General features: G+C 45.4%; 1 protein-coding gene across 7 annotated transcripts; it reads right to left on the minus strand.

Annotated features, from left to right (window-relative positions):
- Positions 1-24,713: 24,713 nt before the first annotated feature.
- Positions 24,714-197,706, minus strand: MEF2D (myocyte enhancer factor 2D). 7 transcript variants are annotated; one of them, XM_054995746.1, is made up of 11 exons: positions 197,306-197,706; positions 103,086-103,383; positions 73,729-73,932; positions 57,997-58,131; positions 51,588-51,798; positions 48,882-48,938; positions 45,006-45,205; positions 44,021-44,041; positions 39,258-39,384; positions 29,115-29,286; positions 24,714-25,141 (listed from the first exon to the last, which is right to left on the minus strand). In XM_054995746.1, exons 2-11 carry the CDS (start codon positions 103,137-103,139, stop codon positions 24,814-24,816), a joined length of 1,509 nt encoding a protein of 502 aa, XP_054851721.1. In that variant the 5' UTR covers positions 103,140-103,383; positions 197,306-197,706; the 3' UTR covers positions 24,714-24,813. The 7 variants fall into 7 exon arrangements, with proteins under 7 accessions (XP_054851721.1, XP_054851712.1, XP_054851704.1 ...); XM_054995737.1 differs by having other exon boundaries at positions 39,258-39,387; XM_054995729.1 differs by lacking the exon at positions 57,997-58,131 and adding an exon at positions 58,266-58,403.
- Between the last annotated feature and the right edge of the window lie 54,495 nt (positions 197,707-252,201).

Genomic DNA, 252,201 nt, shown 5'->3' on the forward strand with positions numbered 1-252,201 from the left:
CCCCCCTTTTGTTGACTTCCAACAGCTTTCCCACCCTCTGTCCCTTTTCCCTTACTTCTATTAAATTCCTCTATCTAAAACAGATATACATTCTCCATTATATTAAGCAGTACATCTTTAACTCCCTTACTTATTATACACCCAAACTATACGTCTTTAGATAAACAATTTATCCCATTTTCCAGTTTTGAATATTTCTATATAAACCTATATATCATAAACCATAAAAATGTCCCACATTTAAATCAAACAATTTGATTTGTTCTCTATGTATTACTCATTTCATCTTTTTATGGTAATTCTATATAACTCCTCAGATAGTCAATCAATTTAACTCTTCTATACATTCAGTTTGGTGCATATAAATCTTGTCAAAGAAAGAAAATATTGTTAGTTAGTCAATCCTCATGTTTAAACCTTATCATTAATTATTCTCTATCAGTTAACCTATACATATCTATATATATCTCAATCAATTAATCTAACTGCTTATAAATTCACATTTCTCTTCCTCCCCCGGTAAAGTCACCCCTCTCTTTTATACTTTTATTATACTTCAGTAGTTCTCAAACTGCCACAGTTTTCCTCCCACCTCCCATTTCTTCTCCAGATATTGTTTCAGCTTCTCCCAGTCTGTGTTAAACTGCCCTGAGTCCAGATCTCTCAGTTTTCTTGTCATCTTGTCCATTTCAGCCATATACAGCAATTGGTAGATCCAATCTTCAATAGTTGGCACTTCTTGTACTTTCCATTTCTGCGCATACAAAAGTCTAGCTGCTGCAGTCATATAAAAAATCAACGTCCTATGATGGGCTGGAATTCCCTCCATTCCCAAGTTTAGCAGCAGGAGTTCTGGGTTCTTATTTATTTGAAACTGTAAAATTTCACTCATTTCTCTTATTATTTCCCCCCAGAACTGCCTAGCTACCTCACACGACCACCACATATGGTAGAGGGAGCCCTCATGTTTCTTACATTTCCAGCATTTATTAGAAGTATTCAAGTTCCTTAGCGCAATCTTCTTTGGTGTCATGTACCAACGATAGATCATTTTGAAAATGTTCTCTTTAATATTGATACATGTCGTTGTCTTCATTGTAGTTTTCCACAAGTATTCCCATGCCTCCATTGTTATTTCTTTATTGAAATTTATAGCCCATTTCACCATCTGTGTTTTAACTATCTCATCCTCAGTATACCATTTCAACAGTACTTGGTATACCTTGGATATTCTTTTCTTGTCTTCTTTAAGAAGGGTCTGCTCTAGTTCCGAGTTCTCTGTTCGTATGCCCCCTTTTGCAGAGTCCGAATTGTATAAATCTCTAATCTGTCTGTACTGGAACCAATCGTAATTAGGTGATAGTTCCTCTTGCGTCTTTATTCTAAGTTTAGATACTTCAGTTTTAATTATTTCTTTGTATGTTAAACATTGTTGTTCATTATCAACAGCTCTCGGATCTATCACCTCGTATGGAACCACCCACAAGGGGGTTCCTTCTTGTAAGTAAATTCTGTACTTCTTCCAGATTGTATATAAACTTCTCCTTACAAAATGATGTAGGAACATCGAGTTGACCTTTACTTTGTCGTGCCATAGGTATGCGTGCCATCCATAAATTTTTTTATATCCCTCTAGGGCTAATAGTTTCTTATTCTTTAACGTCATCCACTCTTTTAACCAAACTAGGCAGATTGCATCATGATAAAGTCTCAAGTTGGGCAGTTGCATTCCGCCTCTTTCCTTTGCATCTTGTAGAACTTTAACTTTCACTCGAGGCTTCTTGCCTGCCCAAACAAAATCTGATATTTTCCTCTGCCATTTTTCAAATTGTTTAGAGTCTCTGATGATTGGTATTGTCTGTAGCAAAAACATTACTCTTGGTAACACATTCATCTTAACTGCTGCAATCCTGCCCAACCATGACAGATTCAGTCTATTCCATTTGATCAAGTCTCTCTCTATCTGAGTCCATAATTTTTCATAATTATTCTTGAACAAATCTATATTTTTTGCAGTCAGCTCAACTCCCAAATATTTCACCTTACTAGTTACTTCACAGTCCGTTGTTTCCATTAACAATTGTTGTTTCTGCTTAGTCATGTTTTTACATAATATCTTTGACTTCTTTTTGTTAATGAAGAAACCTGCCAAATCACCAAACTCCTTGATCTTATCTATCACTTTTGGCATGTTCTCCAATGGATCTTCTACAATTAACATTATGTCATCAGCAAATGCTCTAACCTTGTATGAATAGTCCTTTATTTTCATTCCTCGTATTTCCTCATCTTGTCGTATTTGTATCATCAGAATCTCCAATACTAAAATGAACAACAATGGAGATAACGGGCAACCTTGTCTTGTTCCTTTACTAATCGTCAATTTCTTGGTCAATTCATCATTCACTACAATTGCTGCAGTCTGGTCTCTATAGATTTCTTTAATTGCTCTGATGAATCTTTCTCCCAATTGTAGCTTTTCCATAGTGGCAAACAAAAAGTCCCAGTTTAAATTGTCAAACGCTTTTTCAGCGTCTACAAAGAAGAAACCAACCTCTTTATCACAACGCTTATCATAGTATTCAATAGCATTGATCACTGTCCTTAAATTGTCTCTTATTTGTCTGTCTGGCAAAAAGCCTGCTTGTTCTTCCTCTATGACTTCCGAGAGCCACCCCTTCAGTCTCTCCGCCAATATCTTCGCAAAAATTTTATAATCATTATTAAGTAGTGATATAGGTCTGTAATTTTTCACGTTAGTCAAATCTTGGCCCTCTTTAGGGATCAATGATATATTCGCTTCGCTCCAAGTGTCTGGAATTCTTTGATCCCTAAAAACTCCATTCATCACCTCTTTTAGGAATGGTGCCAGTTCATTGGCCATTGTCTTATAAAATTTAGCCGTAAGTCCATCTGGCCCTGGCGCCTTTCCTAGATTTGCAGATTGTATTGCCTTGCTTATTTCCTCATCGGTTACTTCACTGTTCAACTTGTTTCTCCAAGCTTCCGAGATCTCTGGAAGTTTAGTTTTCTCCAAATATGATGCTATTGATTCTTTGGTTACTTCTTTTTTGTTATACAGCTTAGCATAAAATTTATAAAAGGCTCTACTAATGGTAGTCTGTTCCAGATGCGTTTTGTTTTCTTCACAGATTTTATTTATTATTTTCTTTTCCCTTTTCTTCTTCAATTGCCATGCCAAATATTTCCCAGGTTTATTAGCACCCTCAAAAGCTTTTTGATTCAGTCTTTTAAGGTTCCACTCCAATTCTTTATTACTCATTGCTGTTAACTGTTCTTGAAGAATTTTGATTTCCTGATATATTTTCTTTTTCCCTGGTCTCTTTTTTAACTGTGCTTCTTTGGCCTTTATTTTCTCCTCAATCTCTTGTCTTTTCTCCTCTTTCTTTTTCCTTGCTCTGCCATTTAAGTCCATTAGTATGCCCCTTACAACCGCCTTGTAAGCATCCCAAACTTTATTGGTTGGTACTTCTTTATTCACGTTGTATTGTATAAAAAACTTTGTCTCTCTTCTCAATATTTCCATATTCTCACTTTCCTGTAACAAGTCCTCATTTATTCTCCAGGCTTTCCTTTTCCTCCTTTTTCCAAATTTCCACATAATTGGATTGTGATCTGAGCCTACCATCGGCATTATTTCTACCTCCTTAGTCCATAACGCTAAGTCCTTTGAGGCCCAGATCATATCAATTCTTGATAATGTAAGATGCCTTGCAGAATAAAAAGTAAACTGTTTGGTTTTAGGATATTCTCTCCTCCATACGTCTTCGAGAATCTCTTGTTGAATCAACTCAAAAAAAAGCTTTGGCAATAGTCCTCTTTTCTTTTGTGCTGTTGTAGTCTTTTTGTCTAGTTCCAACTCTGTCACTCCATTGAAATCTCCAGCAAGAATTATCTGGTCATATACAAGATCATCTAAATGCTTCCTTAAATCCTCAAAGAAGCTTTCCTTTGCACCGTTAGGTGCATAAAGTCCGACTACCAACACTCTCTTTAAATTCCAATTACATTCCACTGCTACAAATCTAGCTTCCACCTCTCTCATAACAAATTTTGGCTGCAGCTCCTCTTTTATGTACAACACCACTCCTCTTTTTTTCTTGTTAGAGGCCGCTACAAATTCTTTGCCCAATTTTCCAGATTTTAAATATTTTACATCCTGTTTTCTAATATGGGTCTCCTGCAAACAAACAATATCACATTTTTGTTTTAGTAGCCAATGAAAAATATTTTTCCTCTTATTCGGTGAGTTTAGTCCATTTACATTCCAAGATAATACTTTACACTCCATATTCATGGTTTTGTTGGTAAGTCTTTTTCATTGTCCTTGATAAATCTCTCCATCTCCCGCTCAGATCTGATGCGTTTTTTTGCCCCTCCAAACTCAAAGGACACTCCTTCCGGTAACTCCCATCTGTATCTGATATTCATGTCCTTCAAAGTCTGAATTAGCACTCTATATTTTTTCCTGTCCAGTAACACTGATCTGGGCAGTTCCTTCATTATGATAATCGTCTTGCCATCAATCTCCAATGGATCTTGAAATTGTTTTGTCACAATCCTCTCTTTCATGTTTCTAGTTGTAAACTGCACAATCACATCCCTTGGTAGTTTCCTCTGGGTTGCAATTCTCGAGTTCACACGGTACGCCACATCTAGGATAGCCACAATTTCCTCCTCTTCCTTCCCCAGGTAATCAGCCAACACCTCAGTCATCTGTTCTTGCGCTGACTTCCCTTCCACTTCCGGCAGACCACGAAAACGAAGCTGCTTCTCCATGTGTTTAGTTTCTGCAACTGACATCCTCCCCTTCACCAGTCTCATCTCTGTTTGTTGCGTGTCTATTAAATTCTCCATCGCGTCTTCTACTGTTTTAACTCTCTGCTGCGTTCCTTGTAATTCACTACTAATCGTTTCCACGCCTTTTTTCACTTCTGACAGCTCCGACTTTACTGTCTGTGTAACTTCTTTGACCTCTTTAATAAGCTCCAGTTTCGTGTCCTTAAGTTCTTTCATCATGTCTATAAGTTTTTTGTCCAAATTTTCTATCGCCGATTGCCACTCTTTTTTCGACATCGTGGGGCTTGCTTTAGCTCGCTCCCACGAATCTGCTCTCTTCCTTAGCTCCGTGGCGTATATTTAAACGTTTTCCTTTTTTTCAAATGTCCCAATCTTTGCCGAAATTAATTTTTTTGTATCCAAAATGTCGGGCGTCTTTTCTCTATGGTTTCTCTATGTTATTGTAATCCAAGATGGCCTACTTCCTCTTCCGCTGAAGCCGCGACCCTTCCCCTTTCAAAAATGGCGATTCCCTGCTTCCTGTCCGTCGGCAAGGGCCGCTTCCCTCCAGCCACTCTATTGTTGTTACGCACTTCCTGTCTCCCGTCTTCCCACAGCAGGTCTCGCGATGGTGTCTTTTTCCCACAGCTCCGAAACCACAGGTATTCAAAACAATAGTCCAATTTTTGCAATAACTTCTTTAAATTTAGTCTCTTTTAAAATACAACTCCTGCCGAGTCTTCACCTCCTTTTCACTAGTCTGTTGCAGTTTAAAAATCTACTTTCTTTCTTCTCTGTTTTTATCAATCTGTCCCGTTTCAAGAGATAGCGATCTTTACCTTCTCTTCAGCTCTCTCGGGTTGTAATCGCTGTTTCGATCTTAAATTCTCCTCTCGACTTCCCTCCCCGATCGAAGCTTGGGTATGTAGGTCTTATGCCAGCCGAATTGGCCCCAAAACTGCCGCAGAGATTATAGCCGACCCGTCGCAAGGTGGGACCTCAAGGATCAGGGGGGAGACTCCTTGTGTAGAGCCCCCCCTCGTCCGAGATCTAACTCACCCTAGGGTCTTGAGCGTTCTTTGCCTGCTCCCCGCCTGAGAGCAGTCGGCCGCGGGTTATTTTCACCCCTCCGGCCGGTTGAAACGGCAGTCCGGTCAGCTCCGCAAATGGAGCTGCGTTAGACCTCCATGAATCCCAAACCGGAAGTCCAGATAGGAGATATTTTTTAAAAGTGTGAGATGTGTAGCTGAAATGAAAGTGCATTTTTTCCGCGCTTATCCTTTGCCGTCTCCTTTATGTCAAAAGTTAGATTGGAAGTCCTGGAGGCAGGGACCTGCATTCTTGCGTATGGTAAACACATTAAAGGCACTTTGTCAAATAAATATATAAATAATGCCATATCAGATGTTTCTTAATTGGAGTTTCATACCCTCCACTTGTTAGATAACGCTACCCCACTTGGCATGTATCATCTAAAGTTGGTCTCCAGCTTGGTTAATATTACAATGATTTTTTTTTTTGTTTCTGCTGTCTACCTTAAGAGACCCATATGCCCTGGTTAGCACTGGACACAGAGCAGAATTACCGCTGTCTTTTAACTTATAACCTTTTCTTTTTCTTTTTGTTTCTTTTTTGCTTCTCAGTCCCAAAAGCCCTTGGTGGAACATAAAGTCTGTTTTCCACTTAGCACCTTCTAATCTAATGAAGTCTCTGCAACACATCGTATATTATATTTTAAGAGTGCTACAAATTTCAGGCTTTGGGCTTTTCCAGCGTTCCCTGAAACATACTTCAGTTTTCTGAAGTTTTCTGGCGATTTCGAAACGTCCTAGCCCATCCGTAGAGTATTAGCTAGCATTCTAGTGCCACCTTGTGGTCAAATTGTGTAACAGTCTTCTCTCCTCTATTACGACCGTGCAATCAACTTAGTTACCCCCTCCTAAGTCACTTGAGGTCAATGGATGTAGACAGATGTAACTCTGTTTAGGAATGCGCTGTAAATGTGACAAGAAATTATAACTGAAATAATATGGTGTCAATCTAGCTAAAATGAAGAGCATTGATTCCAAAGGGGTGTTTCCAAGTATATTTCAATAAGTTAAGCATTAACTATCGCACTGAAATTGATGGGGCTTTGATGTTCTTCACATTGGCTGGATTGTGTCTTATTGATTAGTATGGAAATGGAACTGTTTTGCATGTAGTCATACCAAGAAAGTCAGTTTTCATGGTTAACATTCTTGAATATAACTACCAGTTGCCATTTTTAAATAGCAAATAAGGATCAAAGACCTTTTAATAATCTCATAGTTTGGATACAATGAATGAGGTATACATGCTATAGACAGTCTCTACTGTGGAACATGCCTTTTCTTTTCCTAAAACTTCCATTTGTGCCAGGTCAATGGTTTTCAATGAGTCCTTGTGCAAATAGAAGGGATAGCAGAAGAGGAAATGTGATGTAGGGAGGGCGGAGTATAAATCCAATAAATTAAATATAGAATTGGTTCATAGGATTCAAGTCCATTTATATAAATGTAAAAATCATATTCAGGCAGACTCAAGACATCAAACAATGAAATGACAGGGGAAATACAACATATCAGATTGAGAAAGAAAGAAAGAAAGAAAGAAAGAAAGAAAGAAAGAAAGAAAGAAAGAAAGAAAGAAAGAAAGAAAGAAAGAAAGAAAGAAAGAAAGAAAGAAAGAAAGAAAGAAAGAAAAAGAAAGATTTAACAATGTTGAAACAGAGCACAGGCAAATTCCATGACTTATATAATAAAGAACAGTACGACCATACTTATAGCAACAGCAGTGAAGTCTAAGGTCCCTCGCTGTTTACAGTAATAGTAGTGAAGTCTGTGGCCCCTCCTTGTCCCTTTACTGCTGGATCTCTTGAGACCACTTCCTTACAGTACAGCCCTCCCATCTGAGCAAAAAGCCCACTTGGGCATCAATTTTGCATCATTTGTAGAAGGCCAAGAGAGTGGGAACTTTCCTGATCTCTTTAGGTAGACGATTCCATAATGTGGGGACCGCCACAGAGAATGCCAATGTATGGGCAGCTGCTGATTTTTCCCATTGGCAAGGTGGCACCTGCAGAAGACCCCGTTCAGATGAGAGAAGTTGCCATGGAGGAATACAGGGAGGTCCCAAAGATATGATGGGCCAAGGCCTTGGAGAGCTTTGTTGGTGATAGCCAACAACTTGAAGTGGGCTCTGTAACTGACAGGAAGCCGAAGGAGTGACTGTAGAACCGTTACTCTTTTAAGAGTTCAGCCAGGATTTTCCCATGGCGCCATTTCTGTCTCGTTTTTAGGACGGCTTTTCAAAAAAAGACCCCAAACATAATGATTGGATTCTTTAACTAAAGCTACTTGTATGAACTCAGGAAACTGCCTTATATTGAGTCAGAGCTCTGGTCTACCCAGGTCAGTATCGCCTGCTCTGACTGGCAGCAGTTCCCCAGGGCCTGAGGTGGAGGACTTTCGCATTGCCTACTCTGTGATCCTTTGGAGATGCTTTTTAAAATTAGAGAGACTGGGAACTGAACCAGGAACCTTCGGCATGCAAAGCAGATTCTCTGCCACTGAGCCACAAGCCTCCTTAATTATAACCGCCACCCTAATCATGTTAAGAAATCAGTCCAATAGACATTTTCCATCCGTTTTAATGGGAACCACAGTTCTGGCTATAATTATCCCATCTACTGCAATCTGAGATTAAACTCGGTGGTTGCATCTTGTGTCCAAGGGATACTCAAGTGGACAGGAGAAAGCGCCCCCCCCATGCCAACGTTACCCTAAATGGAGTGGTCTCCTTGTGAGTCTGGGAAACTAGCATACAAGGATCAGTCTCTCAAAGGACTCTCTAATAAACAAGCAGGTGTTCAACAGGTACAGTCTTTATTAAAGGAGCAGCAAGAGCTCAACCACACAAAATACACTCAACACACATGCACAGAGATAACTAGGAAGTCAGTGAGAAAGAGAGAGAGAGATTCAGGGAAGGGCTATATTTACCAGTCCTGGGAGAGAAGATCAGTGGAAGTAGCAGCGAGGACAGCCTGCAGCTCATGGAGGGGAGAGGGGAGGGCTCAGATGTATCCGAGGATGCGTGGAAGGCTCCAGAACACATACTGAGCACATGGCTCAGTCACCAATTATACTGCAAAACATATCCTGGGGCAAAGCTGATGTCTCTGCCCCCCAAACAATAGCTTAATGGCTGTCTCTGGAGCTGTGGCAATAAAATTGGGAAAAGTATGATCGTGCATATCTGGAAGGAACTATAGGTAAAAATAATAACAACAACATTCAATTTATATACCACCCTTCAGGACAACTTGATGCCCACTCAGTGGTTTACAAAGTGTGTTATGATTATCATCACAACAAACACCCTGTGAGGTGGGTGGAGTTGAGAGAGCTCTGAGAGAGCAGTAATTGACCCAAGGTGACCCAGCTGGCTTCAAGGGGAGGAGTGGGAAATCAAACTCAGCTCTCCAGATTAGAGTCCCACACTCTTAACCACTACACCAAACTGGCTCCCAGTGACTGATGACCCGCGATATTTGGATGGGAAGGGCTTACCAGATCCATGAATGGCCTGGGCTGGGAAGGAAGATGAGGGAAGATTTGGAAGGGTGTGGATGAGATAGAGCAGGAGCTTCGGGAAGACCTCTTTTGTCTTAAATCTTTGTATTTCTCTGGTGTGTGTGATGTAGTCTTGCCTCGCGACTCACATTCCAGTATTTTTCCATCTCCAGCCAGAGATGGGAACCGCTCTGCTTAGCCAGGCAGCATGTCTGGTGCTCAAAGCACATGGGGGAAAGGCTTATGATATGTCCATACTCATAAGCTGTCTTTTCAGTGGGAGGGAGGGTTGAACCACTAACACCAAAGGCGATCAAAATTCTCCCTTTTAGTGCAAGAGGGGGGGTGCTTCAACTGCCAGAATAAAGTTTAGCTCCTCATGGTCTGCATGCTCTGGTTTTCTTGTAAAAACCTGCCTACCTCACAAAGTAGGCGTAGACACTTTCCACATCCCTCTTTCTTGTATGGACGTTGGCTGGTTTTACTACCAGCATAGCGAATAGAAGCTGAAAGTGTGAGGGGGTTGGGTGGGTATGATCTGCTTCAGGCGTTGTGTGTTGACGTGCGTTGATCTCTCGACAGCATTGCCTGGTGTTTACATGGAGAACCCAGATGGAATCTCCACACTGTCAAGGGAGTTCTTTGGGGACACCTTGGGCTACTCACGCACTCTCAACCTAACCTACCTCCCAGAATTGTTGTTATGAGCTTAAAATGAAGGAGGGGAGAACAACACCGTAAGCCACTTTTCGTTCCCCTTGAGGAGAAAAGCAGGGTATATATATATGTAAAATAAATAATAAATAAATAACTCAAGAAGGGGGCTGCAGATTAATGGTAGAGCATCTACATGGAATGCAGAAAGCCCCAGGTTCAATTCCCGGTATCACCCGTTAGAAGATTCAGGCAGCAAGTGATGGGAAAGACAATAATAATAACAACAACATTAGATTTATATACCGCCCTTCAGGACAACTTAATACCCACTCAGAGCAGTTTACAAAGTATGTTGTTATCATCTCCACAACAATCACCCTGTGAGGTGGGTGGGGCTGAGAGAGCTCCTAGAAGCTGACTGATCCAAGTCACCCAGCTGGCTTCAGGTGGAGGATTGGGGAATCAAACCGGTTCTCCAGATTAGAGTCCCGCTTTCTTAACCACTACACCAAACTGGCTCTTGACTTCTATGAGGGTCTCGACTTCCACTTGAGACTCTAGATAGCCATGGCCAGACTGAATGGATGATCCTTGATACTTAATTCCATATAAGTCAGCTTCATACATTCTTATATCTGTACAAATCATTGTGTGTTTTATATATATCTATATGCGCCCCCTCGCCCAGTTGGTGCGAAGATTTGGGCTTGGGTGTCACCAATATGCGGATGACACCCAGCTGTATCTGCTGATGGACGGCCAGCCTGGATGGGCCCCGGATGTTCTGGAGCGTGCTTTGGAAGCCGTGGCTGGATGGTTGAGGCAAAGCCAGCTGAAATTAAACCCTGCGAAGACGGAGATCCTGTACTCGAGTCGCGGAAATGTAGATTCGGGACCCCAGCTTCCTACACTCGATGGGGCAGTATTTACACTCGCTCTGAGAGTTGGGAGCCTGGGGGTAATCCTGGATGCCTCCTTGACGGTGGAGGACCAGGTCACTGCAGCTGCCAGGTCTTCTTTTTCTATCTTCGACAGACCAGGCAGCTGGCCCTTTATCTCTCGTCCCGCGACTTGACTACAGTGGTCCAGGCAACGGTCTCCTCTAGGTTAGATTACAGTAATGCACTCTACGCTGGGCTTCCCCTGAACCTGATTTGGCGGTGACAGCTGGTGTAGAATGCAGTGGTGCATGTCATCACCGGAACGCCAATGTGTGTGCATATCATGTTGGTATTACGTCAGCTGCACTGGTTGCTGGTGGAGTAATGAATGAGGTTCAAGGTTTTGGTATTAACCCATAAAGCCCTATGTGGACTGGGACCAGCGTATCTGCGGGACCTCCTCTCCCCATACGAACCCCAGAGGACTCTCCGTTCCAGTGATAAACATCTGTTAAAGATCCCTGGCCCCAGGGAGGCCCGCCTGGCATCAACCAGGGCCAGGGCCTTTTCGGTCCTGGCCCCAGCCTGGTAGCATGCTCTGTCCAATGAGACCAGGGCCCGGTGGGATTTGTTATCTTTCCTCCAGGGCTGTAAGATGGAGCTGTTCCGCCAGACATATGGTTGATGCTAGGCGGTGCCCCCTGGCCGGGTGAGCATAGCACATGCCCTCCCTGCTAGTGACACCCTCCCTCTCTCGCATATTCCCTGCCACAATGCTCTGGAGATGGTTAAAGGGTGGTTGGTTGGATCATTGTGCTGCTGTGTGTGTGTGTGTGTGTGTGTGTGTGTGTGTATGTGTGTGTGTGCATATATATATATATATATATATATATATATATATATATATATATATATATATATATATATATATATGCACTTTAGTAATGGTATTTTAAATGTTTTATCGTTTAAAATTGTATAAACTGTGTAATGTAATTTTAGACGATATGTCAGCTGTAATCCGCCCTAAGCCTGCTGATGTGGGGAGGGTGGAATATAAATCAAATATAAATAAATAAATACATGAGAAACAGTCTGGTCCTTCATCTTGTATCTAATTTGCTGTGCGTGTCTCCCTCTCACATCTATGTCCTGCCCTTCTTCCAAGAAGCTCAGAATAACAGCATACGTTCCGTTGCTATCCTCACAACAGCCCTGCGAGGTATGTTGGGCTGAGAGAAACAGACTGTCTCAAGAGTACACCGTGAGCTCCGTGGCTGAGTAGGGAAACTGAACCACAAAATGTGTGCAGAACAGGCACAATAAAAAGGGGCAGGGCCGCCTTTATTATTAGGGTTGTGTTTTCATTTCGTCTTATAGCAGCAAATCCAACTCCAGAATGACCAGCTGCCTTCGTGTGAGAGGATTTGGAAGCAGAGGGCTCGAATTCAGTACTGCAGAAAGTTTGTGGTGCTCCCCAAGCGGATGTGTGTGCCAAGCAGCGGCCGTTTTATTGTGACAGAGATCTGTAGGCCTGAGGTGTACGCCAGTTTTCTCCCCGATTCTTAGCCAGTGCTACGTTTGACCTGTCTGGCATTGTTCTCAGTGATGTAGTCAGTCAGTGTTTGGGCTGTGCCATTCCAGACAGCTCTACAAACCTCCAGGATCTTGAGATCTAATGCTTCTTTATGTCCTGTCTAATCCCTGCACACAGAAAGCTTGTGCAGCAAGCTAACTTAACCACCCTTCTTTCCTGGCATGTGGCTTTTCTAAGTGCGAGGAAAATCTGAGTTGGGAGAAGCACTCCGTTACAATAGCCCCCACTCCCCACCTTCAGTCTGAAGCAAAGCAATTCAAGCTGGGGCTGACCACGTCAGGGAGGACTGGAGATATGCCTCCAACTCAAAGCAACTCGAATGTGGGATGCTACAAGATTGTAACCCTATACAATGAGGCAGAAATGAATAAGGTAGGGCCTCACTTCCCCCCGCCCCCCCTTTCCGTCCAGGACAGAACATCGAGCTGTTGCTAAATGCACCTCGCCGCTTTCGAAAGGTGTTTTTGATGCAACATTTTAAGTAATTATAACCTTTTAATTAGGATGGTGGAAAGTGCATGCCTCACCCTCCTGGAACACTTCTGCACTTTTCAGGAGCTGTTGTTTCAGAAGTATCTTTGTCGGTGTATGTGCGATTTCACCCACCCTGTTTCCCAAAATCAAGGTGTTAAGACATGCGGGGCAAACAGTGAGGGCGGGGGAGATGATTCAATTCAGTCGTTAGGAGTCGATATGGAAGAACGTGGTGAGAAGAGGCGCATGGAAACACTTTGCGATAGTCAAACTGTGCCCCTATTGAGAACGGCTGGGCATAATTTGCATTCACCAAGGTAGCAGGAGAAGGTCTGCGAACAGATTGATTTATTCCCTGCTCAAATGCCCAAGCACAGCTCCTTTCCCATCTGGCTGGGTCTGGGAAGGCTTTATAGGGGGTGGTTAAAGCCTTTGTCCAGCTTTTGCAAGTGAAATGGGTTGCGATCCTTCTGCCACTTCCAGATGTGTTGACATGCAACCTGAGTCGTATTCCAGTGATCTGTTCCGCTGACCATTGCAAATACTTTTGCTAACTGGAATCCTCCATTAGTAAACAGGAGGAGGATTCAAATAAGCAGGTAGCCATCGCTTCACCAGGCCCCTGCTTTTGCTGTGGGGGTGGATTTGCCATTCTGGCCACTGGAAAAGTCCCAATGGGCTGATAGCCTGGGGGGCCACAGCCCTTCCAGGGAAGCAAGGAACCCAACCTAGCTAAGAAGCAGCCACCGCCGGGATGACTCGCATGGGCAAGTCATGCGGCGCCACCACCTGGACCACACAAGTCATATACCACCACACCCACCCAGCCAGCTGGCCAGCCCAGCATAGATGCCGTGGCCAAGCCAAGCACCTTCCATGGCTGGCCCAGGACTCCCACCATCGTGGAGGCCCAGCAGAAGAGGGGACCGGGCCTTTTCTCTGGCCTCTAGTCCACCCCCGTTTGCTATTATTGCCTTTCCAAAATAGCCTCTCCTCGGGCAGTGTAAATGCACCCAATCCACAGTTCAGTTTATGTTGGACATACTGATCAAACGACCACTCAGATATTGTCCATCAATGAATCCATTTGACCATCTATTTATTTGCATCCAAAGGCATTCTTGTGATTTGCAATCAGGAAATCTGACTTCAAGCCCTCAAATTTTGCCAAGTGTTCCACAAAGTCAAGAATGCAGTGGCGCAGGTGAGAACTTACCTTCCTAATCCACTGGGTAGTGAGACTAGGAGTGAGGCCTACCTGCCACAAAGCCTACAGCCATCAGCGACAAACCTGTCTCTGGGAGGTCATCTAGTCCAACCCTCTCTTTAATGCAAGTAACTAAAAGCAAAAGCATTCCCAACAGATGGCTGTCCAATTGGTCCTTGAATGCTTCCAGTGAGAGGGAAGCTACTACCAACCACAACTCTGTATTGTCTGAGGGGCTGCAAAGGCTGACCTCAGGACCCCTGGCAACAATTCCCTTTGGATCTACTCTAGAGAGCCAATTTGGTGTAGCAGTTAAGAGCGGCAGGACTTTAATCTGGAGAACTGGGTTTGATTCCCCACTCCTCCGCTCGAAGCCAGCTAGGCAACTTTGGGTCAGTCACAGCTTCTCGGAGCTCTCTCAACCCCACCCACTTCACAGGGCGATTGTTGTAAGAATAACAACAACAACACACTTTGTAAACTGCTCTGAGTGGGCATTAAGTTGTCCTGAAGGGTGATATATAAATTGAATGTTGTTGTTGTTATTGGACACCTGTGACGGATAGCTTACAGTTCCACCTTTCAGACATCACTGCCAACCCGATCCCAGGGTCTGTATGCAAATTCCTAGAGATTCCAGCCAATGAGAGCCTGTGGATCCTTGGGGGGGGGTTTGAGGGGGACAAAGGCAGTCAACTCCTTAGATAGGGCTTAGTGGAATAGAAATAGGTATCCTCTGGTAGGCAGCTGTGCCTGTTTCAGGAAAATAGTAGGTAGGGAATTTGTGAGCGGATCAAGGCAGGATCCGGAGATCAACTAACCTTATCACCCAAGTCTGAGGGCCAAGCTGCAAGTAATGAATGACATTTGAATGGCAAGTGAAGAGACTCACGTGTATTCCTCCCTGTTCACTTGCACTCCACTTGATCACTACATGATCAAGTGCAACGCAAGTGGAGCGCAAGTGAACGGAGGAATACACGTGAGTCTCTTCACTTGCCATTCAAATGTCATTCATAACTTGTAGCTTGGCCCTGAGTCTAAGGGTGACTGGACTGGGGAAATGTGGGGGCCGAACAGGTGAAGCCCACACTTCCATTATGTCTGTCAATGTGGTAAAGGCAGTAGGGAAGGGACCAGAGATCTCACAGTTTAGTGAGCCTTTCCCAGATAAAATCAATCCACCTCTCTCACCAGGAGAAACCGTTCTGTAATCCCGTGAGTGTGTGAGACACTGTCACGACTCTTAAGGGAACTGTGAACCACCTCAGCGGTACAAAGAGAGACACTTTTACACCATCTGACTGGCCAAAAAAAAAAAAGCCCTTTGACTCTTCTATGCAGGAGACAATAGACTTTGTTTTGTTAAAAGAAGGTGTCTGTGTGAGTCCAAAGGGGGAGGAAGTACTAATCCCCTCAGAAAGCAGTGCTGCCCTCTGCAGATGTTTTCAGAGAGTTACCCAGCTGTCTCAATGATCACTTTTAGCATTACTCAATCTGTCAGGACCTGGGAATCCACTGCTGGACTGAGGGGAAAATTTAGGAGGGGCTGTGTGGGATCTACTGTTGCCTTGCTTAGATCATCCCTCTTAATTGGTCCAGGCTTGAGGCCTACAGGCCCCCTGAGAAGCCCTCATGACTGAGGAAGAAAAATCAACCAAAGCTGTTGAAGATGGCGATAGAAGAAATGGGGGTTAAAATGGAACCTGGCCATCACATCACCCAGGCCCAAGGAAATGCGACTTGTCCAATTCCATTGGTGGTTACGACCCCTGGAATCTTGTCCCTTGGTTGCCCCCTCACTTAGTACCCACTCCCTTGTGCGCCCATCTTCTCCCTCAGAGGGAAGAAGTGGGCAAGGAAGTGAACCTGCAGACAGGGGGAAGTGCCACTTTGATGCCTGCTTGTTCTCTTCTGAGACAGGATACATAATCCGATGAGGAGCACCGGCTGCCATTTGCTTACACAGCCTTGTTTGACAGTCCATCCGTAGCAGGCTAAGGGTACCTCACAGGCCTTTATTGACCTGGAACTAGCACTGCCAGTTGCAGAAGCCATCTTGCACCCACTGGCCTGAGCAGGTCAGCTGAGACGCCATGCAAAGGTTTCTCTGTTGGTCTTGCTTGCTGAGCAAAGCAATAGTACCTGCTTTGGACCACCTTCCCTCACCCCAACCTCAGGCTCATTTCTCCCAAAGGATGACAGGAAACATCCATTTCAAAATGGATGACAGACATTGGTCAAAATAAACCATCTTGGCTACTGGCCTTGGGGCATTTCCCCCCCCCCCTTTAAAAAATCTTCTGGACCATAGAAGTGCAGCACGCAAATTTTAAGAATGAGGATTTCTATTAAAAGATACACAGACCTCTCTCTGTTTTCTGATTCATGTAAAAATTACTCGGCTCTTTTCTCCTTGAGGCACCAATTCTACAAGGGGGAAACTACAACACTGGAATAGATCTGCAGGATCCAACTGTGTATATGTCCTAATCTTGAACAGTTTTGCTTCCTTGGGGTCCATTAGGAAAGAAACATAGTGAGACCAAAGCCCTAGTAAAAAAAAATCATGAGGAATATATTATGGCTCAGAGCGCCGAGTTAGGTACCTTCCACATTGCTCTTTAGACTGGGTAGAACTAAACATCAGTGCCCTTTAGCAAGGCAGCCAGTCACAAATGCCAAGACTTCCACATCATTAGCAGAAAGCCCAGACACCACCTCTCTTCATTTAGCTATGTGAAGGATTAGGGTATTTCCAGTTAAAGGAGCCACAGTGTGGCGCAGTGGTTAAGCGTGATACAAGACTGAGGAAACCTGGATTTAAATGCCATGGCGATCTCTAGGAGACCTCCAGCCAGTCATTTTCTCTCAGCCTAGCCTACTTAACAAGGCTATTGTAAGAATCAAATGAAGGGGGAGAATTGTAGGATTCACTGTCAGTAGATGTGATCAAGATAGTCAAGAGAACACGTGGCTTTAAGTAGGGTGTTAAATTCATGGAAAAGAGACACATCAATGGCTAGTAAAGGGAACCCCTTATTCAAAGGCAGCGTGCTTCTGAATTTTAGTGCTAGGAGGCACCATCAGCGAAGGTCTTGGTGTCCATACCCTGTTGGGGCAATCGGATGGCTGTGGTGTGAAGCAAGATGCTGGACAACATAGTCTACTGGTCTGATCCAGCCGGGCTGTTTTATGTTTTTTGAGTAAAACCGTAAGCCACCTTCAGCTCTTTAAAGGGAAGGTAAAAATCACTAGGCAGAAAGGGCTTCTGTGAGAAAAATCTACTCTCCCCAGACCAGTGGTCGAGTTTGGTATACAGTGACCGAGTACGTTTGCAGAGAGGAACTCACGGCCATGATCTGAGCTGACACGGTCCCCAGGTTACGACGAGAATAGAAAAATCCACCCCAAAATGTATCTGCCAAAGCCAGAGAATATATGAAGTATTTGTCTTGGAAATGACAGAAAATAGATATCGAACACAATGTATGCAATGAATCACATTTAGCTGCCTTGTATCTAGTCAGATCGTTGATCGACTGGCGCTCAGTTTTGTCTCTTCTGACGGGCAACGATGCACTGAAAACTGAACTGAGAGCCTTCTCCATGTAAAGCACCCGCTCTACCACTGAGCAAGGCCACACTCCAACTGCTCGTGAAGCTGTCTTGGATCTCCAGTTTTCTCTGATGGGTTCTCCAAGATCTCAGGCCTATAAAGGGGCTTCCTACCATTTGCTCTCCAAGATCCTTCAACTATAACCACTAGGGATTGAACCCAGGCCCTTCTGCATGCAAAGCCAGACAAGAACTACAGCCAGTAGGTAACAAGCAGAGCCCTGTAATATTTATCCATTGCTAAGATAAAGAGGAATTCTACCCTCGTTTCACAGTTCTGCTGCTGGGACTCAGTCCCATGAGTGATTGGGGGGAGGGGGGGGAGAATGACATGGAGGCTCTATTTGGACATTTACCTGTTCCAGATTTCATTAGGATCTTTGGAATGACAGAAGGGAAGATACAGGGTAGGCTGTCACATTGCCAAAGTAGGCATTTCTCAAGGCAGCTTAAAGACCCTGGCTCTATTCATTTAGGCCACAGTCAGGACCATGGTTTCCTTTCACATTGCAACTCTTTAATTAGTTGAGCACGTCTAGGAAGGCTGCGTTAACACCTATTACTCCTGAATGGTCACTTTTCTTGGACATTTGACAAATGTAAAGCTATAGGGGAAATGGTGTGTGCGCTAAGTTTAAATAAAATTGGAGAAAACCAGGGCTGTTTTTCAGCTAGAACGCGGTGGAACGGAGTTTCGGCACCACTTGAAAATTGTCACATGGCCGGTGGCCCCGCTCCCTGATCTCCAGACAGAGGGCCATCTAAACTCCCCTGTCTGGAGATCAGGGGGTGGGGCCACCAACCATGTGACCATTTTCGCCTAGGGTGATTTAAACTTTTAAAAACTCCCCCCTTGTTCCAGCTGACCCAAATTGACGTCATTGTGTGGTCCTGAGTTCCACCACTGAGTTCCACCACCTCTTTTCCCAGAAAAAAAGCCCTGTACAGGTTAGACCTCTCACTGTGCTTTGAGTCCATTATTTAAAACTTTTATCTCATTTTTATTATTTGCTTTTGTCACATTCTACATGACAAAAGGCAACCCTATCCATGTATCTTCCAACTAAGGATACACTTCATGCATCTGATGAAGTGGATTCTACTTCAGAAAAGCTTATGCTGTAACAGTCTTCCAGCTACCACAAAACCTATTTTTTTTAATACGGAACAATACCACCTGTGGTATGTATCTTGTATTATTTTCATTACAGGCTATTTAATACTCCAATATAAATATTGTGTGTGTGTTTGTGTAAAGTACTGTCAAGTCACAGCTGATTTATGGTGACATCCCCCGCTTCATCATGGGATTTTCAAGGCAACAGATGTACAGAGGTGGTTCTCCATCGCCTGCCTCCATGTAGCGACTCATCTTCCTTGGCGGTCTCCCATCCAAGTACTAACGAGGGCCAAACTTGCTTAGCTGCTGATGAGATCAGGCTAGCCTGGGCTGCCCAAATCAGGACCAATATTGTATATTGTTATCACATTTCATGTTCCTTGTTTTCACTGGCTTGTAAGTTACACCTTGGGGTGGATGTTTATATATCCATGATAAGCCATCTGCTTTCTCTGTTGGAGCATCAGAAGATTGGAGAGCTCAGTGTTTAGGAAGACTTTCCCAGCTCATATTATCTTCTGGGACAATGGAAGGGTTAGAAAGGAGGGGGCATCATTAAGGGGTTTAAAACCCCATGCCAAACCACCATTCAGTCGTGAACAGAGAGGAGTACTGACGGCTTTTTGTAGCTCTAGGCAGTGCAACACATTGTTTCAAGCTTTGGTTGACCATGAAGACTAGAACCTTATTAAATGAAAAAAGGAAGGCACTTCTAGATCTCAGGTCCGCATACAGCTGGTACTTGACCCACCACCACCACCACGTGTGTGTTTGAGGACCTATACAAGTCTTTTGTTTTAAAGGAAAAGAGCAGAAACAGACTTTGGTTAATTAACCACGCTTTTAGAAAGTAATATATCATTTTTTAAAACATATCAGTGCATACTTCTTATATGAAAATATACACTATTGTATTTCATTCTCAAAGAAAAAAAGGAAACATTTAAAAACAAAAGCGAACCAGCCAAAAACACAATATATTAGCCATTTCTGTTGTTGTTTAAATTTTTTTGTGTGTTTTTTAAACGCTACACTTTGTTCAGGTTACACTTTTTTGTCTTTTTTTGTCTTTTTTGTAAATGTTTTTTTTTGTCGTCTCTTCATGCATTGTACACGTTGTAGCCTTTGAGAATAAATAAGCTCCATTTCCCCCCCACATCTCTAAAAACTGCAGCATTTTCAACTAAAGTCATTTTAAATCGTGCAATTTTGTGTTTCTTTGCAACACCCCTTTTTAAAAATGGAAAATATATATAATATATATATTTATATTTATATATAGATAACTTTTTAAAACTAAAACCCTATACAAACGCCAAAAAAAATTTTTTTTTTCCAAATTAAAAAAAAAATTATACACAATGTAACTGTCAACAGTACGGATGAACACAAGAAATAAAATTAAAAAGATCTCAAGAAATATATTTATAGAAATACAAACAAGGGTGTTGATTTCGTAGATTGTCATTCTTCTGCTTATCTCTCAAAAAATGAGGAGGCGGAGGCGGAAGGGAGGGGAGTATATATAAGTCCCAGAGTGGAACAACGAACAGTATTAACCCAGATGGTGAGAAACACAACAAAGACCTCATCTGCGTAAACAATGATGCAATGCGGGCGTTTCGTTTATGCACTCACCACCACCGCCATATTGAAAGCCGTCAGTCAACAAAACGCAAGTCATCTTTGTACCAGATTCACTGCTGAACTGTGTGTGACTTTTTGAACTCGGCTTTCAACCCTTCCTTTGTAAATTTCTGTCCCCCAAATCCTGGTTGACTTTCTTTCGTAGAGCAACCAAGTCAGTTTTTTTTTTTAAAAAGGACCCAAAGGAGAACATCAACGCCTCTCCTCCCCACCCAAAGTTTGTCTACAGCAATGTTCATGCAGCATTTAGAAGATTACATGATATCCTTGGTTATACCGGTGAACAGCTGTTTGGGTGATGGGGGAGCGCCTTCCGTGAAAGTTGCGCTGAGGAACGTGTCCATGATTACTGCTGTTAAGTCTCAAGACAGGAAGGGGGAGACCATTTGTTTGCAGGATGCCACGAAAACCCACTGTCACGTTGGGGAGAAATATTTCAACGCAAGGCTGTGCAGAGTTCAGAGTGGGAAGGATTGGACGGGCATCATAAAAAAGGAGGGTCTGTCATTGTTTTGGATCGTCAGGGAAGCCCAATAGGAGGAGGGTGGGTGGTCAGAACCAATGTGGCGGACTTGTGAAGTCCAGAAACAGCTTGGAACACCTTGTTGTGACAGTCAAAGATTTGTGCCTGACAGACGCTAGAGTGCACATTTCAACTTTAGCAAGAAATGCAGAGTTCTCCGGCTTGACTATTTAGCCCCCGAGGACATACCCTCTTCTCCCCCTCCAGCTGACCCATTTCTAGCTGAAAAGCTGGTACTCCTCCGATCATGACTTCAGTTTTTGCCTTGCCTCTCTACACTTCCCCAACTGACAATTTGGTGGCTGGGAGCAATGGCATCTCTCCCCTCAAATGGAACCCAGTGAGAATTCCAGCCACAATGATCTCCAAGGTGACAGGGAAATTCTGGGGACTTTTGCACCGGGTCCGATGAACACAGCTGAAGAAAAAAGCATGTAGGTGCATGTCGCTTTGAAACCCACAAAACCTCTTGCCGAAAATGAATGTAAACAAAACTGAGCCCCCCAAAATTTACAAACTGAGCCCTGATGCTCTCGCCCGGCAGCTCTCGAGTGGAGGAACTGAACACCTGTTCTTCGGTGCCTCGCAAGTCCCCTCCAGAGCTCCCACGCAGCCCTTCATTACAAGATTCCTGAGCTAACTATGAATGCCTCCTTTCTCGTTTAAATTCCCCATGGTGGAACACAGGATTTTTCAATGATAAGAGAGGGGGCCAAGGCTAAAACACCCCCTTTGACAGGCTTTGCCAGAGCTGGTTAATTTGATCAGCATGTCTTGATTCTCAAGAACTCCCAAGTCATGAGAGATGTGTCAAGTTTTGGCTAAGTCCCATGAGTGCTGTGAGCATGCAGAGACAGAAAGGGGACCAAGGCAAGCAAGATTTTGCAAAAGTGAAAAGCTGGACGGCTTTAGAAGAACAGAAGATTGCACACAGCCAGCCCTCGCATCACGGAGAAGGGAAGAGCCTTGTACCCTGCCCTAAGCTCCTTGAAGAAAGAGCCAATAGATAGACAGACCAGAATACAAGGATACAATCTTGTATGGCTGATCAAAGGAAGAAGGAAGCCTGCAAGCTAGTGTTTCCTTCCCATGCAAACTGAAAAATAGCCCTGGACACTGCACAATTGTGCTCATCCGCTGACTCATCCATTTCCAGCTTTTATGTCATATAAAGGCTTTCCATATATGCATGACAGGGTTTTTTACATCTTAAAAAATGGTGTCTAGTCAGTCTGTAAGACTGACTAAAATATGTTTTGATCGACTTAGAAGGGTGCTCCCAATCGCCAATTTTAAGTTCTCTTTTCAATTCATTACAATCGCTTATAAGATCGGTAGAAGGCCAGTTACCAGCCTTAGGGGGGGGGCATTCCCTTGCGTGTACGTCAGAGACGGAAATGGAATGCCTGTTCTGAGAGGTATTCTGTCTTGAGTAACTGAAAGAGGGAGATAGAAAAGGAGATGCCCCTTATGACAAGGAATGCCTCTTCTAAGGTAATGCCTGCTGCAATCCACATAAGCGTCATCTAAAAACTAAAGACTCGTGCCTTTTTCCTTTAGAAGTACGCTCACATGCAAATTTATGCATATTGAATCAATTAATCGACCAATTAATTGGCTAAACCACACACAATCGACTAATATTCTCTTAACTGGGTCACAGGCCTACAGAAAACATGTGACAAACAGTTGTGTGACATGAACGCACATGATACACAGTGCCAGGATCTACCACCACCTTTTGATAAGTGCACCCTCAGCAGCAAGCCCAGGTTTGTTGCTGGGTAAGGTTTGAATGGGCCCCCGACAAATCAGTCTGAAGTGAAGTTCCCCATGTAGCATCCCTCTTCCAAGGTGCAAGTCACCACGTTCCTCGTTTATCTAAAGTTTGGAAACTTCTGAGGATACGCTAACCGGTGAAACGCATGCATGCTGCAGCACTAAAACAAACCAACAGCAGAAGCCCAGTTAAATGTTCCGAAACAAAGGAACAAAAATCCATCTCATAAAGAAGATCACGGGAACCAGCCTGGCCTCTCAGAGCGATTCCTCCACTGTCCCAGTCGACTCGTTGCCTGCTCCCATTTATCTATTGATATTTCCTTCGTTGTCAAAGAGTCCAGTAGCACCTTTAAGACTAACCAACTTTACTGTAGCGTCTTAAAGGTGCTACTGGACTCTTTTTGATTTTGCTACTACAGACTAACACGGCTAACTCTTCTGCATCTATGACCATGGAAAGCACTTCCTCCATTGTGCATCCCTTTCCCTGCAATTTTCCCAGTTTCAACTTCGGTTGAAACTACCCAACCAAACCTGCAACTCTCACACCGTGGGCTGAAGCACACGACTGTGCTATGAAACAGGCACCAGAGTACCTTGGGAAGAATTAAGCTGTCGTGTTGGGGGCACCCAAAATGCTGTCCCTAGGAACAAGAAGCCCAGCTCCGCATATCCCTCCCCCAACAATACAGGGCTGTGAGAAGATGAACCAGGATTCCCTGAGGCAGCTTGATACTACGGATGACAGATCCAAGGGAAAATACATCCCAGAAGCATTCCCCTTGTTGGGAAGCCGGGGTTCAGTCCCTGAACCCTGATTTATTGGGGAAGGCGTCGGCACAGAATGCTGGGAAGCAACAGTAACGGGGCGATCCTGAAGCTGAGAGGGAAAAGACTTGCCTGTCATATGGGGAGTGGACCTTGAAAATATATGCACATCTTTTTGAGCATCCAAGTGAAGTGTGGCCTCCAACTGTAATCCAGAAAAAAACCCTGTGCCCCAGGTATGAAGGTTTGGGAAATGCTGTGTTAGAGATTCAACTCTCTTAAAGCTATTGCATGTCTTCAGCCTGGGCTGACCTGGATAAACTAATTCGAAACTACGTTCTCCCCCCTCCCCCCCACAAGACGCCGCCGAGTGAGATACAAAGCAGGTGAGGTTAATTCCACGGATGGTTTTGATCTTCCTTCCCATCATGTGGGGCTGAACTAGAAGGAAAATCTTCCTCCTCCCCCAACTTAAAGCAACGCTCCTTGAGCCTCTGAGTCTTGAGGCAGCCCTGGCGTAGCCCAACTAAAAAAAAAACAAAAGCCTCTGGAGGGAAGCTCTCTTCCAGTTAAACAGCTCTGACATCCAAAGGCACTCTTCTCACAAAATCAGGACCAACTGTATAACTGGCGTGTTCTAGTCACATCTCTCGCCTAGCCTCACCCCCCCCGTCACTGTGCACCCCCCCCCCGCCACAAGTCCATCAGCCATCACCATCAATATCCGACTCCCTTCCTCCCTCCATGCTAGAAGATTTATTTTATTGGTTTTGGGCTAGCACAGGGCCAACGTGAGTCAGTGTGTCAAGCGGGGTCCAGTGCCTTGAAAGTCTGGTTACTGGTGAGGGATTTATATCCGACTTCTACGGACTCCCAGACAATCCTCTGGAGTCTCTTTGTACTGCATAATGTCGCCTGCTGCGCTAGAACGGACGCCTACAAAATCCTAAAGCTATTTCTCAGGCAGTTTATAATAAGCCCCTTCCCACCCACCCCCACCCTCGCCTCCCTGTGCCTCCCCCTCCCTTTCCCAACTCCCTTCCTCGTTCCCCCCAACTCCCTCCCCCCCCCACGCACACAATATAACGTGAGAGCCAAAAGCAGCCCTGGGAGGAGGAGGGAGCCGGGCCACAGGGGGAGGCAGTTATGTTACCCAAGCGTCCAGGCGCATACGTTTTACGGACGGGTTCTCCCCCTCGGCCTCGGTGGTGGGTCTCAAGAGGCCAAGAGAGGAGCTGAAATCAGCCCGGGACTGGTCTTCCCGCTCATTGCCCTCATAGGAGCTGGCGTTGCTGCTGAGGCTGTCGACGGGCGAACGTCCCGTAGGCTCGTGGCGGGCCTGGTGAGGAAAGGAGGAGAGCGGCGTGGCTGTATTGCGTTCCCGGTTGGGCGAGACGGGCTCCGACTTGATACTGATGTTTGGGTTGGTATTGACGGTCAATGTGGTGGCATGAGACAAGTGGCTTCCTTGTCTGAGGAGGGGAAGACACAAAAGAGACACACACACGCACAGAGAGAGAGAGAGAGAGAGATGGTGTTAGAATGAGATCAAACTCTGAGCTTCCCCAGATTTGCCTTCTAGGCTCAAGGGGCCCATGATGGCTTACATGAACCTAAATACTATGCACTCTTGTCAAACAGCATCCCTCCAGACATTCCCTTGTGCTGGCTATGTGCCTTCTCCTTTTGCTGCCCTCTATTAGGACTGCCTGTGTAACTACAGCCGAATCACGAGTAAAGGTATGAAGGCCCAGGAAAACTCAAAACTTTTTTCTCAAGGTCTTCCCAATGGAAAAAATAGAAAATTTTGAGGAGCAGTGGGGGGGGGGACCTCCTATGAAACGTTTTTCCTTTGAAACGATGAAATGCTTTTGAACACAAAATGTTATTGACTTGAAATGTATAGCATGAAGACAGTATCAGATGCAGCAGTTGCACTGGGTATATTTGCAATTTTCTTGTAGAAAAACGCCAGTACAAAATGCCAATTAATACAATTGTGTATGCTAACTAAGTTATAAATGATGCAGTGAGAGACCTCCACCTGAGACCCCGGAGAGTCACTGCACTCCCAGCAGTCGGCAAAACAGAATTAGGTTCTACAGGAAAGTAAATGCTGCCTGCATTTCAACTGGGGCGGGGGGCACTTCCAAATTGGTGGAAATCTTACATTTAGTCACAGACTTACTTTGTGGAAGGCCCAGTTCTCTGGAACAACCTTCCAGACTGGGTGCAGAGGGCACCTTCGCTGGCTGTTTTTATTGTTTTATTTTGTAAGCCGCCTTGGGGAGGTTCCTGGGAAAGGCGCCATACAACTTTTCTAAATAAAAAAAATAAAGCTGTGCAAGGCAATTCTGTTTCAGAGGGCACCGGGGAAGGGTGAACCGTTTCAGCAGATTTGGCTGCATGTGTTTGATCTGTCCGCATCTACGTGCTGTTTTTGTTTTGTGAATCACCTCCTGCGTTTTGCATCCATGCAACCTGTGGCACTGTTAGCTGCCTAAAGGCGAAGGAAATAAGGCAGGATATGTAAATAAATGGCCCCAGCTCACCCAAAAGCCAGTGCGGTGCTGTGGTTAGAGTGTCAGCTCCACCCATCTATCATGTAGGGAACATAACGTTACTCATTGCTATAGGCTGCTGATTACTGCTGATTTTAACTTATAGGGCTGTTGTAAGAACCACAAGATAATACAACTTGAAGTATTTACAATACCAAAATACTAATTTTATCAACATTAAATATTTTTCATTAATTATCAGAAAGCTCCCTCTGTCTTTATAAGAACTGAATGGACTGGGGCTTTTACATAATGTAGGATATTTTCTGTTATCAGTATTTGGGGATATACTTCTTCAAAAGAAAAAAACCTTAGTATTGTTATCCGCTCTTGGTCTGTGCCAGGCCTTTGTTTCTAAGACCTTGGAAGGGTCTGTGCTCAGTGGTACAGCCTCTGCCTTGCATGCAGGTGGTCCCAGCTTCAGTCCCTGCCATCTCTGGTTAAAAGGGGTAGGTGACACGAAAGACCCTCTGCCTGAGTCCGAGCAGAGCTGCTGCCACTCTGAGCAGGCAATACTGACCTCAAAAAAACAATGCTCTGACTCAGCAGAAAGCAGTTTCATGCATCCATGAGCGTGTATGAGACCATTCCTCCTCACCCTATGCGAGGATTCAAACTACAGGATATCCACAATGGCTCCATCATGATGTCTGTCAAGCACATGGACTCGATGTTAATTACGTTAATCAATTACGTCTTATCCAGAGTCAGCCTTCTGGTCTACCCAAGCACTGTAGAACCTATTCTGATGGATACTGGCTATCGAAGGTCTTTCGCAGCGCCACCAACTGGGCATACTAGGGACTGGATCTGGGATCTTCTGTCTGCAAAACACGTAATTCTACTCGTGAGCGATGAAACCCACAAACGACCTGCAGTCCTTTTGACTACAGATGTACTTCTGACACAGCCCTCGGTGATGAGCAACCTGCCCCATCCAATTTCTGTTCAGGACGATCATGGGTGCTTTTGCCAGAGAGTTAAAGTCAGCCCAGTTGTTTCGCAGGACCGCTTATGTAAGCACCCGATCCTTCAACTCTTTGCAGGTCAGAGGCCTTGCCTGGTGGCCTGGGTGGCTGGTTTGTTCCAGCGACAGCTTCACGTCAGCTTCTCCAGCCAGCGGCACATGCAGATATGTCCACCGACAGACAAACCGTGACAGCAGAGGCTGTGGCTGGGGGCGTGCAGAAGGGCAGCTCTCAGCTCTGACATTTCTCCTTGATCAGGTCCTTTTTCTACTGCCTCCCCCTCCAAACCAAAGGAAGTCATCCTGCCCCTAGGAATTCCAGACTTCGTTCTCCAGCTGAATAAGAGAACTCTGAATCCTCGCACGGAAAGAGACCCGTGTGCTCCGACGGTTCCGCTTGACGAGCCTGTACTCTTTGCCTCCATTTCTGTCCTTGTGGGGAGGACGGCCTGCCAAAAATGCCGGTTGTGTGGCCTGCTTGTTAGCGTGGTGTAGCCATCAGAGTGTTGCCGCAGGATATGGAAGACACGGGTTCAAACCCCTACTCTGCTCACAGAGACTGCGGTCCTAACCTAGCTCACAAGGTTGTTGTGAGGATAAAATAGAGAAGGGGAGAATAATGAATGCCACCTTAAATTCCCTGGAAGGAAGGCAGGACAAAATGTGAGCAGTTCTTCAGAGTCACTCCCTCCCCAGGGTTGTCCAGAAACTGATAATATACTGCCAGGAGCTTCCATTTTCCTAGTACTGCTTTACCAAAATTGGCCCCTTGGCTTTTAAATCAACAGCAGACAGGCTTTTGTACAGTAAATCAATATAGGAAACGGAATAAATCCTTTGGAAACTGAGGAAAGGAGGCTTTGGGAGTGATCCTTGGAGCAGAAACAGGATGCATGGCAAACAGGGGCCCTATTTTCTTCTGTGAATCATCAGAAGATACGGAAATGTGAATGTCTTAACTGAAGAGTCAAATGCCCTCGAAGCCACAGAGCACCTCCTGCTGCCTGTACTGCACACAGTAATTTTCTGTGCACAATGAAGTATGAAACCAGATCGTTTTGTAAATTCAGGACAGATCCACGCAGCTTTACTGGAGAATTTTAGAATGCATGTCAGAAAACAAGGAGAGCCCTAGCGGATCAGACTGAGGATCCACTGAACTCGCTCCATCTTGCCTTAGATGTTGCCTAAGGATACAATGGTTTGTTTATGTTGGTTGTCAAAGGTAGACTACCTTGGAACACGGAGGTTTCGCTTAGCTATCCTGGCTAAGAAGAGCAGAAAAGCAAAGATCAACCCAAAGGTCCATCCAGTCCAGTGCCCTGCTTTTCCATAGAGTGGATGCCGTTGGGAAGTCCAGTAAGGGAGACATGACAGCAAGAGGTTTATCTGGTTATTTGGCTCCCTGCAACTAGCATTCAGGGTTACATAGCTACTAGGAACAGAAGGAAAAGAAGAAATAAAACATCCATGTCCAAAGGCAGTTTACCTCTCAATAGCAGGTACTGCTATTTAGAATGCCCCGTTTTGTGAGAACCCCAAAATAATCGGGATGGCCCGTCTTGTAAATAGTATCCTGGACTAGCTAAGCTCTTGCTTGCACGCAGCAGGGCTCTTCTCATGTCATGAACAGCCACTAATGTTAAATTGAACCTCCATGCTCAGAGGCAGTATATCTCAGAATGCCAGTTGCCTGGGAGAAAACAACAGGGGAAAATACTCTTGGTGACATGTCCTGCTTGGGGGAGGCCCCTCAGGTGCGTCTGGCCAACCACCACTGGGAACAGGATCCCAGCTCCGATCCAGCAGCACTTTTCTTGGGTTGAGTCACGACCCAATAGTTGCTTCAGAGCTCTGTGTACAGGCTGATTTATGTCACCCTGTGCCATTAAAAATCAACTGTGATGATGCACTTACATTAAGTTACTTAGCGATACGGGAACAAGATGCTGCTGTTGCTGTTGCTGCTGTTGCTGTTGTTGTTGCTGCTGCTGCTGCTGTTGCCAAGCAGAGATGTTGCCAAGAGACAGTCCTCCAGGTGAACTGAAAGCAGGGAGGGATGACAGCTCTGCACTGGTCAGCTGATAGTCTGAAAGGGAAAAGGGGTTCAGACTCTGCAAAATACTTTGTGCATCTGACGAAGTGGACTCTGGCTCACAAACATTTGTGTTCATAACATGTATGTCTAGTCTTTAGGATGCCCCCATACTCTTCTATTTTAGAAGTAAACACACACACACACAAAGACCTCAGCTGCATCGGTACCTCAACTTCAGGGCAACAAGGAGTGTGTTGCACAGCAAAAGGAAGTGAACTCTGTGTCAAAAAACCACAAATGGCTCATGAGCACACACATAAACACACACACCCTCCCCCGCACCCCAAATCTCAGTCCTAATTCCTGTTGCCAAATAAACCAAAAACAAGGTTGGGGTATTTTGGTTTCTGGGGAAGGGGGGGGGATGTCGGAAAAAGTTTATAAAATTGTATACCACTAGATGGGGCTATTGCACATGCCGACCAACATGAGGCCGAAAAACAGGCTTTGCTCTATATTGAACAGAAGGACAGAGAACGTTTTCCTTAGGGCCTAGTCACGTGACCGCCTTGCTACATAGATGCCGCCAAATAAACCTGCACATTGCCACCCCAGGGTTGTGGTTGCAAGCCAGTCACGTGCATGCATATGCATACAAACATACCAAACTGCTCTGCTACATCAAACCAAAGGTCCATCTACATCCAGCATCTTGTTTCCAAGCACACCCTTGCCAGATGCTGCTAGGAAGCAAGGCAGGGGAGGTGATGGCTTTCTCCTACCATTTGTCCACAGCAAATGTACATTGCCTCTGCCTGCCCTGTGAAAGTTTCATTCTGTCTGTGACAACAAGCAGTAAGAGCGAAGGACGTGGATCAGACCAACAGAGTAAGTGGGAAAGCGAGCTAAAAGCTAAACCCTGCATGCGGCAACCTACACACAAATGAGGCTGGCAGAGCCTTAAACTGTAGCCCAGCCCTGTCTATTCTGACTGCATGTGGCTCTCAGGCAAAAATCCCAGCATCAGCTACCAAAACCTTTTTAACTGGAGATGACAAGCGCTGAACACGGGGCCTTCTGGGAGTTCAACTTCAGCTCTACCACCAAGCCCAAGTCTTCTCCCGTGGGCTGGCTGCTGTCAGAGGGCCCCCACAGGCAGACTAGTCCCACAGCATGGAGACAAGCAAGCTGAATGAGCCAGCCCCTTCCCTGAGGTCTAGTAGCATGGGCTCTCCCAGAGAAGTTTTGAAATATTCCACAAAATTACGTAGCCCTGAAAATATATTTTTTAATGTGGACATGACAATCCATTAACTGATTCTTTGTCAACCCCTACTTTGCTCTTGAAATGCTGCCACGTTCTGGGGTTCAGTATACAGCAGCACATTTTATCTTTGTGCTTGTTTTTCAGCTACTGTACCATATTGTATCTTTCACAAAATGTCCTATTGTTCATTACTGTATTTTGCTCGGGATGTGTCCTGGCTGTTGGTTGTATTGTATTTTCGCTTGCACTGTGGAATCGATCTTGGATCTCGGTGAGAAAGGCGGACTATAAATTAATAATGATAATGATAATAAGAATAATAGTGAGATCCACATGGACAGTTTATGCCAATGAAACAGAGCGAGGTGGCAGGTTAGTGCAATTATTAGGCACCAATTCAGCAGAAGAAAGTCGTCGTGTGGGAGCACTAACACGGGGGGAGAGTTGGCATCACATATAGTAATCAGATACAGTTTGAGGGTATAGTTCCACAGCTGCTGATCGGGAACAAACACACAGAAACCAGAAGGCCATTATTATTCTTGTTCGTTCATGGCTATTGGTATAGAGTGATGCTCTACGGAGTTTCATAAGCAAACAAAGACAGAATCCTGCCCCACTGAACTTGCAGCAGCTGAGATAGGATAACAAAGGATGAATTGCTTGGGGTGGGGGGAGGAAACTCAGAATTTTTATTTTCAGCACGCGTGCTTGTAGTAGATCTTTCCTATGATTGTGTACATTATCAGTATATACATACATACCCACATGCTAGGGCTGCCAGGTCCCCCAGTGGGGGCGGGGGATCCCCTGCTCCCACCCTCTACCTCCTGCTACCACTCACCTGGCCAACAGGAGCGGAGGGGGAGCAGGGGAACAGGCCCCCCGGGCATGCTTCTGGGGCAGTGCAACAACATCACTCCCGAGAATGAGCACTCCCACGCTTTGCAGCAGGCCAATCTGGGCCCTAAAGAGGCCAAATCGGGACTGTTTGGGGCCTAGATCGGCCTGCTGTGAAGAGCAGGAGCGCTCCTGGGCCCTGCATGACGATGTCACTTCTCGGAAGTACCATCGTCTCACCACCCCAAGAGTGCGTACGGACAGGAAGAAAAAGGTGAGTGCCGGGTTTCCCCCCCCCCCACCACCTGTGCTGGGGGCATGAGGGGACCTGACAATCCTATCACTTGCACAAATGAAAGAGAGGCACAATCGAGCACATGCTCAACCCCTCCCCACTAAAAAAAGCTTGCCCATCCCACTACGACCACAACAGTGCTGACAGCCACTAGCATTAATGGTGTTTAATCCCTTTTAAACAAATTAATGGATGAGATTGGTCAACAGCTACTAGCTACAGTGGCTTAATGGATCCTCCATGTTCAGAGGCAGTATGCCACTGAATTCCAGGTGCTGGGGTGCAACTGTGGGAAAGGCCTATGACCTTCAGGCCTTGCTTGTGGGGCCATTTGAGGGGACCCTGGATGGCCACTGTGGGAAACAGGATACTGGGCAAAAGAGATCTAATTCATTAGGGCTCCTGGGATGCGATGACTAGGAAGAGTCATGATGAGGTAGTGGTTAGAGTCTAACGGATTAGGAACCAGCAAAACCTAGGTTCAAATCCCCACTCTGCCACGAAGCCCACTGGATGAACTTGGGCCAGTCACTCTCAGTCTCTCTCCCCCTAACCTACCTTACTGTGTTGTTGGCAAGATAAGATGGAGAAAGGGAGAACTGCGTGCACTGCCTTGTGCTCCTTGGAAGAACGGTGGGATAAAAAGGGATAGGTTTAGGTCCAGGTACAGAGGAATGGTACTGCTGAAAGCCAGTTGCTAGAGGACGAACTGTAAGCATGGTGTTGCGGTTAGAGTGTTGGAGTAGGATCTGGGAGACCCAGGTTCAAATCCCCACTCTGCCAAGACTTGGAAGCTTCCTGGGTGACCATGGGCCAACACACACACTCTCAGCCTAGTCTACCCCACAGGGTCGTTGTGAGGGTAACAGGAAGGAAGCTGTACTCCACTTTGGGCCCCCAACAGAGAGAAAATTTGGGTATAAACAAATTTTAAAAATTAATTAATTAATTTAAAATTACCACCTCTGTCAGGTCCCATTTATGGGCTTCCTTGAAGTAACTTGTTGCTTAGTTAAACAGCACGTCAGACCTGGGTGGAGAAAAGAATAGTCTCCCAAGTTACTGATAATAGAATCTTTGACTGGGAGGGGGGGTGTTTGTTTTTCCACATCATTTATTTTTACAATTACTTGCACCCCCACCTCCTTTCGGGGTGTGTGAAAGGGACCATAAGAACTTCTGTTGCTTCACTCCGTGTGTGTTTCAACACTGAAAGTCTCTTTCCACCGCCCTGACATTAAAAAAGGCTTTCGTGCAACAGAAACTGGGTCTGCATCTTCTCTTGTTGGCCGCCCAGAACAAGGGGAGAGAGGGAGCCCCTGCCGCATTTGCACAACAAACCCTCAGGGGACAAAGCTTCACATTTTGGATTGGGGAGGAAATGAATTCTTTTTACCAGAAACTGTCGGCCTCCGAGCAGATTTTTTTCCCCTTCCCCTGAAGGCAGATCTGTCATATTGTCTCTTCAAGTCTGACGTGTACACAGTGAAACCCGAATATTTGGTGGGCCCCTCTGCTGTCCGGTCCTGTCCCATTCTTGCTTTGGGTGTCTGCAGTTTCTGTCACCCCCCGCCCCACACACACACACACACACCCTCAGCTGTCAAATCCTACTCAAAGGAAAAGACTGAACAGCTGCTAGATTCACTGGGAAAACGTGGGTCACGCCCCCTGACTTGTCGTAAGAAAAACAAAAGAACTTCAGAAGAGCCCTGCTGGATCAGACCAAAGGCCCATCTAGACCAGCATCCTGTTCAACACAGAAGGAAATCAGAAGCTTCCAGGAATCCCGTAAGAACATGAAGGTCACACTTCTCCTGCTGCTGTTGCCCCCTGCAACAACTGTCACTCAGAGGTAGACTGCCACTGAACAAGGGGGTTCTATTTAGTCATTATGTCTAATAAGCCATTGACAGACCTACCTTTGGCATGGTAATAAGTCATGATGGATAAAATGAACCTTCAAGTCACAAAACCCCACTTAAGTAGAGTGGACAGTCTGTCAGCCTAGGAGTGGCAGACACAGGTTCAAATTCAGCCATGAGACTCCGTTTAGTGACCTAGGATCAGCCTCTCAAGCTATCCCTTAGCATAGCCTGCCACACAGTGTTGGTGTGATGAAAAAAAGGAGGAGAAGGGAATCTATGCATTCCACCCAGGTCTTTTGAGAATAAAGGTGTGCTTGGTAAATGTAGCAATTTATATTCTACATCAAGGATGCAAAACTAAGTGAAGGGAAAAAAACAGCCTGGTGCTTTGTAGGGGTCATGGCTCAGCGCTACAGCTTTTGCTCGGCACGCAGAAGGTCCCCAGCATCTCTACTAAAAGGATTGGGTCAGGTGATGCCAGAGACCCTGGAGAGCTGCCGCCAATCCGAATATACAATACTGACCTTGACAGACCAATGGTCTGACTTAATATAAAATGGCTTCATATCACAGAAAAGATGCACAGCGGTAGCTCTCCTTCAGATTCTCAACTTTCATTTTTAAAAACAATCCCACATTTCTAATCCTTACTCTTGAAAAGATATAGTTGAAACAATAGGGCCCACTAAAACCTAAGAAGCCTGAGTGATGGCCACATGACTTGAGACTGCGGGGCAATTTTTGTTGGCCCCAAGAGGGTCTGGGAGAGGAAGAGCCTGATCAGGACCATGCTGCTGTCCTCTCCAACGTGAGCTGTTATTTGCCCCGTTAAGAAAAACGTGGAGGCAACACAGAGGTGACCTATACCTGACTGAGCAAACTGTATGTGAAGGGGGGATTAGACCCGCTTCTCTCTATATCCCTGAGCCCAGTTGGGATTATTTGCAATGAAAAGTGCTCAGAGATTTCCAGCCATCAGAGTTCAAAAGCTCTCCAGTGTTTGCAATGCGTATATGGATATCTGGGGAGGAAGGCTAGAAAAAAAACAGGAATACAGGAACAATATTCCACTCTTGCAAAGTAGGAAAAAAAGAGTTACTGTTAAACAGCTTGCACATTGATCAACAAAGCAAACACATGGACACATGAAGCGTCTTTATACTGAAACAGACCGTTGGTCCATCAAGGTCAGCACTGTTTGCTCATGCTGACAGCGGCTCTCCCGGGTCTCAAGGTGCGTGCGTGCATGTGCGAGGCATGCTAAATATTATTGTTCTTTGATGGATCACTTGAACCCACCAGGATTTATGTATCAATAATTGTGTATCCTGCCCCCACTGGATTTCCACCATAGCCTACTGCAAACAGCATTGGCACCCCTGAAAACAAAACAGAACCAAGTCGTCAGTTAGATGCTGGTGTCTCCAGGCATCTAGAAAACCCAAGGGGACACCCTAAGAGACCTAGATAAATTGTATAAATTTTTAGTTTTTAAAGTCAAAATGCTTGTCAAAAGGTAAGTATCAAAATTCATATAAAAATTCATATTATAGGTCCATTTTTTGTTCTTTCTTTAAGCAGAAGCCCATCAAGAAGAATCCACGGGAAGAAGTGCTCCAGAGAAGTTGGCAGTGCTCCAGGAAAGTTGGCAACGGGTGCGCCAGCCCTCAAAACAACTCGTTTTGCATCGCTCCTTCACAAGCCAATCCTTTTAACTGCTGACTCAATCCAAGTCAATTCCTAACATGCATTGGTATTCCTTCTGACAATTTGTTAGAAGGAATACCAATGCATGTTAGGAATTGACTTGGACTCTTCTTGATTGGCTTCCGCTTAAAGAAAGAACAAAAAATGGACATATAATATGAATTTTTCTATGAACTCTGATACTTACCTTTTGACAAGCATTGGTTTGGACTGAATTTGGATTAATTGTGGTACTGACCAATTTAGAGAAACTTACAATTTGGGGTATCTTTGAATTACAAGGAATAGATATATGAGATTCTTTGATGTATATGATATGTTTAATGAACTTGTTTACACTTTTTGCACTTGCACTTTAAAAATTAAAAATTAATAAAATTTATCTAGGTCTCTTAGGCCCTTGTGTCCCCTTGGATTTTCTAGATTACATGAGACCTGCCCCTTCCTTTCTTTGTTGTGGAGTATCTCCAGGTATCTGTCTGGGCAGACAGCCTCCCGGGCAAAGAAAAGGAACCTACGGCTAACCCAAAGACTGAGCCTTGCCCACTCCTCATTTTTTTTTTAAAGCAAGTTATGGCAACAATGGCCAAGAACACCATTGTGATCTGCCACCGCCCTGAGAATGACATCGCTTGCAAGCAGGCAGATGCCGGGCCACATCAGCTAATTAAGTAAGGCGTGTTGTCCTCACACCACATTCCATTCTGCAACATCAACCCGCTCCTTAAGACCTCCCGCTGGATCTCTGACATGCTCCTTGCCTACTTTGGGATTCTAGTTCTTAATTCTAAAGACTCTCCATTCCCTCCCCGCCTCAAAAAATGCCGACCTTATATTGAATCAGACCAAGGCTCTGTTTAGTTCTCTGTCTTCATCCAGCTTCTAGGGAAGATGACTAGCGGAAACAAGAGGCCACTAAAAAGCCTTCCCTCTTCCATCAAGGGCTTATAGGTAGACTGCCTTTGTGTGTGGAGGCTTCCCAGAACTGTGGCAGCTAAATAAATGTATCCTCTATGAATGTGGCAAATACACTTCAAAGCCATCTAAAACCAGGGCCCTCAGGTGGGTCGTACAAGCCCTCCTGCTGGGTCATGAGATCCTCAGAGGTAGGTTTTTTTCCTATTTCTGGAAATACCTGCTGTGTATAGAGAGGCCTTTTGCCTCTCTTTGCACACACACTGAGAAGAGCAGTAGGACAGCGAGGTGAGACCGCTCAATGGTGGAGAAGATTCCTTCTTGGCTCTGACCCTCAGTTTGTTCCTCACTATGGCACCCCTCCTTGTAGTTCCTGTCCCCGGCTCCCTAGATCTGCTGGCCATGGTCCTGGCCTTGACGCTGCAGAAGCTCCAATGCTAGGTGAATTCCTGTCGTGCTTGCAGATCTATAGGCTATATGATCAGTGGGGAAGTCTGGAAAGGTTTGAAGACCACTGAATTAGGAGGCCATGAATTTATTTACTTCATTTCTCCCCAATGGGTACCTAAAGTGACATACATCATCCTCTTCTCCATTTTTTTTCCCTTTACAATAGCCTTGTGAGGTAGTTTAGGCTGAGAGGGTGTGACTGGCTCAAGTTTCCATGGCCGAGTGAGGATTCAAACTTGGATCTCCCAGATCCTAGTCAGACACTCTAATCACTACACCATGTTGGCTCTCGAATGTTGCTTGGAACACTGAAGGCTAAGTGTACATTGCATGAGCTGCCAACTGCTGACCAATTGCAATCAAGGACCCAGATATAGTATAAGGATTTCCCCCCCCCCCTCTGCTCTGGATTATTCCACATCCTCGATCCCCATGAAACCTTTTCCAGTGCCCTCTACTGGACACAAGGTAACCTATTCTGCCTCCTTCTCTCTCTCTGCCTATGACTGTGCTTTCCACTAAGGAGGTGCTATATGAAGCTGCCCTATGCAGAATTAGACCACAGGTCCAAGACATGCCTCTCTGAATGGCAGTAGCTCAGTGAAGTCTTTCCAAATCCTGGTATCTGAGGGCCAAAACAGACCGTGATAAAGAATCAAGGAACTCCATCAATCTGCAAAAGGGAAATGGTGTGGCCGTGACTCGGACCGCAACTATATGGGACAGGAGAGGGGATTTAACCTTTTAACACCCTCTCAGCTTCACTGACCAAAAATTGATTCCCTGTGTATTTTTAAGGGAAGGGTGGAAAGCAGGTTTTGCTAACATCACCAGGAGCCCACTTTTGATCAGTGGAACCAAGCAGAATCCCTCCCTTCCCTGTTTGGCCCCAGTCCAAGTCATGCTTTTTGCCCTCTACAGACAGACGGAATCCTGTGATCTTAGGCTGTGAGGTCCTACAACTGTCAGGACTCTCTGGGACTTTTCAGGCAGGAATGTTCCTCTCCACATTTATGAAAAGTGTATTTCCCTCCTTGCTATGGAACATCTAGAGACACGATCTGGAGACGAGGCTCCAAGATGAACCCCCAAATGCCTGCCAAGACGTTCTGAGAGCTGGTGCAGCGCAAGTAAACAGAAAGATGTGTGCTGCGACAGGCTTGTTATTTTCCTGCTTATTTTCTTTCTTTTCTTCCCTACTGATTCAGAACTGCACTAATTTCTCAATAGAACGGCATCTCATTAGAAATGCACGTTAGGAAACATCCTAGACGTCAGACCAATGATCCACCGAGCCCACTTATGTTCTGACTTGCAGCAGTTCTCCAGGGTCTCAGCAGAGAAAGCTCTTCCGCCAAGCCAACCCCACACGGCAGGCAAACCTCGTGGATCAACTTGACTTGCTCAGCCTGGCATCACATGGAAATGGGGTCCCAGTTATCTATGTGCAGAGAACTCAGCATGGAAAAGCAACCATGACTCGGCTGCCTTCACCGGCTGCACTCTAAAAGGGCACGGCCAATTTTCCCCAGAATCTGAGAGCTGGAAGGGCAGGGTAGATGGGAAGGTGATACGGTGCTTGTCTGCTATCTTCTCTACTTTTCTCTGCCATGGAACCTTCAAAAATTTTATTAATGAGGTCGTCAGAGAGAGGGCAGAGGGAGGCAACCCTCCTGGATCCTTCCTGGATCCAGCTCAGAACCCCCCGTTAAGAACATAAGAGCCTTGCTGGATCGGGCCAGTGGTTCATCAAGTTTAGCATCCCTTGTTACACAGCAGGCAGCCAGGGAGGGCCAACAACTGGTCATACAGGCCAAGGCTGATGAGGCCTCCTGGCACTGGTATTCAGAGACTGGCTGCCTCTGAATGTGGGTGTTCTCATTAGTCCCTATGGCTAGTAGCCACTCATACACCTATCCTCCATGAATCTATCTAATCCCCTTTTACAGCTGTCTGCACCTGTGGCCATTGCTACATCTTCCAGCAGCAAATTCCACATTTTAATCAAGTGATTAAAATGTTGTGTTGTGTAAAGAAGTACTACCCTTGGTCTATCAGAGCACGAGACTCTAATCTGGAGAGCCAGGTTTGATTCCCCACTCCTCCACTTGAAGCCAGCTGGGTGACCTTGGGCTAGTCACAGCTCCCTGGAGCTCTCTCAGCCCCACCCACCTCACAGGGTACTTTGTTGTGGGGATAATAATGACATACTTTGTAAACTGCTCTGAGTGGGCATTAAGTTGTCCTGAAGGGCGGTATATAAATCAAATGTAGTTGTTGTTATTAACTTAACTGGGTGCCCTCAAGTTCTAGCATCAATGGGGCAACTGGATGCCCCATCCTCAAGCCTGGATCCAGCTCCTACTGAGACTCCCCCCACCCATTCTCCCAATCATCAGAAGGAGAGGCATTATCCTGTCTCCCCTGCCATCATGGCAAGCTCCCTGCATGAAGAGGTGGTGCGATATTTTCATTGTGTTACCTCGCTTATGCAAACCCATTCTAAGAACACCAGCTTGTAAAACCAGGATTTACCTGAGCAAAGGGGTTCTCAACAGGAAGGGCTCTTTTCAGAATAGGTGGTGTAATGCATAGCCAGGAGGTGCTTCAATTTCAAAGCAGAGAGGAATGACCCATTCCCAATTCGCAACTTGTGCAGACAAAGCTCTGCGGGACTTACCTGTGTTGTAAGCCGTGGGCATGGCCGAGAAGGGCAAGCCCTGTGTCAGGAGACTTGGAGTAGCCACCGAAACAACTGGTGTGGTCAAAGAATGGGTCGCTTGTGACACAACAAGCCTCTGAGTGTTCTGCTGGGGAAAGCAAAAGAGAGAAAGGGAAGGCGGTTATACAGAGAAACGTGCAGGTTCTCCGGCCTCGGCCTGGGGGCAGCTTCAAAGCTTCCCCTCGGATTAAAAGAAAGCCAGATAGTTGCATTTGAAGTTTAAAATAGTAACCATGCCCTCTCATTACATCATAATGAGAATGTGATCGAGCTGGGAGCGTGGGCTGTTTTGTCCTGATGACAAATGTCCTCTCCCCACATCCAGCTGTATCTCTGCCCTGTCCCCTTTCATCCTTCGGCTTCACCATCACCTAGAGGCCTCCTCCACTTCTTTAACAATTCAGCCCTATCTCTGTTGCCACTCCTCGTGCTTGCCACTCCCTTCCAGAACAGCTGCACAGAGCTGCTCCCTCCCTTCCTTCACCCACCTTTCCCACAAAGCCTCTAGCCACATCCCAGCATCTTCATCTCCAACTGGAAATAAATCCCAATAGGTATAGCCAAACTAAAGGGTCTACTCTTTCCCCCATCTTCCACCCTCCTCCTCCCCTCCCTCTGTTGTCTCCCCCCCCCCGCCCTCTCCAGAATCAAATTTTATACCGGAAGCTCCTTTGTGCAGGGACTTGTCTTTTTTGATGTATTGTCGAAGGCTTTCACGGCCGGAGAACGATGGTTGTTGTGGGTTTTCCGGGCTGTATTGCTGTGGTCTTGGCATTGTAGTTCCTGACGTTTCCCCAGCAGCTGTGGCGAAACGTCAGGAACTACAACGCCAAGACCACGGCAATACAGCCCGGAAAACCCACAACAACCACTTGTCTTTTTTGTTTGTATATTCATAACAACAACAGACCGAAACCGCAAGATCTGGCTTAGGAATTTTACAGCTAACAAACAGCATTAGAAGCAGGTTAAGAAATTTAATGCGGGGGGGGGGGGGATTGCATGCACGCAACTAGGTGAGATGTGGGAGATCCACCTTTACATTTTTCATCTTGCTTTTTCAATGTCAGAAATCATCATTATTCAGACCAAAATCCCAGAATGAGGAGAGACGAGTTGAGCCCGTCCCCTGCGCCACTGCCCTGGCAGCCATCAATTCTCCTCTTCGCCCTGACCAGGGGGGAATCGTCTTTTTCCATACTGGGGCTAATAGTGATTCAGAGAGAGAGGCAGTTTCTATCAAGAAAATAACACGGGTGGGGAGGATTTGCCCAGATAGAAAGGCGACCTCTTTTGCAACTGTTTTTTTAGCTTAAAAAAATACAACAGGAGATCTGATTGGAGATGTAGTTGAACCCTGTGGCTCAGTTCAGACATAATGCAAAAACATGGTTAAATTACATTAACTATAGTTAAGTGTGCGATTGTCCAAGCACCTTCCTATGGTTAGTTAGGGTCTATCAAACCAGAATAAAAAAAGATGGTTTGAAATTGGTGTATTATCCACAGTTCAACCTAACTATGGCCTGGCAGGATACACGACTACAGACATGCTGGCTTAATCTTGGCTTATTCTTAGGTGACACCTGGCAATCCAGGCCAGAAGTCCGAAAAGAACGAAGGTGGCAAAAGCAGCATTTGTCCGCAGAGTCAAGACTAGGCCAAGAGAGATCATTGTTAAGTCCTCAAGCTTGGGGAAGCTGGTTTTTCTGGAAGGCGCCTGCAGCTGACATAAGCTGGGGTTGTTGTGACCACTGTCCCCACACTCTTCAGAGGATTTGAGACCAAATTCTTTTCATGGTAAGGCTGGGATGTCTCCCCCTTCCCTTTTCTTCACTCAGGTCTCCTTTCAATGACAATAGGGAGGAATGGGGACGACAGCAGGCTGACCACAAGGCACCAATCAGGGACTCTGGAGAAACTTCTTTTGGAGCCCCCCAACTTTTCTCGAAATTCACTGCCATGCATCTCCTTCTTCCTCTACCCTCCAGCTTTTGATTCGTTTTGCTATGATTCATGGAGAACAAAATGCAAGTCCAGGAGCACCATAAAGACAATTTTTGTTCATGGTGTAAGCTTTTGTGAGTCAAATCTCACTTTGTCTGTGTTTGCTCCAGCCCACTTCGTCAGCTGCAGTGAGTGGATCCTTACTACAGAGACATCTTGTTTTTGCATAACTATTACATAAGGTGTCTGCATAGAGAGAATCCACTCACTGCATCCAAAGAAATGGGCTCTAGCCCACAAAAACTTACGCTGGAATAACATTTTGTTAGTCTTTAAGGTGCCACCGCTCTTCTGTTTGTTTTAGCCCCGTAGCTGCAAGTATGAAGCTGTCTCATAAGCACAGCACTGGCAGGTCAGACCAGTGGCCCATCTAGTCCAGCATCCTGTTTCTCAGCAGCCAGCCAGTTATTCTGAAGTGCCAAGAAGAGTGCATAGAGACCGAGGCCTTCCCCTGATGCTGCCTCTTGGCAACATTCAGAGGTTTCCTGCTCTAAATGTGGCAGTCTCCATCGAAAAGAACTGCACTTAAGATATTGTCATGAGACAGGAAGTTCCGTCTACATTGTCTCAGCTTTGATAGCCCACTCACAAGGAGAAAGGAATGGCTAGTTGTCACGCTCATCAAATGTGTGAAGTTGTCACCCTTTATCCAGCACATTTTTCCAAGGAGCTCTGGGAGGCTTACATGGTTCCCCCTTTTGTCTTAACGTCGTCCCTGCATGTTGGGTTAAGCTGATGGAATAGGTAGGATTGGCCCACAGCTGCCCAGCAAGCTCCTTGGCAGCGTGGGGATCCGAACCGGGGCCTCCCACATCCCGCTGCGCCTCTTGGGTTGGGGGGCTTTGCTCCGGCCTCTTCCTGTGCTTCAAGGGTGCTCCCCTCCCAATTCTCTTACACCTTTTCATTTGTCCACCAGTTTTTTCAGACTTTATTAACTGTGTAATGTATCCTTCAATAAACTTAGCTTTTTTTCATTCAGAATCTTTTTTTTTCTTTTAAGCATAGGATTCATACAGCACTGAATGTTAAGAGGACGGGTGAAGCAGAGACTTGAAGAGAAGTAAGAGCGCAAAAAAACCACTGGCCATTCAGAGCATGCAGGAAAAGCACATGAGAGCATGCAATCTGGGTCACTAAAGGCATTCCCACTCCAAGACTTGTTTATGTGTGAACCAAGACTGGACATCATGTCAGGCATACCAGGTGGCTGCCTAAGGAGGAATTTAGCGGGGGGCAACTGAAGCATGGGTGGGGAAGCAGCTCACCGCAAGGTCTGAAGCTGTCAAGACTAGAAGTCTCACTGATAACTGGTCAGCATTACTGAGCTTGCCACAAAAAGGCCACTCAGTGCCACCTTCTGCAGGCCACAGTTGTGATGTGGACTGAATCCGGAACCTTCTGAATGCCAGGCCTATGCTCTATGCTCTATTCAACTTCTGAAGTTGCTTTGTATTGAGTCAGACTTTCAATCTTTCTAGATCAGGGGTGCAAGACTCAAAGGATCACACGGGCCAGAATCGACCTCAATGGGAACAAATATTGTGAAAGAATGACATCATCAGGTCCCGCCCCATGACATCAGCAGGTCTTGCCCTGCGAATCCCAAGGTGCAGGTCTGTCAAATCATAGACAGAACTGCCTTGTTACCAGCTTTCCCCCGCAGTCTAAAAGAGCCACACAACAAGCGTACATGAAACAGCAACAGCCTGGGAAAAGTGCCATGGGAATGTTTGTTTCAAGGACAGCCCAAAGCCGCAGAAGGGAGGAACACGGAGTGAAGGGGATCCTTAGGAATCTGCCTGTCAGTTGATCTTCTGCAGAGGATCTGCTCACATTTAAAAGCAAGATGGCTGATCAGGGGAAGGGCTTTCTCTGTGGTGGCACCTTGATTCCAGAACTCTCTCCCTACAACTGTTTCCTGGCATGTAAGTTTGGTTAGTTCTTAGTGTCAAGTGAACACTTCTGTTCATGCCCGCATTTTGTTGAAAACCAATGAGACGTTGGGGTGAGACAACTCATACTCCCTGATTAACTTAATATGATTTGTTTTCTCGGCTAGCTGTTGCTTTTACTGATTAAAGCTATTTTCATTGTTTTTTAAAAATGTGGCTAGTTGCTGTTAATTATTGATGTTTCAATGACAGCTGTTGAGCGCAAACTGTGTGTGAAGCTTTTAAGGGGGAGGGCTGAGAATTTTTTTTACGCGGTACACTGTTTTTTCTTCCAAAATAAATCCATACATATGAGAGCAATATGGGGGTGGATGGGAGGCTCCGCCAAACAGGCACACCTACAGGATTCACTGCTAAAAAGGAGAGACTGGAAACTTTTCTGATTTCTGGCCTGGTTCAAAAAAGGCAACCCCTCCTTCTCAGAAAGGAAAGAAGAAAGCTAGAAGTCCTTGAAAACGAAGGAGTCATGTTCCTCAGACCACAGTTTGGTTAACACTAGAGAGCATACAGAATCTACACAGCTGCCAGGATTACGCCAACTGGCAAGAGAGCAAATTGCCAACCCACCTGCTGGCCCAATCTGGGTATACAAAACCTGGTCAGAAAGGAGGCTCACGTTCTCCTAGAGGATCCCCTCATGGTTCCCCTTTTGAGAAGGCTCCCGCCTCACAGTTTCAAAATGCACTTTGTTAAATGGGACAAAACAATTCAAACAAGAGCACACAAGCACACACACACACAAACAGAAGCAAGGAAACTCACCAAATCCAAATGATCCTCTGTCTGGGTGCAGAATAGAAATGAAACCAAGGGAAACAAATTAAATATAACCCCTAATGTTGGCACCATGAGTCCTAGCCCTAGCCGAGAATCCCTCTCTCTAACAAATAGAAGACCAGACACTTAAAAGGCCTGTTGTGACACTGGTTGAAAAACTTTAAAAACGGCAGCTACTCTAAAGGAACAGAATAAATTTGAATTGTAGGAGAGCATCTGAGATGTGCAGTATCTGTTGCCTAGATGGTGGCCAGAATATCAGATAAGGGCCATCTTCAAAATGTTTTTGCACACACCATATGCATAAATAGAGCCTTTTTAAATGGTCCTCCCCCCTCTTTGACTGTAATTCCAATGAAAGACTGAGCAAACCTATGGCTGGATGACATCTTAGGCATATTTCTCACAATGGTTGAAATCAGAGATGTCGTATACAGTGGAATGTAAAAGTAAAGGTCCAGGAGCGAGACAAGCTAAGTGTCAGCAAAAGCATGAGGCTGCCTGTTGCCTCCCCCAGACAAGGAAGGAGGTCACAGATGAGCCTATGCCCATCATCACCTCCGCCACCAGGATCTGAATCAGGCTCCGAAGTGCTACAAGTGGTATCAGGGCTTGGCTTTGGGCACCAAAGGTCCTCTAGAGCAATGAACCACTGGGAAAGTCCTTGAAAAGCTCAAGGGCCCCCTCCAATCCTGGAGGTGCAAAACTTTTCATTTGAGCCTCCACACATTGTACACTTGGGAACGTTCTCTGCAAAAACTGAGGAGATGGTCACAACGTTGATCTAATTTGGCAAAAGGAGTTCCATGCAGGCCAATGCCTACTCAAATGGCAGCTTCAGCTGAACCCCCTAGAAGGGAGGGGGGGCCAGGACCCACACTGACTAGTCCTGAGCCACCTCAACCCATTAACATGGAAAACATTAGCCACAGCATCATGCCTGCATTCCTTTTTTGTAAGTGGGACTCACCAAATGATGCATGAGTCCCTTCCCGCTCTGTGAGGTGATGACACGCAAGTCTGGTTTGCGGTTGTTGGCAGCCAACTGGGTGCTGTGGGACGGCGGTGGAGGAGGAGGTGGCGATTTTGCAGGGATGACCTTGCCCAAGCTGTTGCCGTTGGACACAGGGAGGAGACCAGGGGAGGCTCTGGCACTGACATAACCATTCCCTGAAGGGAAAAAAGAAAGGTTTTTTTTAAAGTGATGCTGTAGAATATTGTCACATGTAGTCCCATATGTCACAGCATAGTTCTTCATAGCATTCAGTCCAGGGATTCATCAGAGAGAAGCCAGTTGTCCAAGAGAAAAAGTCCAGGATCCAGCCACTTACTGGACAGGGCTTAAAAGCTAATAAATTCCAACAAAAAGGGGCGGGGCTACAAGCTCCTGGAATAACTCCTCCCCTTCCAGTTTGCCACTGCAAATTAGGGACACACTAGAGGGTCAGAAGGAGGAAGCCCACATTGGCCACCACCAGGTTGCCTCTGTTTGAACCCTTTTAGCACCAGCTCATGTTCATAATTTTAGTAGTATTTCCCCCATGAATTTTGATCTCCCTGGACATTCACATTTGAAAGCTGCAAAGGCGGAGGGGGTTGAAACAGTTTCCCACCTAAAGCTGCTGAGTTGGAGATCATTGGCAAGAGTAACACTAACCTTGAGCTCAACAGGGACTGGGAGTGGTTAGCTCATCACAGGTAAGAACTGAGCTTTTTTAGACTATCCATCTTCTGTTGTGTTCTGCATAGCAATCTCTCTCTTGGATCAACAGGCCTTCTAGCCTCACTTTATAACAATTTAACCTCACCCTGGTCTCTGTACACACACAAACCCAAAAATGTATCTGAGTTGGATCCAGCCAGCTTTTTCTCTCAATCTTGTCCCATTCCCATCCCTTATTACAGCCTCTGTTCTGCATCGTTTTTGTCCATGTCAGTCTCGTAATCCCCAGCAGAGCCTTTTTGGTGGTCAAGGGGAACACCCTTCTCCCTTTTTCACCAGTCTAAATGTTGACTGGATCCAACCCACTGTGCACACACACTTTTACCAACAAAGGACATTGTTTATACATAGGAAGAAAGCAGTTCTGGTCCATTAAAACTTCAGCCACAATTAAGTTTGGTAATCCTTAAGGTGCCACAAAACTCCCATTTGTGTTTTGTGCCGCAACACTCTAAAATCTTTTCTTCCAAGTGAGGTGCCATCCGCTGTCATATTAGAGACTGACTCTGGTTCACACACAACCCCCTTATCGCTCATCCCTAGGGAATCTCCCAACCAGTCCACTCCTTAAATATGGGAGGGGGGATCAGATGCAGATGTAACGTCACAATTATTCCGAGGGGTGTAAACAAGGCATCTGAACCCCCGTTTCCACGCTCCAGGTGACTAACCCTGCTCCAGCAAGCCTGGTTACCCTTTGAAACCAACTCACAAGCTGGGAAAAAAAGGCTAGGGCAAAGGAGACGAGGTCCTGAGAACGTCCGAGGTCTCTGCTAGGGTCTGTCCCCCCCCCCCCAGGCCCTCCTCTCGCTTCCCTGCTCCTGTTTCCTGGAATGAAGGGAATGTTTCGGTGACGTCAATGCTGACATTCACAGACCCTGCCAAGTTACAAGCTGGAACAGCCGCTCACAACAGCTGACATGGGGGCCGCTTTGGAGACGGGAGAAAAGATGAGTGGGGTGGGGGGAGAGGATGGTGGAGGTTGTGTGTGCACATGATTGACAGAGACAGCAAGTGTGCACAGGAGTCTCAGGCAGGGCTGATCCTCAGCGTTTCAAGTAGCTTAAATGAGAAGTAAAAATGGTCTCTCCTCCCTTTGGCACACAAATCCCTGTCTGGCCAGGCCCCATGGAGTTTCAAGCCTACCCCACTCAAGTCTCCAGCCCCCAGGTGATGATCAGCTGGGGTGAACATCCCCCTCTCCCTTGTCACTTGATGTTACAAAAAAAAAGAGATAGATTGGATAACAGCAGAAGGAGATGAAACTCAGGGGCAGGCGTGGTTTGTCCCATCAATTGTGCTGCTGGAACAGGAACGGCCACACCTCCCCAAACTCTCCCTTGAACACGACTCTTTAATAGTTACAAGAGGCCTGACTACTCTATCATCTAAGCCCAAGGCCAGGATGTCTCAGCAACCAAATTAGAACCGTAACCACCCATCGCCATGCAGTAATTAAACAAATCAGAGTGTGTGTGTGTGTGTTTTTAAAGGATTCGGGCAATATTTCTGAAGCAACTCAGAACTGTGAGCTTTAACAAGGGCTTTTTTTAAAAAAATGGGCCGGTTTGGAAACTGACAAGGTTGAAGAAGCAATCTCAAACGAAGCTCAGTCTCTAATTAAAATCAGTGCAGAAAAACCAGCTCATCCGGGACTCTCCAGCCTTGGCCCGAACAATGCGGGTTCCACTCCCCTTCTCTCTAGGGGTAGTGTTTTAAAGTGTGTAATTATGTCAGCCTTCCAGATAAGATTTTTCAGACAGTGTATCACCACAATCATTTGCAGTGCAGCTGTTTCTTTGCTATATTTTCAGCTGTTGTTTTATTGTTTTTAAACATTGGCTGTTTAAGATACACTGTTAAGTGTCTTTTGGTAAGCTGCTTTGTATGTTCCACAGAAAAAGCAGCACGTGCGCATGTAAAGTACATACTTAGCTGCCAGTAGATGGGGCCTGCCATCGTGGACAAAACCTCTTTTCTTTCTCTCCTCCCCTTTATTTTTCTTCATTTACCACCCAGCCTAACAAAGAGTTCTGTTGAAGTCCAAAACTGCATCAAACAACTATGGGATTTTAGGAGAGGAGCGAGGAGTCGACTGCAATGAAGGAAATGTTTTATTATCTCTGTAAAGTGTTTTACTAATGGATCAACAAAGCTACTTGCACTCCTTGTCTGAATCTGTCTATCTGAACCATAAGGGATCAGAAGAACAAACACACGAAGCCGGAAGATGACCAGGTGCAAGGGAAGCCAGGGTCCCTTTAAGTTTGTTTTCAGTCTATCAGTCTTGTATGAGAAACTACACCTGCAAAAATTTCCTCTCTCTGCGTCATTGTCAAAAAGGAACAGGGATTGTCATGTTCTGCTTTGCATATGGGCAACCTAACAGTCATATTCGAAACAACAGGTTCATAGTAAGACATTCTGAGACAGCAGTGGGGCCAAAGAGCCAAGGCCAAATGGTGAAAAACCAACACACACAGAGTCGAATGTGTTTACTTCAAAAGCTGCTTAATGCATCCACGGAAGGCAGCATCCAAAGCTGGCACAGTTGGAGCAGCTGCCGGGGCTTAGATCTTTTAAAAAGGCCCACCAGCAAACACCCAGTGTGGCCAGCTTGCCTCTGTCTTGGAATTGGCCCAACCTCGTCAGGGGCAGGGCACAGTCTCTCCAGCTTGTTTAGCATCTTAGGCTAACCGAGAATGAACCGTGAAGTATTCTCTGATGACACGAACGTCGCTGGGGTAGTTCATCTACCCCTCTCCTTTCCACCCCTAGTAAGCTATATATCTCATTCGTTCTATCCCTAGTTAGTAAGAAGGACCCCTACACCAAATCAATCAATGGTGTACACGCACACGCACACACACAAATGGAGCCAACCCTAAGCCAAGAGCAGTTTTACTTCTGGCTAAGACACGGGATGGCTCAGAGCAATCTCAGCAGTGTTCCAAGAACACGACTCTCCTGGGGTTAGAGCGGCTTTACAGTCTATATCAAAAAAACAACACTCTTCAGAAACATTGTAGAAGGCCGGCCTTCTGTATGCATGGCTCCGTATTCTCCATATTCCAAAGCCTTGTTGCCACAAAATGCCGTCATGGCTTTTTCACACTGACTTACCCACAGGGCTTGGGCAGGCGCCGTTTGTGTTGTTCAAGTCTCCTCCAAGCATTGCCCCTAAGAAGAAACAATTGGTGGAGGGAGTTAGGCATGTCATTTCCTGAACCCCAAACTCAGAAGGGGTACAGGCCTATACCACATGTTTAAAACTCTACATGAGCTGCCATTTTGTTCTCAGCACAATTCAAAAGGCTGGAAATAAATGGCACAGGGCCAAGATATCTGAAAGACTATCTTCACTCTCAGAGCTTATGGTGGTCATTGCCAGAGGATTTGCTTCAATACGTCTTTGGAAGTCAGGCTATCAGAAGATAGGGCCTTCTTTGCGGTGGCTTCCAGGCTGTGGCACAGCTTCTCAGTTTTTGCATCAGAGCCAATTTAAAATGGCTGTATTTGACAGTTTTTCACTGAAGTAGCTTAAACCACGCTTTATCTTTCAGATTCTGTGTTTTAAAGCTATCTGGTTGCCATTTTATTTATTTTTCTGATGTTTAAATGCACTTTATATTTAGTTTAGAATTGAATTTTAAGTACAATTATGTTAGCTGCTTTGCAGGCAGTAGGATATTCCATAGAGTTTGGCTCTCACTAGGCAACTTTATGCAAGTCATTAACTCTTTTCAGGAAATGTTTTGGAGAGAAGTGGAGGGGGAGGGAGAACATGACTGCACTGCCAGGCTCTACCACTAGACTCTGCTTACTTATTGGTAAGTGTGCATCAGTCATGCACATAAGGCTTTCTCCCTCCAATCTGGAACCTAGCTTTCTCTGGGTTTCTCAATGTACAGAGCGGAGCCTAAACTCAAACCCTCGTGAGTCTAGGTCCTTTGTACTTATCTTCCAGAATCGTGGACCTGCCCTCACATGTGAGTGTTCATTCAAGGCATGCAGTTTGAAAAAACGCTGAGGTCTCTTGTTTCACTTTTCAGAATGAGAAGTGGCCTGCCTAACTAGACTGTTTTGAAGACTACAACGATCTGCTAAGCGAGGAGTCTTCCTCAAAAGAAGAAATCTCTTGTCAACTGTTATTTATTGGCCTAGCTTAACATAACGTCTCTTGACTAGAGATGGGCATGAACCGGAAAAAAAACGAATCATGTGGTTTGTCAAATTTCACGAACCATGAACTTTCACGAACCTGCCCTTGGTTCATGAACCGGTTCGTTTGGTTCATGAAAACGTCACATCCAGGTCAGAAAATCATCACTTCTGGGCCAGCAGAAGTTCACTTGCAGGTCAGCAGAAGGTCTGCAGGAAGTCCATCCCCTGTTGCCTAGGAAACTGACTGATTGGTACCAGGCTGTCTGCAGTGACAAACCAAAAAACAAACCAAACAAACCAGCCTAAAGTTTGTGGCAGTTTGTCAGAAATGGGATCTGACGAACCACTGGTTCACGAACCACGAACCAGCCTGGTTCGTGCTTAATTTTGGTTCGTATTTCGGTTCGTGCCCATCTCTACTCTTGACTAAGCATCTCACCAGAATGTTAATTTTTTAAAAAAACCTTAGTTAAGCAATCATGTGAGTTTAGTTAATTTGTGAATTAGTCAATTACTTTTGTATAAATTTGTGTATGAAAAAACATGCTCTGTAAGTATACACCAGGTATTATTTTAGATGAGGCATTCCTCTTTCTCTTGCTAGCTCCAGATTTCTGAAAAGTACTGGTATTAAAAAGTTATAATAAAGTTGAATTTAGAAACCTGCTTTCTAGTTAATTAGGGGTATGTATTTTTTAGGCTATCTAAATTAATCAATTAATTTACCTGATTGACTAAATGTTACAGCCAGACTGACAATACTTTATTATTTATTATACTTTAATAATTATTATACAGGATTTATACCCCTACCACTCTGCTTTACTAATTAGTGCAATCCAGAGAACACTTTCCTGGGAGTAAGCCTCACTGAATTGACCTGAGTAGGATTCTGAGCAGACATGCTTATGTTTTCTCTCAAAAGTAACCAAAATGGCCTTCAATATAATAAATTGAAAAAATAAGCATACAGCTGCTTTGATAAACAGTTTAAAACTATCTGGATGGTGTCATCAGATCTTAGAAGATAAGCAGGGCAGGCCTTGGTCAGTGTTTAGTTGGGAGACCATCAAAGAAGGCCAGGGCTGCTACACAGAGGCTGGCAATAGCAAACCGCCTCTGAACATCTCTTGCCTAGAAAACCCTAAAGAGTCACCACAAGTTGCCTGTGACTTGACAGCACACCCACACATGCATAAAACTAACAGCAACTGCAATCCTAAAATCTGAAACTATAAACCGCAATGGTAACAGCACAGAATTAAGACAACCGATGTGGCGTAGTGGCTAAAGTGTTGTTGAACTAGGATCTGGGAGACCCAGGTTCAAATTCCCACACTATCATGACGCTCTCTGGCTCATCTTGAGCCAATCACTTCTCTCTCAGCTTAACCTACTTCAAATGGTTGTCAAGATAAAATGGAGGAAAGGATATATATGTACATACATTACCCTATGCTCCTTGGAGACAGGGTGAGGTAAAAAAAATAGAAGACAGAGAGGACTCGCTTCACAACAAAAACCCATCAAAATATTAAATCTGGAAACTAAAAGACAGCATACATCTTTATCATATGATTTACTTGCCTATAAATAATATGCCACCTCTTATATTTTTATGTGTGTTTATAATGTTTTTAAAAAATCAGCAGCCAAACAGTTTACCAGCACTGGCTGGTCGCTGTGGCAGGCCTGGAGAAACAGTGTTCCGCTGGAGAGCCGGTTGCTGCGGCGACAGGAGCCGTGGGTCAGTCAACGAGGAGGTCACCAGAGACTGAGTCACCAAGGAGCCTCCTGGGTTGCTGAACTGCAGTGTGTTCTGGTTGGTCACTGGAACCGTCACGGGCATGGCAAAATTGGGTGCTGGGACAGCAGACTGAGAAGAGAAAGAGAAGCAGGGTTAGATGTTGGAAACTCACAGAAGGCAGGCAGGAGAGGATCAAGGGGGCAGAGGGTGGTCAAGAAGACACCTGGTATTAGCTTTGCCAAGCAGAAATCACACCATCATATGTACACACTGAAACATCAATACAATCTGGATGCTTCTTGTCATAAGCCAATGCCCCAAGACCATTCCAGACCTTTTGTTTTTGAGGAAAGGCAGCCAATAAATACTTAAAATAAATATGTTTAAAGACTGCGTTGTTCTTTTTGAATTATTTGTATTCAAGTTCACGCTCAGCTTTAGGAGCTTATATACCCTCCTGGTGTAATGGAAAAGGGGGTGGCTCAGATATGGGGAAAGAGGCTTTTGGGTCACTTATACAGCTCTTTTCAGACCGAATGCAAAAGCATGGTTTGTTTTAACCGTAACGTGTGAAATCAGGATCTAGTTTCGCAAACAAACTGCACTATGGTTTCTGAATGGAGCCTCAAATCTCTTTTCCCCATAGGAAAGTCACAGACTGAAGCCTGGGTTTGCCTCAATGAATACTGGCTTCATCACCATGGCCCTGTCCAGGCATTTCTCTAGCTGAAGAGCATGTGAGGACAGTGTATGAATAAGCCATGATGTTTATTTTGTACATTACACAAAACTATAATTAAGACTAAGTGTAGTTAATAAGCCAACTTCAACACCATGCTTTCTATTCCTGATGTGATGAAACTTTAACTAACCACAGTTAGTAGAGCGGATGCATCCAGACAATCACACTAACCATGTTTAAGTTAATTAAACCCTGGTTATCTTGCTATGTTTGAACTGAACTATTTTGTCCTCTTATAAAATGTGCTTATCAGCTACAGGGCTGGAGGTGAGGGTTACAAGCTTCCAAGTAGGGGGTCCATAAGGCCTTTGGGTAGCAGCGGTGGGGAGAGCAGAGAAGACAGATTTTTATATATTTATTGCCTTCCCCTCACCTCAGGGTGATAGACACTATATCTGAGAACCTTCAGGACAGGTTCCATGCAATGCGGTGAGGAAAGGGAGCTGGGACAGGGCAGTCCAGCATATTTTTTGTATACATGAAACTGCACCTATGCAAGGATTCCTCACCTGGACCCTGCAACAGGTTCAGCAGCCTAACAGAAGGGGGTAAGCTTGCCTTCTCTCTCCTTCAGCCTCAAGGGATTTATTCCTTAGGCTCTGAGGATTACGGCTGAGAGCTGAGTTCATTCCAAGTCAGAGGAGTGCCAGTTCCTATAATGGATTTGTTGGTTAAGGTGCGGGGGGGGGGGGGAGAGCAAGCTCATCCCCTTTCAACCCCAAACCTATCAGTTCCAGCCATCCCAATGTTCTCTGCTGCCAGGAACATTCCCTGGCATTCTGAGGGCAGCGGGCATGTACAGCTCTCAGCCAAAATAGGCAAGGTTATCTGGGGGAAGGGCAGATGTCTCTTTCGTGGATCAAGACCTTCACCAGACCTAGGGTGCCACCCTTCCTCATTTTCCATGTCTACATGGCCAGATGCACATGGCTACAGCAGCAGCAGGAGATTAAAACACGGGAGAAAAATATGAAAAGGCAGGACCTGCCCAGAGGTTCACAGTCCTGACCAAAACCAGAAAACACATTAAAATGCCTTGGAAAACAGGTTTTTAACCATTCTTCTGCAATTAAATATTTTGAGTTTAAAAATCAATTAAAGAAATAAGAAGTTAATACAAGGCGGGTAGCCTTGCTGGTGTTTTCTCTCGTCCCTGTCTCTCACACACACAGACCCTGTTTTGTTTTTTAATTTAAAGAGCTCTACCAGCACTCCAATTTTCAAGTAGCGCAAAGGGAGAATGCTGAATAAAGTCTTTTCACGGGCTTACTGTCGTGAGAAACTCATGACTGGGAAAACACATAGCACCTTAAGTTCCTGGAAGGAAGGCCAGGATATAAATGTGAAAATACATAAATAACTGTCCGAACAGAAAGCACTAGAGGATCGGCAACAAGAAGCCCCAAACCACATCTGACCCACTGAGAGTTGCTGCCTGCTATCCCCTCTCCCAATTACAACCTACTTTTTGCTGAGGCAGACAACCTCTGTCTGGGTTGTTCCACTTCAGATTGTATGATATTGTACCCCTTATGTGCCTCTCCTGCTGCTGAAGTTTTTCCTCTGCCATGGTGCTCATTCCTCTGCCGCTAGCACCTCCATGTGCACAAGATCAATATTTTTCAGTGGACCCTTACAAATGTGGAAGTGCTAGGGGCAACGAAAGCAAGCACCACAGCAGAAAAAAGGCTACACCGTGGCGACAGAGAAGCCACAAGGGGAAAATGACATAGAATCGAAGCCTTGGTTGTTTGTTCATTTGTCGAGGAGCATTCCATCATCTGATCCCCACCTGCAGTTTGGACACACCTTTATCAGCTTAACACATAACAGGTATGAAGCAAGAACCAGCAGAACTAGCTACCTGGCCACTTTAAAAGGGTGGAGTCCAGATGATGACCCACCTTCCTAGTTATTCCCCTTCTGATGCTGGCCCTATTTGTGGACCAAGATCACAGCTCCTAAAACCTTTCCAAGAGCAAAGAGATGTCCATCTAGGCACCCTCAAAGGATGGCTATTCAGTGGCCTTTTGTTAAGAGCCAATCTCCGTTATTTTTTTAAAAGGTCTAACACAAGCTGGCTGGAAATGGCTTTGAGCATCAAAGAGGCTCCAGATGGAAGGTTGAAAGGGATAAACAAGACAGCAGTGTGAACAAGAGAAGCTTTTGAACACTGGGAATCAAGCGGCTCCAAGGGTCAAAGAACTATGGTCTCTACTCAGTTAGACCACCTGGGTGGGGGTAGAATAGAAGTCCACTAAAATTAACTTGTCAGATTCTCTCCTTGTGAGGCCTGAAAACTCCCACCACTGCAAGAATGGAGGAAGCCCCCCCACCAATGGCTTAAGTTGGCCTGTTTCTAAGAAGCGAGTGAGCAAAAGGGGGAAATAAAAAGAGACCTGGAGTCAAAGGGGGTGGTGAGGTTTCACCATGAAACTAAAGCAAAACTGGTTCTTAAGACAGGAGTCTATATGCAACCAGAAATAGTGTTTCACATTTATTTCACTGAGATGATAAACTACAGGCAACATGAACAAAGAGTCCCAGGATATATCAGCCACTCGTCATTCAAATGTTCCGCTATCTCTAAGCATTACTGTTTGGATAGAATGGGGGAAGGGTGGGTGGTTGGAAGTGCACCCACTGACCCTGCTCCCAACCTCCACATGCTGATGTTGCACAGCTTAAGCACAGCCATCCAAACACATGTGGAATATGTGATCTAGTACTAGGCTTCCCAGTCACTCACCAGTGGAAAGCAATCTCCGGATGGGGGGGGGGTGTCCCATTGCCAGTGATCGACAGGATGTGGCAAGCCCCCCCCCCCGCAACGCCCCCCCCCGGGAGATTGCCCGTCACTGTCAGGCAACCCAAGAAAGCACACACCGGATGTGCAACCCAGAAAAGCGCACACCAGGCATGCTTCTTGAAGTGACGTCATCAGGCCAGCAGCAAGTATGCTCCTGTGCTTCACTGGGGCCAATTTTGGCCCCAAATGGGCCAGAATTAGCCCCACGCAAAGGGCGCACACGGTGCGATGATGTCACTTCCCAAAAGTGACATCATCATACCTCTCTGGGAGCACAAGCGCACAAGGAGATCACAACAGGTTACGTCCTGGGTTTCCTCCCCCCTCCCCGGGAGGGTATAAGAACCTGGGAACCCTATCTAGTACCCTGAAAAAAACCTGACGGTGCTAGATTGTGCCTGATTTCCAGGCACATAACCACAAAGAAATCAGTGTAAGGCCAGCAGGCATGAGTGAACCCTTCCATGTGTTCATTTATACCAAGCAAACCTTTCAGAAGAGCATCTGTTTCTTTATTAAATATGAAATCTCCAGCCGAATAACCTGAAAAGCCCACTTTTCATTCTTGTTCAACCGAGAAGTGAGATTTTACCCACTTGCGGGTGTTGCTCAATAAGTCCCCTTTGGCAGCTCATGGGCTGTCACTCAAAAAATGTCAGGAATTAATTTCATCAGCCAGGTTTAAAATCAGCAAGACAAAACTAAAAAGTTTTTAGAATGCCAGAGCTCCAGTTGGGTGGGGGATGGAAAGAAGTAGCTTTTGGTTATGAGTTAGTTTGGCTGATTATTTGGGTTATCCCCACCCCTGAAAGCACATGCTTACCTGTCCAGATGAAGCCGGAGGGATTTAAATATATTTATTTAACTTTGGCTGGATTGTGCCCACTTACTTCAGGAAGCAAAAGCGTTTTTACACTGTGCCTAGGACTTTTATTATCCATTCTTATTTTTACAAGATGATTACTGGAGATGTGTATCTTGCTAGTCTCATCTAATAATTTTAATAAAGGGTTTTTGTAAAATATTTTCATTTTCTCCCCACATATATTTCCTAGAGAAATGAGGGCTCAAGACTCATGGATATGAGAGGCCTTGATTCGAATCCCCACTCCACCATGGAACCTCACTGGGTGACCATGGGCCAGTCAATCTCTCTCAGCTTAACCTACCTCACAAATCTGTTGTTGTGAGGATAAAATGGAGCAGGGGCAAATGATTTATTTACTTAACTTCATTTATACTCCACCTTTTGCTAGGGTTGCCGGGTCCCTATACCCTCCCAGAGGAAGGGGGGACCTGGCATTTAGCGCATGCTCCCAACATGCAGAATGACGTCACTTCCGGAAGCGACGTCATTGCACCGCCCATAGGAGCCCTCCTGTGCTCCATACGGGGCTGATTCGGCCCATTTGGGGCCCAAATCAGCCCAAAAAGAACCGCAGGAATGCTCCCACAGGTGGCACAACGATGGCACTTCTGAAAGTGACGTCACCGTGCCTGTTTGGAGCACGACTGTGCGCGTGACACACATTCCTGAGGTGTGGGCACCTGGGAACCCTACCTTTTGCCCCAATGGAGAGCCAAAATGGCTTACATCGTTCTCCCTTCCTCCACTGTATCCTTCCTGTGAGGTAGGTGTGACTGGCCCAAAGTCACCCAACAAGCCTCCGTGGCAAAGCAGGGATTTGAACCTGGGTGTCTCAGATGCTAATATGACACTCTAACCACTATACTATACCAACAAACCTAGATCCCCTCACAGCACAGGGAGCTTTATAATGATGTGGTATCACTGCTTTGTGCCTCCAAATGGGAAGGCATAAATAAATAACACCCCCCGACTTTTATAAACTGACACTAGGTCTGTTTAATTCTAGCAGCCGGCAGTTATTTGGGTTTTTTAAAATAAGCCTAAGGACATACTACCTCTAAGCCGGGATGCAGAGCTTTACATGGCCTTAAATCTGTTGCTACCTCAAGCAAAAAAAAAAAAAAAAAACCTCTAAAGAAATTCTGAGGATTTTTTCCCTTCTTTTTTCACAAGAACTACAGGGTGTATAAAATGAGAAAGGTCTTTAAAAATCAAAGGCCCGGTTCAGCACATGCTTCCCCAGTGCGGCCTAACAAGGCCTTGGCATAACTAGGCCTCACTACTGCCAGCTCTGTTCCTTAGCAACTGGGCTCGATCTGCCTCCTGAACGTTCCATAGGCTTTGCCTTCGGGGTGCAAATTAGCTGAGGCTCCGTGAAAGCCAAACCATGCAAAAATGCCCCCCTCCATAATGTTTGCCCTCCCATGGATAGGATTGCCAACTTTTTGTTTAATAGAAAAAAAAATTCTGAGTGCTTTGAAGAAGCAAGGGTGCAGACTGACTTCCCTTTGTGAAGGTAGAACTGTTTTAAAACATGGGAACCTTGTGTCTGAATGGCAGCTTTCAAAATTAATTTGAAGAAAGGCAGAGTTCTTTTGAACAACGAGGAATGCCTCCCTGGAAGGTGCCAACTTTTTTCTTTCCTTTTTAAAAAAACACACACTGTTAATTAAAGGGGGGGAATCTAAACACCCCAATTCCTGGGCTATACACCTTTCTGTCCTACCACCAAACAGTCCCAAGCAAGAAATTCTGGTCAAACCTACTGGCTCAACCAGCACCTAATGCCACACTGAGTATTTTGATATTATTATTATTAGTAGTAGTTTTAATAAATATTGGGTAGGTTGGCAACCCTGGCCATGGAATGGGGGGAGGGTTCGCAGGCCACCAGCCGCTACTCACTGCGAGCCTGTAAGTCTGCATCATTTTATCAAATTCCTCATCAATCTTTTTATATTTCTCTTCCGTCTGAGGTGTCAACGTAAAGACGTCATCCCCGTCAGGGCTTTCACACTCTCTATGCTTCTTGTTCAGCGCCTGTTACATGGCCAGGGATGGGGTAAGGTGAGGGGAAGGTAATTTGGATCGGGAGGGGAGAAATCAAAAAAAGGGGGAAAGAAAAAAAAACAGATAATGAAGGATTTTCGGCCTGGGACAGCACGTTTACTTACGCCGTAGCGCTTGAACAGAATATCAAGATCCTCGCTGGCTTTGCGGTATTTGTCCTCCATCAGTGGGCTCTGGTCAATGGAGTCATCCCCGTCGGGTTCCGGGCTATCACAGCCGTTAAAACCTTTCTTTCTTAATGTCTGAAAGCACAACCAGGAGAGGTTCAGGCCTGAAGCTAAATCCAGAGTTCAAGAGGAAAACAAAGCTAGGAAAGAAGCGGTATTATTACTAGCAAAAAGTACAGCATTATAACCATATGAGTACATCAATTGTGCAAAAGCTTACATACTGCAAAGACACTTCCCTCTGAGGGACCCACGGAGTGAAAAAGAAACTTAAATTTCTTACCAGCGTTATCTCTTTCAGAAGACAAAACAGAAGATGGGAAGCATCTCTTCAGCCACTTTCTTATCAGTACTCTATGCCAGTCCACACCAGCTCACTTGCAACCTTGGCAATCCAGAGCACTTAGCAAGTAAATGCAGTTGTCGTGCCAAACTACAGTTGGCACTAACCGCAAGCTTGGTTCAGACATAAGGGCAAGGCATGGTTTGCCAACCTTGGGGTCCCTATTTTGGGTAGAAAGGAGGCTTACAAATGTTTTAAATAAATAAATAAAAATGAACAAGCATAAGGAATCCTTCGGTTCTGGCAATCCCTCCTTCCCTTCCAATGTGCCAAGATAATAAGTTATTTCCAGGCTTGTCACAAGACACAGTTTGCTATTATAGCTTCCGAACAATGGTTTGTTCCCAGTTTGGGATCCTGGTTTGCAGGAGAAGCACAAACCACAGTTTGACAGTTCAGCTATAATAATAAACTAGAGTTAGCTGGCAACCCAGAAGTCATTGTTCTATCCCAAACAAAGTAATGAAAGGCTGTGCAAGCAAGCCTGAACTCCTTCAAAGATCATTCACACAACAGTATATTATGATGAGCCATTATGTCTGAACCAAGCCACTATGCCAGTTTGGTGTAGTGGTAAAGAGCAACGGGACTGTGATCTGGAGAACCAGGTTTGATTTCCCAAATTCTCCACTTGAAGGTGGCCTTGGGTCAGTCATAGCTTCTAGGAGCTCTCTCAGCCCCACCTACCTCACAGGGCAATTGTCGTGAGGATAATAACAACACACTTTGTAAATTGCTCTGAGTGGGTCTTAAGTTGTCCTGAAGGGTGGTATATAGATCTAATGCTATTATTATTAATTTAAAGCCCAAACCCACTTAAGCAGACAACCATGGTTGAGAGCTGCTTTTCTGCTCCCCTATCCCCATCTGCTCAGTGCCTGTCCCTAGTTACTGTGGACTCTGGAAGCAGAGCAACAGCTGTACCTCTGGTTTGTCAATTCAGACATCATGCCAAACTATTGCTGGTGCAAACCACAGTTTGCAAACCCACTGCAAATCCTGGTTTCCAAGTCCATTTCACCAGCTAATCAAAAAATACTTTTTAAAAATTCTGTGCCAAGCCATAGCAGAACCATGGTTTGGCATAATATCTAATTGATCTTATATGTTACAAAATCAGAGATGCTCTGGTTCTGTGAACACCATTGGCTTCTGAAACCACTGCTGGCAAAGCCAGCTCAAATTGAGAGCTATAATCTAGCTATAAATCTCTGCACAAAGTGAAATGGGAGAATCCGAGGATTATGCTAGTGGAGTTTGATAACTAACGCACTAACAAACTTTTAGAGAAGACTGTACTTCTCTCTCTTTCTTTCAGGTCACCTCCTATTTATAAAAAAGAGCAATTACACATTTCAGATGCATGCTGGTGCATGTCATCAAGACCAACCTCCCCCCCTTAAATACTATGCCTACGAAATTTCTGTTCCACGTGCAGCAGCCAATTTGAAGACTGCCTTCCTCATCCACACTTAATCATTGTATTTTCAAAATACCAGAAGCAATTAGCCTGTATTATGGGATCATCACTTGCCAATTTCTTTTTAAAAGTCAAAGCTGCAACATTTCCTGGAAGTCTTGAGCCCTTTTTGTGCCAACAAGAAACTGAAAGGGGTGTGTGAAAAAAAATGGTGGTGGGGGGGGGGAGGAGAGCAGGAGGAGGAAATTGGTCTTTTCCAAACAGCGTTAACCGTTCTAACTCAGAAGCCAGGCTGGAGATTCTTGGTGTGTGGAAATCAAGGAAAAACACTAGGGAATCTATTTTTTGTCATTAACCTTAAAAATCTGCAGTTTTGATGAGGTGGGATTTTTCAAGAGCACACTGAAATTATACCGGGGAATGGATTTTTCCAAGCTTTCTTTCCCCTCTCCTGCGGCTCTCTCCATTTTCAGAAATGGATTTCCACAAAGTTTTACACAGCCAACTGAACATCGGGCCAAAAGCAGAGCAACGGTACAACAGTAAATAAAATTACAACAGCCAATGTGGTCCATCAGATATCCTGTAGCTACATTTCAACAACAGCTATGATGTCACTGCCAAACATTTCCTTAGCGCTGCACAGTTAAGGACAAGGCTATCAGAAACGTAGCCAGGGACGAGGGGTGTCAAAAACTACTGGAAACAGACAGCCATTTTTCAGCTTAGGCAAAAATGAAATTGGAAATAAGCCTGAGCAAGTTTCAACCCAGTCGTTCAAAAGACCCAAACTGTATTCACATCTCATGGACTTAAAGGCACCGCTTGCAGGAAATTTCCTTGCACATGAAAACTTTCAACGGAACAGCGCCCTGCTTGAGAGACAAGCTTCTATAGTTCTTTCCTATTTCTAATGTGCTGGGGGAGACAGAGAGGCAGGGATTGTTCTCAGAAATGAGGCGACAATCATTCTTCCCACAGGTGGAGAACAATACGAGATCAAAGGCGACAGTCGTATCGGGAATATTTCAAAGCAACAAACCAAGGCTTGGTTGGCAAACCCTTCCCTCTTAACGAGCTCGGCTCTTTCTCAAAGTTTTTTAACTACCCTCCAGCAGACATCCAGATGGCATCTCTCTTTCTCAGCAAGGTATGAAGAGGGCAGAAAACAGCAGTGTGTGTTGGGGCGGGGGGGAAGCACAGTGTTCAAACATCATCTCTTTTTTAAAAGCTGGTGTTCAAAGAATGCGCATGTCCTTGGTAAAGGTTCCTCCTGTACAAGACTAATCCATGGGCCATCTTCAATGGGGCGTCACAAGCACAGCAAAAGTAATTGCCCCACTGTAGTTAACCATCTGCTTCACCAGAGGAAAGAGCACCGGACAACGGTCACAGAACACGCGATTACCCACTACTAGGGTAATTGAGGTACACCCACTGTTGCCTCCTAGGCCACCACCAGCCAGGTCCAAAGTGACACCCAGTTGCTTCAGTTGCCTCTCGCGCTACCAATGGCCATAAGTTAAAACATGACCATGTAGTGCAATGGCATTCTCCTCCATTGCTTTGCCCCAAGTAATTGTTTCGATCACTTCACCGGAGGACCAGCCCTGCTCTCTAATGTGACAGGAGCACCGAGTCCACATCAGGGCATGCCATCTATGGCAAACCACTTGAGACTTTAAAGATAAGGCTGAGAAGATACGGATGTTCTCATGGGTCTCACTATGGTGCCACCCATCAAAGACCATGGAGGAATGGGTCATACCACAATGACTTTCACAAAATATTTTGTAACAGAGGGAGTGTAACTCAACACCAGAAGCTCAGAGTTTCTCGACACAAGACATCTTACACGGGGACGCTCAAATGTAGGGAGAGGCACAATGTTAGCCAGGAAGCGTAGTTTGAAAAGACAGTGCCAAAGGCTCTGTCAATTTCACCTCTCTACACCAGAATAGTTTAAAAAGACACAGCCTGCAGAGATCACTCCTCAGAGGGTTTGTTAATTTCATCTTCGCCTCCGCTTCCTGGCCAACATTGCATCTCCCTCCACTTGAGCGTCCCCGTGTAAGATGTCTCATGTAGAGAGACTCTCATCGGTTACACACAAAAGGACTCATGTTCAATCAAGGTGGCAGATGGTAGGAAAGGCCTCCCTTTGCCCAAGATCCAAACAAAACCTACGCTTTGCATTCACTCAATAGCCATCCTTTGCTACCTTTGTACCCTCTTCCTTTTTCACCCCCTTCCCCCACTGAAATTTAGATTGTAAGCTCTTCATGGCAGTGACATTCCCCGGAGGGTGGGTTGGGGGGGGTGAAGGTTTTGGTTCTCGTTCCTGTAAAGTGCCATGTGCCCTGATGAGTGTACATGAATTAATAATCTAATGCAACTTTCTCCATTGTCCTTCTTTGGGCATGAAGATTGCCCAGCCTTTCAAAAGGTGAGCCTCGGGCAACAGATAACGCCACCGCCATGTGCAATGTGGGTTGCAGATTCCTGAGACCTTGCTAATCATGCACACAGGCCTGCTGGGTCTCTGGGCAGCTTGCTTGGAGGCGGGGGAAGGGAGCCTAGGCTGGGCTGATCCAGTCCTTTCCAGCTGGCAGCCACTACAAACAACATGCTTCACTACAAAAACACACACACACACACAAAGTACTTTTATGTTGGTAACTCGAGCAGAGTGTCGACAGAAGCAAAAAATAAAAACTAGGATGGCATGCGTTTCCTGCAGTCCCAACTTATAGGCATTCTGGGATTCAAAGACAAAAAGTAACAACAGCAAGTTCTTGTACTTCAGCTTATGCTCACTTACTGGGGCAGGGGCTGTGGAATTAAAGAAGAACTTAGGACAGTTCGCATCCAACCTTTTACGGAAAGGTTAGAGAGACAGATAAGCATACTGAAATGTTCAAAACTTTCCTGCTGGGTACTGTCTGGCTCTGTGACAATCTTCTGGGGGGACTTTCAAGATCCTTGTCATATAATACTGGATTAATGAAACCTCATCACAACAGACAGGGGCTAGGGTATGACATCTGACAATACAGAACACTTTCAAATTTTGCAAAATAGTAAAGAGTCTAGTAGCACCTTTAAGACTAACCAACTTTTTTTTGTAGCATAAGCATGAATGCATCTGACGAAGAGAACCGTGGTTCTCGAAAGCTTATGCTACAAAGAAGTTGGTTAGTCTTAAAGATGCTACTGGATTCTTTACTATTTTGCGACTACAGACTAACATGGTTAACGCCTCTGGATCTATTTCAAATTTTGGTGTCTTACATCAGAATTCCTCTCCCCACCCCGTTCTCCACAGCACTGGAGTCCAATTGCAAGAACCCTCAAGACAAAGTATGACTTGGGGAAAGTGGGCGAACTGAGGCATGTAATCCTTTTTGCGCAAGAACTTGTGGTTTGGTTCCACTGCCACCGATAAAAACCATTGTCAACCCAAGTTGGCTGCAGGCAGGTCCTGATCACATAAACCAGTCCTAAATGGCAACGCAGACCTCAGCAGTATGTATGGAGCAAGTGATTTGTTTCCACTGCTACTGAGTTCCATCTACAATGCCTACAAGTGTGTGCTCATGCAATTCTTCAAGCTGTACTGGGAAGACCCGAGTTCAAATCCCTGCTCTTCCATGACATTCACTGAGCAACCTCCTTGCACCAGTCATTTATCTTTCTGCCTAAGTTAACTCGGAGGTCTGATGTGAAGATTAAATGAGGAAGAAAGGGATAAGCATGCACTCCAAGCATGACTTTGATAGCATGGGTTAGCGTGATCTCATCAGCTATTGGAAGCATGGTCAGCCCTGGTTAGTTCTTGAATGAAAAACCACCAGGGAAGACCAGGGTCATTACAGACAGGCAATGGCAAACCACCTCTGAATATCTCATGCCTTGAAAACCGTATGGGGTTGGCATAAGTTGGCTGTGACATGACAACACTTCCACCACTATAAATTGATTGGTTTAAAACCCCTGTAAATCCCTGGTGGCATCTCAAATGGGGGTTGTGAGCTTGTATGATGGGGAGGGTATCAGACCGAAGCAGAACACAGAAAATCCCCCGCAGAAAATCACTGCATGGGCCTTAAGCAAACCACTTTGAACCTGATGGAACAGCAAGATATAAATCTGGCCTCTCCGTCTTTGAGCCTCACTTGCAATGTTGGAAAGGCAACCAGGCTGGCTTCCCTAAACAAGTGATTGAGTTCTCTCTCAGTGGGTTAACTTCTGTTTCATTGGTTATGGTTTCAAACTGGCCTCTCCTTGTCACATCATCCCATTCTCGCCTTGCTGTTGTTTGTTAACTTTAAGTATAAACATATCTGCTACGGATGTATGCTCCACACATCCGATGAAGTGAGCCCTGACTCACAAGAGCTTACTCTGGAATGCAACTTGCTAATCTCGAAGGGCCCACTAGACTTCTGTTTAGTTTCACCAAATAGTGTTGTATGGTTTACGGATATGCCAGGGCCTCAGGGCAGAGAAAGATGTTACTTGAGACCCCTGGGATTTGAAACCTGGAATCTTCTGCACTTACAGTGTGCAATAAGCAAACCAGAAGCGGCACAGAAGTATCAGAACCAGGGTGGAGGCCTCTATTTAAAATCCTGCTTCCCTATGAGTTGTGCTAGAGGTAGCTTACCAAACAGGAATTTAACACAGATCATTATTTTAAAAAATAACTACATAGCATTCAGTGCAAGTAGCAATCTACCAGCATTTTGACAAGGAAGGGGAGGAGACCAGTCAGCTTCAACAAAAGCATCAGAAGGTCATAATATCACTGAAGCTAAAGTCTGGAGGGAAAAAAAAAGGTCATCATTTGACTTCACTTCTCTGGGCTGAAACGTGTGTGGGGAGGAGGAAGAGAGACCTTTTACCAGTGGAGAAAAGAGAGCACAATTTTTACAAAAGTTTGAGAAGCACTGATGTAAGCAAATGAGAGGCTGAAGCCAGAAAAGGACTCATTATCCTCAAGATAATTAATCATGTGCAACAGCGGGCTGCAAGGAATAACCGCCTGAACTATTACAGTCTAAGTCTCACAACTCTCCCAAGCAAAAAACAGGAGCTGGCTTGTATTCATTCTCTGGCCCAAGGAAAATAAAGAGTTAAAATGGCAAAGCTTGCAATCTCCTGTGCTTTGGAGGTACATTCATTTTTTATCAGCCTTCCATTTGCTTGGCACTCAGCACAAGAAAGAAAAGCTTTACATCGTCGGTGGATTTTCTTTCCTCCCTCCCGCCAGCCCTACATCTCCGAACGGAAAAATGGGCCACAGCGAATCTCTGTAAATTATCTATGGAGAACAGCAAGGCAGTTGCAACCTTTTCACGTGCCCCGTGAACAAGGCTGCGGTCTCTGCTACAGAGATCTCCTCTTGGCCGTCGCTGACGTTTGCAGGCTGACGAACATTGCTGGGAGGGAGGAACATCACAATGGGCAACCATGCGGGAAGTCAAGGGCAAAAGGTCACAGGTTACAAAGCAGGCCAAGAATGTGTTAAAAAATGAGCCAGAGAATCTGAGGCTTGCTTACACTGTGTGTTCATTTGGGTAGGGGTTTACACTAGCGCCCAACCTTATGCGATCCATGCTGAAAGTCCCAGGTTCAGCCTCTGGCACCTACAGCTATGGATTCAGCTAGCAAGGCTGAGAAATACCTCTGGAAAAAAGGTGCCAATAGTCTGATGCCTTATAAGATAGTTTCATATGACTTCTCAAGTCTGGAGGGAGTCCATAGCTTGGTGACAGAGTACATGCTTTGCACGTGGATGGTTGTAGGTTTAGTTGCTGGCATCTTCCATCAAACGGAGGAATCACCTGCAATGCGAACCGCTTGGTAATATGCAGGCCTTTTGGAGGGCTCCGTGTGCTGCAGAAATGCACAGCTTTTGAGGTACCCTCTGGAAGGCCTCCCCATGTATTTTTCTTCAAACCTGGTGCATGGATAATAGTATTAACAGGCCATTCTTGGACATGCAGAAAGGCTTCTTTCAGCTTGAGACTCAATGCGAATCTGCCTAAAGCAGACTATCAAGGAAAAGCTACCTGCGCTATCGTAAAAGATCCATAGTTTAGCTATCAACCACTGCAAGCTGAAAGCCCCAGGTTCAGCCCCCTCCCCTTCCAATTGAAAGCATTTGATATAGCAGTAAGACGCTAGAGGACTGCTGCCAGTCAGACTAGATAACCCTGAGCAAGACGGACCAATAGCCTGACTCACAGGCCCTTAAAAGCTACCTTTGGCTCACTTTTTCTATTAGGATTGGGTCATTCATGAATTACTAGCCACAATGATGGGCTGTTTGTCATGCACTCAATGCAGGGCGACCTTTGAGGAGTCATGCGCAAACAGCTGGTGCAGAACAGGAGATCGCATCTTCCCACGGCTGCGGATCAGCGGCAGCGTGTTTCACCAGAGCTCCCAACTCTACGCGGGCTTTCACAGCTTTTCCTGGCAAACACATTCCAGATGTTGGCTTTGACCTAGAAAGCCCTAAGCAGCTTTGGATCTACGGGCTGTAGAAAAATCTACCCAAGCCCTCACCTATATCCCTAGATTGACCAAGAATGCCCTCTTAATGCCATCACCCATGCACACTTCCGGGACATGTAAAGCACCAGCCATGCACTTCACATGGGAAAGACCATTTTCTGGTAAAGCACTGCCTATTGGGAACACCTTATTAAACCATGGTTAGCATGAGCTGGAAGAGAAGCCATTCTTCATGGCTTCGATCATGCATGAACTGATAAATATTTTGAATTGACATACGTTGACTTTGGTTTTTCTAATGGATCTTCAGCCAACATAACCATTATCAACTTGGTGTCATATATGCCTCCTGCATATCTGCCATGAATGTATGTTGGCTATGCCTCTGGTCTCTGGGAGTATGGTAAGTTCTTTATTGCTGCAATGCCAGTAGGTTATCTTGCAAATGTTTGCTTCCTCTTTCTCGCTCCCCGGAGCCAGTGTCCTTGACTGCCAGCTGAAACTGGCTCGAAATGTATCCTTCTTGAGAACGAAAGATAAGTTCATCTTTCTCACTGTCTACTCTAAAACAATGTCTCACCCCACCCCACCCCCCCGCCTTAACGGTCCTCTCTCCCAAAGGCAGGAATATTCTCTATAACTAACATTGTTAGCCCCACATACGTCACTTCTGCCAATTCCACTGTCTGAGCACCTTGTACTGAATGGATCTCTAATAAAGTTACTTCAACTGGATCACCTGTGTGTTAACTGTGGAGAACTCGGGGAGCTAACTGCCAGGGACTGACACTTGGCTTTTATACATGGAGAGCGTGGGTAACTTCAGACTCAACAAACCCAGGCAGATAAGAGCCTTCAATGGCGTGCAATAACCGGGAAGAGTGTGTGGCTGATGAGATGATCCTCGGTAGTTGAATAAGGGTGTTCAAAGCTTGTCCCTATCTGCATCTGTGAAATATTGGAAGGCATTATTAGGTCTTGCCATTGGACTTCTGAGAACTGGAACTGCACCCTGGAACAACCCAATAGTTACATCACTGCAAGGGAAGCTCAGTAGCCGTATGCAAAGTGACTTTCCAAATGGAAAAAAATCCATCATTTGAATCCCACCCACTTTCCAATAAGTTCAAGGCAACATACATCTCCCCACCCCCCAACTCCTATTTTATCCTTACAACAAACGATGTGATGTATGTTAACCTGCACGAGAGACACTGATGACCCAAGGTCACAGTACTAAAGCATAATCAGTGGAGATTTGAACCTGGATTTCCCCAGGGCCAATCCAGTCTTTATCCTCCAGCAGCTGGTGTTACCACAGCATGGATCCAAGTGGCCAAATCGGTCATGTCGAGGTAGGAAGCCATCTTCCAGGCTAGAGCGAGGTTGCAGAAAGCATTTTTTGCCTCAACTTCCTTTTCTAGCAGTAGTGCTGGATCCAGTATATCTCCTAGGCTCTTGACTGTCTGCAAAGGTCAGACAAACTCCATCAAAAGCAGGGAGTACAATGTCAGCTGCCCAAGCACGTGCATTCTCTGTGTTGGTTCCCACCCTATGGAAAGGCCTACCTGGAGAGTTTGGGAAATCCCCTACTCTCCTGGCTTTCCGCAAACGATGCAAAATTGAATTATTCAAGAAAGCTTTTTTACTGACTGCTAAACTACACGAGATGAATTACACGAGGACACTCAAGTGAAGGGAGATGCAATGTTAGGCAGGAAGCGTAGTTTGAATTTCACCTCTCTCTACAAACCAGCAAAGATGCTTCTCAGAGGGTTTGTTAATAATTGACAGAGCCTTCCAGGAGGCAAACAGGAAATTAACAAAGCCTCTGAAGAGTGATCTTTGCCAGCTTTGAAGAGAAAGGTGAAATTCAAACTACGCTTCCCAGCTAACATTGCATCTCCCTTCACTTGAGCATCCTTGCGTAATTCATCTGGTGTAGTTTAGCTCTCAGATAGGAGGGCTGTATTGTAAGGAGATGGGCTCAAAGAGATGCTTCACTGAAGAGACAGGGACCACTACGTTCAGACTATCTGTTGCCTTATGTCCTATCTGTTGCTTTAGGTATGATCCTGCTGGGTAGTTCTATGTTGTTTAATATCAGTCTTAGAATTGCTTACGCGCTGTTTCAGCATTTCTTCAGCTCTGTATTGGTTTTTTGCTGATGCCACGTCTTTTCAAATCTGCATTTACATATCCTATGGCATGGTTTATTAAAGTGTCATTGATCGTGACTGTACTAACCTCACACTATGTAATCTGCCTTGAGTCTCAGTGAGGAAGGTGGACTATAAAAGACATACATAATAAATGTTGCCTCTGAACATGAAGGTTCCCCTGGCTAGAGCTCACCAAGAATAGGTCACAGGTAAATCCAGTCCAGCATCACAGGTAGGGCCGCAATGTTCAGGTGGAGCCTGAATAAAATGATTGCTTTGGAGGGTGGACTCTTTGGCGTTATACTCCACTGGGACCCCTCCCCTCCCCAAACCCTGCCCTCCCCAGGCTCCACCCTGAAATCTCTCAACCCACAGTTGGTAAGCCTAATCACAGGGAAGGGCACAGATTGAGCATAGAACATTTTATGTGGCCATATAGCAAGTCGGACGATATTGCTCAGAATGGTCTACTCTGACTGCCAATGATCCTCCAAGACCTCTGGCAGAGAAAGGTCTTTCCCAACACACATTATTCGAGACCCTTTTATAGCTGGAGATGCCAGTAACTGTACCAAATATCTTCTGCATGCAAGTTTGCTCTGCCACTGAACTACGGTCCCTCTACCAATGTCAGAATTCATTTGAAGCTGCCCATATAGAGCCAGACCAGTCAATCTAGGACTGTCTACTCTCACTAGCCCTGAAGACTCTGTTATTTTTAACCTCTCTTCCAAAGACAGGGTATAGAGATGAATCAGGGACCCAATAGGTCCTAGTTCTCTCTCTCAGCTGCTATGCCACACTGGCTGCTAAATGTCAGGCCTCTTCCCCCACCCCAATTAGCCCACACAACTAAGAATCACAGTGTGCCATGAGACCAAAATCAAGACAGCCGTACACACACAGGCACTTATGATTCTCACCCCCACAGAGCCCAGCAAGGTGCAGAGGGGTATGGGAGAAAACAGAATGCTGCCCAAACAAGGGGGAAATTGGGGGAAACAGCACACAAGTTGGGAGTTTAAACATCTTGGGGGGACTCAGCTGTAGGCAGGAAGAAAAATCCACTAAAGGAATACAAAGATGAAAACCTAATCGGGTCGGCAAAACCACAGGATGGGGGTGGGGGGTGGGAAGGAGTTGTTAAGCTGCTCTTTGAACAACTCAAACTGACTAATATCACAGTGAGGGGTGTCAGAAAGGGGTTACCTCTAAAGACCACACCGTCTACAATGGTTATTCGGAAAGGATTTTGGCTTAATAAAACACATTGTTCCCACAGCAATTTTCTTGAACTTCACATATATTACCATGGTGTAATCCTTACAACAATCCTGCAAGGTAGGCCTGCATTATTACCCCCATATCGGAGGCTGAAAGAGAGAGAGTATCTTAAGGACTACCACAATGCTCATACCAGAGATAAGATTCAAGTAGACTTCTTCCTGATTCATCGCCAAGTACCCCAGCTCTCTAAAGAAAGCCTACAGAAAACCAACGTTTAACAACATAATGCTTTGCATTTCCACAGCACATTGCAGGCATGCATTGTCTCAGAAACCCAAACAATAGGTAAAGGTAAAGGTAGTCCCCTGTGCAAGCATCGAGTCATTACTGACCCATGGCATCACGATGTTCTCTTGGCAGACTTTTTTTTGTTACCGGGTGGTTTGCCATTGCCTTCCCCAGTCATCCACACTTTACCCCCAAGAAACTGGATACTCGTTTTACCAACCACGGAAGGATGGAAGACTGAGTCAACCTTGAGCCAGCTACCTGAACCCGGCTTCCGTCGGGATTGAACTCGGGTCGTGAACAGAGCTTGGGCTGCAGTACTGCAGCTTACCACTCTGTGCCATGGGGCTCATGACAATAGGTAGATGGATTTAATTTCACGTTTTGTTTTATAGCAACTTTGGTCAAGTTGTGTCTTTGGTTTGTCATGGTGGTTTTTCAAAGTTCGTGCTGGGAAACTGGCAAGGTTCCTTGAAAACTTCTCAGCAGTTCCTCAATGGGAAGTCTGCAAAGGGCAGAAGAGCTTCCAAGGAAGGCATCCGACAGATCTTGGCAGCTATGTGGCTGTCCTGGATGTTTTTCAGTTCACACAACAAACTTCCTTGTAACCACCAACATTACTCAAGGACAGTAGGGTGCGGTGGTCTTTAGTTGTCATAAAAGTTGTGACCTATGAAGGCATAAAAGTTGTGCCTACGTAGCAGGTAGTTCCTATAGGCCAAAGTGAATCCTCAAAAGGCCTGACCACTTGAATACGCTAGAACGTGCTCCACAAAAATCCCCTTTCACCATTTCCCACAGTGGCCCACTAGATTTCCCTAGAAAGCCCACAAGCAATGGATGAAGGCAACCAACCACCCTTCATTGTAGCTTGTTTGTCCCCAGCATATAATGATATGCTACCTCTGAACATGGAGGTTCTATTTTGCCTTCTTGGCTAATGGCCACTGAAAGAACTCTGCTCTTTCATGAACTGGTCCAGTCGTCTTTTAAAGCTAAGGGTCCCATCTAATGATGGAAAATTTCTCAAGTTAATTATGAAAAATTGCGTTGTTTTATCTTTTCTGAACCTACTGCCTACTGTGTGACCCCTCCTAAGCCCTTGTACGGTGAGAGAGGGAGAAAAAAGCACCCTCTTTCCACTCTCTTTGCACTATAGTTCAGTTCAGATACACAGCAAAACTAGATTTCATCGCCTTTGCTCTGACAAGTCATCTCTGTAGTTGAGGGGTGTGCAAGGACACCACCAGGGAAGGAGCCGAGAGCCACAATCTCCACCTTTGCACATCACACAAAATCATAGTTAGAACTAACTGTAAATCATGCTTTTAGATCCTGGTTTGATGGATGCTAACTAACCATTATTAGCGAAGAGGTCTGCAGTCACCAACCGCAGTTATTCAGCATTGTGCGGTAGATAAAGAGTATAGCAGACAGTGTGTTGGACTAGGATCTCGGAGGCCCAGGTTCAAATCCCCACTCTGGCACGGAAACTTGCCAGGTGACTTTTGGCCAGGCACACCCTCTTAGCCTAACCTACCTCACAGGGGTTGTTGTTCACATAAAATGGAGGACAGGAGAATGATGTAAGCCACTTTGAATCACCAATGAGGAGAAACTCAATCAGTGAAGAGAATGAAGTCAATCAACCAAACCAGGATTCTGCAATATGTTTGCCCATGCATCATTTTATTAACCTCTACCATATCTCCCCCCCTCCCAATCCTTGCTCTGAACTTTTAAAAGCTGCAAATGATTTAGCCATCAGGTCTGTGGCAAACTAGTGACAACATAATTATATATTTTTTAAAATTTTACAAACAGAAAAAAAATATGCTGGGAGAATCTGAGTGAAAAGAGCACACCATGCATGAAAAATGCACTTCCTCCTTAGAACATTTTTTTCCCTACCCCTCTCCACTGGCCTTGTATTCCACACTGTCTCGAGCAGATAAATTGAATGACTAAAGGTTCTGCGTGCCTTAATTTATGCTCTTGTAATGTCAATAATTACCCAGCCAACCCTTTCATTTGTCTAAATTTCCCCAAGCATAAAAGGGAGCTGCCCACACAGAGTTTTTCATTGAAAGGTGACAAAGCGGCTGTTATAAGCTTAGTTCTGTCCCACTCTCTGGAACGTGGCACATGCAGGAAACGAGCCTTTTGTGGCTGGCAAAGAGGTTGCCGAAATGAGAGGAGGAAAGCAGAGGGAGGGGATTGGGGGTGGACGGATACCTGGGAGGCTGAAGATTGAGATTGGCCAACCTCCATCTCAGGCTGTGTGTATAACTCCTGATTTCTCTCTGGCTTACTTCCAAGAACTGCTCCTGGAAGTCTCCTTTCCACCGTAAGGTCCACGCTCCCCACCAAACCTGATTAAGTGGCCATTAAGTCACCTGATTAAGTCACCATTGTCAGTGCAGTCATGGCACAGTCCTGACCCTTTCGGCATCACTGTGTCTCTCCACATTGTGGGGGGGGGGGGGAAACACACTTATGAGAACCTCAGGAGGGGAAAAAATTACATTTCCCACCTTGTGGTGGCCTTTCCCTGTATGTGACAATCTATTTTCACTGGATCATGATATTAGAATTCCTGCTGCCCCTTCACTCCACGTGACCTAGTTTCTTCAGCTGTTGAAACGCATGTGGCATAGTGGTGTGCCGGTGGGAGAAGCTGTGATCTACCAAAATTTCTCCCTCCTAGTGACATTATTAACTTCATTTTCATCGGAGGCCTGAACTCAAGAGGGATAAATTTATCAATAGCTATCAGATACGATTTCTAAATGAAATGTCAAAGTTTGAAGGCTGTCTTATCTCTCGAAGAGGGGGGGGAATAAAAGGACTGTTTCTTTAAAGAGCCTGGCTCCTATCCTCCAAAGCACAAGTTGATTTTCCCCACATTCATCACCGCAGCAGTCTCTTTTTCAGCCCCAGAAATGTCATTCCAGGAGTTGTGGACTCACATGGACGAGCAGCTGGAAAGTTCGGGGAGAGGAAAGCTGCTGTGAGAAGCAGATAAAATCGCTTCCATTTTCTCTTCCATTAGCACCCCGCCCCATCCCTCTCCTCACTGCAGTACTCCAACCCACAGGGCTGTTTGTTCGCATGGGTCCTCCAACCCCAGGACCAATCTGAAGACCCAAAGGGATGGCAAGGGAAATCGCTCCCTGTTCTGCTGGTGCTTCATAGTACACAAGCCTTTAGATTCTGTCACCTTCATACCCCACTTGTGGGTTTCTTCAATGGCCACCGTAGGGAACGGAACAGTGGGTCTTCTTATAAAGGTGAGTGTGCCACACCCATGGTCATACATATCTTGGCTTCACTGGAGATTGCTGGATGCTATCTCAAAGCAGAATTTGGGGTGTTCTCACATGATATGGCTTGCTAGGACAAGGGCCAGAGGAAAAGGGGGTGGGGGAAGCTCTTTACCTCAATTATGTCTGCGTTGGTCCGGCTCTCGTGGGGTTCATTGTACTCTGTGTACTTCAGAAGCACCTTGTCCATGTCTGTGCTAGCGTACTGGAACAGTTTGTTCGAATGGTTGAAAATGATCAGGGCAATCTCACAGTCACACAGGACGCTGAGTTCATAGGCTTTCTTCATCAACCCAAACTTCCGTTTGGTGAACGTCACCTGCAGGAGAACAGCCAAGAAAGCAAAGAGGCACAGTCAGACCGAGGGGAAAAAAATCCACAAGTCTTAAGTTTGGCATCATTTCCCTTTTCTGCATGTTGAATTCCTCTGTGTTCATGGCATGAAAATGGTGTAAAAAGAAACTAAACAAATAATCAATAACGGCAATGAAAACCAACATCGTACAAGATCAAGAAGAAACAGAGACAGCAGTATTGGCTCCCTCTTCTCTAGCTTTAACCAACTTACAGCGAAATATGGAATGTTAACATGGAATATCATGCCAAAGAATCAAATAACAAAAAAGCACCTAAACACAAGAGCATCAGCTTGGCAGTCAACCACACAAGACTCCAGAAATCCTTTCTGAAGTGTTTATTCATAAAATCTGGCCACTCACAACACAATAAAATTCAGGAAACAAAAACTTTAAATCTTATCAATCGCATTGATTCCCTGACCTGTGTGAACAACTTCCCAAGGAAAGCCATAATCTTTTCCATTTTTATCCTACCTACCTCTCCAAGCAGCTGAGGGTGGTATACATGGTTCTCCCTTCCCCGTTTTTATCCACACAACAGCCCTACAAGGTAGGTTAAACCAAGGTCAAACTAGATGTGACAGCAATCTTGTGTTTATCATGAGGACATCAACGCCATTTAAAAGTGATTTAGAAATGCCACGAGTGCCAACTGTGATCAGGCACGCAAGCAGGCTGAACCCCTCTTGTCTCCCCCTCCCCCCTCACCTTTTCAAATGCCGAAACAACTGCCTCCCTCCTCCCCCACAGCCATTTCTGCACTTGAAAAGGCATGGGAGGAAACAAGGGTGCCTCAGCCCACTGCACTGCAATCTTAATCAGACTTTCGCATCTTTTTAAAATCTCTTTTAAAATGTCAGTGCTGCCCCCACAGCAGACAGAAGGACACCATCACATATAGTTTGGCCCTGGCCCAAGTGGCTGACCCCAAAATCACTCTCTGAGTTTCACAGCAGAGTGGAGATTCAAACCCAGATCTCCTAAGTCTTGATCCAAGGCTCTCATCTCTACAACCTCAGCGGCTCGCACATATAAACAGAATGGCAAAATAAGTAATGACAAAATGCTTTCTGTTTTGGCCATTCCACGTGGCTATAAAATGGTGCTGGAGTGCAGCCATTTTCTTCTAAAATCTGGGGAGGCAGGGTTCGAAACCACAGGCATGGGACTCCGCTCCGATGCTTACTCCTAAGCATCAGCTCAGGGGGCCCTGTCATCACCACGGCTATAGGGACCCAACATGTTCCCCATGCTGACATGCGCTGTTCCAGAAAGGGGCTGTGGCTCAGTAGGAAAGGCTTTTCTCTGCCACAGAACCTGGATAGCCGCTGCTAGTAAGAGCAGACAATCCGGAGCTTGATGGAGTAACAGTATTTGGATCAGCTCTCCCCCTCCCCCGCTCTTCTCTCCCCTCCCCTGTTTCAGGGCTCATCCGCGTCCTCCTCTACTTCTAAGCTGGCTCATGGCCTCAGGTTGTTTGTTGCTGGCACCACTTCTGGATGACAGGGTTCTCAGCTCATCTGAGATGTTCCCACAATGCTAAAAGTTGTTGAGTGCTCCATGGCTTTATGCTATTCACCACAGAGAGTCTGTTATTTCCTTGCTTTCTCTCTCGCACACACACACTGCAGGAATATTAAAATGTTTTTTAATGTGAGTGACAAGGATTTGTCATTCTTGAGTGTTTTACTTATTATGACATTTCTAGTCTGCCTTTCTCCAAGGACTCGTGTTCAGCTCCCTCCCCAAGGTCTTGTTTAACATGTCATGTTTAATACTTACGCTTCGTTCAGATTCCTACAATTCTAGTCCCATTATATTGTTTATTAGATGTCTCATTCTATTGGTTGTCTTGACCTACCTTATGTAATCCACCTGGAGTCTCGGTGAAAAAGACAGACTATACATAATGTAAATAAACTATATTTTTTTTTAAAAAACCTCAGAACGGAAGCATCTCTAGCGCACAACATGAACACTAAAGGTGTCACACAGCAAAGAGCCTACCATTTTACAACCCGCAGGTTTTGAACTGCTGACTGCTAAGACAATTGCAGTTTTTTAAGCAATGCTTGTGAAATTGGCTTATAAATCAGCGAAGCACAGAGCCATCACAGAGGAAACTATTCCACCCGGCAGCAAGCAGCTTTTGGCAACATATAGTAACTGAGGAGGCAGGGCTTGACTTCATCTACGGGATGAGAACAGGGCTGTCAAAAAAAGTTCCTATTCTCAGCCTGTGAAACAGAAGTGCTAAGACGGAATCTGAAGGTACAAGATACAATCCAGCTTGTCAAAACTAAGCAGGTCTTGGGTGTGAACAGTGTCTGGATTGGAATAACACCCCAATTTCCAGGCAAGAAAGGTGAGATAGAAATATAATAAAATAAATCTCTCTGTATCAACTTTTTGTGCCAGCTAGCCTCCTCAAAGTGGTTCCTTCTCTCAGGTCCCTTTCTGCCTGCAGTGGGTTCCACACATTCCCAGGCATTTTTTCTTGCTTCTCAAGTTGTAGAACTGGTTCCCACAGGCCATGCAATAAAGGACAAGCCTGCTGGCTTTTCGTAAGGCCAATAAGACCACTCTTCTTCAGCGCGCTTTTCTATAAGGGCAGTTTTAACACTGGAATTTATATTTACTGGCAGGTGATTAAATGGGGGTGGGGGGCCTTTCCCCTGTCTTCAGAAAGCTGTGTGATTCAATTTGTATTTGTACTATTTTTAATTACATTGTGGTCATGTTTGTAAGCCAACTTGAGCTATACAGAAAGGGAGGAGATACAAACCTTTAAAATAAAATAGAATAAACAGACACGTCAGGGGATACATTAATACTACTACAAAAACCAGATAGAATATAGCTCGGGGGGTATCTATCAATGCACCCATTACCCTGAATTACTTGATTTCTCCCACGCAAGAAGTGTAGATTGCTGTTCCAAATTCTAAACCTCTCAGACTATTGTGCAGCTATGGCGCAACTGGCCACTCTCAGACTATTGCACAGCTATGGTGCAACTGGCCATTGTACTGATTTTTAAAAGACAAGAACATACATTTTGGAAGCCCCGTGAGAGTCGTCCTCTGGTTTCAAGTTTCCAGATCCCTCCCCATATTTGCTGCTCTGACAATAGAAGGTGCCACGAATTTGTTCCCGCATGGGTTCCACCACCTTTAGCATTGGTTCCACTGGCAGAGCTTGGGAAAGTTACACCAACTCAACTTCTGCCTGTCAGTTACTAAAAGAAACAGGAGCTGCCCTAACTGGCATCATAAAAAATTGTTGCACAAACACACACAAACAAGTCTACACAATCCCTGTTGTGCCTAGGACATGCTAATCTGCAGAATGTCAGCGTACCAGTTAAGGACTGTTGGCTTCCACATGAACCTGCCCATCGGTATTTTCATCAAAGGCCCTTCTCTGGAGCTTCCACTTTCTGAAGTTAAGCAAGAGGCTACCGGATACAGGTCTTCTCTTTGGTGGTTCCGCAATTACAGAATTCCCCTCCTACTCAGATTCGTCTGGGTCTACACCCACAATTTTTAAACAGAACTAAGCCTTTGCATAATGTTTTCAAGTATTCAGGAAGCTTCACATATTTTTATCTTGTCATTGTTACAACCACCCCCTAAGGTAGGTCAGAATGACTATTCATTACAGATGGGGGAGGTACTGAAGCTGAGAGACAATGCTTCACCTAAGGTCATGATGGATACAGATTTGAAGAAAGGGATTTTATATACTACTTCTGTGCATATGTTTGTGTTGTGCATAACAGTCACATAGCACATCCATGGCAAATAGGAAATTAAAACCAGAGAGTTCTTAAACCCTAGCTTAGCCACTTAGCTGCTATCTTTCTAGAATAGTTTTATCTCCGGATGGCATATATGTTTCTCCTCTCCGCCATCTTAGCCCCACAAGAAGTCTGTAAGGTAGGTTAGGCTGAGAGCAAGACAGGAAGATGGCCCCCAAAGTCAACCAGTGAGCTTCACAGCCAAGTAAGGATTCTCTCCAGTTACAGGCAGACACTCTAACCACTACACCTCCAGATATACTATGCCAGATCTTTGTTAGCCACCAGAGGAAGTCCTGCCTGCTTATGAATGCTTTTAACTTTGTTTATTTGTTTATAGTCCTTTCTCACTCAGACTGGAGGCAGATTACACAGAGTGAGATTAGTATAGTCAATTTCAAAGACATTTCAACAAACAATATAACTGGGTATATAAATGCAAATTTGCAAAACTTTAAAACTAAAATCTAATATGGAGTTAAAGAAATGCTAAACAGAGCATAAGCAATTCTAAGACTGACATATTAAACAATATATACTACTCAGTAGGATCATACTTACAGCAACAGACAGTATATAGAAGCAAAGTCTATAGTCACTACCTAGAAGCAAAGTCTATAGCCCTGTCCCTTTATTTATGCATCTCTTTGGAACTACTTCCCTACAGTACAACCCTCCTATCTGAGTAAAAAGCCTAAGCTCCTTCAAAACTCGCCAACTTCAGTGAACTTAGAAAGCACAACTTTGCTCAGGGTTGATTGCGTGGACTGTACCGCTTAAAGCTGCATGGGAGGAAACATTCATGTTTGAATGTACACACAGGTTTGTCCTTCTCCCTTCTTGAAGAATACAAACAAGTACACTAAGCTGAACTCTTTGTCCCCAATACAGGCTACCACTTTCTGAAATATATAGTTTTTATGGCTTCTTTTTCTGATTGACGTTTTTGTGCTGGCCATTAACTATTTCCATTGCTTTTGACTCCTACTCCAGAGCTTTTAAAATAAAAAATGGGTTTTAAAAATGGAAATCCCCATCCATTGCATTAAAATCAGCAAATGTCCTCAAAGCCACTGAAAACAGCAAAGTCCCAACCTCACCAAAGAATCCAGCTTTGTGCCACCTTTTGCATTTGTATCCCAGAGCCATGAATTTGATTCAAGGAAGATTTTGGAATTCATTTGGCACCCAGTAGTAGATTCAAGGCCTGACATCCAAGGCCCTTGAACAAGCAGATTCAGAACAAGTGAGATCTTGTTCCCTTGGGTCCAGCTGGTAGCTACACGCGGACACCGTTTCTAGGCTGCAGAGAGGGACCCTGGCATATCCAAGACCAGAACAATTCCTGTCTAGTCTCCCCTGTTCTGCCCACAGCATTGTTTCTGCCACTTCCAAGGCAACACAGCTCTCTGGCCTACGCAGAGAAGAAGGAGGCCTCTTGTGTCGTGCAGGAAACAGATGGAAGCTCGGCTGGGGACTCGGGCAAAATTGATCTCTCCTTTGATTCTGCAGGACGCAGCTTTCAATAGTGATAAGGGCCCGAGTGGTTTTGTAGTACTTGCCCACTATGGAAATCAAAGAGCTTGGTGAATAAGAAACAATTGGCAATCATGTGCAAGAAATCAGTGGGTGACCCAGTCATACTCTCTACACTGCAGAGACCAACTGGCAGAACCAGGCAGTAAAAGATTACCCAGACTGTCGCTTCAAGTTGTGTGGGAGGGAAGGGCTTACATGCTTGAAGGTACACACTGGCCCACTCCCTTGCCCTTTTTGTGGAATACCAGCGAGTATGCTAAGCTGCTCTTTTACCTGACACACTAGCATTCTGGGAGTTCTTATTAGGAAGTGTCTATCCACACAGTTCCAAAATTTGCAATTTGAAATGGCAAGGTCCAGGAAAAGCTTTACCATTAAGAAAACTCCATAGGCTCATTATTTCAGGTGACTGCCCCATTCTCTTTGCAGACTGTGGAATTAGTTATCAACTCCAGGTTGGGAAATTCCTGAAGATTTGGGGGTGGAGCCTGGAGGCAGGGTTTGGGGAGAGGTAGAATGCCATAGAATCCACTCTCCAAAACAGCCATTTCCTCCAGGTACTGGATCTCCGTAGTCTGGATTTTTTCCACCTGGAGACTGGCAAGCCTATGTGGAATGCAAAAGGTTTTACAGAACTGGATTGTTAGGTGATGTTGGGGCGTTCCTGACCCTACTTACTGAAGCAGCCCCAACATTTTGATCCCTGTCCCTGGAAAAATAAATCATGGTACCTACCTATTTTATCCCTGCTTTGGCCTTTGGGGGATATCTCTTGCTAATATATCTCGAGGTTTCACCTCCCTCTTCCAGGACTCTAGCAGCGCACGTGTGGGGGAGGGTGGAACGCATCTCATGTGCATGAACACTAAAGCACCCTCCAGGGCACAGCCACCCATTTCCACTACTGCAGTTCCCGAGTTATATTTTGCGCTGTTGATGCCAAGTTCCTGGACACTTACGTTTCATCTGCCTATCTTTATTTGAAAAAACAGCCACGCTTTTTTGGCTTTTAATGGATGAGAGGATACTGCAGAGTAAATGAATATAGCATACAAGAGACAGAGCAGAGTGTTCGATATTTGGCCTAGGGACTGGGGAGTCTGTAGGCAGTAATCTTTGGTAGGACAATAGGGGTATCACAAGTATGTCCTTGTTTTCTTCTGTGAACTGTTAGAAGGCATGTGTGCTCTTTGCCATGGATTTTTCAAGGCCTGCAGGGTACTGTAAGCACTCTTGTCCGGTGCTCGTCCAAGGACTGAGAGGTACCCAGAGCAGACAAGCCAATGGCAGACAGGGCAGGTGCTCAGGCAGCCAGTCAGTACTGAGGAGATATTCTTGCGGCTGCCCTCATCAATATCTTTCACAGAAAGCAAAACAACTGATTTGGGAGTTTTGTAAACACAGAAAAAAGAATGGGACACTTTTGGATCATCTGATTCCCCAAACCAGAAGGTTTCAGGGCAGCAAACAACAACACTCCGGTCCAAACAACTCGCAGTTCTGGCCTCCAACCAGCAGCCCCAACAGCACAAGGAATCCATGCCTGAACCCAAAGGATTCATGGGATACCTTAGAATACTACCTGAGCTCTCTACTTCCCTCATGTCCTGGGACGGGGTTGTCACATAACAACAAAGCTACACCTCAGCTGTCTTCATAACCTTGTCCCAGCATTTTCACTCATATCTGTCACAAATAAAAGGGTCACCCCCTAACTAGTGACCTCTTTCTCTTCTGTGTCCTTGAGTAATGTCAACTTTAACCATCTATCCTTCTCAGGACAGATCCCATCTCCCTCTTTGGCTCCTGACAACACAGGGACAGGCTTAGTTGCCCTTATCTACGGACACAGGCCACTTGATCTGTGACAGGGCGCCACTCGCTTCTACAGAGGGCACATCAAACGGAAACCTGAGAATACTCAGAGGATTCACTCCTTATTGGACTGCGAGGTGCTGGCAGGCGGAGAGAGAGAGAAGCGATTAAATGCCCAGATAATGAATTCCAGGCTAGGCTTTTGCACAGTGCCAGCTGAAAAATCGTTCAAAGCAAATGCATATTTTTAAAAGTAATAGATCAACAGTGTAGCTCAGGAAGGAAGACAAGAGAATGCCTTGGTTACCAGAGGATGCCATTCAGCCTGGTCCACTGACGAAACTGAGGCCCAGTTTGCACACAGCAGCAATGATCAAGGTTATTTCCCAGTCCCTTTTGGTTCAGATAGCAGGCAGTTGTTGACATGCCTGCCCTGATTACAAGAAACTTGCTTGCCTGTAGGAAGCTAGCATGCCAGGGAGAAGGGTTCAGCCCAAGTTTCTCACCAGCATACTTTTTTTTTTTTAGTGGATATGGAGCTCTTGCACAGAGCAACACTGAAACATACAAAACAAAACATACAAAACAAGAGTCCAAGGGCAACTGAAAGGCCAACACAATCCATTTCTGCTTGAGGTTTCACGAGTCAGAATTCATTGCATCAAATGCACAGATGAATCACACACACTCTTTACCTGCAGCCTCAAGCGGTACAGTCAAAGTATTATCACTTGACTCTGCTGCATGTTGACTGAAGCTTCTGAGCAAACCAGTCTCTGGATCTTCATCTACCACCTGAAAAGCGCTCCGAATTATTTACGAGGAGAAAAACAAACCAACTATGGTATCATTTAATATCAATCTGGTTAAAAGCTATTAATGTGCAGCATGATCTTCAGGGTCCACTTCGTATCCCTGGCCAAGCTGCACAGGTCCTATTGCTACATTGTGGCGAAGACCACCCAGTTCCTAAGAAAGCCTGACAGAGACACAACACCAACTATAGTTTGTTGCTATGAGAACAAGCTTAGAAGGAGCTTCAAGCTCTTTTGTTCAATCCTTCCTCCACTTGCACACCACAAACTAATTCATTTTTTCCTGGTTTTCAGCAAACTACAGCTTGACGTTTCACCTAAATTTTGGCTTACACTTACCCCTCAAAGCAGGATTGCAAACTAGGGACACAGCAAGGCAGCCAATATTAAGTAGCGGTTACAGCAGTGTTTCCCAACCAGGGTTCTGTTGAACTTTGGGGTTCCGCAGAACATTGTTGGAAGTTCAATGAGAAATCAACTAAGAATTCAACTACTTGTGCAAAAATAAACACACTTAAGGATCACACTGAAAATAAACCGTATATTGACCCTGGTTGTGAACTTTATTTTGATTTCATATTTTGATATTTAATAAAAAGATTAGATAATACAAAGAAGATATGGAAAATGCTTCACATTTTTCTCACGATGTAAGTTGACATACAGAAAGAGAGCGCACATGCAGCTGCTCAGAAATATATTTTCTTGACAATTTAGTAGTAATTGAATTGCGCTCCCTACCATCAACTTCTTCTAGCCTGTAAACATTTTCATAGGTAGGGGTTCCTCTGGATTTGAAAAACTAATTTAGGGGTTCCTCCATGGAAAGAAGGTTTTGGTTAAGAGTCTTGGTCTAGGATCTGGGAAACCTGAGTTCAAATCCCCACTCTACCATCAAGCCAGTCACTCTCTCCCAGCCTAACCTTCCTGGTAGAGTTGTGAGAATAAAATGGGAAAGGGAGAACAAGGTATGGAGTACTGAGCTCCATATAAAATAAGGGTGGTGTGTGTGTGATAATGTATGTATATTTATACAGACATATATGTATGTATGTAGTGGTGGAAAATGCTCTCAAGTCACAACTGACTTATGGCAACCCCTGGCTGGGTTTTCATGTCAAGAGACTAAGAGAAGTGGTTTGCCACTGTCTGCCTCTACAACTCTGGTCTTTGTTGTAGGTCTCCCATCCAACAGGCTGACTCTTGCTATCCAGAGGTAGGTGGGTGGGTGGATGAAATAAATAAATATTGCAATCCTGATTCGCAGGGTGAGCAGGAAGCACAGTTTGACCATTCAGATGTTAATGCTAAGCTATGGTTTGTCAAAGCCCAGAAAGTGACAAAATTAGCTTCCAGCACGCAAGTGGAAGAGAGACGGGATCACAAACAGGCTGTGCGCTCTTTCACTTCCCACCAAGCCTGGCATCCGAAGAAGGGAGCTTTGACTCTGCGAAGCTGACTCCCTTGAAAAATCTCGTCAGTCTCTACGGTGCCCCTGGACTCCAACCTTGCTGGCTCGGCACCGTGTCTGAACCAAGCTGGAAACCCCCGGCCTGCCCTCTCTCTCGAGGAGGCCCTTCCCAGCCCTGGAAAAAGCAGCTCAGCGCTTCAGAGGCCCAGCCCCACCCCGCGCCTCAAAAACAGGCCAGGAGGTTGGGGAGGGAATCCAGCCGGCCGCCTCCCTGCCAGCCGCCCGGGCCGGGCCCGCTCCTCGCCCTCCTCCGGCATCTCAGCTCAGCCCTTCGCGCCTCTCCCCTCCTCCCCGACCCCCGCTAGGCCCAAAGCGGCTAACAAGATTGGCCTCTAATCGCCTCAGCCCGCCGCACGGAGCGCGGGGAGGGGCGGGCGGCACACGACGCAGCTGTTCCCCGCCACGTGAGGGGAACGGCCTGAGCCGCCCGCCGCACTCGGGCTTCTGGGCCGGCTGCCTCGGCGCCGGCGGCAGTCACGTTGCCGGGCTCTCCGGCCAGCGCCGCGCAGCATCTCGCCGAAGGGCTCAGCGGCGGCCTCCCGGCCTCCCTCGTCGTCCTCCTCCAGCCTGCGACAGACGGCAGCGCGACCAGCGGGCCCGCCCTCGGCTGCCAGGAGGGGCTTAAGCCGCCCGCTCGGCTCCCTGGCAAGGCGCAGGATTAAGCTGAGCTTGCCCCGGGGAGAAAGCAGGCAGGCAGGGGGGTCTCTCAAGTCAAGAAGGGCGCCAAATCCCTTCGGTGACTGCCAGTCACACAAGGCAAGGCGGCCCGCCTCTTGGCCTCCACTCATTCCCTCCTGGCCCAGCCATGTGGCCACATCAGGTGAACTGGCCGGGCTAGAACGACACCTTCCCACCTTAGCAGTAGAGAGGAATGCAAAGTTTGATCTGAAGTGCCCTCTTTCTGTCCTGGGAGACGGAGAGATGTCTGTCAATTGCAACTAGTCATCAGTATCCTGATAAAGCCTCCAGCTTCCACGGCAGTCTACCTCTGAATGTCATATACAAATGACAAGTTGATACAAAATGTGGTACGCTTCATTTAAAAATAAATCTCTGCCTGATCATACCAAAGATCTCTGTAGCCCTCCGTCGTCTCCAACAGGCCAGGCACATGCCTCCGGGAAGCTCGGGAGCAAACCAAGTTGTTCATCTGCACATGACCAGACACACTTTGTCCCTTAGGTCAAAGCGACAGCCCTGTTTCAGAGATATGCCCCACATCCCAGAAATTTTTGTAGCCTCCCTCTATATCAGGTATCACCTCTCCAGCGCTCTTATCTGCTCTTTTGTCCACTGCCAGTGCTTATAGCTGCCTCACAACTCCTTTGCTGATCAGACTCCAAGCTCACCCCAAATTCCGCTCCAAAACAAGGCCAACTTGTCATCTTATGCAAATGATGCTTAATATATCATGGCGCTGTTTTCTTAATAGTATATTGTGATCACTGCTTGACAAAGTTAAGCCATGCATGTAAAGTGGGGAGTGGGGAGAGGGGGATAATCTCACAGCTAAATGTTGCATTTTGATACAGAGAACATGAGTGCCTGCACAGAGAACATGAGAGGCCCAGCACAGACCCATAAAACAGTAGATAACATGAAACTGAACACTAGGCTTTTTTGCCTGACTTGGGACTTACAGTGCAATCCTAAAAAGAGTTACACCCTTGTAAATCCATTGAAGTCAATGGACTTCGAAAGGTGTAACTCTGCTGAGGATTGCCCTGTAAGTAGGGGGCTTACTTCTGAGTAAACCTGAGGAAGACAGACACCAGGCTGCCTATGATGTACACCAATCCATACAACTGCTCTGGTCCAGCAATACAATTGTAACATCAATAAAAGACAGGTTGAGGGAAGGCAAAGGTTGAGGTTGAGGGAAGCACAAATAATAAACACCTCAGGTCACAAATCTGAACATAATATTCCTGAATCCACCATCTACTGAGTCAGAGGTTCCATTCAGACATAGCACAAAATTGGAGTTTAATATAACTATGATTACGATGATCACCTGAACACAGGCCACTGTCAAACCAGGACCTGAAACTTGAGTTCTGAAAGTTGGATTATTAACTGCAATTAGTCCTAACTAGGATTTCGACTAACAAGCATTGACTTGTTCCCCCAGGCCACACACAAAGTCCCCAGCTACAGAGATACCTAACCCAGAGTGAAGGCAATGAAGCCCGCAGCTATCGAGCAAACTAGAATCTGAACGATTTATTTGCAAGCCTGGTTTCCCAATCTAATTTTTGTATTTATTTTTATACTGATACCCTGCTTTGCTCCACAATGAGAACCCAAAGTGTCTTATAATACAGTTCTCCCCTCTTCCATTTTATCCTAACAATCATTAAGGTAAGTTTGGCTAAGAGAGAGAGCCTGACAGGCCCACAGTTACCTAGCAAATGTCTGTGACCAAAGTGAGGATTCAAACCTGGGTCTCCTAGATCCTAGCCCAACACTTTAACCACCAAACCACACAGGCATTCGTATCCATAGATGGGTCATATCTGAAGTGAGCTCAACCACTGGTCCATCAAATGCAATATTTTTGACGGTGGCTCTCGAGTCCCAAGCAGAGGACAATCTGTAGATTCTTCAGGGCATGTGCTTAAGTCAAGCATGTGTTTTATTAATTATCCACAGCCCTTTCCTACTCTTTCTTGCTTTAACTTTTGCAATGTTTCATTGCTGTGGCCACCTGGATACTTCTGTTCACCAAAAACTCAGTGTTGCATTTTATATGGCCTAAGAATTGGCCAACATTCTGGACTCAGATCCTGCCAAAAATTACTGCTGACAGATTTGTGTCAGTGGAATGCAACTTCCTCACGTCTCCCATTGCAGCTTAACATGTCCCCTGAAAGGGGGGACAGCCACCCGCGAATGGCATAAAGGGTAAAAAGCAGAGGTCTAGAGCTGGAGGAGGCAATCAGCAACCCCACCCTTGTTCAGAGGAAAGAGTTGGCAGATTTAAGACAACGTACCCCAAATCAAATCCAAAATATTAGAAACAGCCAGTGTAGCACACTACATATGCTCCAAATAGCCCCTATTTTTCTGGTCCCAGTCTTGGAAAAGTATTATCTCTATTTTTGCCTTTTGGAGATGCCTTGTTAAAATTGCCTTAGCATGAGCTGTCACTCGTCAGGTTTGGCTCCCTCCCCAGGATCTCCAGAAGTTAAATCTCTGAGCAGGGAACAGATATATCATGCGCAACTAGCGCACGTCCATATCAATGCAAGCGAATGAACACTAAGGCACCACATGGTGCACAGCCTGCCATTTCACAAGCGCTGCAGCTGCCGAGATGTGTTTTGAACAGTTGATAATACGTTGTAGGACTTTTCTGCTTTCCTAGTATAGCTTTAACCAAAAGAACCATCCACCCTCTTGGCTTTTAGATCAGCGGAGGAGAGACTACTGCAGAGTAAACAGAATACGGCATACAGCCAAGCAGAGAAGAGTCTTCAACAATGTGTAATAGTGGGCAGAGAGGGAGGCAGTGATCCAGGATATGAAAACTGGAGCACTAAAATCATGTCCCTGTTCGTGAAATGCTGTGAGTTGCTGGCACGTTCATCTTTCAGGGTTCAGCTCCCATCTGGGGCCTCTAAAATTAAACGGGTGTGGGGAGAGAGATCCCTGTCTTTAAGTACACGTCTGTCAATGCAACATACATGAACGCTAAGGTTCCATGCGCACAGCCTACCATTTCACACCCTCTGGCTGCTGACAGTACATTGTAGGACAATCCTGGCTTTTTTTCCCTAGTATATCTTCAACCACATCACTTCCTTAGCATTTAAATCAGCGAAGGACAGGCCACTGCAGAGTAAATGAATGCCACAGGCCAGTCGTCAGCTGTGTGTCACAGAAGGTGGGGGGGGGGGGCTTGCAAAGTGATCTCCAGTGTGACAACAGGAAGTATTGCCAACAAGTCCTAATTTTCATCTATAGAAGGACATGGCACTCTACAAGATACCCCCAGTCCTTCTCATGTCAAGTGATATGGGAACCAGACAGAAGGCCTGCAGAGAAGAGCCACAGAGGCACACTGGCCTGACTCTATGGCATCGCTAGCCCCTGCATCTGACAAAGAGAGCTGTAGTTCTCGAAAGCTTATGCTACAATAACGTTGGTTAGTCTTATAGGTGCTACTGGACTCTTTACTATTTTGCTAGCCCCTCCGACTCCTATTTAGAACTGACAAAGACCCACCTCTTGCTGCTGCAGTCAGGCACCAATGCCACACATTAGCCACTGGCAAAAAATAAGGCCTTGCAGGAAGCGAGCGTAATATACAATCCAAGCCACACAAAAAACCCCACAGGACTTGCCCATTTTCCAAACTTGGGTTGGATACAGACTATATTTGCCACAAACAGAAGGGAAGGAGCTATTTCCACTGATTCCCCCTTCCCACTGCAGAACTTCCCCATCTTTTTCCTCAGTCCCCTGTGCCCCCCCCCCAAACAAAGCAGTAACATTTGTGGAGCAGGAGGGGTGAAGGAGGGAACTTCCATTCTTGTGATGGAAAATTTACTCTGGACCCAAGCCCTTGTTTATATGCAGAATTAATATAAATTGTTTCCTCAGCTTCTCAACAGAGATTAGTTAATGCCTCCTCTCCCCCACCCAGGCATGCATGTGCAAGCACACTCCCTGTCCCTGATTCATCTGTGCTCCATTTCTCAATTTCCCCCCATGCTTCATCTAATTTCATTTCTTCAGCTGTCAAAACCTACCAACCTTTGCCCTGGCACAGAGCCCCGTCACCTGTTCTGACCACTACCTCTTTCACAATCCTTGTTAAGAGCCAGAAAAGGAGAGGGAAGGTGGGTGGGTGGGTTTCCGTAGTTGCCATAAGATACTTTTCACCTCCCTCCCAATCCATGGATCAGCGGTAGAATGCATATTTTGCATACAGAAGGTCCCCAGTTCACTCGCTGTCATCTCCAGTTAACAGGTATCAGGTGTTGGGAAAGACCTTTCTCTGCCCAATACACTGTAGAGATGCTGCTAGCCAGAGCAGACAATATGTGCCTCGATAAGGCAATCTGGGATCCTGGAGCCCTGGAGATGTTCTTATGCTGAGGATCCATCACAAATTCAATAGCATAAACCTACGGGAAGATCATGCATTCATCACTCCATTCACAAATCCTTGATTACCCACAGGACCACACGTAACGCAATCTACCATTGCTTCCATGGGATATGTGGAAGATCCCAGAAATCGTCGAGTGCAAGATTCAAAACTTGGCTGAATGGAATTTTGACAAGCCTCATTTTGCAGTGCATATCTCTAGCGCCGACGAAGTTCACAGATAAAGCATACCAAAATCAAAAGACTTCCGATGCTCACAGTAGCCAGCAATTGAAACGAGTGTTGAACCAGTCACAAGACTGCAAACTATTCCCAGTGCAAGATTTTATCTACAGATCGCAACAATGGCTTGGGACTCTCTAAGGCAGCAAACCCACATCTGGGCTGTACCACTTTCAAAGGAAGGCTGGAACTGATACAGCTGAATATCCCTCCATACAAATAAAGTCCCAGCATACAGAAAAAAAAACAGCAGTGAGAATGATAGCATAGCATTAGTCATGTGTGTTTTGGGGTTTTTTTTGTATGGCAGGGTTAGTTGTGTGAACTCTTGCCTGAAGTGGTACAAGCCTGACAAGCCATCTCAGTGAGAACTCAGTAAATGTCATGTCTACTGGAATCGTTTTGTTAAGTATGACAGTACCATGAAACTAGACATGGCCAGGTTTCTTTTGTTCTTTCCAGCCTCGTTATTGGTATATTTTGTCCTTGCCACTCATTTTTCCCTGAAAAGACCATCACGTTTTGGCCTCTGGATCTACATGCTTAGTGTAATAGGAGAGTGCTTCCTCTCCCGGTCTTCTAATTGCTGGAGGTGCTAAGGCCTTCTGCATGCAAAGCTATGAGCTATGGCAAACAATGGGGGCAGGTGGTGGCAGGAGGGTGGGGGGACTTACCGGTTCATGAAGGACCCTTGCCAGTGATGTCACTTCTGGAAGTCATGTCATCATGTTGCCAGATCGCTGAAACCACTCTAGCATTTGGCAAAAACTCTATAATTTTTGCCCAAAGACCAGGGCTTCACCCAATGATGTGATGACAGCACTTCCAGGTGTACAGGAAGTGACATCACATCAGATACGTCACATCACCTGGAAGGGCCCTCCACAACCCCAGTAAGTCCCCTTGTTTCCCTCCATTTCTGTCTATGCCAGCCAGCTAAGCCACAGCTGGGGGGAGCGAGGAATCCACCCCCCCAGATGGGACTGACAACCCTAGCTATAAGTAGAATGCTGGTTTGTGAGCATTAGCAATAGGCAGTTCTCATGCTCTTAAGAAATGCAACAGACCCATGGAGGTTCATCCTCTGTAGACCAGACATTTTATTTAAAAATATTGAAATTATTTTCAAATTTAACTTTTGCACTCTATTTGAGTTTTTGAGGGAGTTGGAAATAAAACAGTATGGAAAGAACACCTAGTCCGCTAAGTAGTTGATGGTTTGTGATGGGTTGCCTCTGTCATTCTACAAACTATGTAGAATGGAGTTATTTTCGAGGGCTTTTCCATAAATGTAATAGGGCTGTACTGCAACAGAATGGTTCAACAAGGCACAGGGAAAGGGACTGCTGAGTATTATAGCCTTGTGTATAGGACATATTATCTGTTTGCTGCACTATTACCTTGTTATCATTATATTGTTTTCTTCTCCTGCAACACCCTCTTTTTCTGCACTGTACCTGCACTTTGTATCAGACTGTAAATGTAATAAACAAACAAGCAAACCAACCAACCAGAAAAACTGACAATCTAAATTCACAATAAGGAATGTGGCCTAAAACTTGCCACTGAGCTATGAGGATAAAAAAAAATTCCTTTCTGCAAAGGCCCAAGAAGAGATTTGGAGGGCTGACATAGCAAATGCCCCCCATCACCTTGGCAGCCCTACTCACAAGGTTGTTATGAGGATAAACGGGAGGGAAAGAGAACGATGTGGGTTAATTTGGCTCCCCATAGGGAAGAAAGGCAGGGTATAAATGAAGGACAGAAATAAATAAATATGGGTTTGGCATGTACTCCAGTTTTAAAACGGCCATACCCCACTGATGCCCAGTTAGGTTCTTTGCCCTATTGGGAACCTTCAGATCCTTAAACCATTCAAGACCTTGGCATTTTAAGGGCACCTCTTCCCATACAAACCTTCCCAAATACTCAGGATTTCATTTGAGGTCCTGGTCTGTATGTATAAATACTTTAAACAAGGTCATAGATCCAGAGGAGTTAGCTGTGTTAGTCTGTAGTTGCAAAATAGTAAAGAGTCCAGTAGCTCCTTTAAGACTAACCAACTTTATCACAGCATAAGCTTCCGAGAACCACAGCTCTCTTTGTCAGATTCAATGAAGATACCATTTGTTATACATTGTTTGGGGGGTGCCATTTCTCATGAATATAGAAATTGTTTTTCTGATGTTACCAGATGTGAACAAAATTGTAACCCACAAAGTTGCACGCAGTGCATGGTTCGCACACTACCTACAAGGCATGCTCTCTGAAGTAATCCAGAGCAGGATTCGAACAATGTGGAAGTGCTCCCAAGTTCTCTTTATGGCCAATGGGATCAGGCCCCTGCTGTTTTAATGATTTTAGTGCCTTTACATTTGCCTCCTTGAGAACCCTGTTTGAGTGGAAAGTCACATACAAATGTTTCAAATAAATAAATATCACACCTTGCTACAATGTCTTTTTGCTTTCCCTTGTCACTTATGCCTGATATGCAAAGAAGTCAGATCTGCTGAGGTTTCAATCATACAATCATACTGATACAAGGGGCAGATTGCCTATAAAGATACAGGGTAACATGCTGTACCCTGGGCTGCAACCAGAGTTCAGTGGTGCTGGACAGGTGTAGTGTATGGCAGGTTGGGGGGGGGTGGGTTATAGACAAAAGGGTGGTGCCAAGAACAAAAACACCTAAGTAGCACCAACCCATTCGCTCCTGCAGCCTTTTTGGTTACACAGTGTGTTTTCTATGCAACTATTGTGATCAGAATGGTGAAGATGTACAGAAAAGGGCTTGAAAGAAAATAGCTCACCTCCATTCTCTGGAGATGTTATTCCTTCCAACTGAGACCCTGAGAAAAAGTTACAAGACTGAAACTTGGAAAAACAGCACTGGGGGGGGGGGGCGAATCTCTTCTCCCCTCAAGCAGCACAGCCCTGATTCAATCTCTTCCCCTTGAGATGCTTTTAAAAAGAATTTTAGACAAGACAGGCAATCCGATCACAGACTTCCAGCATTTGATCATGTGCATTCATTTTGGGAGGGGCTATTATTCCGCTGTAAAGCTGATGCTTTGCCACACAGGCAAGGTCCCTTGCATCTCCAATTAAAAGTCACTGTGGATCACGGTTGAGAAAGAGTCACCGCCTGAGATCTTGAAGACCTGCTGCTACCAATCAGAGCCCCCAAATGTGGTTTTGGTGAATCAACTCAGCATAAAGCCAGAGCTCAATGGTCCGAGCCTTCCTTTCCCTGCGGAAGGTTCCAGGTTCAAATATCTGCTATCTCCCTTAAGGGAGCCCAAGAAGTACATGACAGGACGGACCTTTTGATGCCAGAGCTGCAGATAGGTTAAATGGACCAATGATCTAACCCAATGCAAGGGAGCCCCACGTGAACTCAGGGGTGTCCCTTTGCCCTCAATCAATGCAGTGACTTCACTTCTACACCAAAGTCTATCCAAACCTGGGGGGAGCATGGAGCAGAGGAAAAGATAACAGGCTTTCCTCCGTTTGGGGCCAGGATCGGATTTAGAGAGGCCTCCTCACCCTCAACTGGCAGTATTAACCTTTTAAGACTAAGTGGGTAATCAAATCTCCTGTACTAGGGTGTAAGCTGTTTGCTCCAGGGGTCGGGAATTACCGTACGGTGCAGCACAGCCCAGGGAGGATTTCTGGCTCCCTTCTGATGCGTCAAGGTACTAGCCGCTTCCCAAGTTGGCCGGCCAGGCCTCCAGAGAACAGCAGCCTGATCCGCTGTGGCAAATCCGCTCCTCAAATCCCTGTAATGTCATTAGGAACTATTATGGGCTCAGCACTGTTGCGCTTGGCCCGAGTCTGACTTAACCCAGTTCTCTCAACTTGCTGGAACGCCACCAATTTGTGCCACCTGTGGAAGGGGCACAGTTTCAGGTGGGTATTAAGTGAGTAGCAGTAGAACAAAATCCAAGTCCAGTAGCACCTTAGAGATCAAAAAAAAAATTCCAGAATATAAGCTTTCGTGAGTCAGAGCTCACTTCGTCACATATACCCACAAAAGCTTATACCCTGGAAAATTGTGTTGGTCTTTAAAGTGCTATCAGACACAGGTTTTGTTCTCCCCAATCATGTAACAGTCTCTATTTATCTATGACAGTCCTGATTTCCTAGGACCTGTGCCATATAAGTAGCTGTTCCCCACTTTTGCCTTTCTGGGAGACCCTGTAAATGCCATTTCGCCAACCGAAATGGTCTGCATAATTTGCCAGTCTCCAAATTTAGTGAAATTAAGTCTCCAAGCTGAGCAGGGGAAAAGAAACAGATTTATCTTGACTCTACTTCATATGCATTTAAACTAAGGTATATGAATAGGAGCCTGAGAATGGTCTCCAGAAAGACAGGTGTACTTTATCAGAGCTTGAGAATCATTTCAGAAAAAAACAGCATCCTTTCTTTCATGGTTCACCAGTTTGTATGCAAGAGGTTTAGCAGAGTGGGGGGAGATGTCCTGATTTTGTAAGCTCAGAAAGACAATACTTAGAACTTGCACACGAACACTATGATGTCATACAGAACACAGGCAACCAATTTTTATGCTGCAGTTGTGGTGGTTCATGACAAAATAGAGGACAAGAGACCCTCTCTGCTTCTGACCCAATGCAGGATCAGTTATTGCAGAGTTAATGAATACAACATACACAGGAGGTAAAGATCCAGAGGAGTTAGCCGTGTTAGTCTGTAGTAGCAAAATAGTAAAGAGTCCAGTAGCACCTTTAAAACTAACCAATTTTACTGTAGCATAAGCTTTTGAGAACCACAGTTCTCTTCGTCAGATGCATGCATCTGACGAAGAGAACTGTGGTTCTTGAAAGCTTATGCTACAGTAAAGTTGGTTAGTCTTAAAGGTGCTACTGGACTCTTTTCTATTTTACAGTAGGTAGATGAATTTATATAACTGTTCACCCAATTCAAATTATTCACACCAGTTTACTAAAGGCACTACAAGAAGGAACTAGCCAGAATACTTTCAGGCATTTCCAGTAAGAGCTTTCCGCACGCAAAATCTCCTGTCCCGCACACTGCATTAAAAGGAGGCTATCAAGATCCGTGCCAATGCACTCTGGTTCTTCAGCTTCTTGACAAAACCTCTCCCTGCCACCATCCTTCATCCACAAGCTCATTATTCCAAGGATTTGCTCAACAAAGAGAAACAGCAGCTGTACAGGAAAAAAAAGGGGGAACCACCCAAAAATGGACTTGGAGTGGTGCGCTGGCACAGCTTGCCCGTTTTTCCTTTCCTGAAGGATTCTGGAACCTGGGCTCAATCAACACCCCACTCCCCCCAAGAAACAATATGGGTTGCAAAATATTTTCCATTCGCTTTTTACAACTCCAAATAACTGTGGAAATATATACATTAAATTCTGTCTTTGGCACCCGGCACTGGCATTCACATGTTGCAAAACTCCACAGCCCCAATAAAAGTGTCCCGAGCATTCTTAATAATCGCTAATGGGCCGTTTTCTCCTAGTTTCATAAACAAATAATGCTTTGAACAACTGGGGTGCTTTCAATCGATCTTTTTACTTCTCTTCCACCCCCCAACCCTTAACCATTAGATATTTTAATAAGGAAAACTGGCACGTTCTTCTGTTGTTCCCATAAAGAGCAGGAAAATAATCCCATTGAGCTTACTTGGCATTGTTCATTATACCCAGTGTGGGTCAGAGCTGTGTTTGAAGTCCAGTGCTTTAGATGAGGTAGGTGGGAATTATCCATTAAAAAAGAAAAAGTGGAGTAAAATGAATATGAGAGACTCTATTTTACCAGCAATATGAGGATAAGAACAGCAGCCTACCTGAAAGGGCTGTTGTAAAATGTCCTAACCAGATGATGAGCAGTCAGTGCAGTCTGAAAAGCCCCAAACTAGCCAAGTTTGTCAGAGCTTGGGAGCTAAACAGGGTCAGCCCAAGTTAGTACTTGGACGGGAGATCACCAAGGAATGGCAGGGTTGCTATGCAGAGGAAGGCAATGGCAAACTACCTTTGCTCATCTCTTACTTGGAAAACCTCTTGAGGGGTCACCATAAGTCAGCTGTGACTTAATTATTATTAAGTACCGTCAAGTCACAACTGACTTACGGTGACCCATTATTAAGTACTTTGAATACTCTTAAGAACATTTCCTCCTTCCTCTGTCACAGAACTAGAACTTGAGGATCAACCACTGAAGCCATTGGGAAGCAGACTGTGTACATACAAAAGGATGTACTTGTTCATTTAAGTTATGATTAACGTAGGAAATTCTCTACCACGAGATATGGTGATGCCCCCGTCTTAAAGAGCTTTTAAAAAGGAGAGTCTGCTAATCCATGGAGAAGGAAAAGTCTATCAATTATGACTAGCCATTGGGGCTAATTAAAACCTCCATATTTAGAGGCAGTGTATCTTGGACTACTAGTCGCTGGGGTGGGAGCATCAGTGGAGAAAGGCTATTGCCCTCTTGCCCTGCTTGCGAGCTTCCCAGAGGCTTTCGGGCCTGCAACAAAAAACAACAACACCATGCTGGACAAAATTATCTTTAGACTAATCCAGCAGAGCTCTTCTTGTGTTAGATATGTGATAGCTGTTATTATTTAAAGAGGAGAGTGGTACACCCTCATCCTCTGCAATATTGCAAAGAGTTCTGGGGATACATCTCATTGAACCACGTATTGCAAAACACAAGAAGCCGCCTTCTGCTGAACCAGCCCTGTGGTCTATGAAAGTCAGAATTGCCTACTTTGATTGGGAGCCTCAGATCTTTTTACCTGGAAACACCAGGGACGGAAGCTGGGAACTTCTACATGCAAAGTGGATACTCTACCACTGAGCCACTCTGTAGGTTTTCAAGGCAAACAATGAACAGAGGCGGTTTGTCATTGTCTGCCTCTGTGCGATCCTGAATTTTCTTGGCAGTTTCTCATCCAAATAGTAACTAGGACTGATCTGGCTTAGTTTCTGGGATTGGGCTACTGTGGACCAACTGGGTCAGGGTATCTGGTAACTAGAGACGGGGCATTTTTCAAAAGTGAGTTGCCACAACTGAAAATGACCTGTCTCTATCTCTATCTGGCAACTGAAGACAGTGCATTTTCAGTGGTGGCCCCTCATTTTTGAAACACCTCCTCTCCATTAAGGCTCACCTGGTGTCTATCACAATGCCTTAGGCATTAGACCAAAACATTTCTTTTTATCCAGACTTTTACTGAAGAATTTTATCTTCTTAGCTGTTATACAGTCTGCTTTTGACCTGAGGTCTATTTGAGGATTTTTTTAAGGGAGGTAAATGTTTGTCTTACGCTGACTTATTTTGTTTTATATTAATAGTTTATGCCATCTGTTAATGATTTTAGGGTATCAGTTTTTTGCTTCTAAGACACTCCAAGCAGGACTCTGGAAAGGTAGCATATAAATTCACTGATTACATTCATTTATTGCTTCTAAACTGCTTTGAGCATCACCTAATTGAAAAGCGGAGTATACTAAACCTTTAAAATAAAGACTTCTATACACAGAAGAAGAGTGTGGGGGAAACATACTTTCATGAACAGAAGGTATAGAAAATATCCAATTCTACGCTCTCCTGAATAAACTTAAAGCACCGAATGCTGATGTCCGCATTCGTTCTTGCAAAAGCAGCCTCCATCACTACTTTTCGTCCCTATTTTCCACTCTCAAGCTTTTGCTAATATGGGGTGGAATTTTTCTTTTTAGGGAGGGCATTTTAATTTCTCATGATGGGATTTGCAGCTCTCTCTCTCTTGCTCTCTCTCTCTCTCAGGTGTTTATTGAAGCAACCTCAGTCTGCAGCAAGAGACTGTTGCCAAGAGAACAGACCTGCTGGGTAGCTGGAAATCCTAACTAGGCCATCTGTCACGATGGGTTAATTTTAAGACCTCGCAACCTTGAGGGTGGTTCCCTGAAGGGTAGGAAAATATTTGCTGCAGCAAATTCGCCCGCTGGCCGGAACGATCCCTTTGCTAGCAGCAGAACTGCGGGGACCTGAGACCATATTAATGGAATTAGGTGCAGACTGGGAGGGAGGGGGGAGGGAGAGGGGAAGTTCTGATGCTTAGTAGAAGTTGGACTTCTGTTTTAAGAAAAAAAAACCCTGCATGGTTTCCTGAAATGGTCCTGAAAACCCCAAGGCCTCTCCCCATCACACTTTTTAAAAAGGTACACAATTTCCAAGACTTCTTGACTACAGATGTAATGGACAAGAAGGTACTACAAGGCGCAGGGCAGGAAGTTACAACCTCGGCTATATGTCTGTCCCTTTTAACCAATTAATTTAGCATCCTGGATTTATAATCTGCCTGTCCCAAGGGGCTGAGGTGAGTCATGCTAATGGTTAGATCCCAATTACACTAACTAAACCCTCATATTACCTCCCATCGAAAAGACACCTTCAAAAAAGACACTGGCCACATCTGGGTGTCACAACAAACTTCTGTTTGTCCTCTTGGGCACGAATACAGCCTGCAAAGTCTTTGCTGGGCCACGGACCTTGATAAACATTAGGAAGAACTTCCTGACAGTTATAATAAATAATAACATTCGATTTATATACCACCCTTCAGGATGACTTAACACCCACTCAGAGTGGTTTACAAATTATGCCATTATTATCCCCACAAGAAAACACCCTGTGAGGTGGGAGGGGCTGAGAGAACTAGAAGCTGTGACTGACCCAAGGTCACCCAGCTGGCTTCAAGTGGACGAGTGGGGAATCAAACCCAGTTCTCTAGATTAGAGTCCCAACACTCTTAACCACTACACCAAACTGAGTGGTCCCTCAGTGCAACAGGCTTCCTCAGAAGGTGGTGGGCTCTCCTTCTTTGGAGGTTTTAAAGCACAGGCTAGATGGCCATCTGACAGCAATGCTGATTCTGTGAACCTGGGCAGATCACGAGAGGGAGGGCAGGAAGAGTTACATGAGTGCCTAGTTCTCGTGGCCCCTTCTCATATGCCCAGGATAATGCTGATCACCACCTTGAGGTCAGGTTGCAATTTTCCCCAGGCCAGTTTGGCTAGGGATCCTGATGGTGTTTTGCCATCTTCTGGGCATGGAGCAGGGGTCACTGGGTGTGTGTGTGGGGGGGGGGGGGTTAGTTGTGAATTTCCTGCATTATGCAGGGGGTTGGACTAGTTGATCCTAGAGGTCCCTCCCAACCCTATGATTCTATGAATCATCCTACCGTGCTGATGTGTGAAGCAGGTCAGGCGATTTACTGTCATGTTGCCCGTGTGTATGGTTGTAAGAGTGAATCAGAGGTATTGTGTTCTATTCTCATTCTACTGGGAGATGATCCCCCCAATCCATAATGACTATACGCAACAGCAGTCTGTATGCATGGAACTGCACAATAGGATTTCTGCACTCTCCCACATGGAGCAAACCATTGGTAGTGAATGGACACAGGTTGGGGCGGGACAGAAGGGGATGAGGGCCCATTTTACAGAGTTTAAGAATTAAAGCCTTAAAATCTATGAAAATGCAACAGAGATTAGATCCCTAAACTGAAATGCAGTGGGTGATGGCAGGGCTTTTCCAGCAGCAGCACAAACATTATGGAACTTACACCCCAGGGAAGTTTGCTCAGACCTTTTCTTGTTGGCACTCAGATGCCAACATCTGACTCAGACACGGGCTTGTTCTAGTCCAAAGGACATTTGATGTATTTGAGGTATATTTGGGGTTGTGGTTTTCCATAAGGCTGTGCTGCTCTTTTAAATCTCTATGTGAAAGAATAAACGGCACAAACTAGACATCAAAAATGGCAACATTCAGAAACCAGTAGGAACACAGCGCAGCCTCTTGAGCCACTTTCCAGCCAAACTAAACATCACTATTTTTCCAAGGCAAGTCAAAAGGGAGCATCCAATGCAAAATTGCTGAATCACAAAGCTTGATATTATCCCATTAGGGCCCAACAGAGATTCTGGATTTCTCTCACATGACAAGTATTAAATTAGCTTATTAAGTCTAGCATGACTGCATAATGTCCCTGTTACTAACGTTGTGAATAGTCACTGTAGATTTGGTATACATCTGAGCTTTACATAGAAATGTCATGCACTGGTTCTCTTGATATCAAAGGTTTTACCCCACTACTTGTGACTACTTTGTGAGGGTGCACCTGCCAACTAAGTACATACTTGATGCCTCACGGAAAGTGAATTCTAGTCCACAAAATCTTCTGCCACAACAAATCTGTTAAGCCTCTAGAACGTGCCACAAGACTCCTTTTTCAGTTCTATAAATTTGAGCTATCATGCTTATTATTGTAAATCCTCTGACCGGTGTATTTTTGTTAGTTTATGTCTACAGTAGATTTAACACAATTGTGAGACACTTTGAAAAGTCTTTTGCAAAGGCGGGGTATACATATTTTGAACAGTATGCCTGTGCCCTAAGAATTCTACCAGGACGTAATCATCTCCCCAAGTTTCTCTAGAAGGTAAAAAATGACTCTTGGATCTTGGCTACACATTTTACAGAATGAGGCAATGGGTGAAGGGACAGAATTCGGAACCAGATTGCGGGTAGGGGGAGTGGGGGATCACTTTTTTTAAACCCTCCCCCTATAAAAAGCGACTTGCAACCTGTAAATTAGCAAATCAGAGCAATGTCTATATTAAATCAATCATACTCTCTCTCTGATGTGCTAGCTAACTAAGACATTCTTTAAATACGTGCAAGGCGAGGAAGAAAAACATTACATTGAGAGCCAGTGTGATGTAATGGGTAGAATATTGGACAAGGATCTAGGAGATCCAGGTTTGAATCCCCCCTCTGTCATGGAAATAGGCCAGTCATTTTCTCTCAGTACAATTTACTTCATAAGACTATTGTGAGGATATAGTGGGGGTGGGGTGTGTATGTGAATGATATTGTAAAATGTTTTGAGGACCCACTGGGGAGAAAAGTGGGATATAAATAAACAACAAACATATCTGCCAGGTCCAAGAAAAATACAAGGAAAGTCTTCTGGTTCAGATTGCAGTAAAGATTCAATTTTGGCCCTTTGAAATGATTTCCCAATTAGAGTAGCTGAGCCACGGAAAAAAAATTCCCCCAGAGAAGGGGCAGAATCAACCCCGCTCAAAACTGTAGGACAGAAACAGCTCAAGACGCCCCTCCAAACCTTCAATGATTACCTGGGGGGGGGGAGCCCCAGCTGTTTTCTACCAAAGCTAGAGTGTGTGTCCTACTTTTCCCTGTTCTAGAACCCAGCTGCTGGCATCTGTCCAAGCTCCTGCTTGGTGACTCACAAAATATGGTCTCTCCAGACACTTGACTTTCTTCCTCTCGTTACGCTCTGCAGAGAAACGCCATTCTGTTTGTGGAGTTAACTTTCTCCGGGCTGCAGAGGGGAGGGGCCAGTTCTGGAGTAGAATGTGATTGGAGGGAGAGCGAGTCAGTCGGTGGAGGGGAGTTGGAAGTCGACAGTTGGTGGCTGGGGAGTTGAGGGAGAGATGGCTCTGAGGGGAGAGGGAGATCTAATGTAACCCCAGGTATCAAAGGATCGCGCCTGCCCTACACAACATCTAATTAGGGCATGAGTATAGAGAAGCAGAGGGAGAGAGAATAGGGGTTTCTTTTTACGTTGTATTATTCCTTCCGCTCACTGTATATTTGCCTGTGTACAGTTAGAAGTTAAATAAATGATTTTCAGAATGTATGAAGGAAGAAAGATCTTCTGTTCCACATAGTCCCCCAACTGCTTGGGCCCACTAGCAGAGGAGGGGGGTTAGGAGGCTGTCTTGCCTATCCAGGACCCCATACAGGGACAGTGGTGGCAGAAACTACCCGGAGACAGGAGACAGCCCCTTCAAGTGCCTGGCCAGAGGTGAAAAAAAGAGGGGTAGGCAGAGTGGGGCCTACCAGTGGGAGGAAAAGCCCCAATTTGCCACATGCTCACTATACTGTTTAACAGCTAGACTTTGGAGGTCCTTCAATACTCAATGCATGGTTCCCTAGGGTTGGCAAATTGTTCTGTATTTTAATAAAAAAGCTCTTTATTTCTATATCTGACAATCATAAAGAATGAGATTCAGAGTACAGTCCCACCAGCATTCTTTAAATCGATATGTGTCCAAGCCCTAATGATGTCTTTTGGTTGATTCCAGCATTCTAAAACGGGTCTTTGGAACACATCCGCATGAATTCAGGCCACTACCCTGGCATGGTGTTAAGGCTGACAAGAGCAGAGAGGTCTCGAGCAGAGGATCTTCTGGGATAGACTGTTGCTTCTCAAGTGGCCCTCCTCTCCCTTGAAAAATCACTGTTTCTCGTGGGCTAGGTAGCCCTATCACAGGGCTTAAGTATCAGGGCTTTTTAGCAATCTTCTGATCTCTAAGGGCAGGAATCAATAGGCTATTTCCTATCTTGCTTGAGAGATTTTCCTATTTGCTCCACCCTGATGTCCATCAGGCTCTGCCGTCAAGGAACCAGGCCAGGTGGTTCCCTGGTACCAAGCACATCTAGGTTCTACCCCACCCTCATCAGGCCCCACCTGTTAATCTACATATGAAGCTGTCTCTTACCAAGTCAGGCCATTGGTCCTGTTAAGATCCTCTACCCAAGGCTGCTCTCTGTGCCCATGCCTGCAGAGGTGAGGTGGGTATTAACCAGAGACGGGACCTTTTTAGTGGCGGCACCTTGCCTTTATGGTGGCTGCTTTTATTATAATGTTTTTACTTTTTAAGCTCCTTTAACGCCGTCTCTATATTTTCTATATAAATGAACCTATTATTGTCTACTGGGACTAGCAATAGGGTCTCCCAGTTTCTGAGATCCTTTAAGTTAGAGATGTTGAGGGTTGAACCTGGGAACTTCACATCTGAGGCACGGGACTACGGTTCAGCCAATGCTCCATCTTCAGAACTCTCCCCATTAGCTGCTATGTTCCATGTCTCAAGTCTCCAGGTCTAGTTTTTATTTTTAGATATTTATACCTCATTTTTCTCCCCATTGGAGACCCAAAGTGGCTTACAAACAGGTCTCTCCTTCTCCATGTTAAGCTAACACCACACCCACTTAGTCACTGCAGCAGTTTGGTAAAGCAGTAAACTCCCTTTGTTATCTGATTTGTACAGGAAGATAATAATAATAATAATAATAGTAACAACAACTGTGCTTATATACCACTCCTTCTAGACAGATTAGTGCCACACCCAGAGCAGTGAACAAGTTAGTGTTATTATTATCCCCAGGGCTTTTTTTCAGCTGGAATGCGGTGGAACGGAGTTCCGGAACCTCTTGAAAATGGTCACATGGCTGGTGGCCCCGCCCCCTGATCTCCAGACAGAGGGGAGTTGAGACTGCCCTCTGTCTGGAGATCAGGGGGCGGGGCCACCAGCCATGTGACCATTTTCGCTGAGGGCAACCCACTGAGTTCCACCACCTCTTTTTGCAGGGAAAAATCCCTGATTATCCCCTTAATACAGCTGGGGCTGAGAGGAGTGGCTTATCCAAGGCCACCTACTGAGCTCATGGCAGTAGTGGGATTCAAACCAGTAGAGTGCTGATTCACAGCCAAACCACTTAACCACTGTGCTACAGCAGCACTCATGGGACATATTTGCAATGGAGAAAATGCTAGAGCAACAGAAGCAGATCGAGTCTGATCAATATATTTCTAATTTTGCTGAAACATGGCAACCTATAATTGGCTTTATAGCAAGTAATGAGGCAATATTCCACTTCACCCACCCCAAACAGTTCCTGCTTTAATAAACATGTTGTTAACTGTAGTTCTATCTATGATTGTAAATAAGTTCAGTTGACTCATTGTTCTTTAATTATTTAGTAATCCTTATATATACTTCAATATTGCGTCTTTCAGTGTTTTGATTTCTAACTTTTGATGTATGTTGTTTTTAAGCTTTTATTATACAACCATTTTACGTTTCAGTAAAGTTTATTTTTTAAAAAACCCTGTGAGGTAAGCTAGGCTGAGAGATATCCACCAGGAGAACTTGAGCCAGTCAGCTTTCACAACAGAGTGGGGGATCTGAACCTAGTGTTGCACTCTAACCACTACACACACTGCTTTCTGACCCTCAAAAGAATGGCAAGCATTCCCAAAATAGTTCGCCCAATCCTGTACGTGGCACAACTCTTCACTGTTGTCCTGAACAACCTGCAAAGCCTCCCTTGAAAAGTATAGGCTTCATTTTCAGTCAGGAAATCAGAGACCCAAACCAAGTGGAAGATGTTATTTTGAGGCTTTCGTGGAACCGGCAGAGGAGGCCAGGGCGAGACAGGAAGAAAGAATCATAAGGTACAAATGACGGCTTTTTCAGGCAACTGACCTGCCGGTTCCTTTCGTCCGTGATCCTCTGGATCTGGATCTTTTTCCTCCCCATGTTCTGCGGAGATCCTCACGGTATGAGGAGAATTGTTTTAATTTCCAAAAATTAAAAAAAAGAAAACCCTTGTTTTTCAAGGCGTGGTCATTAAAAATGTTCTCTTTCTTTTCTTTTTTTTTAAAGAAAGTAGAAAATTACAAAAACAAAACCAAAAAAGTCTGGGCTCTCTTCTTCAGTTCATGATATCCTGCTTCATCTGTGTCACTCCAACAGTGTCAGAAATTTGTGCCGTTTAAAACACCTGTGGAAAGAAAAAGGGGGGGGGGATAAAACTTATTGCTAAGCATAAAATATAACTGTTGTTCTTATAACACCTATTCAAGAGTGCCTAATGATTTATTTCTCTCTATATTTATAGCTTGCTTTTCTCCCCAACAGGAACCCAAAGGAGCTTATAACATTGTTCTCCCCTCCATTTTGTCCGCAAAATAAGAACTGTATGAAGTAGGTTAAGCTCAGAAAAAGTGACAGGCCCAAAGTTATCCAGTGAGCTTCCATGGCAGAGTGGAGATTCAAACCTGGTCCCTAGTCTCCCAGATCCTAGTCAGACACTCTAACCACTTTATAACACTACCTATGTCTATCCACCACATATCTACCCACTATAAGATTTTTTTAAAAAAATATCTCGTTGTTGTTTTTAAAAGTGGTGAACAAGGCCTCATTCTCACTGAAGTGATCCATGTGTCTAGACTGTATGACTTCAAACCTTCATGTGGAGTCATCTGAAGAAATGTTCCTCCATACCAACAAAAAAAAAAAAGTCTTCAACCACACAGAAATCAAGTGTGTCAAGATGAACGCTAGGGTAGACCTTTTCTTCCAGATGTGTTATGTGTTCTGTGTGCAGGGCATTTATTTCTGCATAGAGGAACCTTCCATCATGTTGTCCTTTCTCACCTCTTAAGAGGTTTATAAAACTTGTGGAGATATTTTATGAGGAAAAAAACACTGGAGCAGCTGTTTTTAAATTCAGACAGCTGTGACTGCTTCATTCACAGAGACGTGTCTTTGCGTTCCCGTGAACAGCGTCCATTTCACATACTGCAGAAATCATCCAGGTACCGCATGTTCCCATCATATCCCACTAATATTCAAGAATCATACCTCTCTTTTTTAAAAAAAAGTCTATCACTAGTAGAAAACTTTGGCTGGGTGCTGAGAGTTTGACTACCTGCAGAGAAGGAGGAAAGGGGTTCAATCCCAGCTCTAATTCAGCTGGCACAGAATTCCCTTTTCAATTCTCCCCACCTCCACCAGGGCTTCCAGGGCTAAAAAACAGGCAGGTGATTTTGACATGCAAAAGCATACAGATGTAGAAGGATGAAGCCCCGTCTTGCCTCCTTGCAGAGCCCAGATATGAAGATGCACTTTTTAAAACACTAGGAAGATCCGTCTCAGATCTCTGAAGCACCCTGTCTCAATTTGCCTCTTAAACTCCAAATTACAAGACAGGGGGCACGGCTACTAAATCTACAGTATATACCACCTGCTCCAAGTCTCCCACCCACCCAGCACCAGAATATTAGCCTGGCACGTCACAGTAACTCTCGTCCTTAAAATCTTCGGATGCCACAATACTACTTTAAAGTGCCACGAGACTTCTGTTTGTTTTTACTGCAACAACACAGCTTTACCCACACACCATGTGGCTTTTTTGCAGGGGGTAATTTTAAAATTTCTCATTCGAGCAAATTCAGAAGGCAAGCTATAAATAAATAAAAAGCCATTAAAATGCACTTTTTTTAAAAAAAGAAAAGCAGCTAAGGGACCATTCAAAAGCATGACGGTATCATTTCTTCAACAGGGTTAAGCCAAGGTTTGGAAGCCAACTGGCTGGAGGCTTCCCCTCCAAAAAAACTCCCCCCAGCAGCTCCACCACACACTCAGAGGAATTGTAAGGGGAAAGTTTCCATTCACAACACTTTGCCTCAGAATGGCCTCCAAAAGAGCAGAGGCCATAAACAGGAAGTGCTCATTATACACCTGGGTAGGGACGGGGACAAAAGACCCATAACAAACAACTGACTCATTGTTCCCTTTTTGCAATTCTTCAAGAAAGGCCGATTAAAAAAAACAAGAATCGTTGAAAATGATGGAGGTCATTGTGCATGTGTTGTTCGTTTATAAGTCGACATGTTTTTACTGTATTTATATGGGTCTTTTAAATGTAATTTTAATGTTTTAATTAACTGTTGTTTGCAGCCTTGGGGATTCTATTTTGTGTGGAAAGGAGGCATATAAATATTTTAAATAAATAAATAAGTGGCTGACTTTAGCCCGCAATAAGGAATGGAGTTCTTTCTTGACATTCCGAGTAGACTGTTTTCAGGGTTCTATATCCAGTGGAGTTAGCCGTGTTAGTGTGTAGTAGTAAAATAGCAAAGAGTCCAGTGTAGTAGCAAAATAGTAGAGCCAGTAGCACCTTTAAGACTAACCAACTGAATTGTTGATACATGCCAATAAAGGCTAACTTGAACTTGACTAACTTGACTAACCAACTTTATTGGAGCATAAGCTTTCGAGAGCCACAGCTCTCACAGCATGCATCTGATGAAGAGAGCTGTGGCTCTCGAAAGCTTATGCTACTATAAAGTTGGTTAGTTTTAAAGGTGCTACTGGACTCTTTACTACAAAGTTCTATAACTCTTTGAATGGAGACTTTCTTTCAGCCCTTTGGTGGTGGGGGCTACATCCTGCCTGTCTAGAGGGACTAGGTTGCTCGGTGTTTCTGTCTCTCAGGCCAGATAAAAAACGCCACAGTTTGGACACTTGGAACTGGGTGGGGAAAAGGTTAATCCAGATGATATGGGATCCAAGTGTCTCCTTTTATTTATCTGTTTGTGTCATTTATAATCCACCTTTCTCACTAGGACTCATGGCAAATTACACAGAGCAAGTCAATACAATCAACAAATATCCAACAACCAATGCACTAGTATATGTATAGCAGAAATTTGGAACCAACCAGAAATCTGAAAACAGAACTGAAGCAAGGCATAGGTAATAACAGGACACAATAAATTGCCTGTTGCTATAGGTAGGATCCTACCTATAGCAACAGGCAGTACAAGCTGTACACAGTAGTATAGAAGATAGTCCAGAAACTTTTACCCAATTAGCTTTCTAAGCCATTCTGTACAGTACAACCTTATTACCTTTGTAGAAGTTTAGAAGTGGGTCAGAGATTACAATTGGGACAGCATGACGTGAAGGAGGGAGTTTATCTTATCCCCCCTGCACCATCTTCCTGATGCAAATCATTCCCACAGAGATGGGAATTCCCACATTCCCACAGAGTTGCAATTTGCACCATGGAGAGAGACACTAATAGGTAACACAAGATGGGTAGCCATATTAGCCTATCAATAGCAGTAGGTTAATTTTGTTCGTCTTATAGGTGCTACCAGACTCTTGCTCTCTTCTAACAGGTAACACATTATGGGAAAGGGCATGGAAGAGAATGGATCAACCCCCCTCTCTCAAAAACATACACACACACCAGTGATACAGCCATTATCCAAATCGGGGCAGCTTTTATGTTTAAAAAAATAAAAGGAGATCATGGCTCTCTGCTCTCTTATGAGATAACAATGGCAGTCATCTGACAGGTTTCATTTCTGATGTGGATATTGTATTCTACTTATGCAAGCCAGTATATTGGTCCATTCTTATATTCTATTCTATCAGATTTTATTTGCATCAAATCTTTGCTCAAGGTTCTTGAGGGGTGGGGAGATCAGATGCTGTTGGATGCACAAACATTTTACACCTGCTCAGAAACATATTTATAAACATTGCAAAGAACAGTGCTGGAACTTAGTCTTGCCCCCTCCATGTGAACACACAGCCCCCCAAACAAGAAGTCTGAGAATTTGGGAGGGGGGTGAAACTGGCAAGGGGATTTAAAACCTCATCAGTTTCACTTTGACAGTAAAGAAGTTTAGGGGGACTCTTAGCAGGTGTGTTGGAGAGGTTGATCAGTTCCACAGCTGCTCTTTCACTGCATTAGTACACAAATCTTCATTTGAGACCCCCACAGCAAGGGCTACAACAACTGTGAAACTGACAAGACTGAGACCACAAGAAGCTTCATCAACATAGAGGTGAAACTGAGAGATTTCAGGGACTGGTAGTTTCACCACTACTCTTTGATGTCTTTGCACTGAGGACAGATAATGCACAATTAGTGATGATGCACTTTCCACCAGTGGCTGCATATTAGAACTCCAACACAAAGAAGCAGGCAGGGGGGAAGTTTCTTATGGGGAGAAGGAGGTGCAGATGCATGCATGTGCATAAGTTGTACAGAAAGTCTGTAGAACTCTTGGGAGTTTCTGTGGTTCTCCCTCACACAACGGAACACAACAGCAGAATTCACCACCAATATAAAAGGATTGTTCGCCCCTGCTAAGCCCCACTCAGATCTACTAAGAGATTTCAGGAGGACTGCAGAAACAGAAACTATTTCTGTTTTGAATGCTGAACACATGATTCATTGGCAACGAAGCTCCCCTACATCTGTCTGTATGCCTGCTTCTCACCTGCTCAACACGTACATTATAGAGATATACATTTGGTCCGACACTAATGGAAAAAACAAAGAACAATTCATTATATGCATTAGGGTAATGAAAAAAAAATGGGGACAGCAAAAAGCGAGCAAATGCCATTCGTTTCCTTCTGGTATTTGAATTTAGTTGCCTATGAAACTAGAACCCTTTCTCCAGTCTATCTGAAACTTGGCAGAGAGGATCCTTTGGGAGACGATGTACAATTCCTAAAAAGTTTTGCCCAAATTAGATGGGGGGAAAGTCCTCGAGGATTAGAGTACTGCATATTTTTAAACAAAGCAACCTCAGAATTGTGTATCAAGACAAAGCTGGATGCAAGGCCAAAAATGTATACACACCTGCTTTGTTTTGCAGATGTTTAATTCTGGTGACAGGGAGAAGTAAAGAGGGCCCCGCTGCCCTGAAATCCCCACCCTTTGCAAATCCTGCTCGGTGCTTTCCATCCCAGACTCTGCTTGGAAATTTCACTTGCTGCATCTCGCACACTGAAGTCTCCCTTTGCCGCTCACTGGAATAGAAACATTGCGGGTGGCGGCATTACAAGAAAGCTTGTGTGGCAGAGAATAGCGCAGCAACTGGAAGGGGAGCGGCAGGCCAGTGCAGATGCCGAGGCTGTGGCAGCACTGGGGCTTTCGGAAACCCATGAAGGTCAAAGGCATTATTTGCCCTGCTTGCCAGTAAAACATACCCCCAAGGCAGTGAACGCAATCAACTGTCAGCCACAGAATGAATCATAAACGGGAAGCGTCGTGGTCCAATGGCAGAGCATCTGCTTGGCATGCCGAAGGTCCCAGGTTCAATCCCCAGCATCTCCAACTAAAGACTCTGGCAATAGGTGATGTGAAGACTCTGGAGAGCTGCTGCCAGTCTGAGTAGACCTTGGTGGACCATGGTTTTGATTCAGTATAAGGCAGCTGCAAGCATGTCCGTGTCTTCAAAGCAGCCAAAAGTCAGCAGGTAAAACTAAATTCATGTCTTCACTGGAAACACTGACAATTGCAAATCCAGTAACCTCTGCAACGTTCCCAGGAAGGCTGGAGGCAATCCCCTTAAAACTGCATGCTGCGCTTGCTGACACAGACACCAAAAGCGACTGCTTTACAAATCGGGCCTGGCCTGAACTGCACACCGGTATTTCTGAGCACACCAGAAGAATGGGCCGTACAGTCCAGCATTCTCCCCCCACCAATGGCCAACCACATGCCTCCAGGAAGCCCCGCAAGCAGGGCAAGAAAGCCACAGAATTTCTTTGTTCTTTTATCCTTAGTAATATGGTGTGCAGATATACTGCTTTGGCGCATGGAAGTGCCATTTACTTATTATGCCTATGAAATCTATCCTATCCACAGTCCACTAATGCTCAATCACGTCTCGTTCACAGTACATGGTCATAAATGCAAAGATTATCTATAATAATAATAATATTAGATTTATATACCACCCTTCAGGACAACTTAATGCCCACTCAGAGCGGTTTACAAAGTACGTTATTATTATCCCCACAACAACAAACACCCTGTGAGGTGGGTGGGGCTGAGAGAGCTCCAGAGAACTGTGACTGACCCAAGGTCACCCAGCTGGCTTCAAGCGGAGGAGTGGGGAATCAAACCCGGCTCTCCAGATTAGAGTCCTGTGCTCTTAACCACTACACCAAACTGGCTCTCCAAACTGGCTCTCCAGAAATGGCCGTATTACTCAATTCAGTGTCAGTCCAAGCAAAACATTTTAGAGTCGCTTCCTCACTTCTCTTATAGGTGCATAGAACGGATGCTCCAAAAGGAACAACGTTGCTTCAGGTAAGTCTTAAAGATAACTCCCACTGCTGCCATGAGATCAACCTTGGGTCAGACACTCCTCTCCGCCCCAGCTCCCCAGCTGTATTGTGGGGATAATAATAACACTGTTTTCGTTCACTGCTCCGAGTGTGGCACTAATCTGTCCAGAAGAGTGGTATATAAGCACACTGTTGTTGCTGTTCTTGCTATTCTCCTCCTATGTGAACTTCTCTAATCCCACTTCAAAACCAACAAAAATGATTACTTATTTCTACACAGAATGATTTTACAAGATGTCCATCCTTCCACAAAAGGCCACCCCAAGTGACTTATAAAATGTAAAACGGGTAAAAATAAGCTAAAATAAGTGGCAGGTTGATACACACACGCACGCACACAATCACAGGTACATCTGAGAATGCACAAGGATGCCAGAGAAGGGCAGAATTCTGTTTGTACGTGGTTCAATCCCCGGCATCTCCAGTTAAAAAGATCAGGTAGTGAATGAGGCACAAGGCCTCAACCTGAGGCTCTGGATCAGCTGCCAGTCAGAGCAGACAATATAACTATCCTAGACCGAAGGTCTGATAGTCTCAGGCATCTGCTTGTATTCCCATACAGTAAACTATGTTATGCAATCCCATCAGAACACAAATACAATCAAAAGCAGCCTACATTGAATTCCATCTCATTGCCCTCTCCCCAAGGCTGCTTGTACATTAAGAGAGTCAAAAATTCTGCAGGTACCTAGACAGGTAAGCGAAAGAACTACCCTCACCTATTATCTGACTCTCTGCTGTTGTTATTTCTGGCTTCAGCATTGATCTGTAGTACTGCAGCGAGATTTGAGTCCAGTAGCACCAACAAGATTTTCAGGGGATAAGCTTCAAGAGTTAAAGTTCCCAGAACTTTGATTCCCAAATGTTATATCCTGAAAATCTTGTTGGTCGTTAAGGTGCTACTGCACTCAAATCTTGCAGCTCTGTGTTGCCGGGTATTACTAAATTTCTTTATAGATTCACAACGGCTCAGTTTGGACACCACACAAAACCATCACTTAGTTAACCATGGTTACCATGACCAGCTCTAAACGTAGGCAACTATACTAACTATGGACAGTAGGATATGTCAAACCGGGATCTGAAACAATGATTTGAAGTTTATTATCCCCTGGTAGTCTTAACTAAGGTTTTGTATGATATATAAAGGCAAAGCCTCTTGATTCATTCCCTTGTACTACCATCACCGCAACGCACCCTGGGATACCAGCCAGGTTTCTGTGTGGGAGGGAGAGCATTGAGAAACCAACATTTGCCATGGCAAGCCAGGATGAGAGGAATCCAAACCCTGGATTAGAGGAATCCAAACCCTGGTTTCACAAAGTAACCAGAGTAAAAAGGAACCATGGTTTCATGTTATGTCAGAACCGAGACAATGACTATATTAATGGGCTTTTTTTAAAAAAGGCAATGAACCTTCTAGCATTCCCAAATAGTAAATGGCTGCACTCTCTATACAGCTAGCATAGCTCAAAAGCTATGGGAATAAGAAGTGGTTGAATAGCTCTGCGGTTCAAACTTTGCCTGTGTCTCAAATTCACAAGCGGACCCTTCAACAAGCTCCCTCTCTCAGCCTTAACCCTCCACCTGCAAAATGAGGACAAAAATGTTGTTTTACTGTGCAGGGTGTTTGCAAGGATTCCTAAGTGATAATGTACATGAAGCTCTTAGAAGTGATATACAAATGCCAGTTATTGCTTTGTTCACAGGCTGCAGTGAACGCCCACACATCCTGCCTGTCCGTGCATACACACCTGTTTGAAAGAAAGAGCCAGTGCTTATTCACTTCACAAATGAAAGCAGGGAACAGTTCCTGGGTAAATGCGGGGCTTAAAATCATACGTTCAGCTGTACATGCATTGAACATAAGGCGAGAATTACTCAATGCATGGATAAAGAAAATCAAGTGTACACTGTACACAGATTGTATGTGCACTGACTGTAACCTGTGAACAGGGCTACTATTGGTGCAAGTTGGTTTTAAGGATGGGGGGGGGGGTATAAGATTAGGATTATAAGGAATCATCCACAAAGGACATTGTGTTAAAATGGTGTTGGGGGTTACAAGTATTTTCCTATATTTTTTTATCCCACCCTTTCTTCAAGAAGATCAGAGCACTGTACATCATTCTCCCCTTCCCCATTTTATCCTCACAACAACATTGTGATTGAGGCTAGGTGGAGAGGGACTGGTCTAAGGCCACCCAGTGAACTTCAGGCAGATTGGGCATTTCAAGATTGGGTCTCCCTGGCCCTAGTCCAGTTCTTTAACTACCACACAGATGGTGTTACTGGTTAATAACAACAACAACATTCGATTTATATACTGCCCTTCAGGACAATTTAACACCTACTCAGAGCGGTTTACAAAGTATATTATTATTATCCCCACAACAAACACCCTGTGAGGTGGGTGGAGCTGAGAGAGCTCCAGAGAACTGTGACTGGCCCAAGGTCACCCAGCTGGCTTCAAGCGGAGGAGTGGGGAATCAAACCCGGATCTCTAGATTAGAGTCCCGCCACTCTTAACCACTACACCAAACTGGCTCTTAATTGCAGGAAAGGCTTACACATGGCGGGGGGGAGTTAAAAAAAGGGACGAGGTCACTATTAGAGAGCCAGACGGGCAGTGTGGAGTCTAGATACAGTTGCCACACTGGCCCAACACAGCCCAGAGACTCCCTTTCCCTTCCGTCTTCGCCCGTCGCAAAAAGAAACCCTGCCACACATTTTACAGACGGTCTCTTCCTACCCCGTACCTTCTCTCAGTGCACCAGTGAAATTGTTTACCGGGATCTGGAGCCCAAATGGCTTTAGCCAACATGCTGATACCGCCATTAAACTCTGGTGCTTCCCCCAGGGGAGAGTCTGCTCTTTTCAGCCCAGCCAGCAAGGCCTCTCTCCCCCTCCCTCTCTCTCACATATTTTGCAGAGACAGGAGGTGCCAAAAAAGAATAGGATGCTAGCATCCTGGATGCATGGATACAGATGGAGTGGTCTCCATGGCAACTATTACCATGCAACAGTTCCTTGGATTCCCTCCTCCCTTTCCCCCTCAGTTCACAAAGCAAAGAAAGAATTGGAGGATGGGAAGTATGGGGCGGGGTGGGGGGAGAAGAGAAAGAAGAGCAAAAGTTTCTTCAGATCACAAGCTGCTTCCCAGGTAGTATTTAACCGCTGCCCTAAACCCTCAGGGAAGCAAAAGGCACCATCATCAGAGGTTGTTGTGGGTATTCCACAATTGCACAATGCAAGCAGTTGCCTGCACAAGTTCAGCCTCCAAGCAACCCTTGCTCACTCTCAAGTTTCTAGCCCTTAAGGCTACAAAAGTAGGCCTGGGCAACACCTGGTGAAGTTGGAGAAAATACAAGGGGAGTATTAATAACAACAAAAACAACTGCGCTTATGTACCGCTCTTCTAGGCAGATTAGTGCCTCACCCAGAGCGGCGAACAAGTTAGAGCTATTATCACCATACCCACAATACAGCTGGAGAGCTGGAGTTGAGAGGAGTGGCCTACCCAAGACCACCTAGGGAGCTCATGGCAAGAGTGGGATTCGAACCAGCAGAGTGCTGATTCACAGCCAAACTATTTCCAGAGAGCAGGGTTTTAGAAGCTGCTGCTGGCTTTCTTCTAAGAACCAAAACTTCACAAGCAATAGACACAGCTCTAATTAAAGACATTTATTTATTTGTTTGTTTTATTTATTTATTTATTTGCTTTATGTCCCGCCGTCCCCACAAGTGGGCTAACTTAAAAACATATAAAACAGTAAAACAATAAAACACAGTCCAACAAGGACCTCTAAGATGTGGCAGGGTGGTAACTGCAGTACATATCACTGTGGGTAGGGACAACAGATCTCAGTTAGGCCTTGGAAGTGGAGCAGACCAGGCAAGGGACCAGCCCCTCAACCATTTTCATAGCCCAGGCGGAACATCTCCGTTTTGCAGGTCTGGCGGAACTGTAATAAGCCCCGCAGGGCCCAGATCTCAGCTGGGAGAGCGTTCCACCAGGCCGGAGCCAGAGCTGAGAAGGCTCCAGCCCTGGTCAAGGCCAGGCGAACATCCTTGGTGCAAGAAGCTTGACAGACACAACATTGTCTCTATCTTCTTCAAGTGTAGCATCTTAACAAGGAGAGCTAGAAACAATGACTATAGGTTGATAGAGCTGAGATACTATCAAGGGGACGGCATGGGATGCAATCAGAGCTCTGGTGAAATTTATGCTGTTTATAATGATAGGGCTATCTCAGTTGGGTCTCCCATTTCTACAGAACTCACACACAGAAATCCCCTCCAACATTTGAGGCTCAAAACCAACAAGCAAAAAGGTTGCAAGTACTAGAACGAAAACAAGAAATTAAATATTAAAAGGTCCAGCAAGTGAAGAATTGTTTTTAATACCATGTCTTATATAACTGTGGGCTAATGAACAAGTAAATCTCGCCAAGCAGTTGCTCCCACAATGCTAGGGCTTCCAGAAAGACGGCCTTCCCCCATACTTCCGCCATCTTCACCTCTAAAAGAATCCAAAGTAGTTACAGTTGCAACCTTTGGATTTCAAAAATACAGACGGGAGTGAGGGGAGAGACATGGGCAGGAGCAAGGGGGGAGTTGTGGGAGGAGGAGCCAAGGCGGCACTCCACCTGAGAGAATCTGTCAAGTTACATGGTAAGCATGGCAGTTCTGGTGACTTAGGATCTCCAGTGAGTTGCAACCTGAAAGATGATGGGTGGCTCTAGACAGAAGCTGGAGGGCTCAACAGGGCTGCTAAATCCAGCCTGGGAAATTCCGGAAGTTCTGGAGGCAGTGCCTGGGGAGGGAGGTCAGAGGGAATGTGATGGCCACAGAACGTGCCACTTCAAGAAAATGGATCTCTGTAGACTGGAAATCCGTTTTAATTCCAGGAGAGCTCCAGCCCCAGCCCCTTTGATATTGATAAACTCTAGGGCTGAGGCTCCCAGGTGCAGTTCACTGTCTTTTCAGACCCTATTCCTGGCTATTTGATTGGTCAGACCAATAAAATAAGGCAGATCTCTCTAGCTGGGCTCTCGCAGAGGAAGGTGTTACCTGTGTTATGCAAGCCAGTGGCCATTATCGGGGCTTTCAAGGCAGTACTCGCAACCGGCTCAGTGGTTGGCTCGCAGTAAAGAAAAAAGCAAGGCTGACAGGTTCCTTTGAGAGCCAGGCAAGCGACTCACTGGCAAACAGCAAAGAATCGGCTCCCCGAAAACTATTATGCAGAAAGTATGATTATCCCAGCAATTAGCAGGCAAGTCAATTACATACAAGCAGGTGCTCGTTAGCACTGCGCCTTGTAATTCATACCCGACTCCCAATAAATTGCCTCAAATTGAAGAGGGGGGAAGAAGGGTTTGCTTTCTGAAGGGTGGAAAAAAATTTGAAGAAGAGGAGAGAATTAAATGAAAACGGCTGGGAAGACTGTTTTGCACAAGCTGGAGGAATGTTAGAAACCGGAGGTGCTGATTCCCTCAGCGAGGGCCTGGAGGGACCATGTAAATTCACTCTGGCCGAAGGACAGCAAGGGAGGAAAACCCTTCACTGTGGCCACTCAAATCCTGAGCAAAAATCCATAAGCTGCGATTCCCCCTATCCTGTCCAGAGGCTTTGCAGCTTGCACCGTCCATCTGATCCGATTCCCCTTCTTGTTATTGAGAGATGGAGCACACCATTTTAAGAAAGCCAGGCGGGGTGCAATCTAGACCCTTGACTCTGGGGATTGTCGGCTGGGCCCTCCCGCCTGCAGAAGGCAGCCCTGGTCACCCTGCTGTCAGCAGACAGGTACCACCAGCAGGGAGCCAAAATGATTAAAAAAAAAAAAAAAGAGGACAGATTCCATCAGGTCCCCCGAGGAATTTTTTTTTCAGAGACAGAGAAAGAGACGAGAGAAGAGATACATATATAATATTCCTGACCCAGATTGAAACGTTCCCTGGAGAATATCGGATGCCAGCTGCAGTTCCACAGGCCTTGCCAAGTGAGACACCATCTGGGGGAGGGGGGAGCAATCCCTAATGCAACTTTTAAAAACAAAAAAGGAAAGAAGAATAAAATTGGGTAGCCGAAAGAAAGCCCCCCCCCCTAATTTCCTCTCAGCTCCCCTCTTCTTGCCCTTTCAGCTCTTGCCTTTTCCCCCTTCCCGTTCCCTCGCTTCAAACAGCTGCTGCCTCGGACGTCTTCAAGCAGCTTCCACTTTCACATCCATCCTTGCTGGATTTCTGTACTCTAATCTAGACCTGTGCACAACTTGAGACCCACCAAGCCAAGCAGAAGGGATGCCTCTATGACTGGCAAACGGGAGGAGGACTTCTGGATTGGCCACCTACTGCCAGTCTTCTGCTCTGACTTGTGGAGTTAGCATTGCTGTTCATCTCTCCATCTTGTCCTCACTGTGAGCTTCTAGCTCTCAGACAAGATGGACCCTCGGTCCAGAGATGCGATCTGTCACACGCCTGTTCACATAACAGGGAGTAGAACTCATACATAGGTGAGCAGACAATCAGCCCTGAAAAGGAGTGTAGAAATATTATTTTTAACAATCTAATGCAAGGATTCTTTTTTTTTACTTGTAGGGCTGGGACATGGCTCAGTGCTACAGCATTGACTTTGCATGCATAAGGTCTCAGGTTCTATCCCCGGCATCTCCAGTTAAAAGAATCAGATAGGAGTCGATAGGACCTTTTATCCGAGATCCAAGAGAGCCAATGGATAATACTAAATACTAACCTGGATAACCCAATGGGTTTACTCAGCATACGGCAGCTTTTGGAGTGCGTGTAGCCGTAGGTTTCTCACAGCACTGTGCGACCTCAAGAGGGGATGGGGTGGGGAGTTCTCTTGAACTATCATTCCTAATTTTCCCATTTTTTCCATGGAGAAGATGATGGTTATTAACCCGTACCCTAGCCCCCGAAGAGGAGGGTAAGTTTAAACATGGAACACTTCATTTGAGCATATTAGAAAATCCGGGTACCATAGCAACGAGTTGGAAGGGACAGGTCCCTGTCTATGTATCTATGTAGAGAATTTCCAAGTTGTACATAACATGCTAGTAAGCTCACATCACTACATACATTCGGGGGGTGGGGGGTGGTCTTGTTCTCTTGTTTTGGGAGAAGGTGGCGAGGGAAACAAAGATGAACAGGGGGGATCCTTTCTGTTACAATGCTTTCCTTTCCTTACCCGGTTTCCCTTTGGAAACCTCAACCAGAATATTTAATCTGAAACAGTAAATAATGATCTGTTGACTTCACAATGGCTCACTGCACACACAAAGAAGATATTGGGGAAAGTGGACCATTTATTACATTTTAGCTACCCTGACTGCATAAACAAATGGGCAATTAATCGGGGGCTGTGTGGTCTCAAAGATGCACAAGAGAAGGGATTGATTTTTTTCCCCCTTTCTGTGAACCTGTGGTTTTCAGGAAACATGCACTATCCTTCAAAGAGCTCTCCGCATCACATTCTCCATCTGCAACATCACCACCCCGGAACCTGGCATACTACCCCTGAGCATGGAGGCTCCCTTTCGCTTACAACAACAACTTCATTGATAGTCCACCTTTCTCCTCGAGGTTCAAGGTGGATTATAAAATACGAAAAGCAATTAAATCAGCCAGCAAAGACCTTCAATAAACAATGCAATAGGACTAGTGCGACAGAATTAGGAAACAGTTCAAACCAAAAAAAGGTCTAAGGAAACAAAAACTGTATGAGGCATGACATGCTGTAATGAAGGTTTACAAAGAGAGGCGGCATATACAAAAGACATTGCAACACACTACAATACTATCCTGTTCAGATGCGACCTCCCGAGCAGGTCCCTTATGCAACAACACTAATCCCTTTGTAACAGTGTCCTCCTGAACCTTTTTGCAGAAGGAGATATGGGAGCCTTCCTGACCTAGGGTTGCCAGCCCCCCCCGTTGCCCCCTCCACCGAAGGGACTCAGGAGACTAGCTGGAGCCTCCAGAGCACATGACAAAATGGCACGCGAACACGTGCTCTGGGGCCTCCTGATGACATCACTTCTTGTTTAAAACGAAAGCAACCAGGGCTCAGCATGGCCAAATCAGCCTATGTTTCAGACCGATTTGGCCCTGCTGAGCCCCCGTCGTTTCTGCTTTAAACCGGATGTGATGTCAGTAGAAGCCACCCACCCTGGAGTGCATGCACAAAGGGGCCCTGACCGGACAGCCTCTTCCCAGTTTGAAGGTAAGGGGGGTGGCAACCCTATCCTGAGCTCCTCAGGCAGGCTGTTCTACAAGGTAGGAAGCCGTAACAGAGAATGCCCATGAACAGGCACCGCTGGTGATCTTACCCATTTGCAAGGGGGCCCCTTCAGAAGGCTTTGCTTGGGCTTGCCCCAATAGCATGGTTTGAAATGATACAAGGATGCTCAAAAGTGAAGTTTCCTAAGCTGGAAGCACTGGGCACTATCACTCCATAGGGGAGCCAGTAGATTTTGCCTTCCCAAGGACAGCAACACATTTGTCACAGCCCCCTGTGCATTCGTACTTACAGATAACAGGGTTCCCAGGTCTCCGCAGCAACCTGCGGTGGAGGGCGCAGTACTCACCATTTTGTACATGCGCAATCACAGCTGGGCACGACAACATCACTTCCGGAAGTGACATCATTGTGCCTAGCCCGGATTGCACATGCCATATGTTTGCAATGGTACTTTAATCTGGAAACCAGGTTTGATTCCCCACTCTTCCACTTGAAGCCAGCTGGGTGACCTTGGGTCAGTCACAGCTTCTCAGAGCTCTCTCAGCCCCACCCACCTCACAGGGTGATTGTTTTGAGGATAATAATAACATATTTTGTAAACCACTGTGAGTGGGTGTTAAATTGTCCTGAAGGGCAGTATATAAATCAAATGTTGTTGTTATTGTTTCTGTTAGAATTAAGCTTGCCAGGCCTCCTTCCAGCAAGCCTTGCTGCCTGATGCTGCTTAGAGCAGCAGCAGGAGAAAAATAAAATAAAAACCAGAGATGTTGCTGATTTTGCTACTACATCACTTCCAGGTACAGCCCAGACAGTGACAAAGGATAGCTCTCTAGGTATCACAAGAAACTCTGTGGTTTTAACATAAAGGCTTGGCCAAGAACCCCCGTCAGAATTTCAGAGGTGCTCACAGGCTCAAAAAGGTTGAGGACCTCATCTCTACCTGCACCAGTTGCACACTGAATACTCAAATATGGATAGCTCTTTAAAGGCTATTAATTATTTCAAACCTTCCAACACACTTCACTGACATATCGGTGTGACCTACAAGGGGTTTTACTGGAAGTGGGCTCTCGCGAGGCGAAAGGTCTAGAAATACAAGCCAGCTCTGCCATTCCATCTCTTGCGCATAAAGGGGCAGCTGCCAGCAGGCAACAAGATTACATGGCATCAGCAATTCTGGGAAGGGGGGGAGTCTTGTTGAGTGCTTGCCTGGAGCAAAGCAAGGCCAAAAGAGTGGATTTTCTCAGCCTGCACAAGGCCAGGAAAATGTAAATGCAGGCTGAAGGGCGCAGAAGAGGGAAAGAGAAAGAGTTTAGTCTCCAGGCAAACAAAGGCCTGCTAATAATTATGAAAAGTAATTTCCCAAGGAAACGAGGGCCTTCTAGTTCCGTCAAAGAGAAGACCAATTTGAAGCAGAAATAAGGAAACTATTGAGCCTTATTACACAAGCGGATCAGCTGGCCTATGGAATCTTATTCTTCCCAGCTTCAATATAGAAAAGGCCAAATCAATACAACACCCCTCTCCAAACATGGAACAATCAGCACAGAGCCATAAAAACACTGCTAGGCCCATCCAGACTCTTGATTGTTTTGCAGCAATGGCTATGAAGATGCTTCCAAGGGGTTCACAAGCAAGACATTAATGCAACATTCCTTGTTTGTTTGTTTTTAACCCTAGCCAGGGCTTTTTTTCTGGGAAAAGAGGTGGTGGAACTCAGTGGGTCACCCTCAGAGAAAATGGTCACATGGCTGGTGGCCCCGCCCCCTGATCTCCAGACAGAGGGGAGTTGAGATTGCCCTCTGCGCTGGCAATCTCAACTCCCCTCTGTCTGGAGATCAGGGGGCAGGGCCACCAGCCATGTGACCATTTTCAAGAGGTTCCGGAACTCCGTTCCCCCGCATTCCCCCTGAAAAAAAGCCCTGACCCTAGCACTTGAGAACCAGGAGGGTAGACTGTCTCTGAATGTGGAGGTTCCAAATTCTCTCTCGGCTAATAGCTAAGCACTTCTTCTCCTACATGCAGGGGTCATTTTATAGAAAAAGAGCTGAAGGAACACATTAGCATAACTCATTAGCATATGCCACGCCTCTTGCCATTGCCGGAAGTGTGTCATTGGTATAACTGATTTGCATATGCCACACTCTCTGACATCACCTATTTTGGCTGTTTTGGGCCCAATCCTGGCCATTCAGGACCAAAATTGGGCCCAAAATGGCAAAAAGGGGCTGAAAATGGCTGAAAAGGGGCCCAAAACTGTCAGGATCAGGCCACTGATGAGCGGGAGAGTGATCCACCACCCGTCAGAGGCCCAATCCAGGCCGTTTCAGCCCCAATCCAGGCCAAAACGGGCCCAAAATGGCCAAGAGTCAGGCGGACGGGGCCACCTGACATGTGACCTCTTTGGGGAACTGCCAGAACTGCATTCCTGTGCGTTCCCCCTCGAAATGAGCCCTGCCTACATGGATTGGTCTAATTCCCTTTTAAAGCCATCTAAGCCAGTAGCTAATCAGTACATCCCATGGCAGGGAGTTCCGTAAGGAAATAATGCATTTTGGTGAAGTACTTTTCATTACCTGTTCTTCCTGTACTGGGTAATTTAATTTCCACTGGGTGACTCTTAACTGACATCTTGCTGCTCCTTCATAATGGTTCTCACCCCCAATCTTTCATAATTTTCTATGTCTCTATTCTGTTCTTCCCCCACCCATTGTCTTTTTCTAAATTAAAACGCCCCAGTTACTTTACTCTTCCTTTTCTCAACTCAACAATATCTGTGTGTAGACTGGGGCTCACAGAAATGTGCCTAATTCTAAAACCACAATTCTAAACACAAAAAGATATTCCTGTTATAAGAGACTGATTTTGACAAACTAGACATTGTAGTGTTAAAAAAGAGAGAACAATTAACAACTTGATAAGACACATTTTTACAGACAAAACTTCGCTTCTGGAAGATTAATGTAGGGACATCTTGATGCCGTGAATATGTGAAACTAAAAACAGAAAATATATCAAGAAGAATGAACCTGCTTAATCTACACACAGTGTGTTAATTGTACCTCTAAATTAACAATAGTGTTTAACACTGATACTGTACTATCATGGTCTCAAAGCTTCTAATTATTTATTTCATATATATTCTGCCTTTCTCCTCAGTGGAAACCTGAAGCAACTTACATCTTTCTCTCCATTTTTATCCTCACAACAACCCTATGAGCTAGGTTAGGTTGAGAATGAGTGACCGGCCCAAGGTCACCTAGCAAGTTTCCACAGCAAAGCATGGATTTGAACCTGGGTCTCCTAGACCTTAGTCAAGCAGTCTAGACCATGCTGGTTCTTCATATCCAGGGCTTTTTTTCAGCTGGAACGCGGTGGAACGGAGTTCCGGAACCTCTTGAAAATGGTCACATGGCTGGTAGCCCCGCCCCCTGATCTCCAGACAGAGGGGAGTTTAGACTGCCGCTGGCAGCGCAGAGGGCAATCTAAACTCCCTTCTGTCTGGAGATCAGGGGGCGGGGCCGCCAGCCATGTGACCATTTTCTCCGAGGGCAACCCACTGAGTTCCACCACCTCTTTTCCCAGAAAAAAAGCCCTGTTCATATCCATTTCTTGCCTCAGTTCTTACAACTAGAATATAGGATAGGCTAAGGCTGCAATCCTAAACAAGCCTTCCTGCAAATAAGCCCCACTGAATAAAACATTGCAGATGCATTTTCCTTCTTGGGAGTAAATCCCATTGAATAAAATGGGATTTCTGAGTAGACCTGAATTCTTCCCTAGAAGGCTGAATACACACCATGGCTTGCATAAGACGAAAGCACATCTGTCAGAACTAAGAACCACCTAAAAGACAATTCACTTTGTATTGTCGAAGGCTTTCACGGCCGGAGAACAATGGCTGTTCTCCGGCCAAAAGACAGTCTTTTGGTGCTACACCTCTGAAGATGCCAGCCACAGCTGCTGGCGAAACGTCAGGAACTACAATGCCAAGACCACGGCAATACAGCCCGGAAAACCCACAACAGCCACAATTCACTTTCTTCTCCACTTTTGTGAGGCCAGCTCCCACCAAATGAATTGAGAATAAAAATAAACAAGGTTTACAGGAAACAGAGTGAGCACCTATAGCGAACTTCTTCGCTTCTGGCTCCCGAGAAATCAACACAGATACATCCACCCCTATCAATCAAAGATAGCAGCGCTAGGTGACTTCTGTCTCCACAATCAACCTCTGACAAAATATGACTTTCTATTCGAATGAAGAGAAGTGAGAGAGAGACCATTAAACTCACAGCCTCAGCCCACACCCCTCTCAGCACCCTGCAGGGCATGAAATAACCAAGTGCCAGCTTGTGGCACAAAGATGGCACCCGCCAGTCACTGTTATCACTGGGAATATTCAAATCCTTGGTAATGAGAGGGTTCGGTGTGACAGATGAGAGCTATCCTCATTAAAAAAATTACCCAAAAGAAAAATGAATACCTCTGCTCCCCCCAGCTTACACCCTGAACAGGACTGTGTTCTCCAATATCACACAGGGGTGATGATATGTGTGTGCGTGCACGCATTAGGAGGTGCAGTCTTTTTACTGGTAAAATAAATAAATTTCCTTGCACATATGAAGCGGCATAACTGGGATAAGGTTAGGCTCATGTCTTCTCCCTAACTGACTAGTTTTCTACATGCAAGGGGTTTTGGTTAGAGCTGAGCATTCACGTATTTTATTTAACCCCTCACTTCCATCCTGAAATGGTTACATTCCTGGGCAATACTTTTGCCGAATGCCCAGTCAGGCATCCTAACTAAGCCCCGAGGCCTATCAGCTCTAAGCCTAGAAAGGCAATATTGTCCCTTCCATACAAGCAGCTCACTGCAATGGGTGCCAGCCTCCCTTTTAAGTCCTGGCCAGTCTCAGCAGTGCCAAATTTTGGGTCTGCATCCTGGGGTTGCTCCATCAACATTTCAAAAGTGGAGGTCACAGTCTACAACAGTCCCTATTTATCAGCGATAATCCTTGTTTTCTTAATCTGTGCCCACGGTGAAGTTTTGCCCCATGTTTTGGGGGGAGGACACTTTGTTAAAATGTTGTGAGCGCTGATTTCTTGGCATCTTCCACACAGGGGCAGCAGGCTTGTGTGGTTTCCCCATTGCTGGTGCAGTGGCTGATAGAGCACAGTGGCTACAGTGGCCTCCACATGGTCGGTTTCCCTGCCCCATGCCCCAAACAGCAGCCCTCCCTCTCTCCAGGGCCACTGGGGCTTTTTAATTTAAAAAAATAGGCTATCAGTAAATCAATATAATGTTATGCCAATATACACACAACAAGTTCTATGAATCTCAGCTTTCATTTTAAAGAAAAGGTAAGTTTCCAGCCCCTTTGACTGTAGAGAAATGCCTTTCCCCTTACATCTCTGCAACAGAAGGGGCTGGAGACTTACTTTATACAAAAATGAAAGCTGGGAATTCAGAGAATTCTGCTACAAATATCAGTATAATGTTATATAGATATAATGATATTCATTTGTCTTTTTTTAACAACCTCCCCCCTACGCAGCTGACAGGAGGAAGGAAATGGCTACCATGGGGATAGTGTCAGGGAAAATGGCTGCCATGTGGGCATGAAAATTCAAACTTTCCCATCCCCCACAACCGTCATCCAGGCTTTATTGTGATTTTTCCCGAAACGTCACAGCAAAGTAGGATTGAGAAAGATCTGAGAAAAGCCAGGGAATCCCATTAGACGTACAAATGTTCCACAATGCTGTAGGAAAGCAGGGGAAAAACTCACTTTCCAATAGCACTGAGCCCATAGCATTGAACCTACGTCGAAAAGGCCATTCAAGTCATCACCTTTCAGGGAGCAGCTCTATCTGAAACTGCTGAGAGGGAAACAGATGCATCTAGCATATGTGCAGTTCTCACCCAAGGCCCAGAAAACCGCTCCTTTTAAAAACGTAAACAAAGGCCCAACCCCTTTGCCAACTCTCTGAAGTACAGGGCAAACTTTTCCAAATATAAAGTGGGACTTCCATATCACTACTAAGTTTCAAGCCTCTATTTGCTTTCCTTGTTGCTTCTAAGACTAAAGATGTGAAGACTAGGGGGGTAGGGTTGCCATCCTCCAGGTAGTGGCTGGAGATCTCCCGGAATTACAACTTGTCTCCAGGCCACAGAGATCAGTTCACCTGGAGAAAATGGCTACTTTGGGGGGTGGACTCTATGGAATTATGCCATGCCAAGGTCCTTTCCCTCCCCAAACCCCACTTTCTCCAGGTTTCACCCCCCACCCCCAGATCTCCAGGAATTTCCCAACTTGGGGCTGGCAACCCTGGGGGGGGGGTCTTCCTCTTCCCACTTCCCAAAGTTTTTCTCAATTTTTCCAGCAGAAATTTGGAGGTTTTGGAAAGCACTAAGAAAAACTCCTACAAAATGTTTTCTTTGTAAGTGATTAAACACTCTACAACTGATTTTACTCACTCAAAATGTGAGTTATGAATATTTCTGTGTAAAAATCCACAGCATGGGAGAACGTAATGCTTGTGCATGCTGTAAATGTACGCAATGTATTATATGTTTATTGTTTAAATTTGATCCATAGCTAATATGCTGCAGCATATACGATTCTAATATGCCGTTGAATTCAGTGATTTCAATGTTACAAAGTTTAATTCAATATCCAAATACATTCCTAGTCACATTGTGACTGTATCTGATTGTTTCTGCCTAAATAATACTTTTTCTCTTGTTTATGACAAAATGTGTGTTTTCTATTTTCAGTTTTTATTTACTCTACCTCTCAAAAGCAAAAACTAAGATACGTGTGCTGAGAGAGTATGTTTGCAGCTTTCTCCCCAATGCTTATGGTGAGAGCCAATGTGATGTAGTGACTAGAGCAGGGCTTTTTTTCAGCTGGAACGCGGTGGAACGGAGTTCCGGAACCTCTTGAAAATGGTCACATGGCTGGTGGCCCTGCCCCCTGATCTCCAGACAGAGGGGAGTTTAGATTGCCCTCCGTGCCATTCCAGCAGCGCGGAGGGCAATCTAAACTCCCCTCTGTCTGGAGATCAGGGGGTGGAGTCACGAGCCATGTGACCATTTCCGCCAAGGGCGAAAACTCCCCCTTTGTTCCAGCTGACCCAAAGTGACATCATTGGCCCTGGGAGCATGCGTGCGCTTTGTGCACGCACATGTGGTACCAGGGGCACCACCTCCCGCCAAGAGTTGCCCCCTGTGCTGGCAACCCGCTGAGTTCCACCACCTCTTTTTCCCAGAAAAAAAGCCCTGGGCTAGAGTGACAGACTAGGACCCGGGCAGCCCGGGTTTGATTCCCCACTTTGCCATGGAAGGTTTCTGGGTGACCTTGAGCTGGTCACGAACTCTCAGCCTAACCTACCTCACAAGGTGATAGATCAAGATGTGCAGCTGTGTTAGTCTCTCTGCGGCAGTAGGAAAGAGCAAAAATCCAGCAGCATCTATAAGACTAAAATTTATGGTAGGGTTATGAGCTTTCATGAGTGTCTGAACAAGCAAGCTGTGACTCATGAAAGCTCATACCCTACCACAAATTTTGTTAGTCTTATAGGACTCTTGCTCTTTCCTCACAAGGTTTATTGTGAGGAAAAAATGGGAGCGAGGAGAATGATCAGGGGTCTGGAGACTGAGCCCTACGAGGTAACGCTGAGGGCCTTGGGAATGTTTAGTTTGGAGAAGAGGCGGTTGAGGGGGGTCATGATTGCTCTCTTTAAATATTTGAAAGGCTGTCATTTGGAGAAGGGCAAAGAGCTGTTCCAGTTGGCAGCAGAGGGTAGGATGCGAAGCAATGGGCTAAAACTACATGCACAAAGGTACCGGCTGGATATTAGGAAAAACTTTTTCACGGTCAGAGTAGTTCAAAATTGGAATCAGCTGCCTAGGGAGGTGGTGAGCTCCCCCTCACTGGCAGTTTTCAAGAAGAGGCTGGATGAATACTTGTCAGAGATGCTTTAGGCTGATCCTGCACTGGGCAGGGGGTTGGACTAGATGGTCTGTATGGCCCCTTCCAACTCTACGATTCTATGATTCTATTCTATGATGTAAAATGCTTTAGGTCCACATTGGGGAGAAAGGAAAGGTATAAATGAAGTTTAAAAAAAATTAAATTAAATACTGGATATGTTAACATTTTTGCTTTCTGAAAATTAAAATAGTTATATGTTCAACTTCACAAATATGCCAATAACATAATTTCATGCGTTAATTAAATTGTAAGTGATGCATTTTTTGTTGTTTAAGCACTAAAATAGATTAGGGTTGGTAAGACACTACCCATATCACTTCTAGCTAAATTCCCCCCAAATTTCCATTCCCCCTCCCCCAGCTTCAAAACTTCCAGAAACTTTAGAACTCCATCGAGGATCTGATGCAATGTTGTAGGGATGGACCCAGCAGTAGATTATATGCTCCACATGCTGAAAATCCCAGGTTGAAATCCTAGCATTTCCAGTTAAAAGGGTTTTGGAAACAACCTGAGAAACCTGGAGAGCTACTGCCTGCCCTAGGAGACAATGCTAAGCTACGTTGACCAACGAGCTGCAACTTCACAGGTGCAACTTCACAAACTGATGCAGAATGGATGAAGACAGTCTACTAGACGAGAGCTGCAGGGGGATACCGATGCTGCTGTCTTGATACCCATTAAAAGGTGAGGAAGGGGGCGCTGAGTTTTGTATGCGCCATCAGACAAGAGCTCAACCAGCAAAGCAGAGACCGGCACATCATCTGAAACTGGTTACATTTCAAAGCCAAAAACCTGAATAAAGAAAGGCCTTATCCATTTCAGCTGGGAAGGACATCGTCCAATATTTAGGCCTAGATCTTTTGAATCCAGGTGATGCTGAGATGACGCTAGTCCTTACCTGGGGGGACTTTGCCCCGGGAACAGCATCTTGTTTAAACTGAGCTGCCGTCCATGCAAAACAGGTTTATAAGCATGCCAGCCCAACACCCTCACAGGCTACCGTTCTCTGGCATACTAGCTAAGCAACACAGAGCTGCTTTTTTGCTCAGAGAGCAGCCTAGTTTAAATGAGTTTCTGTAAAAATGCTAAGTCGCACAAGGAAATGCTTTTTGCCTTACTGGTGTCACATTTTTTTTTTAAAAAAAATGTTCCAGAAGGGGGAGACTGCACAAGGATTTTCGTGAACGAGATGGGGAATCCACATATTTGTGAGGAGGTGGTATCAACCTCACCCAAAGCATACTTATTTTAAACAGTTGTACACCACCTTATCTCCTTGGACACAAGGCAGCTAGCTAGCAATGCAGCAACGAGGTTGCAAGGACACAAATTATAAGCGGTCCAATTACCGAAATTAAAAACAGACTAAAATGCACCCTCAACTACAAATTTAAAAGCTGTCAAAAATTAAAAAGCACAGGAGTTGTGCAAGCACAACCAAATTCGCTGAATCCATTCACACTCCACCAAAAGCAGCCTGGAATAAAACTGCCTTACATGCCTTCCTAAACGGCAAGGTGCCCTTCACACCCACTCTTGCAGGCCATTCTAATGGGCCCACTATGGAAAAACACCAGGATCTCACTGTAGTCATAGGTACAATCCTAAGGCAGGGCACCTTAAGCTGAAGGCTGTCCACTGAACATGACTGGTGCAAAGAAGAATACAAGCAGATGCAGTGTAGTATGAGGCCATGAAGGGCTTCAAAGGTAGGGTTGCCAGGGCCAAGTTGGGGAATCCTGGAGATCTGGAGGGGGAAACCTGGAGAAAGTGGGGTTTGGGGAGGGAAAAGACCTTGGCATGGCATAATTCCATAGAGCCCCCCCCCCCCCAAAGTAGCCATTTTCTCCAGGTGAACTGATCTCTGTGGCCTGGAGACCACTTGTAATTCCGGGAGATCTCCAGCCACTACCTGGAGGCTGGCAACCCTGTTTAAAGGTAATAAGCAGGCTGATGAATTGGGCCTGGATGGGGTTGCCAGCTCTGGGTTGTGAAATTCCTGGAGATTTTGAGGGTGGAGCCTGGGGACAGCAGGGCTTAGGAGGGGAGGGCCCTTTGCAGAGTATAATACTATAGAGTGCACCTTCAAAAGCAGCTATTTTCTCCAGGGATACTGATCTCCATGGTCTGGAGACCCACGGTGATTCTGTGAGCTCTCCAGGCCCCATCAGGAGGTGGGCAACCCTACTTCCAAGTGGTTTTCAAAACAGTCGCATATAAAGAGTGCTATAGTAGCCCAACCTGGAGGTTATGGTAGCATGGATCAGCAAAGCTAGGTCAGCAGAATTTAGAGACGAATCTAGAATTGCAAGAAAACCATAGACTTTTCTTTCCCCTGAAAACAAATGTTGGGGGGCTGAAGTGGAAAGGGAATGGAAAATTATCCGCATCTCTAAAAGAGCCTGAACTGGGAATCCAGAGCAGAAGGCAAAACTGTGCGCTCCGTCTCCTAGCGGTGCTGCGTGAATGACACCCTGCCACATTCCAGACATTCTATAGGGCAGTGGGGTAGCTGTGTTAGGCTGTTGCAGCAAAATAAAATACAAGTTTACTCTAAAGGAGAATATAAAAGACACACAAGAAGCAACAAGAAGGGACTCAGGCCCATAAATCAGGGTCACAGCCCTCTCCTTCCCAAGATCAAGCAGCCACTGTCTGTCACTGTTTTATCCTTTGGCTAAGGTTACTGGCTCAGTCAAGCTAAACGGGCTGCACCAATAACATCCTATTAAAAAGAAGAAGAAACAGCCTTAACTGAAAGCTAAAACCAGCGAGCAGGGATGAACAAGGACCAGCAGGGTGGGGGGGGGAGCCATTGTGAGCGAGGTGGCTCCTCAGCCAATCGGGACACCTTTCCTAGCTCTCCTGGGGCCTGCAGGATCCCTCACCACCAGACCGGTTGCAAAGCAGCCCTTTGTGTATACGACGGAATCTGTTGCTGGCTCTCAAACAGCAGCTGAAAACACAAAACAAAAATTAGGACAGCTGGTGATCAGCTGCAGCCGCTCACTCAGAAGGAATAAATTCTGCACAGACACAAATGAATTTTTTAAAAAAATACATATACGCTATTTGCAGGCCTGGCCCAGTACTCATTGCAAGATGAGGTTGTGCAAAAGAGCTGGTGGGGGGGAGAGAAATCTACTCCCGAGCCTGCAAATAACCCAGAAGCCACAGAAATCACAGGACATGACTCTCCTTGGTGTATGTATCTGAAGCTGCATGTATGTCACAATTCCACATCAACTGGGCTTGCTCCAAAGACTTTGGGATACGGCTAATGCCCCCAAAGTACCACCATTTTTACCCTGCACAGAGCATCCCAAAAGGCCTGAAGACACATTAGAGCTCAATGGTAGAAAGCCCCCAACATTTAGTCTCCAGTTAGTGGGTTTCAGTCAGCAGTGCTGGGAAAGACTGTGCCATGTCTGAAGTTCTGGAGACCCAAGGCCAGCTGGAAGGAATAATATCTCAGCAATGGAGCAAACCCGCGAAGGAAGGCCCAGGTTGGCATCTGCAACCAAAAAGTCATGTAAGAACATAGGAAGAACCCTACTGGATCAGACAAGTGGTCCATAGAGTCCAGTTAGGGTTGCCAGGCCACCTTACCCTCCTGCCAGGAGGGGGGAACCCAGCACTTACCGTCCTGATGCTCCGGGTTGCTCATCACACAAGGCTGGGAGCACACGCACACTGCGCTGTGTGCCGATTTGGTCCCCCAATGGGCATAATTTGGCCTGTTTGGGGCCCAAATCGCACTGCTGCAAAGCGCAGGAGCGCTCTCGGGGCAGCATGAGACATCAGTGATGTCGTCACACCAGCCCCCAGGAGCACACCCGGAGGCCCGTTCCCTGCCTTTCCCCCCATTGTCCAGGTAAGCAGTGGTAGAGGGCAAAAGGTGGGAGGAGGGGATCCCCCGTCCCCACCAGGGGGATGGAATCTCTAAGTCCAGTACCCTGTCTCAACACAGTCACCAGGATAACCAAAATGGTTGAAAAGAGAAAAAGAAAAAAAAAATTAGGATATATAAGTGCCAAGGTCAATGCCAGAAAACAAAAAAAATTCTTTAATACATACTACATTTTTTTCCTTTTCCTCATTTTAACTTTTTTGGTTACCTAGTTTTCTTTGGATTCTACCCCCCCCTCCCTTTTTCTCCCCTTAGGTATTCACCAACCAGTTACTCTGGAGGGCCAACCACAGAGCCTAGAGGCTGAGGTCCTCCCTTGATGTTGCCTCCTGGCACTGGTATTTGGAGGTTTACTTCCTCTGAACGTGGAGGTTCCCTTTAGTCACCGTGGCTAGTAGCCACTGATAGGCCTATCCTCCATGAATCGAATCCTCTTTTAAAGCAGGGCTAAAAAAGCACTCTGCTTAGGAAAGCCACTGCCACCAGGGTAAAGAGCATCGGACCTTCTACATGCAAGGGAATTCAACTTCAACACCCCACTTCTTGCGGCATAAAAGGGCCCATGGCCCCAAATCCCAGAGCAGGCTCAGAAAAAACATAACCTTGGGTGCAGAATCTTGCAGATACCTCAACCACCTCCAACACCCCCATCCCTCACTGCCCCTTACAAAATCATACCTCTCTTTTGTTTGCAAAAAAAAAAAAAAACGCCACCTCTTGATGCATCTGTTTCCTCTCCGCAACCCCCCAACCTCACTTACCCAAATGAAACCCAAACCCATTTTGAAAGAAGAAGAAAAAAAAAGGTGTCAAGAGGAAGACGACCGCAAAGGAATCCTGGTAAACAGCTTCATTAAAGTGCTGGTAATAACAAGGTGGGCCATGGCAAAAGTTTACTTCCTGCTCACTTGCACAGAAAGTCTCAGGTTGTTTGGTAGCAACAATGAAAAACAACCAAGCAAAATCAAAAGGAGAGGTTACTGAGAGGATACATTGTTTGGGGGTCTGGTGGGAAGGGTCTTCCACCACCTCTGACCTGCCTTTTATCAACCTCCTACAGTGTTCTCCAGCAAAACTACCCCCTTAAGACTGTTGACTCGACTTAAGATTGCACTGTTTTCACAAAGACCAAGCACCAACAGCGCGACCTGGTCCAAGTCAGGATATAACTCAGATCCAGGTTACATCTCACCCGTTGAAGACGCAGGAGGACGGTATGCATCTATGCATATGGTTTTACAGACTCATTTTCTTACATACACAGGGACTATTTAAAAGGAACTTCTATCATTTTTTTATTATTATTCAAAACATGAAGCCCCTGTTAATTCAGAGACAAAAGTTTGCAATACCCCACTATACTCGTGTCAATGAGATCACTGTTGTGAAGACTTTACACACAACATACACATAAACGCAGAGTCTAACCAATATCGTCAGCTCTTCTCTGCCTTCTGCATACTCCTCAATGGAGAGACCCAAAACTCGTATTACAAGCCCCTTTCCCCTCCTCCATTTTACCATCCCAACAACCTCCCTAAGTGATAGATTTGGCTGAAAGGGAGCCACTGGCCCAGGGCTGCGCAGAGTTTCCATGATAAAGTTGAGCTCTGAAACAGAGTCTTCCAGTTGCCCAGATCCTAGTCTGGTTTTCTAACCGCTACACCATGACGAAGGGTATTGCAGCACACACTCAACCACGTGACATCTGTCCAGCGAAAGTTCATGCCACTGGAAATGTATTCGCCTTTGAAGTGGCACAAAATGTTTGACTGGTTTTGTAGCAGAATAGATTCAGGACAGCCCAAAGTACGTCTTCGCACAATGCTCAATTAACACATGGAATTCATTGCCATAGCAACAAGTGATGGCCGCAAGTTTAGATGGCATTAAAAGAGAGACTAGACGGATTCACGAAAATGGAAAGTTCTACCAACGGCTATTAGCCATGATGCACCAACGGAACCTCCATGTTTAGAAGCAGTACACCTTACAATGCCAGGGGCCAACTAGAAAACATCCGGGGGGGGGGAAGTCACTTGTTTTATCTGAGGGCTTTCCAGAAGCCACTGCTGGAAATGGGACAAGATAGACGAGTGGTCTGATCTAGCAAGGCAAGAAGCGGGTCGGGAATTTGAACCGAGACAGAATCCTGCAAGTTTAAGAGTTCTCAAAAATCTTTCCTCGAGGAGTTTCCCCTGATCTAACAACTGACTCAGAATAGCATATGCAGGAAAACAAACCCTACCCCCACCAACACGCCTCCAGTATCTATTTTGGGAATTCCAAAAAAAAAAAAAAACGGAACGAGTATTAATACCAACAGGAAAACAGTACAATAAAGAAGCACGGCCCAATGGCAGCTTGAAGTCCCTGGTTGCATTCCAAGGTTTTCCCCTCTGCGATCTAATCTGGGGAGCTGGGCCGGGCCATTTTGGTACCAGTTCCAAAACCATAACGCCATCCGTTTCTTTAAAAAGAAACAACCCTCTGCAGTTGTTGGGTTCTGTTCAAGCAATGTCTGTCCTTTAGAAGGGGGAGAAAAAAAAGACGAAGAGTTGCTAATTTTAACTCTCCAGTGGAAAGAGTGAAGCTGTACTTACGGGAGACAGGATGGCCGCGTCCTTTTCCACGTATACACAGCCCTGGATGTCAGAAAGGAAACGGGGAGTGTGAGAGGCTGGCAGGCGAGGAGAAAGACTTCTGTGCCCTCACACACTCTCTGAGCCACCGCCTGAACAAATGTCCCTAAAATGTCATGGGCAGCGACAGCCCCCAAGGACCGTGGCAGCCTCGGCCCCCACCCCCCTCAGGTTTTTTCCCTATTCACCATTCAGCCGATCTGTTCCTTTGCCCAAACACTGTCCTGGGATGACAAGCAGAAACCGTAAGCCTGGCTAAAGGGCAGGAACAGATGCAAAACTCACCGGGAAGGGGGGGGGTGTTAAGCATGTGCGGTGGCGGCATGGAGGGTGGGGGGAGGGTTGGGTGGCTGCTTAGAAACAGCTGCCCAAGCACCAGCCACAAGGGTTCACTTCCTTTGCGGCCAAAAGAAGCCGTGGCCATCACTGGAAAGAGAAGTGCGAGGGTGTGTATGTGCAAAGAGGGACTGAGGAATTTGGCCACCCCCCCCCTGCTCTGGCAGGACAGACACCAAAGTGATCTTGACATTTCAGACTGGAAAATCCTTTGGCGTGGGTCCCCCTCCCCCCGGGGCTGAGTCTTGCCGAGCACTTTGTACTCTGACGCACAAACCTCAGGCTGCCTGCACTGCCATTCTGCACCACGAAAATGCTGGGATTCTGGAGACTGCATTAAAGCATGCAGATCTGCTTCACTCGCAGCATTTCTCACATTTGGCATAACTCAGATTGCAACTTTTTAACTGACTTTCCAAAACTGATCCAAAACTAGGAAGGGGGAGAACGTTAGTTACGCAGCCCGCAACTGCCGAAAGTCTTATTCAAACAACCCCATGGGGGCATCCGGAGACTTCAGCAGGCACTCCCCATATGATATGAAGCACATGATTACAGCTCTAAGGACTAGAAACATGGTTGTTGGGGGTTTTCCGGGCTGTATTGCCGTGGTCTTGGCATTGTAGTTCCTGACGTTTCGCCAGCAGCTGTGGCTGGCATCTTCAGAGGTGTAGCACCAAAAGACAGAGATCTCTCAGTGTCACAGTGTGTCAATGACCTACATCTTTTCCACACTGTGACACTGAGAGATCTCTGTCTTTTGGTGCTACACCTCTGAAGATGCCAGCCACAGCTGCTGGCGAAACGTCAGGAACTACAATGCCAAGACCACGGCAATACAGCCCGGAAAACCCCCAACAACCATCGTTCTCCGGCCGTGAAAGCCTTCGACAATACATCGACTAGAAACATGCTTTGCATTTCAAAGGATAACAGAGATTCTCGGAAAGGTGAATTCTTTTGCCAGTTATCATATATCCTCCCATTTTTTTGCATTCTTGTGGCACAAAGGGACAAACACACACATACACCGGCACACCTGCCAACATTTCAACATAGGGATGTACTCGTGACTCTCCAATTAGTGATGCTGCCCGAGCCCTTTCACTTCCTCCCACACTCTTATACTAAATGCTGGACTTGCTGTATACAAACGACTCGCTAAGAAACTCTCCTCTGAGTCAGGAGGGTGCTGCCGCCTGCTTCTTTGGGTTCAAGATACATTTTGACAACCCACATGTGCCACAATATATTGGAAATCTTTCTCAGCTGCTGCCACGTGTGAAATAGTCTGTGTGCTGCATTGTGCTCATGCACATGCATTGACGTGAATATGCGCTAGAGACAAGATGCATCCATCATGGAGATTTGACTTCGAACATCCATAGGGAGGCAACTAAACTTCGAAGAACGACAATGCTAACAACTTGTGTTAACAAAGTCTTAATAAGACATCCCCTAAAGGCAAAAACAGGGACAGTGATTTACCAGGAACAGAAAAATACAATCTGTTGCTGGTAAATAGGAAGAGAAGGCAATATATGAACCCACTACAAAAGGTACATGTGCATATTTTTCCACCACATTATAATATAGGCTTACAAAGCAGGCTACATCTAACCAATTGTGAAAAGTGAGAATGTTTATTTTAAATTTTTTTTTTTTAAAAAATTATTTTACAGAATTTATACCCAGCCTTTCTGCCCCCGTAAGGGTCACCGAAGCAGCTTAGGTTACATGGACCACACCATGCTATCATTGCAACACTTATACTGACGTCCAGTAAATTTCCAAGCCCAGTTCGAAAGCTGATTTTGACCTCTAACACTCGCAATGGCCTGTGTTGAGAATGCATCAAGGCTTGCTTTCCTGCATATGAACATACCAAGAATCTAAGACAGTCCATAGAGAAGTTCTATTGTGTGCGCTTCTACTATCAAGTGTGGATTTGCAAAGCATATGCAGTGGGGCCTTTTCAGCAGTGGCACTGAGACTTTAGGGTTTCCTCCCCAGAAAAGTCCACTTGGCCTTTGATGTTGCAACTAGAGATGGGCACGAACCGAAATACAGACCAAAGTTCGTGACGAACCAGGCCGGTTTGTGGTTTGTGAACCAGCAGTTCGTCAGAGCCCATTTCTGATGAACCGTTAGGCTGGTTCGTTTTTCGGTTCGTCACTGCAGACAGCCTGGCACTGATCAATCAGTTTCCTAGGCAACAGGGGATGGACTTTCTACAGACCTTCTGCTGGCCCAGAAGTGGCCTTCTGCTGGCCCGGAAGTGACAATTTGCTGACATGAATGTGACGTTTTTACGAACCAAACAAACCGGTTCACGAACCGGGGCAAGTTTGTGAAAGTTCGTGGTTCGTGAAATGCGATGAAACACATGGTTTGTTTGTTTTTCCAATTCATGCTCATCTGTAGTTGCAATGTTCAGAGGGCAAGTGAAAACTGCAGTATTGCCAGAGAGCAGGCGGTTTGTGAATGTTAACTGGAACTGCAGTTTTCCCACACTGGCCTAGTTCTGTGACTTTAAATGTTCCCAACTTTAACTCTCAGTTGTATACTTTGACTTTTTTGTGGTTGTGTCATAAAAGGATATTGTAGTGCTGGAAAAGGTGTGGGGGAAAGGGTAATCAAAATGATCAAGAGATATCAGCTACTTTCCCTACAAGGAACAGCTAGGGAGTTTGGGGCTTTTTACAACAAGCTAGTCAATTATGATTTTATTTATTTATTTGGATCATTTATAGTCCGCCTTTCTCACTGAGACTCAAGGCAGATTACACAGTATGAGATTAGTACAGTCAATATCAAGAACATTTCCATAAACAATGCCATAGGGTAAATAGATACAAGTTCACAAAGACACAGCATTAGCAAGAATCCAATACAACATAGTGGTGAAGTCTACGGTTCCTAACTCCTTAGCGGATCATCTGAGATCCCCTCCCTACAATACATCCCTCCTGAGTAAAAAAACCTTTTTGAATAATTTGGTTTTGCCTCATTTGCGGAAAGCGGGGGGGGGGCTCTCCTGGCCTCCTCAGGCAGGCCGTTCTGTTAACCCCATCTGCTCTGAAGTGTTAAACCCACCCCTGGAAATCCTATTCTGTCCTTGTCTCCTGTGATTTCACCAGGAATCATCCATACAACTCTTAACTTATGACAACACCCATAAAGCCTAGAAACTTCTCCCTTCCTCTGCGCCCCCCTCCCCAATTTTCAATGAAAGCAGAAATTCTCAGGAAGCGTGGTCCTTTGCACACAATGCCGCATCCTGTGTTTTTCCAGCATTTCCACAAAATCCCAGCACACAAAGCCCTGAGGCATTCATCCTAGCTCACCAAGACTGATTTGAGAAAATAAAAGGCCAAAAAAGGAAGCAAGCGTCCTGCGGCTGTCAAGGAAGCAGGATGGAGACCACGTCTCTGACCCACAGCCTCTCTCCAGGAAGCTCCATTAGATGTGGGCAGACAAGGCAGCTGTATGTTGTCCCTTAGAAGGTATCGACCCAGAAATACAAGGTGTGCATTGATCACGGGAAGCACGCACAGCTCTTGTACAGGGTGCAAGCACAAGAGCTAAAGCACTCCACTAGATTTGGCGCTACTTGGCCCCGTTGGTGCTACATAAGAGCAATTAACACTTCCCAGGCAGATCACACCATTTTTCTGTGGGGTTTTTGCTAAAGACCCCAAAGGTGGAGACTTTTTCCAAGCAGGGCATGCATGTTATTTCTTAAAATGTCCTTTCTGCCAGCACACGCTCTTTCTGTGTCTGCTGCACACACAGAGAGAAAGATAGAGACTGTAATTCTCTAAGTAATTAATGAAATAACAGCCAGGGCTTCATTTACCCTGCTGTTTCCACACAAGATCATGCAAATCCCATCACAGGCTGGACGCATTGATGTGTTTTCACGGACAGAGGGATTTCCGTTCTCAGAACATGACTTTCTTGCCACCCACTGTAGCCCAAAATGCCACATAAAATGCTGATCCTGGGAAGGGGTCCCTACTGCAGGAGCAATATTTACGTAAGGGCAGTTTGAGCAGTGGTAGGAAGCAAAACAAGCACATTTAATGGATAGAAAAAATAATGCGGGTTTTAATCAATCGCCACTGATATCCCACACTTGTTCAGAGGCGGTCTCCTTTTATTTAATTAATAATTTTAATTAAATCACCTATTTTTTAAAAAAAGATCACAGAGTTCCTCTAAGGCATTCAAGGCAGCATACTTCTGCAACTCAAGCATTCCTCCCCAATCCCACTCAACCTCAAGGCAAAAATCAGGACAGTAGCTACTCGGGTGAGTAAAGACCATTGAAAAACCATGCTTTATATGATGCTGATACTCCCCCCAGTCCTTTCAAATTCCACATCAAACCCCCATATTCCTGTTAATCATTTTTGTACCCCTCCCAAATTCTCATTCCCCTACTGGAACAAAGCCTAAACACACATATTTCCCCCCAGCCCAATTCCCCTTACACTTCTGCTCCATCTCCCACATTGAATATCAAGAGCACAAGCCCCTCTTGCACACTGATGTTTATATGTAAGTGATAAAGACCATTAATGGCACAGGGACCATCCTTCACTGTTGAGAGAGAGAGACAGAGTGTGTGTGTGAGTGTCAAAGACCAGAGAGATCTGAGTTCCGATCCCCCTGCCACCAAGAAGTTCTCTGAGTGACCTTGGGCCGTTCACTTCTCTCTCAGTGCTTTGGCTCTTTCCTCCTGCAAGGTCAGGATCAAATTAATAGCCTTGTTTCAGCGGGCCAATTTGCTCTTCAAATCCAAATACCTTCCACGTCGCACCTATGATTGCGACCCCATTTCTCTGAAATGAACCTGAATGCCCGTACTTCTAGAGCTGGATTGGTTTTTTAAAAAATGATCTTTCCTCGTATTGATTTTTTGAACGGCAGAATGTACATTACACAAAACCAAGAACCTTTATTAAATTTAAAAGGAAAAAAAACAGCCTTCCTAGTGTTCCGCGTGCCACAATATCATTACAGACAGCAACAATGCAAACACTTTACAGAAAGAGCAATGAAACAAAGATATAAATTATGGGGCAAGGAATATACAGATATGAAACTCTCCTGTTTATAGTTTTAGGTGGGTAGCCATGTTGGTCTGTTGAAGAAACAGCAGGATCTGAGCACCTTAGAAACCAAGAAGATTTTCAGGGTATGAGCTTTTGAGAGTCAGAGCTCTCCCTCTTCATATACAAGGAGGAACAGAGATCCCTGAGCCTTCACAAAGATCTGAAGATTTTCAGGTAGCAGATTCCAGCCAGTCTCTGCACTTAGTCCCTGAAACTCTGGCGACTGGGTTTGCACATGCACACAAGCATATATGCATGCATATGTGAATATGCACTCACACACTTGTCCCCACCACATTCCAGCTTGACTCCTCTCCCCGTCTCCCCGACTAGCTCTGCACACCCCCCCAATCCCCACCACATTCTAATCTGGCCCATACGTGAAAGCCATGGATGTTGGAAGCCAGGGGGAAACTGAGTTTCTCCAAAACTTGACAACGTGCATACTATGGCCATTTCCACACTACTCACCTTCATCCAGAACGGGACGCAACATCACGAAAAAAACCGGGGAAGATAGCAACTTCTCGTGCGAGTTTTGCGCGACGTTGCACAAAACTCGCGCGAGAAGACGCTATCTTCCGCGGTTTCTTCGTGACGTTGCGCCCCGTTCTGGATGAAGGTGAGTAGTGTGGAAACGGCCCTGGTCCCCTGGCAGCCTCTTGCCCTCATATGACCCAAATAGCCTCTTATCTCTAAGGGCATGGAAGGGGAACATCAATTTCTTTCATCTCTATCCTACAGTAAAGAAAGCAAGACTTCAAAATACTGATCGGGTCACAACTTTTTGTTGATTATTTGCTCCTCTGCCATTCAGAACACTCTAGGGCTCAGTTCATCTTCTGCCCATGAAATACAAATTGCAAGGTCCTGTGGCCTCAATTTGCCTTGCAGCCCTGAAGGGAAAGGAAAAAGAAGATTAAACCCTTTGGCAACCTCTTGGTTTCATGATCTCACAATCTGAAACAGGCTTCCCCATTCCGCTAGCGTGCCAGGCTTTTCCTGGCATGGAAGCGGAGTAACGAGGACAAGCTTTACCTGTTTAATTTCTGTGTCAAGCTGTGCGGGAGATACTGACAATGCTAAACCATAAGAAAACAGATTCTGGTAGGTAACTAGTGATAATACAACCAATAATATGCCTATGTATTGTCGAAGGCTTTCACGGCCGGAGAACGATGGCTGTTGTATTGTCGAAGGCTTTCACGGCCGAAGGCTTTCACTGAGAGATCCCTGTCTTTTGGTGCTACACCTCTGAAGATGCCAGCCACAGCTGCTGACGAAACATCAGGAACTACAATGCCAAGACCACAGCTAGACAGCCCAGAAAACCCACAACAACCATCAATAATATGCCTGTTGCTTTAGCTAAAATTATAGCTATTTATCAAGGTCAATTTTAATTCCTGACCCATTCATTTTAGAAGGGCAAAATTAGAGGAGGTATGGGAAATTCCATGATCAGCTCTCCAATGCATTCTTTCTTGGTAAACAACAACTCCACGGAGCCCTGATTCTGATCAGAGACACATTATGGGGAAATGGGATTAGCTTTTCAGAGCCGCTGTTTTGTTTTATTTACTAAATTAGTATGCCACCTTTCTGCCTATTTAGGGCCAGCAAGGTTAGCTAAAGCATTATAAAAATGTATCACCAAAACAATTGAAGTCAAAACACAAAATAATAAAAGCACATAAAACAGCAAATAAAACATAGGCCAGAAGGAGGATCGTTGAGAGATCGTCAGATGAAACAAGAGTCTTCACACAATGGCAGAAGACAGAAACAGACAACCTTAGCAATCAGGTAAGTTCAGATGGGAGTAGGCAGTCCTTCAAGTCCGCTGGTCCCAAGCTATTATAGGGGCTTTAAAGAAGCTGAGATTAGGGACCATATTGTTCCAGTATTGACCCACTCCAGTCAACATCTTGGCTGCAGCACTCTGTACCAATTGATGTTTCTGAGCATTTTTCAAGGGCAGCCCCACAGGCAGCACATCGCAGTAGTCCAATCTGGATGTTACCAGGGCATGCTGCACAATAGACAGATCTTTTCTGTCCAGGAAGGGCCACAGCTGGCAAACCAGTTGCAGCTGGTAAAAGGCAGTCCTAACCACAGCTGCAAACTGCTTATTCACCAGCAGGTCCACATCCAGGAGCACCCCCAAGCTATGGACCTGTTCCTTCAAAGTGTGTGCAGCTCCATTCAGAATAGGAAAGAGTCCAGTAGCACCTTTGAGACTAACCAACTTGTTTGTAGCATAAGCTTTCGAGAACCACAGCTCTCTTCTGTAGCTTATGCTACAGTAAAGTTGGTTAGTCTTGAAGGTGCTACTGGACTCTTTTCTATTTTGCAGCTACAGACTAACATGGCTAAGTCCTCTGGATTCAGAATAGGTGAAACCTTAATCCCTGGGTTAGGCCTTCCACTCACAACAATTATTTATTTTATTTATTTATTTTATTGTATTTATATTCCGCCCTCCCCGCAAGCAGGCTCAGGGCGGATTAGCACTTCTGTCTAGTTGGGATTGAGCTTCAGTTGATCTACCCCCGAACTACCTCCTACTTTGCATTCGTGGGCGTGAGGGGAGAACACAGAGGTTGCCCAAACACTACCCTTTGTTTCCTGGAAAAAGAGGAAGGGGATGTGCATTTAAGGTTGGGAAAATGGCATCAGGGGGAATGGTCCACACATTCTCCCACAACCCAGTCTGAATCAGGGGCTTCCACAGCTGCTATTTAACAGCAACGTTAAATGTTTTAGTGATCCCATGAGAAATCTTCTGGCATTTTATCTAGTTTGAACCCAAGAGTATTATATAGAATGCGCATATTCCTTCTGCTAAAACACACACACAAGTGACCTGCCTCTTATTTTATTTTTATTTTATTTGATTTATAATCCGCTCTCCCCGCTAGAGGCTCAGAGCAGATGACAACGCAATAAATATATATAATAAAGACGTAGTAAAAACACTAATATCATCATAAATATTATATAAAACATATTGGAGCAGTGCACAATGTTTCCCACATCTCAGATATCATCAGGGCCATGGGACGGGGTGGCCAAGAGCTAATTATTACAGGGTTGGGGTACATACCTCCCCCCCCACTGGTAGGTGGTGAGTTGGGTGATCCGCCAACCTCAACTACCATAAGCCTGGCAGAACATCTCCGTCTTACAGGCTCAGTAAAACGATAACAAATCCTGCTTAGACTGAGAGCAGAACTACAAGTGACAAAAGGCACAGGTTGGACACTTGTCAGCTTCCCTCAGGTTCTGATGGGAAATGTAGGCAGCGTGGCGGAACGTTGGACAAGTGACAGTTGAAAAGTCCATTCGACAGCAGTCAGAGAGCCAAGCTGCAAGACTAGGATGCCTACAATTCCCATCAAAACTTGAGGAAAGCTGACAAGTGTCCAACCTGTGCCTTTTGTCACTTGTAGTTCTGCTCTGAGCCTCTATGGACAGAGAGTTCCAACAGAGAGGTGCCAGGGCTGAAAAGGCGCAGGCCCTGGTTGAGGCAAGGTAAACCTCCTTGGGGCCAGGGACCACCTGTAGCTGCTTATCTGCTGACCAGAGCAACCTCTGGGGAATATGGGGTGAGAGACAGTCCCACAAGTATATCAGCCCCAGTCCACTAAGGGCTTTAAAGGTTAAAACCAGAACTTTGAACCTGATCTGGAACTCCATTGGAAGCCAGTACAGCTGGCACAAGACAGGTGTAATATGTGACCGGAACAGAGTCCTGGTCAAAACGCGCGCAGCCGCATTCTGGACCAATTGTAATTTCTGGAGCAGGCCCAAGGGCAGCCCAGCACATCACTTGATGCCTACAGTGCTCAGGGTTACACCAGTATCTCTAAAAATCAACAGCACCCCTTACTTTGCAAAGAAGATGAATTGGTGTGTCCCCCTCACCTGTGTGCTGAGGCACTGCATCTTCAGGCCTCTTTATAAGGCGATTAGTACAGAACGTCTGTCAGTCAAACTAGGAAGTGGGGGGGGGGATTGATTGATCACATTTACTTCCTGTTCCTCCTACAAGAAGACAGTTAACTTTTATCCTCAAAGTAATTTAAGACCGAGGGAGAATGACTTGTGGGGAAACGCTTTAGTTCTGTGGTAGAGCACCTGGCTTTGCTCTACATAAGGTCTCAGGTTCAGTCCCTAAGATCACCCAGTTAGAGGATCCTCTGGGTAATAAAAGCTAGATTTTTCTCTGCCTGAGTTCCTTGAGAATTGCTGCCAGACAGAGAAGACAGGAGGACCAAGCCGGATAAGCCTATGGTCCAACTTGAAAAGGCAGCTTCCAGAAGGGGTTATTTTGTAGAAAAAGAGCTGCAGGAACTCATTAGCATAGCCATTAGCATATGCCATGCCCCTTGCCATTACTGGATGTGTGTCATTAGCATAATTGATTTGATCGGGCCCAAAATGTCCGGGATTCGGCTGCTGCCAGACAGGGGAGTGTTCCCCCAACTGGCAGTAGCCCGATCAGGGCCCTTTCGGCCCCAATCGAGGCCTAAACGGCCCAAAATGGCGAAAAGTCAGGTGGGCAGGGCCACCTGACACGTGACCTGTTGGGGGAACTGCCGGAACAGCGTTCCGGTGCGTTCCCCCTCCAAATGAGCCGTGGCTTCCTGTGTTCATACGAACTTTGAACCCCCCATTCAAGTCCAACGTTTTATACCCTGCTGGCAAAGATGGAATCCTTAATTTCACTGGAAGGTCTCAAGTATTTTGGAGGTGAGCTGACTTTGCACTGGCTACTTTCTTTTTCATCAGAATCTCCCATCACCTAGTGAGGTATTTTAATGATTTACAACAACAACAACAAAGCACACTTAGGACTAATCCACCCCTATTCATTATACCTTAAGAAGTTCCAAGTCTGCATTCATACTGGACCAGATAGATCCACCCCTGGACAACATGAACCATTGTGTCTTGCCTTACTCTATTTCATAGATGCAAACGAAAGAGCTAGCCACAGTACAAGAAAAATAAATATCACACACAAACATACACACACACTCCATCTGAAAAGTAACTGATGCTCCAGTGTCAAACAACATCTGAATGCAGCCTGTAAGCCACCCAGTGCGTAAACATGGCTTGTAGCCCTGCTTGTGCACAGAATCCTTTAGAAATGTGCTCCCGTTATCCATAATGTTTGCACGCAGGCACACCAGATTATCCTGAATTTGCTTCCCACCTTCCTGACAAACCAGAGTTCTAAACCTAGATTAAACTCTAGTTTAGAAGCCCATCTTGGAGGAGGGAGATGTAATTTCATTTGCTTAGTCTCAGGCAGAGGCTGGTCTTTTCCCACTCTGTGTTAACTGGAAACACCCGTGATTGAATTCAGGGCCTCTAGCATGCAAAGCATGCCTTCTACCACTTAGCCACAATCTCTCAGCGTGCTCTGAGCCACAAAAAGCTCGTTCCACTGTAAATCTGCTTAGCCTTTTGGATGGCGCAAGAGCCTTGGTTGTTTTTGTGCAGATCACCAATTCCTTGCCCTCAGTGGGTTTTGTAACTCTGCGCAAACAAACATATGCCCCAACCAGCAGAAAGCAACTGATAATTTCTCCAGCGTCAGCCATCGTCGGCCCCTGAAGTGGCAGGGCTCCATTCCCACAGATGCTTTAGCTGCAGTTTCCCCTCCGCTTCTGAACCAAACAAGTAATCTGCTTAGCTCTAATTGATAAGGCCGGGGAAGGTGAAGTGACAACTTTAATCCGACTTGTCAAGTAGAAGGTGACAGAGAATTGACCCTACATAGCTCTGTGTGTGTGTGTTGCCGGTTTTGATGGGACAAATCCTCCATGGAGTTCAGTATTTTACAAAATAGGTTTTAAATGGTTCTTCATAATAGTTAGCCCCTGAAGCCCGGGGTGGGGGGGAGAGACCTGCAAAGCCCCAGTGCAGCAGCAAGCCCATAAACTTGTCACTTCCCACCTCCTTTTCACCAGCTCAGGTCAACCAAGGTCACATTAGGCCAGCTGTTCCCTTCCCATATGGGGGTGTAGGAGAGGGCTGGCGCTGACCACAGTGAAAGCAATTTGACAAGTTTATCTCTGTGCGGAGCCAATCAAAATTGCAAGTTAGATCCCCGGCAGCCAACCCTTTTTCGTGCCTGCACACTGTCTAGTGCCAGCTTTCTTCAGACACGGGCACACAGAGTTGCCAACCTCCAGGTGGGGCCTGGAGACCTCCCAGAATTACAACTCCACATGACATAGATCAGTTCAGCTGGAGACCTCCCAGAATTACAACTCCACATGACATAGATCAGTTCAGCTGGAGAAATGGCTGCTTTGCAGAGTGGACTCTGGGGCATTATGCCATGCCGAGGCCCCTCTCCTCCCCAAACCTTACCTTTTCCAGGCTCCACTCACAAATCTCCATGCATTTCCCAACCCAGAGTTGGCCACCCTTCAGGCACTAGAAGAAGTATTCTGACTTCACTGACTTGATTTTATTTCCCAGGTCCCAAAGGACTCTTTAGGTTCCTGCAAGAGGATTGCAATGGCTCATGCAAATTTTAAAGCAGCAATACCTCATCCTCCCAAAATTCCGAAATCCCAAACAAGTTTTGAAATGCTTCTCACTTCCAAAAGAAGTGTGATACATAAAATGTGTGTACAACGGGGGAGGGCGGAGAACTAGCAAAAAGCCTTCACAAAACCAATTTTGTAACCTAATGGTGTGTGGAGAAAATGCATATGTCGTCTCTCCAGAGACTTGCTCGAGGAGGCTCACAAAATAAATCATGATAAAATGATAAAAACAGCATTTAAAACATTAAAATTAATAAACCATTAAAAACAGCCATTAAAAACCAGCCAGAGCATATAAACAGCGCAGCCTAGAAATGTATCACCCAATTCTCTTTATGCCAAGTGAAAGTATGTCTTTCCTATAATCTCTTCCTGCTATTTTACAACTTCGAAAACAGAACCAGATCAGTTACTGCAGAATAAAATGAATGCCGTAGGTGGAGACAGAGTTTCAGCGGTGGGTAATGGGGCCCTTTATCGGTGATCTTTTTTAGGAGAGTTACAAACATGCCCCTGTTTATTCTATTTTATAAGCATCTCAGGGGAAGGGGAAGCCTCTATGCCCTTGTCTGTTGGCTCTCCAGGCTGTCCACAGTGTCAACCACGATGTCGGGCAAGATGGACCACTGGTCTCATCCTGCAGGGCTCTTCTTTTGTTCATTACTGAGCGATCAGACGGTATGGAGATTTGAACTTAAGACCCAAGTTCTCTCCAGTATTCCCCCCCCCCCCATAACCTGGCTTTGTCATTAAACTTGCATACAGCCCGTCAGGTCAAGAGGAATGAAGGAAGGGATAGGATGCAAAATAAAAAGGGGATGCAGCCATCTTCATATGTTGCAACAGCATCCAGGCCCAGCCTGATCTAGCAATTTGAAGAACAACCCGGGGCTGTGACTGTTAGAACCACCAGTTTCGCTCTCACTGATCAACTTCCTTATTGCACAGGGAGAGAGAGAAGTGAAACCAACAGATGGAGGGATGCTGGAAGGCTGAGAGGTGATAATGGTTAGGGGGGACAGGAATTATCAACATTTGGAGAGGCCACAAAGCAATAGCGGCCAGGGGCTCTATTCACAGCTGTCAATAGCAGTGTTTCCACATGGGGGTGGGGGGAGTTGCAGGAAGATGCATAGGCCCAAATTCTCTCTTTGACACAGCCCTTAAAAAAGAATGGGAGCCTCCCCACCCCCACCCCCACCCCGCGCCTAAACCCGGTCGCCATCCCTTGCTTAGCATCTGGTCACTAACACAAGCGGAAGGCGTAGGAGGACTTCACAAGAAGCCTTAAAGCAACCAGGTCAAAAGTCACAATGAACCACAACATTTTAAATACTACTACTTTGCATCTGAACATTTAAAAACATTTTTGCACGCATTTTCTTTCTTTAACCTGTAGAGCAGCCCTGCGAGATAAACCAGAATGGTTATCATTTCTGCATTGCAGATGAAAGGCTGACGGTAAATGTCCTGCCTACAGCGACCTAGCAAGTTCACGGCAGAGGCAAGATTTAAATGAATGGCTTCTCAGTTCATCATTCCAGATGGGTAGCTGTTAGTCTGCAGCTGCTGAATAAAACAGGAGTTCGGCAGCACCTTAAAAGACTAAAAAATGTATTCCAGCATAAACTTTCAACAGTCAGAGCTCACTTCATCTGATGCATAAGAGTATAAATCCCATCAGGCTCGTTTATATATACACTCAGCCAGATAATAAACTGTGTTTTGAACCAGCCTTTCTTTGTAACACCCCACCCCCAAAACACACACACACACAATATCAACTCACAAAAGCTTAAACTGGAATAAATTTAGTTAGTATTCAAGGTTCTTGTTTTATTCCCTATTCATGGCTCAGCCTTTCCCCCTGTTACGCTATACGAGCTCTCTATACAAGCACAGAATGGTGTGACAAGTCACCCCAAATTCTGCAACCTACATAAATTACACAATTTAAGTTAATTTACATTTAATTTAAAAATCCTCTTTTGCTTACCACAGGGAGAGAGAACCTATACAGGCTCTTGAAACTCAGCCCTCCAGACACTAGAATCTCATTCAGCCACCTTTCTCCAGCCGCTCCCTGCATACTTCCAAGCTTCTTTCAACCATAAGGACTAGAAACTTACTTTTCAAGAAAATGCTAGGCAACTGAAATCTATGTTCTGTGACACATTCTGCAGTTTTTCAGCACTGTTGCAAAAACGCAACATAGGCACAAACCCAGCTATAATCCACCTGGCCCACAGTAATTTACCCTCAACTGAGACTTGGATCGCTTTATACATAACAGAATGACTCAGTACATCACCTGCAGTCCGTAACATGAGAGAGGAAAAGACGGCAATTCTGAATCATGTGCGGCATCAATCGTGTGCTCGAGAGAGCCATCATCGACCATCTATATTCTTTTTGTACATGGAGATAATTGGAAGGGAGAGTATTTAAGGAGATTTCCCAGAAGAATCCAGATACTCCTGGGGAGTAGATCATACCTGGCTCTGCGTTAAGTTCAAATGGGTTCCCTGGATGGCCAGGTCTCACATCACAGCAGCGGATCCCCTGCCCCAAGCCCCCACCAGCCCCCACCTTCCACCTCACCTCACCTGGCTGGTCGGAAGGAAGGCATCCAGGAATGGAGAAAGCAGACAAGCAGGCACATGCTCAAAGTAAACATACACACCAGCATCTCCTATTGATTATGTCATTCCCAGCACAACCCGGAATCAACGGGTGGCATCAGGAATGATTTTTAAATAATCAGTCCAAGACACAGTGTTTTGAACCCATTTTTAAAGAGTCCGCCTCGGGTGCAACTCATACCAGAAACAATGCAGTCAAAAGGTGATCTAGGCACTTTGTGCACACACATAAATGAGTGCCTGTGGACCCCCACCCCCATGCCCCCTAGTTTTGACACAGGGGGAACTGGCTGCCCTGAGTGTCCTATACACCAGGGTTCCTTACTTCAAGTTTGGAAATTCCTGGAGATTTGGGGGGGAAGGCTGGGAAGAGAGGGATCACAGCAGGGTAATATGCCACACAGTCCACTCTCTAAAGCAGCTGGTTTCTCCAGAGGAATCAACCCATGTAATCTGGAGATTATTTGTAATTCTGGGAGATCTCCCAAGCCCCATCTGGAGGATGGCAATACTACCATGCACACAAAAATCCATCCACCTTGATATATTAAAAACTATATATGACAGAAGAGCCTCAAGGGATAGGCCAAGGCTCTGACTTAACCCAGTGATCTATCCAGGACTGTGTACCACACAGACTGAAGGGGGGGGGAGTGCAATATCTGCTCCCACCACTATGAAAGGTCTGGATTGGCCTGACCGGGCATACCCCCTGGATTGGGCTGCCCTGGCATACATCCAAGCCGAGCAGTTCCTTCTATCTACTTGCTCCTTCATGCCCCACTCCGGCTGCAGAATGAAAGAAGGAGGCCCATCTCAAGTCTGCCTTCGGACAGCCAAGACCATACTCAACAACGTCAGAAGCAAGAAGGGTAGCCCTGACTCATTCACAGGCCAGGCTTATGCCCCGCTCTTCATCTTGAGAAGGGAGCTTTGACTTTCGAAAGCTTACAGCCTGAAAAATCTTGTTGATCTCCAAGGTGCCACTGGACTCAAATCCTGCTGTTCTCGTGTAGACAACCCAGCTACCTACCTGAAACTCGCCCCACTGTGCTGAGTCTCAGCGTTAACCTCCGAACGCTCGGCTAAAAATTCTGACCTACTTACCAGCAAGATAGAAAAGGCATTAATGATTTAGAAGCCTCTGGCTAATCGCATGCCAAGGTAGGCTGCAGTGTTATATAATACAGTAGTTATCCACCATGCAACGGCACCTACCGGGGACAGGAGAGAACGCGCAGCAGTTACAAGTCTTCCATTCCTGGTCCACAACCGTTCACCTTACAGATGGCCAATGCCCACATCGACTAAAGGTCAGACGCGCTCAAAACAGCCTGCTAATTTAAAGTATTCCCAAAAGGTCTGAAGGCACCTGAAGGAAACCCTCTGCTTATTTTGTCAAGTGAAAAAGCCTGAAACTGTCTGGGTCCCAGATACTGAAAAGGGCAACATTGTAAATCATAGCAACATATGAAGAGAGATCACATTTTTTAAAAAACAAAAGGTCTTTTCATGCAGTGGTTATCCAGGTTAGGGTGCTGACCTGCGGTGGTTTTTCCCGGAGTTTTCTTCACATCCTTGTTTTTCCATTTGTTGCCTTTTCCGTGTTTTCCCAGTCATTTCTTTGAGCTTTCTCAAGCCACCTCTGAGTTAAGAAAGCATGAAAAAAATGATGAAGAAACCACAGGACAACAAACGAAGAACAAGGATGTAAGGAAGCTCAGAGGGAAACCTGCTGCAGGTAGGCACCCAAACCGCAGGAAAACCTCTGTGTGAAAAGTCCCAAATGTGTAGATTATACAAGAGAACAAGTTAGCTTGCATGATTTGTTGTTTTTGCTAAACCACGGGGGACACATAACACACACAAAATATGCAATTCTCCTGCCCCCCCTCTCACACACACACTCTATCTACGGGGAATTTTATTCAGCCCTGCCCTGGCTTCAGAAAATTTACCAGCTGCTGTTTATATACTTTGAAACCTCTTCGCACCTATGAGGGCTAGAAACTTGTGCATGTTTCAATGAAAGCAGAAATTCTTTGGTGGCTGAACTGCACTGTGTTTCTGTAGGAACCTTCCCTTGATCGCCACTGGGCACTGGCTGAGGAAACCCACTCTGGAAATGAAATCAAACAAATACACACAAAACTAACTTGACAATCCTATTGGGGGAGGAAACACCTGGCGTCCAGGCCGCCTGCCCCCCCGCTTTTGCTTTCAAAGTGGGAGAGCTGGCAGGTGAGAGCATCAAGCCAGTCTTGTTTGAAACAAACCAGCCAGGTGTTAAGTCTACTGAAGTGCAAAATATCCAACGGGGGTACTGACGTGGAACTGATAGCAACAGCCGCACCGGTCCAGCTGAGCGGAAGCCAGATCTTTTTCCAGAGATGGTCAGAGAGAACTGGGGAAGAGGAGAGAGAAGCTAAAAGCCTTCTCTCATACACTCACATCTGCCTTTCTCATGAGTCAGCAGCTCCTCGGCCTGCACTGAAACTTCCACCAGGACGCCTCATACCACACACCGGGCCCACGCCTCCTGCGCAAAAACACCGCTTTTGAGTTGACTGGCAGCTCAGACTGTCATGCTCCCCATGGAAACCAAACAGACACGCTTGTTCATTCGTCCCCCTCCCCACCTCAAAAAAAAAAAAGTCTGTGGCAGTAACTCTCTTGATTCTGACAACACACAGTGGCAGGTTATAAGTCACCCTCCCGGCGGGTAATTAAGCCACAGTGAATCAAGCAGGAGGCTTCTAACCTTCCGGGTGGGGCACACAGCTGAAACATGGCCAAAGGGGACCACCCAAGTTGGCTTATTCATCCCCTCACGTGCCCAGTGCCGAGGTCATTTCAGCTACTGAGATTTTTTTTTTAAAGGGGGGAGTGAAGGATTTCAAAGCCTAGGCCCAAAGGCACTCCCCGACGGGTGAGGCAGCTGCGTGGTGTGTGGCATTCCTGGGGAGGGGAGCCGATGCCTCAAAAATGAGCCCGGCCTGCCTGAATCACCTCATGGCTCCCCAGCTGACTCTATAATCATCACCACACCATGCAATCAAAGCGCACTTGCTGTGACTACTGACCATTACCATGTATAAACAGAGCGGTAAAGAAGTCCGAAGGGGGACATAAGCCGTATACGGAGAGCCACGGCCCAAGATGACATGCTTAGTTTGAGCCAGCAAATATAGAACTGTCTCTAAGTCCCTAGGACCATCCATGTTTTGTGGTTGCTGCCCCACATAAATCTTTGGTCGTATTTTGAGGAAAACGGGAAGGGGAGCTTCTAAAAAATTGTGCTAGCGCTCATGAGCACAAGCAAGAATTCTTTACTTTTTAGTCCCTCACCTTCATGACTCCAGTGCTTACTTTTGTGAGACACAAAATGCCAATGTGCTTGTTTGTGGCTGAGTTGTACAGCTTTTACAGCGATGGCCATTACATGATTCAGTATTAAGTTTTTTAAAAGGAAGGTGTTGTGATCAATTTACCTACATACCTCACTGCTTCGGGAAGCCAGTACAGGACTAAATTTGCAGAGTAAATACGTACAACAGACAGTTGCTATGCCTCAGGGTTTGACGCGTTTCACGTTTTTAGCCTCCAGAGAAAAGAAGAAAATCTCACCATAAGAAACTCAAGTGAAGGGGGCAGGCTGATTTGTCTTGGTGGTTTGTAGTTTTTCCAAGGCCCAGGTGCCACTAAACTACTCCAAACTTTCGTAATGGTTCGAGTGTGAGACTATGAGCTTACAACCAACTTACAACTGAACTTCAGAGATCAGTTCCCCTGGAGGAAGTGGCAGCTTTGGAGGGTGGACTCTACGGCATCACATCCCCCCCCCCGCAAAGCTCCCTTGCCTCCCCACACTCTGCCCTTCCTAGGCCAGCCCATCACACCCAAATAAATCTCCAGGATTTTCCCAAGACAGAGTTGGAAATGTACTATGAGCAAGAAAGCCGAGGTTCAAATCCTCACTCATCCATGCTCATAACTGTGCCCCTCTCTCTCATCTGAACTTTCCTCACAGGGCTGTTGTTAAGGATGAAACAGAATAGGGGAGAACTATGAATGTCATTACAAGCTCCACTGAGGAAGGGTAGGATAAAAATGTGAGTGACAGACAGATTTGTGACCGATTTTCCAGGTACTGTCCTATAACATCTATAGGATTGCCATTCCCCCACTGGGGGCAGGGGACCCCCCGCTCCCACCCTCCACTCCTTGCCCCTGCTTACCTGGCCTCACGAGCCAGGTAAGTGGGGGCCAAATCAGGCAGATTGGGCCATTGCAGTGCAGGGGAGTGCTCCTCCACACCGCATCGGGCTGCTGCCAGGCAGAGTGCTCCCTCGCACCGCAGCAGCCTGTTCCAGGCCAATTCGGGCCCGATCCAGGCCGAATTCAGCCCAATTCAAGCTGAATCGGGCCTGAATTGTACCCCCCGTGGAGCATGGGAGCGCTCCCGGGGCGGCCACAGCCTGCGTGACGACGTCACTTCCCAGAAGTGACATCATTGTGCAGACTTGGGGGGGTGCTTCGCAAGTGTGAAGGAGACACCCAAAAGGTAGGTGCTGGGGGGCCCACCTCCCACCAGGAGTACAGGGGGACCAGGAAACCCTAAGCATCCAGGCTCCATTCTCTGGATCTTAAGGTTAGAACTTCCAAGAGATGTATCAACCCCGACATACAGCCGGTGGATAACAGCCTCTAGCAACCTGCAGCAGAGAAGGGTTCAAGAAAAAATTCTTCTGGACCTTTAAATATTCAAATTACATAGAGCGCAAGGAGATGAAGGGGTAGAGCCGGTAAAAATTCAGTGTGTGAGTGCAAAAGCTGCAGGACAGACACAAATTTGGCATGGCCATGAAGGAACTACCATTAGCCCATAATATTCATGTGGACTGCAAGGAGGTGGGAGGCGCACACTGAGTGCCTTAGATGTGCTTTGTGCTAATGCCCTAACTTGGGCATAGGGGAAGGAAGAAATTACCACCCACGTAATTTACTGTGGTCTCTTCTGTCGCTGCCTTGTGATATTTACCCCCACTTCCTCAACTTTTAAGGCCTGCAGGGGGAAAAAATTAATTTCCCCCAGATTCCTGTTGACATAATTCTTGCAGTGAGATCTGCTTTGCATACACAAGATCCCAGATTCAATCCCCTGTATCTCTCCAGTTAAAAGCAGTTTGCACTTGTAGCAGGGCTGGGAAAGGCAAGACCTTCCCCCCAAGACCATGGAGAGCCACTGCCAGTCAAAGGAGGTAATATTGGGTTAGACGGACCAAGAGTCTGATTCTGAGACTGATTCCGCACACGTTGGATAATGCACTTTCAATGCACTTTAGCAATTGTTTGGAAGTGGATTTTTTGTTTCACACACGAAAAATTCAGTTCCAAATGATCTCTAAAGAGAATTGGAAGTGCATTATCCAACGTGTGCGGAATCAGCCTCAGTGTAAACCTGCTTCCTGGGATCAGATGCTTATGTTGCTAGCAGGATAACGGAGAGCCCACTATGAAGAGCCTCAAATTTAATATCATTATTTAAAAATCAAAAGGAGAACAAAGATGATGGATATGAGACCATTTTTAAAAAAACAGTCAAAGGTTACTACTTTTTCTTTTTAGTTTTTGATTTAGGAGCAGAATTGTCAGGCAACCCGTTATCACTTCTTACAAAACATGGCAGGCAGTTCTAGATTTTATGGGTCCCCAGGCAAAATGTCTACAATGCCTCTAAAAGGGCCTCCCGTTTATCGCTAAAAGGGCCCCCGTTTCTCATCCTCATCCTGAGAAATTGAGGAATAGGATAAAAAATGCTTTCCATATAGTGGCACTCTAGGGAATTCCTCTAGTCTCTTTGGTAAAGACCACAGAGACTACAGAAAGGCAGCCTAGAGAGTCACCTTGTGGCGACATCACATCCTCCTCAAACTCCACCCTCCCCAGGCACCATTCCCAAAATCTCCTGGCAATTGCCAGGGCAGTGCTAGGAAATCCACCCCTAAACCAGACGGAGTTGCCAATGCAAACATACCATCCAGTCATTTCCATCATCTTTATGCCAAATACTCAGAAGTGTCCACACTTCCAAGAGTAGCAGAGCAAGCAAATTAAGGACAGTTCTGGGTCCAAAACCTTAACTGCCTTTCTTGTTCCCAGGGACAATCTCCAATTTCTCTCCATTACAATTTTGTTAGTATGATTTGATAGCATCCCTCTTCAGGATTCAGCTTCTTGCACAAGGTCCCTACTCATTCAATCTCTCAGATACATCATTGTCAATGAATGTGCATGAACACTAAGGTACCACGCAATGCACCGGCCTGCCCTTTCACATTCCACAGCTCCCAAAATATATTTTGAACTGTTAAGAAGAATGTGTAGGACAATTACATTCCGCTAGTACAACAGTTTCCCAGGCTCCCATTTTGATCATTTCTCACAAACCCTTAAGCCCTACCATCCTCTCCTCCCCATTGCTCAGTATATATTAGAAAGCCCCCTTGCAAACTGTTCCGCAAGCCATGAATGCCCCACGGAGACCTCTATTGTCAGAATGATGCATAGAGAACCACATCAGCTATGCTTTAAAAGCAAGTTCTAGTAAACGTTTGCATTGCCTGAACGCAACCTACAAGGTCAGATCTGACAGAGCAGCTGATCCCAGAGGGCCACAACTCAAAAGGCCCTGATCCAAGTCCCACTCATTCTCACCCCTTGATTGGAAGAGACTATGCAAGAAACATCCCCACTGGCTAATAATAATGGGGTTCCACAGGGCTCAATCTTATCTCCCATGTTATTCAACCTCTACGGAAAGCCTCTAGGAGAACTCTTGCAGCGATGGAGTTGGATGTCGTCAATACACAGATGACACCCAACTCTATATCTCGCTATCCAGGTCCCCACAAGATGCAGTAGAAATCTTGGATCGCTGCCTGAGAGCTGTGGCGAAATAGCTGAAAACGAATAAATTGAAATTGAACTCAGACAAGACGGACGTGATGCTTTTTGGACAGGCAGAGATCCTAAAAGACATTATACTCCCCACTTTCGATGGAGTTCGTCTGACTCTTGCAGACTTGGTTAAGGGCCGAGGGGTTATACTGGATCCAGTGCTATTACTAGAAGAGCAAGATAAGGCAGTCGCAAAAAATGCTTTCTACAACCTTTCCCTAGCCTGGAAGATGGCTTCTTACCTCGACATGGCCGACATGGCCACCTGGATCCATGCTATAGTAGCATCAAAACTTGACTGTTGTAATGCACTAATGTCTCCCACCTAAATTAACCAGGAGATTCCAATTGGTGCAAAACACTGCGGCTCGACTGTTATCAGATTCTATCTGCATCCCCTGAGAAGCAGAGAGACTGTGGTTTAGTGGGAAAGCATCTGACTAGAATACAGAAGGTCCCAGGTTCAATCCCAGCATCTCTGGTTAAGAAGCAGGTGGGAAGTGATATGAAAGACCCCCATCTGAGACCGTGGAGAGCCACTGCCACTAAGTAGATCATACTGATCCTGATGGACCATTTGGTCTGATTCAGTGTAAGGCAAGCTTCATGCTCAGGGGGGTGAGTCCTAGGACAACAATCTCACTGGTATGAGATCAGGGTGTTCCAAGATGATCCCTATTGTCATTTAGGAAATGCTGCGGGGGGGGGGGTGCAATGTACAAGACTCAACTCTATGGGCCTTCCAATAACCTTGGACCCAAAACAGGCACCCAGCATTGTTGGGCATTGACACTGGTCACAAGAGATGCATTTGGCAAGCTAAAATCCTAGCTGCCTAAAAACGGGCACCAAATTCGCAGCTGCCCTTCTCAGAAAGTACCAGATCATAAGGTCTCTAGATGTCCGGTTAAGTCAAAAGAATCAATGGTGAAAAAAATCAACCCCTCTTTGGCCTTTGCAAGTCACTTCTCTTGGCATTCTAGCCCCTTTCCAACCAACAACACGAAAACTCTCCTGTCTCTGAGGCCCATATGAAGTCCCCCCCCCCCCACAGCCCTTTCTTTCTTTCTTGATCACAACTACATCCTTTGTCAAGCGGACGTGATGAACCCTCTCTCCGTTGTGTTTCAGGCTGCAAGTCCTGCACTTTCCCATCGCATTCAACCAAGCCCAGTTACGCAGCCCCGCCATGAGTCCTCTTATTTAATGTTTTGAATGTGACTGAATTTGAAGTTTTAGAAGTATGAGAGAGAGCGAGAGAGAATGAATGAATATTAGACTGCTACGAACTAACTACAGCTCAGTTCAGAAATGTCCATCAAACCACAGTTAACCAGAGTTTAAAACTCAAAACGCTGCCTGAGTTTGCAGTCATCTTCCTAAGAAGCCACACTTTGGGCCACTCATCAGCTTTTCTTTTCCTTCCTCTCCAAACTCAGTTTCACAAATTAATTCCCATCTCCATGGTGCAGCAGGTTCTGCCAGCCAAGTGAAAGCTGTAATTATGATCCAGCCATTCAGACATGATAGCAAACCACAGTTATCATGGGCGAGGGCGTGCACAGCCACTTCAAACCACAGTTTCTAATTCTGGTTTGCCAGCAAATTGCAAACAGACATTGCACTTAACCAGTTCAGCTTCATTCACATCACAAGGGGTCTCCTGCAACGATGCAAACTGAGCCAAAGACAAAGAGAGATGGTCATACAAGCTACACATTATCTATGAAAACAAGGTGCATGGTAGGAAGTCTTGCATGCAAATTCCTGGAGGATGCAACACCTCCCACCACCGGGTGGGGTCGCAGCACTGGTAGAGCATCTGCTTTGTGTGCAGAAGGCTCCCAATTCAATCCCCAGTATCTCCAATTTTTAAAAAAGATCAAGTAGAAAATGATGTAAAAGGCCTACATCTGAGACCGTGGAGAGCTGCTGCTGCTGGTCAGACAATACCGACTTCGACAACCCAATGATAGAGGACAACTGCACATGTTTACTGAAAATCTATTCCTCTTCTGCCATATCATAAGTTGGTTTTCCCAGGGCTTTTTTTCAGCAGGAACGTGGTGGAACAGAGTTCCGGAACCTCTTGAAAATGGTCACATGGCTGGTGGCCCCGCCCCCTGATCTCCAGACAGAGGGGAGTTTAGATTGCCCTCTGTGCCGCTGGAGCAGGGCGGAGGGCAATCTAAACTCCCCTCTGTCTGGAGCTCAGGGAGTGGGGCCACCAGCCATGTGACCATTTTCGCCGAGGGCAACCCACTGAGTTCCACCACCTCTTTTCCCAGAAAAAAAGCCCTGGGTTTTCCTATCTATCTAGTACATTTCTATGCCATCCTTCTTCCTGGAAGAAGTTCAGGGCAGCATAAATGGCTCTTCCTTCCTGCATTTTATTCTTATAACAATCCTGTGAGAAAGGTTAGGCTAAGAGCATGAGATTGGCCCAAGGTCACTCAGCAAGCTTTCATGGTAGAGTGTGGATTTGAACCTGGTTCTCCCAGATCCTAGCCTGACACATCACCACACTGACTCTTACCAGTTACTATAAAATATGGAGTATCAGAAGATGACATGCCCAATACAGAGCTCTGCAGTGAGGTTTGCTGTGAATCATAACTCCTTCAAGCCGCTTCACTTGCCCTGCACGGCCCCTGATCCTCAGCCGCGACGACAGGGCGATGCCTTTCCAAATGAGACTTTTTTTCCCACATCCTTCTTCCTCTTTTCCTATATTTAACCTTGGCTCCCTGCCATCATATATTCTACAGTCTTGGAAAAGGGGTCAGAACTCATGCAGGCATCCACCAATCTTAGGAATGTAGCAAAACTTTCTCAGCCACAGACTGGGAATGGGGGAAAGACCAGACAAAACTGTGATTTCTCTCCCCCCGCCCCGCGGATAAAGTAACAAGAAACAAGGGTCAAGCAACTCAGCCCACCTGCTTGAAAAATATATTTCTCTGTCTCATTTAGGCTGGCTATGTGGGTCAGATATAGGAACATTCAAACTAAGCTTATGCCAAGTCAGATAGTGCCCGCACCAATAAGCAGCTACATAAACAAATACTGAAGAGCATCCCTGCTGGATCAGACCAGTGACCCATCTAGTCCTGCATCCTGGTCCACAGAGTAGCCAACCAGTTGCCCTGGAGGGCCAATAAACAGGGCACAAGGGCCAAGGTTTTCCCTTACGTTGCCTCCTGGCACTGGTATTCAGAAGTTTACTGTCTCTGGATTGGGAAGTTCCCCCTCCAGGCCAAAAATGGTCCTCCCCAGCACATGCTACTAAAGATCCTTTAACTGAAGATATCCTAGACTGAACCTGGGGAAAATGTGCTTTACCACCAGGGTCACCATCCCTCCTGCTTAAACTTTGCATGTACTCTTAGGAACGGAGTAGATGAGAAAAGGCCCTAAATGTACCCTGATGGATCACTGACTAGCATGCCCTTGCAGGCAGGTCTTCCGAAAAATTGTGTGGGTGTTATGTGCCGTCAAGTCGCCTCCGACCTATGGTGATCCTATGAATGAGAGACCTCCAAAATGCCCCATCATTAACAGACTTGCTCTGATCCTTACCAGCTCACAAATAAAAAACGCTGGCCCAACTATAATGGTAATTTATGTCACACTTATAAGCAGGGCTTTTTTTCTGGGAAAAGAGGTGGTGGAACTCAGTGGATTGCCCTAGGAGAAAATGGTCACATGGCTGGTGGCCCCGCCCCCTGATCTCCAGACAGAGGGGAGTTTAGATTGCCCTCTGCGCTGCTCGGCTATCTAAACTCCCCTCTGTCTGGAGATCAGGGGCGGGGCCACCAGCCATGTGACCATTTTCAAGAGGTTCCGGAACTCTGTTCCCCCACGTTCCTGCTGAAAAAAAGCCCTGCTTATAAGTGAAGAGGCGGAGAATGATCATCTTTCCTATTTACAGAAGATGCCCTGCCTGGTCACCCAGACTACTACTGCTCCCCACTGGTGAGCAAGCAATGGTCTTCATAAACCTGGAAACAGTGTTATTCCCTTGCCAAAACTAGGTGCCAGTCTGTGACTGAACAGGCTCAATCTGTAAAACACATCTGTAATATCATGAAGCTGGCAGGGGGTGTGTGTGGAATAGAAGCACCTTTGAAAATCATCTGATTAAAAAGTGTTAGAAAGCTAAGATAAGAGACTCTCTTTCCTGCCTGGCACATTTCAAAGATTTTTGTCCAGAGTGTCTGAATTTAGACAAGCTTGAGCTACGCTGCTGCGGCAGATTACAGCTGCTGCGAAGCTCCTTTCATTTATGCCAGGAAAGGGGTTACAACAAGGGCTCTTGAAGGAACAGAGATGCTGAATCAGAAGCCCCCTGTGTATCTTTGTACAATTAAAAGCTCCATGTGTGAAATTGGAAAGCTGTGTCCCTCGGGTAACTCCATCCAGCCACCAGATCGGCATCACACAAGGGAACAGTGTTCTTCATCACCTCCTCCATTTATATCAAACCTGGCACAGTATTTGCCTCGCTGAATGAAGTCTGGAATCGTCTAATACAATTATTATTCATTATAATAATCATAAAACAGGGCTTGGAGCGAGCAATATTTCCTGAAGAGATAGTGAACAGAGGAAGGTGGGAGGGACTTCTGAATTCTAAATCCCTGCCAGAATAAATACTTGTACAGCAACCGATGTTCCATCTCTCTCTCTTTCTGTGCCTCAGTTTCCTATCTGTAAACTAGAACATACTATTGATGTGAAGGGAGTCAACAAAGACCCACAAGCTCGTGATACAATTGCAGCAGCTACAAAGAGATAAACATCCATTTCTTTTTATCACTAGGGTGGTAGAGGCAATTTGGATTATTTAGCAAACCCTAAAATCATTTAATTTCCCTTTTTCATGCTGATGTGCAGCTTGTCTCACTCACTTGAGCCAACTGATGGGTTTCATTAAAACCAAGCCTTGCCTGCAGAGAATGTTGTGGTTTATTCCTGATGTCTGATTTACAACCATTGCAGAATCTGGTTAAAAACATGGGTGGCAGAGCCCAATGTCAGTCTTTGGCAGGTAGAATCCCCCAGTTCTCCACAGCAAACACGCAGGTGTATTGGTTGAAGTAACTTTATTAGAGATTCAGCAAGTTCAAGGTGCTCAGACAAGTGCATTGGCAGAAGTGACGTAACTGGGGCGCTGGTGATGTTAATTATTGGGAACGTTCCCGCCATCAGGATAAGGACCGTTCAAGTTTTTGGGCGTGAAAGAGCCAGGGGAGTTGTCAAGGAAGAGCTAGGTTTAGACTAGACAGAACAAAGAATGAAATCATCTCAGTTCCCAAGAAAGAAACATTTCGAGCTGGCCGCAACCAGACTTCAAGGACATTTCTGGAAGCAGCGGGGAAAGAGAAAGTAAATACTTGAGAGATAACCTATTGCCTTAACATCAATAAGAAACTTCTCATGCCCTCAGAGGACCAGTACAGAACACAGAACACATTCATGGCAGATATGCAGACAGGCATATATGACACCCACATTCTGCAAGCAGAAGGTACCAAGGTTCAAAATATGGCATCTCCAGTTGTAGTATCTTGGGTACGACAATGCTCAGAAAAGATCCTTCTCTGCCTGAGGCCCCAGAGAGCAATCGCCAGACTAATCAAAATTCTCTGTACAATATACAAGGTTAATCCTGCCAATTATGTGGGCTATATCTATCTAGGGCATTTTCCATGTGGGAACAGATATGTGTAGTTTCCCCGCTGCAGCGCAGCAACAAGACTCCCTATTCTGGTACCCCAGAAATGTCCATTGCTCCTCCCTGATTACCAGGGCTTTTCCAGTTTCTAATCAGCGAGTTCATTTACTTTATTTATACACTATCTTTCTTCCCAATGGGGACCCACAGAGGCTTACTTACTGAATTCTCCTCTCCTCCATTTTATCCCTACAACAACCCTGAAAGGTAGATTGGACTGATCCTAGTCTGACTCTCTAACCAGTACACCATACCAGCTCTGAGTGCCATTATATTGATAAAACAATTATGTTTTACAGATTTTCTTAATTCCCAGCTTTCCTTTAAAAAATAGTAACCCTCTAGCCCCTTTTGTTGTGGTGAAATGCAACAGCTCTGAATTCAAATTTATGATTTCATAAATCTGAAAACAATCTATACCCTACTGTATTGTTTACTGAACATCCCAGCCATTGATTGTTTTGACTTACACTGTGTACTCCGCCTTGAGTCTCAGTGAGAAAGGTGGACTATAAATAACATAAACAAACAAAATACCTGTACTTACTTTTTTTTTAAAGGAAAGCTGGTCATTCATAGAATCAGTTCCACTGATTGTTATAATGCTACATCCAGGGCTTTTTTTCTGGGAAAATAGGTGGTGGAACTCAGTGGTGGAACTCAGGACTGCACAATGACATCACTTTGGGTCAGCTGGAACAAGGGGGTAGTTTTTTTAAGTTTAAATCACCCTAGGCGAAAATGTTCACATGGCCGGTGGCCCCGCCCCCTGATCTCCAGGCAGAGGGGAGTTTAGATTGCCCTCCGCACCGCTAAATCTAAATTCCCCTCTGTCTGGAGATCAGGGGGCGGGGCCACCACCCATTTTCATGAGGTGCCATTCCACCACGTTCCAGCTGAAAAAAAGCCCTGGCTACATCCATTTAACAGTTTTCAGTTGCTGATTTTAAAAAGCCCCCCCTCCTAAATGGAGGGGGAAGGAAATGGCTGCTGTGAGGAAAATAGCTACCTTGAGGTTGGGTCTGGAAAAATCCAAACCGTCCCACCCACAGGGCAGGCATGCAGGCTTTGCCACAATCTCTCCCAAAACTTTAGAACAAAGCAAGTTTGGGGAAAATCAGAGGAACTAGGAAATGCCAGGAGATGCACCAGGGAGGGGGGGGGTACTCTATTTCAATCCCAACAGTATCAAACCTGGAACAAATAACTGTGTGGAAGCAGCCTAGGACATTTTTTACTCCAACTTTTCTCCAAGGGCTTCAGAGCTGCATAATGTGTGACTGTCTTCATTATTTTATATCCTCAATAACCCTGCGAGGAAGGTTAGACTGAAACAGAGCGACTGGCCCAAGGCAGACCAGGAAACTTCATTTCAGAATTGGGATTTGAACCCAGGTTACCCAGATCAGATATTAATCCAAAACTCGAACTGCTATACCACACCGGCTTTGGCAGGAATGAGTAACAATCCTATCTCATTACAGATCGTCAGATAAAGGTGCCTTCTTGCCTTGCAATCTTTTCTGTTTCCACATTGAACAGATGCAATCAGAAGCAAGTGACATGATAATTCCCACATGAAATGCCAGGTGTTTAGGATCCACTTCTTTCCCTTGGAATTCCAAACCCCGTTCTGGATTATGGTTGGCACACCTGTCAAACTGAGAACTTATTATCTGGCTGCAACCAGGAATTGTTATATATTCCCCAAAGCCAAGAATTCATTTGCTGATATTTGGGAGGAAGGCCAAGGTTAAAGGGTTCTTAATCCTACCCAGCCCCCAGGCCTACAGCAGTCAGAGTGCGGGCACAGCAAAGCTGTCCCAATTGGTTTCCTATTGTACATACAAACACTGCCTAAAGGGAGACCTTCATAGCCGATGTCACAGCGTTACACCTTCTTAGTCTATTGGTTTAGAAAGTGGGTTTAGAAAACTGGTCAGGCTGAGCAAGAGGTGCCATTCGCCTACCCAAGGCGGGGGATCCCCTGCTCCCTCCTCCCCTAGCCCCTGCTTACCTAGCCAGCAGGGGGGGTGCACTTCCTGGAGTGCCCCTGGGCGGTGAAGCGCGCCCCCAGGCAGCATGGCGCACTCCCATGCCCACAGCAGCCCAATTCAGGCCAAATCGTGCCCTGCAGCAGGCCAGCCCCCTAGTGAACACAGGAGCACTGCCAGGCCGCTCTTTGACCTGCGCAATGACATCACTTCCCGGAAGTGATGTCATTGCACAAGCCCAGGAGCGCGTAAAAACAGAAACAATGTAAGTAAGTCAGGGGACCAGGCAACCCTTTGTTGAGCACAAGTGTGTTTAAATTTTTTAATGATGTTGTGACCCGCCCTGAGCCCACTTGCAAGGAGGATGGGATATAAATCCAACAAATAAAATAAAATAAGTCATTGTTGTTACTTTGCTTGACTCCCACTTCAGTCTCACTCTCTCCCTTTAAACATTTTGTAACTGTAGGCTGACCATGAAGTTCTAGGATAAAAGCCAAGAAGGAGAATCATCCAGTGTATCATACACATTGACTGAAACCTTACCTAACATTGTTAAAAGTCATGATAATTCATTACAGAATTTTTTTAAAAGTTAATTTCATTGGGTTGCATGGATTTGCTCTGCTACGGGCCTTCTTTTGATATCAGTGCCTCATAGTGGTTACAGGGTCAGACAAAACTCCTCAGCTTCAGACCGCCATTCTCCCATGGAAAATCACTGAGTGGGCGTCCTCAGGTTAGGCACTCTCTCTCTCAGCCTAACCTACCTTACAGGGTTGTTGTTAGGATAAAATGGAAAGAGGGGAGAATGCTGCCAGCCGCTGTCTCCACTAGGGAAAAAATAGGATATGAAATACGTAATAGTGGCATGCAGAACAAAACAAGCAAGCCGAAAATAAACAAAGAAATGGTTGCTTTGTTTTGTCAAAGCAGCATCTGTGAACAAAACCCTGGGAACCGAGTTTTAATGGCACCCTCCCACCAACAAGTTTGTGTGTTTTGTTTCAGTTCTTACCGTGCAGCAGCAGGCAGGCACTGGGTCAGCAGTATCTCTATTTCCTTATTGACATCATCTACCAATTAGATCCCAAGGTGAGAGAGCCCTATTGTTATGTTATACCACCTAAATAAGGGGGAATATGCACAAGGAACATAAGTGCATTTTTAGGGTGCTACCCAGGAAATGGCATTGCCTCCCTGCCTATCAGGTCCTCGCAAGGGGAGGAGCATTGACCCCTCCCTGCCTGGCGGCTTTGGAAACATTTGTTTAATTAACTCCATTGGAGGAAAGAGAGAATGTGCATCTTGGTTTTTGGTTTTTGTTTTGCATTCTGCAGCACTATCCACGCACTGGTCTGTCTCCTTTACCCCTGTCAGGGCACTTGGATGGTTGATCAGTGTGAGGAAAAGTGCACTGGGTGGGGTACAAGTGGTCTGTTCAATCAATCAAACTTGCTAAGAGCCCTCGAAGACTTCAATCATAGTCTTTCTCTGAGCCAAATGTGTGTCCCAATTAAACTTCAGCTACTTCACAGTTCTCACCTACACAACAATCTAGTATTCTCAAGTTTCTCTCTCTTACTGCAAAATCCCACTCCCCATCCAGCATCCGCCAAAACATTATTTTTTTAAAAATCGCCACATCAAGCTTAAGTCAAACCCTCTGCGAACCTGCTCCACCCTTTCCAAAATAATCCTGCCTGCCCACAGCAAAAGGAAAACTTTTGGGGAAAACATAGGTCTGTTTTGGGGAGGGGGGCAGTCAATCATGCTCCTGCCTGCCTGTACTTGGGTGATGGACACCGGCAGCAATCAATGCAAGTGTATACAAACCACCCTGTTTTGCAGCAGAACTGCAGCAGAGTGTCAAAAGAAAAGATCTGCTCCTCATCATGGGAAGGAAACTGCCAAGCACAGGGAAACATGGGATCAATGGTAACAGCAGGATGCAAAGGTAATAATTTATTGGTACTAATAATAAAAAACAGGATTTTTTTTTTAATGGTGCTGCGCTGGGTTGGTTGGAGTGCTCTCCTGCTCGGGTGCTGCCTGCTGCCACTGCTGCCATCCCACGAGCACTTTGCCAGCCAATTTCCCACCATAGCGTGCGCCTGCTGATACTCACCTTCTTCGGGATCCGTTGTTGTTGTGTGTGTGCAGTTTACTTGAGGAAAAACTTGGTGGAGGTATGGTTTATTGGGAGGGGGGTTAACTGCAAAAATAGCTGCACCAGCAGAGCCTTGTTTTCCCAGCGCCCTCTTGAAAAGAACAGTGGGCACGTGCAGAGCCAAGACTTGCCTTGATGCCTCCCCCAGCATTCTTGGGGGGTCCGTAAACCCCAAGCCCTGTTGTTGTATGTGCTCAAACTCGCTGGATCACTGATTTGATGTTCTGTCTGATTTTGGTGCCGTTAACTTCAAAAACAGCTGTCCCAAAGAGCCTCAAAGGCCTCATTGCAAAGCACAGGTCCGAAACTCACAATAACAACAAAAACCAAACGGATTAGAGCCAAACCAGCAACACATCACCCAAGAAAAAACCCAATAACTGAAAATAGTTTTAAAAGCTCCAATTTAAAACAAAAAAAGTTCTCAGTGCATACCTCTAATATACAAACAATGAGCTTCTGAGGGAGCCAACCCCATGTTTCACAATAACAGTTCATAAATTTGTTTTTGCAGTCAACATCAGTACCCAAACTGCTGGTGATGAAAGCATCTTTAAAAATTCACTGCCATTCAAATTAAGTTAGCATTTTCAAAGTACATGACAAGTCAAACAGCCAACCCTATGGAATATCTTCCCGTATCTCTCGTATGTAGATTCTGGAACGAACACATATCCCGAGAGCAATCACCCTGTTGCTGACTCTTAACTCCTGCGACCTGGAAGTCATAACTGGATAATGAACTTATAGGAAGATGCTAATGAAGGATTAGCCAGACACCATGTAAAAGGATTAACAGCCAGCCACTGACGTTCAAACACTTTTGATATGGTGGGCTGGGCCAGAATCTTGAAAGCATCAGAAGACAATGGCCTAGTAGCATAACTCATTAGCACATGCCACACCTCTTGACAGCACCAGAAGTGTGTCATTAGCATAACTGATTTGCATATGCCACACCCCGACATCACCTATCCTGGACGTTTTGGACCCAATCCTGGCCATTCAGGGCCAAAATTGGGCTCAAAATGGCAAAAGGGGGCTGAAAAGGGGCCCAAAATGGTCAGGATCAGGCCGCTGCTGAGTGGGAGAGTAATCCACCACCCGTCAGAGACCCGATCCGGGCCGTTTCAGCCCCAATCCAGGCCAAAACGGGCACAAAATGGCCAAGAGTCAGGTGGGCAGGCCACCTGTCATGTGACCTCTTTGGGGAACTGCCGGAACTGTGTTCCTGCGCGTTCCCCCTCAAAATGAGCCTTGCCTAGTGCTATCCCCATGATCAAAAGCCTTCTTTTTAGCTTTGAAAGATAGCACTGGTGCGGGGTAACCACTGGAAAGCTGAGCTGCAGGTTCAAGAAGGGTCTTAGCTAGTGCACTCTTTGTTCACCCTCAACTCAGCACACACACATACCATGTGCAGTTGATCCGTTTTGCAAGGCTGTTGTAGAAATTATAACACAGATCACAGACATAGTGCACTTTCAATACTGTATGCCGCTCTGTAAATATGGAGTGTAATATAATTCTGAGGCAGTACAAGTTGCAACCCTGTACCCGCCAAACATTTGGTCCACATAATACGCCAAGAAAGAAAAACTGGCACAATTTTTATGAGAACATACAACAGTGTGAGGAAGCTGAAAGCCATAAGGCTACAATGAATTCTTCGTTCTGCCCTCTAAACAGCTCTGAGTAACACAGGTACTCACACAGTCACACACCAAGAAAAAAAAAGATGTCACTGAGCAAAACTTGTAATTCTGACACAATTCTGGAGCCAAATCAGAAGGTTCCCACCCTCTTGTCTTCCTGCAAACTATGCAAAACTGAATTATTCAAGAGGGCTTTTTGCACAGACAGTGGGGCTATACTGTAACAAAATGATTCAAAAAGAATCTTGGGGTAAAGGGTTAGGGACTGTAGACTATACCTTGCCTTGTACTATCTGTTCTTGTAAGTAAGTTCCTACTATGGGTAATTTTTGCATTGTTTAATGGGTCAGGTTAATACTTATGCTTTGCTTCACCACTGTTTCTGGTCTGTGGTTGGTTCTAGATTTCTACAAGTCAAATCCTATTGCATTATTCATCGAATGTCCCATCCTGTTGACTGTATTGACTTACTCTATGCAATCCATCTTTAGTCCAAGAAAGAAAGGTAGACTATAAGTAACATAAATAAGTAAATATAAGTTATGCCCAAGTGACGTACAATCACTTCAGAGTCCAGGTAAAGCAAATTGTATAACATGCAAGGGAGAAATGGGATGCCTTCAACAAGCAGCTCTTTTTCAGCGCTAAAAACTCCTCACTTACATTCACTTGGAAATTCCAACAACTTTACAAGGCAGAATCTTAAAGAATTACTTGGCAGAACCAACTACGTAGTCCAGTCTTCAGTTTGCCACAGCCACCCAGCTAAATGCCTCAAGGAAGATGACAGGCAAGGTACGACAGCAAGAATCCACATTGTTTGCCTTCAGAAATCAACGATACACTGCTTCTAATCATGGAAGCTTGTCATAACTAATATCCATGAACAAGCCTTCCCCGTTTTTACAACTGATCTTATGGAAGTGAACCCTGCAATCTCATCTTGTTGGATGAACAAGCCTGACTTAAACTACCATCCCAACCAAGAAGGGGAGGGGGTTCCCCATGTATGCCCAATACATCGTTCCTAAATCTGTGCTGCTCTACCATATTTGTTCTCTACCCCACCCTTTACGGTCAATTTCTAAACTGAAAAAACCCCAAATGCTTTTGTGGAGAAGAGGTTCCAACCCCCTGACCATTCCAGCTGGCCTTCTCCAGCTCCTCCATTATTTCTAAGATAGTGGAATCAAATGGGTGTACAATATTTCATATGGGACTGTCCCATGCATTTATAGAATGGTATCTTGATGTTTGCAGATTTACTTTCGATAAAAACAGTACTTCCCAGATAAGGTGGGGAGTAGGGTTGCTAACTCTAGCTGGAAAAATCCCTAGACATTGGGAGGTGGAGCATGGGGAAGATGGAGTTTGGGGAGGGACTTCAGAGGGGTATAAAGTCAGAGTCCAACCTCCAAAACAGCCATTTTCTCTAAGGGAACTGGTCTCTATTACCTGGAGATCAGTTGCAATTCCAGGAGATCTTCAGGCCTCAACTCAAGGTTGGTAACCTCCGGATGGTAAGACACCCTTCCTTAATTACATCCCAATCATAACTCTACCTCTTAGTGCTGTATAAAAATTGTAGCTAAAGGGGCATCAAAGAAGCCAGGAGGCCAGAAAGCCCTATAATTCAAGCACAGAGAAACTTGGCCAGGTCCCTATCTTAGCCATTAAACTTGCATACTTTTCTACCATCAAAAAGGAGACCTGGGCGTTCCACCCAAGGCAGAAATAGGTTGCCCAGAATCTCTAACTCCCACAGGCCCTTCAAAACACACACATACACACCCCACAGCCCTCCAGCCCACACTGCTGTAAAATAAACAGGTGCAACCAAAACGGAGGAGGGAGACAAAGTTGGAAGCATCTGCCTTTAAGAATAAATCCAGTGAGGATGTCTGGAGACAGTCCAGCTGTTTACTGGTGACGCAAATGGGTGTAGAAATAATTATCTTGGCTGTTGTTGTTTTTTTTACACAGGCATCTTTTCCTTTTTTTATCAAATCAAGATCCAGAACAGCCTGTTCCTCCCTTACTCCCACCAACCCCTCAAACAAAAACAAAAATAAAAGCCTGAGATAGCCAGATGCAAAATACAAATCACTAGGAATTTAAGATCTAATCTCATCAATCAACAGGCATTAAAGGCACAGATGTTTCTGTTGTTTTGTTTTGAACCTGCTGTGGATCTTTCATTCAGCTCCCCCTTACATTACCTTAAACTTTTACCTCAGGAGGGCCCTGGTCATAACCAACACACCTGTTGTTTCCACTCACGCAGAACTTCAAGACTTCTCTACTTTACCCAGGCTTATACCTCAAGAATGCCTTCCCTTTGGGGCTTGTATCTCACTGCATCTGTGGCATTTTGCCCTGCTGGTGTAGCCATCAAAGTCTTTGTAGGGAAGGGCTCTAGGGCTGCCAGACCCCCGGGCAGACCCCTGCCCCCACTTACCTGGCCAGTGGGGGGGCACCTTCCATGCGCACCCCCCTGCAGTGCTGCATGCCCCCACGCACAGCAGCCCCAGGATCAGGCCTGTTTTGGCCTGGATCAGGGCCCCTGTGGAGTGCAGGAGCATTCCTGCACTCCACAGGGGCCCAAAACGGGCCCAATCCGCACCCGTTTTGGCACGGATTGGGTCCATTTTGGTGCGGATTGGGCCCGTTGTGGGCCCTGTGGGGCGTGGGAGCATTCCTGCGCTCCGCAGGGGCCCACAATGGGCCCAATCAGCGCCCTAACGGGGGCTGCGTGATGACGTAATTCCCAGAAGTGACGTCATCACGCTTGCAGGAGCACGCACAAGCGCAAAGTGCACTTGCACACGAGCTCCTCCAAGGTAAGAGCCAGGCCCCAGTCTCCCGCTGGAAGATTGAGGGGGCCTGGGAACCCTAAAGGGCTCTCAGATACTTCGCTAATGAGTTAAGGACCATAAACTTTACCACTATGTTGCCTTACATACTACCTGTTGTTTTAAATATGTGCTCCTATGAGCTACTTGTGCTTCATGTGGTCTAATGTCAACCCTAGAATTGCTTATGTTCCATTTCAGCATTTCTTCAACTCTGTATTGGATGCTTACTAATGCTATGCCTTTGTAAAATTGTGTTTATTATTTATCCTATGGCATTGTTTATGGAAATGTCCTCGAAGCTGAATGTACTAATCTCACAATGTATAATCTGCCTTGAGTCTCAGTGAGAAAGGCAGACTATAAATTATGTACATACATACATACATACATACATACATACATACATACATACATACACACACACACACAGCATCATAGGAAGGCTTATTATAGAATATAGATGGTAGTATTACAGAATGGTCAGTGCATGAGGGTGATTGTGAAGTAAAAAAGATCTTTTATAAATATAGAAGTTTGATGGCTGCAGAGTTAGTGCATCAGTTTCAGAATAGTTCTTAAGACTGGTGGTTTCAAAAGGAATTATATCTTCGTAAAGATATATTCACAGACCCAGTCACAAAGACTTCTTTTCCACACACATTCTCACTAACAAAATAAACACTCCTCTCATCCACAAAGACAGATTCACTCAGGCCTTTCCACTCAGCTTGCCTGACATAGATAGAATAACCTCTCTGAGAGCAGAACCACAAGTGACAAAAGGCACAGATTGGACACTTGTCTGCTTCCCTCAAGTTTTGATGGGAAATGTAGGCAGCGTGGCAGAATGTTGGACAAGTGACAGTTGAAAAGTCCATTGGACAGCAGTCAGAGAGCCAAGCTGCGAGACCAGGACGCCTACATTTCCCATCAAAACTTGAGGGAAGCAGACAAGTGTCCAATCTGTGCCTTTTGTCACTTGTGGTTCTGCTCTGAGATATACGAAGACTGCTCCAGGCACACACACAGATTGCCTGACTAAGACAGAGTAACCTCTCTCTGATATACACAAGGCTGACTCAGAACTTGCTCACACACAGGCTCACACACAGTTTGCCTGACTTAGGCAATTTCTCAGGACTCCACACAGATTCACTGAACTTGACAGAATGCACACTTTCTCTCAGCACGCTGATTAAAAACTGCAGTTTACTCCACTAGTCAGGGACCAGCTACCATCCAATTATATCACACTGCATTCACCCCTCCAGCCTCCCTCTTTCTTTCTTCAAGAGGCCTGCATTTAAATCCACAGTAATTGATGTTAAAAACACCACATTAACCAGCAGAAATAAATTCCAAACTTTTACATACAAAACGTTACGAAGACCAAAAGCAGTATCAGCTTTGGAGGGCAGATTCCTAGAAGAGGAGACATTTAGCACTCTGTGAATGCTGAAAAATCTGTAATTCCTCATATCATTAGATGACAGTCGCTCATAAGACTTAACATTTATATAGCACTTTCTGTGCTTACAGTTCACATATATTATCTCAGCACTCTGCAAGGTGCTGACTCATCATCCCTGTAGTCCAGAAGGTAACAGAAGGCAAGGGAAAACCGCTTGCTTAAGGTCACTCAGTGAGTTTGTGGCTAGAGTTGCCAGATAAGTCCGGACTAATACCAGACCCCAGGGAGAGGTAGGGACTAGGGAGGCTTACTTTTTTAATCAGATGACGAATGCAACTCCCAGGATGGCATGATGATGTAACTGCTGGAAGTGATGTCACCACACCCACACCCCACTTCCAGGTGCCACTCCTGGGCAGCTCTGCACAGTCAGAGGAGGCTACTTGGATGCCCAGGCTAATTGGCTGCTTCCCTGGGTAGCAATGCCATGCAGCTGAAGGGGAGGGATAAAGGAGAGGGGTCAGGTGGCCAGTTTGGGGGTAATGTTTTCCCCGGACAGTCCCCATTATATCAGACTGTGCAGGGGAAAACCAGACACCCCTATTTGTGGTTGAGGTAGGGTTGCCAGATCCCTCCATTCCCCACTCAGAAACTTCACTTCCCGAGACCCACGTTGGGGAGGAAGGAGTGAAAAGATTTATGTCAGAGGGTTTGTTTTCTGATCGATGTTTCCACACTGTTGGGAAAGACTGGACATAGGGACAAAATAGGAAGAGTAATGTAAGTTAACAGGAACTAAGAAATAGAGACTGTCCTTGATAACCAGTGAAGAGTAATGTGCCACCTAACATATACAATGTATACTTCCAAACTGTTGGAATATGGGTCTCAGGAAGAAAGTTTTCTGGGAAAGGATGAAGGGCTGTTCAGGGGCAGTGCATTTGCTTTGGGTGCAGAAAGACACAGGTTCAACCTCAGCACCTGCCGTTGAAAGGGTCAGGTAGGTAATAGGGGGAAAAAACTCAAGCTGAAACTCTGGAGAGGCACTTTTGTTAGAATAGACGATACTGGCCTTGATGGGCCAATTTTCTAACTCTGTGTAAGGCAGCTTCATGTGTTCCTGTGGCCATCTGAAGTCTGGTGTTGCAAATACTTACCACCTGGATGAGGAAGGATACTGGGGCCGCAGTAGGGTTGCCAGCTCCGACTTGGGAAATTCCTGGAGATCTGTGGGGTGAAACCTGGAGAAACCTGGATAAAGTGGGGTTTGGGGAGGGAAAGGACCTTGGCATGGCATAATTCCATAGAGTCCAACCCTCAACGTAGCCATTTTCTCCAGGTGAACCTATCTCTGTGGCCTGGAGACCAGTTTTAATTCCGTGAGATCTCCAGCTACTAACTGGAGGCTGGCAATACTAGGCCACAGCAAACTAAAGCATAGGTATGGCTAGCACGACTTCAACCATAAAGTGTCCAAGAGAGAGCCAAGGTGTGGCCCTCAACCTTCTCTTTCCAGGAACAGTTGCCCAACACTAGGCTAAATTACCAGTTCAGAAATACATTGCTGCAGAGATACGTGCATAAATACACACCCCACTCCGAACCAGATTTCACCATAACCGTTGAGCAACCAATGTTTTGATGCACCTCTCCAATAGCTGACCAGCTGGAAAGAGTGGCTTTCTGATACTTTAGAGATGTGTAAGACACCTCTGACAAATACCACCATGAAGAAATTCTTGTTGGCTTCCCTTGAAGGTCCTCTGGAGATTTGCCAGGAAGGATTTTTCTCCCCCTCCACCTTACACACACACAAATTCTCACTGAGGTAAAATCTCGCGCTTTCCCTGAGAACATCACTAGCTTTCCCAAACTTCTTTTGATTCTCAGTCTGCAGCCATGCTGCATCAACAACATTGTCAGGTCTCAGACTTCAGCCTTGAGACTCTAGTTTGGGAGATCATTCTCCCAGCTTTAGTGTTCAGCCCACACACTTGATGGCTTTAGGCTAATCCTTCACACCTGCTTGTGGTACATATTGCACATGTAAAATGTATTTGAGCTCTCAGTGCCAGATTGTTGCCTTCCATTTGTAATTTACATTTAGCAAGTATCTAATTTACACTTTCTCCACATCATGCATAACTTTAAATAAACCTCTTATCATGGCCTCCTCTTCATTGTCATTTTCCTTAATTGAAGAGCTTCAAATGTTTAGCCTGTCATCAAAGGGAAGGGGCTACAAGCCTTTGATCAATCTGGCTGCCCTGTCCTGCACCTTTCTCAGTTCTACAATAACAATTTTTGAGATACACAGCCATTGCTCACCAGTTTCTAGCCTTCCCCAGATAATGCACTTAAAATTGTTCCCCTGCTCTGCAGAAGCCCAACCCTGCTCAGAGAATAAATTCTCCCAGCTCTTGGTCACAAGATTCCATCCATGTCTCTCTCCATTCCATTTTAACCTTCCAAAGCATTAGGTCATATAGGGAGGGAGTTCTGGCCAGCCCAGTTGGGGTTGCTATTTTAAAACTTTTAAAAAAAAACCCAAAACATGAAGACTCATTGCTTCTCTCAAAGCTTATAAATGCATGTTTGTGCTTCACTTGCCCTAAATTTGGGCAGGAGGAGGAATAATAAACCTTTCGGCTACTAGAGGCATGGCTTGGTTGCCATGACAACCCATTAGGCCTTAACCGAAACCAGGATCTCACATACTGCCTTGGGCAGGCTAATGGGTGACCTTGAGAAGTTTTAAGTTTTTCCAAGAATCCTGCTAAAAATTTGGCTCAGCATGTTGTCTGGGAGATAACAGGGCTCTTTTGGAAAGAGAGAAAAATATGAAAAAATACAGCTCGCTGCATCAATTTCATGATGAAAAGAAAAAACACTAACGGCTTTTTTCCTGCCTCTTGAAAGTCTTCTGACTAACAGGAGGGGAAGGAGAATCATGAGCTTAAAAAGAGATGGGGGAAAATAGTAAAATGGAAAGGTAAGTCAGATTTATAAGCACTGCTTGAAGTAAAATATTAGGATTCTTGAAGCATCTATTGTGGAGGGCAGAAGAGGGGGTTTGGTGGACCACAAGCCAGTTTCTGATAGACAACCCAATGCCAACTGGTTCTTAAGAGTTCTGGAATAGGTGATACCTTAGAGCCTGCAGAGCAATTTTTATATTCCTGAACAAGTCAGCACCAACAATAACAGAGTAAAACCCTTCAACATTTCACAGATGAAAAAAAAATGCAATTGAAATACCCCTGTTCTCGTAGCAAACATAATTATCCACTTTGCTGTACTGGTTTACCCTACAACAACCAAATCCTGCTGATTTGAAAGCGAAGAAGATAATGCTGTTTTAATTAAAGAAAAGTGTAAATCTGTTCTTCACTATGTTAACAGTTCAAAATATACCTCAGTAGCAGTAGGCTGTGCACTGCATAGTGCTTCACCATGCGCACTTATTTATGCACGCTTGTGCTAGGCAGAAGATGTAATCAGTCAGAACTTCTAGAGCCCCTGGAGATAAAACCAAACTATGAAGACCATCAACACTAGCAACTCCTAGAAATAATTTTAACATGGCATTTCTAGAAACAAAACAAAAAACCCACTGTATGGCCAGTGTGAGAATGATTCACTGGGGACAAGTACCAGAAAATAAGAGACTTGTCCCTGGTAAAGAGAGATTGTTGGATTGAACAAGATTAGCCTTTAAGGGTACCCAGGTTTGTACAAACTAATGGATCATGGGCATTCTATTTTTTTAAATAAAAAAGAAAAGACCTCACAAAATTGAAGTTAGCCCACCCATGGCCTGTATCAGTTTTGAGGGAATGATGACTAATGCAAGGCAATTTCTTCTATCAAATTAGCCTCACTGGGGAAAGGGCATATCCAGTTACTTTACAAGTTGATACGTTGTTCAGCAAAAGTCTAAGCATGGAGAGAAGACAAGGAGATGAAAGATCACCAACCAGCCAGAATTCTACTAGCCAAACCAGAATTTTATCCACTTGTATAGCTGACAGATTTGGTGACTGAAAACCTGGGTCGGGGAGATCAGCGGAGCTGTTTTTGCTGCTAGTGCTCATGTATATGCTACATGAATTACAAACATTCCAAGTTATAATTTCTGATCCCCATCCCTTTTGACTAGAGGTGGGCACGGTCCAGAAAACGGACCAAAATTTTGCACAATCCAGCCCAGTTCGTGGTTCGCGAGCACATAGTTCGTGGGACTCACCTTTTTCATGAATTTTGGTCTGTTTGGACTGGTCTGTTGGTCCGTGAGTCCAGACATTCTGGCACCAATCTATCAATTTCCTATGCAATGGATGTCTACAGACCTTTTGCAGCCCTTAAAAACTTTATAGGCAGTTCTGCCGGCTAAGCAGAGAACTCCCATTCTGCTCTATAGAGCAAGGAGTGAGAATGAATTCCCTAGGTAACGGAGGGGTGGATGTTCTGCAGTCAATCTTAGCCCTCAAAAACTTGATAGGCAGTTCTGCCTGCCAACCAGAGAGCTCCCTTTCGGAAACAGAGAGGTGGGCGTTCTGCAGCCAATCTTAGCCCTCAAAACTTTGATAGGCACTCTACCAGCCAGAGAGCTCGCATTCTTCTCTATGTGAGCAAGGAGCAAGAATTAATTCCCTAGGCAATGGCTGGGAAGGTGCCTCTGTGGTGAGTGAGGGGCCTGTTCCCCCACCCTTTTCTGTTTCATTTTGCCTCATTGCAACTTTTTGGTGCTGCTGATCTTGACCAAAATTGGAGGGTGGCTGGAGGAGAGGCTGTTGAAGATTCTCTGTGAGTTTGGGCTCTCTGGGTGTGAAGAGGATGGAGCCAGGGCTGCTGGAAGTGATGGACCACAGACCAATGAACCGGTCCATGAATGAGACTGATCCGTAAAAAGTCAGTGGTCCGTGAAAATCGACAGACCATGGGCTGGCAGTCCATGGGGTTTTCCTGGTCCGTGCCCACCTCCACTTTTGACTGTTTTGTCCTGATGCCCCCCTATGCTTTCAAAGGGATACATTACCAAATGTGGTTGCTGTCATGCGCTTTCAATGAGATGCACATCCCCTGTTTGTAGACCCCTGGCTAGACTGTGCAACAGTTTGTACACTGAGCTGTCAATAATGTTAGTTTCCCCGACAGAAAATAAATCACATTGAAGCGGAAATCAAACTTGCTGGATTACCACAGCATCGCTTGCTGGCATACTGATTAAGAGTGCAACATACATTCAAATCTCTTTGGGTAATCTTAAGCAAGCCATTCTCCCTCAGCTCACATCTTTAATATGGCTACTGGCACGGGCCTAAGTTTGCTAAGGAAATATATTAGGAGTACATCATATGAATCTGCCTTATACTGACCAAGACCGTTGTTTTATTAAAGTTAGTATTGTCTACACTGACTGGCATTAGCTCTCCAGGGTCTCACATCACCTATTACTTGATCCTTTTAATGGGCAATGCCAGAAATTGAACCTGGAACTTTCTCCATACTAAGATACGCTCTACCAAGTGATCCACAGCACCTCCACAGGTATTTACAATTCCAGCAGCACTTGTTCCTAAGTATCAACATTACTATTGTTCCGTGAAGTGTTCTAATCCAATATTAAACAGGCAGTCAGAAGAGATTAGCAAAATTTCCATAACATGGAAATCTACTGGAAAGGTTAGATTATCCTGCTGTTTCCTGAAGGGGAAAAAAAATCCACTATAAAAACAATAATAATATTAATAAATTTTCCCTCCCATTTTATTTCCCTCGGGGCCAAATATAAACACAAGTGAAGTTACAGGGAATAAAGTCAACAGACTTGGGTGCTTGCCATCCACAACAGCCGCTCTGGGGGCGTGGAGCAAAAAAAAAAGTGTTTATTTTGGGGAACTGAGCAGTCCATAAAACAGAGAGGCAACCACAACATGTTGCTGGTATTCTGGTCAATGCCATGCATTTTTCCAACACAAAAACCATACTTTTGTGCAGGGCTTTTTTTCTGGAAAAAGAGGTGGTGGAACTCAGTGGGTTGCCCTCGGAGAAAATGGTCACATGGCTGGTGGCCCCGCCCCCTGATCTCCAGACAGAGGGGAGTTTAGATTGCCCTCCACGCCACCGAACTCCCGCGCCGCCAAACTCCCCTCTGTCTGGAGATCAGGGGGCGGGGCCACCAGCCATGTGACCATTTTCAAGAGGTTCCGGAACTCCGTTCCACCACATTCCAGCTGAAAAAAAGCCCTGCTTTTGTGGGAGGGTCAGTACAAGTATATTCCAAGTCCCCTATTTAACCTTCGTCTCCTGCCCCACCCCACCCCCATTTTGTTTGCTGGCACACCAACACATTCACAGGTATAGTTGCATCCCTCACCCCCCAGCACTTGGATCAAAACGTTGCCTGCCCCTGTGCTTTCCCTTGCAAAGAGGAAAAAAAATGTTATTGGGAAGGGGGAAAGGGATACAAAAATCAGAGCACATCAGTATAGGTGATGTGTGCAGAATAATTACATCTGCATAAACTTAATTTAATTACCCTGCCTGTAATCCTTCTAAAGGAACAGAGAAAAAAGGAAGCAAAACTCAGGCTGGCCCTACCATAAGGTAAATCAAGGCAGGTACCTGGGAGGAGGAGGGCAGAGTTTAAAATAATAACAACCACACTTATATACCGCTCTTCTAGAGAAATTAGTGCCCCACTCAATGTGGTGAACCAAGTCAGTGTTATTATTATCCCCACAACACAGCTGGGGCTGAGAGGAGTGACTTATCCAAGGTCACCTGCTGAGCTCATGGCAGTAGTGGGATTCAAACCTGCAAACTGCTGATTCACATCCCAACCACTTAACCACTATGCTACAGTAGCTAGGCAGTAGTAATAAAAACCCATTTGAATCATTTTGTGCCTCAACCTTCCAAATGTCCTGGGCAAGCTCTAAGGGCAACTGTTTTTTAAACTTGAAAAAACCCACTTCTGATTGTCATACTTTACCCCAAGGATATTGAAGGGGATTTGTTCTTTTATATATAGACCCCGGTGTGTGAAATGATACTATTTTCATTGCCTTCTTTGCTTTTGCAAAGCGCTGTGTTAGGAATCTGAGGCCCATTCTTCCCTCTTCACACTTTCACTGCCAGATGACCCAATAAAAAGCAAAATCCCATGATTTGTCTGGATTTTTTTTTTTTAAAAAAAAGAGTTGCCATGGGAACTGTGAGGATGCTAAGAAATCAGCCTCTGAAATTCTAGCGCTTGAAGATGATGGAAAGGGGAAGACAGTAAAATGAGAGGGGGGTTGTGGGTGGAAATCAGATAATTTTACTTAAATTACCAACGCCTCAAAAAGGAAGGAAACTGCTATTGCAATTTCTAAAAGAGAGAAATTGGCAAAAAAAAGAAAAGGAGAGGGGTACTCCTTCTGCCTTCTTTTCCCAGCCTCTCTGTATTGTTGATGGAAAAAAGAAAGTCATTCTTCCGCATCTCTGAAGCAAGCAAAGCCCTCTACGGCTGAACAATCACCAGCCTCGATTTCCCTGGGATTCTAATTCTAGGCTCCAAATAGCTATTGGAGGGATGACCTTACCCAAGGTCATCTATGGCTTCCTCTCTGCCTCAGTTTACAAGCTCACCAGATACATTGTCATTGTGGCCCTAAACTTCTCTCCTTCCTCAATTGCTCCTAGGTCTATGACTACAACACTTAAGTAAGTCAAAAAGCACTCCCCATTACTGATGATCTTCGACTTAAAGGGTGCCTTCAAGCAGGCATAAAACCCTAGGGCATTCCAGACTAAGCAGAGTTGGCACAAGCTTTAAAGAGGTCGAGCTTCTCTTGGAGCGCTCTGTATCTTAAGGCAGGGTGTTTGGCTCAAGCAACAGGAATATTTGCCATCCTTGGAGTGGCCAAATCTGCTGAGTGGGAAAGCCCCGGTCCCATGCACCCGAATCGTCCAGGTCTGAGACCTAAAAATATCCCGCACCAGAGAAGTTCCCACAGAGTCCCACAAAAGCTTCATAAGACAGACACATACCTCTGTCCTCCCAGAAGTTCATTCCCAAGAGAATTGTTTGCAACTGGTAAGGAATAAGTTTGTTAACTAATTAAAGGTTCCAGAAACCACAAAGTGCCTATCTCGAAAGCAGGCCTCTGACAAATCAGTCTCTTTAGCAGCTCTGATCAAGTCAATCACTTTTGATAACAGAGAAGCAAGAGAATTATCTTCCCTCAGAAGAGTCTGTCAGGGGTGTCTTAATGAGAGCCACTCTTCCGGGCTTGCTTTCATCCAATTTGGAAGCATGCTCAGCACAAGGATTCGTACAGAAACAGAGAAGGCTGTCACTGTCTCCCTGAATAATTTACCTTTCTGGCCGTAACTCCTCCCATTCACTCTTGAATGGGGACATGCAACCAAATGATCTAATAACTCCAGTGCATAAAGACTGTTTCTGAAAAACAGGAGATTGGGTGTTACATCTCTTCAGGGCTTTTTTTCTGGGAAAAGAGGTGGTGGAACTCAGAGGGTTGCCCTCAGAGAAAATCATCACCTGGCTGGTGGCCCCGCCCCCTGATCTCTAGACAGAGGGGAGTGTAGATTGCCCTCCGCGCCGCTTTGGCGCAGAGGGCCATCTAAACTCCCCTCTGTCTGGAGATCAGGGGGCGGGGCCACCAGTCATGTGACCATTTTCAAGAGGTTCCGGAACTCCGTTCCACCGCGTTCCTGCTGAAAAAAGCCCTGCATCTCTTCATGATCCTTGCTTCCTCCATACATTTATGCTCAGGAACTCACACAGAAACTCATGGGATAGTCTGAAGGAAGGCAGTTCGTATGTACTCCAAAAATGAAAAGCTTTTCAGTTATGAAGTACCCTCTCAATTTCAGTTCAAAACCAAAAATGTCGTATTAACTGAAGCTGCCTCAAACATCTGCAAAGCAGCCTCTCCTCTCTCCTTTGTGGACTGGGCCCAAATCATCCTGGTGCGAAGCATGGGAGCGCTCCTAAGGCAGCACAATGACATCATTTCCTGGAAGTAGGTTTGCCAAGTCCAGGTTGGGAAATTCCTGGAGATTTAGGGGGTAAAGCCTGGAGAGGGGCCTCAGAATGATATAATACCGTAGAGTCCACCCTGAAAAGCAGTCATTTTTGCCAGGGGAACTGATCTCTGTCACCTGGAGATCAGTTGTAATTCCAGATCTTCAGCTACTACCTGGAGGCTGGCAACCCTACCCGGAAGTGACATCATTGTACAGACCCAGGAGTATGCGCACTTTGCCCACGAAGAAAAGACAGGTGAGTGCCGGGTCCCTCCCCTCGCCAGGAAGGTTAAGGGGACCTGGCCACCCTAATCCCCAGTGCCCCTTACCATACCCTATAAAAAGCATTCTTCAGAACAGCAATTAGTACAACCCATTAAGGGAAATAATAAAATTCAAGACAGTAACAATTAATTGCACATTTATTCAAAATCCAATTTAAACTTTTTTGTTTCATTAATTCAACAAAACTGATGAACATTATCCAGGGATACCAGCTTTGGTAGTATATTGGTCTGACTAGAGCTCTGGTGATAGGCTTACTAAAATTCCCGATAGTTTCCACCAGATTTCACCACCATACAGAGGCAGAAACTTGGTGTTTCATTCTAGGTTCAAGCTTGGTCAATCATAAATAACTGAACAACAGACTCAGAGGGGCCAACCTCCAGTGCCCCCCCGCCAACCCCTTGCCTGTTAATGCCCCCCTAGGGAATCCAACCGCTACCCAGGGGGGTGGTACCACCCACTCTGGGAACCATTGGTTTAAGTCCTTCACATGCATTATCTTTCCAGTCCTTACTACAATCCTGGAAAGTACGTCAGAATCATTATCCCCAAACTGCAAAAAGAAAAAGAGAGACTGGCGTAAGGCTTCTATCCATCTCAACTTGCCTTTTCAAGAGAGGCCTTGCTCCGTATCCCATCATTGTCAGACGTTTGGTAGGGATGGTGCCTTCTCAATAATGGTACCCAACCTCTGGACCTCCTTGCCCCAGGAGATTCAGCTGGTTCCCTCCTCACAAGCCTCCAGGTGCCAGGTGCTATTTCAGCATATTTCTTTTTTTCAGTTTCTGGGTTTTGTTTACATTTAATTTAATAAAATAATAAAATAAATTTGGACTGGAAGACTTTCTGATTCATGGTACAGTCTCTTAGCCATGGCATTATAAGCAGTGCATGCACTCCTCCCCTTTTGAAATCACAAAAAGACCTTGCAGGATGTCACACCTACACCCAGTGACTCAGCAACACCAGTTCTTTATGCACTAAAAGTTAGTGGCCTCCCCCTTGTCCTTCCTATCAGCTTGCAGCGTCTGCTTTTCCCAACAGTTTGATTGTGCCAAATTCATCCCACTGCATTATGTAGGCCTCTCCATTTATGCCTTTTTAAAAAATAAATAAATAAAAGGGAACCATTACAAACCAAGGTGCCCCAAATCAAATTTTAACAAGAATACAGATGGTTGCAGATTCACTTACATGTGCAGATCGAACCAAAACAATATGAATGTTTACTCTTCTTTTAAATAAAAATGGAAGGGGCAAGTTTCCAGCAGAAGAAGAGGTCACGGTTCTCAGAGACTGAATGTGCTGGCAGCCTCCTGCCAATCCCCCCTCCCCTTTTTGGGCAGCCTGGGAATTTTCAGAGGGCCTCGTCTGGTAATGTAAATTCGTGACTGAATGCATCAAAATTTCCAGTCAACCCGAGGTCTGCAAGAAGCAGTTATTATGGATATGATATGCAGACCTTCATGAGAGAACCTTCTTACGCCACGGCCTAGCAATCCCAAGAGACTGTCAGCCAGCAAAATGGGCACCAGTTCAGAATTTCCAGAAGTTTGCTGTGTTCAGTGGGCACATCAAAACACAACCATTTGTCATATAACTGCCAACAACCCCACTTCTGTCGTATCTTCTGAGGTGGCTCTGATAGGGTACCAACCATGTGAGGTTCTGCGGATTATAGGCCTCATGGATCAGTGGCAGATTACTTTCTGTGAATGCAATAGGTCCTGGGTTCAATCCCTGCCTTCTCTAGTTTTTTTGGGCGGGGGGAATAAAAACTAACAGTTGATGTGAAAGAACTTTTCCTGCCTCAGTGAAACACTGCCGGTCAAAATAAACTATATAAGCCTGGATGTACAAATGGTTTAACTTGCTATAAGACAGTTTATTGATGAACATAGGAGGGTTTTAATTCCCAGGCACATGGGGCCCCTGATTCCAACTGGAACCACATGAGAAGAGGGGCCTTCAGTCGTCCCTCTGTGCCATTTCTCAACCTGAAAGAGTCCAAGTTTAATTTCCCATTGGGAAAACCTACATGTAGCTGATCAACAAGATTTAGTCCCATAGCACCTTAGAGACCAACTAGATTTCCAGGGTATGAGTTTTTGAGAGTCAGCGCTCCCTTCAAGCTCATACCCTGAAAATATGAATCTTGCTCTATGTAGCTAATGAGTACAGGTAAAGTTCCCCAATGGGCAAACAGGGACTTTTGGGGGCCATTTCAGGTCTAGAAACTGGTATGAAGAATGGAAGCATAAGCCCACTTTCCCAATACACTGGGTCCTGATCTGAATTAGGTTCCCATGCTCCTGGGAATGTAAGTCACAACACAGACCTTCCAGCATTCATCTACCTGATGGGACACAGGACAGACCCCAAAACTATCATGCAGTTAGGGCTTTTGCCGCAAAGCTTATCAGGGGCCAGTCATTTTCTTCTCTGTATAACTTACTTCACAGGGTTGATGTGAAGATAAAATGGGAAGGAGGGGAAAAAACACATTTACTATCTGGAGCTCCTGGAAAGAAGGAGTTTTTAAAAAAAAATCTAATCATAAATTAATACATTGATTCTGGTGCTAGAGTTAAGCAAGAGTGTTCTCTCCTACTGAAAATTGAAAGTGCTAAACTTTGTGCACAATTCTTTTTATTATTTGTAAGCCACTCAGAGCATTTAATCAGGAAGTCGGATATAAAGTTAAGAAATAAAAATGATAATGAACAGGTGTATTGTCGAAGGCTTTCACGGCCGGAGAACGATGGTTGTTGTGGGTTTTCCGGGCTGTATTGCCGTGGTCTTGCCATTGTAGTTCCTGATGTTTCGCCAGCAGCTGTGGCTGGCGTCTTCAGAGGTGTAGCACCAAAAGACAGATCTCTCAGTGTCAGGGGGAATAAACCAGTGTCATTACCTGACACTGAGAGATCTCTGTCTTTTGGTGCTACACCTCTGAAGACGCCAGCCACAGCTGCTGGCGAAACGTCAGGAACTACAATGCCAAGACCACGGCAATACAGCCCGGAAAACCCACAACAACCATAATGAACAGGATTTGGCCTGGATAGATTTTAGCTTTCTTTTCAGCGTCTCCAACTCAAAAATAAAATCTCAAGGGGAAAGGATAGAATCAGAGCAAAAATGCCATCTCCTGCTTGGCTTGAGAACTTTGGTCTTTGTTCAGCCCCTCGTGGATCAGGATTCACTCAGGTTCATGCACAAATAATCAAGTGTACACCACTACAATCTGCTGCTACTCTACCATACTCCACCATGGCCTTCTAGGCATCATCCTTTATCATCCAGGCTCTTCCCTTAATGGGAGTCTCTAGCACTCTGAACTCTAGGACCATATTCTTCACCCCATGGGCTGAGATCTTCAGGTGGATCAGAGAGCCTCCCCACACCTGCTGTACCTCTAACCCCTACAGAGCTGCCATTTTTCTTGATGCCTGTTGAAGGGCCTGCTGCTAGTGTGGATGCGTAGACACCAAGGTTGTTATACCTTCGATCTCTTTTTGCATGCCCAGTGAGAGACCAACTTGACAGCGAGGCACAGTTACTCAGTGGTGGACAGGACTCCTCAATGACTCTGTCCTCTGGCTTATTTCTCACCACAGTACCCTTCCTGGTGCTCAGTTTGTGTTTCCTGTCTCTGTCCCTCTTGATCTGCTGCCCATGTTTGTGGCTTCAACACCAAGTCTGGTTCCCCCTGCCATGTGGCTCTGATGAACATGTGACAGGAAGCAATGGACAACGTGCTTTGGGATTGGAGAGGGTGAAAAACAGTGCTCCAGAGAAATCCATGTACTGGCAGCAGCGCCAGTGAGGAGTCTGCTCAGATCCAAAGTACCAGTCTCATCTTACCGATGACTATCACACAAGGCCCCTCCTGGCTTAGTCCCTTCTGCGCATAAAGCACTTTCATCTCACCACAAGGGCTTACGTCTCACTGAGAGCGGAACTACAAGTGACAAAAGGCACAGGTTGGACCCTTGTCAGCTTCCCTCTTGATGGGAAATGTAGGCGTCCTGGTCTTGCAGCTTGGCTCTCTGACTGCTGTCCAATGGACTTTTCAACTGTCACTTGTCCAACATTCCGCCAAGCTGCCTACATTTCCCATCAAAACTTGAGGGAAGCTGACAAGGGTCCAATCTGTGCCTTTTGTCACTTGTAGTTCTGCTCTGAGTCAATCAACGTTTGTCTTGACTGTACTACTTCAGAATGCAGGTTTGTGTGGTTGGTTGCTCTATGTAAAATAAAAATCCCCACACATAGAAAACTAACATGTCAGGGAGAAAACTCTACTAGAAACTTCTTCCCGGTGCTTTATTTTACTCAAATGTTTTGAGGCCACCCTTCCAAAGCTCAAGAATGCTTACAAAAATATAACCCAGTCATTCAAAAGCATAGGCACAACCACACGCTAATAATACACAGCCTTCTTCAATAATGATAGCACTTAATGCCTAGTCTTCTCTGTGTGGGGCATTGTTTGTACATAAGATTATACAAACAAGCAAGCCCCCACCTGCATTCTGGTACAGTCCTGACACCAGTTGTCTACCTCAGCAAGAATCAGCATTAAGTTACTTCTGAAACTGACAGAGAGGGGAAGGCATTCAGAGTTGCCTTGCCTACGCAGAAGACATGGGAGGGAATTAAAAAAAAACTGTACAAATTCTAGAATGCCATACTAACCACATTTGCCACACAGAATACCACAACCCATAAAGGACCGGAGATTAATCTCAACCAAAGAGAGGCCTAGAATTTTTTTTAAAAAATTACTTCCTTTATACCCCACTTTTCTCCCCAATGGAGACCCACAGTGGCTTACATCATTCTCCTTTCCTCCATTTTTTCCTCACCACAACCCTGTGAGGTAGGTTAGGCTGAAAATGCGTGACTGGCCCAAGGTCACCCAGCAAGCTTCCATGGCAGAGCATGGAATCGAACCTGGATTGCTCAGATTCTAGTCGATCAATTTAGCCACTATACTAGACTGGCTCTCTACTGGATTGTTGACTTCAACTCTTCCTAGCGCTGGTTCTTATATTTACCACGCCTGTCAGAAATCCCAGGATTTGAGGACACAATCATGAGATTTTGAGCTTCATTGCCTTTGACTTGCCGCCGCCGTTCCTTCCTCACCCTCTCCAGTAATGCAGACTACCGATAAAATGTGATTGTCAGAGGGGCAAGAAGGAGCACCAGAAACTGCAAGAAGATCCAGATTCCAAGCCTACATTTTTCTGTGCCAGCAAGTCTTCTTTGTGGCAGTCCCAAATTTAGCAGTATCATAAACTGGGCCATAATTTCAAAGGGGAAGTAGTGCCAAAACATAGCCCACAAAGGAACTGTTTGCACAGGTCGGTAGCCTTGGCTCAATTATAATTCATTCTAGGACTCCAATCTACCGTGACTGTTTGCGGCCACATCATTCCCAATGTTCCCAAGGTAAGGGGGAGGGATGGAGACTGAAAAACATTTTAGGGGAACACATTGTTTCACTTTGAACTCTCCTTATCACTTGACAGAGGAAATCCAATTTTCCTCTTCCTGACATCACCCTCGAGCAGGAGTAACCAGTATAATAAGAAAAGGATAAACAGGTCCCAGACATTTTCCAAGAAATTGGAAGGTGGAGTTTTGTTTCTTAAATTGAGGCCAGATCTTGAGTCAGGCAAGCTATACACATGCAGAAGAATAACTAGAGCAGAGAATACCTTAAACTAGCCTTCTTGGTCAAAATCATTCAAACAAACACATACTGTAAGCATAGAACTTAATGTGCTAAGCTTCAGCCTCAGAATTTTGGCATTCAACACAAAGACAGCCTTTGAGCACATACTTCCATGATTTTACCTACTCATACCTATCTTCATAACTGTAAGGACTAGAAACATGTTTTTTGCTGCTCAAAGGCCCAATAACTCAGGTTTCCCTGCAAACATCTTCCTTTAACTTTTCCCACCTACCATCCTGCATCCTTTCAGATGTTTCAATCAGTAAAGAGGAAGAAGTGATAAAAATGTGGAATTTGCTGCCAAAAGATATAGCAATAGCCACAGGCATAAACAACTTTAAATGGAGATGAGACAGATTTATGGAGCATAGGTTTATCAAGGAGTACTAGCCATGGAAACTAAAGGGACTCTCCACATTCCGAGGCAGTAAATCTCTGAATAGTAGTGCCAAGAAGCAACATCAGGGGAAAGCCTCAGCCTCTATCCCCTTTGTTGGCCCTCCAGAGTAACTGATTGGCCACTGTGTGAGACAAGACGCTGGGCAAAATCACGGAGAATTGGTCTACCAATGGAAAGCTAAATGGAACTTCCGCATTCAGAGGCAGTACACCTCTGGACAGCAAGTAAGGGGGACAAAACAATTCATTCCTTGCTTGGGGGCTTTCCAGGGGTGTATTCTGGCTGCTATTGGAAAGAGGATGCTGATCCAACAGGACATATTTAGATTTCTTCCACAAGAATGTGCTATAAGCATTATAGATAAACTATCTATAATTGATAATCTATAACAGATAATCTATAATAGATAATGCTTATATTATGTACAGAAGCAGTATATCTCCAACCAGCCTCCGCTTCTAGCAATTTCACAGAGAAGGCATCACTCACTGTGGCACACATGGGAGCTTTTGGGAGGCAAATGGCTGTCCCCTGCGGGAAACGGCATGTTGGGACAGAAGGACCTTTGGACGGATCCAGCATGGCTCTTTTTGTGTTGGTTTTTTTCCTGTTTGAGATCTTCTGTACAGCTCCATATATATGAAAAATGCTGCATGCTTATTATTTTAATTATTAATCCTCCAAAGACAGAATTGCGATCAGAAAATTTACCTCAGAACGCCTCTCTCATGATTTTGGAAAGCTCCCTTTAATTCTGTTTTGCTTGATTTTTGGCTTAGGTGGCCTCACAAAGCAGCTCCTCAGCTCCTTGTGGTCAGGGAGCATTTTCACAGCTTATAAAAAGGGGTTAAATTAATGATTAGGAGGCACTTTATTAAAATGGCCAAGCCATTGCTGAAAGGTCACTCATAACTGCTGGTGTTCTTATAATAACTATCCATTCAGACTGATGCTTAGATCCAAAACACCCTTTATTAACCCCCTTTCCAAGATAGTTATATAATGCACGCTTATAATAAAAGGTTGACAGGCATCCTTTTATAGCTACCATCGCCTCAAAGGGCCCCATTCTCCACGTAAACACAACAGAAAGGCGCAGCATAAAATTGGCCTCAGAAGTTGATTTATAAAGAGATCAGGCTGCCTTGAAAAAGGCAACCACTATTGTCTGCTAACACAGGATTGCTGTTTGAACCAAATGTCCCAGTTTTTTTTCGGATTCTGGGTAAGCCAGAGAAGATCCCACATTCTATTTATTTTTTATTGAAACATTTTTACCCCACCTTTCCTTGTAGTTCCTTGTAGCTTAAAAACATTTACAGTTAAAACCAAAATAAAATAATTTCCAAATCTCTTAAAAGATGCTTGCCTATTTCCCTTTTTAAGCCCATTTTTAGCCCTTATAGATTCCGAGATGTAAAATTGCACTCTGCCCAGCCGTTTAAGTACAAAGTTTGCCAAATTCAACCTGCCACTGTTATAGCCAATGAGGGACACCCCCAGCTATGATTGACACACCAATTACATTTCTTCCTGACTTACTTTGCTGTTATCTGAGAAGAATGATCTTGATGATAGTTACTAGGAATGGACCAAAAAAAAAACTTGATAGAAATGCAACAATTCTGTATGTGATTTGCATATTTAGCATGAAGCGAAAATACAGACCTCTTGGATTAAGGTAACTAGAATATGGCAAATATCTGATATTAGAAGGCCTGCTAAACAGTTTAAAGGCTTAACTACTCACACAAGAACCAAGCGTGGCTCAACAGACAAACATCGAAGCTGGTCTGAAATCCTATCTCAGACAAATAGTCATTGGACAAACCACTGTCTTTTAGCTTCAGTGTCTCATCTATAAAATGGGAATATTATTCATGATGACCTACCTTGCAAAGGATGCTGGAAAACTGAATGACATAAGGTTTGTAAATCATTCTGAATGCTAGAAGTGTTGTGTAATGACTAGATCCATTAATCTGAGTAGTTAAGTTGTTAATATGTTAATTTGAGCAATTAAAGCTCTTTGTGTTGAAAATTCTGTGTTCCAGCAAAGAAACCCAACAGTCTTGCTACACTTCCTTGCCATGCCATAGTTTAAAAGCAAAGATAGTGCTTGGTTTTCTTGGCTTAAGGATATACTAAAGAAAATTAACTTATTATATATTACCAACTGTTCAAAATTAATTTCTTCAGCTGCAACACTGTCCAATGCACGGTGCCTTAGTGGTCATACACATACGTTGAAATGCATGTACACTTGAGAGAAGATGCATCTTGCTCTCTTCCACCTCTTCTTTGGAGACTTCTAAAACCGCAGGAGTTGGTAGGCAGTACGTTCAGGACAGTCCAAAGAAAGTATTTCTCCATACAACATGTTATCTTATGGAATTCACTGCCACAAGATATAGCTAACAGATCAGATGGCTTTTTAAAGGATTAGAGTCGGCAACTCACAGAGGATTAAAAACCCCAGAGAAATATAGTAAAAAACATTACACCTCACGCTTCCAACAAAGAGTTTAGGGCAGTATACATAATTCTCTCATTCCACATTTTACCCTCACTACAACCCTGTGAGGTGGGTTAGGCTGAAAAAGAGTGTGTGCCTCAAAATATCCCAGTAAGATTCATTGCTGAGCAGAGAATTTGAACCTGGGCCTCTCCAGTCCTACTCGAACCACACCACCACTTTTTTATGCTAAATATAATAAATAAACAGCAAATTCAGGACAATGGTTTTTCCAGAGACAGAACCCAAAGAGGGCAGGAAAGTAGTATACTTCTGAGAAATGAGGATGAATTACACATGTAGTATATGGAAACTTCACTGCTATTTATTTAACAAAATCTATATCCTGCCTTTCTGCCCTCACATGGGCCACCAAAGCAGTTAACAAATTAAAACATACATAATAAAATCACATTTTAAAACCGTTAAAAACCAAAAACAACACATCATTAAAACCATTAAAACCAGCTAAAAACATTCAAAGACATAAAAACAAAGTTTAAAACAATTAAAACCTTAAACCATTGGTCAGGATTCAGGAAGCAAGAATCACAGAGGGAACACCAAACAGCTTTAAGCTAACAGCATACTCAAAAGATAAATAGCAATTGTAATTTTTTTTTAAATCTAAAGGAAGTAAGACAGCACCGTTATCTTGTTTTTAAATCCACAATATTTTAACTTCTCAAGCTGCATCCTGATTTGTTTTTATAATGTGGCTGATTTCGCCAGAACTACTTACAGATTTTTTTAAAAGTCTCTACCAAAGAATTCTCAACAATGTTACAGGCCAATGTTATTAGATGCAGAATAGTGGACTGGGCCAGAGGAGGGCTGAGTTCGAATCTCCTCTCATCCATAAAACTCACTGGCCCAGCTGAGACATCAGCTAACTGCAGTTTGGAAACCAAACCATGGTTTAAGCTTCCAAATAGACAGAGAAACCCTGACTTTAAGCCTCTTGCCTGCTTTTATTTTCCATCCTCTCAGCTTCTCAAATTCATTCCTGAGGTGAATTTGTTGGAAGATAGCAGTGTCTAGTACATAAAGAAGATGATCTTGCAGTGGGCATCAAATTCTAGATAGGACTGTAAGGGGAGTAACTTTCTCTCTTAAGGACCTTTTCCCCTTGTCTGTCTGCAGAATGCTAATCTCAGGCTACACGCTCACTTGCATGCTCTCTCTCAAACTAGCTAAGCCGCTAGGGCTTATCTCTCCACTTTCCTATCCATTTTTGTCACTTCTAATAATAAAGCTTTTGTTAATTTTAAATCAGTTCAGTGTTCTGACTGCCGCAAATATATATATGTATATTTTATTTATTGTTGTGACCCACTCTGAGCCCACTAGCGAGGAGGGCGAGGTATTAATAATAATAATAATAATAATAATAATAATAATAATAATTTACAAACACACTTCAGAACCTGGCTTTCAGATCAGTCACAAGCCACTAAGAGGCAACACCAGGGAAGGTTTGGCCCCTGTGCCCTGCTTAATGGCTTTCCAAGGCAATCGGGTGGCCACAGTATGAAACAGAATACTGGACTAAATGGGCCACTGCTTTGATCCAGCAGGGCCCTTCTTATGTTGGACTATGACCAGAGAGGCCCTAGTTCAAAACCACACTATTCCACGAGCAAGTCACTTTTTCTGAGCCTAACCTGCCTCACAGGGTTGTTGTGAAGATAAAACTGGGGGAGGATCACATTCGCTGCCCCCTAAACTACTTAGAGAAAGGGCCAGATTTTTAAAAATCCAAGGGGAAAAAAATGAAATACCCTATTTCAGCACCTTTTAACCAACCTATAATGACACCTCGTAGCCTTGCATGATTTTCTTTTAAAAAATTAAAAGACTACGTTTTGTTCTCTTGCACATAAACCAGGATTTTAAAAGAACAAATCACAGTTTGCTACTTCCTCCAATGCATACTATGGCTTGCTTGGGATATGAAAGTTTTCATTCTGGTAGTGCATAAGAACTTTTAAGGATAACTCCATTACTGATTACATCTGAATGCAGCCACTGCCTCTCAGTCTAACCTATATTAGAGGGCTGATGCAAAAATAATCCACAAACATTAACCTGGATTTTTTTTGGTAGAGGGGCAAAGAGACGAACAAGCTATGACACCTAGGCTATCACCTCCTAGCTCTTGCCAAGGATGTAGCCTCAAAACTGCTTCATTTATTTTCGTTATTCCCAGTGAGATCCTCAATTGGGGCATACTCACAGGCCTTTCACCAACAAACCTTGTTGCAGCCCCCACCCAATGTTCAAATAGGAATTCCGTTCAGGGCACCACTGCACCAGAAAGTGAGACTCCAAAAAACGTTCAATAAAAGCAGTCAGATGGATGTCTTCACAACAGAACTTCCCATTGTGCCAAACCGAGTGAGCTTCAACGTATATTTTACAACAAATTCTTTGATGCTGACAATAAAGCAGTGGGGAAAGGAAACAGGAAGAAGAGCAAAAGAAAATGAGAGGAAGCAAAAACTCAGGGTTAAAGAGACGGAGATAGGCAGGCAGTTGTATCTGGCCAATAGAAGGAACGATGGAGAGATAAAGACAACAGATTTGACAACCAAGACAAAAAAGACAGACAGCAACAGATCTCAGTGGGAAACCCAAATGCTCCAGATTTATAGTTAAACTAAGTTTATGCTTTAAAAACCACATTTTCAGGTAAAGTGTCCCTTGTATAAACAAGATAAGCACCATCTCGGGAACAGAGGAGATGGCCAAAAACAGTTTACCTGCCTTCAGGAGAAATGGATTGCTTGCTTGTAAGAGTGAGCACAGGGCCAATGTGTTCTCAGGTTTTGTTTATGCCCCTTCCTTCACCAAGGATTTTGCCAATAGGGAATAATGGAACACTGAAGGGAGAGGCCCAAATTCAAATTGCTCTCCCCTCAGTCATGAAACTCTCTTTGCATCTTTGACAAGTCACTGGCTTGATTCAGACACCACGTCAAACCTTCTTATTTAGGAACACAGCTATGAATAGATGAAACTGCCTAGATCAAAAGGCTGTGGCTCAGTGGTAGAGCATCTGCTTCACATACTGAAGGTCCTGGGTTCGATTCCTGACACTGCCAGTTAAAAAGATTAGGCAGTAGCTGATATGAAGGGCCTCTGCCTGAGACCCTGGACAGCGGCTCCCAGTTAGCGTATACAGTACTGACCCAGATAGACCAATGGTCTGACTCAGTATACAGCAGATTTGTAGGAGTTCATATGCCCTTAAGCTCTGTAGCTCTGCACTGTCTATTCTACCAACTGCTTCCCTCAAGGCCTCGGGCCTAACCTCACCCTGCCCTTTGAGATACTTCAATCAAAGGTGAACAGAATCGAACCTCAAAATGCAGAACTTGCATACAGAAAGTCCATCACAGAATTAGGCCCTTTTGGAGTTCTCAGGTCTCCAAAACACGCCCCCCAACACACGTCATTAACTTTCGCAAATCCAGAGCCCCACCTTTAACCCTGGCCCAAAACAACGGAGCCAGTTTTAAATATTTTATTTAGATGTCTGCCCTTGTCTTTCCTTTCTCTATTGACTTATGTACACTGCAAAAGTATTGGTTTCATCGTTGTTCTTTTCCCTAAGGAACATGGGAAATTGTATTTCTAGAAAAAGGAAAGGGGAACGGAGAACTTGGGCAGAGCCTTCCTAGTACCCGTAATAAGAAATTAGAATTCCCAGGATCTGATGAGAGAAACCATGACTGTTAAACTGAGAGAGCCAGTTGTGTTTTAAGAACAGGACAAATTAACTGAGGCAAATCAGTGCTTAACTAGGAATTATTTATTTACAAAGCATATCTAGATCAATCAGAGCACTCAAAAATTCGATTGAATGGAGCAGATCATTCCAACTTGTAGCTCTTCCTGTGTACATTGAAAACTCCAACTGGCTACTGCCAGAAAGCAGATAGCAGATGGCTACATGGCTGAACTATTCATTTAGCTATTCACTCAGATATTTACACCAAGCTTTTCTCCACAATGGGCACGGCTTATAGCATTATTCTCCACTCCTCCGTTGTATGCTCACAACAACTGATTAGGCTAAGAGAGAACAACGGCCCCTCAGTAAATGTCTATGGCAGAGCGGGAATTTGAACCTGGGTCCCCCAGATCCTAGTCAGATATCCTAACCCCTACACAATGCTGGCTCTTATAGTCTGGTTCAAGCCCCATCTCAACCATCAACTCACTAGCATGCCTTAGGTAAGACACTCTCTGTTAGCTTCCTATCTCCCAGATGGGGTAATACTGGCCTACCTTACAGGGCTGTTGTTTGGGATTACTGTACATAAGAGGCACAAAGTGTTTTAACGGTTTTAGCTCTGTATCAGGTTTTTGCTTGTTTTTCATTTTTTTCCTGCAATTCAATTCCAACCCGTATTACATGATGTATTAGATCTCTCAGCCATATGTAATCTGCCTTGAGTCTCGGAGAGAAAGACAACTATAAATATATAAATAAATAAATACAATTCAATATAAATGCTAAGTAGCATTTCCAGAATACTGAAGGAAAACATGAATGGGGAGAAGGGAATGGTGCATGTGTCAGACAACTAAACAATTAACTGTGTAATTAAACATATTTAAGATGCTTTGAGCCTCAATCATGCAGGACAGACCTACATCTGTAGCAGAATAAAGAAGTAAAGTCCAGAAGCAGTTGTATGGGCTGCACCACTTCAGACCAGAGCTGGAAGATACCATTTTTGACTGCTCGCCTGTGCAAAAAAAAAAAAACTGGAAGAAATTTTCGGAGGGGTGGCGGCTCTCCCTGATGTGCTTGCTTTCTGTTTGCAAGGGATTGTTCTTTAAAACACAGAGAAGCACTCAAAAATGTGATCTGTTTACAGTGGTACCAGCACAGGACTCTACCACTTCATTCTGCAAACAGATACCAAATCTCCCTTCCTCAGGTATCACCATTGTTAGAGTACTTCCCTCTGAGCTGGAGCCCCGAATGTGGACATACACACAGCCAGGGCTTTTTTTCTGGGAAAAGAGGTGGTGGAATTCAGTGGGTTGCCCTCGGAGAAAATGGTCACATGGGTGGTGGCCCCGCCCCCTGATCTCCAGACAGAGGGGAGTTGAGATTGCCCTCCGCACTCCCCTCTGTCTGGAGATCAGGGGGCGGGGTCACCACCCATGTGACCATTTTCAGGAGGTTCCGGCACTCCATTCCACTGTGTTCCTGCCGAAAAAAAGCCCTGCACACAGCTATATATCCCCTAATCACAAAAGGTAGGGGAGCCAACAGTGAGACAGTTACACACTATAATGCCCTCAGAACAGAAGGCGCAAAATGTACTTCAGTTAGTTACAATATGTCCACATTGCCTACAAATCTGTAATTTTGGCCCACACGTACAGTCTAGGACACTGCAAGAGAAGGAAAAAGGAGTCCCCAAGAAATATTTTGAAGCATGCTTCAAAATGGTTAAGATATTTCCAGGCCTTCTAGAAAACTGAAATTTGATACACGCAAGGCACAAAACAACTTGAATACTAAAGAAATTGGAAACTGGAGCATTTGTGCATCTAACTGTCCTACCCTAAGTTTGGAATTTTCGCACATAAGCAGCACACTTGCCCAGAGCAAACCAAGCTAAATCCCAGTCTGAATGTTGGGGCTGTGGGAGTTCAGTGGTGCTTTCCTATACACGAACTGAATTTCACTTCGGGGAAGGGGCATCTTCACTAGCAGCCACTACCATGCATCTAAGCAGAAAGCGAGTTCTAGTTGTTTGCTACTGTGTTTTAATACAGACAGAATGAACGCAGACTCAGAAATTTTCCTCCCTTCACATACTGAAACCACTTCAGTTTGGGCAAAAGCTACAGCCGGGAACATGAACCTAAGTGCACAGAAGGCAAGCTCTAGTTACTGGTGGTGGATACAGTACGCACAATGAAATACAATTGTTCCGAGACAGACAGATAAGGAACTGAAGGAGGACTGGATACAAGAGAAGAACAACAGCTGACTAACAAATTGTGCTTGTCAAATGCGTTTGTGTGTGCAAAAGAGTCACAAAAACCCAAGGGAAACAAGTGTAGCCAGACAACACACACACACACAGAGGAAACAGCTTGAAAACAAAAACACACAGACAACAACAGACCAAGGGTAGTGTTTGAGTGTGTATCTGTGTTTGCGCAAGCACATGACTGAGACAGCAGACGGAAAGGGGGGGAGACAACACCACGCATAAGGGAAACGGAGCGTGTGTGCGCGCAACTGTAGACATATTGGCTGCAAGGCAGGCCCTTGTTTCCATTCTCCGGCTCCCAAGACATCTAGACAATTGCTCAGCCTTTTCAATGCCCAGCCTCTCTCCCCCCATCACTGCAAACCCTGTTGCCACGGCAAGCTACACTCAAAATATTATTTCTCTCCCTGCTGTCATCCACAATGGTGCCGGCATCCAGCACAGCAAGCCGACTGTGTTTTTCCAACAGCCTTGCCTTCCTAAAAGGCACCCAGAGAAACAAAAGCACCCCATAGCATGAGGGGAAAAAACTTGACACCCGGGCAGAGATCTCTCACAACTGTCCCCTTCTAACACCCTCTTGTCAGCCATCGTCTGTCCTCTTCTGCCTGGCGCCTGGTTCCAGCTGCTAGCAAATGGCAGAAGGATCGCTGTCATCCACCCCCAGTCCCCCACAACTACCTTCTCTCCAACTAGAGAAGGAACAAACAACCAGAGTTGTCTGTCTTCACAACAGGCACCAAGATGGGACAACCACACTCCAAAATCTCTGTTTATCAAGATAAACACTTCTGTTGCCAACCAAATATTGTCATCTCTGCTACCTGTGACCCCCGTCCAAGCTGTATAAGCCACATAGCCTTCATCAAAAGCAAGCACAGTCTATATTTCATTCGCAGGTTCTTAATGCCTGGAACTGAGTCGTCAGCTTTGTAAGCCATCAGAGTAAATTTTGGCAGGCGGTGCATAACAGTCAGGCCTCATCAAAATGCCTTTGTTGTACCCAAGCAGAGGGGTGTACTACCAACCCCGAACCACAAAAAACCACCAAAATAACACAAAACTTTTACAGCATAAACATATAACAGTGGGAGAACCATCAGGGTTTACAGTGAACTCTTTATCCTGGCCAGAATGAAGAGTTCTGTATACAACAGATGCCTGCGCACTTGCACACCAAGAGAAACAGGAGGAAAAAAGGGAACAATTCAGAGCGACAGACTATGCCAAGTGATATACGACTGCGTCCAAAATCAGTCAGACAGCAAATAGTTTTAGTGTATAAAAGTCAAGGGTCTGCTTGGAGTCTTCCATGTTAAAAATTATAATCATTTATGTAGCCTTTTTTCTAAATGCTCAGAACTCTTATTTCAACAACTGTTGCAACAACAACCCTGTAGGGTAGGCCAGTTTAAAGAACTGCCTTTCTGGATCAAAATAAGAACTTACACAGTGCAGAATTCGGTTTCTGCAAATGCACGAACAAGGCCTAGGTCTGCTTAATAGATAAAAAAGGCACCCAATTCCCCCCACCCCAGCAAGCAGAAAGGGCACTGCCTTGAATCAGGGAGACTCCATTTGGCCCACCATAGAAAAATATCCAAAAGAACAAAAAAATTAGTGCAGATGAGAGAGGAGAGAAAGTCTGACTTTAAAAACAGATACCTCGTGAAGTGACAAAGTGAGACTGGAAACGGAGGCTCACACAGCACAATACGCTCTTGAGAAAAACTATTAAGGACTACTTGCAATGTTTTTATACAAAGGGCCTTGGGAAAGTCCTAGGAGCTGCGAGCACATACACATGCCTCAGCCTACACGTACAGTCTGGGCCATCTCTGCAGCTGTGCTACCATTTTACACTGAGATGAACCACCCATGAAAGCAAGATCTTCAGCCTGACCCATTCTGATAGCTCAAAGGGACTATGCGCACACATGCTTAACCCATGTGCTGTTTGGAAATGGCTGTTGAGTGTCAACATCAGAAACCCCTTTCTCTTTCTCTCTCTCTCTCTCATATTGCTTCCTTTCTTTTATTTTTAAAAGCAAACAGGTTGCCACAGCTTATCTTCCATGGGCACAGAAAGGTTCATTCCTGCCTCTCAAACACCATCAGGATCCAAGATTGAGGGCCAACTTCATTGTAAAAAGCCAGCAAAACAGAATATGGGTCTGGATCCAGGAGATCAGAAGTAAAGTGCTATCTCTGAGGTGGCCTCCTCAAGCATTCCCTCCGAGCCTCAGTTCACCATCTGTCAAATGGGAACAACTGTGTCCACCAAGGTCAAGATCAAACAGACAGTGTTTAAAAACATGACTGGTCACTGTTCATAATGAAACAACAGCTGGCTTTGTGCTCTCAGAATACTGGTTCCAACAATTCCCCCCCCACACACACACACACAACCCCACACATCTGGATTGTCCTTACCAACTCCTTCCCCCTGCTGGACTCCAAGTTTTACACCATGCTTCCCCTCCATCCTCCACAGATTTCTCAGACTAGCTGAGGCATCTAACTCCCACCCACCCACTTATTTCCTGGCCACCCTTCTTCTCACGGCTTCTCCAGCCTTTCCCAGCCCCTCTCTCTCAATGCTCAAGATAGGTCCATAAATCATTTTTTTTGTTCTTCCTTCCTCCATAAATACAGTCTCTGAACAGCTATGAAATCACAGCCCCCCACTTCTTCCTCAGTTCACATCATTCAAGCTGTGGGACTGTTCTTCCAAAGATACTTGAGGGGGGGGGGCCTTTCTGCTCTCCTACAATCCCTCAATCCTCCTGAGATTATTTAAGATGCCCTGCCTGAGAAACTCTGAGCCTAGGACAATTTCCCACCCCCATCCCAGCCATTCAGTCTTCTGTCTCTTCCTAAGTTCTCCTCTCCTCCGAGACCCTCTAAAATTAGGGTCCCCTCTCCAATCAAACAATCCTATTGCACGCTCCCCACCAGAGCAAAACACTTGCAACCCTATATTTGACATCATCCAATTCTGTGCCTTTTCGCACACACGCTTCTCTCCAGGATACAATTTTTTCTCAATACCCCCCCCCCAAAACTAGGTGAATAGCTTTTTTCCCCACTGGAAACTGCTCACTCGTTCTCTCTTAAGAGGCTTTCTCTTCCAGATCAGTGACCCCCCCCCCAAAAAAGAGCACCTTTTGCCCTGTCTGCCTCTTCCCTATCTTGCACCATTCTGGCAAATAGTTTTGTTTTAGGAAAACAATATCTGTCGGCCCTCGAAGAGTCCTTGGCCACTGCGAGCCCTTCTGCCCTCCAATCAATCTCCCCCCCCCCCCAGGAAACAAAATCCTGATGCTTCCGATCACCCTCCCCTCAAAGAAAGATCGTGATGGCCCCATCCTGTTTTGTGATCCCCCCCTCCCCACACACTCACAAACACAGAGAAAAGTGGAAACCTTCAACCACCCCAACAAACTGTCAACCCCAAACAAGCCTTGTAAGTTTCACTTACCTCTTGTTTTTATTATTCTCTTTCCTTCCTCTCTGGCTCCCCCCCTCCCAAACCAGCCGATCTCCAAGAGAAGGACGAATAAGCAAGGAGTTTGAGAGGTACTTAACGGACCCCTTCCAAAAAAAATTTAACCCCCCCTCCCCAAATAAAAGAGGAGGGGAAAAAAACCTTGCAAAAATATAATCAAGGTACAATCTCAGTACCTCTCAGCTAAAGTTCTTCCCCCTTGGTCAACTGACTGTTGCAATCCTATTGGGCTGTTGCCTTTTATTTTAATTTTCCCCTTCCTTTTCTTCCCCTCCTTCCTGGCCACAATGTTTTTAAAAAATAATAATAAATTAATCGGCAGAGGCAGGCAGGCAGGCAACTACATTGCACAACCCGGAGGGAAAGCTACAACGTTACCAGGAGTGCAACCCAGCGATTGGGGAGTGCAGGGAGGGGGGGAGAGGAAGCGAGCAGATGGTACCCAGGGACCAATCGCAAGGTCCGTGCAAAGGGAGGGGGCGGGGCTAAAGAGGGCCCAAAAAAATAAAAAGCCGCTTCCACTTCTTCACCCCCCTCCCTTCCATCCAAGCTAGGTTGCAGCGCGCCCTGTTCTATATCCTTCCGCCTGGAGGAACTGGGATCAGCGGGCAGAAGCACGCTTAAAGAGACACGCACCGAGCGAGGCCCTGCTTCGCCTGCCAGTACTTGCCAGCCAACGGGGTGTTTTTGAGGCGTGGGAAGTATCACCACAGCTTTGGGGTTCCTTCCCCCCAGTTCAAGGTTGCTGCCTTTTAAAATTGCAAAGTGATGGTATTCCCCATGGCTGTGTACGGATGTGCAAGTTGGACAGTGAAGAAAGCTGACTGGAAGAACATGGATTCCTTTGAAATGTGGGGCTGGAGGAGAGTTTTGCGGGTACCAACGGCCCAAAAGACAAATAAGTGGGCACAAGCTTGAATTCTCTCTAGGAGTTAAAATAATAAAACTGAGGCTATTGTGCTTTGGTCACATCATAAGAGGACAAGATTCTTTGGAACAGTCAATAATGCTAAGAAAAGAGGAAGACCTAAGAGGAAGGTTTGACTCAATAAAAGAAGCCACGTCCTCCAGTTTGCAGGATCTGAGCAAGTCTATTTATGATAGGATGTTTTGGAGGTCTTTTCATTCATAGGGTCGCCATAGGTCAGAGGTGACTTTATGGAACTTCACACACACACACACACACAACTTTCCTGTGCCTATATTCAGCCTATACGTCTCTCTTGCTGCTTCCCAAGACATTGTCTTCTGATAAACCCAGAAGAGGCTGTCTGCAGTGTCTCTGAGTGAATTCCTGCCTGGGCTTTGTTTCCTTCTAGGAAGCATACAGTAAGATCATTCTGTGGGTCTCTGCACTGGGTGCAGAGAGAAACAGAGAGAAACAGAATTTGCTGTGCTCAGGCTGCTTGTTGCTTCTCCGCATGAGGAACCACTCAAGCCTTGTTGCCTTCCCGGTCCATCCTGTGATTGCATTAGGTGGGACTCAAGCCTTTTGAATTTGGATGTAAAGATGCAACAGAATTATGCATCCTTCAGAAGGGAGGGCGCCCGCTGCATCTCAACATGAGTCATTGCCTTGTGCTGCCTCCTTCCAACCTAGGCTTCTCCTTGACATGCTAACTTTCTGTGCAGGAGCATTCTGTTGTGTTACCCTCCCTTTACAGTCTGGAATACTTCTGCCCCACACAAGTTTACCTCTCCAGTGAGAACTAGGGTTTGGGTCATGACTCACTTTATTACTTGGAGGAATTCTGATCCTATCCAAGGTGACCTTTACGAGGGTTTATAGGAGAAATTGTTTTTTCTGTTGTCGCTTTCAACCAAAGTTGCCAATTTTTTTGCTGCCCTTTCTCCTCTATCTTTTAACAGCAGCATGAACTGCAGATGGCAGGATTCGATAGCCTCGACCTCCATGCCACAAAAAGCTTAATTGACTGATTTCTACACACCAATGCCATTCACCACACAAAAGTTGGCCAGGTTTCCCGCCCCCCCCCAAGTCGGTTGAAAACCCTATTTTTCAGGCCCTTGGGCCAGCACAGTGCTTCTCTACACAGACTGAGAATTAAACTATGCAGCTATGCTCTGACAGCTGCTGTTGACCATTATGACTCAATAGAACCTCCATGTCTGCAGGCAGTCTACCTTGAAACATAAGTTACTGGAAAGAGTTGCCTGTCTTTTCTTATGGAACTCGAGATGACTTACATCTCCCATTAGGGCTGCCAGGTCTGGGTTAGGAAATTCCTGGAGATTTGGGGGAGGTGGACCCTTGAAAGTAGGGTTGCCAGGTCCAGGTTGGGAAATTTCTGGAGATTTGGGGGGTGGAGCCTGGAGAGAGCAGGGCTTGGGGAAGGGAGGGGCCTCAGTGAGGTATAATTGCATAGAGTTCACCCTTCAGAGCAGCCATTTTCTCCAGGGGAACTGGTCTCTGTTGCCTGGAGATCAAGTGTAATTCTGGGAGATCTCCAGTTACTACCTGGAGACTGGCATCCCTACTTGAGAGGGTGGGGTTTGGGGAGGGGAGGGGCCTCAGTGGGGTATAATGCTATAGAGTGCATCCTCCAAAGCAACCATTTTATCCAGGGGAACTGATATCTGTCACCTGGAGATCAGTTGTAATTCTGGGAGATCTCCAGCCACCATCTGGAGGCTGGCAACCCTATCTCCCATCCAGGCACTGAGCAGACCCATTGAGGTTCATCAAAGCAGCTAAATTGCATGCCCCTGGCTCTGACCATAAGGACACATAGATATTTTCAGGGGGAACGCGGGGGAACGGAGTTCCGGAACCTCTTGAAAATGGTCACATGGCTGGTGGCCCCGCCCCCTGATCTCTAGACAGAGGGGAGTTTAGATTGCCCTCTGTCTGGAGATCAGGGGGCGGGGCCACCAGCCATATGACCATTTTCTCTAAGGGCAACCCACTGAGTTCCACCACCTCTTTTCCCAGAAAAAAATCCCTGGATATTTCAAGTGGGAAAACAGTAGGGGCCGCACACTTTCATTGAAATGGGTGAGGGGGAGCCTGGAGTGATAATTAAAACGCATGCGTAACTTTGGCATTATTCTCATGTACTTTCAATAAAAAAGCTGCACAAACTTCCATGCTAGAAGGGGGAAAAACCCGGCCTTTTGCAGCAAGGAAGGTTTCATTGACCAATCTGGAGACTGCACATGGCTGAGAAAGCAACATTGCAGGAATTCACACATGCAAGCCATTTACAGCGTGGCGAATAAGTCCTGCATCCTTTCCAGCAGAAGATAATGTTTCCAGAAGTTTATCCTAGAAACCTGGAGCAACAGAGGACTCCATTGGAGAACTAACCGTTAAACCACCCCTCCGTGGTGCACGGGCCCCCGGCTCAATCCTGCTTGGAACCAGAAACCATCCCCGGTCTTGTTTGGGGCTTATGCAGGAAATAGTGCACGCCAGGAGGGAAGGCTGTCCTTTTTCACATGGGATGGTAACGGTCTCTGCCACAGGAAAAGGAAAAGCTCTGTCCCGAGAGGCGCCCTTGTTTCTGCCCCTGTGAGGCTACTATGAGTTTGCTGCATTTATAAAACACACACAATAACGGCTCAGCCAAATCAACCCCATTCCCCAGGCCCGCCTCCTTTCCCTAATTGTTTTCTTGTGTTCCACAATCTCTTGGAGCCGCTCCAGTCCAGGCAATTACACAGCCCGTCCCCCAAAAGGGCTCCTAGCTGGAGAGTTCACTCTGCAGCTACCCTGTCTAACCAAACTCCCACACTCCCGGAAGCCTCTTTTCGTAAGGGCTTAACTTCCTGTGTGGGCTCTGAGCCTCTGGCTCAGTGGTGGCGCGCACGGCCTGAAAGTCTGCTGCCTCATAGAGAAGGCCTTCAGGTTTAGTTCTGACTTGCCACCTCCATTTAAGAGATCGCTGGGGAAATACCCTCTCCGGCTCAGATCCTGGCAAGGAAGCTTCACAGGACTGCCAACCTCCAGGTGGGGCCTGGAGATCTCCAGAAAGTACAGCTGATCTCCAGACTACAGAGATCAGAATCACAGAGTTGGAAGGGGCCATACAGACCTTCTAGTCCAACCGCCTGCTCAATGCAGGATGAGCCTAAAGCATCCCGGACAAATATTCATCCAGCCTCTTCTTGAAAACTTCCAGTGAAGGGGAGTTCACCACCTCCCTAGGCAGCTGAGTCCACCTTTGAACTACTCTGACCGTGAAAAGGTTTTTCCTAATATCTAGCTGGTACCTTTCTGCATGTAATTTAAGCCCATTGCTTCAAGTCCTATCCTCGGCTGCCAACTGGAACAGCTCCTTGCCCTCCTGCAAATGACAACCTTTCAAATATTTAAAAAGAGCAATCATGTCCCCCCTCAATCTCCTTTTCTCCAAACTAAACATTCCCAGGGCCCTCAGCCTTTCCTCGTAGGGCTCAGTCTCCAGACCCCTGATCATTCTCAGTCGCTCTCCTCTGCACCCTTTTGATTTTGTCCACATCCTTTTTGAAGTGAGGCCTCCAGAACTGCACACGGTACTCCAGGTGCGGCCTGACCAGGGCAGTATAGAGAGGGGCTATGACCTCCTGCAATTTCGATGCTATGGCCCCTTTGATACAACCCAAGACTGAGTTTGCCTCCAGCTCTCCTGGAGAGAATGGCTGCTTTGGAGAGTGGACTGTACGGTCTTATGTCCTGCTGAGGTCCCTCCCCTCCCCAAATCCCACCCTCTCCAGGCTTCACCCCCAAATCTCCAGGAATTTCCCAACCCAGTGTGGTGTTGTGGTTAGAATGTTGGACGAGGATCTGGGAGACCCAGGTTCGAATCCCCACTCTGCCATAGAAGCTTTCTGGGCGACCTTGGGCCAGTCACACAGCCTAACCTACCTCACGGGGGTTTCGCAGGGATAAAATGGAAGTGAGGAGAATCATGGAAGCCACTTTGGGTCCTCATTGGAGAGAAAAGCAGAGTATAAATGAGGAAAATAAATATATAAACCCAGAGGTGGCAACTTAACTTGTCAGCCACAGAAGTGCAGTCACAGAAGTGCAGAAGTGTCAGCCACAGAAGTGCAGCCACAGAAGTGCAGAAGTGTCAGCCACAGAAGTGCAGCCACAGAAGTGCAGAAGTGTCAGCCACAGAAGTGTAGCCACAGAAGTGCAGAAGTGCAGAGGGATTAATAGACTGGCTTGGAAACAGGAAATTCTGTTAAGGGCATTCTGGAGTTATAGTGCCGATCTGGGTAGTTTTTAATTGGTCGCTGCTTACCTCTTTTACTTGGTATGAATATGGAGGGGGTATAGTATATTGTGAGCTTCGTTCAAGAGAGGCAGCACAGAAGTGTGACGCAGTGGCAGAGCATCTGCCTGCATGTCGAACAGCCCAGGTTCAATCCCTGGCACTGCCAGTTAAAAGTAGTAACAGATGTGAAAAATCTGCAAGTTCACTGCCAGTTAGACAATATTGACCTTGGTAGAGCAATGGTCTGACTTGGTAGAACTTATTCAGGTGTGTTCAAAGCAAAATAATAAGTAAATATGTGTATGTCCGTACCCAGGAGTACCTTGTACCTGTAGGGTTGCCAGCCTCCAGGTAGTGGCTGGAGATTTCCCGGAATTACAACTGGTCTCCAGGCCACAGAGATCAGTTCACTTGGCGAAAATGGCTACTTTGGGGGGGGGCTCTATGGAATTATGCCATGCCAAGTTCCTTTCCCTCCCCAAACCCCACTTTCTCCAGGTTTCTCCAGGTTTCACCCCCCAGATCTCCAGGAATTTCCCAACTTGGAGCTGGCAACCCTATGTACCTCAGTGGCACAGCTGATATTTGTGTGTAGCGTAGAAGGTTCCAGCTGCAGCCAGGCTGGAACGCCAAGATCTGTCTCAGCTTCCTGTAAACTCTGGAATGCTGAGATGGTCCATAGCTCAGGCACAGAGCTGCTGCTACGCATGCAGAAGGGCCCGACTTCAGTTCCTGGCATTTCCCTTTAAAGAGCTTTGTACAGCAGGTGCTAGGAGCGACCTTTCTCTGCACAGGAACTCAGAGAGCTGCTATTGGCCAGAGGCGACAGTACTAAATGGTCCAAGATGGCCTTTCATACAGAGAAGTTACTCTCTGAGAAGCGTCCTTCTCAGGAACGGCTCACCAACAGAGGTGACCTGCCCTGGTTGTTCCACCCCCTGTAGTTGCTGGATCAGTCCCAGAAATCTATAAAACGTTGTGTATTTTTATGCACGTATTATTTATGCTTATTTATACATTAGTCCACATTCATCTCCAGCATTTAGGAAGCAAAGTTGCCAGGCTTTTTCCCCAGAAAAAAAAATGAAAACTAGAAACATGTTTTGTTCCTCGAAGAACCCAAGTTTCCGGGCAATAGGGAGAAATTCGGACTAGAAACAGCCGAGTAGATTTTAAGTAGTGGCGTTGTTTATCATCTTAGAGTGTTTCCCTCTTGCAAATGGTTATGTGATTGTAAAATACAATCTCCCATCAGTCATCCTGCCCCTTTCCATTACTCCAGAATCCAAGAATAACCCTGAAGTAGTGGGGGCAACAGAGCAGAGGTTGTGACTCTCTATCACCCTCTAGTGGCAAGCAAAAGGTTATAGAGAGCCTTGACCATACCCCCTTCCCCCCCCCCGCCCAAAAATCAAGGACCTTTATAGTAATTAGTTTTATTTATCCATTTTTACACTGCCTTTCCACTCCAACGGCTTTCAAGATAATTTATTATTGAACAAGAACAAACTGAAACTTAATCCCAACAAAACAGAGGTGCTATTGGTGAGGGGTAGGTTTGACCAGCAATGGGGATATCTCCTGTTCTGAATGGGGTTGCACTCTCCCTAATGGAGCAGCTTTGTCGTTTGGTGGTGGTGCTGGACTGTCCTCTTGGATAGACAGGTGGCAGTAGTGGCCAGGGACACTTTTCACTAGCTCCGGCTGAAGAACCAGCTGTGGCTTTTCCTGGGCAGGAAAGGTCTTGCCGCTGTGGTGCATGCCCTGGTAACATCTAGATTAGATTACTGCAGTGTGTTCAACATGGGGCTGCCCTTGAAGACTGTTTAGAAGCTACGATTGGTACAGAATGCTGCGGACAGAACGATGACTGGAATGGGTCATAGGGATCATATCACTCTAGTCTTATTCATCTACAGTGACTTCCGGTTTGCTTCTGGGCCCAATACAAGGTGCTGGTGCTGGCCTTCAAACTGGCCTATAGGGCTTGGGGCCAGCATATTTTAAGGACTGCCTTCTCCCATATGTACCTACCTGATGAGTCCAGTCATCTTTGGAGACCCTGCTTTGGGTGTCCCCACCATCCGAGGCTAGATGGGCGGCAACCTAAGAAAGGGTCTTCTCAGTCATGGCACCAAAACTTTGGAACTCACTCCCAGAATCACAGAATCATAGAATTGGAAGGGGCCATACAGATCTTCTAGTCCAACCCCTTGCCCAATGCAGGATCAGCCTAAAACATCCCTGACAAATATTCATCCAGCCTCGTCTTGAAAACTGCCAGTGAAGGGGAGCTCACCACCTCCCTAGGCAGCTAATTCCACCTTTGAACTACTCTGGCCATGAAAAGGTTTTTCCTAATATCCAGCCAGTACCTTTGTGCATGTAATTTAAGCCTGTTGCTTCAGGTCCTATCCTCGGCTGCCAACTGGAACAGTCCCTTGCCCTCCTCCAAATGACAGCCTTTCATATATTTAGAGAGCAATCATGTCCCCCCTCAATCTCCCCTTCTCCAAATGAAACATTCCCAAGGCCTCTCCTCATGGGCTCAGTCTCCAGACCGCTGATCATCATCGCTCCCTTCTGCACCCTCTCAATTTTGTCCACATCCTTTCTGAAGTGAGGCCTCCAGAACTGTACACAATACTCCAGGTGCGGCCTGACCAAGGCAGTATAGAGAGGAGCTATGACCTCCTGCGATTTTGATCCAATGGCCCTTTCGATACAACCCAAGACTGAGTTTGCCTTTTTTGCCCCTGCATCACACTGACTGCTCATATTTAGTTTACAGTCCACTCTTACCCCAAGATCTCTTTCACATACCCAGAAGTGTATCCCGCATCCCCAGGAAGAGTCACCGGTCTTCCTCTATCCTTGTCTTCAGTCATCTAGTGAAGACTTTTCCAATGTTATTTGGCATTGCCTCATTAACTCTTCATAGCCCTCTTCCCTGCTAGTGTGTTTTTATGTGTTTTATATTTTCATATCTTTGAATTTTAAAAGCTTTAACCCTGCCTTTGGTGGAAAGGGGGCAGAGAAATGGTTTAAACAAACAAACAAACAAACAAACAAACAAACAAATAAACATGGGAGATTGATAGAGTTCCCAAACAAACCCAGCCTGCTTTTGTGCCTTTAAGGGCCACTGGAAAGGCCAAAATCAGCAGATGGATTTATCTGTATATCCGTATTCCATCATTCCTCTGAGGAATGGTACATGGCTCTCCCCTCCCCAATTTATTCTCACAACAACCCTGTACGGTAGGCTAAAGTGAGATAAAATGGAGGAGGGAACAACAATGCTGTAAGCTGCTTTGGGTCCCCCTTGTATTGGTCCCTGGCCCCAAGGATGTTCACCTAGCCTTGACCAGAGCTGGAGCCTTCTTAGCTCTGGCTCCAGCCTGGGGAAACGCTCTCCCAGCTGAGATCCAGGCCCTGCAGGACTCACTACTGTTCTACCAGGTCTGCAAAATGGAGATGTTTTGCCAGGCCAATGAAAATGGTTGAGGAGCTGGTGAACTGTCCTGCTGGTCCCTTGCCTGGTCTGCTCCGTTTCCAAAGCCTAACTGAGATCTGTTGTCCCTACCCACAGTGATATGTACTGAAGTTACTGCCCTGCCACATTTTAGAGGTCCTTGCTGGACGGTGTTTTATTGTTTTACATGGTTTTAAGTTGTATTTTGTAGTATTTTATGGTATTTATATACTGTTGTGATTGTTGTAGTATGATGTTGTGATCCACCCTGAGCCCGCTTGCAGGGAGGACAGGATATAAATCCAACAAACAAACAATAGTGTTAGTGGCTGAAGTATTGGACTAAGATCTGGGAGACCCAGGTTCGAACCCCCACTCTGCCATGAAACCTCACTGGGTGACTTTGGGCTAGCCACACTCTCTCAGCCTAACCTACATCAAAGGGTTGTTGTGAGAATAAAATGGAGGCAAAGTAGAATGATGTAAACTGCTTTGGGTCCTCGTTGGGGAGAAAGGCAGGGTGTAAATGAAATAAATAAATAAGATGACCAGGTGAGCTTCATGGCTAAACAAGGATATTCAACAGTGGATATCATGTTGGCATTGCTGCCCATATTACTGTTAAATCAAAAAGAGTCCAGTAGCACCTTTAAGACTAACCAATTTTATTTTAGCATAAGCTTTCGAGAATCAAGTTCTCTTCGTCAGATGCCTGATACAGGTCTCTGTATCAGGCATCTGACGAAGAGAACTTGAGTCTCGAAAGCTTATGCTAAAATAAAATTGGTTAGTCTTAAAGGTGCTACTGGACTCTTTTTGATTTTGCTACCACAGACTAACACGGCTAACTTCTCTGCACATATTACTGTTAGGCACATCTACAAAGGCCAGTTGAAACGCTGGCAGCTTCTTTTCAATAGCCTTGAAAATGTGGCTTTCTCTCCCATGTTATAAACATTGCTAACCAGGACCTACCACACAGGGTTGTTGGAAGTATGACTGGTTTTAGATATGTGGAGCAACTGTCACCAACAATTAATTGATTTCCCCCTTTCCATTTCCTATTGTTCTGGAATTTCTCTGTCCACTGCATTCTGGTTTAACTAGGAGAGTTTCTAAACAAATTCCAGTCTTGGCTCATGTGCAGTTTGCATAGATTTCAGCTCCTTCCATTCATTTGCATCTTCTCCCACTCTCTGCTATTGATGTGCGCACTCACAAAACATTATTTTAAAAACCAAACTTGTCATGAGGATACCTATGAACACATCAGGATTAATTTTATGTGGTGTATTGATGCACACATGCAAACCTGTACATTGATAAAACTCCACATGAAAGAATACAGCCACGTGTGCATTTATATCACTTTTTCAAAGTGTTGTATCAAAGCACACCTGCTCGTTGGAGGGGGCACAAAGGAATGGAAGGAAGTGGAAGATGTGGGAAATTGTGCATGCACAGATCTCTGTACAAAATTCAGAAATACGAAAAAAGCAAGATTCATAATATGCTGGTTCCACCAGAAAAAAAGATCCCATCATTTGGGACTGCAAAATCCAAGGACAAGAAAGATTTTGCAAGTATCCTTAGCTAACATTTTTAACAGTTATGGCGCAGCAAAACAGTGGCAGAGACTTGTCCCACCACTCTGCTTCGTGCCTGGAGAAACGTCACCTGGTACATTTCTGTGCCTCCAGATGTTGTCACCAGCACAGGGCCAGAAAAAAATAAAACATGGGCACCCTTGGCAAAGTGATGACAAGGTGGCCAGGGGTGACACAGCTAGACTGCCCCCTCCACACACACACACACACTGTTCACGTGTCCCTTCTCCTCCTTGCCCTCTCCTGCTGCCAACCAGGGCATGTGACTGAGTGACAGCCGGGGATTATTTCAGCCTGCCGGCGGAGGGACACAGTGTTTACTGCAGGTCGAGGAGAGTGACGAAACTGCAGGGGAAGGAATATGGAGTTTGACCCGAGGAAGGATCTCAGCTTGGGCAGGGGCGTCTTGCCAATGGGGGCCCCTTTCCCCCCACATGCGCAGAAGGCGCTTGGGGCGCCGCAGGCCAGTCCCACCAAGGGCAGCGCCAGGTCTCCCCAAGCCGGCCCTTTAAAGCAAAGGAGCGTCCCTGTCCCCCTCCCTCGGCCAAGTCTAACTTCTCCCATCGCTCCCATTGACGTTGCAAGTGCGTCACCGTCTCCAGCACAACCAGACAGCACGTGGGAGAGAGAGATTTAAAGAGGCAGGCGGCTGCAAATGGGAAGGGGTGGGGGGATGGAGAGCTTGCTTGCCTGGTGGCCGTTTTTCACAAGTGATGAGAAAAACCTATTCAGAGTGTTCATATTGGGATCTGAAGAAGGGAGCTGTCACTCTCGAAAGCTTACACCCTGAAGAGCTTGGTGGTCTCTTAAGGAGCCACTAGACTCAAATCCTGCTGTAGACTAGCCACCCACATAAAACTCATAGGATATAGTTCCATTACAGTGGCTGTCAGGGGCTGCTAGTTATGATAGCAGATCTGAGTCCAGTGGCACCGTACAGACCAATAATTTTTTTCAGTGTATAAGCTTTCGAGAGTCCAAGCTCCCTTCATCAGATGACTGAAGGTATCTGAAGAAGGGAGCTTGAACTATCAAAAAAAGCTCATACTCTGAAAATCTTGTTGGTCTCTAAGGTGGCACTGGATTCAAATCCTACCGTTCCTCTGCAGAACAACAGGGCTACCCACCTGAAACTATTCAGACTGGATATTGTATAATCATTGCACTATAGAATCATTCCCAACTGGGTTTTCCTTATTTATTTGTTTTAAAATATTATTTATTTATACGTTGCTTTCCTTGCCAGTGGGGACCCAAAGTGGCCTACAAATGTCTTTCTCCCCTTGACCATTTTATCCTCACAACGACAACCCGGTGAGGTGGGATGATGATTATGATAACTGCACTTATATAGTGCTCTTCTAGACAAATTAGTGCCCCACTCAGAGCAGTCGTCAAAGTCAGTGTTATTATTATCCAGCTGGGGAGCTGGGGCAGAGAGGAGTGGCTAGCCCAAGGCCACCTGCTGAACTCATGGCCGCAGTGGGATTCGAGCCAGCAGCGTGCTGATTTGCAACCCAACCGCTTAACCACTGTGCTACAGCAGGCTGACGAAGAATGAGTATTGGCTCAAAGTGACCCAGCTAGCTTACCTGGCAGATTGGAGATTTGAACCTGGGTGTCCTGGATGCTAGTTCAGCACTCTAACCACTACACCAACCTTTTCAAGCCTGCAGGCACCACTGCAATTCTAAGAAAGGGTTGGCAGGCACAACCACAAAATGCCACAGCAGGCGCAGCCAACCACAAAATGTCAGGGAATGAAATTATACATAACTCTAATAGTAACTCTTTGACATTTTGGGCAGAAGCTCTGCTTAACAGAACGCCTTTTTAAATGGATGTATTTTTTTTTAAAAACCATACACAGTAACACAGTGAAGATCTTTGTGCTGTGGTGGCAGTTGTTGTTGATGCAACATTTTAAAAACTGCACAGTGAATCAAATCTCCAGTAGCCCTACTGGGCAAAAGCCCCACCTGGCCCCACTCACTTTCTAAAAACACTCCGTGGGCACGTGAAAGGTGTGGGTGGCCACATATCAGGGACCCCCACATTATACCAGGCCAGCTTCCTTGGTGGTTAAGCCAAGCCAAGTTATGGATGATTGCTTGAGTGTAACAACAGAGCAATATCCAGCCATATGAGGAGGCCGCCTCATTCTTTCCCTTCGGTCTATCCCTTCCTTATAGAGTTGCCAGCCTCCAGGTAGTGGCTGGAGATCTCCCGGAATTACAACTGATCTCCAGGTAACAGATCCGTTCCCCTGGAGAAAATGGCTGCCTTGGAAGGTGGACTCTATGGCATTATAGCCAGATGAAGTCCCTCCCCTCCCCAAACCCTGCCCTCTCCAGGCTCTACCCCCAAATCTCCAGGAATTTCCCAACAAGGAGCTGGCAACCCTACTTCCTTACCTTTTATCCTGCCCTTCCAAGGTGCTCAGAACACTCACTGTACTCTAGGGTTGCCAGCTCCAAGTTGGGAAATTCCTGGAGATCTGGAGGGTGAAACCTGAAGAAAGTGGGGTTTGGGGAGGGAAAGGACCTTGGCATGGTATAATTTCATAGAGTCCACCCCCCAAAGTAGCCATTTTCTCCAGGTGAACTGATCTCTGTGGCCTGGAGACCAGATGCAATTCCACGAAATCTCCGCTACCTGGAGGCTACTCTCCAGGACAACTTAACACCCACTCAGAGCAGTTTACAAAGCGTGTTGCTATTATCCTCACGATAATCACCCTGTGAGGTGGGTGGGGCTGAGAGAGCGCCGAGAAGCTGTGACTGGCCCACGGTCACCCAGCTGGCTTCAAGTGGAGGAATGGCGAATCAAACCCGATTCTCCAGATTAGAGTCCTGCCGCTCTTAACCACTACACCAGACAACATGTCCTGCTGGAATTCCATCGTTCAAAACATGAAATATGTTTTTTTAAAAGGAGTAAGTTGGGGTTGGGGGCAATGGGAAAGAGAAGGTTAACTGTTCTATGCCATTTCCCCTAATCAAAAATACCTCCCCCATGCTGTGAAGCCCCACTGGGGCGGGGGAGAGCAGTAGTACCCCTACTGGGTCTGCTTTTTTCCTCCTCATGCTTAAAATAGCCTAAGAGTGCATTTTTACTCAAGGGAACAGCAAAGGGGATGATTTACCTTCTCCTTCCCTAGTCCATAGGGGGAGCTGGCAGTTTTTTTGGTGTCAGAGTATAAACCTGGAGCTCCAACCACACGACTTCAGAGCCATGGGGGTTTGGCTCTAAGTGGAGGTTTCCCAGTCCGACTCCAGAATACTAAAGACGCCACCACACTTTGCTTGCCAACTTCTTTATGTATTATATTTATATCCTGGCTTTCTGCCCAAGTAAAAAAAATCACAATAAAGCCATTATTTTTGTTTAAAAAGCGCCTTCTAAAAATAGCTGTAGTGTAATCCTTTTATTTAAAACAAACTTAAAACATCCTCAAGTAGTGGGCAAGTGGTTGAGTGTCACAGAACTCTTTTCCATGCCTGATGTTTAAGTCTAAAAGAAAATGGGACGGGAGAGTAAATGATGTTTCGTGAAGGGAAAGCCCAAAGTCTGTAGTCTGCATCAAGAGCTACAAGCCATGCAGAATTGCTCTCCTTTTGAAAATAAAAAATCAGCAATAATTCGGATCTGTCTCCAGTTCTAACCAGTCCCTTGGAAAAAAACATTTTATGCTAGGAAAACTGGAGATTAATTGTAGGTGGCACATTAGGTCTAGAGTAAATACAACCCCAATTGTGCAGTGTTAGCTAGTAGATGGAGAAGGCAAGAAAAGAAGTGTGAAAGCCCTTAGGGAAAAAAAATGTACGCAGCCTTTTTGAAACTCCTTGGATGTTTCTCCCGAGCAAGGACCTCCAAACCACCCCGAAATCTCGCTTTAGAAAAATTCAGCATCATACTAGTTCCAAATCTTAGCAGCTTTGCTTGCTGCATGAACAATATCTTTGCCAGCTCTGGATTCCAGTCTAATGGGACTTACTTTGAAGCAAGCCTACATAAGGGTGGGGGCTGCATAACTACGCAAACTGCGGCCAATTGATGGAGAGTCTCAATCAATGGAGCCCTGATGACCTCAGGCTCGAGGCTAGACCAGTGATCCAGCATTTACATCCCTCCACCCAATAGCGCACTGAACCAGCACCATTGGTCTCTTGCATGGATGGTGTCCGTTCCCACTCTTCCAGGCCTTGCTGTTTATTTTCCCACAATTCCTCTCCCTGGTGTATTTATTGGCCCCGAATGCCTTGTTCCACTCTCGAGGACTTCAGCTCAGCATTGGTGCCGCTTATCAGCTAACGAGGCTGCGAAAGAAATCTATCTCACGGAATAAAAATGTTCAGCGTCTTCAATCTCAAATGAACCAGCTCTCCCTCCCTCTGGCTACATCCTGCAGTCTGGCCTCTGCAAGTTTGCCTTTTTTGGTGAGTAAGAAAGTCTCTCCCACCCTCCCTCTGCCTCTTCTGCTTTTCTCGCACTGCCGTGGGGGCCGCTTCTGAACTCCAGCAAGCCGAAGCCATCGCTAGTCCCCATCTAGGAATATTTCTGCAACAAGTCGCATTCTCTTTTCTTTCTTTTTTTTAAAGGAAAGATTGCAACAGAACAATTAAGGCGATACAGTTGACTGGGCCAGTTTCTGTTGGCGGTTAGAGCGGCAGACTTCTGAGCTGCACAGAGTGCTTTATTGGGATTGGGACAATGTTTGCCTTGCCTGTTTAATAATATATGTCACTCTCTGGGAGCATTCTCTGTGAAGCCTTTGGCAAAGTTCCCTTTGTCCTCACCCCCCACCCTTCCTGAAGCATACATTCACACATAACCGTTCATTGTTTTCTTGCACAGCACGCGAAAATGAAGACTCTTTGGTGCTTAACTAGGAACTATTTATTTACAAAATGATCTGGAAGATCTAAGAGCGGGGGGTGGGTGGAGATAAGATGGTGCAAACATATGATAAAATTCACCAGCTTACCCTTTTCAGGCCTAACTCTTTCTGCATCCTTTCTATGAAAACAGCGAACTGGCTAGTACCTGAAAGTAGAATGCAGATGGCTATCCCACAGCATTGTAAAACTACTATAAAGCTGCCACAAAGCGTTCCACTGAAAAATGCATCAAGACATAACAATATTCTCCTGCAAGGGGGAACGCGCAGGAACGCAGTTCCGGCAGTTCCCCAAAGAGGTCACATGTCAGGTGGCCCCACCCACCTGACTCTCGGCCATTTTGGGATCATTTCAGCCTGGATTGGGGCCGAAACGGCCCGGATCAGGCCTCTGACAGGTGGTGGATCACTCTCCCACTCAGCAGCGGCCCGATCCTGACCATTTTGGGCCCCCTTTCAGCCATTTTCAGCCCCTTTTTGCCATTTTGGGCCCAATTTTGGCCCTGAATGGCCAGGATTGGGTCCAAAACAGCCAGGATAGGTGATGTCAGGGGGTGTGGCATATGCAAACCAGTTATGCTAACGAACCACTTCCGGTGATGGCAAGGGGTGTGGCATATGCTAATGAGTTATGCTAAAGAATTATGCTAATTAGTTCCTCCAGCTCTTTTTCTACGAAATAACCTGCTTCTCCTGGTTATTTTCACCTCCATTATCTTCCTCTTTCCGTGTTGTCTTCCCTGTATAAATGTTTTGATTGTAATCTCCTTGGAGCAGGGACCTACCATCTTGTTATTCTGTAAAGCATGAGGATCTGGGCTGTATATCATAAAATCCACTAGTTGGTTTTATTTATATTTTACTTCACTTATATACCACTTTTCTCTGCAATGGGGACCCAAAGTGGTTTACAACATTCTCCCCTTGTCCAGGAGCCCAGCAGGGGTGTGATGCCATAGCACCTACCCGCCAAAGCTGCATTTTTCTTAAGGCAAGGTTGCCACGCCAGCTCCGTAGTGGGGGCAGAGGGTGCCCATCCCAGCTCCATTTTCCCACCACTATTCAGACCGGTGGTAGGAGAATTTTTTTTTGAAATAGCTGTCATCCTGACAGTGTGATGTCACTTTTAGGGAATACCCCAAAGTGATTTCACAGCTCTGGAGAAACTCTATAGTAAAACCATGGAGTTTTTAGCAATTCCTAGAGAAGTGTGGCGTCACGTCTGGTTCCCCCACAGTGTCACACTGTCACCCACAGCTACCCCCCTCCCAGTCTCCTGCTGGTTGCCAGGCCACACCTTGCAACCTTATCTCCAGGGCAACTGATGTCAGTAGTCTGAAGTTTATTTGCAATTCTGGGAGAACTCCAACCCCCATCTGGAGGTTGTCAGTTTTACTTCCATGGCATGTTACATTGCTTATGCTTTGTTTCAGCACCGCTTTTCAGTTCTATATTGGATTCTGCTTGTACTCAGATTTCTGCAGTCCATACCCTATTGCCTCTTTTGGGGATGCTTGGACATATTGACCTACACTGTGTAATCTGCCTTGAGTTTCAGAGAGAAAGGCGGACTATAGAGAATATAAATAAATACTCTACATCTTACAGCAGCCCTGCAGATAAGATTAGCATATCAACCACCAAGCCATATGCAAAAGAACCTCCTCAGGATACAGTGAAGCTTCCTCCGATCAGCATGCCACACTCTGGAAAACTCTTACAGGATGACTCAGCCCAAACCCACCTTCCTGAGGAGACATAAATTACCTGCTTACGTCTTCTCCACACATTGACACTGAGAGATCTCTGTCTTTTGGTGCTACACCTCTGAAGATGCCAGTCACAGCTGCTGGCAAAACGTCAGGAGCTACAATGCCAAGACCACGGCCATACAGCCCGGAAAATCTACAACAACTAACGTTCTCTGGCCGTGAAAGCCTTCGACAATATATAAATAAATAAACATGGCAGAGAAGGTCTTCAAGGCAGTTAAAATAATAAAATATAATGAGAGTCAGTGTGATGTAGAGGTTAGAGGCCTGGTCTAGGATCTGCGTATTGGTGGGCATGTGCGCTTGGTCTCCATGAGCCCAGAGGAAAGGCAGGGTAAAAATATTTAAATAAAGAAATAAAATTTTGCTGTTCCTGTGGACATGCGACAGGCCTGCCTATCCTTGTATAAACCCATCCCACATCCCAACTTTGTTCAGCCAAGCACCCCCTTCTGGCAGGAGGTATGTACTGCCACAGCTTGCCGAAGAGTGTACTCCCATTACTTTCTGGAATGTCCTTCCCAACTCAGCCTGAAGGGTCTCACCTCTCCCAGCCTTTTGAAAGGCGTGCCAATCTCTTGTGTCTGAGAGAGGAGTCAAGGTCAAGTTTATTTTCCATACCAAGCCTAAAACAGAAAAAAAAAAGAAATGGATAAACAGGAGAGACAATCTTTTCAGAGGAACAAATCAATTGGCCAGCTTTTCCCATGCCAATCATAAAAACATATTTGACTAGCAGGAGGTATTTGATTCAGGAGGTATAGCCCTTTGTTTAGGGCTTTGAATATAACAGGTTTTATCAAGGTCTGTAAATGAGAAAAATTGTTTTGTTGAGGGCTATGTCTTTTCTCAGCATGTATATGAGGTACGTTTTTTATCTGTGCTTTGCGGCATAAACATGATTTTCATTTGTGGTACTGCAAGCTTTTTGCAAGGATGGGATAGAAAGTCCTGAAAAGCTACTGTAGCATAGTGGTTAAGTGGTTGGACAGTGAACCAGCATTGTGCTGGTTCGAATTGCATTACTGACTAGGCTTCCCAGGTGCCCGACAAGGGCAGGCAAACTCCTGGGGATTTGCCCCCTTGTCTGCTGATTACTGGGGGGGACATGCCCCTAGAGGAGTGTGCACCGCACACATTCTCCCAACTGGCGCCGCAACATCACTTCTGGAAGTGACGTCATTGCACCGCCTGCAGGAGCATTTCTGCACTTCATTTGGGGCTGATTTAGGCCCCAAACAGGCTGAATCAGCCCCGTGCGGAGCACAGGAGCGCTCATGCAGCCAGCATGAAGATGTCACTTCCGGACGCCCGCTCCAGGGTGCGCACAAACATCTCGTGCCCTGCAAATGGTAAGGGCCAGGTACTCCTCCATCCCGACAGGAGGTGAGGGGTACCTGGCAACCTATTACTTATGTGAGTACAGTAGGTGGCTTTGAGAAATCCACTTCTCTCAACCCCAGCTGTATTGTGGGGATAATAATAACACTGATTTTGTTCACTGCTTGGAGTGGGTCAGATTGGCATAGAAGTACATTTATTATTATTAAATAAATGAACAAAATAGAGTTCCCTTTAATAGCTGAGCAGGCCCAGAAAATTTCAGGGGGTGCAACATTCCTCTTCTACCTTGCAGGGACTCTAATCTGGAGAGCCGGGTTTGATTCCTCACTCCTCCACTTGAAGCCAGCTGGGTGACCTTCAGTCAGTCACAGCTCTCTCAGAGCTCTCGCAGCCTCACCCACCTCACAGGGTGATTGTCATCATGAGGATAATAACAACACACTTTGTAAACCACTCTGAATGGGTGTTAAGTTGTCTTGAAGGGCGGTATATAAATTGAATGTTGTTGTTGTTGTTGTTGTTTCTGCTACTCAACTATTAAAGCTATAGCATCCCTACTGTTCCTCTTTTACATCTGGTGACTCCTAAGATTACCCATTTGGACACTGTGCGTTCTTGTGGTTTTGCAATCACATCGCACAAGCAAGAAACTGGGGCAGGGATCAGCAGCACAGCGAGATGGTTTTCGTTTTTAAAGTGGGGAGCAAGTTTCCAGCCCTCAAAGTCGGTTTGCAAGTGTCTGGGACCTGTGGTGAGATTGGAAAAATCAGAATGGGCACCTGAATGGGTTTGCCAAAGCAGCCTGCCAAAATACTCCTTAGCTGCTCTTTTAACTGTATATCCCAGCGCATTCAAGCAGCCTGCTCTACTTGTTATTTGCCAATACGTGATTCCCCCATCAGCTGCACAAGCTCCTTTCCCAGCATCCTTTGCTCCAGCTTAATGCCAAACATTGGCTGGTGGCCATTCTCAGACCGATTAACAGCTTCTCGATTATGTAATATGGCGGCTAAGCTCTTTGGCTGGAGAAGAGGAGGAGGCTGGGTTAGGAGGGTAGATGGGGACAAGGGATTTAGGTTCAACTCTGGGTGACTTAGGGGCTTCCCCCACACACACAGCCAAGTGCCCACCAAAGCTGCTGCTTCTCTCTAGTCCCTTCAACCTCCATTGGCATGGCAGATGCTATTCTGTACAGTCACATATATTTGTGATTCAATATAGTAGCATTTGGGTGGGGCTGCGGCTTAGTGGGTCTCAGGTTCAATTTTGGGCATCTCCCATTAAAAGGATCAGGCACAAGCTGATGTCAAAGATGTTTGCCAGCAACCCTGGAGCCGTTGTCAGTCCAGGTGGACAATATTGACCCGAATGTCTGACTCGGTACAAAGCAGTTTCCTGTATTGTGGGAATGGGATGTTGGTGTTGACAGTGAGAACTTTTGAGATAACAAAAACTAATGGTAGCAGCACAGAGTATGAATCTCCAAACTGGCTTTCTAACATAAGCAAACAGGTGCCTGCCCCAAGGTGATTACAAAACATTGCTCTTTTAGAAGCTTAGGTAAAAGGTAAAGGTAGTCCCCTGTGCAAGCACCGAGTCATTACTGACCCATGGGGGATGTCGCATCACAACATTTTCTTGGCAGACTTTTTACAGGGTGGTTGGCCATTGCCTTCCTCAGTCATCTACACTTTGCCCCCCAGAAACTGGGTACTCATTTTACCGACCTGGGAAGGATGGAAGACTGAGTCAACCTTAATCCAGCTACCTAAACCTGGCTTCCGCCAGGATCAAACTCAGGTCATGAGCACAGCTTGGGCTGCAGTACTGCAGCTTACCACTCTGCACCATGGGGCTCCATTTTAGAAGCTTATTTTGTTAGTATTTTGAATGGGTTATAAGGTGCATTGAGCTATCAGAGAGGTGGGAGTACAGAATATTTTAAATAAATGCAATCATAGTTTTTCTTTTTAAAAAAATCCAGTTGTGCCTAAAGCTCAAAGCAGCATACTCTAAAATTTAAAAACAGCTGAAATAATAAAAAAAATACTCAATGGAAGATAAAGCCAGAGAGAAAATTAAAATCAGAAAAATAGTAGCCACCTGATCTTAAAAAGTTAATGAAGAGCATCAGTCTTGCTGTGGGAGGAAGGCAACCAAGCAGATCTCCCAAAATTCAATCAAAAGCCTTATGAAAATAATTATGTTTTCATCAGCAGCCCTAAGAAAGTCAGAAAAAGCAAATCTTGAGAGAGAGTGCTCATGTTAGAGGTCAATAAAAATTACACATGGATAGGAGAATCTGGCGAGACAAAAGGAAATACTTCTTCTTTCAACACATAATAAACTTAAGAAACAGACTGAACATAAAGTAGTGATTCCCCCATCCCCTCAAATAGAGATTGATCACCTCTTGTTTTTAGATCAGACAAATTCATGAGTGAACCCTCTATCAATGGCTATTAGCCATCATGGCTAAATGGAATCTCCAAATTACAGAGGGAGGTTTGGCCTTCTTGACCTGTTAATTGTGGGATACAGGATGCTGGACTACCTGGACCTTTGGGTTCATCCAACAGGGCTCCTCTTGTCAGAACTCCATAGCTGTGGTGCTACCACAAAGAAGGCCCTGTTTCAAATTATCTCCCTCCTCACTTTGAAAGGCGGGAGTACTCGGACAAAATGGGCAGGATTTCAAAATCATGCAAGATTTTGAAAGAGGAGCCAACAAAGTAGCAAACAATAATAGAAGATCATTGTGCATGATCTTGGCCGATTCCAGACGGCCCTCTGCCTCCCGAAACATTGCGCGTCGTCGTGCGGAAAACGCGAAATATCGCGTTTTCTTGCGCGAGTTTTGCGCGAGGTCGCGCAAAACTCGCGCGAGAAAACGCGATATTTCGCGTTTTCCGCGCGACGACGCGCGATGACGCGCAACGTTTCAGGAGGCAGAGGGCCGTCTGGAATCGGCCCTTATCTTGGTCGGGAAGGCTAGTTTCCTGAATGCCATAGGTAAAGGTACAGGTAGTCCCCTGTGCAAGCACCGAGTCATTACTGACCCATGGGGGGACATCGCATCACAACGTTTTCTTGGCAGACTTTTTACAGGGTGGTTTGCCTTCCCCAATCATCTACAGTTTACCCCCAGGAAACTGGGTACTCATTTTACCGACCTCGGAAGGATGGAAGGCTGAGTCAACCTTGAGCTGGTTACCTGAACCCGGCTTCCACCAGGATCGAACTCAGGTCATGAGCAGAGCTGGGGCTGCAGTACTGCAGCTTACCACTCTGTGCCACAGGGCAGATATAGCTTCAATGCCATATTAGAAGGGAAAGAGATTCAGCAACTGGGAAATTATACCTTGTGTGGATTGGCAAAAGATCTGAAGAAACGCCACGATTTGTAAATAGTTATCTATATATTTATTTAGCTTCATTTAGCTGCCTTTCTCCCCAGTGGGGACCCAAAGCAGATTACATCATTCTAGTCTCCTCCTTTTGTCCTCACAACAACCCTGTGAGGTCGGTTAGGCTGAGAGTGTGTGACTAGCCCAAGGTCACCTGGTGAGATTCAATGGCTGAGTGGAGATTCAATGGAAAACAAAGAGAGAGGCCGCCCTAAGGACCACAATGCCAACCAACAGAGGGAACTAACCCCACCGGGCTATGAAAATAATGCCATACAAAGTCTATTAAGAAAAATCAATAGGAAATAGTCAACAATAATAAATATATTACATTTTTAAACATCTCAATATGTTGCTTTTAGGATATATTGGAAGGAATAATCCAACTTCTGAATACAGATATGTATTTGAGCACTCTGAGTACTTTGCACTTTAGGTATGAATATTTAAGAAAAATATTAAAAATATTTACTATATTATTGTTGACTATTTCCCATTGATATTTCTTAACAGACTTTGTATGGCATTATTTTCATAGCCCAGTGGGGTTAGTTCCCTCAGTTGGTTGGCATGAGTGGGGATTCAAACCTGGGCCTTCCAGATGGTGTGACTGTGATTTTTCCACTTGAAATATCTGTGCATTTTTCTATCCTGCCTAGGCTTGTGAGCCTCCAGGTGGGGTCTGGAGATCTCTTTGAACTACAACCGATCTCCAGGCAACAGAGATCAGTTCCTCTAGAGAAAATGGCAGCTTTGGCCGGTGGATTCTATGGTATTATACCCTGCTGAGCTTCCTCCCTTCCCCCAAATCCATCTTTCCCAGGATCCAGTGCCAAATCTCTCAGAAATTCCCAACCCAGAGTTGACAATACTATCCTAGTCTGATACCTTAACTAGTACACCACATTGACTCTCTAGTTACATGAGGCACTCTGTACCTCCACTAGTGGCAAGGAGTTCCAGTGGCAGACCTACCCTGATCTGAATGAGAGCTTCCTGAAGAGTTAGGGTACTTTTACAATATTTGCTTTATTACCAACTATATAAGTAGAATATAAACAAAGAGGCACTCCGATAAGACACCAGAACCCCCAGAGATCAACTTCTGTACCCATATCCCTCCTCGCAAACTCCTAGGTAGGAGCAAGAGTCCAATAGCACCTATAAGACTGACAAAATTTGTGGTAGGGTATGAGCTTTCATGACTCATAGCTAGACATGGGCACGAACCAAAACAATTTAACAAATCCGCAGTTCGTGGTTTGGTGCTGATGACAATTCCGAAGTTGCAAACTGCAATGGACATTTCCCGTTGCCGAACCAGTTCATGGTTCGCGGTTCGCGGTGCTCAGAACGGCCCCCCGTTGCACTTAGAGAACCCATATTCACAGGGCGTGTGTAGCATGCTCTCCTCCAGCCAGCACCCAAGTTTGGTCAAGATTGCAATAGGGATCTTGGAGATTTACCCTCTCCAATCCGAGGCCCCCCGGAAACTCCCACAAAAATCCAAGCTCAATTATACTCTCTCTGTTTCTCCTCAAAGGCTAGCAAGTAGCAAGCAACAGCTCTCACACTCCACTGCTCACTGAAAGTGAAAGCCAGCCTAGGAGCGCAGTGCTTTTTATAAGCTGAGGTCCCATAGAGCAATGCAGGAGGTCTGTGTTTGGCCATCAGAGCTGCCTATCAGGGTTCGCAGGGATGAGATTGGAGTTCCCGTGGCTACAGAACACCCCTCCCCCCTCCCTCCCCCGGGTGTCTTCTCCCAATTTGTAACCACTTTGCAGCTCCATGGTTGGAAGGAAGACCTGCCGATCAAGGTAAGCTGGGCTTCGATTCGGGTTTCCAGGGCGACAGAAGGAGCGCAGACAGAGTTCAGGCATTCCCCTGGCTCCATTTCCAGGGGAATTGATTGATGGCGCCTGACTGTCTGGCTTCCCCAACTGCGGCCAAATGCACCAAACCAGGCTTCTTCCGAACGCTGGTTCGTTTACCGTGGACACTCACGAACTGCCGGATAACGAACACGCGATCGCCAGTTTCGTGGGTTTTTGAAGTTCATAATGTGGTTCGTGCCCATGTCTACTCACAGCTCACTTCTTCAGAAGAAGGTCTCTTAAGGTATCTGAAGAAGTGAGCTGTGACTCATAAAAGTTCATACCTTACCACCAGGGCTTTTTTTTCTGGGAAAAGAGGTGGTGGAACTCGGTGGTGGAACTCAGGACCGCACAATGACGTTACTTTGGGTCAGCTGGAACAAGGGGGGAGTTTTTTAAAGTTCAAATTGCCCTCGGCGAAAATGGTCACATGGCCGGTGGCCCCACCCCCTGATCTCCAGACAGAGAGGAGTTTAGATTGCCCTCTGCGCACAGCGCAGAGGGCAATCTAAACTCCCCTCTGTTTGGAGATCAGGGGGTGGGGCCACCGGCCATGTGACCATTTTCAAGAGGTGCCAGAACTCTGTTCCACTGCATTCCAGCTGAAAAAAAGCCCTGCTTACCACAAATTTTGTTACTCTTATAGTGCTACTGGACTCTTGCTCTTTTCTACTGCTATAGACAGACTAACACAGCTACCCATCTTGATATGTCTCATGTGTAGGAGTTCTCAGCTTATTGGGAGATCCTTGTGGTATTGTGTTTGTAAATAACCATTTTGGGAGGCCCTTATTTGAGCTGGGATCACAGCATGGACGGATCAAGACTTAACTACCCACCCATGCACCCCCATGCTGTATTCTCAACTTCAAATATCTCCCGAGTGCTGCTTTTTGTCCTATTTGGGGAAAGTTATAGGTATCATACAAGCAGGGTATGGTAGATTTTGAAGTCAATGAAAAGGATCAGAATAGCCAAATTGTTTTTTATAGGAAAAACTCCAGTCTTGGATCCTTTCCCTGTCCTGTTCTGTGTGGTCCTCTGTCCAGAGGTGTTTCCTGGGAAATTCTTGGAGATTTGGGAGTGTAGTATAGGGAGGGTGGGTTGAGGAGGAGATGGAGTTCAGCAAGGATTTGATGCCGTAGTGTCCACCCTCCAAAGTGGCCATTTTCTCTGGAGGAACTGATCCCGGTCATCTGAAGGTCAGTTGTAATTCTGGGAGAACTCCAGACCCCACCTGAGGGTTGGCAACCCTAGCAAGAAGTGACTGGCATTCCCCTCCTGGGGTTGCCTGGATCCAAGAAAAGCCCTTGTGTCATTGGACTCAGAGCCAAACTACAAGTGACGCCTGACACAGATTGGACACTTGTCAGCTTCCCTCAAGTTTTGATGCAAGATGTAGGCAGCTTGGCGGAATGTTGGATAAGTGACAGTTGAAAAGTCCATTGGACAGCAGTCGGAGAGCCAAGCTACAAGACCAGAACGCCTACATTTCCCATCAAAACTTGAAGGAAGCTGACAAGTGTCCAACCTGTGTCAAGCATCACTTGTAGCTTGGCTCTCAATTACCAGTGCAGCAAGTCTAATGGGCGATAGGTATATCTTGCCTGGGGGTGGGGATCACTCCTGCATTTCTGTCTGCTCCTAAACTGCTAACTGCTGAAAAAGTGAGCTGTGGCTCATACCCTACCACTAATTTTGTTAGTCTTATAGGTGCTTCTGGACTCTTGCGTTTTTCTACTGCTAACTGCTATTGTTCTCCCCTCCCACCCCACCCCGCACATCCGTTTCTCTCTCTCTCTCTCTCTCTCTCTCTCTCTCTCTCTCTCTCTCTCACACACACACACACACACACACACACACACACACACGTCAACTTACCATCCTGGGCTATTAACTGGCAAATCTACCTAATAAAGATATGGTCAACCATAACAATTTGGTTCATAACATGGTGAATTGTGCGTATCATAAGCAATTGCATGTTCTTAAAACAACAGCAAACCGAAAGCCACCACTCGCTGCTGTCTATGACCTAGCCAAAATGTATACTTCCTCTCAAATGAGACACTGTTTGGATTCATTACAAAGAAGGGAGGAAAAAGGAGAAAGACATCGGTCCCCCAGAGAGCAGCTCTTTCCCCTTAAATATCCTGCCCGTGTTCAGTAGATCTCAGCGCTATTTTTGGTTCTCTGTCGGCTTAATTACAGTGAAAGATCCGTCAACGCCCAGGAGCGGTCCATCAGGACGTCTTCCTTCCTTAAGAGTCACCAGCCTCCCCCCACCTCCCCTGGTGCCACATTAGACTGCAAGAGACATGCCAGAGGTTTTAAAAAATGACCTGCCAGCAGCCTTTGCTGGTTGTTACGGCTATGATGTCACAGAAGTTCAACCAATTTATCTCTACACCCCAGTTACTGGCCATTCAGTTCAGTTTTGTCAGAGCCAGGCTTGCTGTACTAAAGCAAAATGTCCCATAAATGCTGTCACAGTTCACCCTCACAAAGGCACAAGCCTCAATTATCGCTTGCTTCCATACAAACCTTCCCTCCAGTTAAGATATTCTGCAGAGGTCCTTCTTAGATGTAGAGTCATGATAACTAGCTGCAAGACCTTTTCTGCTGCGGCACCTCATTCATTTTTTATTTATTTACTTCATTTTAGGGTTGCAACTCACAAGAGTATGGGGGGGTGGAGACTCAGAAAACCGGTGTTGCTGATGCTGTGATGTCATTTCCTTTTGTGTACCTGGAAGTGATGTCATGGGGCCATACAACTCTCTAGGAATTTCGCACATTTCTATGGATTTTACCATAGAGATTTGGGAAATTCCTAGAGTGTCACACAATGATGGTCTCCCCCCCCCAGTTTTTGCTCCTGCTGCTCCATCAAGCAGCAGCTAGAACCCAGAGTGTGGGGGTAAGAGGTTGCCTGCCTGGCACTCCTACTTCATTTATCATCTGCCGTTCTTGCTGAAGCTAGGATTGCCAGCCAAGCACTGGCAACTAGCTGGAGGCTGGAGGGCTGTGGAAACGCAAATTGCTTTTGCTCTGATAGTGCAATGTCACTCCGGCACAAACCCAGAAGTGATGTTGTCACATTGTGGTGAAGCTCTAGGATTCCACTACGACTTTATGGTTTTACCACAGAGTTTCAGTGGAATCATAGAGCATTGCCTTGGAGCAATAATATTACTTCTAGGTTCATACCAGAAGCGACATTGCGCCATCAGACCAACAGCAATTATCTCCACATTTTCCTCCCACCACCCTACTGAGAAGTTAAGAGGGTCAGGGCTGCTAGCAAGAGGTGCCCCCCACCACTATAGTGGGAGACCTGGCAACCTTAGCTGAAGGCAGATTACAAGTAAAAATAATGCAGGAAGAACACTATAATATAAAAAAGTATAATACCTTCAACCAGCAAGATTAGAGAGCAGTACACTATAACATAAATAACGGTTATTGTTATATTATAATACAGTATAATATACATAGTAAACAAGATTGCAGTGAGCCTTATATTACCTACAATAAACAATGTAGTAAAGCTGGAATTCAAAATTAGAGATGCCTTGATGGCCTGGGGGGGGGGGGGCGGGTGGCAGTCCAAAGAGAGGGGAGGAGGTGCAACCAAGAAGCACAGGAAAGAAGGTGCCCAGCTCATACTCACCCTGTGCAGCCCATCTTTTACCACATCTTTTGCCATACTCACCAAGTTGTCTCTTCACTGTGGCAAGGGACCAGTACGCCTGGCCCCAAGTTTGCCTTGGCAAGGGATGTGCTTGCTTGGTCCTGCAAATGAGAGCCCAAGTTCAGTCTCAAGCCCCTAGTCTTGCCAGCCATTTGGCTGGTACCCAGCTGGGGGGTTAGGGGGAAAATGAGACAGGGATAAATAGCCAGAAGTGACTGTTGGAGTATGACAACATCTTGTGTACGAAGAAGAGAAGAAGACCCTGCAGGGGGCAGCAAGCTCTAGTTAGACAGGACTGTTGATGGAGTACCTTCTCTCTAATAAGGGTTTTTTCTCTTTGCTACTTAGAACTCTCTCAAACTCTTTTAATTAACAAGATGGGGGTATTTCTTTTCTTTCCTATCCATTTTGTTAGTTCTATTAATAAAGCTTTTGTTATTCTTAGTCAGTTCGGTTTCTTGCCTGCTGCTAGCCACTCTGCCAACAGTGACGTCACATTGCCAGCAACACAACACTCTAGGATTCAGACAATTTCTATGGTAACACCATAAAGCTTTGGCTGAATCCTAGAGCATTGTGACACTGTCACACCAACTATGTGATATCACACCTGAGTATTTACTTTTAAAACATTTTAGTAACATTTTTAAACTTTAAACTCCTTACTCACCTACCCAGCCACACAGCTTTTCCAGGCCTGTCCAGCTTGAGGCTAGCCAGGTTGGGTTTCTCCCTCCCTTCTTTGGGGAGGTGAGACTGGCAGGCCCTTTCTAGGGCCGTTTCTGCTCCCTGATTAGAGAGCAATGCAATAGAAGCACTATGAAATATTCAATGAAGGTCATTTCCACACAGGTTATTTTTCCCAATTTCAGTACTGTTGGAAAGCAGGGTCTTCCTCCCCCCCCCCACTGCCCCAGGCATCATGCTGTATTTGTGCACTTTCTTTGGTTTCCCCAACTTCTCTCCAACCTTTCTCAAAACATGCTTTGCTGCCAAGTTTTGAGAAAGACCTCAGTAAAGCACAAATGGCTGCCACGTGGGTAGGAAAAAAAACCCAGCCTCTTTCACTGCAGAGATATAAGGGGAAAGGCATACCTCTGCAACAGAAAGGATTAGAGGTTTTTTTTAATGAAGGGTGGCAGTTCAGAGAACCTGATACATAAATTGTTATAATGTTATATAATATTCAATTGCTGATTTTAAAAAAAACTGAAAAAGACCGGGTGGCCTGGGCCAGAGGGGATGGTGACTGCCAGAGGACTGGGTTAGGGAAACTGCAAGAAAATCTGCCACATGGAAGCCCCATTGCTGATGCAGTGTATCAGAAGCTGCAGCTGCAATGGGGAAACCACACAAGCCTGTGGTGTGGAAACCACCAAGACTGCCTTGCATTCCACAAACATGAACTTACATCCCGCATTCTGAGTCATCCCCTGCACAGCTTTTCACCTGGCATGTAGCTTGTCTACTCGGAGACATCCGCTGAAAAGTTTTTCATTCACTCCGGATTTTGATGGGTTCAGGCTGGTTATGCTGTGGGTGGGAAAGATTTGTCCGTTTCCCTGCTGGCTACTGGCGTTTGTTGTTTGCTGATCTGGCGGTGCTTTCATTGGTTTCTTAGCTGCTCATTACTGGTGGTTTTACTAGTGGGAGGGGAGTGACTTGTTGTTTTAATGATTATTACTAATGACTTTTACATTCCACTAGTGGGCTGTTTTATTAACAATTGCCATCAACCCTGTTGGAGTTATGCTGGATATACATTTTTGTAAATCCGTCACTGGGCATGAGCAGCTTCACTGAAGCTGCCGGGGGCTCCTTGCAAGATCTCAGCTGCCCTGCGAGTAAAATGAATAAGACATACTTTGTAAAGAAAAGGTCAGCAGGGAGCTGATTAAGACCGGGCTGTGCAACAATTGAAATCTGCAAAAACAGGTCACTAACTGCAGACCAGCTTTCCCAAAACATCACTTCACCATTTCCCCCCTCATAATGTGCCACTGCAGAAGAATGCAGAATATTTCCCAGGTCACCTATAATGCCCGTTGGATGTGGCCGGCATCTGATACGAACCAATCACGCACCCCAGGAACATGCCCCAGAATCCTCTGCCGCATGCATTGGTTCTGTGATGGACAAGTTAACAGGGAATGGAGTTCCTGGACCTAAAGAACAGCCTGTCGATCAATGGCGGAGCGTGTTTGGCATGCAGAAGGTCCGATGTTCAATCCCCAGCATCTCCAATTACAAGCACAGCATAGTTAGGAAGACTTGTGGCTGAGCACCTGTCTGGTTAGATCATTCCAGGCTAAATGGTCTTATAGGAAGTCTCCGTTCAGCTTGGCATGACATATTGGGAAGGTCTCATAACACAGGGGTAGGCCGCTTGCTCTTCATGCAGAAGATCCAAGCTCATTTCCAGCATCTCCAGTTAAAGGATCTGTAGCAGGTGTATGGAAAGACTTTTCTCTGCCTGAGATCCATCCTGGAGAAACCCAATGCCATTTGGGGAGGGACTGTAGACAGTACCTGTCGGAAGAGACAGCACAAGTCTAGGTATAAAGGCAAAGCTTCATAAAATCATAGGGTTGGAAGGGACCTCTAGGGTCATCTAGTCCAACCCCTTGCCCAATGTAGGAAATTCACAAATACCTCCTCCCCACCCCCAGTGACCCTTACTCCATGCTCAGAAGATGGCAAAACACCATCAGGATTCCTGGCCAAACTGGCCTGGGGGAAATTGCTTCCTGACCCCAAGGTGGTGATCAGCCTTACCCCGGGCATATAAGAAGGGCCATGAGAACTAAGCACTGATGTAACCCTTCCTGCCCTCCCTCTCATGGTCTGCCTAGGTTCACAGAATCAGCATTGCTGTCGGATGGCCATCTAGCCTCTGCTTAAAAACCTCCAAAGAAGAAGAGCCCACCACCTCCCAAGGAAGCCTGTTCCGCTGAGGGACCGCTCTAACTGTCAGGAAGTTCTTCCAAATGTTTAGCTGAAAACTCTTTTGATTTAATTTCAATTTGATTTAATTGGTTCTGGTCCAACCTTCTGGGACAGCGGAAAACAACTCCGTGCCATCCTGTATATGACAGCCCTTCAAGTACTTGAAGATGGTTATCATATCACCTCTCCGTCGTCTCCTCTCCAGGCTAAACATACCAAGCTTCTTCAACCTTTCCTCATAGGGCTTGGTCTCCAGACCCCTCACCACCTTTGTTGCCCTCCGCTGGACACGCTTCAGATGTTATCAGAGGGCTGGGAGATCAGGGTTCATTCTACACTGTTGTGAGGAACCTAAGAAGAGCCCTGCTGGATTAGACCAGTGGTCCATCTAGTCCAGCATCCCGTCTCACACAGCAGCTGACCAGTCTCTCTGGAGGGCCAACAAAGAGGGCACAGAGGCCAAGTCCATGACGTGCCTTCCACGAAGTGCCTCCTAGAATACAGAGGTCCCTTTTAGTCAGTAGGGCCAGCAGAGCAGTCTCTTTGCAGAAAAAGCAAGCCCTTTTAAGTGGGGGTTAGCTAGAGCAAAAAGAAACAGGAAGGCAAAATTTTTAAAAAGCAAGCTTCGTCTCCGCATATCTATGCACACCTCTACCTCATCTCTGTGGATAGCAAAACCCATTAGCTGACCCCAGAGGGAAGCATATATTGAATGTGGAGAGAGTCCACCGCTCAGAGCGAGCGCCACATCCTCCTTTCCACTCTCCACACTTGGTGTGGCGCGGAAGGGCGGATGGATGTGGGAGGCAGCTGGCAATTTCCAGGCCTTGAGCCGGCTGCCGCTTTTCCGTGGGAGTGCTCTGACTCCTTCTCTCTCCCACCTCTTCTCGCTCTCTTTCTCGCTCTCTTTTTATTCTCGCTTTTCCCTCCGTGTTTGCTAACGTGACCCTTTATTAAACTCCGCTGGCTCTGCATGGCTGCAGTTGCCAAGGCGATGTGTTGTCGCTGTGGCAACCGTGACAACCTTATGTTCATTAATTTTAAGAAGGTTCGCCATCTAACAACTGAAATTGTTAGAAGCTGATGCCAGGGTGCAAAAGGGAGTGGAGCTCAGGAGGTGTTGGTCCCCAACAGCAATTTTGATTAAAAGGGCAAGAGAGTCTCCCACAGATGGTACAAACTCCACTTTGAGTCCCCGCAATGCCCAGTCCACTGCTTTCTTACTCATTTTCAGTTCTTTTTTTAAAATATCAAAAACTTATTCTCCATAGAGACCGCACTGATTCCTACATAACCAGAGATGAGGCCTACGACCTGTCTGCTTTGGACCTTCACAAAGACCCCATTTCCACTAAAGATTTAACCCAGCTGCATGTCAGCGTAACCGCCCCAGTTCCCAGTCAAAAGTTATTTAGGTTTCTAAGCCACTTTCCCATTAGAAAGGCCCAAATTGTAAGACTTACAATACAATAACAGTTAAAAATAATACATTACTTCTTAAAAAATGCTAACTGTGAAAACTGTTAGAAATAACAATGTCTGGTGTACTGCAGCAGCAAGAAGTAAGAAGGGCCTACCATGCAGGGGGCAGCAAGGATCACTTAGTTAGGACAGTGAGAGTAGCACCTCTCTTGTTTCCTGGGGGTCATTTCCTTGTCTTGTCTCCTATTGGGCTAAACAGGGCAATATCCTGCTTCTTCTCTCTCCTGCCACACTTCTTCTCTGTCTCTGCAAGATGTAGTCAGATAGCTAGGATCTATCTCTCTTCCCTTTCCCTCAAGTATGTAACTTCCTCAAATAAAGCTTTTGCCTCTCTGACCAGCTCGGCGTTTAATTCCGCAGCGTAGTTTAACACTCGCTCTAACAGGGTAATGGGCCACAGAGGCAATTAACGCAAGCTGAAGTTAAGAGAGAGCAATAAAAGTTCTGCCGTAGCCGCAGGCTAAAGCACAGAGGGCAGACAATAGAGGAAAGATGGCGGACTCCTGGGGAGCACAGCAGGGGTTCCAGGTCGACCGACTGCAAGACGGGAGGAACTACGATCTTTGGGCAGAAAGAATAAAAGCCCATCTTATTCAACTTGACGTCTGGTCTGCAATAACAGATGAAAAACCGACTGGAGATCCTCAGAAGGAAGCCAAATGGGTCAAGCACGACAATAAGGCAAGATCTATTATCATTAATGCTTTAAGTGATAAACAATTGATAAGAGTAATTCATGAGCCCACTTCTAGACAAATGTGGATGTCTCTTCTAGAAATAAACCGTCAAGAATCAATTAAAACTAAAATTTTGCTAATGAGGCAATTGTATCAGATTGAGATGAAGCCTCAGGAAAAACTGAAAGATCATATTGCAAATTTCATGGAATTAACACAGAAATTAAGATCCCTTGGAAAGGAGATCCAGGATGAGGATCTAGCTATAATTTTGCTGTCTAGTCTTCCTCAATCTTATGCCAGCATTGTACATGTGTTGGAAATGAGAGAAAATTTAAGCTTAAACTATGTACTTGCAAGACTGCAAGAGGAAAGTTTTAGCAAACTGGATCATATAAGTGAGCCAAGAGAGCTAGCTTTAAGAGTCAGTTCGAGAAGGGATTTCTCCTGCAGCGTCTGCAGAAAGAAAGGACATTTAAAAGAAGACTGTTGGTTTCGTGATTCACAGAGAGTTAGCAAGCAACCGCCACGATGGATGGGAACAAAGGGCTTTAGGAATGCTAATGCAGCCATTAAGTCACCTAATGCCGATGGTCAAAGGAAAAGCAGATCTGATAAGAATTGTTTAAATGTTGGTAAAAATGATCAAAGCATATGCAAATGGGCAATTGACAGTGCATGTACTAACCATCTTTGCAACAACGAGAAGTCTTTTAATGAGATGAAAGAAAGCCACGACAAATTGTATACAGCAAATGGAGAGGCTTTAACGGCTCGGGGACAAGGGACCGTATCTGCATGTTGTGCACTACCCAGTGGCCAAACTAGAGAAGTGCAGATCACTGATTGTCTATACGTACCTGAACTTAAATCTAATTTAATTTCGGTTTCTGCAATGGCCAAAAGAGGAATTGAGACTGTATTCAAAGGAGAGAAATGTTTTATTAGCAATGAAGGTGAATTAATTGCACAAGGCACATTAGAGGATGGCCTGTATATGCTGGATTGCTCTGAAGGCGCAGTGAATTTAATTGAAAAGTGCACTCACAAGAATTGTACTAGTCTTATCCATAGAAGGCTTGGACATGCTAATATGAATTATATATATCAGCTTGAAAGGCAGAATCTGACTAATGATTTGCAAATGAGAAAATGTCCTGATGCAGAGAAATGTGTTTGCTGTATTCAAGCCAAAGGCACAAGACCTTCTTTCACCAAACAGAGTGAGAAGCAGACGACAAGACCACTGGAGCTGATTCACAGTGATGTCTGTGGACCCATGGGAACAGAAACACCCAGTGGAAGTAAGTACTTTCTGACTTTTACTGATGATTTTTCAAGATTTACTGTGATTTACCTGCTCAAGGAAAAGAGCCAAGTACTGGAAAAATTTAAGATGTACCTAGCAATGGTGCAGAACAGATTCCAGAGAAAACCAATGGCTATCCGCACAGACAATGGAGGCGAGTATGTGGGGAAGGAGATGACAAGCTTCCTAGCAGATGAAGGAATAGAGCATCACCTGACCGTGCCATACACCCCCGAACTCAACGGGATAGCAGAGAGGAAAAATCGTTCTCTCACAGAGATGTGCAGGAGCATGCTGCAAGAAGCACAGCTACCTCAAAAATATTGGGGAGAAGCTATCAACACTGCTGCCTATCTGCAGAACATGCTACCTACAAAGGGTGCAAGCAGCACACCATTTGAACTGTGGTACAACCGCAAGCCCAATGTAAGGCATCTGAGAGTGTTTGGATCAAAGGCCTACACTTATGTTCCGAAGAAAAAGAGGTCTAAGATGGATCCCAGAACAGAAGCAGGCATATTTGTTGGATATGCACTGGGATGCAAGGCATATCGAATCCTCAACCCAGAGACAGACACGGTGAAGATCCGCCATGTGGTGCACATTGATGAAGAAGAGAAGGCAAGCAAGCCTGACACCAGAGAGTCTACACCAAAGGAAGCTGATGCAGCACAGCAGCCAGAAATTGTGCAACTCTGGGACCTGACTGAGATGCAAGAGACACCTGCAGAGCCCACAGAAAGAGAAGGGGAAGCAGAGCCAAGTGTCAGACGCTCAGACAGAACAAACAAAGGAGTTCCACCACTGAAATTCTCTTACCTGGCAAAAACAGAAGCTGTACCAGAACCTTCTAGCTGGGAAGACATAGAAGGAATGCCAGCAAGAGAAGCAGAGAAATGGAGAAAAGCTGCTAAAGAAGAAATTGACTCTCTGATCCAGAACAAGACATGGATTCTCACAGAACTACCACCTGGAAAAAGGACAGTAGAATGCAAATGGATTTTCAAAACCAAACTTGATGCAGATGGAGAAGTACAAAAGTACAAAGCAAGACTAGTTGCAAAGGGATATTCCCAGAAGTATGGAGAAGACTATGATGAAACCTTTGCACCAGTAGTGAAACACACTTCAGTAAGAACACTACTGAGCATAGCAGCCGCAAGGAAGATGCATGTGGAGCATCTGGATGTGAAAACTGCTTTTCTTCATGGAGAGCTGGAAGAAGATGTGTATATGACACAGCCTCCTGGATTTGAACAGTCCAAAGACAGAGGACTTGTATGCAAACTACAGAAGAGCATTTATGGACTGAAACAGGCTGCAAGAGCCTGGAATCAGAAACTGAACCAAATGCTCATCAAAGAAGGATTCAAGCAAGGCGGGGCAGAACGCTGCCTGTACTCAAGAAAGAAAGACAACAAATGGACTTTTATCCTGATTTATGTAGATGATATTCTTCTTTGTTATGAAGATCAACAAGATTGTGATGAAATAATTCAGCACCTGAACCAAGAGGTTGAAGTAAAGCGTCTTGGAAATGTCAGCTTTTACCTTGGAGTTCAAATAGAGCGAGAGGAAGATGGAAGCTATCTTCTCAATCAAAAGCAAAAAGATCATGGATTTCCTAGACTACATGGACATGAAAGATGGAAAACCAACATGTACTCCAATGGAAACAGATTTCCTGAAACAAAATGGAAACAATGAACCTCTGAGAAACATCAAAGTGTACAGAGAAGCAATTGGAAAACTGCTCTACATAAGTACAGTGACCAGACCTGACATAGCAGCAGCAGTTGGAATACTGTGCAGGAAAAGTGCATCACCAAGTGTGAATGACTGGCAAGCAGTCAAAAGACTGGCAAGATACCTGAGAGGTACTGCACAACTGAAGCTCAAGCTACCAGCAAGCGACAATCCCAGACTAGTGGGATTCATGGATGCTGACTGGGCAGAAGACATCACAGACAGAAAGTCTACCAGTGGACGAGTATTCTTTTATGGTGGAGGAGCAATCAGTTGGACAAGCAGAAAGCAAGACCTAGTAGCGGCATCAACTACAGAAGCTGAATACATATCAGCAGCAGAAGCATGCCAAGAACTCAAGTGGATTCTACAACTATTAGAAGACTTTGGGATAAATGAACCCAAACCTATACAACTCCTTGAAGATAATCAATCTTGCATAAAGCTTGCAAATACAGAAAGAATTGGATCAAGAACCAAGCACATTGACATAAAGAATCACATTGTGAGAAATATGCAAGAAGATGGACTTGTTGAGCTACAGTACTGCCCTACAGAAGAAATGATAGCAGACATCCTCACCAAGCCACTTGCCAAAGAGAAATTTCAAAGTCTACGAGAAAGACTGAACTTTGTGGACTTTGTACACTAGACATTGAGAAGGGGTGTTAGAAATAACAATGTCTGGTGTACTGCAGCAGCAAGAAGTAAGAAGGGCCTACCATGCAGGGGGCAGCAAGGATCACTTAGTTAGGACAGTGAGAGTAGCACCTCTCTTGTTTCCTGGGGGTCATTTCCTTGTCTTGTCTCCTATTGGGCTAAACAGGGCAATATCCTGCTTCTTCTCTCTCCTGCCACACTTCTTCTCTGTCTCTGCAAGATGTAGTCAGATAGCTAGGATCTATCTCTCTTCCCTTTCCCTCAAGTATGTAACTTCCTCAAATAAAGCTTTTGCCTCTCTGACCAGCTCGGCGTTTAATTCCGCAGCGTAGTTTAACACTCGCTCTAACAAAAACTTCTGGCATAATTCTTCAAAGGTCTTTCAGAACAAATGCATTTTGAGGGAACACCAGGATTTAGGCACAACCACTCACAAATCCCTATCACAGATCTCCACCTAAACTTCTGAAAAGCATGGGTTCCCATATTTGGTTGACAGCTCCAGGTTGGGAAATTCTTGGAGGTTTGGGGTGGAGCTTGGAGAGGGCAGTATTTTCAGGGAAGGACCTCAGTGGAATGTAATGCCGTAGAATCCATCTTCCACAGCAGCCATTTTCTCCAGGGAAATGTATCTCTGTAGTCTAGAGATCATTTATAATTCCAGGAGAACTCCAGCCCCCATCTCTCTCTCTCTCTCTCAGCAAGTTCTTTCAGGCAGAGACATCCCTTCAGGTACAGATTTCTAACAAGAAGTTCTGAAACAATGAATTCTCAGCACCTTCGGAAAAATGTGGAGACATAGTAGGTCAATTGACTTCATGGGAATTTGAGATAGGGCCTCTTGAAAACAACTTGAAATGCTGGAGAGTTATGATGGAGGCAATAAAAGATAGGGGTGAAATTAGTGTGTGTGAGAGAGAAAGAGATCACCTTTTGCATGCAGAAAGTCCCATATTTAATTTCTCACATCTCTGGTTTAAAGGATATCAGGAAGAAGACTTCTGTGCTTGTTAGTAGCCCCAGGTTTGGAGTGGAAGACACAGGGAATCTGATACAGCCACTTAGCTAAACCTCAGCTAGCTAGGTCCAATCAGTGCCTGACAGGAGGCCTTCTGGGAATAAACCCAAATGTCAACCTTATATCCATTCAGGCAATACTATCACAGGGCCATGCCATCTTAAAAGAGCTCTGCTGGATCAAACTAATACTTCATCTAGTCCAGAATCCTGTCTCACCCAATGGCACCTGTCTCACCCAAGAAACAAGGCAAAGAGGCCAAGGGCTTCCCCTGATGCTGCCTCTGCATCTGGAGGTTCCTTTTATTCACTATGACTAGTAGCCACCACCGATAGATTTATCCTCTGTGGATCTGTCTAATCCCCATTGGAAACCATCTATGGTCACGTCTAGAGGTGGGCACGAACCGGAAAAAAACCGAACCATGTGGTTCGTGGTTCATCAAATTTCACGAACCACGAACTTTCATGAACCTGCCCCTGGTTCGCAACCTGGTTCGTTTGGTTCCTGAAAACGGCACACCCAGGTCAGAAAATCATCACTTCCGGGTCAGCAGAAGGTCTGCAGGAAGTCCATCCCCTGTTGTCTAGGAAACCGATTGATTGGCACCAGGCTGTCTGCAGTGACGAACCAAAAAATGAACCAAATGAACCAGCCTAAAGTTCATGGCGGTTCGTGAGAAATGGGATCTGACGAACTGTGGTTCATGAACCACGAACTGGCCTGGTTCGTGCTTAATTTTGGTTCATGTTCCGGTTCATGCCCATCTCTAGTCAAGTCTACCAGCAGTGAATTCCATGGGTTAATTGCTTGTCAAGTAATGGCTCGTCCACTTATTTGTCCTCCAGTGCCATACTGTGTCAATAATGCCCTTGACATAGGAAAGTCATATGCAAAACAATAAATGAACACATTTCTAATATTAAAACTGGCAGTAATCAGTCAGCAGAGACAGAACGTTTCAGTCGCTCAAGACACGCTAATGCCGATCTAAAAGTCACCATTCTCCAGTTTCAAAGGAAGGCCCCCAAAGTGAAAGTGTTAAATTAGAATTAATCAAAAAGTTTGACATCGTCACTCAAAGGCTTAACAAGGACTTGGAATTCCTAACGTAATGGGGACCTTGGCAAAACAAGAGAGAATGCGTTACTATCAATGGCTGCTATTGTGAACAGTCTCTGCATTTTATGTGATTATATTTTAATTTTACATACTTAGATCCCACCCTGTACTTCCTGCGTCCATAGGCCATTTGAACCTCATGTGTGTGCGCGTGCATATATCTGCCTAGTAAGGGGACCCACTGCGTGCATGTGGCAGACTCAGAAGCAAATTAAGGCTTAAGTTTAAGAGGCTCAGACTGTAGCATTGCCCCCAAAGTGGTGATTTAGTCATTTTGGTAAACTTTTTGTATTTTGAGACCTCTCGCAATCTGAGGCCCTAAACTGCAGCTTACTTAGCTAATGTATAAATAAAATTCTGGATGGAATGGACTGCCGTCCATGAAAACTGATGGTAAATGTTAGTCCTTAAAATGCCACAAGATACTTGTTTCATTTTGCTGTTGCGTAGTAATGGAACTAGCCTTCGAGGAATCACATTTAAACCTCCTTGAGCATTCTGATGGAAGAAAGGCAGGATCTAACGGTGAAATCCTACACAGAATTACACCCTTCAAAGTCCACTGAAGTGAGTGGCTTAGAAGGGTGCAACTCGGTGTAGAATTGCACTGCAAATGTCATTAATAACCCTCATCTTTTTTTATTTGTGCAGAAGAGCAAGATTTGAGTCCAGTAGCACCTTAAAGACAAACACGATTCCCAGGGTATAAGCTTTTGAGAGTCAAAGCTCCCTTTTTCAGTACATTGTAGGCACAGAGATCTCTGAGCCCTTGAATTCTAGTCAGAAGGTAGGAGTGGTATTGCAAAGAAGGGAGGAAGGACAATATTGTCAGTAACACCTCTACCACCTTCTGACTGGGATATATGAGATCAGGGATCTCTATTCCTACTTATATCTGATATATTCTAGAAATCAGGTTAGTCTTTAAACTGCTACTGGACTCAAATCTCGAACCTACTGCAGACCAAGATAGCTACCCACCTGAAATTTTTGTACTCAGTTACGGCTAGAAAATTAACCTTTCAAACATTTTTCTCAAAAAAAGGTCAACTTTTTTTTTTTTGCAAAATAAGTTTTTGCAGCTTCCTCTGCAGAGGCCCCCCCCTGCGCGCACGCACACACGCACACACGCACACACACACACACCAGCCTTCCCTGCTCCTCGAGGGAATGACAACCTTCAGCAATGGAGTTAAACTTGTTCCACAGATCTGAAGGCCAGCTGTACCCCACCTGCCCCAAGCGGGACCGGTATTTCAGCTGAGGCACTTTGTTCTACCTTCCCCTCAGCTGGGGAGCTTGGATAAGGTGTCAGAGCTGCCCTCGGGATTTCTTCTGTGACTCATTGGCACACTTTCCCCTCCCTGGTGTCCAAAACTGCCACGCCTGACAACTCTGTGACATCTTGATTGTCACTCCTGCTTAGTCCCATCCACTTCCCATCTGGCTGATCTCCAGCAAGCACAAACCCAGGGCCTGGGAGGACAGAGATGTACCAGATCGGCCAGTTTGCCGGTTCTGGAGGACGAGGTTACCAGGTCCTTGGATTTAACCTGTTCAAGGTTTCAACCTCCTCTTCAGCAGAAAGTGCTGAGAAGCAATGTTGTTTCATAGTTAGCCTAGAAGTAGAAAAAGTTAGATTCTAGATTCCTAGCTTGGTTCAAATTCCTGTTCGGCTGTGAAGCTCAGTGGGTGACCTTAGGGTAGTACTTATCTCTCAGTCTAACCTACCTCATAGGATTGTTGTGAGGGGGAAGACCATATAGGCTTTTTGCAACTCAAGTTGGGGTTGTTCTCTTGTTCTCCACCATGCTTCAACACTTTGTGAGTTGCCTTTGCCAGCTCAGCAAGGGCATCCGCTAGATGCCAACCGCCCGGCTCTTGAACCTTGGCAGCCCCTGCATGTATCTATTGAAAAGAAAACATCAACACTTTTTTTTAAGGTTTGAAAATTACTTCTGCATTTGCTATGCTGTCCTTTGCTTAGGACCACTTGTATGCTAGGGGAGATTTGCCTGTGTGGGAGCTGAAGCCAAGCCACTTCCAGATGGGGTGAAGTGGAGGGACAAAGGCCAGCGGCAGATCAAGCTGCCCAGGCGTGCAGAGTAAAATGCGATCAATCAGATGGTTGGCAGTGAAGCGGAATGGGTGCAGCGCTGAACCCACTTGGGTTATGTTTTTAAAAACGTTAAATGTTTTTACTGCTGTGGGATTTTGTTAATTTTTTTTTTTACTTTCTTACTGATTTACTGTTTCAGTTTATATTTATTTCTCCTTTTTGATAACGCAGGTGTCTAGAGAAGTGGCATAAAATTTCCTAAATAAATAGAGGAATGGATTCTGAGTCATCTCTATGCAGTAGAGGTACCGAGTTGCTGCTTGACAGCTGTTATCAACGGGCTGAAAGCAAACAAATTGAAATTGAACCCAGATAAGATGGAAGTGATGCTGGTTGGAAAAGCAGAGATATTGAAGGGCATGGTGCTTCCAACCTTTGTGGGGGTTCAGTTGGCCCTAGCTGACTCAGTTACGAGCCTAGGAGTTAAACTAGATTCAGCGCAGCTGCTAGAGTTGTAAATGCAGCTGAAAAAAAAAGCCTTCTCACAACTCAGACTGGCCTGGAAGATGGCCCCTCCCTTGACACAGCCGATCTGGCCACCTGGATTCCTGGCATAGTAACATCGAGACTAGACTACTGTAATACAGTCTACAGCAGGTATCTTTTTTCGAAGCCCTAATGGTTGCATGCAAAGTACGTTTACTAATTAAGTAGGTAACACAAACAGTTTAGCTCTTTCATGGCTGAAATGGACACACTTGCAAATTCCCCACAAACAGATCCCTGTTGCCTGGAGATCAGTTGTAATTCCAGGAGATCTCCAGCTACCACCTGGAGGCTGGGAACCCTAGGTAGTTTAGTTTATTCGGTGTTTAGCTCACCCTCCCCACAAGTGGGCTCAGGACGGGGTACAACAGTCATAAAATACAATTACATAGCAGATTCGACAATAAAATTCAGCAATTAAAATTATATACAAAAACCTGATATAGTTGGCTACACATTCTTGCCCCCAGCATACAAACAGGAGGTAGACAGACACACGAGCTGTACTCGAATACCGGAGACCGGCGGGAGGCTCAATGATGGTCCTCCTGACGCTGGGCTCAACCATAAGCCTGGTGGAACATCTCCGTCTTGCAGGCCCACCAAAACGATACAAGATCCTGTCAATCAATCAATCAATCAATCGATCGATCAATCAATCAATCAATCAATCAATCAATCAATCAATCAATCAATCAATCAATCAATCAATATTTTTGCCAAGCAACCTTTCAAAAACAAAATCCAATGGGAAGCTACTGAACTGGAATTCATATGTAAATTTGACTTTGAGCAGAACTACAAGTGACAAAAGGCACAGATTGGACACTTGTCAGCTTCCCTCAAGTTTTGATGGGAAATGTAGGCAGCTTGGCGGAATGTTGGACACGTGACAGTTGAAAAGTCCATTGGACAGCAGTCAGAGAGCCAAGCCGCAAGACTAGGATGCCTACATTTCCCATCAAAACTTGAGAGAAGCTGACAAGTGTCCAACCTGTGCCTTTTGTCACTTGTAGTTCCGCTCTTTGTCAAGCTGGGACTGAATAGGGACTATGAATGGTTATCTCATTATCAGAGGTAACTGATTTCCTCAACAGAAGCAAACTGATCTCCATATCAGAAGTAGCTGTTTTCATCTCCATATCAGAAGGAGCTGTTTGCATCTACTTCGCCCTCCCCTCTCCTCCTCTAAATCTGACCAGTTTCTTTTTGCCCTCCATGCATCTGATGAAGAGAACTGTGATTCTCGAAAGCTTATGCTACAATAAAATTGGTTAGTCTTAAAGGTGCTACTGGACTCTTTTTGATTTTGCCAAGCATTGTGCACGTGCCAAGAAAACACCTCCCCTTCTCTGTCTCTTCCTTAATATCACCTGCCCACCCAGGTCATGCCTCCTAGGGTATTCTCCAATTCCCGCCAGACCCCGATTCAGCAGCCTGCGCTTCCGTTGCAAGTAGATGGGATCACCCAAGAGTAAAGAGACTTCTGCAGTGGGTAGCTGTGGAAGGACAGTGCTTTGCAAAGTGATCCTTGCCGGTACTAGAACGGAGGGGTGTTTGTGGCACATTCCTGTTTTCCCTCTGTGAAATGCAGGCGAGGGGGCTTTGAGGCCAGACTTTGTATTCGATTTGCCGTCAGGCCTCTTGCTGCGTTTCAGGGCCTTGCTTTCTCTCCTTCCCTCTGTGCATGGGCGATGTGCTTGTGACCTCACTGGGCTGTCCAAAAGGCCTTAGGACTTCTATGCCTTTGGATGCTTTTGTTTCTGAGCTTGCTTTTCACCCCCCATATCAGCTTCTCGCTGCACTTCCATGAGCCTCAGGGGCTGTTTGGAACTATAAAAGGGGGCAGGTGCAGAAAAGAATGGACTTTTCAGGGATGGGTGGATGTTTAAACATGCCACCGCCCAACTTTTGCCAAGATCACTCCTTGCTACGGAAGCGCAGGCTGCTGAATCTGGGTCTGGCGGGAATCGGAGAATACCCTAGGAGGCATGTCCTGGGTGGGCAGGTGATGTTAAGGAAGAGACAGAGAAGGGGAGGTGTGTTCTTGGCACATGCACAATGCTTGGCAAAAATATTTCATTCATTCATTCATTCATTCATTCATTTCAAATTTGTATTCCGCCCTCCCCGTGAGCGGGCTCAGGGTGGATAACAACATATTAAAATACAATTTAAAAATTCATATTCATTAAAAACAACACATTTAAAACAGGACAGTGGACAGCCTTCACAGGGAGGGTTAAGATTTATACACCCTTTTTTCCAGGCCGGCGGAGGCCCAGCCTCACCTATATGCCTGTTGGAAGAACTCTGTCTTGCAAGCCAGGTGAAAAGATAGTAGGTCCTGCCGGGCCCTGATTTCAGCAGACAGAGCGTTCCACCAGGTGGGAGCCAGGACCGAAAAGGCCCTGGCTCTAGTCGAGGGCTAGGCGGGCCTCTTTGGGGCCAGGGACTACCAACAGCTGTTTGTCCCCTGATCGGAATGTCCTCTGGGGAATATATGGGGAGAGACAGTCCCAAATCATTTTCAGGGAAAGCAACTAGAAATAAATATTTTTATGGAAGTTTGCATCACTGCAGAGAAAACATACATTCACTGCATGTACCATTCTACTAGTGTGGAGTAGTGGTTAAGACTAGCGTCAGACTAGGATCTGGGAGACCCAGGTTCAAATCCCCACTCTGCCCAAGGATGCTTGCTGGGTGACCTTGGACCAGTCACACCCACTAGCTTAACCCACCTCACAGGCTTGTGAGGAAAAAATGGAGGAGAGAGAATGATGGAAACTACTTTTGGTCCCCATTTTGGGGAGAAAACAGCAGACAACTACCAGACCCCAGACACTCCCCTGCTGAACCTTGATTGGCCAGGCCTGAGGCTCAGTGCTGACCCCTGTCTAAGGAGGGGGGGGAGAGAGAACACATGGTCTTCTGCTCCCCTCCTGTGGCCCTCCAAGCCAGACAGGAGATTGTCCCAGAAGCCCCTGTGTAATTTCCTGAGAAAGGAAATGAGCACAGCCCTCTCTCAAAAGGCCTGCGCAAAGAAGATACCAGTTGTATGTCTTGCTCCCTCACCCAGGAGAAAGGGAAGGTGGTATGCATGTGTGAATCCATGAGCTTGCATGTACAAGTGTGTGGCCCCTGACAGGTCAGTTTGCCCGCCCGTCCCCCAAACTTGGCAAAGACTCCACAACCACCCAGAGGATGTGATAAACACCAGCCACTTTTTACAGTTCTTGAGGGGATAAAACGAGGCCGCCTTGCCTAGCCTGAGTTTGGATTTAGAGCTGTGTCAGTGTGCTTCCAATCTGCTCATGCCCCATTTGTAACAGCGAAGCAAGAGGCTAAAAGGAAAGGAGAAACTAGGCCAAGCTCAGCTTACAACTGCTGGAGAAAGGAGGGAGGGAGACTGAGAATCCACAGCGCAAGCACTGAGTGATCAAAGGACGCATCGCTGAGGACTCTCAGATCCGTGAAGGAGAAATGAAGGACTTAGAGGCAGAAGGAACACAACAGAGGGGAGGGCTGAAGGTGGCCTAAGCCACAAACCTTGGCCCTGCCTGCAGGGAATCCAAAATCTCCTCTGGCCAAAGGATTGTGGTAACTGACCCTCATAGGCAGTTCTTGGGGCTGGGGAGGGAAAATCCCAATCTTAGCACTTCTGTCCTTATAGGAGCTTGAGCATTTGGGGAAAAAAATGGATTCTCACTAGGTCTCGCAGGGCTTGCGGTGCTCTGGATTATTCTGAACACTTTGCGTATGAACGAATGAGGGCCTCAGATTCATGTCAACATCATTTGATTTATATACCGCCCTTCAGGACAACTTAATGCCCACTCAGAGTGGTTTGCAAAGTATATGATTATTATCCCTACAACAATCACCCTGTGAGGTGGGTGGGGCTGAGAGAGCTTGGAGAGAGCTGTGATTGACCCAAGGTCACCCAGCTGGCTTCAAGTGGAGGAGTGGGGAATCAACCCCGGCTCTCCAGATTAGCGTCCTGCCACTCTTAACCACTACACCAAACTAGCTCTCCTATAGAATCCCAAATTGCAGGGCTGGACTGAGATTTCCCCCCACTAACCCCCTTTATCTTCTTCTCTGACTGGATGCAGTTCTCCAAGGGCCTCAGGCTGAGAAAAGATCTGTCCTAACATCTGGTGTCCTTTAACAAGAGGAGGCAGGGATTGAACCAGGGTCCTTCTGTATGCAAAGCAGGTGTTCTTCCATCAAAGCAACACCTGCAGAACTGCTGCATGTTAAACGATCCAGAGCTGTCCAGGATGCTGGTTTCTCATTTTCATTTTTAGTATCTGTCACCTCTTTACTTCCTCCCGTTCATAACTGTGGCTGTGTCCTGGTTAGCCGATGGAGATCCAGTGAGGCTCTCGATTTCATTTCCTGGAACAGCGAGACTGTCCGGCCAACAATCTGATAAGATGCACCTGTGCATCTCTTCCACAAGTACAGTGTGATCCCCCCTCCCAACATATATTGCACCTTAACAACGCAACCCCCCACCCACCCCAATTCACTACAGTCTACAATATGTACAAAAGCAAGGAATTATAATCCTCCTTCAAAGAGGGGGGAAAACCTGCAAATTTAAGTAGTAATAGAAATGGCCTTGACCGAGATGTCCCAAGCTAACCTGAACTTGTCAAATCTCCAACGCTAAGCTGGGTTGGCTCTGGTTAGTATTTGAAATGGGAGACCACCTAGGAAGTCCAGGTTTGCTAATATGCAGAAGCAGGCAAACCTCCTCTGTTCATCTCTTTCCTTGAAAACCTTATGGGGTCACCATAAGTCACCTGCAACTTGATGGTACTTTACACGGCCAATAGTAGTTAACAGCATACACTCCAACTGTCCCTAAACCACTCCACATTTTCTGGAATATGTCCCTTGGAAATCATTGTCCTGCTTTCTTCCCTACTGATGTCTTTCAGGGATGCCTTGTTAAACTTTTGTAAGATGCTCACATTGTTGTCTTTCAGAATTCATCGCCCTCCCCAGCAGCTGAAGTCTCTGAGCAGGCAATGGAGACTAAGTCCTCGTGCATGGAGACTAAGTCACACCATGCAGTGCGCGGCTGGCCATTTCACTCCTTGTAGCTTTTGAGGTCTGTTTTGAACTGTTAGTGAGACAATTGTTTTTTCCCCTTAGTACATCCTAAGCCAGAAGAACCAGTGTCACCCTCTCGGCTTTCAAACCAGTGGAGAACAGGATTATCTTGCCATAAATAAATATGGAGCACAGTGGAGCCTTCTGTGACAGCTAATAGTGATGTGAAGGGAGGGAGGGAGCATGTGTGTGCTCAGACAATGTTCCAAAGGAGTGGTTTGGGGTGTCATAAGCATGTCCTTATTTTCATATGCGAAACATTGTAGGGGATAGAACAGACAGCAGGATAAACCAAAAGAGAACAACCAATAGATACAGTGGACAGATTCCAGCGGAGGAGACTTGTTATCTGGTGTTCCTAAAATAACATTGTCTTAAGGCACCTTAATTATGGCAGAAGACAGAGCCTACTTTGCCAAATGTATGAAGTGTTACATTCTGTCGGCAGTATGTATGTGTGTGCGCGCACGCACGCACACACACAAGCTTAATACCCATGCTTCAATCCAGTTACAATACTTATGGGTATGTAACATTTTTTTAAAGTTAGTTTTGTAGTATAATAGCATAGTACCTGAGCTTCACAAAGGTGTTTGAATAAAGTGAAGCCTGTTGAGGGGATGAGGCGTGGTACACTGTGAGCCCCAATCAGCCCGCATATGCAAATGACCTTGAAAGGCTGGCCCAATCAGGGAATAGTGGCTGAGCTGACAGTGAGCAGGGGCAGGCAGCCTGCCAGCCCCGCAGGGAAGCTGGATCCCTTTGGGAAAACACATTTTACCCCTTTTATACCCCCTTAGGGGACGAATTTCTTACAATCCCTTCTTAGTGGGTGTTTAATACACACATACACACACACACAAAACTACAAACAGCAGCAGGGGGCACAGTTATTGCAGAGAGAGACTGGAAGGCCCCATTTCTCAGGACATGCAAAGCACAGATGAAAACAAGAAAGGATCCAATCAGAGAGGGGGATTTGTGCACCACTCCCAACGGTTGATGTCTTATCAAAGTAGGATGAGTCTGAATAGTGTACATCACTGGTTTTCAGACCCCAAAGAGGTTCATGAGTCCATCTCTCTTACAGGTTGTTGTGAGGCCAGGAGGGAGGAAATGGAATAGAATGGACTGGGAGCGGTGGCTTTGGGAGGCTTGATGGAAAATTTGGCTTTGCCTCTGCATAATATGCAAAATGGCCATGAAATACATCCTGTTGTTCAGTAATGCTACCTATTTATAAACACTAAAAATGAAAAATAAAATATAAACTTGTTCACGCATTTCTGCTTTGCTTTCACTGTACCTGCAGTTGGGTGTTCTCGTTGTCATTCAATTATTTTTTTCTAATCCTATTTTCATTGTTCATTGTGTATTTTATACTGTATACTTTTCCTTTCCCTGTAATTTAACAGCCTACAAACCATATGTTAAAGTATTGTATAAGTAATTTATAGCTCCATAGATTTTATACTGTAATAATAATAATAACAACAACATTTGATTTATATACCGCCCTTCAGGATAACATAATGCCACACTCAGAGCAGTTTACAAATTGTGTTATTATCTCCACAACAATTACCCAGTGAGTTGGGTAGGGCTGAGAGAGCGCCGAGAGAGCTGTGACTGACCCAAGGTCGCCCAGCTGGCTTCAAGTGGAGGAGTGGGGAATCAAACCTGGTTCTCCAGATTAGAGTCCTGCCACTCTTAACCACTACACCAAACTGGCTCTATAATTGTTGCTCACATTGCCATTCAATGTTGTACTCCTTGGCTTACTGCATTGTTCATTTGGTGTTCTATACTGTTATAATTACATTCCCACCCCCTTTCTGTACTCTGTAATCGGCCTTGAATCTCAGTAAGAAAGGGGGTATAAATAACATAAATAAATGATCTGTGATTCTTGAGTTTTAATTTGGGGAGGGGGAAAGTAGGTTGGAGTTACTTTGCAAGTGGAGTTACTTTGCAGAAGGACAGTAAGTTTAGAAGAGGGTCCCATTTCAAAGCATCGATCTACACAAACCTTTAAGAAGAAACTTTCTGTAGTGAGCCAACCACTCCAAGTCCCTATTGAGTCCAAGTCTGGTAAGAGTCAAGTCAGGATATGAATTCCAGTTCAGCAACTTTCCATTCTGCCTTTGAAATTCTTCAGATGAACCTTGAGGTCGATTAATGAGGTGATAGAAATGTTTCCCCTTTGATTCAAGAGTGTTACCATTTCCAATGCCTTTCATTTCAATCTCATCTGACATGAACATGTGGCCTTAGGTAAGACAGTCTCCGGTCCCCAAGGATGGTAATCCTAACCCACTTTACAGGATTGTTGTGAAGCACAAGCTAGGGAGCTCATGCCATCAGCTCCTGCTGAGAACATCAGCCTCTTGAGAGAGTTCTGCTGGTTTGCTTTTAAAAAATATATTGTTTGTTTTGTATTTTTAAGTTGTAAACCACTTGGAGTGCACTGGTGGTGAAGTGATATATAAGTGATTCAGGGGGGGGGGGCAAAAAGTTACAAATTAATGTTATGCAAAGTGCCTGGAATGCTTTAAAGGCGGCACACAAATGTGAACATTCATTCATTCGTTCATTCATTCGTTCAATGACATTTATAGTCCGCCTTTTTCACTGAGACTGGATTACACAGTATGAAATTAGTGCAATCCGTATCAAGTACATTTCCATACAGTATCAAGGATATTTCCATAAACAATGCCATAGGGTAAATAGATACAAGTTTAAAAAGACATAGCGTTAGCAAGAATCCAATACAAAAGTAGAAGAAAATACTGAAAAAGAACATAATCGCTTCTAGGATTGACGTTAGACATCTTAAAGCACAGGCAGTACATAGAAGTACACAGGGTTTTTTATGGGAAAAGAGGTGGCGGAACTCAGTGGGTTGCCCTCAGAGAAAGTGGTCACATGGCTGGTGGCCCCGCCCCCTGATCTCCAGACAGAGGGGAGTAAACTCCGCTCTGTCTGGAGATCAGGGGGCGGGGCCACCAGCCATGTGACCATTTTCAAGAGGTTCCGGAACTCCGTTCCACTGCTTTCCCGCTGAAAAAAAGCCCTGGAAGTACATATTTAAAGCAACATTGTTGACAGCCTCGCTGGATCAGATTAACTAATCCAGCTTCCTGCTTCTAAGTGACTAGTCAAACGCTTCCAAGAAACTCTCAGGCAGGGTGAGAAGGTAACAGTCCTGTTATTTGTCCCCAGCACCTGGTATTCACTGGTAGACAGTGAAGGCAGTTCTATTTAGCTGTCATGGCTATCGAGACGTAAGAACTGCCCTACGGGATTAGATCTGTAATCCTGCATCCCACAGCAGCCAGTCAGATGTCTCTGGGAAGCTCACAGGGAGCCCTCCCTTGTTCCTTGTCTCCAGCATCCGATATCCCCAGGTATATGCGTCTGAACATGGAGGTTCCGTCCTGCTGTTAAAGTTAATAGTGATCCAACACTACTAAGGATCCAACCCCCTCTTCTGTTCTTGTCTAAACCCTTTTCCAAGCCCCTCTGAGCCAGTGGCCACCACTAATCTTGTGGCAGCGAGTTCCATACGTTAATTATGCCGCGTGCTAAAAACATTTTTAAAAGAACAATTTCTTTTTCAATTCAAAACTTTTTGACAGGAAGACAGTTTCCAGCTTACTAGAAAGAAACCAAATACAATGAAAGAAATAGAAGAATTAGAATTAAAAACAGAGATTTGACTCATCGGCTCCATCTCCCCCCCCCCCACCATCGAATACCAAATCTCCTGGCCTGTCTTCCTTGGCATTGCCATAGCAACAAGAGAAACAGACAACAGAAGAGCAACAACACACTGCAGACAGTTGGCAAAACATTTGCTTCCCTTGTTTCGTGTGTGCTTTCCCCATCTCCCACGAGGAGGCTGCTGCCATCACCACCGAGAGGGAACAGCACTGCAGGAACACGCTCCATGCTCCAAAGTACTGGACATCCCAGCATTTTGCAAAAGAAACAGCTCTGCCACTGAGACAGAAAACGTGGTTGCAGCAAACAATTTTTAACTTTGCCCTTTCCGAAAGTTTAAAGTGGTAGACCATTGGCCTTTCGCCATAGGCCGTCCATTCCCGACCCACTTTTCAGGAAAGGAAGAAAGCAAAGCAGGGCTCCTGAACTGCCAAACTTTATTTACTTCCTTTGCACCCTGCTTTCCCCCCCAAAGTGGCTTACCTTGACCTCCTCTCCTCCATTTTTTCTCACAACAGCCCTTTGAGGTAGGGTAGGCTGAGAGAGTGTGACTGGCTCAAGGTCACCCGGCGAACTTCCAGGGATGCAAAACGGAATCTCCCCAAATCCTAGTCTGATACTCTAACCATTTCTCACAACACAATGTATGGAATTCACTACCACCAGATGGGGTGAAGGGGCACTGGGGTTTGTATGAATCTCAAGTGGAGTTAGGCAAATTCATGCAAGAGGATTGGTGTAGCGATGACCACTAGTTGTGATAGCTAAATGGAAAACAGGGTCGTGCTTACCTGTAACTGTTGTTCATTGAGTATTCTTCTGGGCAGTGCCACATGGGAACTGTGCATGCATGCGCATGCGCAGTTCCCATGTAGGACTGTACAGAAGACACATCACTGAATACAGGGTTGCACTTACCTGTAACTATTGTTCAAGTGTTCTTCTGTGCAGGCACACATGGGAAATGCGCATGCCTCTTCCTACCTTCTTAGCTGTGCAATCCCTGTGCATGTTAGCTCAGAAGTATCATTTTATTCAGTGGTTCTTGCTTCAAGGTGTTTGCACAGAGGGCGGCAGTCTAATATAAATTAAAAAGTATGGTTTGTGCTTTAAATTGCTATAGCTCTGTTGGCTTGGTCACCTCACATTATTAAATTGTGAAGGAAAAGAAATAACAGACTTCTGTGCCCCGAAAGGCTTAACAGAGCATCCCAAGCCTCCCTTCCCCCCCCCCACCTGGGGGGTGGTGGATTCCAGATGACTTTGCCGAACTGCCAGAGTCCGTTATCCTGTGCTGGACTTGCATATTTGTAAATAAAGCCAATTCCTAAAACCAAAATCTCTGGCGCTCTCGCTTCCAAGAAGGAATCAGCTCAAGTCAATGCGTCCACGGAGAACTGCTAACGATAAATGTTATCTATTGATCCGGGATATGTATCACCCATACATAGTTCTCTGCACGTTCAAGACTACCTTACCTACATGGAGACCTTGAAGGCTTAGACCTCAGGGTAAGGTCAGCAGATGTGACTTAATTCCCTGTTCCTCACCCGTTCACACATTAATTTCCCCAAAGATGAACACATGCACAGATCTAGCACTTCCAGAGGTCCCAGAGTCGCCAACGATCATCAGAACATTATCTTCCCCCAAAAAGCACACTTTCCTAATCAAACCAAAGTATAAACTGATAAAAGCTCACACCCGCTCCAATTCTGAACTATCTGCTTTCGTTCACAGTGCCCGGGCTGGTTCGTTCTCCCTCCCTCTGTCATTTTTAAAAAATGTATCCTATATTTCTGGTTCCATTCCATCCTCAATCTGTCAGTTCACTTAAAATACTTTATGCTCACACAGACAATTATGATAAATAATGAGGCAACAGAAAGCAGGCTGGGAAACTGGGGAAAGAAGAGCCGCGTTGCTAAGGGGTTGCGTGGCAACTGGGGATGTAGCTCTCTTTCTCTTGGCACCAGCGCAGTAAGCTTCTCATGCGCAATGATACCCTTTGGGAGGGTGGCGAAAGGTGCCAAGATCCTACGACCACCTCAGAAAAGTGGTAAACTGTGTTGGAGGATCTAATTTGGGGAAGTTCTCAAAAATGTGACCAGTGGGGGACTTTAGAAACAGCCGCAGAGGCAGAAATGAAGGTAGAGGGGGGAAAGGAGGCGGAAAGTAGTGATGGAGGATACCTAAATATACACATGAAGCTGTCTTCTACAGTATCACACTTTTGGGGTCTCAAGGTCAGTATCATGTACTCAGCATCCCAGGGTTTCAGGCAGAGCTTATTCACATCACCTACGACTTGATTTTTTTTCCAATCTGGGCTGATTCCAGACAGCCCTCCCCATTCCGAAACGTTGCGCGTTGTTGCGCGGAAAACGCGAAATATTGCGTTTTCTCGTGCGAGTTTTGCGCGACATCGCGCAAAACTCGCGCGAGAAAACGTGATATTTCGCATTTTCCGCGCGACGACGCGCAACATTTCAGAATGGGGAGGGCCGTCTGGAATCGGCCCTGGAGATGCTGGGGATTGAACCTGGGGCCCTCTGCATGTGTTAGATGCTCTACCACTGAGCCACAGCCTCTACAGCAGCAGTAAAGAGAAGAAAACCCATGATGTTTGGTCCTTGCCACAGAGGCCAAAGAATAGAAGAGGTACAATTCCAACTCTGTTTCCCATCCCTTTTCGCCATACAAGTCTACAGAAAGACACTAACTCTATCTTCTCATCAGATGGAGAAACCGATGCGGCTGCAACACAGAGAGCTGTTGGAGGGGAGAAGCCACATCAGGAGAGCAAAGGCCACGGGTCTAATGGATGGGACAAGAAAACGCCTTCTCCTATTCCTCTGGATCTTACCCCTTCCAGCGGCTACAGAAGCAAAATGGAGCCCTCCACTAGGAGTTCCACTCGTGTCCACTAGTTGCCACTTCATAGCTGAAAAGCGAGATTGGGCTCAACCACCCCTTTGAGCAATACATGTTCCTCACAACTTTTTTTTTTTGCACTGGTGCTTTAGCTTAATATTCTGTACTGATGTACTGAGGGGTGGCATGGTAAACGTCCGTCCCTTCCCCACAGGCAAGAGCAGCTGAGTCTACGCTAGTGTGTCTGAGCCCAACAGAAGCTCATAATTCTGTTTAGGATTGAGCGTGAAAGGTTTCCCATTGTGCTGTTTCTCAGGTTATATGAATAATGCACACACAGAGAGATCTATTGTCTGCAAAAAAGTCCTTATAATCACAAAAATACTGATTCTCTTGGTGCAGAATTTGGGTAGTGGTTTGTTTTTTGTGGGAGGTGAGGAAGAAATAAATACGCTTGAGGGTTAGGCCAGTAGGGCAGGAGATCCCCCCACTCCCACCTTCTGCCCCCCCCACTCACCTGGCTGGCAGGGGGGGAGAGGAGGAGGAAGAGGCCTTCTGGGCACGCTTCTGGGTGGTGTGACATCACTCCCAGGAGTGACATCATTGTGCTGCCCTGAAAGCACTCCTACACTTTGCTTTGGGCTGTTTTAGGCCCATTTGTCGCCCAAATCAGCTTGCTGCGAAGCATGCGTGCAGTCCCAGGTGTGTGTGATGATGTCACTTCCCGGAAATGACATCATTGCACCTGGTTCTCCTCATCCCCAGGTGAGTGCCGGGTCAGGGACCTGGCAACCCTGGGCCATAGCACAGTGGAACAGCATCTGTGCTTCATGCAGAATGACCCAGGATCGGCCCTTCTCGTCTCTGGTTAAAAGAATCAGGTAGGTGAGGTGATGGGAGAGCGTTCTTAAGAGCCTAGAGCACCGCTGCCAGAGACCGAGTAGATAATACGGACCTGGATTGGCCAGTGGTCGGACTTTCTCTGTACAAATGTGGAGAGAGATGTGGTCCAGTCTGCAGGTCTCTGGCTGACAGCTGCTCTCCAGGACCTGCTTTCCCAGCTGACAACCCGAGATCCGTTTAGTTCAAGATGCTGGAGGCTGAACCTGTAACTCTCTTCATGCCAAATAGGCGCTCTAACTGCTGAGCTTCTGCCTCTCTGAAAAAGAAATGGTTCCTTTCCCTGTCATGAACATAGCGTAAGTCCACAAGTCAGACTGTTGACCCACATAGCCTGCTAATATCTACCCTGGACTACGGCAGCCCAGCTTTCCAGAAAACATTTTAACTGGGGGTGTCAAGGAAAGACCCTGAGAATCTTGTGCGCTGTCACTGAACTAAGGATGCTCTAGAGTACCACATTAAGCTGCCACTTTGCACTGAGTCTGGCCATTAATGCACCGTCTCCTTCTATTGTAAGTGGCAGGAGTTTGGAGGGGGGGGTCTCTAGCAGGGAGAGGTTTGGAGGGGGTCTCTAGCTGGGACTGAACCTGTGTCCTGCAGCCCGGTGCAAAACGAGAGCTTTACCACGTTGCTCCTTAGATCCCAAGTTTCTTTATATGCTTGAAAAACAAACATGCCCACTCAAAAAAATAATTGCAGCATCTTGCCCTTTTGACCTCTAAATCAGCAGTCATCTAGAAAATTGAACAGCAAGTGTTGGCTGGCTTTCCTCTCCTCCAGTTCCCCGGATACTGGCGTCACCTAGTGGAAGATCTCCCTCGGCTTTACAGATTAAAAAAAAATCTTCCTGTGCTTTTGAACGCACTTTTCTAATCTCAGATGAGAGTCAGACCTCTAAATTAAGCCACAATTTAAAATGCACACACACACACACAATGGAGACATATTTGACAATAACTCCCATTTTATGCCAGAAAAAGTACGTATGAAAGATCTATTTTGCGGAAGCATCCGAGGTCTGTAATCTCCCCACCCACATCCAGTATGAATGTAGCTGGGATCATCACAGCTCAAACTCCAATTTATTATATGGTCAAAGACCGGGATAGAGGGAATACTACAAAATTACAAAGTTAAAATTATTAGTAAAATAGTTAATTAAAACAGTAATATAAAAGGGTTGTATTTACACAAACCCCGATAATGAAAACATCTGATGGATTTTATAGGCTGTTGCACAAAATTTTGCGACTGAGGCTGTAGTTGTCGGATTTCCATCTTCTAGAAGTAGTTGGGGAATTAAGATCCTGAGGTTTGTCCAATTAGACTAAAAGACCAGCTATAGACCAGCATTCTATGGCCAACAGCAGCTGGTCAAA

The sequence above is a fragment of the Eublepharis macularius genome, chromosome 1 (assembly GCF_028583425.1).
Source record: "Eublepharis macularius isolate TG4126 chromosome 1, MPM_Emac_v1.0, whole genome shotgun sequence".
In the NCBI taxonomy this organism is placed as follows: Eukaryota; Metazoa; Chordata; class Lepidosauria; order Squamata; family Eublepharidae; genus Eublepharis; species Eublepharis macularius.

What these genes read in the sequence shown, in the direction of transcription:
- MEF2D (XM_054995712.1), bottom strand. Translation starts at nt 103,139, where the DNA reads ATGGGGAGGAAAAAGATCCAGATCCAGAGGATCACGGACGAAAGGAAC. An exon ending in CGGACGAAAGGAACCGGCAG is followed by an intron (nt 73,933 to 103,085) that starts GTCAGTTGCCTG and finishes GTTCTCCTGCAG; the next exon opens with GTGACGTTCACCAAACGGAA. An exon ending in ACAGCGACCAGCCAGTGCTG is followed by an intron (nt 48,939 to 51,587) that starts GTAAACTGTTTG and finishes GTTTCTTCTTAG; the next exon opens with GGGCAATGCTTGGAGGAGAC.